We start from the raw sequence: 245,470 nt of genomic DNA, 5'->3' as shown, positions 1-245,470 counted from the left end.
TTTTCTTTTTATGGAACATTCGACTTGGCCGGTTCACCCCCTGTCAGCCCCAGCAAGCCAGTCAGGCGTGTCTAATCAGAGGCTTCTCACACAAACTGAAACAGCCCGGCCGGGCCCGCAGCTGCCGTCTGTACCGCCGCTCCGCCTCAGCTACTCACCGGGGGCCCAGGCTGTTTGAAGTGCGGGCGGCTTCTCTTGTGTAATAGAAGGGAAACAGAGATCGCATGTCACCGCCTCTACACGGGTTCCCCCTTCTCTTTCTCTCTCGGTGACTCTGTGGGCTCAAGAAAAAAAAAGACGTCCGCTTTTCAAGTCTTTAGGTCGCCAAAGAAGGCATTCGCAATTACAACAGAAAATATTTCTAAGATTGAACACAAATGCATATGCTAAACGTTAATAATAACACATCTTAAAACAGAGGGGACTATCTTTATGAGCGTTTTACGTTCATTACGGTTATAATTATTAATTTGGCTTGTGCTTGTATTCAAATCTGATGTATATAGGTAATATACATTGGCGAAGGTATTTAGAAGTAAACATAATTTTTTATGTTAGCTAATTGAAGTAATTGACCAGACCAATTAAAACAACCCCCTGGTCTGAAGCAGGTGAGGACATCAGGAGACGCACAAGCACCAGCACCATCAAGTTCTTGAGTGACAGGCAGCGGCAAAGACAGTAATTTAACCAATTAATAGACCAATTAAGTGATAAAACCGGGATATACGTGAATGTCCTACACTGATGAGCTGAAGCAACTGAATCTTTTTAGTCTTAGACAGAGATCTACCATTTTGACTTCTTTAATAGGATTTGGTCGAGTCCGAGGGTGTCTTCCGGATGAAGAGTGAAACAGGAAGCACGGGGCACAGTGGAAGTGTATTTGAAACCTAGGCGGATGGATGAGGTCTTTCGACAAATCGGCTACGAATGACCAAACGGGCAAGATAGATTACAAATGGAAGGAGCCATGGGGCCCTTCTCACGTTCTGGGTGGCTCAAGGTTCAGCAGTGATGGGGCACTGGATGAGTCCCTGTGGCAGCTCAGTCCGCTGAGCAGGTAGAAGGCTTTAATTGTGGATAATGACTGTAATTAAGGGCAGTACAGTGGCGCAACCTTAAGCATTGATGCGTCACAGCGCTGGGGCCCTGAGCCCAGTTCCCTGAGGGCTGTCTGTGTGGAGTTTACATGTTCTCTCTGTGTTGTGCTATAATAAATACATATTAAACATTAAAATATGAATAAATAACAATGTAATTTTAGCCACAGGGCTATGGGACTCGATGAAAGGAGAGACCACCTCAAGTTCTTTGGAGAACAAGTGTTTTGCAGATTAATAATATGCCTGTAACAGTCCACGAATCCCACGGATTTTCTGTTGTTTCTAGAAGGGACGTTCACTGCAGTTTAACCTCATGGTAGTTAACTCTCTTAACTGGCTTTTTAAAAGTGTAATTGTGTTTATACCACATTTATTTCTCATCGTCTCGCTCTCCTTGTTTTCCCAGGCGATGAGCTCCAGTCAGAAGTTTTCCAGCGTCAGGGTTTCTCAGCTGACAGCTGCGATCATCATCACCGTTTAATTTGAAGTTACAATGGCACCTGCGTTTTCCTTCTCCTGAGAATGTTTAAGAACATTGTTGTGCTCGTTAGTGGAACAGCTCATATGGTCAAACAGTCCCTTCATGAACATTTCCGTGGACAATTGCTTCATGGATGTGATGAATATATTGTTTTTCTGACACCTCGCGCTTGGCGTTTTCCCGTCACACGGCTTTGAAATCACACGTTTCACGCGAGCCAATTCCAAAGTACAGGTAATCTGCACCTATATCCGAACTGGGCATACTCTGGCTCGAATACACACAAACTACGAGCATGTACACGGTATCTGCTGCAACAAGAACCAGCTAGAGAATAAGACGTAAACGAATCGGCGATATAATTTTAGCTTAATTTTAAAGCCGCACACACAATCCAAACAGTTTATTTCTCGCCGGATCCTCTCTACATGTCTGTCATACTATACACGATGCGGTTTGCTTTAACAAGGGACACAGTGTTTTTACGAACTGCGGTTTTACAAAAGTCCGTCTGTCATTCCCAATTGCAGCGCTCGCCGGAGCGCTTGTCGGTTGGCGTTGGTTCGTCATCAGTCACAAACAGATATTGTGCTCAAAACAAAAGCAGGCTGGATTCCCACACGCGCTCCTTCATCCGAGCAGACAGCCCCACAAACAGACTCTCACAGGAACTCTCCCTCGCGCGGGCACGCACGACAGAAATGCCAGACACGCTGAAAGTTAACTTCACGTTATTAGTCACTTTTTTTAAAAAAAGAATGGAGCGAGTTTAACACGGGGCGGCACGGAGGCGCGGTGAAGAGCGTTGTTTCCTCGCAGCGATGGGGCCCCGAGTTCAATTCCTGGGGTGTTATCTGTGTGCAGTCCGCATGTGCTCCGATTCGAGTGTGTTTCCTCTGGGTGCTCCGATTTCCTACTACACTCCAACGACATGCTAATAGGTTTACTGGCTTCGGTGAAAATTAGCCCTGTTGTAAGTGTGTGTCCTGCCACGGACTAATGTCGCGTCCAGAGTGTACCCTGCCTTACGCCCATTGCCTGCCGGGATAGACTCCTGGGCCCCCTGTATTGGATAGAACGCGTAGAAAATGGATGGAGTTTCATCACACAAGGAAATTCCTTTAAAACCATTTACTCTCTCAGATTAAGTAGTACTACATGAGAACATTGCTGTGCTACTATAAATTTGTATTAAACTATAGTTAATTACACCAATTATAATAAACCCAATCATTATTACAAGTAAGGCCTTACCATGGGTCGCCGTTGTAATTAGTATATAACAGCGTATTACAGTAACTTACAATGTCCCGAATTCCCTAGAACTTGTACTTCTCTATTACTTTTCAACACAGATTAGCCGTGATTCAAGTACAGAATTCAACATCCCGAAAGGTACCGACAACCCCACGACACCGGGAATCAGGAAGGGCAGCAGGAATTGAGAAGTGATGGGAAAGACAATTTAGGACAGAAAACAAGAGGCGTGTCTTCACAAATATTGTGGAGGGTGTCGGGAACAAGCTTCACTAAGACCTCCTGGAGGGGAATTTTCTGGAAGTGACTGGAGTAGATCCCGGGTTGGATCCCACAGATGCCCGCAAGGGAGTGAGGCAGGTTTGCGAGAGAAGACCTCTAATTCGCAGGCGTCCGTGCAGCTCAACTCTGAACTTTCATAAGTTCGCTACGGGCTTGATGGGACTAAAAAAGCTGCTTCTATTTCTTCAGGTATGGCTGCGTTGAAGAGATCTAGAAAACCAGCACCCAGGACGGCTCGTCAGGACCAGGACTGACCATTAGCGACTTAATTTCTCACGTGGATTGTTTTTCTCGCGGTTTGTGGGGAAGCCAAAGGTTACTAAGGTGTGGCCAAGACCTCAACAAACATTCGCCTAAACTCGGAAAAAAATCCCTATTCGCTACCCCACCCAAAAAAAAAAAATACGTGGCCCCCACTCAAGAAGTTGCGCAAAGGCAGAGAACTCGAGGCGCTCGCTGGTCACCTGCCAGTAGGCAGACTGTCCTTCACAGGTGATCTGAAAACTGTGTTGCGGCTTATCAATTCAAGAGAAGTGTTCATAATATGGCGGCCCCGTAACTAAACACACCGTAGTAACATCTAGCATCTTAGCCAGCTAGGCTTCCTGTCCAAAGTTGTCATGCATTAAAAAAAATTGGACGGGATCGTCTATCAGTCTGGAATCTATTAAATATAATTCTGCAATTGCACGAAGGGGTTGAATCAGAAAGGTTTAGAACATGATTATTTTAGCGTTTAAGTTCTAGACTTATATATGGGAAAATCTGAACCTCTTTCCCATCACGCCCAGAAGGTCCCCCGACTGTTTAGGTCGATAATCAGGGGTTCACAAGCCCAGAGACATTCCCTTCTTCTGAAGCATCGAATGCGGGTCTGACTGACTTCCAGAAGGCGGACAGCCGGGGGCTCCTGAAGACAAGCCGGCCGCTCCAGTTCTGACGGGGCTCTGCCTGTGAGTAATGGGCGAATCACACAGTCTTGTAAAAACATTGAAAAAAAACAAACAACTAACACCTCGACGAATTGATTCAATAAAAAAATCCAATTTTTCAACAGGATAAAGCAGCAAATTGTTTTTTATTTTATTTTATTTTTTAAAGATAAAAAGAGAAAAAAACTCCATCCGGCTTGACAAGACCACCATCACCCTGCTGCGACCTATATAATCTTGCAACTCACAGCTGGCTGCTCACTGACGCTCAGCAGGTGTGAGCCTGGCCAGTGTCTGGAAGGGAAATGCTGAGGTTGCTGCCGGAAACGGTGTTAGAGGGACCAGTAGAGAGCACTCACCCTGCGGACTGTGTGGGTCCTAATGCCCCAGTATAGTGACGGGGACACTATGCTGTAAACGGGCGCCGTCCTTCAGTTGAAACATAAAACCGAGGTCCTGACTCTCTGTGGTCATTAAAAATCCCAGGGCGTTTTTTAAAAAGAGTAGGGGTGTTACCCCCATGCTCTGGTCAAATTTTACCCCTGGCATTTACCAATCATGGCCTCCCGAACTGGCTTCATTACTCTGTTCTCCTCCCCACTGACAGCTGGTGTGTGGTGAGCATATTGGCGCACTATGGCTGCTGTCGCATCATCCAGGTGGGGCTGCACATTGGTGGTGGTGGAGGGGATCCCCAGTACCTGTAAAGCGCTTTGAGTGGAGTGTCCAGAGCGATATATCAATGTAAGGATTATTATAATAATTATTACCATCTCAGCTTTTTTTTGTCTCTGCCGTATCATTCAGCTGGACGATGAACAATGAAGGCAGACTGACATATACCATAAACGCCAGGTTTACCGGTATAGACTTGAGTGAAACAGTGATTAGACACAGAGCTCTAGCTCTTCTGTCCTAATCATAAACCCCTTCGCCCAGTTAAAAAACACGGGTTTGGCTTCAGCCCTTCACTCCCACACATCTCTAACTGCTACAGGTGTGGATGATGGAGAACTAATGGGTTTTTACTGGCTTTTTATAAGGAACCCACCGCCAGTGTTAGTAAGGGCCAGGAGGCACTTTCCGTTCAAGAGCAAGACTAAGCACAGGGTACGTCATGTACCGAGCCTGTCTAGTGCTCTGGGGCGCTGTTGTATCTGCAGGTTGTCGTGTTAATAAGAAAAGTCTGCTCGTTGTTGTCTTAACTGGACCGATTTAACAGGTGCTGCTCTTTGAAGAGACATACCGCGGAAAGCCTGTGGACAGCGCCAGCTCTTTAGGATCCGAGTTGGGTGACAATGTTACCGACCTCCCGGCACATCAAACACAGGCTGTTCACTTGCTGCGCCAACACGGAAAATCTCAGATCATTCCCTGTCCCGACACGGTCCAGGAGCGCAAAATACGAGCTTCGTCATAATAATACCAATTTAGGAGTTCGGGCACCCTAAAACAATATAATTATTGTTTTAATTATTTTAAATAAAGCATTGGTTATTCAGCGTCCAATCCAGTTTTTGTTTTATTTGACAAGGAGAACTTTTCATTTGACTTTGAACGCTGAGGTAGTGTTTGACCTGGGTGAACTGTTGGTGCTCCTGGACTCCACTCAAACGCTATTATCACCCCTATCGATACAGAGAACCGTGCTGAGCAGGACTAAGAACTTCAGCTTCCTCTGCTACTGTCAGCAGTAAAACTACTGTTGATACAAATAATATAAAATAGGAAAATAACCTTTAAGCGATTAATTAAACCCTTTGATGTGTGAGAGTAATGCTCTTTAAACAAACACCCTGAAGCGAAGAACAGCATTGATGTTTAATAATCAAAGTGTCACACCTAAACACACAATAAATATTTTTGTTTGCATAGTTCGGCTTCACGTCGTCTACAATTAGACGCGGTTTTATTAAATAAATAAATACATTCTTTAAAATCTTTCGATGGTTACCGCTTTCGGAACCGTGGTTAGAGTCTGCTTATGAGCAAAGCCGAACAACCCCCAACAAATTGATAGGAAAATCGTTTTTGTTAAGTGATTCTTAACTGAACATGTTTGTATTTAAATGATAACGTGGCTTTTTTAAAATCAGAAGCATTCATCTGTCAATCTGTAAACCAAAGCCATTATAGGGTTTCAAATCACGGGACTGGTGCACCGACCACATTAACATCTTGGTTCACTCTTCCTCTTCAAGGTCCCGGTGTGGAAACATTGGTCTCTGTGGAATTTTTTTTTCTTTCTTTCACGGCCGGAGCCTCGGAGCTCGAGTCTGAGTGAGGTCAGATCTTCCTTGTGGTTTGGGAAGTCGTTGAGAAACCTGTCGGTTGCAGTGACGTGCGATATGAACCCAGTGACTGACTTTTTTTTAATATACATATATCATTATTAACCCTTAACAGGCGCCGAAGGAAAGGTTCTCGATTTTCGTTTTTTATAGGCCAGGCTTTACTGCGAAATCCTGAAGAGCTGTTTACCGATAAAAATGTAGATAGCTATCTCTCTTAGATTACTAGAAGTATGCTGAACTTGACCTCCTTTTTACATCTGTAGCTGACAGTGGGAAACGATTGATGAAAGACCTTGCAATCGTTGTGTTTCAGTACCGAAGGAGCTGCCAGGTGAAGTCAGGGCAGAGACAGCCGGACGAGTTCAGCAGAGCGCATGAGTTCTTGTCGCGGCAAAACCTGTTAATATTGACTGGATGTCTCGTCGTTTATCAGGCTACTGTGAAAAGAAGGGAGTCAACTTTGTCTACTTTATTAGTCTTCGCGCAGGCTGAAGGAAGTTGCAATACAGAAGCCTCGGACTCACCTCTGTAATTCATTACGGACGCTGATAAAGAAACTGTCTCGGTGTCCGAGACGGTGCTTTAAAGACATTTTACTGGGGTGGACCGTGTGTGCTGTCTGCCTAACACACCTTAGGCTTCCTGCATGCTTAAATATGCTTTTCTGCCTTGAAGCTCTTCTCTGAGTGAGCACCCTGACTAAGTTGATCCTTACTCATTATAAAGCACAAGGGCAGTTCATTATAAATCAAGAGGAAACCTGGATTTTCCAGCTAGGCCAGTCGCAGAGGTTTTCATGGGAAGAATGTGTGTGCCTACACATGTCAGCTGACGTGCTTTCTGTTTTTGGCTTGCGGGGTGATTTAGCAATGGTAATTTTGTTTGTACTATAACAGACCCCCCCACGGTTCCAAAGAAGACACACCCCCAGGTTTTATTGGCGTAATATACCAGAACATGCACATCACAATGGGCTGAAACTGATCAACATCTATGGGCCGGAAGTCTAAGTGATTCTAAGCTTCAAGATTGCTCCACTGAATCTTCTGCTGAAAATGCCTCTGTGACCCCCAACATTGACGACAGGCTGGGTCGAGATGTTATTCCAAGGTGCAATGAATACAAGCCCAGCAGTTTCACTACAGTGGCAGATGACCGTATCTGGAGGGAGATGCAAAGGATCAGATTACAGGAACCTGTGCTGTGCCTGTCCCACGAATCCAACATTCACCTTCTGGGGGTGATAAAGTTCTTGCTGTTTCACTGACACAGAAGCTCTTTGGATATCACTTTCATTTTCTGGGCAGAAGATCAAAAACAGGTGGCGGCCTGACTCAGATGCTCTGAGTGATGGCCTGACTCAGATGCTCTGAGGGCTCCGATTGCCGTCATTGTCTAAGAAGTGGCAAGGGGAGGGGTAGAAAAGAGAAAAAAGCAGACAGCAGTTCCTCACCATGTTTTACAGCTACTTTTGCCATGAATTTGTCACGAATTCACACCTCCGGGACATTTGAAGGACAGCTCGATCCCCCTCACTATTTCGAAATGAAAAAAAAAAAGGTTGGTGTTCAAATCATTCTGGCTTGAGGAAGGAGATATGAGCATGCCAGTAAAGACTGCTGTTTTTTGTTCTAGGAACTGGGCCCTTCTCTCGCCGTTAGATCACTTGCCAGTCTGAAACACAGATTTAAACCAGGATAAAATCAAGGGTGCTGCCCACACACATCACAAAGCAGCTTTCCATTGGTTTCCAGTAAGAGCTCACTCTAGCCAACCAAAAGCCTGTCTTCAGGCTCAGATTTTTTCACGTGCCATTAACAGATGGGTGCTTGGAGTCGGCGCAAATATCGTAATTAAATGGGACAAAAAAAACGACACAGATGTGACACTAATGCTTGATCCAAGGGCTGCAGAAGGAGTTGAGTCAAGCGCTTGTCATGTATCGTATGACTTGAGAGGAAAAGATCCCTAATGAGTTTGGGCCTCTTGAACTGGAATTGGACATCTTCTGCACTATTATGCATCAGAAACGAATAGTTTCAAATCATTCTCTGCCAAAGCGGTTTTGCCATTCTCTCCCACCTCCCCTCTGATACATTAAAAAACTGATATTAGGTCAATTCCAAATCTAAGCCAAATCAGCCAGCTTATCAGGCAGGAGCTTAAGAGGATGAGAAAGCACATGTCTCTCCCCACTCACCCCCAGCCCTTCCCAGCCCCATCACAGGGATGATCCCCAGGAACGCTGAGCCCCACTTATACAGCTGGGTGGACAGGAGCAACTGGGATAAAGTGCCACACTCTAGGTGCCCCAGGGCTGTACTAATGACAATGTCATTTTAAAGGAAAAGACATTCTTGTGCCACAAACCCCCACTTACAGCACTGGTGGGTGAGAAATGAGTACAGAACATTATAATTGTTGACGAACACCTAACCCAGTCATGTCAGAACAGATAGACTAACGTTTCCCCTAAGTGTATTTGCACGCCAGTGCCACTTAGAAGTTTGCTTTTCACATTAAGCCTCAGCTAACATATTGCATAACCATTTTTGTTTTCAGTTCAGTCAATAGTCAAATGCTAATAATAATTAGCACAGCTAGGAACAGGCAGCCATGCACAGTAATACTTTAGGTGTCTGTTTCAACTATGAACAATATTTTACCGTGCTAATGTTGATGCTATGAAAAACAACAAAGCATTATTCAATACCCTTATATAAGCCTTAGGGTTAGGGGTGTGGTTCAGGCTATGGGCAGGATTAAGGTCGGGTTATTAACACCCAATTAAACTACAGTAGTGGCTGGTTAATTATGTCAATATATCAATACTGAGATATGTAATGAGATATTGATTACTATATTGATAGATCGAGATATATTTTAAGGTGATACTGCGACTCCTAATTGCTATCAGGTATCCGGTGCTGTAGGTGATCGACATGCCTCTCCTCCAATTGGCACTGATTCTTCGGTATGAGGCTGTGCTGTGTGTGACATGTTAAAAGACTATTGGTTGAAGGCAGGCAGGCGGGGAAGAGGAGTCTACCTACGCTTCCTCATTCTCCCATGCGCCTGGACGAGCCAAGCTGTGGAAAAACACTGGTGATTCCAATTCGTGAGTGAATGACCAACAACAGTCTCTGAATTGCCTTCATCACTCTGCTCTTCTCCCCACTGATAGCTGATGTGTGGTGAGCATGCTGGCTGCACACTGGTGGCGGTGGTGGAGGGGAGTCCCCATTACCTGCATAGTGTGGAGGGTCCAGAAAAGCACTATATAATTGTAAGCGATTATTATCATTCCAAATTAAACCAGTTTAAAATTAAAAAAATAAAGTTCTTATAAATGGCATTTGCAACGTTTCCATTCCATATCACCAGACAAGGAGAAAAGCTTGATCAGAAACAAGGCCTCTAGCAGAGCTCAGAGTTGGGTCAGAGTCCAAAATAAGATAAGAACAGACAGTGCAAGAGGAAAAGACACATATGGAGAAACAATACAGTGCTGGAAACTGAAAAAAGGGAGAGGGGGCGGTGTGTGGAAGACATGAGTGTGGTATCTTGTGTTTGGAAAAGTACGGGGTTCGCTGTAATTGCTCCTCCGCGGTCGCAGTCAAAAGGGTGGCGATCTCAATCTGTACAGCTGGCCGGCAGTGCGTGCGTCACTCGAGCTATTCCCAGACGCACACTTCTTTTTGCTCTTTTAAGAAATAAAAAAAAATCATTCCCAGAAAAAAAAAATATATTCTGCAGCTGTTTTCTCCTTACCTAATCTCTCCCACACTGCTTTTAATGGCCCTGGTCGGTAACTTCCCTGTTGGCTGCTGCGTTTCCCTGACAACAGCTGTTTCCTGTTTGCTCGTTGAGCTTTTCCAGAAGCTGCGAAGCGCAGCGCTGGTGGGGCGGGTGATGACAAGGCATGCTAGCTGGCAGCCGCACACTGAGGGGGAAAAGGCCGCGAAGCCGAGGTTCCTGGGGAGCAGCGGGGGAGACGATAATTAGATTGCTGTGCAGCAGGTGTCAAAAAAGTTGGCTTGCCAGAGGATGTGATATGTTCACATTTTCAGAAGGCTTTAAATAAAATGCCTAGTAAAATATCAGTTCACATGGGTGTCACTGTGGTCGCAGTGGCTGCCTTACCGTGCTAGGGCCCTGGGTTCGATTCCTATCTGTGTGGGTTTTCTCTAGGTTTTCTCCCACAGGCCAAAGACGTACTTTAAGTTTAACTGGCTTCAGTGAAAACTGACCCAGTTGTGAGTTTGTGTGGTTTTGTGTCTGTGTTATGCTCTGTGATGGAGGGAATTTCCTGCCTCACTCCTGTTGCTGGCCATGTGAGGTTCTGGCTTCCCTGTGACCCTAAATTGGATAAAGCAGTTAGAAAATAGATGTTTGACTACTAACTCTAATATTGCAGGAATGTGTAATAAGGTAATGTGTGTACTTGGATTAGGAACTGGTCAACGAACTGGAAAAATAGGATACTGATTGGGGGTGAACGCTCAAACTGGGGTGAGATAACTAGTGGAGTACCTCAGGGCTCTGTTTTAGGACCTCTTTCCTTTTCTGGTTTATATCCATGATCTACATTCTTTTCCAGTTGTGAACTAGTCAATTTAGCAGATGACCAAACTAGAATCATCAGTAAACACTATAGAAGCTGCAAAAAAAAAAGGTTTAGGCAAAACTGAGGATTAGGGAAACACATGGCAGATGACATGTAATAAGTGTAGGGTGCTGAATAAAGGCAGAAAATAAAACAAATGTAAAATTTAAAATATGAAAGTCCAAGCTTGAAGAGGGTACTTAGAGATCCAGGCATTTATGTTGACACATCATTTTAATCTTCTATACAATGTGGGGAGACAAGAAAATGGCAGCTAAAGTGCTGGAGTATATAATGAAAAACAAAGAAAGTAAATGAAGAGATGTTATGTTAAAATTGTATGATACACTAGTAGATTATTCTGAACAGTTTCAGCACGTTAGAAAAAATATTGCTGTTCTACTAGAGAAGTCCAGAGAAGTACAACCATAATGAAGCAAGCAAGAAACAAACCACCAGTTTGTCAGTCAGTCAGTCATTCAGTCAACCAATCAACCAATCAATATCTCTAATTTGTATCAGTAAGGTTACCAATGTAGCATTTCTGTCCTCAAAGAAATGTCCTTTTCTGACAGACTGAATGAACCAACCCTTTTTAGTTGTTAACAAAGACTACAGGGGGTCCTGATACAGGTATCCAAAATCCTCAGGCATTGACAGTCAGCCCAATGGGCTGCAGCTGAATCAATGCTTAAAACAGCGGTGATGTGTGGAACAAGCTTCCCACTCATATTGTTGAAGCTGGATGAGATCTTTAGACCAATTAGCAGGTGAAAAAAAGATTGTTAAATATGTATTACAGTATGTGTATGTGTTTGTATGTACTGTATCTGTAAATGTCTTCCTGCCATTTGCAAATCATCTTATGTTCTTATGGTAAATAAAACAGTAACAAAATAGGAGTGAGCTCACAGGAGTATGGGGGCTGATTTCTGATAGTACATAGAAAGAACAGTAGCTTAAAAAAAGACGTTACCCTGTACTTCACCCTCTGCAAATATTATTTATGAAACCCAGCCTAGGTCGGTTTAGTTCTAGCCTAGAGCTAAGCAATAACTCCTTAATAATCAATCATTCAATCAAAACGCAAATCAGAAAGGTGTTATACCTGTCTTCATCATCATTCACACGGCATTGAACATTTGCAATTGAAATACAGAAGAAATGCCTCAAAAATATACAAAGTGGATCACAGTTGCAACTCACTTCCACACCCCAATAACAGCAAACAAATGATTTGCAAAACTTTCTGTGCAAAAGACTGATCTAAAATACTGTAATTGCGTCTGCACAAGCATCTTCCACTCTACATCCTGGTATTATGAGAGACTGGGGTGGCAGGGTACCTCCTAAAGAAGAACGTTTGTAAAATACCTCAGGTTGCCAGAAATATTATGCCCAGCATGAGGTGGGACTGGGGCCACATGCTGAGCATGCTTTCCAGTTAGATCTTCGGCAGTTTGTCATACTCCAGTTCATTTGAGAGGAATGCAATGGAGTGTCTGTCACAGCAAGCTGCCACTTTGGTTCTTGATCAATCTTCTCTGATTCTAGTTTTGGGGGGGGGGCATGATTTTGGATTATGTGGGAGCTTCAGGGCACCTTGAACTGTGAAAGCCCAGCCCCAGAGTGAACCAGGTGGTACAGCCATCGCGGGCTGGAGTCTAGGCTGTGTCATTACCGACTGTAACCAGAAGGCATCCAAGTGTCGGCTCCACAGTGGGCCAAGAGTAACTGAAGCTGTGGACAACCAGAGCAGTGCACAACTTCTACTCTAGACCTGCCTGTGATTTTACAGCATTGTCAGCAAGTCTCCTATCCTGTCAAATCACTATGGAAATACTATTGTGTTTCTTAGCACGATAGAAGCGTGTGAGAAGAAAAGACAGAACCAGTCTTGTGTTGGTCCAGGGATGGTACTGGGGACTAATCATTTTCATCAGGTTCAGTAACCTTCAGCAATCCCAAACTGGGGCCACACCAAAGAGGGAAGCAATACCAGGTGATCCCGAGAACGGGTCTGCGAAGACACTTCTTTAAATGAATGTGCTCGAGAAGACTCCATGCCCACGGGCCGTGAGTTCACGTCCCTGCACACTTGGATCAGTGATGAGCGCTTATGCCACAGGAGGATCTTGATCACAACGTCAGGGCAGGTCCAAAGTGATGAATCCAGCCCTTTTTCCAAAGGTCCAATGGAACCTACAGGTCCTTTGGGATTGTGTTCCCCTTAAACAAGTGCGGTTCACACAGATGTGCAGTGAATCCTGTGGGATCATTTCAGAGGACGGGAATTACCCATCATGGCAGAACCGATTGGAAAAGCTGCTGTCATACACCGAGATGAAAAACGATGAAGCGGAAAGTTCACCAATATAGCAGATTTCATATGACATTCTTTCCTTTCAAGATCTATAGTACTTCAACTTCCATTTTGTTCTTATAAGCTGTAAATGTCATGTCATTTGCCAAACTGCTTTATACATTACAGTTTCGCGGGAAGCCGGAGCCTACCTGGGTCGCAGGGTAAGTGCAAGCCAATCATACATGGGGACAATTTGGAGGCCACGGTAAAGGCCAAGGGGGGAAATTTGGCCCGGACACTGGGATAACTCCCTACCCTTATTGAGAAGTGCTCGGGGATCTTTAATGACCACTGAGAGTCAGGACCTCAGCTTAACGTCTCATCTGAAAGATGTCGCCCACTACGGTATAGTGTCCCCACCACTATACTGGGGCATTAGGACCCACACAGACTGCAGGGTGGGCACCCCCGACTGGTTCCACTAACACCACTTCTAGCAGCAACCATAGCTTCCCAGGAGGTCTCCGATCCAGATACCGGCCAGGCTTAAACCTGCTTAGCTTCAGTAGAGAGCCAGTTGAGGCCTGCAGGGTGATATGGCTGCTGGCTTATAAGCCGCAAATGATTCAGGAACATACTGGATATGTACAAGGGTTTGGAGAATTTCAAGATGCTCAATGTGGGGTTACCCCCTGGCTTGCACACGGCAGATGCACTCTTTACACCGTCAATAGAGTTACACTAAACAATGTGAATTTCTGTCGACCTCTATGACTCACAGATCGGCATTTTCAAATCCTTCTGTGAACAAGGCGCGGGGGGAGGGGGCTGACAGTGTGTGGCTAAGAGTTTTTTTTTAAAAAAAATACAAAAACGCCTATTGCTTTTCAGAGGGAAAAAAAAAAACAAGCAGCAAGAATCAACAGAAATTCACTTTCTTTTTTCTACGGAAGGCTAGACCGAGAAACATAGAAAGATAAAAAAGAAAGCAGAAGAAGAGAGAGAGAGAGACTTCAAAGCGAGGGAAGGAATTCTTAAAGAGTTTTTCTCAGAATACCACATCAAATAGGACAGAAGGGGAGGTGGTGTTATGTAACCTCCCTCAGCCACATCTGAGATCTGCGACTTGGCCTAATCTGTGTGAATGAAAGCTTCTGTCGGCTCCAGTAAAACCCGGGGCTTGTTCGTGTGTCTTTGTCTTCGCCAGCAATCGCTCACCTATAGTGATCTTCTTGTCACACAGCCGGTTTGCTTGCCTCCCACACATGCTTTGACACACACGCACACACGCACACACGCCCCCCCAGCCCTTCCCAGCCTCCCCTCGCTCTGTATTTCATTGACAGCAGGAGCGAGGACAGGGAACATGACGAGAAGCCAGCGGGTTTTCAACTTCAGCCTCTGTCGCCGGTGGGTATTTTTGGGGGTCTCTGCTTCCCCTACTTCATTCACAGATAGGAACCCCAAAAAGTCGAGCTGCCTCTCGGTGATTCGCACAAGACCGCGAAAGATCAGGGGGTTATGAAATGCGCGATTAGCCAAAGGCACCTTTGAGAACGAGGCATGCCAATCAGATCAACTGCCCTTTAGAAGATCGCATGGGTCTCCCTTTCTGTGTTTTCTGGTGATTCCAGTGTCTCCTCCTCCTTACTTAATTGAAGCCTTAACTGAAATGGCCATTTGATGAATTGGACTGCCATACTACACACAAAGCTGCAAAGACACAAGTAAAAGTTAATTCCACCCTGTAGGCCTTTCTTTCAAACATCAAAGTCATCTCATTATGATTAATTAGATAATGTTTTTAAGATCCTGCACTGCTCAAGATTAGCTATTAAATCTCACAAAGAAGTCCTGCATCCATTCTGAACCTTAGCTCTGCTGCTGTGTTGTGGGGACTCAAAGCCATATAAGATAAGATCACTTTATTGGCCATATACAGTTTCTTTTGTATTAGGAATTTCTTTTCACATACCCCAGCTTGCTCCCCATGAGACCCACAGACAGGGAGAGAAGCTTGGGGTCAGAGCGCAGGGTCAGCCATTTATACGGCACCCCTGGAGCAGCTGGGGTTAAGGGCCTTGCTCAGGGGAACCAACGGAGTAGGATTTCTCTGCCAGCCATGGGATACGAACCAGCATCCTTCCAGCCACAGGTGCAGATCCTTAGCCACAGAGCCACCACACCGCCTGAAAAAGTGGGGCTCCTGTCCTGCCATGACCCAGATCAAACGCAGACAGCTTCTGTGGGCATTTCAGAGGACACGCGGATGCGGTCCACCTCTGTCCTGGATTGTTTTATGCAGAGGATGTAGAAAGGAAAGGGGCATTCCAAAGCATTTTGTCCCATAACCGCCATTTATGGTGACACATGAACACACACGTTTGCACAACACTACAATGTCCTGCAGCTACAGTCCATTACGACCCCTTTGTTTGACTTTCATCGCTCTGTAAGGCCACAGTGTATTGTTTCTTGGAAGGAGCGAAAGAGAAAACAGATGATGACCCCTGACATTCTCCATCCTTCCTGTCTGTTTGGCTGCCTGTTCCCGGATAGCTGCCTCCTCTGTCTGACAAGGTATCAGTCTCCTGGCCGTCCCGTCTGTCCACTCGACTTCCATCTATTTATTGTTTTCCTGGTGTCTGCTTTCATCCCTTGCTGTAGATATTTGTCTTGCTCCTGGACAGTCTGGGTGATATCTCAGGGCCGCCAGCTCCTAGGGTCACTGACAGCTCTGCTCTTTGTTTTGTTGTCTCTCTGTTTCCTCTTCCTTTCTCTCCTCGGCTGTCTGAATCACCAAAGGGGATCTCCAGTGGGTTCGACAGTAAAGGGACATATTCAGAGTGAGGGGGGGGGCCTGCTCTCTGAGAAGTGCTCACTGCTCTGACAAGGACTTAACAAGTAGGGGTATACACCACAACTGAGCACAATCTGGAAGGGTTGTGTGGGGATGTTAGCTTCAGAACCTGCTGGGCTGTCCTGCACAGACGAGCCTGCAGAGTTACTACAGAGAGACGCATCTGTCCTCCTGCCTGCGCATTAGTTCTGCTGTGGTGCTGAGAGGAGTGGGCAGGAACCAGACAGCCCAAGACCCCAGGTGGGTTTCAGGAGGTATGTCTTTCCCATGGTGGGTGGGATCAGGCAGGCGGAGAGGTGAAAAAATTGGTTGGAACAAATAGCAAAATAGGCAGGGCAAGATAAGAAGAAAACACCACAAAGATTCATAAACATCACATTATCGTCTAAACGAAAACGCTAATGGTGGGGCACGAAGGCATGAAGGGTGCGAAGGGTGATGGTGGGTTTTTGATCCCCCTTTGCTTTTAATGGAGTTAGTAAGGAAAGTTTGGGAGGGATGACAACAGTCCAGCCCCCTCGTCGTCTGGCCAGGAGGTCAGATTTGGACTAAAACACTACATCATCTTTTCAGTTGGCTTAGTTCTTGGGTGGTGTTATTCCTAGTGAAATAACATTAGCGAGCCAATCATCACCTTAAATGGACCAATTGAACCTTTGAACCTTTGAAGTCTTCAGCTGTATAATTTAATTCGATCTAGAAAACAAGTTGGCTGCTGACCCTCAAGAAGTAGAGTTGTAAGCCCACAAAAAAACCTGCATACACTCAGGGAAAACATGCAGACGCCTCACAGACAGACACCAGAGGCCAAGGAGCTAAACCCTGGATCGTGGATCTGTGACGCAGAAGACCTAAAAGTTTAAAGAATGGACCTCTTGTCAAATTGTCCATGTTTTAGAGCACTTTTAACTCCTGCAACACTGCTCTGGGGTGTCTTCAATTCCAGACACAGGCTACTGATCATTTATGAGTTTTTGAAAAGGATGACAAGAGGCCTTTTATACATTTTATCATCTGAACAGGATCATGAGTCAATAACAGAGTCATCCATTGATAACAACACTTGCATCCCTCAGGATTCCTCTTTTCTTTCAATCTGGATTCCAATCAATTCAAACTGGCAGACCTGGAGTCTCACAGTGCTTTTCAATACTGTGGGTCTCTGTCTCCCTCTGACATGCTGTAGGCAAATACAGCACACATTCAGTGGAGGCTGTATCACTCCAGGAATGTGGCACAACCGGGGGCTAGTCAGACAAACCTGCACTCTAAACCTCCACGATCTAAGAAACTATCCATCCATTTTCTGACCTCTTTATCCAAGTCAGGGTCGGGGGGGAGCTGGGGCCTATCCCAGCAAGCAACGGGCGCATAGCAGGTACACCCTGGATGGGATGTCAGCCCATCACAGGACACACACGCACACTCTCTCTCTCAGACCAGGCCAATGAACCTACCAGCATGTCTTTGGAATTGTGTGAGGATACCGGAGTACATCCAGAGTACACACACAAAGAACATAAACTCCACACAGACAGCACCCCGGGGTCTGGAATTCAGCCCAGGGCCCCGGAGCTGCAAAGTAGCAATGTTAACCATGCTGCCTCAAGAGACTTCAGAGAACACGTCAGGGCTGTGAAGATTAAAGATCTCTCCAAGCCCATTGTTTCTCATTTCACCTCTGACGGCCACGACCACACTAATCTCTCCGTCTGTGTTCTCAAAGACGGTTTTCCGAACTCATACATCAGAAAGACCACCGAAACTAAAATTATTCTGCAGTTAGGATCACACATTCTCCCTTCCCTTAACGACAGATTACTGTTCTTTTAAATTTTCTCCATTCATTGGAAGTTTCATTTCACACCTCTCTGCACCCATTCTGACTTCACACCTCTTGATTGGCCTCTCTTTCTGTCCCCTGCTCCCGCCTCTCACTCCTCCTCCCTCCCAACCTTTGTTCTCCCGCTACTTTACCTTTGCCTACTGCCCTGTCTCTCTCACACCTGAAGAAGGCTCCACGGCCGAAACGTCGTGTTCTCTTTCTTCTTCTTTTTTTCAGCATGGAATAAACCTATTACTTGTGCCTCAAGAGACTATCATTATCAGATTTAATTTGATATTTATTGCATCTGATAAGTGATAGATCAGTGAGAGAACTCTATAACCCCTTTGCATGTGCTGTTTTTTATAAGGTCCTGACCACAACAGAAAGTTCAGGACTGTGGCTGTGATACAGTAGGACCTGTAGGTGTGGCACCTTTTATTTCCATTGCAGGCGGAGAGATAAGGCACTGCGTGTATCTGTGTGAGTGACAGGCCAAGGGGTTAAGGGGGTGGGTTTGTATTGCTGTCGATGAAGAGAATTTGACCAACTCCCTACAAACATGTATATACGCATGTGAGAGGTTGCATGTATGAGTGTGTTTGTATCTATGTATGTATGTGTATCTGAGTGTATGCACATCTATATACAGTATGTGTACATGTGTGTGAGTGTGTATGTGTGTGTATCTGAGTGTGTGTGCTTGTGTATTTATGTGTTCGTGTGTGTATCTGAGTGTGTGCATGCACATGTGTACACAGTATGTACAGTACTCAGCATGCGTGTGAGTGTGTATCTGAGTGTGTGTATGTGTTTGTATATTTATGTGTGAATGTGTATCTCAGTGTGTGTATGTGTTTGCGTGTATCTGAGTGTGTATATGTGTTTGTGTGTATCTGAGTGTATATACGTATTTGTGTGTATCTGAGTGTGTGTATGTGTTTGTGCATCGAGTGTGTGTGCCTTTGTATTTATGTATGTGAATGTGTATCTGAGTGTGTGTGTATCTGTATGTGTGTTTATCTGAGTGTGTGTGTATGTGTTTGTGTGTGTATATGAGTGTGTTTGTGTACATCTGAGTGTATGTGTTTGTCTATTTATTTGTGTGTGAATGTACATCTCAGTGTGTGTTTGTGTATGTGTTTGTGTGTGTTGGCGGGGGACAGAGGGCTGAAATGGAGAACAAACCGAATGACCTGCCCATGTGTCATCATCACCAGGGGGGTGTGCTTCGCTGTGGGAGTTCTCTTCTCAAGACTGACCTCAGAACAAAGATATTCACTGAGTTCAGTAAAAAGAAAGTCTATCAGTTCTGTTAAAAAAACCATATAGCATCTCTTACCCTGATCCTGGAGAGCCTGTGTCATCTAGTTTGCATTCCCGCCAAAGGCTGCTCGACTTCAATGGATCAGTCAGTGGCTTAATTAGGAGAAGCAATCTGCTCATTGACTGTTTGAGGCGACTTAGAGAACCTGCAGGACTATGGCTCTTCACAAGCAGACATGGGATCCATAGCATACTTGCCCCATTCCAGTCTGTATGAACGGGCTGTATACACACATCTGAATAATTCCTTACTTAATTGAACTATTTAATGGCATATCTGGAATTGTTTCAAGGTTTTCACGGGTTGCTCTCAACCTTAAGATCAAGATTCAAAGTCATTCAAAACATTTCTGTTAAAAATAAACAATGCCTTAAAAAATAAGAACTGAGCCGAGCTTTGGTTCTTGGAACTTAATTGGAAATTAATGGTTAAATGAATCATAATGTTATTTGAATTAACAGTTCAAGTTCATTTATCTGTCTTTTAACTGCTTAATGATTCAGGGTGGCGGAGGAGATGGAGCCTAACCCAGCAAGCAATGGGTGTGAGGTGTTTAGGGATAGGGTCAGGGCACCAGTCCAACACAGGGCACACTTACACCAGGACCACCTTTCCTAGAAACCAATTAACTTACCCACGTGTATGTGGACTCTGGGAGGAAACTGGAGCACCTGGAGGAAAACCATGCAAGAGAGAACATGCAAACCCCACACAGACAACACCCAGGGTTCTGGAATTGAACCCAGAGCCCCAGTGCTGAGAGGCAGCGAGTGTGCAGCACATTAATTGTCCAATTACACAATCAAATAGTAAGAATTGTCTTCTAAAGGTCTCAAGTCCTTCCTAACATACTTCCAGGGAGAGGCTTTTCGGCAGCTCCAGCCCACACTATTTTTAGAACTCATCTGACAGACGTGGCATTGTAAGACATATAACAATAGAACTAGCCGGTGTGAACGCTGCCGGAGAACTGCCTACAAAGAGCCTCGTCTCAGGGTAGGGTGTCAAGGGTTGTTCGCAGGAGGCACGCCAAAGCTCGGCTCAGCAAACAGAATCTGCATTGTGCTCACCTGACAGACTGTCTCTGCTGCGGTGCGGAACAAAGACGCTCAGAACATACAGGAACAAGACTGGGTGTACGAACAGTGCAGGCAGGCAGGGGAGTTAAATTCCTTAGTGTATAACAAGACATTTTTGACAATTGACTGTAAAGTTAAATCACTCTGCCTGTGGTCCTTTTTTGCTCAGTTAATGATGTCGGGCCTTGGCACCATGACATCTTTTTTTGGGTTCTTTGATCATGGCTGATCTTCTTTTGACAGATCTTCTAAAGACTTGCCATAGGGGCCCATTCTTTGGCTCTTAGCTTCAGCCAGTGTGTGGCATCGGCCATAAGTGGAGGATTTTTTTTTTCCCACGGCTGCACCAGGTTTCCCCAAAACCCTGCGCCCCACTGATGACTTTGCCCTCGGCATTACAGTGTGTTGATTTCATTTTGAAGACCGTGCCGCTGACATCAAATGACTGCCCTGACATGTTGTCTCGCAGGGCTGTGCGCACGTGCGCACACACATTCAGGCACATTTGTGTGTGACAGCCTGTACTCCATGTGACAGGAACATAAACAGAATAAAGAACCCCGTAGCAGACTTATTAAAATAGATGCACATCATTGAAGCATTACTTAATCTCAGGCTTTAAAAAAACAAAACAAATATACTAACAATACATTTAAAATCACTATATGTTCTGATTGGTACTGGCCGTGCATTCAGTTCCGTAAAATTTTACAGAACAGATCTTAGAGGAAGTGATGTGGGGGGGAAGCGAAAGAGTGTTGCACAAGCCTCTGAAGCCCAAGGCCAAAAAAAGATAGATGTCTTTTCGAGTTCATGGTTTCCACCCCAGAGTCTGGCAGCATGGCGCTGTGATGTCACTATCGTTGCACAAGGCCGGTGATATGCTCAGCTTCGTCAAGGTCCCTCGCAGAGAATCTGCAGGAAGTGGGTGAGGGTTCGTGCTCTCAGTTGCTTGCACAGCCATGTGGGTGTGACAGATGAGTACACAGACGCCCACAGGCTCGGAAGAGCACACACACACACACGTGTGCGCGCACACCCGCCCACGCTTTCAGCAAGTGCGAGCAGGATGGAGCCCTGTCCAATTGGCTGGCCACATCCTGTGCAAGAGCTGCACGTTTCCGCCTCACAGGAAGCAAGCTTTCTGGGAGAGAAGCTCAGTGAGGAGGTGTGTGACAAGGAACGCACATATGGCCCTGCAAATGCAAGACTCTAGCTCCAGTCCCGATTCCCAGAGAGCCTGGAAATTGCTTCCTCTAATTCAGTGTTGCTAGCAAAGATGTAAACTGTAAAGCTTTTGCCGTCTGTCTCTTACTCCACGAATTCACAGGACTTCCAATTCCTGATGCTGGTGATCCCATCGTTCGAATGTTCGTGTTCATTACCTAATTGAGCCACTTGAGTGAAAGGACAATCCATTGAGGTTTTGTCTGTCTCCAGATATGAAAAAGGCTTAATTGGACCTACGGTATGTAACCCTCTTGCACAGGCCTGAAGCTGCTTCCAATCTAAGGAGACCTCCAAAACCTTCTGGATGGTCGCCCATAGGGAGTGTATCCAGTGAGCCTTGCTCTCCAAAGTGACCCAACATTTTGCAGCTTTTCCCACGGCAGAGACCTAATTTATGAAAAATAGTGATTTGGTGACTCAACAGTGAAACACGGGCCAACGGAAACTACAGGGAACTACATTTAACACTGAAAACAGAGAACACAGCTTTACACAAAGGGTGGTGGGAGTGTTGATCTAGACCCCAGTGATGTTGTTGAAGTCGATACCTTGGCTTCTCTCAAGAAAAAACTATTTCCATCATTTATCTTCTATCCAAACATTCTCCACGGGCCGGATGACTTCCTTTTGTTTCCTAACACTTTTTTGTCTCTCGTGAATTTGTTCTCTCAGTTCCCTGCAGAAATAAGCCATGTCGCTGCCCTGCATCTCTGTCTCCATACATTTACCCTACACTGATGTTCCTCTGATCTATCAGAGTCTGTAAACCGGAGCCCCAATATAGCCGAGTTTGTTTTTCTTTGCTAGAGTGAGCATTCCATGGTAAAAGTGAGACATTATGCTGATTATAATTGGGAGCCAATTACACAGGTGCTCGTTAAAGCCTTCTTCCTCAGATGTGGCTTTATGGAGACGGATCCTTTTCTCCAGGAATAACATCTGGCAGAGGGAGGTGGGAGGGGAAACCTGGACTATCTAGGTTGTCTGAATTCCATGCTGGGACACAGGTGTTGTTTTGGGGAGAATTTGTTCTTTCTTAATTGGTTTGTTTGTCTTGCTTGCATGCTTTTCTCTTTAACTGCAGCCACACAATCAAGCGCCCTGCTGTGTCAGGTCTGGTGACAGATGTTTTAACATCTGTCCTACCCTTGTTTTTCTGTGGTTGTAGTTCTTTTATCAACACTGTTTTGGCATATATCTATCTTCCCTATAAAAGCACGCAACCCACCTTGTAACCCTTACAATCTACCTCTTTAATGCAACCAGCTCCTTAATTGCTATACTGATCCAGCCAATTGTCAGTTCACTAAAGAATCACTCATACTGGAATCCTAACCAACAGTTTTCCTGATGTTTTGAAATGCCTTACACTTACAGGATTATACAGTAGTTAACAAATTAACAACCATCAGCCTTCTTGTTGCAGAGGAGAGGAAAAGGAAAACTCCCAGGGCTGACGGCTGCAAAGTAAATACTTTTGATGCAAAGTAAATCATGGACAATCTCAATTAACTATGAAACAGAGTGGACTGGGGGAGCCACAGCTTGAGTAGACCTGGTCTAAAGGCTGGGGAACACAGATCCTTTCTTTCCTTGAACCCGTTTTGGGAGATAATGGCTGAGCTGAAGTAGTTCATCTGCCATCCTCAATCCCACTGTTCTGAAACAAGAGGATCCTCAGCTATCTGCTTCTTGGAACAGTCCTCCTAGATGCCAATCCCTGGGACCCTCTTCCACCTGCCAGGTTTTATTTTCAACCACATCTTGAGTTATGTCATCGACCGCATAATGGAACCAGTAAGTTTGTTTACTGGGAAATTTCTCAAAAGTGCCGAAAGAGCGCTTGGAGAGCTCAGTCAGCAACTCAATCATTCAGCAGAGAGCGGGGCTGTTGCGGACGCCAGAGGTGCCACGGCTCTTCCCTGACGGCCCAAATAAACCCCCATCCCTGCAAACTCCCCCTCCCTATCTGCGCTCTCTCTAGCCTGCACCCTCGCACTCTTGCCGATGTCGAGTTTGTAATCGCGCACGGCTGCAAGTGTTCAGGCAAATCCCTTTTATAATACAGGATAGAACAAAAAAAATGCCAAGACGCATCAGCACAGATCATGACCTAGATAAGAGGAAAAGCAACAGTTAGGAAATTAATAATCAGATTAATGATGTTGTGCCTTTAATGTGGCGTTGGAGTTCATCTTCTGCAGGGCTGGCTGAGAGCATGGTGCAATTCATGGTCTCACAGTGGAAGAAGCCCCCGACTACAGAGCCCAGTCTACAACTGCTACATTGAATTATATAAAGAGGCCTAATGACTTGTCCTTTTTTGGATCGCGAGATTAACCCCTTTTAAACGGTCAAAGGAAACCGACATCAAAGTACAGCTGCCGACTCAAAAACACAACAAAACATGAACATCATAACGATGTGATTCTGGCTTTTTAAAAATAAAATAAATCGACGACCCTGAGTCAGGACGCGAACTCTAACCGTTCAGTTGAGCACCGGCACAGAAAGGGTTAAACAGACGACGTGAAGGGGGGGGGGAGGTGTCAGGCATTTTCGTCTCATTATTATTCTGTTGAACCTGCGGTTTCAGAGGTGTGCTTCCTATCTCTTGCGGTTGTTTTCGCACCGAAAGGAGCTGGAGACGTTCGGTCTAACGGAGGCAGGCAAGGCCCAGCCAGTCACAATCGCGCCGGCTGCGAGCTCGGTGGTCCCACTCTGACTAAGAAGGAGCAAAAGCCGATTAGAGTCGCGTTTTCTCTGCACAGCTACAATCTGAGAACCCTCTGGTACCGCTATGATCAAAACCGGAATTTCGGGTGCGACTCATAACAGTTAACCGTTTAAATGCCGGCAAGATCTGATAAACTGTGGTCTCTGGATTGAAACCTTTTTCTTCGTTGTTTCTTGTATTTTTCTACTGTTTTCAGCTGCGCAAGTTTCAGAAGCGCTGTAGAAATTAAAAGCTTTCAAAACGTCTGGCGGCATGCTGTTTGCCGTTGATAAGTTAATGAATTCAATTTAATTACGTAATTGATTTACTCGTAAGGTGCTCAAACTGGCACAACTGTCACTGATTCGTGCCTTCACCGGTGTTTTTGTTTTCATTTAATATGAATCATTTTTAGCGAGCAATCAGTTTGATCAAAAATGCTAAATGAAATGAAAAATCGATCCAAACAGAAGACCTGCAGAACTGGAAAACGGATAACATTCATCCACAGTGCGGGAACAGACAAAATAACGGAAGCTAACATTTGAGTCGGATTCCTGACATCATACAAGCAACAGTGTGTAGGATTTTCTCTATAGGACTTCTGTGTAAGATTTGGCTCTGTGTGCAAGATTTTCTTGTGTAAAGGATATGTTGTACTGAAAAAGGCTGAACAAGCATACTGTTGTCTCATATATACAGACATCTGTAGGAAGAATCAGAGGTGAACTCTAAATATATCCTAAAATGTGCGTCATTAATACCATGTTGGGTACATAGAGGAGATGTTTTAAAGTATAAAAGGTTGCTTGTGAACAATGGTAAGCAGATCAGATTGGGACAAGAACACCGTCAGTTTGAGTCTCTTTGTTAAGAAATAAAACTTATTTCAAATCTTCAGTGAGTCATAGCTTAGTTCAGTGCTTCTCTACAGGGGTTGTGGAACTGAATGGCTATAAAGCACAAGGCTTTTCAGGACACAACCAGCAATCTTTGCTTCCCCCCCACACACTGCTGTTAAAACTATCAGGATTATGGACATCATGCTGCTCTTTACACAAAGAGTTGTGAGGCCTGCAACAACCCACCTGGAAATGTTGCTGAAGCAGAGAGTCTGGACAAGATCTTTGAATCACAAGCTAACAGCATTGTGGGTCCAATGTTCTCCCAACATTAATGAGCTCTTGTGTTCCTAAAATGTTAATCTATAGCCATTTTCTTTTCCTTCTGGCCTGTGTAGAATATCAGCCTACAGCACCTTTGCTCAGTTCTCCTCCCAGGGCTGTGTTGCAGAGTGCAAAACAGCAGAAGGTTGCTTTCCATATCCCCAGTCCAGGTAAATAGGGTGTGGCACCTGACACAAAAAAAAACACTTGCCAAGTTAGTTTGCATATGTTTTTTGTAGATAGTGATCCAATCCCACATATCCTGCCAGTCACCGATAACACTTTTCCCCCTACCCCGTCACAGTACATTTGCGCACCTGAAGGCCTGGTAAACAGACTGGTCTATCCTGTTAATTATCAAGCAAATAATTCAGCTGGTTGACAGAAAAATACTGCAAGGCTGGAGGGGACGCAGGTCTGAAAAGCCCAGCTCTGTCATTGCAAATCTGGACTGATCTGTCATGTGGATTTCTGTGCCCACAAAATCTTTAGGGTCTAAGGTCTAAGGTCTAAGGACTAAGGAGGGAAACTAGCAACCATCAAGAAAAACAAGCTGCAACATGCTTGCAATCGACTCTAGGTAACAGGGAACCGATAGGTAGGGTAGGAGGATCGTTATGCATAACCATGAGCCCTGCAGAATGTGGAGTAGCACTGGGACAACCCAAAACATGTAATCCAGGGGCTTGGTCAATTGGAGAAGCAATGAGTCTGGTAACCAGGGAAATCCAAGAAACATAACCCAAAAAACAAAATCCAAAGAGCATGGTCAAAAAGGCAGGGGCAAAGATTAGGAACCAGGAGATCAGTCAAACAAAAAAAGTTAGAAACCCACACACAAGAATACTTCAGGAGGCTTCTCAATAGTGAGCATGGGTTGGTGTGTGAGGGAACTTGAAATACTGAAGGGAAAGGGACGTGGTTGCATAATTGGTCCAGGAGTGAGAATTTGTGGGATCTGGTGCATTGGGAATGGGATGGGTTCAGTTAGGAATGAGATTGTGAAACAGTGGTTTGGGAATGTAACGGTGTATGCGAGGGAGAGTATGGGGCGTGTCACTAGGTGACTAGCGGCTGTTCTGGAAACTAGAAGTATCGAAGTGATGGTCGCTCCACTCGCTCCAGCAATCACAGGGTTTAGCGTGTGAATAGTTTAAAGTGCATCGTGTCAATCAACGTGATTCATCTGGCGTTTACCCCTCTTTTTGCACATTTCGGAATGAAAGTGCCCAAGGCCATGAACACCAAAATCTGGCTCTTGGCCTTAGCCAACCACAAAACTGAGCCAATGAATATATTCAAACACCACAGGGCTTTCGAGTGGCTCAAAAAGAAAATCGAATTCTAACCTGACTCAGGTCACCGGCCATCTGCGACTTTGATTCCCCAAGTGACAGCACTCAGCTGGAAGAACACCACCTAGTGGCAGGGTTGGGAGTCATTGGCTCGGGACAAAGGAGCAACTTGCCTGTCTCCCACGGGCTTCCTGTGACATCACGAGGGCCTGACCATTGCACCAATCAGGGCTAGCCGTTCTTTCAGTGGGTGGGCGGGTCAGAGGAGCATGTCTGCCCATCCCCAAACTCCCTGTGTAGCCACGACAGTGGTAGCCGCCAGCCAGGACACAAGGGCACAGCCAGTGATTGCGAACTGGGTGGCAACAATAGGAAAAATAAGCAAAGAAACAAGTGATCAGTTTCTCTCCGGGTCTGGGGCAGTTCCACGTCTACTATGGTTGGGTAGCTGGACACAGGAAGTGGCAGTCCAACCAGGACCAGAGGCAGCCCCCTGCGATAGGCGACGAGGATGAGAAGAAAGGCCTAGAAGATGCAGAAGGATGAATCACACACAGAGGGGGAGTTTTACATCAGAAGAGAAGTCGAGGGAAAACTAGCAACCTCCCCTTTAAGACTTCCTGGTGAGACATGAAGGATGACAAATTTCCCCGTCCTCGGGTTAGCATTCAGAGTTAAAGGGGCCTGGGAAATAAAACCTCTCCCCACTGCCAACCCCCAGAGACAGTCTCTGCTGACCACTTCACTGTGGTGCATCTGCACCGTATTGGTGCTGATCTTCCTTAACCTAAACGCACAGTATGGCTTTCTGCAGGGGGAGCAGGGAGCCCGATCACTAGTGGCACAGCTTGTGCAGAGAGAAAGCACCTTGGCTTGCTCGGTGCTGCTGGCTCAGGGGAGCTCGCAGACAGGCCTTAGTGCGCAGAGAGCTGGTCAATTGGAGAAGCAATGAGCGGCTGAGCCGCGATGGCAGGGAGTCGGGAGGTCTTGAAGCAGTGAGTGGAAGACAGAAAGAGAGAGCGCCTCTCATAGATGTGGTTGACATGAAGACTGAGTGGTGGTGGTTTGGGGTGGGGGGGGATGCAGTCTCATGAGACAGGAAACGATATCTGCATCTGCAGCAAAGCACCCGGCATGAGCTGAAAAGGCTTTGTAGATCACCCATTTCTACTTCTCGTGAGAATGGGAACTCTGCTGCAGTCAATACCATTCCGACATCCTGGAGAGCTCATCACCACTCCTAACATTTATTAGAGTTAGATGTATAACTTTATATGTAGATATTTTAACAGAACATTCATTGGCCCAATTTAACAGCTTCTCTGAAGTGCTGCAGCTTTAAAGAGACCCAGAAACTCTGCAGACACACCAACCTTCCAGCACCAGGATGGGAAGCTCTGATTCCCAGCCACGACCTGTCTTGTGAAAGAGTTTTAATAATAATAATAATTGCTGACACTTCTTTAGCGCTTTTCTGTACGCTTTACTGGTAAATGGGGACTCCCCTCCACCACCACCAATGTGCAGCCCCACCTGGATGATGTGACAGCAGCCATAGTGTGCCAGAACACTCACCACACACCAGCTATCAGTGGGGAGGAGAGCAGAGTAATATAGCCAGTTCATAGAGGGGGATTATTAGGAGGCCATGATTGATAAGGGCCAATGGGAAATTTGGCCAGGACGCCGGGGTTGCACCCCTACTCTTTTCAAGAAACGAAACCTGGGATTTTTAATGACCGCAGAGAGCCAGGACCTCGGTTTTATGTCTCATCCGAAGGATAGCACTTGTTTACAGTATAGTGTCCCCATCACTATACTGGGGCATTAGGACCCACATGGACCACAGGGGGAGCACCTCCTGCTGGCCCCACTAACACCTCTTCCAGCAGCAGCCTTAGTTCTTCCCAGGAGGTCTCCCATCCAGGTACTGACCAGGCTCACACCTGCTGAGCTCCAGTGGGCTGCCAGCTGTGAGTTGGCTGTGATATGGCTGCTGGCTTTTAAGCTGCCATTCACCACGAATGTTGAACAATCGATTGAAAGATCGACTTCTCCACCGAGCACACCTGCTTCGTGCAAAAGGCCTTTCTTCTGTAGAAAGGCAGGCCGTCATTTGGACGAACTCTCGTCACTTGGGCGCAGGGAAAGCTTTAGACGAACCTAGATCGTTTAGGGATTTAAAGAATCGTGAACCGCAGGCACTTCAGCACAGCTCTGAGCTGATGCATTGGGGGGGGGAATGGAAAACAAGTCACCAGATTACTACACAAACAAGCCAGAAAGAAAGCAAGAGGCATGACAGGCCGGGCCTGCAGACTCTGGTTGAAACCGGCAGGCCTTCTCTGTGAGAAAATGAGAAAATTCTTTCTTTTTTTGTTTCTCTTGCTTTGGTTCAGAATGAAAAAGCTGGTGTTTGTATGAGTGACACTGTGGTGGGGGCTCTGAGGTTTGACAGAATGAGTGTGCTTTTTCTTGTGTCACAAAACCACAGACCTGCTGCACGGGCAGGAGGTCTAACCTGCTTTGCAGCAAGAGAGCTGCTCTCGAAAGAAGACTAGAAAAGCACTTGGAAAGCAGCCTTGCTCTTAGGGTGGAGGGGAGGAGGGCTGGGAGAGGGGACCCCAGGGGGTTAAGGGCTTCCTGACTGAGGCGCCCCAGAAGCAGGATGGATCCTTACTGTTATCTCCCGTCTTTTATATGACTCCTTTACTCTCACGTCATAAGCAATGTGTATAACACTGGTTTTTATCAGTTTAGTCTCAGGCTCCAGTTCAGTGATTGTGTTTTCCTGTCTGGGGAAGGTTAGTCTTTATTCTAGTGATGCATTAGAACCTTTCAATACACATTTCCTTAATTATACTATCAAGGACTAGCGATGTCAAAACTCTCACTCAAACATCTATTAATAATGCACTGGGAAAATGTGCATCATTTATTATGATTAAGAACATAACAATCATATAGCATAGCAAGGATACTGATAGAGTTTTTATAAGCAGTTACTTCTTACTAAGCTGTAGCACTATCAAGATCTGGTTTGGTAAGAAATCAGTGGCAGTCACTCCCACAAGATCTCCTGGATTTAATTCTAGTCTGATCTCTTAATGGTTTAAGTACAGCAATTAAAGGCTTAATTGGTCAACATTGCAAAAGTGTCTGAATCCTTGCCCAGCGTTGACCTAAACCTTTTACTTTTTTATTTTTCCTGAAAACATCTGTGGAATAATGAAGGGCAGGAAGATTATCTGTGTTACACCCCGTTTCTCTGTGGACAAGAAAGTTTGATGCATCACTCATTTAGTTCCCCTGCCATTATGGATTCAGAAACGTTTAGTTATGTGTACATCGTGACTCTTGAATGGCACACAAAGAACAGAGAAAGACCTGATGCATATTAAAAGGACAGATAACAGGTTGCAATTCTGGAATCCAACAACTGCGGCTGGTGCAATCAGGTCATTTCTGTTTCCCATAAGGCATCTTCTCGCTGCTGCCTCTCGTCATCTTTCCTGGAAGCGCACCGGCTGACTGAAAGGAGAAGAGGGCTCTCAGATTGGAGCTAGCGCCTGGCTTGCATCGCTAGCCTGCGCGTCTAAATATACCCCCGTCCGCCTCTTCACTTTCACACGCTGTGTCACACAACCTGGCCTCGGCTTTCTCTCTTTCTTTAACGCGCGCTCAGAGTCGAAGCGATTCTTTCAAACGGTTTCTTTCAAAGGTGAGGGCAGTGCGGTAAGGAGGCGATAGCCAAGTCTCACGATTTACTGTAAACAGTGTTCTTGTCAGTCCTATAAACCCGGACGGGAAGAGTCGCAGAGGGGCGGGGGCCGACGAGAATGGGGGCACTGCTCCCTTACAGACTAATTTAAGTCGCCTCTGCGCTGGCAGTTCAGTCGGAAAGGGCGTTTCTCGGAAGGCGAGGCGCCACGCCCTCCAGCTCTCCTGGGAAACGAGTCTGTGGGAAGTAACGTCGTTCCAGGTTTAACGTACCCGGCTGGTGCATATTTGTGCAAGACTCTGTAGATTAGTAAAATAAAAGAAATGAGACAAAGAAAACCCGTTTCCGGGGTCTTCAGTTTCCCCCGGTAACTTTGGTCTTGAAGAATAAAAGGATGGTTTTTCCGAATGTTTTTTTTTCCTCGCATGCTCATTTTATTCTGCAGGCTGCAGCAGCAGTCCCATGCGATCGCTAGAGTGCCTATATAAGAGCATAAGCTTGGTTATAAACGAGGGGAGGCCATTTGGCCCATGAGGCGTCCTTGGCACTTAGGATCTCATCCAGCTCTGTCCTCAAAGAAGCCAGGGTATCAGCTTCAACAACATGGCTGGGGAGCTTGTTCCCCACTCCCACCACCCTCTGGGTAAACACGTGCCTCCTGTTCTCGGTTCCAAATGTATTTCCATGGAAATAACGATCATAAAGGAAAAAGGAATCTCTAAAAACCATGATGTCAGAAATTCCAGCTGAGGCGTCTGGAGTGACAGGGTGAAGGCACAATATATTCCACATGGGCTGGTGCATGTGAAGGGCAAAAGACTGCTGGATCCTCTGTGCATATCCTAGCAACAAAAACACACAACTGAGGAAAATTAAAAAAACAATTTCAATGGTTCCGATGTGTTCATATTGGCTGATGTCTTTATCCATACATGCATCTTCTAATTGCTTTTATCCAGGTCTCTTATCCAGCCAGAGCCTATCCCAGCAAGCAATGGGCACAAGGTAGGACACACCCTGGACGGGGTGCCAGGCCACAGCAGTGATATCTTTATCCAAGGTGAAATCATGTAAATCATGTATGCGGGTGTCACGTAATGGGAGGTTCTACCAACTTACAAGCACCTCTTTGTACAATGGGTGGTGGGAGGGGGGAACAAGCTCCAAAGCCATGCTGCCGAAGCCGATACTCTGGGTTCTTTCAGGAGGCGGCTGGACGAGATCATGGGATCAGTTTGCTTCTGCGATGGTGCAACAGTGTTAATGGAACAAGTTACCCCCACTGACGAGGTGGGAGGTAGGGCAGGCTGAAGGAGCAGAGGGCAGAAACAGGAGAGGTCAGATCAGGAAGTGGAAGTCAGGAAGCCCAGTGTCCTATGGAGCGAATTACAGCCATGCAGAATGGCTGTCCAGGGCGAGGCCACTTCTTCAAAGAACACAGCTGACAGCCTGCTGGGGCTCACCACGCCCTGCTTAGGAACGAGATTCGGCGGGTCAAAGGTCAGAAAGGTTATGCTCCGGCTCTTCTAGCTGGTTCCAGTCTGTCAGCTCTTGAAACTTTGGGAGGGGGAAGGGCTCGGCTGCCCCTGGGCCGAGGGAAAGAGGGAAAGCGAGTTTCAGCCGCTGCTGCGCGCATCTGCGCGTCTGCCGGAGGCTGCAGCAGGCCGGAGCCGGCCTCCACCGCCGCCGCGCCGTGTTTCCGCATGCTTCTGCTGCGGACGTGCCTCCCCTGTCATCACCAAGCAAAACAGAAAACCAGAGAGAGCGAGAGAGAGAGGAAGAGACCGCCACGCACGGGAAATGTGGAAATTCATCGAAGGCGTGGTTGACGGTTTTTTCTTTATTTTTTTTTTTACTGTTTACAAACACAAGCGCCACTGCTAGAAGCTGTGCAGAGGCTGTTTTCACAGACAGGACAACGGGACAGACTGCCAGCTGGACGAGCCCTGGGTAAACATTGTGGCTTAAGTAGCTACCATCCTGGATTGGGTTGACTCATTAAGTATTACTTTTAAAAAATGCAAACCGTTATCTCCCTGTATGTGCTTGTATGCTGTTTCTTCATCCTCCAAATTCAAAATCTGACAGGGCACTGAAAAATCCTGATGGATTTCTTCAGAATCAGTAGTGCAACACAAACCTGAGGGCAGCAGTGGAAACTACAGGGAAGTGCATCTTAAACTGAGTGTCAGAGGTACTTCTTTACACAAAGGGTGGTGGGGGTGTGGAACAGCTGACTGAGCTATGTTGTTGAAGCCGATACCCTGGATTCCTTCTAGAAATGGCTGGAATAGATCCCCTGATCCAATTAGCTAATTAACCATCCAATAGGCCTCCTTGATTGTTACTCTACTTGTCACCTACACACAGCCTTCAGAAATCACCCCCAGCAGAAGTGAAAAACTAAAGAGAGGCAGACACATAATACATGAAGCTCAGCTAAGGCCACCGGCACTCAGTAACCTCCATGTCAAATAAAACTTGCTCCCTGATCATTCATAGCTTGATAACTCTTGTTTTTTTTAAGGAGCCAGGAGCCTGCAGAGAAATTTGGCCTGCCTTGTGGCCATCCTGAGTTACCCCCCTAACCCCCCCGAGAGATGGCAGCCATATTCAGCCCTTCTGTAAAACCTCCCACCTCCTTCCACTCCAGGCAGGGTGCTCTGAAGGTCAGAGAGGTCTGGATAGGCAATGAATGCACAAGAACTCTCCCACTACTGCCCCATGACCCCTCCCTCCTGCCCCCCCAGCTGCGAAGCACCCTCCCCAGCACCACACCTCTCCGCCCTCTGGGCGACCTCGCTGCTCCTTCTTGCACAAGATCCACACAGGCTGCAGTCTGTGCTGGCCAGTGACCTGTGCATGACCTACAGTGGCTGGCAAGCTGAAAAAAAATAAAGATCTTTCTCTCTCCTTTGGGGCTTGTGTGCATTCGTGGGGAATGGTGCTTCTGAAAGCCATTTTTAAAAATTCAAACTGCTGGGAGGTGTGATGAAATTTTCTGAGATCAAACTAAACGATTCTTCTTGCTCCTGCACTGGATTCTGTTAGAACCCCTCCCCTGCCTCTGTTTTTCCCATCATGGAGTTGCCTTTTCTGCAGCTTCTAAGCAAGGGGTGTCTGTGCTTTGTCAGCTAGCCCTGGAAAAAAAGAAAGGGTTGCGTTACTTTTTACATAAACAATGAAGACGGCTGAAGCAAACTCGCACTGCTTTATGAAGTGGGCGATCGCACCATCAACTGCGTAACTTAAACAAATATACTCACAAAGCATCGTATGACCAGCCTGTGTAAAAAGAACCCTGTGATCTTCCATTAATGGATTGGATTCTTTCTTTTCTCCAAATTTTGCTTCTACTATTTGGCCAAAGAACCCTGCTCAAAAAGATCTGAGATTGATCACCTTGTTTCGCACAGACCAGTCTCAATCACGTCTGGGCATCGTCTCTACTTGTGTGTGTGTGCGCATTTGCCTTGCAGTTTGGGTTTCCACGTGTGTGTGTGAGTGAATCAGAGGTTGGTTACTCACCAGCCTAAAAATGTGAGTAAATGTGTTTTAGGAAAATGTGTTTCCCTGGAATTGCCAGCCTTTATCCTCTGTGACATCACTTCCTGCCAGGTGACCTGTGACCTTCCATGAGTGCCTCTCTGTCGACCTCATGGCTCCAGCTAGGACATACAGGAGACAGAAGCAGTAACAAGGGTTTAGAGCATAGAGTTACAAATTCCGGCAACTCACTCAGCGACAGGAAAAACGGCTCAGTGAAATTCAGTTTGTCAGGCGTGTAAATTTGTAACCGCTTTTTATTTAACAGTTGCGTATATACCAAGGTCATTTAATTTAAGCAACCTGGGTTACACTGTACTTAAGAAGCATACATAAAAAAGCGATGTTTTAGCTTCTAAAGCTTTAAAGGAGGCAAGGGCACAGCATATACAGTACAGGGAAAAAAAGGCTTTGTATGGTCAGTGAGCTCAATTTGCTTTCCTGTTCTGACCATTTTTGTTAAACCTTTTAAAACAATGTTCTTTAATGCGTGTGCACAAAGGAACAAAACCACACAGAGCATCAGGACATCCACATGCACGAGGAGTCGGAGGTAAGTTTAATTGACACCGCTGGGGCTATTTTCAGTCCAGGGAGAGGCCTGGAACAGAATTCCCAAAGGCTTCCGTTCCAAAAGCATCAAAAAGCACCATGACTCTTTCACAGTTGATGTTTTGCACTAAGGGCACTTAGAGAACAGGAGAAAAGGCTTTACACAAAGAGTTGTGGGAGTCTGACACAAGCTACCAAGCCATGGCTGGATGTCTTTTTTATGTGCTTGTATACATCATATATATAAATAATGTGGTAAAGCATATCAGCATATATGGCACTACATAGTAAGGGACAGAAATGTGGAACGTCTTTCCTTATACACAGATCGACTGCCAACTCAAGAAGTCTTTAACAGAAGAGCTGGCAGACGAGCCGCTGAGGATGAAGAATTACAGCCATCTCGACCGGGACTCTCGTACTTGCCCTGTGGCGGCCCTTAACAAGCCTGCCGGTCGGACCGGCGATCTGGAGAAACGCTCCCCGCGGCCCCGCGATGCTTGTTTCCAGGCTACGTGTGCCTTTCCGGAAAGGTCTCCGTCCGCCACTGGGCTACTGACAATTAACCCCCGGCCACACGGAACCTAATTAGGAACACCTTCATTAAAGCGATTACAGTCGGCGACTCCCGCGGGCCGCGGAATAATGAAGCCAGGACGCACCCGCGGGCGCTCGCTGGGCGACCCGCGGTAACCAGCCTGCGCTTCCTGGTTCGTTAGGGAGAGATCCTCAGGACATGCAGCTCAGCTACCTGACTCACTGCTCCCGCCGGCGGCTGGGGCTGCAGCCGGCTTCCAGACAAGCAGGGCACAGAAAAACATGAATTCCTGGATTCTCCCCCATGAGTCCCGGCCACCGCTGACTGCTTCGCCAAAGAGGACTCGCTGAACCCCACGCCAGAGGCTGCACTGTGTGTGACATACAGTACAGCAATGTAGGGAGACGAAACTGATGTTTCCGGGGAACTTCTCCTGGTTAGGGTTCTTCACTGCAATAATCTAGGTGAGGGACAGAAGAAGCTGCAGAAACACAACATCTGGACAGGCGGAAGACATTATATATCTTTTTGGGTTTTTTTATCGAGCTGTGACAATGCACTGTAACTCGCTATAGCTGCGAGTGCCCCGTATTTCACACTTGCTTTGCTCACTGATTAACATCGAAGGCAGAGCGAGAAGAAATTGAACTGAATGTTTCTTTTCCAACCACCCATTTTCTAACCGCTCCATCGGATTCAAGATAGCAGGGGAGCCAGAGCCTATCCCAGCAGGCAATGCGTGGCTAGGTGGGGTACACACCCTGGACAGGACACCTGCCCATCACAGGGCAGACAGACACAAACATAGATACACACACTCACACCAGGACTGACCCTACCAGTATGTCTCTGGACAGCACTTGGAGGAAACCCATGCAAACAAGGGGAGAACATGCAAACTCCACACAGATAACACCTGGGGAATTGAACCCAGAGCCACAGTGCTGGAAAGCAGCAACGCGGACCACTGCACCTCCATGCCACCCATATCTTTTCACCCCCACGATGCAAATCCGATATTTTTCTCCATTTCCATCCATTAAACACACAATACCTGCACTGTCTTAACCTGTGATCTTGCCCACAGTTCTGCAATCAACTTAAAGCCTTTGTACCACAGTGAGACTTTTCTGTTCTCTTTGTCAGACAACCACAATCTGCCTTTTTAAAAACAAGTCTGGGATCTGCCTGCCCAGGACGGTAACGGCAGTAATACCAGTAACACAGTGCGCAATTTCGGGTAGGAGGGTGGCGAGTTTAAAGTTTAACCCTTTTTTTTATTTCTGGCTGATCTGTTCTTGAAACCAGTCCTGACTCAGACAGGTCCGGTCTGTAAGGTTCTCAGAAAAAGAGACATTGGAACTGGACAGTAAGAACTGGAGCAGGACAGGCCCGGGGCAGGTGGCACGGTGAAACAGACATGACCAGAAAACAGGTCTTGTTTCTTTGCCCTCTACGGTCTTAGTCATAACACACAGCCCTACCAAAATATTAGAGAATGCTGTGTATCATGGAATTGCTCTGTCCACTAAAACACACTGGGGCACTTTACAGGGAAAGACAAGTAGTAGCAAACCTGACCTTCTTCCCGGTGGGCTAGGAGTTTGTGCTTCTGATTGCTGAGGGCGGAAATGGACCTGGCTGTTGTGTTAGATCAGGGAGCCACAATGGTAAGCAGGCATTGGCTGACGGGTTCAGAAAAATTAAAAGTAACAAAAGTCGCCAAGAAGTACCAGGGAATCACTGAAGCACCATTCACATCTACTGCGGAGCTGTGACGACTGGTGTTGATGGCATCCACGCTTTCATTCAACTCTCAAGAAGCGGGCTTCTGGATTAGTTGGATCAAAATGAAAAAGATCCCAGCGTGATGATTCCACAACATTTCCTGTTCATTTCCTGTTCTTAATTTCTCCTTTTCTGATTAGGTCATCTGCATGACTAAGGTGATACAGGCTTGATCATGGGTGTGCGTAGAAACTGCAAGACGGGAAAAAAGAAGATTCTGGCATCTGACTGCAATTCAACATCTGGAGCAGTCATTTCAAGTCTGATCCTGATAGATGTGATCATCTGTTCCCTGCTAATATATTATGACTGTATATGATGTCCTCCTTGTGATATACATATACAAGAATACACCTAATTGACCAGTGTTTCTCGAACACAGGCACAATGTGATTACTGTCAAGCAGAATTAGAAGGTCAAAATACACTCAAAGTCATGTGAGGATGACTCCTACATGCTCTTGTTTCTTTTCTGCCTCAGTCCCGACCACAAAAAAAAGTCCCTGTGTCCTATAAGATCAGACCTTTTGAGACCACGACAAAAACAGGCCCTTAAATAGGCCCCAGTCCCACTGAATGGCTGATGACCTCATCAGAGTAGCCCATGCTGGGATGGGGGGTCTTTGAAGTTTGGTTAACAGGGCTCAGCCCTGACCAGACCGAGTTTGGGGGCCGACTGAAGGTCACCAAATTTGTTTGGAAGGCTGACCTCTAATTAGCATGGAGCCGTGGACTAGGATGAGTCACCAGTGCTGCCCGCTTGTAGCTCTCTGACAGAAGGCCAAGCTGGAGGACAACAAGTGCTGTCGAGCAGCAGGGCTTTCAGAACTGTGGGCTGCCGTGCTGTGGGATAAATGTCAAGCCCCCCTCCCCTATATTGGATCAAAAACAAAGCTATTGTTCTCCTCTTCTTTGTCCTCTTTGCAAAACAAGCATATTCCTTGCCTGTGATGGACTGGCGTCCCATCCAGGGTATATCTTGCCTTGTGCCCAATGCTTGCTGGGATAGACTCCAGCTCACCTGAGACCCTGAATGGATACTCTTTAATCTCCTCCCAGGGATCATGCTAAGTCCTCAAAACTCTGATCTGAGCTCCCCTGCAACAGCAGAAAGGGATCTGATTGGCTTTTCTCACTGCAGCTAAAAAGATGCTGGCATCGTGGTGGGTGCCTGGAGCTTGGGAACTCCCTTCCCTGGCACTGACTTTACATTGTCAATAGGAGCTCGGAGCCATGGTGCTGGTCACTGGGGAGTGAGGTTCCCACTTGGTCAGCTCACGAATGCCCAGCACTTCCTGTCAGAGCCAGCCAAGTTAATTTTAGGGGTCCTAAACCTAAAGTTTATTTTAGGTATTCATCAGCGATGCCCCCCAGGGAAAGATTCTGCACATGCGCGTGTGGGTTTTTTCTGGGGGGGTGTTGTGTGGCCCTAAGCTGATTGTTGTTGTCTTGGTTTTGGAACATTTTACATATCTCGAAACCTGGGCTCACAGAACACAAGCAAAGTGTTTCCATTTGCAGCTTCAAAAACAAAAAAAGAAGAGGATTTGTTTCAAGGAACAGGTTTTCCCACGAGGCTCTACCGACAGGATTCCCTTTTCTTGGGACCCCTTTTCAAGACACCTAGGATCCCCGAATTAAATGTAAAACTGAAGTTTGAGCATAACTAAAAACCTCCCCGTGCTGTCAGGCCAGGTCCACAGGGTGGGCGTGCTGATTTCATGACCCATCAGACACGGGGAGAGGAAGTCATCCATTCCTGGGGACCCCCTGGACAGACGTTTAACCCTAACCCTCTCCTCCCAAGTCAACAAGCACAGCAGGAAATATTTAACACAGAAAGCCTTCTGCGTCTGCTTGGCATCACCGATTTTTAAAAAAGGCTTCCGCCAAGTGGGGCGTATCGCATCTTTTTTTTTAAATCCATGTGCTTCCAGGAAATCACGTATTTGTATCCTTTCTCCGGTTTTCTGAAGCGTGCGACGTTCCCCGGGTTGTCTCAGGCACTTCCCGCACAGATCTGAGCCCGGGCGAGCGCACTGTAGCCCCTTACACAGCGCCAGCCTATTAACAGGGCTTGCAGACACCCGCCGCATAGTTGTTCAAAGCCGCCAACATTTTTACAGAAGCCCTCTTCCCCCCGTTTGGTGTGAGTACGTGAAGGTGCTGTGTGAAATTAATTAGAAAAACAACTAACACAGAAAAAAGGGAGGCGCACAGAGCGATCTATGAAGAAGGCAGGTGTTACAGACGCACTCTCCGAGATGCATAGCTCAGGTCCGGGACCAAAATGCTGCAGCAGAACCAGGCATTTCCTCGGCTTGGATTATGTGTCGTTTTACACCACCCTTTTGATTTCGCTTGGTTCTGTACTTCACGGTCCATCTAGTCTGATTGACCCAAGTGGTCTTCCTCGCCGCTTCTTCACTGACACCCCGAAAAGTGTTTCTGCCTGTGACAGACAAGGCTGCATGAATCCTGGGGCTCAGCAGGGAATTTCTATAGCCTGGAGATACCTCGATCCTAATCCTGTTCCTTGTTTGGAGGGGGGGCATTTGGGACTCCCTGTTTTCATTCCAACCGAGCTCTTAATCACCGGTGCGAACCTGTGCCTTCAATTCAACCTCTTGCTTATTTATGGACTTTTTTTTCCCCCAACCTGTTTCTGTGCTCAGGCCCTCTCCAACTTCCCCCATCGGTGTGCTTATTAAGACCTTGCTTCCTCGTTTCCGCCCGAGGTTATGTCTCAGCTCACCCCTGAACGGGGAGAGTTCTGAAACCCAGAAACTGGTACGGAGTTGAGGCCAATTAGAAACACCGCCACGTTTCTTTTTCAAAACCAAATTTCAAACTTTCCCTCGGATCCAAAATAGAAAAACCAATTCGCCTCTTTAAGGGATTATGAATGAATCAATTCGTTAATTAATCGTTTAATTAATCACCCTGTGACTGGAAGACAAACTAGGAGGGTTTGAGGTTGGGAGACCCGTTCTGTGCAAAATCAGCAAGCGGTGTGGAAACAGCAATAGGTGAGGGACTCGAGTCCTGGCTTAACCTGTGACTTTTGCTTCTCTAAAAGGCGGTTGAACGTGAAGTCCCCTTCGCGTCTTAACATGGAAATCCGTGGCTGCCGAGAACAGGAAAGGCCGTTTGGCTAGAATTTAGGGGCCCGGTGTTCGCCAATGATGCGCGTTAAAAAACGTGTCAGCGATCAAAAAAGCTGGCTGCAGAGGGTGTAGCTGTCGTTAGCACTCCACTGACTAGGCCAAACCGCCAAGAAATTTAAAAAAAATCACCCGAGAAAGAGAGAGAGAGAGGTGGAGAAAGCATATTTTCCTGTCTGTCGTCTTCGATTCTCGGGTGTTCAATGCTCTTACGGCACTTTGTTTTTGAAAGCCGGAAGAACGGTACGTTTTTTTTTCTTTGAAAAAAAAAAGTGCTCTATCATACTTTCGCAATGACTCGGTAACTGTCTTGTGCTGGCAGTCGTAGAAGAACATAAAAAAATGACTAGACACAATAAATTAAAACACAAACGGCAGCTTATTCATATTGGCAACCAGACGTAACTGGATACAACTGTCTTCTTTTAACTGGTCGTGATTAATATCGTTCGAGTTGTGGAATCGGGGAGAGACCCTTTCCGCACGGCTGGGAGAGGGGAATTCAGTCTAGAGCTGTGTGACGAGAGAAAGTTTCGGCCGGGTCTCCTCCGCCGGGCGCGCCCCGCCCTGTGCTTTCGATACTCGGCGCTAATTTGCTTTCTCTTCGCTGCAGGTGAACACCCGTCTGTCACACCAATACGCCCTGCGTTTCAAGTTGGAGTACCATCTTGGATGCTTCTCCAGTAAAAGTCCAGCAACAGCTCTCCAAGCCTCATACCTCCGTCAAGCTAACATTTCGCTATCGATTTTCTAATCGTTTTAGATACTTGAGGGTTGCGAGGGTAGCCGGAGCCTATCTCAGCACGCCACGGGTGCACGGCAGGGCACCCCCTGGACTCCAGTCTATCACAGGACACACCCTCACACCAGGGCCAGTTTTCCCAGTAGCCAATTAACCTACCAGTGTGGCTTTGAACTGTGTGAGGAAAGTGGGGGGATCCATGCCAACACGGAGAGCACATACAAGCTCCACACAGACAGCACCCCAGGAATCGAACCCAGGGCCCCAGTGCTGTGAGTCAGCAATGCTCGCCACTGCTCCACCATGCTGCCTGAAATTTACTATCTCCCTTAGGAGTTTCTGATCTTATTTCACAGACACGCATCGACTGCATTTAGGGGTCAGTATGTGTCACCTTGCACCTCTGTTTTTAATATGGTAAAGATAATAAGATAATATCACAATCTGGAAAAAGCTGTCAAGCAGAGAGGAGCATGCTCAGCAGTGCTGCATGAGTACTTCAGCTGTCCTCCCCAAACAGGATGAAGCACATGGACTCTCAGTGACAAAGAGTGAGTCAGTGGACAAGCTGGGCCCATGACCAGGAAGTCTCTAATATTGACCACAACAGGTCAGCAAAGCTGACAATTTGGGACATGTGCAAGTGCAGCACAGTCATCCACAAGGCAGAAGGGATTTGGAGATCCCCGTTTCCCCTACAACATAGTTTCACACATTATTCTTGCATTCATGCAGTGCGGGAACTCTTATTGTACAGTGGGGCTGTTGATGCAGGACAGCCACTGTGCACTTCACACAGTTGGAAGAAGTGGGTCCCCCCCTTCTCAGTGTTGGAAGAAGGGGGGTGCTATGGGATGAAAAGAGCTACAGAAATGCAATTATTATTACAGTGCTTTATTGAACAGGGCCTTGGCCATACGAGCCACCGCATCATTTCAAAGGACTGTTTGCAATCATGCACTTTGACGAGCCCGAGATCTGTCTACGGTAGTGTACACCACAGTGAAGGTGCTAAAACCACAGCAAACCACACAAAAAGTCAGCTAAAATACAGAGTAACAGTATTTGTGGGAAACAAAATCACAGAAAATGCTAACCCATCCTAAACTTCCATTCAGAAAGGGACAGAAAAAGGCCTTATTTAAAAGATATCTGCTTCCCAATTTGAAAACGGAGACTAAATAAATTATCCTTCCAAGGTAATGCTGGTTTGGTTAAATTGGAACCCTAAATTGTCTCTGCGTGTGTCAACGCGTCCTGCTACGGACTAGGGTGAAGCCCACGTCTGGCCCCGCCTAGTGCCGTGTGTTTCCGGGGTGCTGCGATTCTCTGCAGACGTGGGCGGCTTTCTGTATTACGGATGAGGCAGTGATATCGACAAGGGCATCTTTATTATAGGCCGATTAGTCCGTGTCACTGTGACTGTCCGATGGAAAGGTGTGTGAAAAACCAGCCGCTCTAGTACAAAGTAAAAAAAGAAGGCGGCTGGTAAGGTTTAGATGAAAGCAAAATGACCAACGGTATAAACTGATTTGGGGTCTCAAGATTAAGTTACCCGTCAGACACGTAGCATACCTTCGGTACCTATCGGAGCCTTGTGGATACGGATGATGAAATTACAGGAAAGCTGCTGTTGTCTATGCGTTATCAATTTACCGTACGGGGTTCAAGTTCTCTTTCTTTTTCCCCACAACTGCTGCCACCGCAGGGTTATTTATGACAAAAGCTACACTCTCACAGGGATCATAAGTCAAATTAATATTTCCTCAAGTACAGTCTGGGCGAGCTGAAAAGGGCTGCCCGGAAACGTGTCGCCACGGGACAATCGCCCTGATCCGTGAATGTGAGAGCGCATCCTGTTTTCCACGATCGCCCACACACACGCCGCGCTCGCCCGCTCCCTCCTCTCTCTCCCAGCCCGCCTCTCGCGCTCTGCCTCGACTTCCACCGCCTCTTCCTTTCCTGCAGTCACGTTTTAACTCCCTCCCTGCCTCCCTCCGGTTCTCTCCCTGTTTTTTCGCCCGCCTTGTCGCACGCCCCCCTGCTTCCAAGTCCCCCCTTTTCTCTTACCGTAAATGACAGGGCCCCCCGAGGGCTTCAGCTTCCCAGACAAACTCGAAGCCGGTGCTCTCGGAGGTTAGTTAGAACTGGCGAGACTGCAGATTACCCGCCGCTCCTCGAGCTTCGCCCGTGCCAGAAATTCAAATCTTTTCTGAGAAACAAAAAGAAGCCGTTTGCATGCCAGGACAACGGTAGAGGGCCGCGCGTTTCCCGCAGGCAGAAAAAGAAAAGGTCGCAAATGAGAATGACGACGCCGTTGGACCACTTATTACAGCAGGAGCAAGCGAAGGAATGAGCACGAGTAAATAAAGTCTTCCTGGCGCCCTTCAGGGCCAGAAGTCCCCAAATCCCGTCTTCGAGGGCACGTCCCTCGTCTAGCAGGCTGGTCTAGCAGCTCTCCATAAATCGGGGGTCTCACACAAAGTTCCTCTGGGTGGGTCTGGCACAATTGTTTAAGCCTGAATGGTCAATTAAACAAACTGATTTCATAGTTACACGTCTAAGAACGAGTCCCCTAACCCTCAAGAAGAGGGCTCAATTTAATTTGAGCTAAACCAATGAGTACTTCCGGTGAAATTATTGTACACAACTGTTAGGATAGCATAGTAAGGTTAAAACTGTCCCTTCGCTCATTCAGTGCTAAGTGCGCCGCCATTTATTATCTATGAAAAAAGTGTTTAAGGCGAAAATGATTGTACTCCCAACTGTATAGTTAGTTAACGGTGAAATTAAGTCTATACTTAAAGTTCAATGCAATTCTGGCGAATCGTTTACAAGGCCGCAGTAGTTCATACAAAAAGCAGTCACCCAGGCTATAATAAAGTGCCGGTGACAAGTACAAATTAATGCAAATTTAACACGCACGCCAGGGAAGGTTATCATTACGTAAGTCAATCAATAGATAACAGCGTGACGCCCTGTGCTTGGTACAAAAATGATGCAGGGCTCTGCGCCGTTGTACCTGTTACCTTGTTTCTTCGTGAATCACCATAGCGAAATACAGTAAAAAAAAACAGTGGGGAATGAATGCATAAAACTACATAGGCTGTGCTAAAAAGTAATTTTTCGGCTTCTTCCTCGCTGTGACGGTTCAGACTGTACCCAACAGAGTCGAAAAGGGGGGGGGGGATACGTGTGTCTCACGGGGGCCGTGCGAGTTAAACCGATTCCCGTCGCAGGATGCTTGTCAGCGTGCTCCTGGAAATATCCGGGCTGCGGAGAAAGCACAGCGGCTGTCCTCGCTGAAGAAAAGATGCAAACGTAGCAGACAATCGAAACGGCAGTAGTAGCAGCCGGCATCAGCGCTGGAGGCCTCTGTAGGGTGGCCAGATATTTTACGTGCTTTCCGGTTACAGCTTATTTCGATGCCAAGTGGTCATTTACAGCAATTCCCCTCGTTTACAACCAATGGCGGCTGAACCGTACCAGTAAACCCTTATTTTTACGATTCCGCTTATAACCAACACGTGTGACGTCATCGCAGCACAGCCACACTTTTAAAAGTCCAGATTTAACACCTTCGTTCTCGCACTGCAATTCGTGCGTCCGATCATTTTGCACACGATGTGTCAGGCTGGTCTGCGGGCGTTGTGGGTTCTGATTCGGTTGACCAGCACCAGTACAGTCCTGCTGCGTCCCTCGTCCCTGCTCTGCCAGATCTCCTTTGACCGAAACACGAAATCCGCAATGCGCTGCCCAGGAGAAGATTAACAATGAAAATAATTTTAAAATTAAAAATAATGTTTTTTTTTAAAAGTCTCCTGAGATGCGCATAAGGAATCAGCATAATTTAATTTGGCTTGGCCTATTTGGTTCTCCCCTTGTGAGAATTTAAATTTTGAAATTACATAATTACCTATTTCTAAATTCTGTCAAGGACTGAGTCTCCATTCACCTTAATTCCCCCGGGCTACAGCAGGTGGACAGTCCCGGTTCCTAACTCCTGGACAGGCATCGGGCCCTCCATACAGCTGCAAGTCAGCAGCGGTCTGAATCACCCTCCTCGGATTACGGCACTCCAGGAAACTCGGTGTTATGTCACCATAGGGGCTCAGATTCTGTATTCCATATCCCTTGGCTGGGATCATGTTCCGCATATCTGAATCCCTGAATCCTACCCCTGGCTGCCAACTTACAGTAACAGAGACACTGGCAGAACTAAGAGACACCTGCATGGCTCTGTCAAGCCAGAGGTGAGGCTAAAGAGTATCTGTGCTAGAATGTGGGTGGTCTCCAAATACACATGCTGTTTTATTTAATTGTTTACTGCAGATACCCCCACACTTCTGTACCTACTTGACGGAAGTAGGTCATTATTAGCCAGTTGCAATATCATCTGAAACTTACAACTGGCAACCCACTGAAGCTAAGCAGGTGTGACCTGGTCAGTACCTGGATTGATGCTGGAAGAGGTGTTAGTGGGGCAGCAGGGGATGCTCACCCTGCAGTCTGTGTGGGTCCTAATGCCCCAGTATAGTGATGGGGACACTTTACTGTAGAAATGGCACTGTCCCTTGGATGAGATATAAACCTGAGGTCCTGACTCTCTAATCCCAGGTTGTTTCTTGAAGAGAGTACGTGTGTTACCCCAGCGTCCTGGCCAAATTTCCCTCTGGCCTTTACCAATCATGGCCTCCTAATAATCCCCATCTATGAACTGGCTTCATCACTCCTCCCCACTGATAGCTGGTGTGTGGTGAGCAGACTGGCTGCACCACAGTGGTGTTGGTGGTGGAGGGGAGTTCCCATTACCTGTAAAGCACTTTGAGTGCTATATAAGTGGAAGGAATTAATATGATTAAATTATTATATTATCCGTTTCCTGAATAGAAAAAGCATATTAGGTACAGCAATCGCAGGAAGCACAGCCCAGGGAGGTCTCACCGACTCTAGACTGCTGCCCCACCCTCCTCCTCCACAGCTCGAATCACACGGTGGGGGATTTTCATCTGCACGGCCTTCTGCTTCTGCACGCTCACACGTAAAGCACGGAACGTGCTTTTGTGCACAGACACGCCCTGCAGCCTCACCACTGTCAACCCCCCTTGGACAGAGAGCAGTGCAGCACTCTTCGACCTGCATGGGAAAATGGAAGAAACTGGTGAACATTCACCTCCAGGCACCAGAGCGGTGAAGGAGGGTCTGTTTCCACAAGGGTGAAAAGGCCATACGGGGTTTTGATGACTCTTCTGACGAAAAAGAGGAAGAGTGACAGGGCTTTGAAAAACACCCGCTAGGTTCACCACACTGCTTTATGTTACTTTACAAGCAGCCCTGGCCACAGCGTAGCAGTCACTTCAACTGCCAGGAACACAAAATGTTAGCAGCCCGAATCTTGAGATTCAGCCAGAAGTCCGAATGAGGGACTTCACGAATAAGCAACAGCCTTACAAAAAAAAACCTGGGTATTCCTAATGACTTGGCCAGGGCTAGACCCGGCCTAGGGGTGAATCACAATTCTGATCAGTGCTAAGAAGTGGTGGTGGGAGGTTTGGGTGATTCATAACATCTGTGAGCCACCAATGGCTGCGTTTTCAAAGCAACAAGCTCTGTGTCAAACCAGAACTTCTGACCGTGTCACTTAGTTACCTGTTTGTTTACTGTACAGTATATGGCTAACCCTGTCAGCAGAGGAACTGGAAAAGACGAGATGAGAGAAATGCTTAATATCCCCGAACAGCAGAAGAAGCAGTGTTTATAGGGCAACACGGTGGCACAGTTGTTAGCATTGGGGCTGTGGTCCCGGGTTTAATTCCAGACCTCTGTGTGGAGTTTACATGTTCTCCTCGGGTTCGCGTGGGCTTCCTCTGGGTACTCCGGTTAACTTCCGCAGGCCAAAGACACACTGGTAGGTTAATGGGCTTCTGGGAAACTTGGCCCCGGTGTGAGTGTGTGTGTACGTGTGTGTTTGTGTCTGTCTGCCTTGTGATGGACTGGTATCCTGTCCAAGGTGTATCCCGCCTTGCACCTGTTGCTTGTCAGGATAGACTCAAGCTTCTCTGTAACCCTGCACTGCATAAAGCAGTTAGAAACTGGATGGATGGCATTAATAGTTAACAAGAGAGCAGCTGTTAAAGCTCAGCCTATGGTAGCTTCCATTTTAATTACACTGAGCAATAGCAGCAGTTCAAGAAGGCGTTTCAAGGTAACTGGGCAGTGACCTGCTCTCCAGTCTGACATGTCTATTGCCTAAGTCATCAGGAGGTCATATATTTGATGACAAAGAACTTCGCTAGAAAGTCATGTTTGATTTATGGATATCCTCCGTGACAGTTAAAATTGTTATACCTGTCTTTGCCATTAAAAAAAAAATCCTGCTGCCCCCTTCTTCAGATTTCATTCTGGGTACCAGTACGCAGGTGCAGGTGACTCAGCTCGCATTAGCATGCGAAGGAGACAGTAGCGCCTTTCTTTCGGCGTCAAACAGGTGTCGCGGGGCTCGCCTTGGCCCGCGTTCCAGCTGTTAGCTTCCCTGACTCCTAACACTGCGCCTGGGCGGGCCTGGCCGACACTTGGCCCGGGACCCGAAGATAAGGAGGCGTCACCCAAGAGGAACACAAACACGCAGACAGGCCACACCTCACAACCGAAGGACCGGTAATATTCCTGATCGGATGAAGCGCCTCTCAACAGGGCGCTCGGTTACTTTTTGCGCACTTGTCTAATATTGAAACAAAGTTTCTAAATGTGCAAAATAAGGTTGTAACCTCGCTCAAAGGCGGCTGCAAATGCGCAGCTGGAAAGCTTTAGGCTCCAAAAAAGTATCAGATAGAAACAAGTCGGACTAGAAAAACGCTATTTGTTCCCTATCCAAGAGATTGTGCTGTTCCTCTTTACACTCAGTATAGAGTGTAATAGTTAAAAGTGAACTATATGATCATCACTTTAGGTACGATTTATAATGCATTTACTGTTCATGCTCTTTACTTGAGCTGCCAAGGAATGGGAATTGCTGCAATGTTTGTAGTATTGATTTTGCCCTATCTTCGTCCAGACAAAGTGCAATCTTTTCAGTGCCCTCGACATAAAAACTGCCCATTTGTTACTGGTGTCATAATTTCCAGTTACGATCTGCGACGCACGTCTCTCCTTATCTCTCCCTCGAAGGCTCTTTGCACAACAGTCTGGTAACAAGCGCCTGAGTAGACGGGCGTGGGACTGCAATTCTCGCTGCCAAACAAGGATAAAGAATTCTCTGTGTCAATTTTCCCAACCCCAGGTGACTGCAGAGGGGCGAGTCAGCAGTTTTTTTTTCCCCGAGCGTGCCAGGACACGTTTCGCGTTCAGGTGTACAGGAGACATCTGTTTAGAGCGGCCCAAAACACCCCCCTCTCCTCGGACTACACTTCAAACACGCGCCCCACCCACGTCAGCCGCACCCCCTGTTAGTGCCACAAACACCCCTAACTTAAGGTGTGACGCTGTAACCGGTCCTACCTGGGATAGGCTTCTAGGTCTTTGATGAAGGAAGTGACGCAATGGTCAGCCCTTATAAGGAATGCAGTGTACACAGCGCCCAGTGAGTCAGCTTCCTTCCTTCATAAGAAAAGCTCCGAGGGGTCTTTTTCTATTAAACAGCCTCAGCCGCCGTCGAGGTCAAAGGTGTAGGACTAAACAATGGCCGAATTTGACCCCTGCTGAGCGTCAGGGATTTGTAAAAATCGGACTTCTGCCCCCCCATCTTAACATATTCCTTAATTACAGGAGTTTTCCGAACGAAATGACTGAGCAAAACTGAGCCTGAATATTAGCCTCAGAAAGCACGCGTAGAAGAAGCATTTTTCTGAAGGAGCGACCCTGAACTTGCCCACGCCGTGCGTCTCAGCTCAGGTCCAGCTGAACCACTGTGTCTGCGAGTTTTCATTGCAACTGAGGTCTTAGGCTGGTTGCGGGTTAACCGGGTGAATTAAACTACTTCTTCAGGTACTGTAGGTCTCCAGAGACCATGAAAAGCTACAAACACCCCTGTACTGGACACGTTTTCAACAACAACATTTACAATATTGTGGTTACATTTGTTTGGAAACAGATGAAGAAGGACTTTAGTCCGAGAATATCATTTTCTTATAATTATTTATTCAAACGTTGTGCATAGCATAAAACCGTCATTTTCATTCATTCATTTGTATCCTGTACTATTCAGGTTATGTGTGGGTGTGAGGGGGTTACTTACAATATTTGAGTCCTTCCTCCGGATAACTTTCTAGTTTATTAAAATATTACACCTGCGCTCGACATCTTACCAGTTTTCTTCAATGGGCACATCGGCGTGGAACTGACGGTACTGACGGTGGACACTGGGCCGGCTTTGTGCTGATGATAGTTTAATCAGAATAACGCGGCAGTGTCAAGAAATTAATATGGAAGCGCTCATGATTGTACTCAGCTCCTCTTACAGACGGCAGGCTGGAGTATGGTTACCTTTTCAATCAACATGTGTCCCTCGAAAAGCTAACCATACTGTTTGCTAGTCAAGGGATAAATGACTAGCTAGTTTGTTAGTCTGCTAGTGTCCCAGATCAGAAGGGCAAAGAGAAATTGGAAAAGATCCTCTCCTTAATAAATTCGGGCGTGTTTTACGAGTAGCGCTCTTCTATAGTCGCACACAATGCCAACCAGTCCGCTCTGCTTTCAGATAATATGGCCTCACAGGAGGAAAATATACATACAACGGAAACAAAATCGCTTAAGGAGCACCGCAGCTCAAGCAAAAAAATGTACCCTCTTTTCACATTCAATCATTTATGACTTTTACTTTTTATTACTTCGCCTTGAGTTTTTCCACAGGGTTTATACGAGTGGGTTTCTTCCTGGAAGCAGCGTCAAGACAAGGGGTGTTTTCTGGGCAAAAGGCCCGGCCTCAAGATCTTTGAATTTAAAAATACAGCGCAGAACGTGAACGTGAAACGTTCTTCGAAATTCCATACAACACGACTCGATTGACGGCAGCTTCCAGAAATGGACATGCTGCCCTCTAGGTTTTTTTAAAGACGTTTTGTGCAGGCTTAAGGTGTATATATATACACACAGTGCTACAGTTTGACAGTGGAAGATTTCAGTAGCACGCCCCGTGTTATAGAGCAATCTCCTTTGGTTTTGGGTAGTACTGGGTAATTGGGTAGTTTCGGGTTATTAACCTTAAGACACTCCAAAGCACGAACTGATAATGAGGACTCACCTGTTAAGAGCCTATCTAGAACACATTATAGGCTATCAGATGCAAAAGTAATTCTGTAAATGTAATTAGCTTTTCACCCACATCGGGAATATTAGAGTAGCACGTACATTGCGCGCCTGTATTATTGCCCGGATCCTATTCGATTCGACTCCAATTATAGTTTCTGACGCAGTTCAACAAATCCTGATGCATCTGTTATGTTCCCGGGGTTTTCTCTACATTCAAGAACCCCGGGTTTTATACAACTCGGTGACTCCGACATCGCCTGTATAAACGCGATATGGTTTTTCGATTAAACCTTAAGGCATCACAGGGTTCGCCCCCCCCCCCCAGCCGTTTAATAAGAAACCTTTATCAGCATGTTAACACTGGTTATTATGGTCTTCTTGGAATGATCCTGTCGCCGGTGCCTCAGAGGTTGTAAAACGTCTCTGCCCACTACGGTTTCTCTAGAATGGTCGCTAAACAATGTGCTACACGTCCCCATGTGATTTTCTTCGGTGAAAGTAGTAAAATAATCACTCCCTCAAGGAAGACCGGAGGCGTCAAAACTTATCTAGGCGTCAGGGAAGGCTGTTGTACGTGATAAAGAAACGCACCGGGGCCAGAGCTGTCTGGAACAGGGCACTTCTACCGCCCTCGCAGCAGGAAAAGTGGCACGATTTGGAAGTTGGCGTGTTGGCTCAGTAAATAATGAGGTTGAAGCGCTATCACCGTTGAATTCAAAATTTGAAAATGCCTGTCTACGCGTCCTGCGGGTGTGCCTGGATGTGGTCGTTTCCTTCTGAGCGAAAACACCACCGCACGAGACAGATACCGGCAACGGAAGTGGTCTGAAGGGGGGAGGGGGGCATCGGCCCCAGCACAGACCCCGGTTCCGTCCCCGTTTCCTATATCGGCTGCGGGGACCCGAGAGGAAAGTATAGAGGGGCAATGATCGTCAGTAAAAGATGATTGAGATTTCTTAGAAGGAGGATGGAGATATCCTATGATACTCCCCGCTCTTAAAGGAAACGAGACTGCCAGCGTTTAGCGTACATTCACGCCATAACGCTCAAATGACTAAAAGTGTATTAGTAAATAATACAAATTACAACATTATGCCATACGCATACAATTCCTCATATTGTGTAAAACGCCAGACCCCATACCTATTGCAACTTTTAACATTATCATCACTATCTACGCGCCAGTGGAACTAATAATCCTAATTTCTATTGAACAACACGGGAAGCTTATGTACAGTTATTATATATATATATTCTTATATATGGTAAATGAGATATGTCCCTTTCTATAAAGTGTCAATGCAAACGTATAGCGTTCCTGTGACGTGCTAAAGCTACGTCTTTACAACCTTATTGACCCATTCACCACAAACCATTTCCCTTTAAAGTCGGCTAGAGATCATAAACAACCAACCCAACAAAAAAACAAAAACCGCGTCCGGCACGTGTTTGGAGACAAATTACCTTATTTTTTATTAAATGTAACATTTTTCGAGAATACAGCTAGCAGTTAAGCCGTTTTCCTGCCCGTTTATTCTGTTAAGAAGTTCTATTACACACGGTTAACATTCGTGTTGTCTGCGTAGGCTGAACCGAACGGAGGAGCAGGCAAAATGAGCAGCGACGTTTTCAGGCAACGCGTCTTAAAAAAGGAAAGCAGACGCACACGATAAACCATTACACAAGCAAAACATATTCTAATTAAATGCAGGAGTTTTGGCAGCCGAACGCAGTGTGGATGTTACGGTGCTGTGGATGAAAGCAGATCCATGGTTTAGAATCCCACATAGAAAAGACTACTGCTATGCAGCACTGCTTTTTGCCCGAAGGCTTGTTTACAAACCCAGCGATTCCCGGCAAGCGCGTCATCGCCTTCTGACGTTTCGGGTAGAGGCTGGGGCGTGGCGTACGTCATCACACGGAGCCCCGGCCAATCAGAGGCCGCCTCTGGACTTCCAGGCAGCATGTGAGCGTGCCTGGTGTATATATAAAAAGGCATGTTTGGCTTTCAAGCAGAGAACATGCGCTTCGGGAAAGTTTGGGAAGTACATATCGTGCATCAGGCGAAATAACACAAATAAGCACCAGCGCCGAAGTACAAGGAAAAAGAAGATCGAAACGAGAATTCATCATCGGATTCATCACTTTTCCTGGGCTGTCAAGAAGCTGTTTTCGTTCAATTGGTACAGTAGTGTTCAACTATACTTAGGGACTGCTTTGATAACTATTGTGCTGAGCTGGGGTGAATATTTATTTTTGCCGTCTCGGGACTCAGTGCTGAAAGAGCATAAAGAAGGCTGGTCCTTTTACTCGGCATACAGGCGTCTTAACCAAACAGGCGCCGATAACTGGACTTTTGCATGCTGTTCGCTGCAGGACTTTCCTTGTGCAGCTTCCCAGCAGGTTAAAAGAAAGCATTACTGTAGAGCATAAGTGCGTTACTACCCAGTTTGTCCAGTGCCAATACTGGGCACTTCTCTGCCGCTTGTATTTTTTTTTTCTCCACGTCAATTAAGTGGGCTACTTTCACAGAGGCAAAAAAGACTCCACTACCTCCTGGTAGTAAGTAGCATTTTTTTTTTACAGCTACAACAGCAGCTGCTATTATTTGTGCTCCTAATCATATGTCTACAAAAATGGAACAACCATTTTATCATGACGACTCGTTTCTTTCTGCTTATGGCCACCCAGACGCTGCGCTCCAAGACTACAAACTGCTGAAGCAGACTATGAACTTGAACCTAAGCGAGCCCTACCGGAACCTCAAGTCCCAGCTGCGAGCCGAGAACGACTTCTACCAGGCGGGCGCCGACGTCAGCTCGCTCAAACTCGCCTCCCCCGAGCTGGAGAGACTCATTATCCAGAACAGCAACGGGGTCATCACCACTACACCCACCCCGGGGCAGTATTTTTACAGCAGGGGCATCACAGAGGAGCAGGAAGGGTTCGCGGATGGTTTTGTGAAAGCCCTGGACGAACTCCACAAAATGAACCAAATGCCCCCGCCCAACGTGTCCATTGGAGCCGGCGGGGTTACGACGTGCACGGCGGCACCCAGCATCTACGGCTCCTCCTTGCAGCCGGAGCCGCCCGTGTACACCACGCTGAACACTTACTCTCCCAACACTAACCTCACGTCGGCTCCCAACTTCCCCACCGCCACTATCAGCTATTTGCCGCATCATCACCCTCACCAACCACAAGCGACTGCGCACGCAGCGCACTCCTTCCCGCACGCGCTCTCCGCCAGTGCCCTGCACCCGCAGCGAGTCGTGGCGCTCAAGGAAGAGCCCCAGATCGTGCCGGACCTCCAGAGCAGCGACGGCTCCCCTCCGATGTCCCCCATCGACATGGAGAACCAGGAGAGGATCAAGGCCGAGCGGAAGAGGCTGAGGAACCGGCTGGCGGCCACGAAATGCCGCCGGCGGAAGCTGGAGCGCATCGCCCGCCTGGAGGAGAAGGTCAAAATCCTCAAATCGGACAATGCCGGCCTGTCCAACACGGCGTCTTTGCTGCGGGAGCAGGTGGCGCAGCTCAAGCAGAAAGTTATGACCCACGTTAGCAGCGGCTGTCAGCTCATGCTAACGACCAAGATGGAGTCGTTTTAAAGAGAGAGAGGTGGTGAAGAAGAGCCAAGAGACACTAGGAGATCACAGAAACACTGGATGATAAGACTGCTTCAATCTCTTGTTTTATTTTGTAAAACAAGACGAAACGACGAACGATTACAGCACTGGAATATCCTATTGTATTGTCAATATGAATATTGAGCCATTTTGTATTTCTTTTCATTTTCGAAAATGAGCAAGTTGTTGCGTTTTGTTTGTAGCCGAATGATGGTCATATTTTTAAGTCTGTTTTTTTTTTTTTTAAGAAATGGTTCCATATTTCTATGGATTCGTTTGAATGGTACTTCCGGTATCGCCTGTACTGCTTAAAGGGATCAATTTATCATCCTGTGTGATGCACTTATGTCTGTGTAACACCAAAGACGGTTTAGAAACACTCGGAGTATCGTGATGCCGATATCCGACCTATTTCAATAATTATAGTTTAGGAGGGCGGGTAATGTTTTGTCTCTTATGTTTTTTACGTTGTTTTGATGCTGCATTCCGAGGAAGACTATGGTTTAAATTATTTGTCGGGTTGACCCCGCAGAATCTGTCACGTGTTTACGTTTTTTTTTTTGTACAAGGACTATTTAAGTAAAGTCTTTTAAAATGAAATACCGGGTGTGTGTTTTATTGTCGACGCGCTCAATTAGTGCATAAAGTTTGACTTAACAGGTCAGGTTTACACTGGTATGTATCGTAGCAAGATATCATTCATAATGGTTGGTCAGAATTGTTGTAGTTGATGTGATCACTCTTTTCTGTACTGACACGCTTAATTGTCCTTATTTACGACAGCCTTCAGCAAGGAGGATAGTTTATATATATATAGACCAGTGAACTCAAACTTCTGAAGTGTCACTTTTAAAGTCAATACGTTTCTTGTATTGGGGAAAAACACGGTTCCCCAAAGTTGTTTTTGCCGCGGTAGCCTGCGTCACTGTACCTGTCACCCCCCCTGGAAAGAGTTTTTCCAAAACTCCTCTATCTTTACGGGGTGCTGGTCAGCACAACCTCACGAAGAAAGTTGTAGAAAGGTGAACATGTACACACGCAGAGGCGGCCCTGACGTCGGTGACGTGAGCGCGTTGGGGTCTTTTCCTACTGACGCACAGGAGTATGTCTATATATGGTCATTTTCTTGCTGGTGACGTCACTGCGAGGGAAGCTTTCCGGGAACTCCCGCCCACGTTGCCAGTTAGGAGGGGTGTTTTTTTTCTTGTCAGTAATATTCGAGCCAATGGCACAAAGAAAGAAAGAAATAGCAACGGGGGAGTTTCCCAGACGCTGGAGCACTGCTGTCCGGTCTTCAAAATATTGTTATAAAACCGGAGATAAAAATACAACCGTACAAAGTTTCCGGCAACTCTGCAGAAATCTACAGGGCCTTTGTCACGGGGCACGCATAAAGTAAAAAAAAAATTCCATTTCAAACTGTTTGTTACTTTTTTCAACGGGTTATGAATTGAAAACAAGATTTTATCGACGCGTCGAAAACAACGAATAACGGTCGAGACACGGGAGAGTCCACGAATCTGGACTGACACAGTGTCTTATCACAGCGAGAGGCACATAACTGACAAACGTGGATCACAAATCCTCCGGAGACACCCATAAAACTAGAGACCTGTATCTGAGCGTGTGGTGTCAGACGATTAACTTCTAATTCGAATGGCACAGGTGACTTAAACTACCCGAAAAAAAAAATCAATATCAGAGGAGCATTGTCTCAGAAACTAGACCAAACATGTCATTGGAAAATCACAGGGGCATCTCTGTCAGCTGTAACTTAAGTTTTTTAACTTGACAACATAGTTTTAGAAGTTAAGTTTTTTTATTGCAGTAACGGGATATTCATGGCTGTAGCTGTGTCCGTACTATCAGCGATAAACACGGTGTAGTTACGATAGTAGGAACAGACCATACACAGAGCCATAGTTTATAGTCTGTAATTTCACCTGGACGTGTTGGACTATCGTTACAGATACAGTAGTAGGAACAGGCGAAATACAGTTCTACTGTTTTGACTGTAGTGACAGACGATGTGTGTATACTCAGGTTGATTGATTTAACTAAATGCAATTTCTGACATTTATATACAACACCAGAAAAATATAGTACAGTAGATTGTGATGTTTTACAGGATTAAATTCCAGGATGCACATGAATGCACTGCCTGTGACTCTGCATGGAAATCTATGGAATCTGTAGCTTCAATAGGGTATAGGACTCCCCTATCGGGGACAGCAGGACTACCCCTTAGCCTGTTCCACCCTCGACACTGGTTCAAGTAAGTGGACAGTTGAAGGAGATCAGCACTGACATTTTCATTGCTTTTTTTAATGCACCCAACCCTGTAATGTTTCCAAAACTGCATTACAGCACCATTAAGTGTCACGCCAGTCCGGAGAATAAGCAAATGATCATTCTCTCTCCAAAACAAACAGACAAAAAAATCAGAATTAATAGGCAGAACCATACCCACTTCTGTAACAGTACAGAAGTGGTTTCCACTCCTACCAACAGTTGCTATAGTTCTGCTGCTACTGTGATATTTGCTGCTGCTCTTTCCGTTGGCATTACTGCTGCTGTTACTCCCAATCTTACCAATTGTGTGCTTGAAGTTTAATTCCAAGTTCATTGTGGAGTGTAATTGGCTTCTGGAAAAACTGGCCCAGGTGTGAGCGTGTACGTGTCTGTGTTAGGATCAGTATGCGCCCTGCGGCAGACTGGCGTCCCATCCAAAGTATGCATCTTCTGCCTTGTGCCCATTGCTTGCCAGGATTGGCTTGGGCAAAGCAGTTTGAAAATGGATGGCTGGAAAGTCAGTGGGTAAAAAGGACAGATGGAAGAGATAGTAAAGTATTTTGTCACTCTTTAATGCTTGTAATAATTCCTTATTTTGTGCGACCACATTATAACGACATAACTGCATGTGAGTCTCCTTTAATTCTTGGAAAGAAAAAACGTGACATCTGAAAGTGCACAAATGGGAAGAACCTATTTAACCATCAGTTTCACTTGGTTTTCTCTATAGTGCTGTTGTATTGGGAACACACTGTTCAAGCAATAAAGTCCCCCCTGCAAAGAGCAACTCAAACTGCTCCAAACATAAGGAGAACGTGCAAACTCCACACGGAAGGATGCCTCAATTTGGAACTGACCCCAGGAGCTGAAAGACAAGTAGACCTAACCACCAAGCGTCCCACAGAGCTATATCCTGGGGCGTTGACAGTTTGAGATAAATTCACATTAGTTAAAACCACTGTTTAAATCAGACATTTCCTCCAAATAAAAAAAAACACTGCTGTGTGTGACATCCTAGGCCAAGATACTGTATAAGCCGCTGTTTTTACTTCTGCAGAGGAGCTGGAGTGAGGGAGGCATTTCAGTGGTGCTGTCAAGAATCTGGCAGTTTTTTTGTCCCCCCACAAAGGTACAGAATGCTGAGCTCAGGGCTCTGTGCCTTCAATAATAGCTGGGCACTGGCTGGGGAGGCTGCTGGCTAAGCATTATTCTTCACACACATTCTTCTCTCTCACACACACAATGCTATTAAACAGGGCAGTGTCTGCAAACCACACCCAGCAGGGCTGTGATGTAACCAGCAGGTTTAAAGAAGAGGCTGCCGAGCTGGTTATACACAGGTTTTGACCCTTTCCGTGGTTTTATATTTCAGAAACGTGACAATTACTTTAAAAAAAAAAACTTTGGTATTTCACCTCTCTGGCATGCCAGAAAATGTAGCAATGCATGTTTATTCACACGCAACCTTAAAAAGCAAACAGCACATTCAGAATGGGTAGAGGAAAATGTCAATGTAAAAGCAGCATATAGATAATCCTGCTCAGAAGATTAAGTAAATTCCAAGAGAAATTTGGAAAGGAAGAGAAGTGATTCTTCCTGTCTAGCTCGTTTGAAATACCTAATCGATCCATAGATCTCATCCAACTTTTTCTTGAAACAAGCCAAGGTATCAGTTTTAACAATGCAGCAGCTTAGGTGTTCCACACCCCCACAACCCTTTGTGCAAAGAAATGCCTCCTGTTTTCGGTTTTACTTGTACTTCCATGTTCCTTCCACTTGAGTGTTCACAGCTGATTTGTGTTAGGTTTAATAATCGTCTCCTTTTTGCATTACAATTTGTATACAACTATATCAGTAAACCATTTAATATACAAAAACGTGCTCAGTCTTCCCAAGGAAAACCACTAACAGGTTTCAAGCTAAACTTAGAGGAAATAATTAACTTTAAAGGGTTTGTCATTTGCTGCTGTAGTCTCAGAGTTTTTACATTTAACTTTTATTTCTAATATCAACTCTAGTCCTGAAGGCCTGGATTGTGATATATTTTACAGGTGTTATGCAGTTATGATCTGTTTGACAGCCATAAAGGGGGAGGGGGGAATCATTTGTCTAATTAACTAATGAGATGTAGATTGAAAACTAAGGGACTAGGTAGCTCCTGACCTCCGGGGTTGCAGGTATTCATTGCATTGAGACAGCAAGCAGTCCCACCACCAGACCAAATCAAATCAACATTCACCAGTTGTCTACTCTTTCCCCCCCAGCACCCATGAGACTGAGGGCAAGCAGCAGACAAGAGGCACTATAGCTTCATTTCCGATGGCCTGCGTGTTAATTTACACAAAGAGTTGTAGGTGCCTGGAGATAACTGTGCAGGGCAAACAGCTTCATATGATTCAGTGGCAAGGTTAGCCAATAAGGAACAGTACGCCAGGTATGCGGAAATACAGTACTGTAATATACAGTTCTGGTGCTCATGAGTGTGCAGGATGTTGTAGTACAGGATGAGTCAATTTCACATGATTTAGAAATGTTTTGAAAACATTGTCTATCCAGTACAGGAGGCTGGACCGAGGTGCGCACAAACAAATTTGAAAGAGGCTTTTAAGCTGTGCACAAGTCTTTTTTTTCTTAATTCTTTGTTTCAGGGCGTTTTGGTCCAAAACACTTATCTGATGAATTAGAAATATAATTTATGTGTAAAAAGCTTAAGACAAATACCTGCAATCTATTCATTTGTGTGTATTTCTAGTGACATCTATTGATCCTTAAAATCTGGACGTGAAAGGCTTTCATGCTTATGTTTGTAGGGTTTTATTTTATGGATGCGATGGATGTATATGTTGAATGACATTTATGAAGTGCTTTACATTTTTCTAAAGTTTATACACTTTTCAATCTCCATCAATGAATGAAGTGAGTGTTCTGCATAACGGAATAATTAAGGTTATTTTAAAAGCACAGTTATCCATCTCTTCCATGCTAAATAACCGCCCACACGCACAGAGAGGCGTTGTTTCGTGGTGGAGCGGGGGCAGCAGGATAGATAAACTGAATTTGAATCCCGGCTGGACAAGCAGGGGTATTTATAAGCTCTGGCGCGAGGGAAGTGAGAGCGCTTTGAGGAATGCCGGGATTTTCCGCCCTGGCACGGCGCTGGCCGAAGAGCCGGAGGTGTGGGCGGCTGGGATGGAGGGGGACAGGGGCAGGAGTACTGGCATCTGAGAGGGGAGGAATTGGGGGAGAGTGCAGGTGGAAATGCGTCGCCCTGGAAGAATGCTCAGACTCAGAGGACAGGAAGACAGGAAGCGGTTCCTAACACACTCCAGCATTTATGTTCGTTCAAAAGCGATTTGCTGTTTGCTCTGGAGAGCATGCTCTTGTCAAGTCCAGCACAAGACCAAATAACTAATTCCGGTGAACGAGACACCGGTGAGGCGATAGCTCTTGCACTTCAGCGTGATCAAAGAAACGTGAGTTAGAAAAAAAGGAGAAAAAACGTACTTTTAGTGCGTCAGAAACATCGATGGAGCTCTCCAACGCAGATAAATTGACATTTAAAGAAAGATATTACCGAACTCCAATCAGCACTTTTCTTTCGAAAGTACATGAATCACGTTTCTTCTGAGTGAAATCGTTATTAAGGTCAGAGAGATACGGGGGTTTAAGAAAGCTGCATTGTGTAGAATGTACTCGTTTCTCAAACCCCTGAGTGCCGAAATAAAAATCTCTGATATGGATCCACCCACCCTTTAAAGTAGGTTATAGCATTGTGAATGTACTAAAAAGTTATAAATTGAACTTTTACTTGGCATTTACAAATGTTAACATTTTCTTATAGCAGATAATCTACAATGGCGAAAATATCCATCAGTTTACCTTAAACCTTAAGCTATAACCCTTAACCTTAAAGGGTCCTGATGAGCAAAAGCCTAACTCTCGTGTCAGAACCACAAGCCGGACTGGACTGGACCAGAACGGACACACGTGCGGGGCAATTAAGACTCCAATTAATCCGGACATCACCTCTTTGGTGTGAGAGAAGAAACCAGTGTACACAGAAAACACCAAAGAACATGTTAGCTCCACACCAAAGGAGCCCTAGGTCAGACTTAAAGAGCTTGGCATTGGTGCATAGGATTCACATTGCTTTTGTCCAGGGGGTTACTCAAAAGGAAACGATACTACTGTAAAAAAAAAGACATTGTTTCTCTTGGTTACTGAAACAAAAAAAAAAGACAACGCCAGTGGTCAGCCCATTTAGATCACTAGTAGGAAATGTACTAGGCCGGTGAGATCCACAGTCCAGCAGGCGTCTGTGACGCCTCTATCGTTCAAGGAAGTCCGGAAAGAAAACTAGCACGCAGCCGCTCGGAGTAAGAAACGGATCTTGCACTCGGGAGTTAGTCATCGCAGACGGACAGGGGGGAATCTACATTTCCTAAAGTGGAAGTAGGCCACAAAGATCCAAAACCAAACACGTACACAACTGTCCACGCCAAATAAAACATTCTACTCGTGCATTGTACGCATGAAATTAACAAAGTCAACCCAAACTAATTTGGAAAAGTGCGACGCGAATATACCTAACACATGCACGACTTCAGTCGTGATTTCGCACGTGGGCCCATCAACTTCAAAATACTCATGAAAAATGTTGAAGACCGCACATTTAGCAATGATTAACATACCCTACTTAAGGGCATGACCAAGCGAAAGAGAGATATTTAGAAGCACGTCACGTCATAACTGTTTCTTAAACCGTTATAAAACTCCAGGCTGATTTATGAAACCCTTTAATCCAGCAGATCTTAGTCACTGGATGTAAGCAATCGCCTGCTTGTAACTGATGGATAAGAAATTGTTTGAATTTTGTCTTTACAAATTCACTCATGATGATCTATAAAAGGGGATTTGGCAATCACCACCTTACACAAAACGTTTATGCGTACAGACTATAGGACAAAAAAAAGTTGATAGCCAAGAAAAGCATCCAAGCATTCCCCGAGCAGCTGTGACATACTTTTATGTTCTCCCCAAATGTCAAATTGGCCGTATGAAGTCCATTCCAGCGAGAGAAATACACTCAAGCGCATGAAGAAGACACCACTACAGGTAACGAGCCTGAAACCTTCCGTAGCCCAAAGGAGAGCCCAGACGAGGCACCTCAGTGTGACTAGCGAAACAGAGGAACAACACGAGTCCCCGTCGGCTTCACTGCTGGCGTGTGACTAATATGGATGTCAGCAGAAATGTAAAAAAGGGGTTTTTAAAAGTGCCTCCGTGTGCGACAGTGGAATGGAACAATATGACTAGCTCGGGAAAGGCACTAGACCTGTCGTTCCGCAGGTTACCACTGAGTGAGGCTGCTGTGTGTTAAAGACGGAGATTTTAAAAGGTGTGGAGAAGGGTAATATCCAGGGTAATGAGGACTTGGTGCCCTTTCCCAAAAAACGTTCCGTTTGGGGCAACGGCTTAAATGCATGACACTGCTCCAAGAGACACTTTCCTAATGTTTCTAACGCGCTCTATTCGCTCCTTGTTGGTCTAACATATGTGATAAGTACCGGGGGACAGGATGCCTGCTAGGTCTCAAACAGGGTTGATGGAAGGACTTGCAGCCATCTAAAAGCCCACCCTGACGTGAAGAGCCCGTCTCTCTCCGGCCCCTCCGAGCTCATTCACTCGCGCTCGCCCGCAGGTCGCAGGTGGGAGCCCGCCGGCAGCGTCTGTGACGCGCACAGGTGGGGATGTGGGCTGTTATCTCCGCCTGAGATTCGTTTCCTTTACGATATCATGCTACCCCCTTCCCCTCCGCACTAACGTGGGTTACAAGACAGCTCTCTTATGTCAGAGAAATATGCCGCATTACGGCCCCCCTGGTCGCTAACACAAAACACACCCCTCACCCCGCGTTATGACTGGCTCCGCTTGTCCTGAAGACGAGTAAGGAAAACACAGGGGCATGTTTTATATCAACCTCATTCGGCTTAGTAAGAGGCTCGGTATGTGTTTGAACACAAATCAAAACCGTTAGTCACCCGCTTCTCTTTTTTTCGTATAGATGTGACCAAGGATTCCTCAGACAAGCACGAATTCTTCGCCTCGCCACCTTCTCCACGTTTTTAAAACACTGGCGGTTTCCCTCTGTTTGCCGCCCCTTTTCCAAGACCACCCCCTCATCACCACAATTTCAGACACTGACCCTCTTCGCCCAGCTTGCAAGTGTTGGCGTGACAATTGCATATCGATAAAAACTACTCAAACCTTAAAAACCGATTCCGCACCGTTATACAGCCCCTGCGAAGGCGCTGGTCATGCGTCTAAGTGTAACTAAAACCCATTTGATTTGCCCTCCTGCCAAGCAGATGATCTTTAGAGGCACCACTGCTCTCCAGTTTTAAAAAGCTTTGGGATAATTCCTTATACCGGCAACAGCCAGATCTTGTTGTAGAGCGGCCATAGTTTCAAGTAGCCCTCACTTTCCCCACTATGGCACCCAGTGTATGATGGGATTGTTTGCCGCTCACCTGCGGCAGGAAGGCGGAGGCGACCCGCAGCCCGTTGTGTCTGTAATTAAATGCACTCACCCTGTGGGGGTGGTATTCTTCGGTCTCCCTAGGGACTTATTACAGGCTCAAGAGAAGCGGCGAACAGATCGTCCTGTAATCCCGTGAAAACAGTTGTTAGCCCGCAGACGCAATCCAGTGGATTTCTAAACCCAATAACACAGCGAGATGACTAGCCAACTCTCAAAACCTTGTCTGAGCCACCTTGGCACTTGGAAAATGCTCGCTCATAGTGAATCGGCTGAATTACAATAACGTGCCCCAATATGATACCTTATTAAAGTTACGGATAAAAAAAAGATGATGTTATTGTCCCAAGGCGAGAAGAGAACCCCACACCTCCCTTTGGGTGTTTATCCACATTGAACAGAGTATAACACTAACTTCATCTACAGCAGAACAAACCACCTCTGGTCCTGGCTAAACCCAACTCTCTGAGCCTTACAGGTTCTGAGGCACTGGCAACACTTGTTAAATTTTGATCAGTGAACCAAGTAATGTGAATTTGAAGTGGTGAGAGCTGAAGGGCTTTCAGACCTTTCCTCTTAAATGATATCTAACACTCATTTTGTCATTTTAACACACCAGCTGCTTAAGTGGTGATTTCATAGTTGCCTATCAAACAGGTGTGGGCAGTCCTGGTCCTGGAGGGGCGGTCAGTGTGTCTGCAGGTGCTCTAGCAGCAGCATCTGAAGAGCTGGGAGCAATGGGGTCCCCATTAAACCACTAACGAGATGACTGAGCTCGTTAAGAGCTGAGCTGGAATGTAAGTCTGCAGACACACCAGCCTTCCAGAAACAGGACTGCCCATCCCTGTTTTAAACCCCACTGGCCCTCCCTGATCCCCTGCAGCCACACCTGCTCCAGCCAGACTTGCGTGACTCCCGTTCGCTGCTCAAGACTCCAGCTAATCTGAAGGAGCCTCCACACCCGCTTCCAGCAGAATGGGCTGGGCAGGGTCATAGAGCCGTCGGCAAGAGATGTACAGTGGGACTCTTATATATGCTGTTCTCTCTGGACAGGCACAGTGCAGCAGACAACACCACACAATGTAGTTAGGACATTACAAAAAAGTCCATTATAAATAGTGACAGTACGTACAGACAATTAAACAAACAGAGCAATAAGTACAAACAGAGCAATAAATATGTGGTAGCCAGGTCAAAAGTGCAGAGCGCAGAGGTGTGTTGAATCCTGGGGCACTGCACAGTTAGCTTTTAAGGATGCTCCCTGCCTTGGGGTAGAAGCTGTTCTTAAGCCATTGATGCAGCGTCTTAAATTTGTTAGGAAGATTTTACCTCCTGGGAAAAGCTAAGGTTGCTGCTGGAAGAGGTATTAGGGCCAGTAAGGGGGCGCTCACCCTGCGGTCTGTCTGGACTTGCGCAGTACAATGCCCCAGTATAGTGATGGGGACATTATACTGTAAAATGGCGCCGTCCTTTGGATGAGATGTAAAACTGAGGTCCTGACTCACTGTGGTCATTAAAAATCCCAGGGTTTTTCTCGAAAAGAGTAGGGGTGTTACCCTGGCGTCCTGACCAAATTTCCCCTGGCCTGTACCAATCATGGCCTCTTAATAATCCCCATCTATGAACTGGCTTCATCACTCTGTTCTCCTCCCCACTGAGATCTGGTGTGTGGCGAGTGTACTGGCGCACTATGGCTGCCATCGCATCATCCAGGTGGGGCTACACATTGGTGGTGGTGGAGGGGATCACCATTAACTATAAAGTGCTTGGAGGGCAGTGTCCAGAAAAGCGCTATATAAGCATAAGCAATTATTATTATTATTGTTGTTGGCTGTGGAACCTCACAAGCTTTCATAGTACAGAGCCACCAGAGTCAGTGCTGCGATTCTAATTTCGCTTTTGCCACATCTGCAACAAAGAGGCAGCTTCTTGTTTCTACTGATATGTTCTGAGATGTTTGTGTTTTGCTTTGTAAGCATTCCAGGAAGTTTAAACACAGAGCTTTAAATACTACTCTAACAATAAATAAGAGAACGCGGGTCAGTCCATCTCCAGAGATAATTACAGTTGTAATGTGGCACAGGATCAAATCAGTGGGCTTCTCACATGATGTGAAATCTGCCATCTGTCACTTTTGCTCCAGTCGATTCCTGTGGTCTGAACTGTGCTTCCTCTTGTTTTTTTTATCCACCAGACACTGCCTGCAAACGCTTGGGGCCGTCTTAAGTGATACATTAGCCATGTCTGCTGTTGCCTTCAGCAAGGCACCATAGGCATGTGAATTGATAAGCATGCTTCATTTAAAGTCACTCAACTTTGGCCAACTTTCCTGATAACAACACTGAGGAAAAGGCACGATCGGCTACCTCTCCACCGTCTTCCAGCATCACGAGATACACCGTGAGTGGAGCCTGTCCCAGCAGTGGCCAGATCTGGATCAGGAGAGACCCAATTCATCCTGTCTCACAGGAAAACCTGACACCATCAGTTTGTCCAGACTAGAAACATGATTTCCTGTGGTTGCTGTGAGCTACGGCCTGCTGGTATTCTCACTTCAAATTTCAAAGTAGGAGTCCCATTGCTGGTTTCTGTTCTACCTGAGTACTCAATTAAATATAAAATAATCAGACCCAATCATAGGTTTAATTTGAACCTTCCTCAGTTGTAGGAAGTTGCCTTTTGATTATTGTGTTTGTCTTAGAATCTCCAGCCTTGCAGCAGAAACAAAGCTACAAAGGTTCTACTGGATCAGTGGGGGGTTTCAGTGAAGAGCTTGGCTACAATGCTAAGTAAAAACAATGGGAACAGCTGGTATTGAGGTGCTCAGCCACGAACTACCCCCCAGACTAGATGGGCCAAACAGCCTTCTCTTGTTTAAAACTGTTCCAATGATGAACTGAAGCTAAAGAGGGCAGCACAGTGGCACAGTGGCTAGCATTGCTGTCTCACAGCACTGGGGCCCTGTTTTCAGTCTCTGAGGTGCTGTCTGTGTGGAGTTTGCATGTTCATGTTGATTTCCTCCCACAGTCCAAAGACATTCTGAGAAAACTGTCCTTGTTGCAAGTGTGGGTGCATGTCTGTCCTGCAATGGACTGGCATCCCATTCAGGGTACCCTGCCTCAAGCGTGTAGCTTGCTACTTTAGGCTCCAGCTTCCCCATGACCCTGAACTGGAAGATGTGGATTGAAAACAGAGGACGCTAAAGCTCTGGGACACTGCAAAAAACTTCCTGAAACATATCAAGGTGGCCCAGAAACAAACCTCTGCAGAGCTTTACTTTAGCATTTGGTGCCCCCTAGTGGGAGAAAGGGGATGATAACTGACAAGTCATTCGAGACCACAATCCTTACTCTGCATCCTGAAGAGGATCTTTTCATTCCCACTTGAGCTGCTGATTACTTAATTTAATTAATCAGGGATCTGACTGGCCTTAAAGACCACTGTGTGGGAAGCCAGTGAGGAGCTGGGGTTCCTTATTATAGGCTATAAAACCTACGACGCTCTGGCTCCCCCTGACAAAACAGCAGTGAACTCAAGTTAGCATCACATTCCAAACAGGCCTTGGGAACCAGGCCACATATCACACCAGTAAGAGCAGATACAGATATTTCACATATCTAGAACAGTGGCACATATCTTAATAGGATGGGATGCATACACATTCATGCATTTCAGATTTTTTCCCCAATCTTGTACCTGGAATATCCCTGTGCCTCCTGTTTTACTTACTAGCCCTTGAATAATATTACTATTTGCTTTTGAAATTGAGCTCCAGGTGTTGAATATTAGGGTTAGAGATCACGAATGCAGTGCTAGGAAACAGGGCCCCTTGCAGCACAACGAAGGCCTATGCTGTCAGGTTAACACCATTGGGCCCAGTTCTGTAAATACATCAGCAGAAAGAAATCGGTTTGCTATGCTTCTTGTCAACAATACAATGCATTAAGCAATTTCTGAAACGGGAGACCAAAGTGCAGAAAACTGGTTAACAATCTTGTCATTTCAGTGTTAACTGAATCAAGACCTCAGCTGCGTCAAAATGCAGGAGGCACAAGGGTGGGGGGACACACTGACACACAGATGACCTGTCCACTCCTGGTGTGTCTTCAGGTTTTCTAGCCTTTTAAAAGCAGTTTTACCTGAAGGAGCTAAACGGGTCTTAACAGGCCAGTAATTATCTAATGAGCTCTTAATGAGCTCAGCTGGAACAACAAAACCTTCAGATACACCAGCCTTGTAGTACAACTAAAATTGGACAGCCCTTGACCCTGCAGAATGAGGCACGATGTACAGAGGAATTGGTGCTTTCATGGCGCCCCCTAGTGGTCACGGAATCTCCCTTCAGCCCGTTGGATTGGCTTTTACCTCTCAACCTCTATCCCAGAAGAAAAACACAGAAAACATGCAGATTTATTTGTTTTTACTTGGGCACAAACTACAGCAAACTTTGTTTTTGTTTTGTTTTTTTTTTGGGGGGGGTAACACAGGAAACAGGAACTTCTCCCATTCTTAAGAAACTCTTCAAAAACGTAAAACATGGTTCAAGTCAAAGCTTTTGTGCAAAGCCCTGCTTAGCTTATTAGAACTGGTACAAAACGAGACGCTTGCTGTGGTTGGCCCTGGGAGACAGCATTAGTGCTTCAAAGGGCGAGGGGGTGATGTAGAACAATAAAAAAAAAACATCAGTGCTTGAGATCCCAACCTAAGAAGGGCGCAGGACGGTGCAGATGAGACCCTTTCATTCCTTTTTGGCGAAGTACTCCTTACTCTTCTGAACGTCCGGGACGATGGTGTCGCTGCCCGGCTTCCAGCCTGCAGGGCACACTGCAACACGAGGGAAAACGAGCATTAACCCAGGCTGGGGCATGTGGGACTGCGCCGGTTCTAGAGCTCATGTGGAACCAACCCCCACCCCCTCGTCCTCACCTTCCCCGTGCTTGTCGGTGAACTGGAAGGCCTGCACCAGGCGCAGGGTCTCGTCCACCGAGCGCCCCACCGGCAGGTCGTTGATGGTGATCTGGCGCAGGATGCCCTTGTCATCGATCACGAACAGCCCCCTGTGATGAAAGAGAGAGCGAGCGCAGAGACTGAAGACGAGTCTCGCAAAATTCAAGCCGGGAATTTGTAACCAGACAACAGGCACTGGAAAAGCGAAAGGGGACACGAGCTTCAGGAAAAGGAAACTCAATCACCGATATTCACGCCTGGTGCCGGAGGCTCAGAGCAGCATCGGGTTTTCATTCCATCCTGGACTTGCAAGGGCTATTAGAATCAATTGTTCATGTAGCACAGCTGCCTTACAGTGCTGGAGCCCTGGGTTCGACTCCTGGGGCTGTCTGTTTGGAGTTTGTATGTTCTCCCTGTGTTTACATGGTTTTCCTCCAGGCGCTCCGGTTGCCTCCCACAGTCCAAAGTCTTATTGGAAGATTAATTGGCTCCTGGGAAAAGTGGCCCTGCTGGGAGTTCGTGTGGCATTTGTGTGCCCTGCAATGGACCGGCGTCCTGTCCCATCCCGACTGTATCCTGCCTTGTGCTTAATGCTTGCTGGAATAGGCCCCAGCTCCTCCACAACTCTGAAGCATAGTGTTTACAAAACAGATGGATGTTCGTTTAGATCTTTACTCCCACTGTTTCCAGGTCTTTAGTCACTGAGGATTATAGGTCACCTACAAAAACTACCTACTGTATGAACTGAGGCACTCCAGGCCACAGGCAGAGTGCACTGGGGACGCAAAACCTGTACAGACACTGTGCAGCACACCAACACTTACAAACACACACTCCCCACGTGTGCAGAGGCCAGCAGGTGAACCACTGGGTTTTCTGCCTGCCGAGGGTAGAGTCTGCATATTCTCGGTCAAGATACTGCAATCATGCAAGCCAACTAAAATGCCGTCTTGAATTATAAATCTGACGATAAGGCCCAGCAGATTCCTCGCCCCTTTCATCTGTAAGGGAAGGCATCTTTGCTTGCTTCAGTCCTCGTTATCCAAAAAAGTGTTTCAGCAGCTTTTCAAAAGAGACCCATTCGGGCCAGTTGTGCTCCACAGTGGTGCCTCGTTACCTGCACATCCTGACCTGCGTTTCTCTTTGTCCTGTCTAAACCACCCACTTCAGGCAAAACAAATGACGAACTAACTGTGAGACTTTCATTTCTTGAGAGCTTGAGAATACAAGTAAATGATGCAATGTAAGATCTCTGATGAGCAACTAAATTCAGGGTTAAGACAGGTTAGGCATCAAGCGCTCCAGGCAGGGTCACTCAAACCCTCGTATTGAGGTCCGATGCCGCTCCGAGCCCCAGCGGGGAGACGGACTGACCTGTAAGCGATCCCCTCGTCCTCCTTTAGCACGCCGTAGTCCTGGGAGATGGACTGGGTCAGGTCGGCCACCAGGGGGATCTTCATGGCTCCCAGACCCCCTACCTTCCGGGGAGTGTTGGTCCTGGGAGGAAACAAGGAGGGGGGGAATCAACAACGTCCTGACACACCTGCATTAAGGTACTGAAGGGGCTTTATTGTATCCAGGATCCTGAAGGTTAACACCTGGGCTGAGTGTTCCTTCACTCTGGCACACTAGAGAAGCCAGGATCAGGTGGCCTGATGGAAGCACTTCAGTGGCAGATGAGTCCCGCGATTCTGTAGAGGTTAAACTCGCCCTCATTCGACTCAGTCCCCCCAACAGCCAAAATATACGAGCTCCCAGCTCTGGCACATCAGAAAGGGCAGTTCAGGGCTTGTGGGCAAGCCGAGACCTAGCAATTTCACATGCCACCTGGCTCGTCTGTATGGCGCACTCCTAGCAGAAGCACAGACAAGAGGGTATCTGGGCTGCCAGAGTGTGGTGAGAGGGGTATGTTTGTGCCTGTTCTGTGCCTTATCTAACAGTCTCAAGCCTGCAGTCAATACAATCCGCTTAATTTCTCTCCTGGATATATTTTAAACAGAGGGTTCACTGTGCAGCGCTAAGAATGCAAAAGCATTAAATAAAGATTTACAAAAACAGTCAAGCCTTCATACTTTCAGTGAAGCGTCTGCTCTGTATCGTAACGTGTACAGTCATGGGGGATGTCCGATCTCACTGGTCCTTGTGTCGCCCGAGAGTGAATTTGAGACTTTCAATTTGAGATGTAGAACATGTGTGGTTACAGAGGCAGTGCCTGTTATACGTCTCTCCTCTACTCATCCTCACGCACTTATGATGATCACGATTACAGTAACTGGACGTAAACATTTCCAAGACTTCCATCAATGTTCAGAGCACCAAAAGCCAGCAACATCAGCGGCTCATGGATTATTTTGCTCCAGAAATGAAGAATTGTGCAGAGTAAGACCTAACATGAAAAACTCCTCTTGTACACAGTGCTGTTGCTCAGCCAAATCTCTTGAGCTGCAACATCAACGTTGCGTTCTTACCTCCACGCAGTACGTCACTGATCCAACCAGTGGTCACGAACAGTGCGTGTGTGTGTGGGGGGGGATTTCTACCCTGAAGCGCCGAATTCCTGTAGGTTTTGACGTGACCACAGTTTGAAAGGAGCTGGTGATGCCATTTTGATTTGTTTTTTTACAGGTACTGTACATTAAATGTATATACCCTCGCCTGAACTGTATGTTGGGAACGCATCTCAAGCAAACTATTGTTCCTCATGGATTTTAATTTCTCTATATAAATCTAGAGTACATATAACCTGGACTTACAACAGGACCCTCTGTATTGGATTTGGGCAGCTACAAGTGAAACACTACCTTCTGGTCCCTAATCCATCTTTATTCCATTAATTCCTATGGAAAAAACCTCTAGCGTTACGTTGTACGGGTAAAGTTAACACTCTTACAGTCCAAGAGCCTTAATGTTGACATTGTTCTTATGGGGAAAATTACTCTACGCACGTTGTGTTGCTATATTTGCAACTTCCTGGTCCCTAACCCTGACGTATCGCAGGTTTAACAAGGACATTCACTAGTTAAATAAATGGAAGCCATTAAATAAAATAAAACTGCAAAGTAAGCAAAAGGAAAGGCGTGTTGGACAGTTAAGATGCGTAGTTACCATTTTACTGAGCACTCAGGGGAAATCACCCTGCTCAGAAAGGGGCGTCGTCTGTTCAGTCTCCCTTGAATGCCGACACTCTTGTACAGCTGGGCAGGACAAGGAGCACACATTACAGCACCTTGCTGACGGACACAGCAAGGAGATGCCCTTAACTTGTTAACGGCTCTAACGGTGGGGCAGCACACCCAGGGCACCTATCAGCGACAGGCTCGCCACCAGGCTCTCCTGTTTGGAGCCGATAAGGCCCAGGGCTGGGAGAGACACGCCACAGAGCGCCGAGCCTTTTAGAAAAGGGGACGCGGCCGTCATAACGAGTTCCACCTTAAAGCTGCACTATCTACAGCCATCCGGCGCCAGGATAAGGCAGGATAAGGCAGCGGGCACAGCCGAGGCCTGGGAGGTTTCGACACCCCACCCCACCCATCTCTCCACAGTTATTCTGCTGCATGTCCTGGATCACACAGCGTCCACATCGGTCTATACTGATCCCAACAGTGTGCACAGCACACAACGCATTTGACTTCAGGATCTCTTTGACATGACCCAGCACTGCCTGTGGGATCCTGTGTTCATACTCAGGAGCTCTTTTTCACCTGCACCGACGAAAAGCAAAAGAGCACTTTGTACAAGAGATGGCAGATGAGAGATGTAGCACCTAGAAAACAGATCAGACCCCCAGTCAGAGGGTGGTTTACTGCTGTGCACAAAACGGCCAAGGACAATGCGACTCCCTCACACACACACACACACACGCGCGCGGCTGTTCGGCAGTAGCGTGTGATTTTCTTAAGCATTTTTCAATAATGAAATCACTCTTTGAGTGATACACAAATAAGACCTTTTAAAGAAGAAAAACAAGATTAGGTGAAATACTGTGCAGTACGCGTAACACGAGATAAGACTGGGGGTCTGCGAGTTGACCGAGGGGATTTGGGGAAAGAGCCAAATTGCTCAGTGTCTCCAGCAGAAAAATGTAAATAAAGTCCTGTTTTTTCTACTCATTTCTTTGTCTTGGCTGATGCCTTTTACAATACACCTCAGCTCTGAGCCCAGAGTACTGTACTGAAGCAGGGCTTTGACCGGCTGGCTTGCCGATATCTGCGTTCCAGAGCAAGGAAGGGGGTTAGGGAACGAGCAGAGCTCTGACTCCCCCCCCCGGACCCCCACTCACCAGGCCAGGTGAGAGAACTGCGAGTCCGTGGAGGCAGCGATCACCTCGCAGTTGATCTTGCGGAATTCCTCGGCGCGGTCACTGAAGGCCACGATCTCCGTGGGGCAGACGAAGGTGAAGTCCAGGGGGTAGAAGAAGAAGACCACGTACTTCCCTGGCGGGGTCGAGCCATTCGAGGAGGGGGGGGGAGAGAGAGAGAGAGAGTGTCAGAGGTTGACCCACTGCTCTAACACCATTATACAGGCATTGGAACAGGGAAAACTTCACTGAAAAAACCCTACGCAGCTTGAAGATAAACATCCCTGCTGCATACTGGAAGAGAGAGAGAGAGAGAGCGAAAGAGGGGACAAAAAGCATTAAACCGTGAAACAAGGCCGATTCTTGACGGGACATCACATGACAGTCGAGTGGTGAGAAAAGAGGAAAAAAAAACTCCTTTAGGGGGAAATTCTACAGTAGGACGATTCTGCACCAGACGCTTCGAAAGCTGACAGAACTCATGTGGGTTTGTAGGTGGCCTGCCTTGCATTTTTCGGAGTTAAGAGGTAATTAATCCCAGAGTCCTATCTGGCTTTTTCCTGACGGTCCCCAATGCCGTATCGAGATCTGCTCCGGGCAGAGGGACGCGCTTTCCCCTCCATGAACAAAAACATAAGCTCTTTCGTGGACAGAGAGGTTGCTAATGTGATAAAGCCGACCCCTCTCAGGCCTCACAGAACAGAAGCTTGGTGGTTCAGTATTTTTGGCTGGTTTCACTTCCACCTCTGGTGGAACATGACAGTTAAACGCAAGGCAAAAAAAAAAGGCTCTGAAACTCAAAAGCCCAAGACGCCGTGTGAGAGACGGGGCTGTGCTTGTCGGCGACTTCGTCCCCGGGGGAACGGCGCAGAGATGGCGCCGCCGCCGCGTTACCTCTGTAGTCCGACAGCTTGATCTCCTTGAACTGGCCGTCCACCACCGCCGTGGCCTGGAAGTGGGGGGCGGGCTTCCCGATCTTGGCGTTCCCAGAAGACATTCCAGCTGGCGGCTGCAAGGAAAAAAAAAAAGACGCAGGGTGGTGGTGTCAATCCAGCACTGGATTGCTCGGCAGTACCGAGACAGCGCAAGGCAAGCCTCCACCGAGGAGGATCAGCCAGCACGCGAGAGCTCAGCTAGGACAGGTCTTCGGAGAGATGGGGCACACAGCTCCTGCACCCGTTAGACAAGGGCTGACCGGCCCGATTCCCTTTTCACCACATTTTCATCATTCTAACATGTTTCTGGATGCTCCACTCAAAGGGCTTTACAGGTAATGGGGACTCCCCTCCACCACCAGTGTGTTGCCCCACCTGGATGGTGCGACAGCAGCCATAGCGCGCCAGTACACTCACCACACACCAGCTATCGGGGGGAGGAGAACAGAGTGATGAAGCCAATTCAAGATGGGGATTATTAGGAGGCCATGATCGGTACAGGCCAGGGGGAGATTTGGTTGGGACACTGGCCCATAGAAACCGGTCTCAACTGCTGTCGTAAGAAAAGGCTGTAGCAGTTTCCTGGAAGAGGGCCGTGCAGCTGTACACGTTCCTTTCCCTCGCTCGAGCAAGAGGAACTCGCCGGGGTAATTCAGAGGGGGGGGGGGGGTTCCCCTCTTCTTCTTCTCGAGAATTCCCCACGCTCAGATCTGCGCTCGGTCCCCCTTCCCAGCACTGGCTCTATAAAGTGGGGGAGGGGCAAGAGCACCTCGAGCCTAACGGAGCGCTCAGGAGGGGGAGGTGGGGCGCGGGTGCACACGAGGGGCCCCGAGACGTCTCCGTCCCACCACACGCTCGCACGCGCCCCTCGCAGCCTTCAGGGGTGGCAATAAACACCCGTCACCCCCAAGACCGATTTAAAACAACGGAGCTGTGCAGAACTCCATAGTCACATGCAAGTCACTAATCCTACAGCTCCCCTGTGCCTCCGGCTTTGGAAACAGCCGGATATAAAAAGGAGCAAGTCCTTGGGGGCACCCATGTGCTCTCTGGATTTCATTCCAGCGGAGCTCCTGATGAGTGGTTAATTGATTTCTATTTTTTTTATTTATGGCACGATTAAATAATCTCGGCGGCTGATAACAGACTTCCTCCCTGCCCCAGTGACTGGAGTTCAGACTCCCCCACATTCAGCTATTACCTGATCAAGACACTACGGGGAAAAAACACGCCCAGTGTGGGTGTTTGACACGTGACATGCTGCGAGCACTCGTCAAAAATCACCTATTAGCAGCAGGTCACGCACAAACGGCCCCTACATTTGAGGAGAAACAGTTTGAAGCTGTGAACGCGAACAGCCTTCAAAGTACGAGGATGGAATAGGGAATTTCTCAAACACGTATTGAGCGCAGAAACAAGTTATCCGCTCGCGTGTTTAGATAGTTGGTTAACTAAGAGGCATCAAGCAGCGCTGGTGATTTACAGCTCTGCTGGGGTGTAAACCAACAACAGAGTGGGGAGCCCCAGATTAGTCGGTTTTCTTTTCCGATGAAAGCGCATGAACCCAAACTTGTTTTAATCGCGTAATGAAAAAAACTACGATTATCTTTCAGATGAACTTGAGAAATTAAGAAACTCGATGCGCCTTTCTCATTAAATTACTGCGCCGCATTCACCGGTCAGAACAGAAGTCTTAGAGTAATTGTACAAAAGGCGCTCTTCACGAAGGTTAGAAAAAAAAGTGTATAGAGAGACTTCAAGGCAGGGCGAAATATATCGGATATCAAGGAAGACTTATCATCACAGTGAGCTGCGGCTCGGTCACTGCAAGATAAGTTAGACAATTCCCTTCTAACACGCTGTTTCTAACAGCTCCAGTGACACAGCAAAACGCATCAAAAGAGCTCATTGTCCTCGTTTCGCATTTTCGCCTAATAAATCCGCTTCGGAATTTGGACTGCATATTCTGCTCACAGTATGCACTAAAGGAAAATAAGCCTTTACTCTCAAATAAATGACAAATGCAAGAGACAGCACAGCAAGTGTGTGACTAAACTACGGCATTTGACCCTATGGAACGCATAAAGATAGAAACGTATAAAGATAGAAACGACATATTCAATAATAGTCCGCTCCACAAAGGAATAAAATGAAGCACAGCGGGAGACAGAGCCCGCCTCCATTCATTTCTTGAGCTCTATCCACCCGACACAATCAAGTCTTACTATGCATACGTTCCTCACACACACACACAACTAGTTGCATAAAACTAAAACGCAGAATTGCAATTGCTTAATTTAACCGGGCATGCAAAGTGTAATCTCATGTCAGTCTGCAATGGACACTCACGAGTTGTTATTCTGAGGGCTCGAACAGCTCTGCGCTCTCGCGTCCGCAAGACAGAACTCCGGTCTCGCACTTGACTCCACAGCAGGAGGAGCTCGTGACCAGTGACCTCACGATAAACCCGCCGACTCCACTTCTCGCGAGAGTGACGCCGGGTCGCATTTCAAGACGAATCTAGAATTATAATAATATAATAATAATAATGTTCTGAAATTAGGCCTGGTAGTTTCACCTACAGAAAAGCGAGAGAACATTGATATGGGGAAAAATGTAAACATGTAAAATTACGAAGTACGTTACTAAATACATTATTAATGTACCGGTTAATATACAGAAACACATTTGGAAAACAAACAGATATATAGAGGGATATAGAAAGATCGATACACACATGAAAGAACCATGTTATTGCTATATCAACTCACAGCTGGCAGCCCATTGGAGCTCAGCAGGTACCTGGCCAGTACCTGGATGGGAGACCTCCTGGGTCTGTTTTGAAAAGAGTAGGGGTGTAACCCCTGCATCCTGGCCAAATTTCCCTCTTATCATTGCCCATCTCCGAACTGGCTTCATTGCTCCTCTCCACTGATAACTGATGGGTGGAGAGTGTACTGTGGGGTGTTGGTGGTTACCTGTAAAGTGCCTTATAAGTGTAAGGATATTGTTTCAAGAAAAGATGATGTTTGTTTGAAAAGTTTGTTTTTATTGTATTTTGGTTTCTGACTGTTACTTTGCCTAAAAATGTGTATATAACAAATTACTAACTTCCACATAATAATATTCATATTACTTTGAATGTAATTTTACTGAATCCAATATTTACATATTTTTAAAGAACAGTTCGTGTAGTTTTCTCGCACGCTAGACCACAAAGAACTACAAATCCCATGACGCACCACATAAATACAATAATACTTATTAACATTTTATACTTTTATGAGGAATAATCTAATCTCTTAAGAACAATTACATTAGTCTGAGTAGTTCTTTTTACGTTTCACATTAAAAAAATATTGTTTATTTGTATTTACTATAGCGTCAGGAGTTCAAAAGGTGAAAGGTCGAACGTTAGTTTCTCGCGCGCTAAGCAAAGCTGCAGAACTGCAGGAGTTGTAGGTGTAAATCTGTAAGTAGCACTAGTTTCGCTGTATGCTTGTAATCATTTATGTATTCCTAAAAGAGAGATTAAAAGAGTTTTAGTACTCTCTTGTTTACGATAAGTAGTTTTTGTAAAACCATTTGAGACATTTTAAAGAAACTTAAAATTCCCCCGTCGTGATACATTAAAAACTCCCATCTTTTGAACATGCATTGTAAAAATTTGATCAGCTGTGAAGTACGATAAATACCTAAAACACTTTTGCTTTATAATTGGTAAAACGGATTTTGATAAACCATCGTGGGGGAATTATTCATTTAGTTACTTTCCGTGCCCGAACAAATAAACGCGTATGTTTCAACCGTATTAGGGATTACCCATAGTAAAATTGATACTTTTTAGTGGTCGCGATCATATATTAAAAAAAGCTTTCTCTCCGTTCGCGACTGCCATTTTAAAGCAGACTTCCCGAGAAGAAAAGATTACCCTAAAAGATGAGTTAGCGTTTTTTTTTTGTGCAGCATAAGGTTTAAAACCTTTCCTAGGAGAAGCCAGTCCCTTTAAAAACGCAGTCTGCTTTAACACAAACTGCAGCAGGCTCCGGCTGACACCGCTTCACGAATAGCTTGTTCGAAACACGATCAGTTTTGGAATATGAGCGGGCGTGCAATATTTTCAACTGTCAGTTTGCTTTATATTCAGCATTTTACAGTCTTGCCGAGTGTGGACGCTTGTGACGGCTCTTTATAAAGAGCCCGCAGTTGAAGAAGATGGACCTCGGCAAATTCGAGGAAGATAACTCCCAAAGCTGCCGCCTGTCGTCGGCTGTTCCAGAGGTGTGTAAGACCGAGGACTGCTGTCTGGGGATCGACGAGGCCGGACGGGGCCCCGTGCTCGGTGAGAAATCGCAAACCTGCCACCCCCCTTGGGAAAACTCGCAGGGTCTGTCTTTGCTGTCGCTGAGCTCTGGATAATTTTGTTGATCCTCTGACTTTGTATGAGGAGCCACAGTGACTTTTAATAATAATATTTATATAGCTGTAGAGCTTAGGCTTGTATAGGTCCTTGCTGGACCCTCCACACAAAGGGCTTTACAGGTAAAGGGGACTCCCCTCCACCACCACCAGTGTGGTGAGAATAGAATCCCAGAGAATACAAAGAAATAAACGTGCCTAAAATGAAGTTGAAATGGAAACCAGAAAGCATGGCCACCCAGAAGAAAGAGAGTCTGAAACTCTGACAGTAAAACCTGCAGGACTGTCACGTAGCAGGTCCTGGGCTGCAGATTCTAGTAAGGCAACTTCACGCATGGTGCCGATTCAGAACGTCACCGCACAGATACAGCACGTTCTGTGTTGGCATTCTTCCCTCCTGTCTGCAGGACAGATCAGACCTGTCGCTTTGCTTTGACTCGGACTCTTTTCCTGCTGAGTGGTGTATAATTCCTCTCGGTGGGAATGTGTCCCAGGTGGCCTGTGGTATGTGGGCTCTTGTTCGTGTTCAAGGACAGAGGGGTTTCCTGTGGCTTGTCTTCTGGTGGGTCCCATTGAAGAGATTGGCTCGGTTAGGTTTCTCACTCCCAGAAGGCTTTGATCCTTGCTTAGCCATTGAAGATGGTGAGGTGGACTGCCCACATGAGTGGGCTGTCGTTGTTTTACTTCAGTTCCAGTTGAATTTATTTTGTGCTGTGAGTGAGGCTGTCTGTGTTTTAAAAACACAGCTCTGTTCTGTCTACTAAAGAGTCTTTTTTTATATATATATACTCCTCCTAGGCCCCATGGTTTATGGAATCTGCTATTGCCCCATCTCGAAGAAAACCGACCTTCAGGATTTGAAAGTTGCAGGTAATGATCGGGCCGGACTGCGTTTCCTTCAGGCCTGTTTTTGCTTGTCCGTTCCCGTGACTCCTCCCCCGCTTCGTTTTCAGATTCCAAGACCCTGTCGGAGGTGGAGCGGGAGAATCTGTTCGGCCAGCTGGAGGAGGCCAACAGCTACGTGGGCTGGGCCCTGCACATCCTCTCCCCCAACACCATCTCCACGGGCATGCTGCAGAGGTACGACGCCTCCCTGCTCCCCCTGCCGGCCACCGCTCTGCGCGGGCTGGGCGTGGTCGGGAGCGCGTGGCAGGACCCCGATTTTGGCCTGGGCTGGCGTCGTGCATGGCCTGACGCAGACGCTGCAGAGGGGGGGGGCAGACGTTGAGGCTGCGGGAGGGAGGATTGTGGGAAAGCTGAGGCCAGCGAGTTCAGAGGTGTTTTTTGTTTTAATTATGTCCGGTAATGAACTGGGAACACGAATGGGCACCAAAAGAATATTAGTGTACACATATGGAGATTCTAGTGTCTACCCCGTTTACCTCATTGTTTGTTAAATTGCACTAATCAATTCGCGCACCGCAGTGTGCTGTAGCTCACATTGTGAATTAGATGCTGAAGCAGGTGATGGGTTTGCCGTCTGCTCTCCAACAGGGCGAAATACAATCTGAATGCCCTTTCCCACGACGCAGCGATAGGGCTGGTGCAGTATGCGCTGGACTGTGGCGTGCAGGTCAAAGAGGTATGGTGCATCTTCTGTATTTTCCATGCAGTTCAAAAACTGAGTCTGAGCTCTGCTTCCTAGCCCGTGTTTTCAATAATTAAACAAAAGATCTTTTTCCCCCCCCATTGCCCTCTTTCCTCCTCTGCTCCTGCCTCTCTCTCTCTCCACCCGGCTGTGTGCAGCTGTTCGTTGACACAGTGGGCCCAGCTGAGAAGTACCAGGAGAAGCTGTCCCAGCGCTTCCCAGGCATAGTGGTCACGGTCCGGCCCAAAGCTGATTCCCTCTTCCCCATTGTCAGCGCCGCCAGTATCTGTGCCAAGGTGAGCCTATTTCCTACCCATCGGCCTTGGCTCCGGGCACTGCCCTGGGGGAAGAAATAACTTTCTTCTGCCTTTGGATGCCTTTGCACTGTCTCGGACTCTTTCATTTCAGCCAGCACTTAGGTGGATATGTCTGGTACCTTCCCTGGGTTCCATAACTAAACCCCGGTCTTTAACCTATGTGACCGGCTGCTGAAGTCTAGCTCTAGTATACAGTATCCTGCTCTCTTCTCATTTGATTTAATCTCTGTGAAAAGTGTACACAGCTGTATATGTACAGTATTCATAATCTCACAGTTAATTTTACATTGCAAAAGTATAAGGGACAGTGCTTGCAATTCTCAAGTGTGACCTGCAGGTGGCAGTGTGGTTCTTTTTTTTAACAAGGCAGTGATAGAAATATATCCAGAGCTGAGCTTCTTTTTCCTAGAGATGAGTGTGACCTCAGTGCACTTTGGTTAGGAGGATCACTGTTTTAGATGAGTTACGTGTTGGGCCATTGTTTGGGAACCTTTGTCTTTATAATCACTTAGCTCATATCCGAACTGCTGTCTTATGCTGCTGCAGCTCTTTTGTTTACATGTTGGTCTCCCTTCCAGTGTTTCTATAAATGCCGTCGATGTCTTGTTGTCACACAGGTTTCCAGAGACCGTGTGGTGAAGTCCTGGAAGTTTGTGGAAGATCTTGGAGAAGTGGACACAGACTACGGATCGGGGTACCCCAACGGTGAGTCTGCTGGGACTAGGGTCTCACCTGTTGAGGCTGCACTGCGTAATCCAAATACAGAACCTGGAGATATACGTGATTTTCATGCACATGTGAATTTTTAATGTTGTGATATTGAGTGCGCTGTTCATAAATTATGGAATGTATCCAACTACAGTACTGCAGGATCATATTTCCATGTAATGGAGGGCAGCCTTTAACTGCAACACCTCACACTACATTCATGTATTCAAGTTTTTTTGCATGAGGTTTGAAAATGTCTTGCATGAGTAATATACACAATTTATTTTATTTTGCCAGTATTTTGGGCACGGCAATATATGCTTTCAAGAGCTTGCCTTTGTGTTAGTCTTGATGGCTTTTTTTCCCCACTGGTGTGAGGCAACTTTAGCAACTCTGTCTCTGATGGTCAGCCACATGGTGCCCATTCTCTGTGCTGTAGGCAAAATTCCCTTCTGGTTTTATCTCCGTTGAAGGGGAACTGCAACGCTTTTTGTATTTCGGGGTTAGATAGAATCAGATTTGCCAAGTGCATTTCAGACCGCCATGAAAATAAAATGTATACAGAAAAGTGTAGGTTTTATACGTTACTATATACATCACAAAATGGATAGTTTCCAGGTATGAGCAGTGACATATTGCCGTCACTGTCTGCAATTCAGAACCAGGCAACAAAACGTTTTGGCGATATGAAGCGGCTCTATTACACTGTAATCAAGCAGGCTTGTGAATCCATCTCTTTTAGTCTAATAGAAATATTGCTCTTTCCTTCAAGATGGTTTTGCTGACATACTACTCGTTAACTCAGCATGCAGATCACGTTGTAACATTTTGGCAGTGAAATGTCTGCTGTACAACCTGTACTTATTCGCTTGTATATCACATTAAATTAGTGATTACAGTGACTAGTGAGTCACTCATCCCTTACTCCAGAGCGGGGAGGGTCGCTTCTCTTTCATTCTCGCAGACTCTCGACAACATGCCGTAGAAACTGCGCAATGATCAGGCTCTTGAGGTGAGCAGGAAGGCAGATCTTTATTGTATGCAAACACGAGCACAGTACAGAATACTGTTCTGAATGTACTGTAGCTTAAATTGAATACAGCAGTTTCCCTTTTTGTACAGTGAGAGTAACACTAATTCAGTCATACAAGAGGAAGCCAAAACAATAGCAGACATTCCAGCAGGAAAACATCTACAAGATATTTTCTTAGGCAGTTTTAGTTGTTTGCGTACCAGGAGAACATTTACATTCACAACAGAATGTTTATTACCCTTTTATCTGGTCTGTTACCAGATAAGAATACTGAGCGATTGCGCTGTCGGCCACCTCCTCTCCAAGGCTAAGGACAGTTATGAGAACAGAGCCCTTTCTCAGAGCACACAATTCTTAACCCTTTGGATTCCCTCAGTGCTACCCTGCAGTGCTTTGACAAAGTTCACACCTCTGTGTTTAATTTGTAATTGGTAAAGTTTTGCGAAACTGTCAATTTATTTTGTTACTGAGATTTAAAAACCAGTCAGAAAAAATGGGAAGGCAGTTCCCCTTTAAAAATAACAAGCTGTGATCCGAGAAACACTTTGAGTCTCCTTCTTCTGACAGACCCTAATTAACATTCATCGTTGAGCCTCAGACTGCCTGAGCATGACTGGTGAGCTGCTCAAGCTCTCTGCTTTGCATGGAAAATGCAGCACGTAGCCTCACTACAGTCCCTGGTCACCTTGGCGACTAATGTCTCTCTTTGTGCACAGACCCCAAGACTAAAGCCTGGCTGGCCAAGTACCTGGACCCCGTGTTCGGGTACCCCCAGTTTGTGCGTTTCAGCTGGAGCACCGCGCAGACCATCATGGAGAGCAAGGCTGTGCCTGTGCACTGGTAAGCGGGCCTGCTTGTGCAGAGGGCCAGCTGGCTCAGCTTCTCCCCAGCACGTCCAGTAGAGTGTCAGTGACCAGGGAGAGGAGGCCGTTCACACAAGAAGGGTTTTGCTGGAATCTCCCGAGATTCCGGAGTGTTGGGAAGTGAGCAGCTGTCCTCGGTTATTCCTAAAGTTGGGAATGGCCAATCCCCTCTGTCCCGGTTAAGGGACTTATGCGTCGCCCATAAATCATCACTCTGCAAAGGACGAGGGGTGCGTGTGACGTATCAGTCAATTCCGAAAGTTAAGAGGTTCAGTTAAGTCGGGACTGAGCATCTGTGGTCCTTGTGAAATCCAAGGGTTTGAGAATTCCTTTTGAAATGATCTCGTACGTTACTCAGCTGCTCAGACCAGCTGCTTCAGTGGGCCAAATGAAACGGTTCTAAGTGCTGGGAGTGGAACATTTTAGGGGTGACCCATAACCACCTCCTGGACTGAGGATGGTCTTCACGTATGACAGGGAAGGACAACATGCTCTGTAAATTAGACATAGCAGGGTCACAAGCAGAGCATTGAGAGGAACATGCAGTCGAAAGCCTTTAAGGCTGTGGAAGATGTTTCATCTCTTTTGCGTGCCATCTGTTTCTAACCATTGTCCATTTGCATCTCAGTCTGGCTTGTGCTTGTCTGTTGTGTCTGTTTTTCAAAAGCAGTCTTTCTCCTGAGAGCCAAACGGGCCGTTGAGCACAATTCGTGGTTGACCTTGAATCGTACTGGAGGAGGTAAAGCTAAAGACTGGTCTCAGGTTGGCTTTTTGTGTCCGTATCGGAGAGGAAGGAAAACGGTCTTTCTCAACCAGGGCTTGCCTAAATCTCCGAACGGTTTAGATACAGCTGGATGCCTCCTTCTTACTCCACAAGGGAAGGGAAGACGAGATCAGCAGGTTTTATGCAAATCTGTTTCTCAGTGCACTGATGCAGTTCATAAATCATTTGAAATTAAATTACTAAAACCTGTAGCTCTTGCGGACCACAGTTGCCCATTCCTGGCTTGACCAGACCAGTTAATTTGCTAAATTAATAACGCAAGTGTTCCCAAACTTTGCAAATTGATTTAAGGCCACCAGTTAAGCGTGTTGGATCCCGGCTCTCCAGGATGAGAGCTGTCTGCCATTGCTATACAGCAGTGGTTCTGAAGCCCAGCTCTGGGGGATCACTTCACCTGGTCTTATCGGGTCTCTGATCCAGCCAGGTCCTTTGAGGCTGACTTATTTCAGTTTTTTTCAGATGCGTTTTTAAAATGCTCTTTCAGCTCTTAAAAAGCCGAATGAGATTTGTAATTGGTATAAATCCTATGCTAATGAGAGAGTATTTACAACTGCCCTCAATCAAGCCTGCTATTTAAAATATGACCAACTGGACTCTTTTTGCCTTATGCCTGTTGCTTGCTGGGATAGGCTCTGGCTCTTCCACCACCCTGCACTGGATAAAGTAGTTTGAAAATAAATGTAGGGATTCAAGGTAAATGACAAACACTACCTCACTGTGGGAGTGTCTGATACAGGGTCTTTCCCTCCTGTGGTCTGTTCATCAATTCATCTCCTATTAATCAGAGCCGTTGAGTCAGAAATGTGGAAGCACGTTCTTAATTAATAACGTTCTGTGTGCTGAAGTTGCTGGAAATGAGGGCTAAGTGCAGAAAAAAAAAGTCAGCAGCAGGCCAGCTGGCCAATGAGCGCCCGTGATTGAGCGCCCGGTTGGAACGCAGACGAGTAGAGACAGCAGGTCCTCGAGCACATCCGCTGTGCAGCCTCAGCCCAAGGCGTGCGTGTGCGCTTGGCAGCAAGGGAGCAGCTGCAGGGAGACAGCGGCCCTCTTCAGTTCCCACAGAAGGTCAGTGATTGCGGACAGAGTATGGGCAACAAACAGAAAATAACTAAGGGCCATGTTGCCCCTAGTACTTGCCCACAAATAAAGGAGGCGCCTCGAGCCCTAGGGTCCTGTAGTTACCCTTCCAGCTGAGCTCTCCATAAACTGGCTATACTTTGTTGGCCCAGATCGATCTCCCAGTGTCTTTCTCCCCGAGCTCGGTGATCGTGAGAAATAAATCTCAGAGGTCTGGGGTTTTCCTGGAGCTCCGAGGCTGCTGGGAATGAGGGCAGCCTGAGAGCAGTCAGGGGGAGGGGCAGGCTTGCCAAAAGAAAAGGGGCCGGAAAGTCGCCATTGGGTAAATCCTGGCGCTGGCGGGCGAGATGGAGAACGCGCTACTTTCCCGACCCGCCCGCTCTCATCGCCGTCTCCTCCGAGCAGGGAAGACGACGAGCAGGACGGGGAGAAGGCGGCGGCCAAGCAGAACTGCGCCTCCATGCTGTCTTACTTCAGCCGCAAGAAGCCGGAGAGCGCCGGGAGAGAGCCGCACCGCTACTTCGCCGAGCGGAGACTGGAGACGGTGGAGAACCTGTGAGCGCCCCTCCCCCACTGCACGACGGCCCCACAGACAAGCAGGTCAGGAGGGGGCGTCGACTTGCACCGGGGGTGCAGGGCATCGCTACCGGAACATCCACCTCGGGCTTCCGTTTCCAGAAGGTCTGATGGAAACCTGAAGCCTTCTCTCCGCAGTACTGTCGAGCTGAGCCGACCTCAGGGATGATTTCGTTAGCCGTTTGAGCCAGAGGGGAGAGTTTCTGAGACCATGTTGCCGCTGGAGCACAAAGAGAAAAGGAGAGCGCGTACTAATCTGGTGGACAGCAGAACCCTCAGCCTCCTAGCTGTGCGCAATTTGTTTCAATTACTTTTTCCACTGTGCCAGTGCGTGCCGCCTGGACTAGCAATCGACACCCTTGTGGCGTGATGTTGTCTTGTGACTGTTTCTCATTATGGAAGAAGGGCACATCTGCAACAAACACGGCTCCTTGTGATAGAGAGAGGCCAGCGGTCCATCTGCCCTCAAATAAAATTTGTTCAATTTCCAGGTTAAATTCAACAGCGGTAGCTTTGTGGCGGGATGCGGACTTGGAACTTGTTGATGGAATTCCGTTACCCTGGTAACCTTGTGCTGCAGTAGCTACGTTAGTTACGCTGCCATGGCAACATAGTCATGTTTCCTCATGAAGAATTCCAGGTTAGATTACCAGTCCTGAAATCTGAAAGGACTGCAGGAGCAGCAGCACATAGACAGCAAGAGAAGTGCTTGAGAAAGGTTGTAAGTGTGAGAACAAACCATGCTGTTTCTGGAAAGAACATGGCTGGGTAACTTGTTCCACACTCCCACAACTCTTTGTGTAAAGCAGTATCTGTAGCATCCATGGGTGTCTTTATTAATCTCTTTCAAATTAAACCTTCCAGCCCTGCTCAAGGCTGCATGTTTGTTCTGTTATGTGCTTTCTGGGGCACTGTTTGTAACTGTGTGTCATGTGTTGTTGTTGTTGTTCTTTTAGGAAAATGCCTTAGGTAATAAAGTGCATCTTTTTGTTACACTTTAAAAAAAAAAAAACAATGTTTGCTTTGTCTGTGAAGTTGTGTTCATGATGGGGGAGGCTGGCTTCACCGTGTTTCTTCGACGGTTCTCGGTCGCTTTGCACAGGTTACTCAATTTCAATTTTTAAACTTTCTTTCCTGTTTTAAAATTTTGCAAAGGATTTATAACCGTGTGCTAATGTCTCTGGGGTTGTTGCCTGAAGCTGGAAGTGTAATCGGACCTCTGCCCAGCATGGGAGTGTTTATTAGATCACCACTCTACCCTGGGTCTGCAGCAGGCAGTGATCAGTTCGTAAGCACTCTCAGGAGGAGTATACTGACGTTGCAAAGCTGGGGACTTTGGAAACTTGGGAAAGTGTAAAATGGGGGTAGAAGTCTAAACGCGCAAGCAGATCACTTAAAGGCGTCGGTCAGCCTTGATTAAGATCAGGAGAGAAAGCCCCATCTGCTGAGTTCATTGGGACTATTTAGATCATTAAAAGGGTAAAAAAAACAACCTTGTTGATATTAATATTTTTATTAAAATTTCAGTGGATTATTATGGAATGTTTTTTGAAAGTATGGCAGCCAAGTCAGAAATCCTAAGAATATTCCTAATCCATGATGTAGCACATCCTCCTGAAGAAGGAAGAAGGATGTTATAATAAAGTGGGTCAGACACAGTGAGGAAAAGAAGCTTAAAAGAAATGATTAGAATCCAACCTTTATTCAGCATTTGGGAGAGAAGAGAAACAGCACTAGTACACTTTGAAGTGAAGGTGGAGTGTGCATTCACATCGCAGTCGACCCTTTCTGATCTTGCACACCTGTCCGTGCTCTTCCATAATTTTATAAAAACCCTGTGTCCTGCAAGTTCCTCGTTAATTAGAGGGTTTTTGTGGTAAAGCTTCTGCTTGTCATCTGCAGATCCTCATCTGAACTCGTTAATGTCCTCAAAGGAGGTTTTTCTGCAAAGTCTGCATTTTTAGACGTCACTAACAAAAGTATAATTTTTGTTGAATGCAGAGGTCTGAATATTTTTTGTGTAGTCTTAAAGAAAAACAGCGATACGTGTGCTTTTCAGGGTAAGTTAGCTTTATGGACTAAACAGACTAGGAAGTCAAAGTTAGCTTATTTAACAGAATTCAGTTATGTCCACTGTAATACTTAAATAGCCTCCTACAGAAAATACCAATGCCTAGCAGCTGTCCACAAACAGTGGCAGGATAAACACAAAAAATCATTATGTACATTTTTTGTCAACTACTATGATAAGAGATGCAGTTTTATTAAAGACTTTGCATCAAAGTGTGTATTTTGTGCCATGTTGCAGGAATCATTTCTGATCTCTGTTTTTCCTTAAAGGTAAAGGGATATGTTATTTAACAGGAAAGAACAGATCAGGCCAAAAGCAGGTTTTTTTCTTAGAGTTAGCACTGGCAATGCCATCTCTACAATGTATGATCGATGCCCCTGGAGTGTAAATCTTTGAAACCTATCCTGCAAGATCCAACTAAGAACCTTTGGACTTGGGGTACACTATTTCGTGGGGAACAAATACATTTTCTGGGTTTTCCCAGCTTTGTTTAACTGTAGTAATACAGATCAAACAAATAAGTTTCTGCAAGTCCAGCCTGTGGCTCCTTTCCATTGTGCTGCACAGTTTGGCTGGAAACACCTGATCTATTTCCTGGATTGATTGCAGGATCAGCAACAGTCAATGGCGTGGGTTGGACAAGCCACGTGGGGGCGGAGTAGCTCCACACTGGATGAATTAGGGGCCCCAAAACTAGTCTCGTCGCATTTCTTCTGAAGCCAAGGGATGTGATGGGGAGGCAGAAGACCTGGATCTGTGGGTGCCTCCCTCCCAGGAAGGGGACACCCTAGAAGCCACTGCCGCTACCTTCCACGTCCTCCACAAAGAGAGACCTCTTGCGCAGGGCGTTGCGATGGTTGTTGCTCCTCCGGGCCTGCGGGGGCAGTGTGGGGAGGCGGCGGCAGGGGGCAGGAGGCAGGCCTGTCTTGGTGGTGTCCAGCTCGTCAGGGTTCCCCTCCTGGGCGCGGAGAGCCTCCGTCATCTGGCGGTCGGAGGGGCCGAGACTCAGGCAGGCACAGGAACTCTGGTCCCCCTGCCCAGCATCGTCCACCGCGACAAAGGAGTCCCCCCACAGGCTGTCACAGAGGTCCTTGCTGTCCGTGTACATCTGGGAGAGACAGATCAGAGCCACAGGGAGTGAGCGAGCTCATCCAGCTCTGGTCCTGGCGAGCCAAGAACGTAGTAGAGTTGGCAAACGAGAGGAAGCCATACACCCCATCTACCCCTAATAAGCCTCACTCATTAATAAAATAATCCTTATGTTTGCATAGCACTTTTCTGGACACCCCACTCAAGGTGCTTTACAGGTAATGGGGTCTCCGCCATTACTGCCAATGTGCAGCCCCACCTGGATGATGTGACGGCAGCCACAGGTGAACGGGTCCCCTCAAAGGCTAAAAGCTAAACCTCTCTGTCTCTGAATAGAGAGAACTGTTTGAACGGGACATTCCTCTGTGCCCAAGAATGTACCAACAGTCGTTATCAGTAGTCCTGCAGTTTTTACAGGCAGCCTCATAGTGTCAAAAAGCAGACATCTGGTAAGCATGTTCGCTTTTACTAATTGATCCAATTGCGAAGCTCAGCTGGAACCAAAACTAAAAGAATCTAGGATTCCAGGATCAGGGATGGATGCCCCTTTTCTAGTCAATGGGAGCTTCCCATTTCTATACCAGACCTACTTCATTGCATGGATCCTGCCATTCAGCAGTTAAAGAGGGCCCTTATGTCACATTAAAATGTTGCCCCTCTTTTGTTGGGGCTTTCTTGGGGAGCCCACCCCAGATGGCACTGCCAGATTGGGAGCTGCTGTTTTCTGCGAGTCGTTAACGAGCAGCAGCACTGCGCCAGTCCGCCATAATCTTCTCTTTATCCCCGAGAGGAGCTCAAAGAGAGGATGAGTCGACAGAGACGCTCGGCCCAGACACAGGGGGCACCTGGCTGACGCGATAATCAGGAAGACGCCGTCACTCAGCCAGGGGAGTTAATCATCTGGAAGGTCGACTTAATCATGCCGCTTTAACGAGAGAACAATGGCAAGAGGTTGGATAATTGCCTCTCGCAAGCAGGTGGCATGACAGGTGGAGCATATAAGAGGCAGCGCTGAGGATGACTCGTCAATTGCAGACGAACTCCACCGTCATGAAGCCTGAATTCATTAATATAACAGTGACAAAGACATACACGGCCAAAGTCAGGCCAGTTGGTGTGTTACGGAGTGTGCGCGGCTCCCCTCTCTAGCAGCGCTGATCTGGAGAGCCCGGGGGCAGGCAGGCCGCGCGTGGGACCGGGAGTGATCTGTGTCTGGGGTGTTGGGCCCAGTCCCTAGGCGAGTGTCAGTGCGATTACAGCGCCGGCTCCTGATGAGCTGAGAAGGGCTTGGCGCTTCACAGTTGACAGGCACTCGCTCCTCAGACACAGTCCATCCCCTCTGAGAGGGGGCGCAGAGCTCTTTTTTTGCAGAGGAACTCTTTGACCCTTGGTTTTCCTCTGCAAAGTTCAAACAGGTTATCCCCACCTCCAATCTACAACACAGCGGGGGTGACGGATCCTTGATCAAGGAGGCAACCTCATTGGAGACTCTGACAATGGATAATTATCCCTAGTATTTGCTCCACACTGCTGTACCTCTGTTTACATACCACTTGGGTGTATCAGGGTAATTACTGCACATGATTATTCTTGTGGTTAACTAGCTATTATTATTGACCCAGTATCTTCATGTGGATCTTTGTGTATATGTTATATGTGAATCCATGTATCACATGTGACCAGGAGGACAATTAATTGGTTGATTGGCTTCTGGGAGAATTGGCCCTGGTGTGAGTGTGTGTCTGTGTCAATAAGTGCCCTCTGATGGACTGAACCATCCAGGGAGTACGGTGCCTGGCGCATGCGTGGGCTCCCTCCATGACTCCACTGGATAAGCAGATTAGACAACGGATGGATGAGTTCCCTCTCTCTGTGCTCTCTGGTCAGTGGTGCGGAACAGTTTGTGTGTGAGACTGAGCCTTTCTGCCCACACACACGTACCTGCACTCTGTAGGACGGTGATGCGAGTCGACAGTGGCTGAGAGTGTGAGTTTGAGTGTGATCGCCTCTCCCGGCTGTACTGTGCCCTCTGACTGACTGCTGGCGATGCCGCCACTCCCAAATAACACAGTGCCAGCAGGTTTCCTGATCACTGCTTTTGTGGTCCTCCTGCATACTGTATGTTCCTCCTCCTGCTTCTTCAGCCCTCTGATGGGATGGAGTTTGGGAAGCAGAGGTTTGGAAGATCATGCCTAGCCCAATGGCTCTTTTCATTCCCCAACTTCAAAAGAATAACCTGCTTAAAGAAGTCCTTCTCTGGACTTCAGGGCTGCAGGGCCTGGTTTTGCATTTTCCATTACAGACCACCAGCTCATCTAATTTGTTTCCTGCACAGCAGAGAGTTTACCAATGATGGAATTTAAGACACAATTGAAAGACAAATTGAAAGAAGAGGGCATGTTACCTGCTGGAAGGGAATGCAGTTTCTAGTGCAGTTGTTTCCCTGGGGTCCCCATTCCCAGTCGCTCACCCAGTTGTGCGCGCAGATCAGGTCCTCTTTACATGCTTCAAACCTGCCACAGAGGAAACAGTCCGATCTGATCACTTTGTCTAGGAAGCCTTGCAAATAGTGTGGAAGGCAAAAGTAAGTTGCAGCTGCTTAAAAATAGCATACTTGTGTTATATAACATGTCATAACTATGACTCGATTCAGGCTTGATTTCCTAATATTAAGTTCTGTGCTAATAATAAGTGAAGTACATGGATTTTATTAAGAATGATGCCTTAGGAGTGCTTCAACTCCAGAAGTAAAGCTCTGAGGACACAGCAGCAGAAACTGATCCAACAAGTTCTGACAGCTCAGCGTCTATAGGCCTCACAGCAGTCCCCAGTCCGGGAGCTTTTTCCCTGTCATTTAAACAGTGTTTTTTTAACCCTCTGTATCCTGGAGAACATATAAACATGTTACCGACCCTCCCTCCCTTCTAAGAACAGTCATCATCCGGGACGTCACATGATCCCCATACAGACAGCACTGGGGGATCCAGTCCAGGTCATAAAAAGGTCAGGTTAGTCTCCAGGTTTTCCTACCAGCTCAGCCCATTGTTGGGGCTTAAATGGGTTCACATTAACACCTCAAAAACCTGCAGACACACCAGCACAACAGGAGCAGGAAAGGTTCCCCCATTGTAAATTCTTGACATTTCCACAGATGGCTTTAGCACAGCCAGTTCCTTTGTGATGGAACTAAATCGTTTAACCCATCAATCCACAAACTGGTCCTGCGTCTACATTGGCATTAATGACCGGGATTGGCAGGTTCAGAATGTGAATTGTGGAGTTAAGAACCAAAAACTCACCTTCTGAACATTCTAGTAATTGTTTATTTTTCTGACAGATGGTGGATCTTCCTGTAATGCCAACATTGAAGTTAAATTGAGGCCAATTGCACGGAGCATCTCAGTTAAAGGGTTTTGTGGTATAAAAGAAATTGAGTCTCCTAGTTCATTTACTATTACTATTTAAGGCATTTACTAATCAAAGGGCTCAGCACAGCCAGCCTTTACCCATGACAGAACTGCACTGACTGTGCACACAGGGGTGGTCATGGCCTCACCAGTCCTGGCAGAAGCTGAGGCACAGGGGTACCCCCTGGATCGCAGAGGGCCGGTGTGGGTGAGCCCAGCGGGCCGCGTCCGGAGAGCAGCGGTAAAAACAGGCCAAGCGCTTCAGAAAGCCCTCGCACCTGGGGGAAGAGAGGGACAGCAGGCTGAATCTGTGGTATGTCATCAAAATGTTTCCTTCGCAAGTCTTCATTCCCACTGGTCTGCAGCAAGTTATGCAATCTTCCAAAGCAGTGTCAATTAAGTAATTAAGGAATCAATTAAGCAATTGAAGTCCCAGCTGGATCCCTGTCTTTCTTTGACATAGATTGGAAGGGCTTGCATTGCCTTACCCTGGCCTAATAAAATCCCTGGACTTTAAAAACAGAGTAAGTGTAGGGAAGAAGACCTGAGTTTTGGACAATACAGCAATTTTTCCAGAGGCCGTGACAAGCAGTGCACGACACTTTGTTTAATCTGAATCATGGGGATCGCTAAACTCATAGCGGACAAACGCAGGAGTGGTAAAGGAGCTCTTAAAACCACAAGGATCATGGGCTCCAAAAACATTGATCTTGATATGACCAGACTTTTTCGGAGTCTGAGGTGAGAGGCGCCGTTCTTTCATGTAAAATACAGTGAGAATTAAAAATAAGAAAAGTGGGAATAGAAAATCAGACAACTGGAAAAGGTACGCGCCCACACATACATCCCATTGCGCCAGAGATACTTTGGAAACATCTGTAGACTCAAAAACTGAACTGGGATCTGTCTGGTGTGGAAATACCAGGAAATGATGGTGTTTCTATATTGTAGGCAATCTGAAGCTACTTGCAAATGCATGCTGTGATGCCTGATGTCTATAATGGTTGGAAAAAAAAAGTGTTGTAAGGCATATTTACGTCATGGTAAAATCCTGGCAATCTAAAGGCTGTTAACAAAGGCTCTTGGCTCCCATTTCTGTGCAGTGGGAAGCAAAATGCTTCTTACTAATTGGAAATGTAGTGCCGTCCTCTGTATCCCATCATGCACCCTGTGCATGTGTTTTTTTTTGTAACACAGAGCAAATTGGTCTCCAAGTCCTGCTTAACTGCAGCAAAACTTCAGAAAAGAAACACAACCAGTTAATCAGTGGTTGTGATGTCGGCATGCACAGTGTCCAACAGCCCGGCTGTTGAAACAGCATGCTTCCTTAATTATGGATGTGTCTGGCGTGCATCAAGGACATCATGGAATGTTGCTCGGAGACTGTTTGCCAGCTCTCCGGGGGATGCCAAGGGGAAACAAAATATTCAAGCTCTTTCACAAGGGGCAGGGGGAACGGTACTGAGCGAAGCAGAAATAATGAAACCTGCAGCAGTCATAGACAATTAATTCATGCAACGGAGAAGAAGAGAGCTCTGCAAGGGTGGGGGGTGGAGAATTATACAGCAGTCCTGGTCCTCAGTCTAGAGTCACAATCTAGCAGCTCCTCTTTATATGCCCTTTAGTCATCAGTTTGCAAAGTCTTGGAGCACATGGGGTTTGATCAGTGAAGCAAATTCTAGGTTCAATTCAATCAGAAATAGCCAGCTGTGGTCTTTGCCAGATACTTGGAGTTAGTGCTCTCATTTCAGACAACCTCTAAGCCATTTCATTACCTGGTGGTCTGCAAGTCTAAGCTAATACATGACCCGCTGAGGTGGTAAAAATGAATTTGGTTTCAAGGTTTAGAGGTTGATTTTTTTAAGGGTGACTGTGGCTCTCCAGCACCAGGGATGCTTTCTGTGTACTCCTAACAATCTGTTTTGACCCTGGGACACAATGACTGGGCTACAATGTGAATATTTTTCATTCCAGTAGCCTGATCCAATAAGTAATCCTCAGTCATCACTTCTTTTTATACCTAGGAGCGAAACAAAGAATGACAAATCTTAGAAGCTGCCTACACGCTCCTAACTAGAAGTAGTTCTCGTGCGCTGTGTGCCAGTCAACTCAGATGCGTATATAAGGGAAACTGGCCCAGGCACTGGCGTGCTATGCGGACTGCAGACAGAAGGCTGTGCTTACACGGGGCTGAGGGGTCCACACCTATCCCAGGACACGCCGTCCACCTGGGAGATGGGCGAGCCAGCCAGCTCCTGGGTGTCCTGCTCTGAGCAGCAGGCATCTGGCGAAAAGACAGAGAGAGAGAGACAGGAGCAGTGAAGAAAACATGCACAGTCTGGCCTCCAGCCTTGAGATGCAGCCCTCTCCAGGCGTTCTGCTGAGATGGATGGTGTCACCACAGGCCAAGAGGGCTCCTCCTCTGGCTGATGAGGAAAGTGAAGAGCAATGCAGCACGCAGGGAGAAAGTCGCCGGACAGGGGCTAGACGATCTGGTTGCAGGGCAGCGCTACTCAAGCTGTATGGCCCTCCCAGTCTGCTCCATTACAGACTTTTGCAACTGAACCTTTTAATGATTCAGACAGGAATTTGCAGGATCAATATAGCAATTAAGGAACAGGCTGCATCAAAGCCCTGCAGTGGAGTGGACTTGAGATACAGGAGGCAAGAACCCCTTGTAGACAGGCTTGGGTATGAGGTATAGGGATTTAGGGAGATGGTGTAAGAGAGAAACTGTGGGGAGATACAGTACTGGGTTTGGAGTGGTCAGGGTTTAGACTATGGAAGTAAAGGTGTACCGGATGGGGTCTAGGAACCAAGGTGACACGTGCCTTTAGGATGTATTTAAGTTGTGAATGTCAAGACTGGAGGATTTTAACAGTATGGGAGTGAGATTATCAGAGCACTGGGGACTGTGGTCTTAACTAGAGTGAATCAGTGTGCTGGACACTCTTTTAGGACAGCGGTAGTCGACTCACTGTCTGAGTAGAGGGTGCACTCTCGGAGAAACGGCTCTGGGCTCGGCTCGGCTCTGTGTTTCCCTCCTTGGAGACACGCCCCGTCGTGGCACCACGCCCAACCAATCAGCGCCGCCGACAGCCACGCAGCGACCAATGGCTGCCACGCGTTGGCACGCATCTTTCAGTGTGCGTCAACCTGCGAGACAGAAAGAGTACCTTGGACAGCGACCGGGTTACACTCGAAGCAACCGATTCCCGGCTCTCTCTTCCGTCCCCTTTACTTACTGCTTCGAATCGCAGTCTCACGCTACCAAAGGGTTACGCAAGCTTGCGTTCGTACACATCCTTAGTCTGATTTCAAAGTTCTTATTTCGCTGTTTGCACCCATTCTAACCCTCTATACAGTTTCTTGAAGAGGACTGAATCTAGAATTTGTCGTTGTTCTCGGTGTTTAACATGTCAGTCGACGAACGACGAAGTTAGCAGTGAAGGTACATTTGCAAATTCCAGTTTGGTAACCAACTGATCGCCCTAGCTTGATGTAAACCTGCCCCTCTGACTAGAGAGATGAATTTGCGATTGGACAGGTCAGTTGAGAGAGCATTTTAGTCATACCACTTTCGTTCTCGCGATATTTATTTATTTATTTTGTATTTGTTGTTAATTGCACATGTGTAGTTTCGTGATATTCCGTTCGACGTGATTCGTAGTCGCTGAGCTTCAAATAGTTAAACATACAGACGCCCTTCCGATTATCCAGCGTTACTCTCCTCCGCAATACCTTGTACTACCCTAGGAAAGTACAAGACTGAGTCCCAGGTTCATTATCGTTTTGCGTTTACAGTGGAGTATCGGAGCCTCAAATCTTCAGTGGACTTGATATGCGCCGTATGCTGAACATATAAAGACGCTTAATGACTGTCGTGTGATGGAAATGTATTGAGAAAGGGGATTACAAATATTCAGGCAGCGATTAAGCGATTGTTTGTAAGTGCGCATTACAGAAAAGCGGTCAGCGGTCAGCGACCTTAAAAATACTTACCAGCTTGACTTATCAACTTCCCTAGAAATTGCATTTTGCATTTATCCCTGGAGAAGTAATGGTCTCGTAATGCATTGAACTGTTCAACCGATAGGCGCTTTAAAATAGTACTAAGTGACCTATTGTCCTTACAATTCAGTCATTGCTTGAATATTGGATCGGATATCCTAACCATTCGACAAATAATCGCTTGCTCATCTTAAGAAGGAGTTTAATACACGTCGCGTATTTCCTTCTGAAACATCATCTCATCTGCTCTTGAGACCAGCAGAAGCAGGTTAATCACCGTTTCATGACATTTTTAAATACATTCTTACCCAACAATATTACTCGATTAGCTTAAGACGCACCATCCGGTGGTTTCTTAAATTCCGCGAAACAGGAAATGAGCTCCCGCTTATCAAATGATAAAATGATACATAAAATACCCGTCCTTAGGTCCTTAGGGGGGCGGGTGAATGATGTTTACAATAGAAGCAGTTTCACAAGAACAGACACAGCTGGTCCCTGAGCGGTCAGACTGTGCTGTACAGCGCGAAAATTAAAGAGCCAACTCAGGCAGGAATGTGTCCTTGGGCAACCGGGCTGCCCCAGTGTGCCGGAGGTGTCCCCTCGCCCCCCGTCTTACCTGGTGCGAGACAGGCGCGGAACTGCTTCCTTTCCTGCGCTGTGGCGTTGGTGAGCGAGGAGCAGGGCTAACTGATGGGTCTGTCTGCGTTTCCAGCTCTTCTCCGCGCTCCAGCTCTGCAGGATGATCTCTCCTCCCCCGAGGCGGGTTGTTAATTTATGTCTGATTTACGGAAGGGCGTCTCGACCCCCCCCCCCCCGCTCCTCAGCAACCTCCCCCAATCACCACCATCTCCGTCTCTCTCACGGCACACATTGGCTGTACACGCTGTACTGATCATCACAAACTCTCACTTCCTCCTCTGTTGTTTGTTCTCTTCTCCAGATGGATCATTTAAACGATTGGCTCGCAGCTAAAGCACATGTAATGATGAACCACATCGGCCAGAGCCGGAGAGAGCGTGCACTGGGGGCTCTGACCGCCTTTGTTTTCCTGCACTTAATACCGTCCGAACTCGAAACGAGACCGTCCTGAAACCGCGCGGTTACTTCCCTGTCGTGGCTAAACTCGATACTTGAGTCAATCGTCAGTCGGGTTACAGTAACATACCTTATTCCGCCAAAGTCGTTCAGTCCCCAGTCAGTAGGGTGACTACTCCTAGAGAGTAACATGTCGTGTAACTGAAGGCGAGCCGTTACTTAATTGGTTCGGTTCGGCTCCTGCTGCATTCAGTTTCCCCATCTACTGTCTCCTCTCATTGTGTATTCTCATCGTGCATATTTTGTGTATTTCTTTCATTTGCATTTTAAATGTAGTTATCGTTCTGTAAAGCGCTTTGAGAAGCCACCTTTAAAGGTTTTATATAAAATAAAGTTGTTATAATTATTATTATTATTATTATTATTATTATTATTATTATTATTATTATTATTATTACATAATCGTCTGACAGCACTATTAAAGGCAGGTACGGTATGCTTTCCTAACGGTAGTGGACGCCATCGTGGTGATCAGTTCGTGACGAGGGGAAGAAGTCAGTTCTTTCGTTTAGAAGAACGTATCCGCGTAACAACTACCAGATGCGCTGGTTAAATCGTGTCTGAAGGATGTCAGGCTTTGCCCGATGAGAAAATAATATCCAAGAGGAGACTTCTGTTACACACTGCAAACCGAGGCAAGATTATGTGCTACTCCGTACAGTATAAATCAATGTTTTTCTATTTTTCACTACAAGTAAACACTTTACGCATGCAATTTACTTTGTGGGGGCGGTTTGGTTGCAGGTTTTTTTATAATCGATGGAAAATTAGGGCAGAGGCGTCGCCCCCTGCCTGCCCTCGCCCCCGCGGCATTACCCGCTCGAGCCGAGGAAAACAACAAGCTCGTCTGGGCGCTGAGTCACGGCTCGCTCCGGCACGGGCGCAGTCTTGCGCCCCCCGCGTCATTGAGACCTGGGGGGTCAGGACGGTTCAGGGCGAGGAGATGAGCGGCAGTATTAATGACATCCCAGCAGCCACCGTCTGCGGCTGCTCTCCGCGCCCTTGCTGAGAATACTGAATCCGAGCCCCTTCCTCCTCAGGTTACATTCAGTGTAACCCTTCGGCCACACAAACAGGGACAGACACAGAATATCCCATCCCCTCGGTCTGGACCCAGAACGTGTTGTCAAACGTGCTCCCGCGTGTTAAATGTTTCTTTTAGTTCTGGAAGAACGTATTATTTTTACTTCAGCACACAGAAGGCAAAAGTGGCCTCGTTTTTATCATAACCGAGCTCTGTTTGTGTACCGGTGTCGTATCCACTACAGTATCCCCTGGAAATGTCCCCCTCCCGAAATGCGCATGTGCCGTTATCTCAGAGACGCCTGATTTTTCTCATCCTGCACATGTAAAAACACTTGATATATATAACGTACAAGGACAAAGATACACGGAGCCTTTGCTTGCTTTATTTCGGGCTTCCCTGTCTTGTACAAAAAGATTTTCAGCTTTCATGGCGGTTTTTTTTTTTACTTTAATCCCTAGCAAACGCTTGAAACCGATATAAACGCACACAGGCAACGGGCTCCTTTTCACCCAGATCGCAATTAGCAGAAGGCACAATATGATATTAAGCATCCTGGGACGTTTTGTGGAGCAGGTGGGGCATTTCGTTGGGGATACAGATTTCCAGGGGATACCGAACTAGTTACGACCCTGGAAGTGCGGAGTGCAACAGTAGTGTCCCACGCGCGATTGGAACCCACAGACATTGATTGACAAGCCCTTAGGCCTAACCGGCCCTCTCGGAAGAGCTTTCGCGAATGTCTCAGGGTGAAGACGAAGAGATAAAACACCTCCACGACGCTACCTCTGCTGCAGACAGGGTGAGATACTGTAACAGCGAGAACCTGGTTTCCCTGCTCTTTCTATTGAACTGCATTTTCTGTGCCCGTGTCTGTTCTTCATTACAAAAAAGGGAAAGAGTGGGATTTATTATTTTAATTCTGGGTACGCAGCCCGTCCCTGGTGTGCCTCTTTGCTCTGACACGGCTGTAACACTTACGGAGTTAAGTCCCGGGATCAGCACACACGGAAATGGTCCTAAAAAGTAGTTGAACGGTAATCCCAAACCAGCCGTCTCCGCGCTAATCCCGGCAGGGCGGGTATTAGCGCTCCGTGAGGCAGATGGGAGTGTACAGCACACGGCCCTGGCCGGGATCACAGGTAGAAACCGAGGAACCGGCGCGCCCCCCCTCCAGCACTGCTGTTAATTCGTTGACACGGAAGTACCCATCCAATGACAACACTGAAGTGTACGCGGACCGTTATTTCAGATTCAGGGTAGAAAAGTCAGACACAGGATTGAACTACTTTCTTATTTTAGAGTGAGAGGGAGGAAAGGTACAATGGAATAAGTCAATAAAAACGTACAAAGTATCTCGGATTTCGGGATTTCTCATGAGTACGGGGTATCCGGGCAAACAAAACTACGCTGCGCGTGGATTTAGGGGCTTGGAGAGAGAGAGGGGGCACAGACAACAGAAACTTCATCAGACTCCGTATTGCGCGCTCGACAGAGGTGTTGTTCAAGGAGGACTTGACCAGTCCTCATATTTCAGATAAATATTTCGAAGTCCATACTTCACTCTCACTATAATGCAGTTTTGCCTGTACTGAGCGATTTACCCGCGTATGGGCCAGCCAAATAGCCATAACTCAAAAATACAATAGGTTTATTCCATGCTGAAAAAAAGAAGAAAGAAAACACAACGTTTCGGCCGTGGAGCCTTCTTCGTGGAGGCTCCACGGGCGAAACGTTGTGTTTTCTTTCTTCTTTTTTTCAGCATGGAATAAACCTATTACTTGTTCCTTTGCAGCCTACGCATGCTGACGCAACTACCCACCTGAACTACTATAACTCAAAAATGACGTGTCTTATGTAATTGCCATTTATAGAGCAGTCTGAAGGCTAACATATGTGTCTCACCTGGAATGTGAAGGTCTTTCAGAGTTAAACTTCTGTTTTATTATATTGAGGTCACCTTGTTTCTCTTTATTATTATCCTAAGTAATTACTATTTATTTCATCAGCTTTAAAACGCAGAGCTGGAGTGGCTCTTTCAGGCGAGGGAAAAAAAGGCAAACGGTTTATCCATCAAAGAAAGTGGCTAAAATGTTCAAATCGCCGCATCACCTTCCCATCTCCTTCAAAATCAGCTCGCGCAGTGAGTCTGCAGGCAAGTCACGAGCGGGTTCCGGTTTCGGGCCCTGCTCCTTGTTTTCGAGATCAATAACTGTGTTTTTCCATTATGCGATACATTTCGCGCGAGTCACTTCTGTAATCCAACCTCTCTCGATCTCATTCTGTTTAATACAGGCCTTGTCTTCCGCCCCGCGGGGGAAACGCGTGCCCCCCTGAGGGCTCGCTCTTGTAGAGGTCACCTGATGTTTGCGCGAGCAGCTGTATTTTAAAGGGGCCGAACTGTGCCTCGATTGTTGGTGTCTGCAGATGTAAAATATTATCGACATTTCCACAAAGGGACAAACATCCCGGAACATTCCAAAGACATACAGTGCGGTGGCTCTGTGGCTAAGGATCTACACCTGGGATTGGAAGATTACCGGTTCGTATTACGCGGCCGGCAGAAGAATCCTCCTCCATTGGGCCCCTGAGCAAGGCCCTTAACCCAAACTGCTCCAGGGGTGCTGTATAAATGGCTGACCCTGCGCTCTGTGTGTGTCTCACGGAGAGCAAGCTGGGGTATGCGAAAACACAAATTCCCAATACAAGAAATTGTATATGGCTGATGAAGTTTATCTTAATACGTCCTGTTTATAGTACAAACAAAAGACAGGACTGAAATCTTCTGTCCTTCGTATATTATATTGACGTATTTCATTGTGTGGTTCTTCACTCTAACTTAGATAAGAACACAGACGTGGTCCCGTTTTCAAAAGCTATCCGTAAAATCAGCACGAAAGACTTAGCATAGACTTTTTCAGCGTGTTAATTGGTAGGTTAGTGATTCTGTCAGCCGTGGCTAACAAATAACAAGAAGAACCGTAATAACAGAATTAGTTAAACATAGACTAGGACTCCACGTTATCCCGGCCTGAAGTGTTATTTTTGTATGTTAATGTATTACAGCTCACTGGTCACATCACGGCCCTTCTACCCAGTGTCCATCTCGACCCGCAGTCTCATCTCACTCGCCACAGAAAACCTCCCCATTCTCCTTTCTGGAGGAGGGAAAACACCCAGATGTAGAGTTAAAAAAAAGTGCAAAAGTTTATCGAGTATGGGAGTTCTGAGAATACGGAGATACCGGACCATATATATATATATTACTGATCTGAGCTAATCCGCACACCCATCCGGGCTATTACAGGCGGCTGGAGAATATAATTGTCTTGGTCGTGCAAACTCGACGGCTGGCTGTTCATTTATTAATAGGTTAGAAGAACAGGACGTTCCGCCTTTGGTCACCAGCTGCTGTGGGTTCTGTAGAAACAGACAAAAGCCGCTCTCGGTTTCCTGACAGCGACTCCCGCCATCGCCGCTCACCGTAAATAAGGTGCTCATCGTCTTCAATTAGAGGAGCCGCCAGCGCTCTGACATTTTCCGTGTTGGTAGCCAAGCTATAACTATTCTGAAGTTGTCTGTACAAAGATCCTGCACTTTAATGTTTCAGGACTGAATTATGATATGATCTTATCATATACCGAAATAATACAACGAACGCATTTTGGTGTAAAATGTTTAAACGCTCCCTTGCTTGCGTCCGTGTTTCGTTTCGTACACGTCCAGTACACGAGACGGGATAGACACGTGAGCCATAAAACCAACACTTGTAATTAATCAGCGAAAAATTGACCCAATTTAGCAGTGAATTGGCAATTAATACGAAAAGGAAAGATACGTTACAGTAACAAATATCGGTGATTTCTTTTTCGCACTTTTTCGTGGGAGTCGCACTGAGGCCACAGCGTGGATTGGCAGACTGCAGACAGGCAGACTCCGGTAAATTAATCGCTAATATCCGCCATACCGCTCAGGTCGCATTAGTAACATTGACACGCACCTGCTGCTGTTGGTGACAGGCCCGAATGCACTTAATTGCTTTCCGGCATTAATCCAGACAGGCCTACTAAGAATTGAACCGAGAAACGTGACCTTGTACAGCTCTTCCGGGACACGACCTGAGCCCGTTTCGACGGTGAACTTTAATTCAATTCAATTTATTTTTATATAGCGCCTTTCACAACAAGGTTGCCCAAAGGCGCTTAACAATACAATTGACGATACATTTTTTTTTTCAATACAGAACAGAAGACCAGAAGACAACAGAGGAGAGGAACCAAAAACTCCTTAGTAAGGAGAGAAAAAACCTCTAGGGATAAAGGTCAACTGGGTGCCCAACCCCTTTGGGCATGCTAACATTATGTAATTTAAGAAAGGAAACGATGAGGGAATTTATCCATCCAGCCATCATGTCTTCCGTGTGCAGATCTCTGTAGACAGGAGATTCCTCCTAAATGATAGATATATCCACAATGTGGTGGGCCTCTTGCAGCAGCCTGTAATGTAAGGTGTGAGTAGGCTAGGCTGAAGTAATAGGTCTTCAGTCTGGATTTGAATACTGAGATTGACTCGGCATCCCGAATATGGGGTGGGAGGTGTTCCATAAACTGGGGGCCCTGTAACTAAAGGCTTTACCGCCAACTGTTATTTTATGAATTCGTGGAATATGAAGAAGACCTGCATTCTGCAATCTAAGCAGGCGACTTGGGTGGTAAACATTAATAAGTTTAATAAGCTAATGATTTAATGTGGTCCCAGCATGTAACTGGAGCTACAAAGAAGGCACAACAGCGCCTTTACTTTCTCAGACAACTGTTTACAAGACAGTTGTAAACATTAACAACTCCCCTCCGTGATCTCCGTTTGATACAAACTGCCCATAAACCCGCTGCAAACGAAATTCGCTGAATCCAGTTCTGTATTCCACCCCCGTCTGTTTGGAGTTGAAGGGAGCGAACGGACACCAAACCCGGTTAAGTAGAGCTGGGCTAGCTGACAGCAAAATCTGAAGTAAGAAACAAAGTCTGCGCTGCGTTTAAAAACAACCAAAAAAAGCAGGGTCAAAAACTACATATATGAGACGATAATTTGAGGTGAGCTGTAAGACGCTTTTTTTCCCACTTTCTTTTTTTTTTTGCTATAGCAACCACACTTCACGGATACCCGCCCTATTCGAGACAGTGTGGCTGCGAGTCAGGGCAGCGCCTTTATGAAAAGCGACAAGTGAGAAACTAGACGCGCCGTCGTTACAAAAATATTACATATTCATGTTAGTTTACCTGACGGACTTGTTTTCTCGCGGTGACATTGTGTCAAAAGACATCCTTGAATGTGTGACATTAAAGAATTAAGAATTTTATTTCGGGTTATTTCCAGCCTCCGAAATACTTTGGTGGGTGGTTAGATGCCCTCTAAATTCCCCGTTCCTCCGTTAGGGATTAACGAGACGCACCAAAATGTTTTTTTTTTTTCTTGAACAAATTAGGACGGCCCTGGGTTCAAATCCGGACCCGGTAAGCAGTCTATGTGGAATTTGTAAGCTTGTTTCTTGTTTGCGTGGGTATCCTCCCACAGTAGGTTAAGTAGGTTAGTTAGCATCTGGGCAAATTGCACCTGGTGTGAGTATGTGTGTGTCTGCCCTGCGATTGATTGGCGTCCCCTACTGGGTGTGTCTCGCCTTGCGCTCTTTGCTTGCTGGAATAGGCGCCGGCTCCCACGCTGCGAGTTAGGAAATGGTGGGTGGGGTTAGAACGTGTTGGTGACACTGTCTGGAAATGAGACACGCGGGAAAAACGCTGCAGTTCCCCACCGACGAAATTCAACCACTGTGACGCAGAGCTAACAAATATGCGACACAACACCGAACCTTTAAAGGGAACAGACACGAACACAAACGCGTCGAACATTGGTTTATTGACCGGGGGTATTGATGTGTTGAAATATGAAAAGAGCTGAATGTGCTTGGGAATGATAGTGTAAAAAAAAAGTTAAGGTCGCTCCCTTCATTGCTAGTCACTTTTCACGAAAACACAGATAAAGGCAGTGGTATTATAAATTTAAGCACAATCTTACAAAGCGAAGTCTTAGTGAAAGCTTATTCAATTGATCCGTCCGTGTAATTCAACCAATTCAAATATTTTATCAAACTGAATGTATATTTTTTGTAATATATCACAAAAATATACCTATTTACTTCAGAATGTATCACCTGAGCGCAGGTAAAATAATACAGAAGAAGAAGAACACATTTTTTGTTGCGTTCCGGGATTTCACGACAGACTCTGTCCTTGGTACTGAAATTAAGACCTGCAGCAGCTGAAATCTGCCGAAATCTGCTCTCTCCCTACCGAACCCTCCGCGGGAATGCAAGTCTTGCAGATTTCAATCCGATTCGCTGACCAGTGAGTAAGAGAGTCAAATCCGACGCACGAGAGAGCCTCTCTCTTCAGAGGGACGTCAGGCCGGTAGTTCTTTCTGACGTCTAATTGAAAACATCTGAAGAGCTCTGTTTGGGTTACTTTCAGGAAACTGCAAGCGCCGTATGTTTTACCTCAGAAACACGCAGAGCCTAATTCCACGCTGAAAAGTCGAAAGAAAGACAACAGCATTTCGCCAGCTCAGCCTCTTAAGGTGTGTCGGCTGTATTTACCTGCTACCAGGTGTCAGGTACGTGTGCTTTAAGCGACCGGCATCACACCTGAGCCCCAGCTGTGCGCTGTAGGGCACAGGGACAAACGGAAAGTGTTGGTGTCCGAGTAATCGTTAGTTTCTCGGCATTTATTCCGGGTGCTCAAGCCTGCTTTCTACATTTAAGAAACACGAGGGCTTTTTTGGCAATGGACAGTACATCAGTCCATCACGGGCCACAGACACAAACCAGGACCAATTGTCCTACTAGTATGTCTTGCCGGAACACACAGAGGAATCCCATGTCAAACATTCCTTGTCTGAAAACGCGTACCTTTTGTAAATGAATAAAATCTGATCTCCAAGTGGGGGAAAACAGTGGAATAATATCTGACCTTTATGACGTTATACTGTCGTTTTTCAAGGTGTTTCTTAACGTTACTTGACTTGGGATTGTTCGTGCATAATAAGGTCACAGACAGATCGATATACTGTATGTACTTTATTCTGTATAGAAAGAAAAAAAGGCAGTCAAGCAGTTAATGACCCAATAAACACAGAGAGCCAGTTCTGGGGGGGGAGCGCTATCTGTAGACGGATGACTTAAAATGATTTATTGTAGTATAGAAAACAATCATATTATGTTGAGGATAATTCTATTTGCGATGTGCAATATCTCTTAGCAACCGGCTATCTTTTTATAACAGACATCAGCTAATGAAATACATGAAATCAAAACATCACTTCGATGCTCTTTGAGCCTCAAAGCAGCGCACGGGGTCTGAGATATAAAACACGGACCACAAGAACGTTTCTTTTTAACTTTCTCATTAATGTCATGTCCTGTTGAAAAATAATGGTGTTCCCCCAGGTGGTCTGAAGGTGGGGCAGCCGCTTCAAACCCGCTTCTCACGGGGTTGCTCGTTTCCGAGGGTTGTTCTCCGCCTGTTCCGCATGTGACCCGGACTGCGAGGTCTTGTCGTCCAGATTCCGGCTACTTGAGTGACGCCCCCTTGTGGCAACGTCCAGCATTGCAGCTCCGCAGAACGTCTTTTACTCGCAAATTGTTTTGCACTTTCCGAACTTTGCACAGCCGCCTCCTGGGATTGTAGGGCGGCCTCTGACGGGTACACAAAGGCATCTGGGCATCGGTTGACGGCGATCTTCGCTGTCTGAACACGGAAGGGTTGACGTTATGAATCTTGAAATCATTGTGCAAGCATGGCACAGAGCCACTTGAATTTTGGACCACAGCGGCGTTGAGTCAGTCATACGACCGGTTTGCATGAGGTCGACGCGTTAGACGTAGTCTGTCCTGTTGTGATGGATCAGTTTCATTCTGTCCTTGTTGGGCCGCGTCGCAGAGACTGTAGCAGGTTTGATCAAAACATGCTCAGTCCTCTGGCCCCACAGGCTATAAGTGTGACTGGGGGGCTTAAATAATTAAAAATAAAATAACTTCTAAAAAGCAGACTGGAGTGAGGCATCCGGTGCCTCAAACGTGTTTTTTCCCCCCATGTTCTAAAAATGTACACGTCGTGTAAAGACTGTCAAACAGTTTAAACCGTAATTAAGAAACAAACAAATCTAGGCTGACTGGAAAATTAATACCCTTCTGCGTTGAGTTGTTTGCACATTTGGCTTTTTAACGCTCAGTTAAAGCACATTCACGTCTGATTCACGGCTCCCCGTACTGTAGAGTTGCCAAGGATTGCCGTTGGTATAGCAACTGTGTCCATTGCAGATGGTGACATTTCCTCTCCTCCTTTCAGATAATACCTTGCTAAATAAAACCCCGCGATTTCCCCTCCCTCTGAATCCAGGCCCAGAGCTTGGGATTGCTCCTGCTCGCCCTCGGGCTATGGCGAATAATTTGAAATAATACTGACAAATAAAAACCTCCAAAAGGCTACAACTTCTTTCAGAGCGGCGGTCCCGGAAGGCGCTAGTCCGAGCTCGGCCTGTGCTTCTTCTCGCTGATCTGCTTGGCGCAGTTCATGGCCAGCGTGGTTACGGCGTACGACGACAGGATCACGATCGTGCTGCCTACAAAATGCGAGGACGCCCCCCGGGTCGCCATTTTGACGGCCCGCTTAGGGAAATGGACCCCTGTTGCTGCGGTGGTCGGGGCGCCGGGCTCCATTTGTATTCCGGGGCTTTTGCGAGCGGCCGGCTATGAATGTGGGTGCAGTCCACAGCCTTGCGGGCTCAGTCTGGCGCTGGCGAGCCGTTCAGGGTGCGCGTTAGCGGCAGGTCCTCCCGCGAAGCGTGCGAGCTGTTTCCCTCGGGACGTTGAGCCTGATTTCCTTTCGTGTTCCTAAACCTCACCCCCCTCAACCTTCCCTGCCGCATTTTTATACCCACGCGGAGTTTCAACTCTACACGTCAAATCCCCAAATGGGTTTTCAAGCTTTTTTTCCCCTCCTGCGTCACTGCGATTGTAAATAGTTTGAGCCGCACACCCCAGCACTAAGCCGCGTGGCCTGCGGCGGCGCCGAGTTAATTCTCTCACTAGGCCAGCCGGGGCATCTCTGTGAAGACGGTACAGCGTCCGTCAGACACGGCCCCGGGGAGCGTGAAAACCAGATCGCCACACGGACACTGCGGGCTGGCGTCCAAGAGGCACAGCAGAGACTGGATCTCGGGCCACCGAAAACTAAAGAGCGTAACATGAGCGTGTGTTTATCATACGTATGACAAAAACTGAACTGTAACAAAGTTCTCTTCCCGAACAACTATTTTAATAATCATAAGAATAACATCACTTTATCAACCCTTTACAGTTTCCTGCATTAGGAATTTGTCTTTTCGCATACGCCAGTTTGCTCTCCATGAGACACACAGACAGGGAGAGAGCCTGGGGTCAGAGCGCAGGGTCTGCCATTGTACAGCGCCCCTGGAGCAGTTGGGGTTAAGGGCCTTGCTCGGGAGCCCAAGGGAGTAGGATTCCAGCACCCTTCCAGCCACAGGCGCAGATCCTCAGCCACAGAGCCACCGCTCTTTAACTACCCCTATAGATAATCTACAGGCCCTATCCGGAGTAGCACTTATTGTGGCCTAACAAGCTCTGACAAGCATAGTTTCAGTTCGGCTTATCTCATGTGTTTATGGATCTACACGGCGGGGAACAAATCGTTACATTTTAATTAACCCCAAATTATTAAATAACTTCAAGCTATGAGAAATATGACCGTCATGTTATGAAGGACTGGGAATGTCAAACATCAGAATGCGAGTTCCGCCTGATGCCAGTTAGGAGCGGATGAGCTCGTGGGTTTCCCAGCCTTCTCTCTCTTGGAGCCCGTGAACTGCGCGCCGCGAGCTCCCCGGCGGAAGAGCAGCGGCGAGTCGCGCGAGGCGGGCGGCCGATGTCAGCACCAGGGACAGCAGCCGGCCGGGCGCGTGTCATACAGACACGTCCGCCTGCAGCTCCTCCATTAACGGCTTGAGTGGCCCTAATGCGATTTCGCCTCTAAACCCCGGCGAACACGTCTGATGTGTATTTGACAACGAAAAAAAAAATGTGATCGACACGAACGCGTCGAAGACATTGATCTCCCGATTCCTCGAAAAACTGCTCGATTTCAAATGTCTAAATAATTGACCTTCGCAGTTTGACGATTTTTGAAATTCTGTATATTATTTTGGAGGCATGGTGACACAGTGGCGAGCATTGCATACTGCCTCACAGTGCTGGGGGCTTGGTTTCCGCTCCTGGGGTGCTGTCTGTGTGGAGTTTGTATGTTCTTCCCATGTTTGCATGGGATTCCTCTGGGTGCTGCAGTTTCCTCCCACAGGTCCAAAAACACTGGCAGATTAATTGGCTTCTGGGAAAATTGGCCCAGGTGTGAGTGTGTTTGTGTCCCTGTGTGCCCTGTGATGGACTGGCGTCCAGTCCAGTGTCTATCCCGCCTCGCACCCGTTGCTTGCTGGGATAGGCACTAGCTCCCCCTGTGACCCTGTGGATAAAGTGGTTTATCCTTAAATTACTTACCTATTTAAAGTGATGTTGTATAATTACCTAGGCCCATTGATTTAAATAAATGAGGTCAGAGATCTTTGCACAGAAGTGAATTACTTTATTATCTACTTCAGTCACCTGGCCTGTTTTCCATTGTAATAGTTGTCAAACCCAGATACAGCCTTGTGTCAGAGTGGGTGAAATGTTCTTGGAGGACACTGAAAAGATGTAGTGCAGTGACTGGGAATTTCTCCGCTTGAGACACCCACTGTACTGTATACTAAACACGCCCCCTGCAGGTGCCGTGTTTCACTAGCGCAAGTTGTTAAAGGGGAACTACATCGCTATTCTCATATTCCGGGGTTAGCAAGAGTGCATTTTAAACCACAGTAAAGGTAAAATGTACCCAGTAACTTGTAAAATCTCCAATTTCCATCACAAAATAGACTAAATTTCCATTCATGCACAACGCCATATTCTGCGATTCAGATGAGGCGACAAAAGACAATTGCGAAAAGACAATTCCTAACGCAAGACATTGTAAAGGGTTTATAAACTGATAATGTTAATGTTAATGTTAAAACTTCTGGTGGGGTGAAACGGCCCTATGATATTGCAAACAAGCAGGCTTGTGAATCCATCTCTTTTAATCCAATAGAAATATTGCACTCAATTTCAAGATGGTTTTGCCAACCAATTGTACTTGTTAACTCCACAGATCATTTTGCAAGATTTCTGCAGTGAAACGTCCGCTGCAGAACCTGTATTTATTTGCTTGTGAATCAGATTACATTAGTCATTATGGAAACTAGTGAGCAGGAAGGGCCGCATCTCTTCCCAATTTGTGCAAACTCTTGCTCTTATCCTTGGCAAGAACACGGGTTTGCTACAACATGGTGCCTTACAGTACTTTCACCAAGTTCACTATTTTGAGCTTAAGTAGAAATGTTTCTATAACGGCAATTGTGTTTATGTTGTTGCCAAGATTTAATAACCAGTCTGAGAAATTGGGACTGCAGTTCCCCTTTAATAAGGGCCGAGAGCGATATTGCCAGTACTGCAGTTACACTGGGTGGCTTATGAATGAACGGGCTCGGCTGGGTTCTGTGAATGGAACAGGCTGGCAGGTGTCACTCCGAGGGTTATGGGAGAGGAGGCTAAGGCACGTTGACGTCCCGATGCTCTCTGGCACGTCTCTGGGGATTTACCTGGGTGGAGACACGCGCACTCACACGCACACACTCAAAGACTCTCCGCTGGTGCTGGTGCTAATGCGATGAGCAAAGCAGGGTCACAAGGACCAGCCGGTGTCTAATCCTGCTTTAAAAAGATCCCTCTTCCCTTCCTCACAACCAAGAGCTCAGGGGTGGGGGCCAAAGGTCACTGTCTGGGTCTGGGCTCACTGTCCAGCTGTCTCTGTAGGTGCAGCAGAGGGCTCACAGCTCAAAAATTTAAATAACTTAATCATTCTAGGAATGAATCCTTTGAAGCAGCTGGAGCGTGGAGCTACAGTGTGTCATTTGGAACGGAGACGTGTGCAAAAGCAGGAGTGTTATTATTTTGGTCAGGTCTCATGCAATTCATTGAGTTCTTGTACTGATTAACAGCTCACTAGGTCCCACTCATTGCTGTTTCAAGACGCAGGGCTGCTGTTTGTCTTGGGGGACAGACGGTGGTTTCAGTGGCTTCTCTGAACTGTGATGTGACAGGTGAGGCTGTTCACTTGCAGTTTACACCTTCAACCCCAGAGGAAACCAGCTGCTGACCCTGCTGGGCTGATTTGTCCCCCCTGCTCTCCCAATCCCTCGACTGGCCCAGAGCTGCTCCCGGGGGACTGGGGCTGGAACGGGCTGCTAACAGTGACGTCAACTTGCAGATGGAAATAGCTGCGCTCCTGACAGGCCTGAACATATCCGTCTGCAAAACCTCTTCGAAAAAATAGAAATAATAAATAATCCTAACATTTATATATGTATTTAGCTCTTTTCTGGACCCTCCACTCAAAGTGCTTTACAGGTAATGGGGATTCCCTCCACCACCACCAGTGTGCAGCCAGTACACACACCAGCTCTTAGTGGGGAGGAGAACAGAGTGATGAAGCCAGTTCATAGATGGGGTTAATAGAAGGCTATTATTGGTAATAGCCGATGGGAAATTTGGCCAGGACACTGGGGTGACATCCCTACAGTCTTTGAGAAGCACCCTGGGATTTTTAATAACCACAGAGAGTCAGGACCTCAGTTTTATGTCTCATCCGAAGGATGGTACCTTTTTTACAGTATAGTGTCTCAATACCATACTGGGGCATTTGGACCACATATACAAAATGGTGAGCTCCCCCTGCTGGCCCCACTAACATCTCTTATAGCAGCAACCTTAGCTTTCCCTGGAGGTCTCTCATCCAGGTACTGACCAGGCTCACACCTGCTTCAGTGGGCTGCCAGTTGTGAGCTGCAGGGTGATATAAATACAGATTTCATGAGTTCAGTCACGATCATGAATGATCATCACCTGGCAACGGGCTTAGTTTCCTACCTGATACAAAAGCAGTTCATCCACAGTGGGCTGTAAACGCAGCGCACGTCAGTTACAGCCCCATAGGAAAATGCTCAGGACCACCTTTCATGTTATGAGGCTTTCTCACCACAAGAGGGCACTTTCGTGCCTCACTACGAGTAGCGCAACTGTGCGTCGACCTTTCAGGTCCTGAACTGTTTTCAGTTTAAAAAAATAAAACACACAGCTAACGTTTGCAGGACTTGAATCACCATTAATCAAGACACGAAGCTCATTTTCCAATCTGTGGTAGCTCGGACTGATCCTTGCACAAGGACATAAAAAAGATCACAAACGAGAGCAGGCTAATAGCACCCTCCAGCCTGCTGGGTCACTAGGAGATCATTAATCCAAGGATCTCTTTCAAAACCCTTGGATACTTGAAGTTCATCACTAGTTCCTCTTTCACCCAGAGCTTTATGGAATCCGTTCAATTTTTAATTGTTTCAAACCCAGTACAGATTCCAGGCTGCATAGAGCATAGAAGCCAGGCTGCAGGAATAAAACACACACATGCTGAAGACTCACCTGTTCTTGCACTGTTGGCGACTAGCGTAACACAAAACACTGTAAGTTTGCCAGTTGTGTGTTGTGCATTACAGCCCAAAGTAAACAGCATACTGTTTTGTCTGATTGCTGGGCAGCTACATCCAGCTGTCCGTGCTGGACTGCTCACGATAAAGGAAATAAAGGAAACTAAAGGAAATGGTTCAATCTCAGCAGGATCTCCAATGGCCTCCCTAGGAAGCAGGTGCCCAGGACACAGCACTCCTCCGATCACTCACCAAACACAGCCTGGCTCCTTCCTGGACAGGCAAGACACCCGCAGGGGACGACCAGTGTTGGGCAGAGAAGATAGACATCGATCTCATCGGCGATCCAGCTAAGGCTTGGATCTGGTCTGGGTTGTTCCATTTTCCCCCCACTCCCTGCGCTTTGCCTGGGAAAATAAAGACTCCTCTGCGGAGCCTGGAGTTCTCTTGTTAATAAGGGCTCCAGGGAGCTGCTGGTGAGGAATATGGAAGCTCGTCTGCCTGACCCAAATTTTTCACTGACCCAGTTATCCAGAGAGTGGCGAGTTATGCTGGTTGACAATCCACAGAAATAAAGCACACTGGGATTGCAGGGCAGTTGAGTATGGCAGGAGGGGGGTAAGGGGGTAGAGGCAGGGAGGGGTGAGTGTGGCAGGAGGGGGGGTAAGGGAGTAGGCAGGGATGCCACCCCCATGCAGAAGCACCGAGGGGATGAGCTGCAGAGCTGGAGGGACCATCTTGCTGTCAGCCCTGGCAAGAGTCCTGGGGCAGACATCCACCAGCCTGGGCCTGCGGCAGATTTCTCCAGCAAGGCCACACAAGGTGAAGCTTCACAGTGTGACCTGAACCATGCCAGGCCATCGCTTAAAAACCAATCCATTGTTTAAAAAAATACTTGGACAGAATCAGGATGGAATCGACAGCTCCTTGACTTTTCCACCTTGTGCAATCCGATTTACAATATTCTGGCTACCATACTGAATCTGGTCTTCAATCTGATGTCACATCAAAGCTAACTAGTGTCATCACCAGAGCATCATGGGAATGGAGCAGCATGAGGGATTCTGGGAATCCTTTGAGCCTTGCAGTGTTACACCATATGACTGACTGCTCTTCACTTTGTGCATTTGAATTGAAGCAGTCAGAGGGCAGACACCAGACACCAGGCACTGACTCTCCTCTGTCCTGCTGTCTGCTCAGCCTTCCTCATGTCATGGACCAACACCTGGCCGATATTGGCCATGGCCATTTCTCCACAAAACAGGTGGCAAGTATCACAAGCTGCATGGCCTCTCAGGACTCATCCTCCATTCCATACACATGCTTTCAACTGAACAGCAACACGGGAATCTGTTTTCTAAGATGGAGTGGAAAATGTTAGTTTTCGCTTTGCATGTCCAGTCCAGCCTGGCCAGGACTCCGGTAGATCCTGACTAGGTCAGAGTGTTTGGCACACCTGGTAGATCAAGTCTGGAAGAAGACAAACCTCTCACTCCACCACTGCCAAGGAGCAATTCTGCATACTGTTGCGGCGTTTTGACGTATGGGGGGTTGCTGACATCAGAGGATTCTCTGTTTTTTCGGTGGGTTAAGAAACGTCAACTAGTTGAGTTTGACTCCTCCTGCAGACATCATACTGAGCAAGGAGCCCGGGCCACAACCCAGCTGACATCACCTAGGTTGAGCCCTGTCTGTGGTGCACAAAGGCAAAGCAGCAGGGTTGGATTCAGGTGAGATGAGGGTTTGCGTGACTCGATACTGCCCAAATTGGCCCCTCGGCAGACATCGGCGTGAGGTGAAAAGTGCAGCCTGCTCTGACTGACAAAGGCACCAGAATAACCAGCGACAGCGAAACTGAAAGCGCGAATGCTGCGGGCGCTGTCACAAGCAATAACACCTCCACAAATAATGAGGTGATAAATGACAGCAATCTGCAGACACCCGAGAAAATGAATTGGCCCTGGGACTGCAGAGGAAAAGACACATCACCCATTTCAAGGCATACCTAAAAACTGAGAGGGGCTTTTAGTTTTGCTGTGAGGTAACCTTTTTAAAGATATTAAGAAACATCAGTAGGGTTTGTGCCAATTCTCAATCACATTGTCCGTCACGTATAGTAATCTTCCCCCTCAAACATCCAAGTCCAGTCTTGACACCCCTCCTCCCAGTTGTCTGCACCCATGTGCACTCTGCTCTGATTTTGCCCGAGCATTGCTAAGGGGGGTGCTATCCCAGACTGGGTCTGAGTGTCACAAAGGCAAAATGCGAAATTCACGCAGGCTTCTTTATTATTCAGGGAGTACAGTGTCAGCTACATCTGCAGGAGGAATTGCACGAGCTGATCCCTGGGCCTCTTGCCAGCATTGCAGTTGAGTCTTTATCCTCCTTCCAGTGGTGTCTGTCTGCGGTCCATGGACGGGGCTGCGGGGACTGTCCAGTACTGTCCTCTCCACACGCTCTTCTTCCTGGGCTCTGATGGGTCAAACAATGCGCTGCAGTTTCGGCATGTTGACATCAGGCCCGAGTGGTTCAGCAGATAAAGGTGATGAGTTTGAACCAGGGTTTGAGTGGTGGAATTGGGAGGTGGAGGTGACCTGAGTGTTGAATTCCGGCACGGAACTGGGACTGGGAGTTGAGCCTGGGCCCTGTCTTCTTGCCATATGGACAAACTGTAAGAAGGGTATCCAGGGAGACAAGGACTTTAGTCCCTTTTGGCAGCTAATATAGCAGCTCATTGATCCGAGGACCTCATCCGGCTGTTTTTGGAAAGAATTCCAGGAGTATCGCTGGAGTATCCATGAAGAATCCTGGGAGCATCCCAAGAGAGCCCATGGAGGGCAGCCAGATGCCTCAATCTCCCAAATGCTGTGTCTTCCAACATCCCATCATGCTGATTCAGAATGGAAGGATGTAGAAAACAGCAGCATTTTCTTTTCTCCTGGCTTCGCTTTGCAGAAAGTCGGGGACATGATCTCTTCTGGTTCCATGTCAATTAAACAATTAATGTACTGATTTTCTTTGTTAGACACATATAGGATTCCTAGCTCTATTACTCAGATAGAGCCCACTTCATTAATAACAAAGCTGCCTACGTACATGTTCACCCCAAGTATTAAAATCCCGGAATGAATTAATAGAATTTGACCAAATATGTAACAGAGAACTCAGATGGAACCAAAACCAGAGAACACCAGACCTTTCAGGACTTGAGTGGCTGAGACCCCTGCTGTAAACTATACACTCAAAATAAATTCCCCTTCTGTGGAAAGTCCCCATCATCCCTTTCTTTGTTTTTACACTGTTCTGATCCATTAAGCCCAGTGATTAACTCCACGTTTTCTAGCAGCTTTTTAACTGAACCTGAAGTCATCTACTATACCAGCATAGGGAATGGCTGAGGCTTGAACAAACTAATGGTGGGACAGCTGAGACAAATTCAGGTAAATCAGGGATGTTCAATTAAAAACGCAGAAGTGTTTCTTCCCAGACATCACTATTAGGACATATAGTTTGTATTAAATATTGCTTTTCTTTCAAAAAAACATCTAAGATCCAATAACAAATATGCAGGTCAAGAGCTCCAGGACCCCCATGCAACATTCACGAGGAGGAGGAGGAGGATCTGCCTGGAGGTTATGATTTATATCTCATGCTTGGAAATATAAAAATATCCCTGGAACAATTTTTGCTATCAACATTTTAAAGATTGTTTGTTTCTGCCTGATTTTGTGTTTCTGCTAGGGCCGTCTGCTGGTTCAACATCTTCAATCGATGAGCAAAGGCTATTAAAACGAATCAGGCTGATGTGCGCTGAGTAAATCCCTGGCTGAAGAAAAGCCCTAAGCCAGCCTTTTACCAGTGCAGCTGCCCATTAGTCAATAAAGCGCTAAAACAAAAATCAATACTGCGTCTGCATCGTTTCCAGCACACCGGCCTGGACCCTGGCCTTGTTATGGATTCAGGTCAATAGAGCCAGTCTTCTGTCTGTGATTCGAGGGGAACGCAGCCAGAGGGCTCCCTTACTCCCTCGGGCCTCCTACTGTAGGTGGGATAAGCTCTGTGCAGACCCTGTTGGGTTAATTCGCAAGGACTCTATCAGCATCAAATCGGGGTTGGGAACGCCGGGAGGAAGGAAGGGTCTTGAGCGTCTATGTCGTCTCTTGATCACGAGCATGGTTACGACCGAGAGGAGGCCGTTCGGCTTCAACTGCACGGCCTGGCAGCTTGTTCCACACTCCCGCCACCCTTTGTGTAAAGAGGTTTTAAGGGCGCATCCACCAAGCTTGCACTCGCCTGCCCTGCTGCGTGTGCCACTGTTCCCTCTGCGGACGCCACTGGGCTGGCTTTCTCTGCGCCTTTGAGGACCGTGAGTCCTGGGACCTATCGGGTTCATGGTGTCCCATATTCTCTCTGGATGGTGTATTAGTTATGAAAGCGTGTATGATATATATTTGTCACGGTGTCTGGGGAGAGTCAGTCCACGGAGCAACGTGCTCACGGTGCAAAAGGGCCGTTTTGTTAAACTCTTTTCTGTCCATCCTGTAAGAGTATCAGGGTGCAGCTGAAATGGATGTTATTTACTGACGTTCTGGGGGGATAACAGTGATAAGTCAGTCTCACTCAGCTGTACCTAAGCACTGTTCTTATGAAATGAGCCACATAAACTGATCTCAAACTCCTCCCTTCGCATTTGTCTCCTCCAGCCCCTCTCCACCTTGTAGCTGCGCCTTGGTCCACTCTGTCTGAACGGAGGTCGAGCCTCCTCGTCCTGGGGCCAGGAGGTCACCCAGTAACCAAGCGGGAGAGGCCAAACTAATCTCACCAAGCCCTCCGAACACTCACAAAGCAGTCCATCCTTGGATGTTGCTGTTCCCGGTGCAATACAGTAAGTGTTGGGAAATTGTGGCTCGTGTGAGAGGGGCCATCAGACAGTGAGAACAGTGATGAAATGAGAAATTAAAAGTGTATAACCAGCCTGGTGGCCTGTGAAAGCGGACAGCACTCGGACACGTAGCACCTTACCTCCATGGTGTCCCTGCGGTGCACAGAACCTGTTAGACATGTACTGAACATGTATTTTCGATAAGTGAAGAGGACAGCGCAGTCATGCATGCCTTCTAGTGATGTGCACTTTGCAATTACAGTCCCTCAATAATTCAGTGATCCTGTGTCAGGGTGCTATGAGGACACAGCAGGCTTAAGTACTCAAATCCCAGCTTCTCGCGCCGACTCCATGTTCGCACCCTGAGGCACAAGACAACAGCCTTCCCAGATGCAGCTCAATAATTCAGGATTTCGGCAGGCAAAAGCCAGAGACAGGAGAAAAGCTTGGACCGAAAAGAATTGCATTTAAGTTACAACAGCGTCCCACTTGATAAAAGCCCTGTGTCAAATTATAAGGCTATTCCAGGCCTGCATTACTTACACTCTTTGGGGAAATTTCGGATGAACACTACAGCTTAGTAATAATTCACAATCTTAAGACATCATTTAAGAAACGAATGGGACTGACGCTGTGCAATTATTAAAATCTAGTACAGCGCCTTGAGATGATGGACCTCAAGAACTGATAGAACTGCTGTGATTATTGAAAAGATTTTCTAGAAGAAACACAGGTAAATATTACCCCAAAAAATGTGTATCGGCTCCTAAGGGTTGTTGGGTGATGAGACGAGGTGCCGTGAAACGATTGGCTCTTGGAATTCCCCTCTGTTCTCGAGAGCCCGCCCCGATACACTCTGCTCGCTTCCCATTGGCTCCACCCGCCGGGGAGTTCTTCTCTGATTGGACAAAGCGCTAACTCTTGTTAGTCTAAAAGCAAGTCTATGCGCGGATGCAAAAGGAACCCTGCCTGGTTACAGCGATGGTGAAAAAACCGAGGATAATCGTGTCAGGACTGTTTGCATTCAGCACGTAGAAGTGGCAGCGGCGAAAGGGTTAACTTCCTTTCGCAGACTGTAGTGTTGACATGAAACAGAATCGCATTTAATACCGAAAGGAGGCAAATGCAGCGGTCGGTTTTATCACCGATGCAAGATTGCAAAGTAAACGGCATAGCAAGCAGTGTTGGAAACAGCATCCTATGTAATTACAAGGGAAACCGATTTAGAATGAGCTAAATCGGTCACAGTTCTTAACCGCAAAGTTCCGTGATGTTTTATTTGTGACTGCAGACGCCGAAAATAATCCAGTTTCAAGAATTAAAGGGGCTGTACTGAGCAATTAAAAGATTTTACCCTTGACAGAAGCGTTTTTCTACCGGAAAAAAAAAGATTCTCGCCCCCTTTTTCTCTAGCTGTAACTCCCGATTTCATTGCAGAAAGGGTGTACGTTAAGACGTTTTTTATTGCCTTTGTAACCTTGGTACTGTTGCATAAAAAGAGACACCTCGCCTTTAAAGGCTCTGCCCGAGGTGTAAGAGAAGCTTACGGCAGTTCTAGGGGAGAAATCAAAGATTCGCCTACCGGGTAGACGAACCCTTTATTTTTTAAAGAAAATACTTTCACCGGTTCATTAATGTTGACACCGGGGCCCTACAACTACAAGCGAGCTTCTACGTCAGCGTCCAGCGTTTCCGTCGCGTTCGGGTGGGGGTCTTCTTCAAAGGCAGCGGGAACATGTAGTCCTTCAAACCCTGAATTGTATTTAACCAAACTTGTTTTAAAAAAGGTAACCGTAATCAATATGCCATTTGCCGAAAGAGAGAGACGGTGGGGAGTAAAAAGTAAAAGCGGGAGCTCACGAGCACACGTTGCCCCAGATCTGTTTCTGATCTGTTGAAACTACAGAACGAAGATATTTAAATTTGTCACTGTACAGAGGGCTGATGAAGCCAAGCCACAGAACCCGTGGGGACAGAAACCTTATACCGTTCCTAGACTTGTCTTAGCGATTTGTCCAGCCATTTCCTGCACAGGCCTGACAGCCTGCCAGTGGAGACGCTCGCTGTATCACGTTATGCGAAGAATATATCTGGCACGTCTTTTTTTTCCAAGACGCATAGTATAAAGCTTTAACCGATTCTTATGATATAGCAATCTAAATGTGAAATTTAGAACGGATCGTTTTCCGTAGCGTGTTTTTGGCGATGTAGAACCCCCCACCTAAATAGTACTATTTCTGTCATTAGGTGAAAGAATTCAAAGGGAATATCCGGAAATATATCTTGTAAGCAATAGAATCGATTTGATCACTATGGATTTGAATTAGAATCTATTAGATCCTATTCAATATTAACAAGTAATACGAATTTTCTTGAATGATTCTGCATCTGTGCAGAATATTGCGCATATCTACCTGGCTGCTTGGCGAGCCGGTGGCACAGATGAGAGCACCGCTGGGCCCCGTCATTTAAAAGGAAGCCGTATAGAGGTTACTCGCTGCTACCCGGTGCGGTTATGGAATACAGCTCGGTGGAGTCCGGGCTCTAGGGGGTTAAAATATTATTGCCATTGTCTTGCCTGGGAGGAAGGGGGAGGAAAGGGGATAGGAACGGCAGAAAGACGAGGGGAGGTGGCGATCATCCGCTGAGGAAAAGGATAGTGAGGACGTGAGCCGGGTGAGCTCCAGTGCCTTACAGCTTTCTAGCGGGCAGGATGGACCGACGCGGGCGCGCTGTCGCTCTGGGATACCCGTAGGGCAGACCCACCAATAACACCTCCATATTGCAGATGCAGTTCGTGTCTAAGAAGAGGACAGAAACCATGCACGTGTTTCCAGTTTCACAGAGACGGTTCAGTTTGCCGGCGTCCGGGCCAGCTGTGTGACGGGCACGATGCATATGCTGAAGCAGGCGTTCATTTAACAATACGCGTCTACTGATGTCACCACACTTTCTCCTACGGCTTTCTGTTACTCCATGTGCTAGTATTACTGCGATCACGGTGCGTGGCAGGCGTGCATCTAGCTGCAGAGTGCCTCACTAGCGCGAGCGCACTCCCCGGGATGGTGGAGGACGGCGCGGGACCGAGTGGGTCGAGCTCTGTGGGTTAGAGCGCGCGAGATCTCGGCCGGTCGACTGAACGTCGCCGCTCGCTCGGCCCGGGAGCATTCAGCGCGTCAGAGCATGAGGCGTCGGGGCAGGCCGGGAGCGGAGAGATAGCCCAGTCTTGTCTTGACGTTTCAGTTCTTCCTTTCGGTATTCGTCTTTTATCCGCCGCCGGAGACAGGCGACGGCATAGCCTAAACCCGGTCAAAAGGTAAAAGCGATCCGAGCGCACGTACAAGGGAGAGTTCATTGGAGTTTAAAAGCAGACGACAAGCAGCAAATGAACAAAAATCGTCATCTGTCACTTTTACTTTTTCGCGGGGCACCGAACTCAAAATCTTTAATTTAAAAAAAAATATTTAAGCTCTCGTAAGAATGAGCCGAACTGAGAGACTTTAAGAAAACCAGGAAGTGTCTTTTTTCAGCCCCAGTAGATTTTTGTTTTCCAGACCCCTTTTTGGTCTTTATTCCTTTCCTGTTGTTGTGTATGAGGTCACATATACCGAAGTCCCGATTTATTTCCAGTCCCCTGCGACCGATTGGGAGCTGCTTGACAGCCTTGCTTCCTCAGCAGTAATGCCCGTTCACGGTGCGGCGTGGTTTTTGGCCGTGAAGTGAAAGCCGGGGGCGGCCGGCGAGAGCCTGGGGGGTGTCGGACAGGAGCCAGGCCGGAGGAGGGGGAGAGGGGCGCGCGAGCGGCGGAGGACCCGGCGGCTCGCGCCATGGATGACTCGGGGATCATACGGCGCCGCAGACTGCAGGTGAGACGCGGCGCTCGCGCACTGCCAGCTCAGCACACGAGAGCGCTTAGCGCTGTTTCCCGACCGCTAGAGAGGAGAGCGTCGCCCCTTTAGTCGAAGGTGATGTGTATTATGTTCACAAATATTATTTTGTTGTCCATGCAGGACTTTGTACGATGCGTGGAACATGTAATGAATGCGAGCTATTAGAAAATAGTTTTCGGTCAAAGGATGGCAATAGTGTACGTAGTTTTCTGGAAGAGGTCTTTATCGTTTAAAAACGATGCACTACAAAGCAAGAAATATTAAACCTATTAATATTTGGTTGATACGAAAGAAATATATTTCGACTTTTCAAGGTACAGTAAACCTATTTGCTTAAAAGGCATGCAGTCAATAGCATGGTCTATGTGATTGTTAGTCTGTGAAGCGTAAATGTGAAACTGTATTCACTTGATAGTGTTAGTAAGCTTGCTCAATATTCATTAACTTAGCGAAAAATGAATTTACGAGGATGAGAACTGCCGCTTCTGCTTGCGCCTGTGGGATTTGAAACACGTTCTTTTGTCAGAGAAGTCAGAGTTGAAGCAGCACGCGAAACGCACATTCTTGGTGATTGCTCAGTGCTGAGTGGCGTGGATTGCGATTTCGGAAAGTTGTTAGTCATCCTTTCTCTTTTTCATTTGGCTGCAATACGAGCTGTGCTTCGCGCTGTTCCCGAAAGTCACTGGGTGGTTGGGCTGCGAGGAGAGGGGAGGATTGTGTTCGTGGCCGTTCGAGTTGGCCTTTGTATCGTTACCCGAGGTGAAAACTCTTTTTTTTTTTGCTCCAGAAGATCCTTCTTTTTAAACTGAGCGGGGGGATGTGTCCCCACTCCTGCACAAACTGGTAGATGAGTAGCTCGGGTATTGAGCACACTTGCTTGTTTAGGCCTGGGGGAACGCGGACTGCAGCTGAGCTGGCCAGACAGCGGCGCGGAGCTCTGACTCAGAGGCGCCAGGGAAGGGGCAGAGTTCGGCTGACCAGTCCATATCCCCAGGGCGCACTGGAGGAGTGCGCCCTGTCCTCCTTTCTGTGCCCACCCTGCTGCGGGCACTGCTGGGCTCCCAGCACAGCAAGAGGCAGGCGGCCGGACTTTGCCCACTGTGGAGAACACTGGAAAATGACAAGGGTCATTCGGTCCATCTTTGACATGTGGTGGCCTGGGCGGTCTCATCCGGCCCTGTCCGGAGTTTCCCCCAGGGAAGCCCGCTTTGAGAGCTCGGGCGGGCGATGTGTTAAAGACACCCCCGGCCCTTCGGGTAAACTCGCGGTCCACCTGCCCGTGCGTTTCCTCTCGGTGATCAGCCCTGGGCTGAAGTCCATACTGGTCAGAGTCTCACTGGGGGCAGTGCTGGATTTCCCATTAGGCACTGGAGGCACGGTGCCGAGGGCCTACAGAGGAGGGAAACACGAGCGACTAACGAAAAACGAGCTGAAACAACATGCTTGCGATCGACTCTAGGTGCTCCAAATCAATAATCACACGCTACCTAGCGGCTGTTCTAGACACTAGAAGTATCGAAGTGATGGTCGCTCGACTCACTCCATCAGTCGTGCGGTTTAGCGTTGGAATAGTTTAAAGTGCATCGTGTCAATCGATGTGATGGGGTGGGACCAACGGCTGTTCTGCACGCGACTGGCAGGAATGGGGAACGAGCTGGCTGCTTCCCCAGTGCTGACGATCCACAAGCAGGACAGAGGTGACTGAGAGCTGGATGCAGACCGGGATGTCACGGAGCGTTCTTTCAGGACCCTATGCAGACAACACAATCCGGGGAACCGTGAGGAAGACACGGGGAAAAAGGCATGCAAGGGGCTGGAAGGAAAACAGGGGGCGTGTCCACGGAGCGCTGCTGTTCAGGGGAGGTGTGGCCGAGGCAGACAGTCCAAGGGAGTCCGAGGCAAATCCATGAATGATGCTGTGTCCAGAACCGGGAGATCCATCCAGACGCAGACAAACAGAGTTAAAAGCCGGAGCGGGATCCGGCGGAGGGTCGGGGGAATAAAACTGGGGGTCACGGGACCAGACGCTCCAGTCCCGGACCCAGAAGGTCAGGACGCCATTGAAGCCGATGTCGTCGAGGCGCTCCTGGACTCGCGGGTAGGCGGGCTTCCGGGCGTCCATCTTCCAAAGCTGAGGCCCGATAGGCAGGAACGCCTGGCCTTTACAGCACGGGGGGCTGGAACCGGAGGCAGGTGCGGGAGATGAGTGTAAAACAAGGAAGGGCTGGAGCGTCCTTAAGAGGAGGGGTTTACGAGCGTAACATGGGGGAGAGCGCGGGGCGCCGCTCTGGGTGGGCTCTGGTGTCGATGTGATAGAGGAGGGGAGGAGCCAGTGGTGCACGTCCCACCTTCACTCAAAGCCCCTGATGCCTGGACCCTTGTCTCTTCTTCCCGAACGTGTCTAAAAATGGGAAGGGAGGCAGTCAACTGGAGAGTCGCCCAAATCCCCACACAGCCTCTCACTTGTCCCAGGCGCTAATCGCCTAACCCTTCCAGGGTTAATCGACCGCAAGAGTAACTAAGAGGAGCTCATATCCGGTGCTGAAGGAGAACAGGCTCTTTGGCTCATAGCTTGACTGAAAGAAGCCCTGCATCTGAATGCCCCAGAGAGCGCTGTCAGTCTGCAGACACCAGGACGTGTCCATTAAACCCACGCTGGCTTCCATTTCAGTGCCAGATGGCTAGACACGCGGCACCCTGGGAATACAGGTCAGGGGGCACTTTTGTGTAACTCTGAGCAGCATGAGCTCAGCCTTTAGTGTGGCGTTGATCTGTTCCAGGGGCGCCGTGATGGCAGCTGACTGTGGTGTGTTTACATGGTGACTTTGCACATGCACTGCGGCTTTCCCTCACGTTTAGCTGCTGTGATAGTGCCCTGATTGATTGTGGTAGGTAGGTGTTTGCAAAGCCTTTGCAGCTTCTCTGTAGAAGGTTGCTATGGTAAATTGTTGTTTTTGTTTCCTGACTGGTGCTCTGAAGCAGGGCTGGCCAGCCCTGGTCTTAAAGCAGCCCTATCCGGTTAGCTCTGTAGATCACCCCTTAAATCGGGGGGGACCCCAACTCAAGGGCTGCCACCCGGCGGGTTTTGTAGGATCTCGGAAATATCCTGCTTCTCAGCAACAAGGAGAGGCTCCCACTTCTCCTGCTACGCAAATAAGGAGTTTAATTAGTTCATTAGGAGCTCGGGTGGAAAGAAGCCTTGCACCCCAGAAGACGTGTCCTGGCACCCCAGGGCTGGAGTTGTGCTCCCTTGAGCTGAATCATCAGTTTCTGCAACAGTTGTGTTCTGATCACTGAAGCAGGTTTTTATGGAGGCAATGAAATGAAAACACTAACACCCTGTTGCCCCAAAAACCATGGATGATCATGCCTGAATGAATCGAGCCTTTTCACTGGCTGAACTGATCAAAACTCACATGCTCCAGGTCCTCTGGAAGCGTGAGCCGTAAGGCTTGCTGGATTCTGACTTTCCCGGAGCCGGGATGTGCGCGTGCTCTGTGTTTGACCTGGCCCGTGTTTCGCTCTTCTTTCGGAAGGAGTCCTCTGCTTAAATGAAGAATACAGCAGAGGATATCTTTAAAATGCGTCCGAGATCTGTTAAGCAGGCAGAGCGAGGCAGAGTGTAGCAGGGGCAGAGGATTGGCGAAGCCCAGCAAGTGTCTCCTTAGATCATCAAAGAAGAGTTTCAGCCGTTCTGAGCTCTAAATAAATTGCGTGGGGGTGCAGGTGCAGTGGTGTGTAGGTGAGTTGTACAGCCTGCAGGCTTAAACAAAGCAGGAGAGGAACATGAGTAAATCTTCTGCCCAGGGAGCTAGGATCGTACAGGACATTGATCGCGCTTCCCTGTAGCTCATTGACATTGAAGTCTTAAGAACATCAGAAAGGTCTATTTTGGGGATCTTTAAATTGTCTTCTAACAATTATTTTAACGAAAATCTTTGGATGACTGAACTGCACTGGTGGCAAATTCATGCTGTTAACTGAGAGTGCAGGTGTCGAGATTTGTCTTCTGCTCAGCTAAAGACTTTTTCACATGATGTGGAAAAAAATGATTCCAAGTGACCCATCTGGAAAGAGCTGGAGGAAATGCAGGAGGAAGCCAGGAGGTATCAGATTCAACAACATGGCTGGGTAGCTTGCTCCACAACCCCACCACTCTTTGGGTAAAGAAGTGTCTCCCGTTCTTGGTTTTAAATGCATGTCTCTCTTGTTTCCACATGCATCCTTGGGTCCATGTTTCACTGGTCCGTGAGATTGTTGAATAGATGGATCAGCTCCTCTGCTTGAGATGAACAAATGTCAGTTCCTTCAGCCTGTCAGTGCAGGACAGTCCTTTAATCCCTGGAATCTATCTTGGCTGCTCTTCTCAGTACTGATTCTAGAACAGCTATATCTTAGTTAATGTGGAGACTACAATTGTACTCAATAATGCTAAATAAGGCCCTGCTAGTGCATAATATTGAGGAACATGGGACAGAGAGAAGAGAAAGGAAGTATGGAAATGATATGTGTAGTGGAAAGAATGTGATGCCGGATGTTGTCAGTCCTAGAACGAAAGAAATCTAAGAATGTGTTGCAAAGTTCCGATGAGGCAGGTAATTTGGTGGGGCAGTTTGGCTGGAGCAGTCTGTTGATGGTGGAGAAAAGATGTCTGGGGTTGTTTTGGTGACTTTCAATGATGTGAGAGAAGTAGATGGATCTAGCAGACTCTATAGTAACCTTATATTCAGATAAGTAATCTCTCCAAGCCTGATAATGAACATTTAGGCCAGAAAGACGCCACCTACGCTCAAGTTTGCGAGAGGCTGCCTTCATGGATCACAGATGGTCATTGTACCAGGGGGCAGGGCGAGAGAAGGAGATGGTTCAAGTTTTTAAAGGAGCAAAGGTGTCAATAAAAGGTAGATTAAAGAGCACTGTCAAGTAACTGTATTTTGTCCTGTAGGGTCAGAGGAAGAGAAACAAGATAAGGAGGACAGAGCAGAATTTGCAAACCTTGGGTGATCAATTGATCACCAATTGCAGAAATTTACAGAGCGTGAGGGGGAGGTGTTAGAAACAGGTAATTCCAGATTGAAGAGAATGGCTAAGTGGTCAGAGAGGCCTAGATCAAGGGGAGAGCAGTGGGAGACAAAAGAGTCATTTGCAATAATTAAATCTAAGGTGTGTCCTTTGTTGTGTGTAGAGATACAAACGAACTGAGTAAGATCAAAGCATCCCAATAGAGAAAGGAAGTCTTTAGCCAGACTGGAAGACTGTTAGGGCAGGGGTTTCCAGTCCTGGTCCTGCAGGATCAGTGTGTCTGCAGCTGGGGTCCCCAGTGCCAGTCCTGGAGGGTCAGGCAGTGTGTCTGCAGCAGGGCTGTCCAGTGCCAGTCCTGGAGGGACAGTGTGTCTGCACCATGGCTGTCCGGTGCCGGTCCTGGAGGGTCAGTGTGTCTGCAGCAGGGCTGTCCAGTGCCAGTCCTGGAGGGTCAGTGTGTCTGCAGCAGGGCTGTCCAGTGCCAGTCCTGGAGGGACAGTGTGTCTGCAGCAAGGCTGTCCAGTGCCGGTCCTGGAGGGTCAGTGTGTCTGCAGCAGGGCTGTCCAGTGCCAGTCCTGGAGGGACAGTGTGTCTGCATCAGGGCTGTCCAGTGCCAGTCCTGGAGGGACAGTGTGTCTGCAGCAAGGCTGTCCAGTGCCGGTCCTGGAGGGTCAGTGTGTCTGCAGCATGGCTGTCCAGTGCCAGTCCTGGAGGGACAGTGTGTCTGCATCAGGGCTGTCCAGTGCCAGTCCTGGAGGGACAGTGTGTCTGCAGCAAGGCTGTCCAGTGCCGGTCCTGGAGGGTCAGTGTGTCTGCAGCATGGCTGTCCAGTGCCGGTCCTGAGGGTCAGTGTGTCTGCAGCTGGAGTCCCCAGTCCTGGACTGTAGGTCCAGATTGTCCACAGGTTTCTGAGTCTCTTTAAATCAGCAGCACCAGGAGAGCTGGGGGAGCTGTCTGATTAGTTCATTTACGCCAGTAGTGAGTTGATTGAGGTCCCTACAAATCCAGATGGACTGAAAAACCTGTGCAGAACAAGGTTTGGGGGTCCTGTCTGTGGACATGCTGGCCCTGCAGAGCCAGGACTGGGGGATCCTTGTGTTAGAGCCTTAAAGCTCTTGTGGTATCGAAATCGAACCCGACATCTCTGCAGCTGGCAATGACTGGGCTTGTGCGTCTCTCTGAAGAAACCCTGGGCTCCACCTGCCGTTCACCTCCCAGCAGAAGAAGACAGAAGCTGAGATGCGTGCACTCTCTCTGAGACCAGCATTAGGAGAAGTGGCAGTCTGGCTGCTGCAGTGTTCTGGGGGGGAGACCAGCTCACTGTGGGGATACAAATATTGGTCTGTCTCCTGGAGAGGCGGCCTGGTGGCACCCGTTCCACAAGGGCGATTCAGGGACTGGCCCTACTGGTGCCCCATCCAGAGTGTACCCCACCTTGCCCCCATTGCTTGCTGGGATAGGCTCCAGATCCCCTGAACCATGAACTGAAGAAGTAATTAACCCCTTAGACTTTTGGTTGTTTCACAAAACCTCAAAAACTTTAATAGAGGCTTATGGTGGTAGCTTGGATAACCACTGGGTTTTAAAGGAAACTGGACACAGAAGCTGAACACCCAATACTGTCATGTGAGAAGTCACAGAATTGTCTGATAATCTAAGGCAAAAGATGATCAACTTCACTTATTCTAGTGGCAGTTTTAAAAACATCCTAAAGGCATCCCAGTGTTGACTATGTTGTCCATTATCTAGACTTTAAAGGTTAAAGGGATGGTTCTCGTCTCACAAAGAAGAACACATAAAAACATTTCATGCAAATGTTCTCTCAGGAAAGCGGTTTGGGAAACTAACTCACACTTAAGGACATTGACTGGGAGCCTTCAAATAGTAACCAGGATACAATTCTCTAAGGCTCCTATTTCAGGCTGACGCCATAAATCTGCTGTCTGCTGCAGAGTTCCTTTGCAACATACATAGAACACCGCGAATTTGCCAAACAGCAACTAGTTTACTCCACCAGCAATGTAGTGTGATCGAGTGAAACACAAATCGGAGGTATACAGTGTGTGATTAACCCAGAAAGAGGAAGCTCGCGTTGAAAAGCAATGTACTGGATCAACAAAATGGATGTGTTCTGCTTTCTGGACGGTTTGTATCCTCTGAGTCTGGTGTCCTAGTTTGAATTCAAGGAGCAAATAAATTACAAACTTTACCAGGATAAACCTGTGCCTTTTGTCAAGAATACAGTGACCACAAAGGATAAGTGATCATTAGTGTACACATTTGTCACTAGTCATTTTGGGCTCTAGTAAAGCATTTATGGTACAGGAAGTGTCTCGAGGTTATAAAATGCAACGATCATGAAATAACGATTGCAAAGGTATATATCAATTTTGAAGATCATGCTTTCAATTTGCAAAACATTTTGTTTTCAGCACATTTACACCGTAGGAATAAATGTGACTATTGTGTATTTCTAAATATAATGTAATAGAATAGGTGCCACAGTGGCACAGTGGCTAGCATTGCTGCCTCACAGTGCTGGGGCCCTGGGTTCAATTCCAGACCCAGATCGCTCTCTGTGTGGAGTTTGTATGTTCTCCCAGTGATTGTGGGGGTTTTCTCTGGGTCCTCTGGTTTCCTCCCACAGTTCACAAGACATGCTGGTGGATCAGCTGGTATCTGGGAAGCCAGGCTCTGGCGTGTGTGTGTTTGTGTCTGTATGTGCAAGGGATGGACTGGCATCCCCTACAGGGTGTACCCTTGTGCCTGTTGCTGGGATAGGCTCTGGCTCCCCTGTGACCCTAAATTGGATGAGGCAATTAGAAAATGGATGTAATCAAATATAAATATTTTTTAGAGTCTTGCTATTGATGTATATTGTTACAGCTTTAGGTGACTGAGAAGTGTCTCTTGGATATTAGATAAAGTTTTTGACACTTGGAAGACTTAACGCTTCTAACCTCAAAGCAGAGAGGATATTTGCTGAGGTCTGAGGGGACCCTTGAGCAGAAACAATTGTAAGGTTTATCTTAGTATACCTAGGTAAGTTGTGGGTTGGTGATTGCAATGGAGCAGGACAGAAACAGAGAATATAGGATCCCATTAAGAAATGTTTTGTGGCATCCCAGGTGCAGAGAGAGAGATTTAACTGCAGGTTGTATTGTCTTTAGTTAGAAGGCAGCTCATCTCTTGTGTGACCGCTGTAGGCATATTAAGAGTTTAATAGCAGTTTGGGGTTTTTGGGTGACCAGAATGTCAGGTCTCTGAAACATCTGGTTTGTAAATACTGTACATAGAGTAACTTGTGTGTTGTACAGTATGTTTTGTGGTGTGTAGTGTAGTTTGTGTCTTGTGTCACTAATAAATATTTGTTTATTCAAGTGAACCTGGATTATTGCTCCTCTCAACACAGCTGTACCAGAGAACAGAGAATTCACGTGCCTCTAATTATACCAGCTGCTGAGGTGTAGTGCTAGAAATCACTTACAAGTCAGGGGTTGTGAATAATTATTTTACTGATTGACTAAACTGCTCGGTCAAATCCTGATTTTCACCAGTTCCATAGCCCCCCCCCATTTATATCTTTATCAAAATTTTAAATGCAAGATGAGCAAGCGAGTCTGCATTTACATGTAGTTCATCGAAGGAAGATCACATTTGCATTTGTATATTTAAAGAATGCTTCTGTCTCTTGCAGGAGGTCTAGCAGCACAGTGCTTACATAGAAATTTCCTGAATTTGGAAGGCGTGGCGATCCCATTGGGAATATCTGTCAGGCTTAAGTGTTTTTGTAGATCAATTTAACTAAATGTTTAAAAAAATTCACAATGTTTAGCACCACCTTTTGGGAAACGTTGTGCTTTCTGATTTTAAACAGAATAAAAACAGCCGAGTGATTCTGCATTCACTAATTTTAGCGAAAAAAACCTTTGTTTGGTAAAACCAGTAAGGTGTGATGCAAAACAAAGCAAAAAAACACAAGAGGTCACGCTGGGATGTAAATAAGGGAGTGTCATGTTACAAGTGAATGTGGAAATCTGCATCAGTTAGTTATTGTACTTTGCTAGAAAACAAATTGCTTTAAGTCATGAGAAGAGTTTTTCAGGAGCTGCCATTGCTCGTGAACTTAGGCAGCATGTCCAAAAGCCTACACCAAAACCGCATCAGTTCCACAATCATCTAAACTTAACAAATTCCATAGCAATTAACGAAGTCCACATGCTATGATATAACGCGGTGTTGTACTGGAGTTTCTGATCCCACTGTGGCTGGAGAAACTATTCTCCGCGTTCGGCCGTGGACATGCTAAAACATAGGAACAAGGAAATAACAGCAAGATCGGTCATCCGCTGAAGGTTAATGTGATCATCCAGTTTTGTTCAGGATCCACAAGAATCAGTGGTAATCCGATATCCACTGGTGGAGAGGAACCGCGTCTGGCCTGCTCCGAGCATCAACAGAGAGCCCATCTCCCTCGGAGCGTAATCAGATTTATTCATACAGTACTTACCTTTACAGTGGCAGACGCCAGACCAAAAGACCCCTTTCAGCGTATTAGCCTGTATAGAGTGTCACTGATGGGGCAGCTGGCAGCACTTCTGTCTGATGCTGGGGGGCAGACACAGATGAGCACAGTTTCGTTGTGTTCGAGGGGGGAGGGGGGAGGCTGGGTCGGTGTAGCTGCGGAGGAGAGCGCCGCTCTGGGTGGGCGAGGAGAAGAAGAGGCTGCTGGGCCGCCAGGCCGGTCCGAACGGACAGGAGCTGGAGATCGGTCTGGACTGGCCGACCTGGCTGCGGACTGGCGATGGTTTATAAGTCTGGCATTTGAGAAAAGGGCACAACTTGACCTCTGGTGAGACCTTTATCAGAACAAATTTGGACGGGATTTGGTTGCTTTTCCGCCAGAGATTTCCTGCTTGTGTCATGCATTGATTTATTTTTGCCGTTTCATGCAGTGCCTTAATCTGGATGAGCCATGATTTTACTGCACTGCACTCTAGTCCTTTGCTCTGAAAATGGGATGGCACGGTGAGCTTTTAAACACCAACCATTCGTTAAGGATCCTTAAGACAGGAACTCCCCGGCGCAACATCACAGCCTGCATCAGCAGGGGAGGAGTGTTAATCTTCTGCTGCAGGACACTGGAGGACAGGAGGTGGTGTTTGTAGAGGAGCACCACCCTTTGGTGGGGTAGTTAAGGTCTTGTTTCTTTGGAATGATTTATCCACATTGTATATGTTGCCAAATTTCAGTCCTGTGTCTGGAATTGCAGTGTGTGTGTGTATATAACAGATTGACTGGGTGCGTGCACAGTCTGGGAGTGAAATTCATTATTTGTTTCTTTTTGTTTCTGTTTCAGAAGGATCTTCCTTTGCCCAGGAAGAGCAGTGGGTGAGTACTGCTTTAAGATCAGATGTTCAGATTCACATCCTGTGTGCAATGTTAGGGCTGCTTTTTTAAAGCACTTTTTTCATCTTGTGGGGTGGGGGATGAAATTCTCTCCAAAGGTCTTTTGTGACATCTTGCTTTGGAACTTCCACCTGTGATAGTGCTGGTGTGCTGCAGGCTGGCTGCTGTCCTTGGTGCTGAAATGGTGTCCTTTCGCTTTAAGAGTTAAGTATAGAATATAGTGTAATACTGTATAGTGTGGTGTATGTAATAGTAGTTCAGGTGGGTAGCTGCATCACCATGCGTAGTGTGCAAAGGAACAAATAATAGGTTTATTCCATGCTGAAAAGAGAAGAGAGAAAACACAACGTTTCGGCTGTGCCTTCTTCAGGTGTGAGAAAGACAGGGCTGACAGCAAAGATTAAATAGCACTGAAGTACATAACTGAGAGAGGGGAGAGGGGAGGAGGCAGGAGGGGCAGAGGGGCCACTCAGGAAGTACAAAATGGAGAGGGGTGAAGAAAGGTGTGAAGTCAAAACCTGCTTGAGAATAGAGAAGATTACACGAAAATGAGTCTGTCGTTGAGAGAAGGGGGAAGGTGTGAGCCTAGTTTCAGGATGAGTTTCGTTTCTGTTGTCTTTTTTGCTATGGGTGTTGAGAAACCCTTCTTTGAGAACAGAGACAGAGATCAGTGTGATCATGGCCGTCTGAAGTGAAATGAGAAATATATAATAGTGTACAGTTTAACATTCTGTATATACTGTATATATACAGTATAGTAAATTATATCTACTATATACAGTATACATATATACTATATATAGTATACAGTATAGCATACTGCTGTATATATATACTGTATATACTGTGCAGTATGATATATATATATAGTGTTATACAGTATATTGAAGTATATATTGTAGCATACAATATACATCTTGCTTTGGAAACTTCCCCTTTGTGCTGGTGTGCTGCTGGATGGTTGCTGTTCTTGGTGCTGAAATGGTGTCCTTTTGCTTTAAGAATAAGTAGTGTAGAATATAGTGTAATATAATGTAAACATACTGTATAGTATATAAAATAGTATACCATGTAGCATTCTGTATATATGTACAGCAAAGTAAAATATATCTGGTAGTATATAGTATAGCATACTGCTGTATATGTACTGTATATACTGTAGTTCAGGTGGGTAGCTGCGTCACCATGCATAGTCTGCAAAGGAACAAGTAATTGGTTTATTTCATGCTGAAAAGAGAAGAGAGAAAACACAACGTTTCGGCTTGAAGCCTTCTTCGGGTGTGAGGGCTTCAAAGCCAAAACATTGTGTTTTCTCTCTTCTGTTTTCAGCATGGAATAAACCTTTTACTTGTTCCTTTGCTGTATATTCTGTGCAGTATAATATAGATATAGTATTAAACAGTATACTGAAGCATATATTGTAGTATACAATAAAGCATACTACATATAATGTGCAGTACAATAGTACTGTACAAAGTATATACAGTAGCATATCGTATTTGCTTATTGTATATATAGTGTAGCTTATTGTATATAGTAGAGTAGTATATAGTAGTAGCATTCTGTATATACTGTGCAGTATAGTAAAGTATATAGAGTAGTATACAGTATAGCATACTCAATATATATATACTGTGCGGTATAGTATAATGAATACTGTGTAATGTACTCATATTAGTACTAAATACACAGTATAGTATAAATTGTGGTCCACATGTTCTGTCAAAGAAACTTCAATGAGCTGGAGCAGATCTGTCTTGAGGAATGGGTGAACATCACTCTTATCCCCTATGTTTTCTAAGGAGGTACTCACGTACCCTGAAGAACAAAGGGTGGTGCTTCCAAATATTAATGTACGAGATCTGAATACTTATGCATTTTAAAGCAAATTTCAGTTTTCCACTTTTTTTCTTTGTCTCTTTAAGCTATCTGCTGACAAATACCTGCTTAAACATTTTCTGTGTGAGTGTGCGAGTCTGCAATCTAAATACTGATTGGAAAAAGATGTTTAAGTATTATTTGTAACTCAGCAACATTAGAAATCCTTTAAATGATTTGAATACTTTTGCAGGCACTGTAGATAAACTGAGCTGTATGGAATATATAATAGTATACAGCATATTTGTATTATATATATATACTGAGCAGTAGTATTCTATATATACAGTATATATACTGAGTGATATAGTATACAGTATAGCATATTGTATATATGCAGTATTTACTGAGTGGTACAGTATACTGTATAAAGTGGTATACAGTGTAACATATTAAATAGAGTATAGAGGTTTATTCAATGCTGAAATGGAAAGAAAAGAGATACAAAGTTTAGGGTGTGAAGCCTTCTTCAGGTATGTGTCTTCAGCCTCACATATACTACTATACAGTATAGTACAGTACTGTATGTACTGTATGTATTGGGCAGAATTGTATTCAGTACATAGTAGTATACAGTATAGCATACTGTGTAGAGTATATATACACTGGGCAGTATAGTATACACTGTGCAGTAGTAAACAGTACAACATACTGTATATATAAAAGGAGGAAAGGGAGAGAGAGATGGGGAATGGCTGGGGAATACAGGAGTGAGAAAGAGATCGTCTCCCTCTTGTTCTGCGTTTATCGAGGGGCACCTGCAAGGCCAGGAGAGCTGGAACAGTCCGACTCTCTCAATATCCGCACTCTCTCTGTTTTATTTGTGTTGCTGAACAGGGTCACGAAATCGAAGTGAAAATTGTGTTTCCTAATATAAGCACATAGAAGTCATTAAAGTCATACGATATGTCGTTTGTCTGAATCTTTCATGGCACTGTATCTGCTTTTTTAAGTTGACGGTTATTTTTGCTCTTTTATGCTCCCTTGTTCCACATTTTCCAAATCTCAGCACCACAACCCTTTGTCGACCCGAGAAAGATAAAGACAACCAGTGTCTGACCTTTTTAATTCTGAGTATTCTGTAAATAATCTACTGTAATAGTTCATTTTCTGCATATGCAGCTAGTAATCGACTGATATTTTTAATATCCATGAGCAAGTCTGAGTAGGCACTTAATAATGAACGCTCTAGTTTCTCTATGGGTCTCACAGCTGCAATCGTATTAACAGTCTGCTAACAGACGCTGACTGGTGTTTGTAGTGAGATTTTGAATGAAGTCCAGTCATTTCTGTGCTTTGCCCTGTGACAGATACCGCATGTGATGCTGTACGTGAGATCATGAGTGTTAGCTTAGAGAGGAGTGCCCATTCTGTGCTTCTGATGACGGTGTAGAATATCCTGTATTATGGCTTGTCCCTTCACACACAGCTTTCACATTTGTTCCTGTGCTTCCCAAATGAAATGCGTCCCTCTGACAAAACAAGCCTTTTAAAATTAGCGTGGCAATTATTCATTTTCTTCTTAGTCTTATTATTGATGGAAATGAACAAGGGGAAATTAAAGGCTACAAGATGAATGCTTCAGTCCTGGAAAAAAAAAATAATTTCCAAACAAGCCAAACCCAATGCAACAGCTTGGTTTCCTGAAGCTTGTTTTCCCCCAACACATGATTAACACCTGCAAACTGCATCTTTCCTGTTGGTACAGCCAGATTAAGTCTTGGGTCTCCAGTCACAACCCCCCACCATGATCTCTCTCTCTCTCTCTGCTTGGGTCACACCTCTCTCCTCCCCTTCCCATTCACTTTTCCATTAGCGAGCGCTCGGGATCTCCGGAGTCCGACTGCGCCTCTGATTTGCTCTTAACGGCAGCAGCCACACGCGCATGCAGGCACACACACACACACATTCCCTTCCTCTCCACTTCCTAGCTGTGCACGTTACCCTTGAGAGCGCCGTGCTGCATCCCTCTCGCTGCGATCGCCGGCTCTGGTGTGGCATCAGCCCTCTCCTCTCCTCTCTCTCTCTCCCTCCCTGCCTCCTCTCCTGCTGCCGCCCCTCCCTGGCTCACACAGGCAGAGCCCGAGCTGCCACAATCACAATGTCGTTTCCGAAGGAGCATGTCTGATTCTCTCTGGGCTGCCTTGTCCAATTCCTCTATGCTGCGCTTCTTCGACAGCAACATGTTTCGACGCACAAAAAGGTAACGGCGCCCTGTGCCCAGTGCGTTTTTGTCGGTCGTTTTCGTGATCTCTAGGTGTCGGGTCGGGCAGTCCTTGTGCTCCTGTCCTCCCCTCGCTGCCCATGTCTGTGTTCTCCTGCGCCCGCTGGGCCCTGTGCTGATGTGTGTGTGTGTAGTGCGTGTGCACGCATCTGTTTACAAGACGCAGCAATCCATTTGCAATGCTGGCCTCTCCGGCTCTGTATAACGCGAGACATTCTGACTGGGGCGGTGAGGGCTCTGCCTGCGCTGGATTTCGACAGCGTTCTGCTGCATAATGATGTCCTATTTAACAGTTTCCTCCAAATTATGGCTGTTTTAGGGCAGAACCGTCTTCATGCAATGTGCACTATTCTCTGGCATGTTTATTGCATGTAAAAATAAATGTATTTGCTTTGTGCTTATGTGCTGATATATACATGGTGATATCAACAGAGCTGTCGGGTGTCTTTCCATGTGTATTATGTTATTTCATCCTGGTTTTCGGAGTGACACTGTTCCTTTACAGAATATAGAGTTCTAAAGGCTTGTCTGTAATAAAATGTGACCTATTGTGCAGAAAAGCATGGAAAGAGACGCTGGAATGGTCATAAGAGGGCAGACGGATTTCTAGTCTTGCGCTGTGTCAGATCAATACGGTGTCCCGGAGGGCTGTGGAGCGGAGCTGTTGTTGTCGGTCTGCCTCGGGGGCTGCGTGCGCCGAGTGGGGGCTCTGCTGAGAGTGAGGGGTCTCTCCGCGATGGAGAGGCGCTCTCGAGCTCATCAGACAGGATGAGGGGCTGCCCCAGGAGGTGTAGCATCTTATATCTGGGCGCAGGGCTTGGCTGCCCTTTTTGTTAACGAGCAGTCCGTTAGAGGCGAAGTCGCCAGGGCTCCCCAGGGGACAGCAGCCCGAAGAGCAAAAGGACAAGGGTTCTGAGGTGGCTTCTGGAGGGTTTGCGTGAGCAGTGGCCGTGTGTGTGTGTGTGTGTGTGTGTGTGTGTGTGTGTGTGTGTGTGTTCATGTGCGCAGAGGGAGGGATGCTCAGTCAGGCGTGTGTCCCCTGGCTGTCGGCTCAGGTGTGTTTTCGTTGCAGCTTCAGTAGCTCGAGGCCAGGAAGCAGGCCAGGCGAGCCCCTCGTTACGCCTATATTTTTTAAGCACAGCGGTTTTGAAAGCTGAGCGGCCGGTCAGGGGCGCAGGGAGCGCGCTGTGGTCAGGTCAGCTGAGATCAAGGCCCGTCGGGCCGATTTGACACAGGACCGTACCGAGCAGGACAGTACACGCCCACTGCCTCGCGAGGAAAAAGCACTCCCCCTCTCTCCCCGGCTCAGTCCGACCCCCGCGGGGGTGTCAGGAGATCGCGCGCAGAGGCGAGCGTAGATCCGAGCCGGACCGATGGAGTTTCCTGGGAAGGGATGGGGTAGTTCCCCCGCAGATGACCGCCCAGCGGAAGGACAGCCGGTGCTGCAGCAGGCCTGCGCAGTGCGGGGGGGGAAGGGAGAGAGCGAGACTGTTGTAGCCTGCAGGGGTTGATGGGAACAGCAGCGGGTGCTCTGGGAGCGAGGCACTGGTGGCAGGAGAGTCTGTGGCTTCAGATGGCCACTCAGGTGCGGAGGTGTCATGCTGAATAAAGAGTGGGGGTCCGGGGACCAGGAGCGTCAGGCGAGGTGTGAGGACTCAGGGGTGACAGGCCTGGAATCTGGGTGTGATGTGAGGAGCCAGGTTTATGGGGTGAAGGGAGAGGGGCAAGGGGTGAGAGGTGAGAGGTGAGGGAAGAGGAATGAGGGTCAAGGGGTGAGGGGCGAGGGCAGAGGAGTGAGGGGCGAGGGTAGAGGAGTGAGGGATGAGGAGTGAGGGGCGAGGGGAGAGGAGTGAGGGATGAGGAGTGAGGGGCGAGGGGAGAGGAGTGAGGGATGAGGAGTGAGGGGCGAGGGCAGAGGAGTGAGGGGCGAGGGTAGAGGAGTGAGGGATGAGGAGTGAGGGGCGAGGGGAGAGGAGTGAGGGATGAGGGCAGAGGAGTGAGGGGCGAGGGTAGAGGAGTGAGGGATGAGGAGTGAGGGGCGAGGGGAGAGGAGTGAGGGATGAGGAGTGAGGGGCGAGGGCAGAGGAGTGAGGGGCGAGGGTAGAGGAGTGAGGAGTGAAGTGTGAGGGGCGAGGGGAGAGGGGTGAAAGGTGATGAGTGAAGCGTGAGGGGTGAGGTGCCAGGAATCTGGGGTGCGGTGCGTGATGGGCCAGGGTCATGGAGAGAGAGGAGAGGGGCCAGCTGTGAGGGGCAAGGGATGAGGGGTGTGGGCCGTGGAGCTGACACTGGTGGCTTCACATACCTCAGCCAGGACTGCACAGACTGCGCGTGGCTCTGATTGGTGAGGGCCCTGAGAAAGAGCACAGATATTTCAGCACGGGCTTCCCGGCTTCTCAGAGATTAAAAACAAATTGCCCTGCTGTCACAGAAATAAATAAAACAGAGCAAATCGCAAAAGGCTATAGGGGAGAAAGATGGGGGATTGATATCTCCTTTTAATTACTCCAGGCCTATTTAGGAAGACAAGATTTGTTTTTATAAAGTGATTCAGCATTTTGAAATCCGGCTTGTGTCAGAGCAGGGAGAGGACAGCAGGTGTGTATCTCTGCCTGTCTCTCCCTCCCTCAGGCCTGTGAGCCCCTCTGTTTGTCATCAACACTCCCCCCCCCCAGCTGTGTTGCCGTGTCATGCTGAGCTCCATAGCAACAAGCAGCAGGCGAACATGTGACCACAGCGCTTGTACCAGCAGCCCCACCCTTCCCCATGTCAGGTACCCATCATGCCCAGCCTCAATGCGGCGTCCCCCCCCCCCGGTTTCCGGTCAGGGTGGATCAGTTCCTCGCTCTCCGCGTGCACCTCAGACGTTCTTAATAAGGTGAATCCTTGGAGCTCCGTCCCCAGAGTTAATGCTCTGTGGCTGGAGAAGCCAAGGCTGGGCCTACCGCAGGCTCAGTGCGAGACAGAAACACAGCCAGACACACGTATTGGAAAGAGCACCAGAGGCGAGTGAAAACTCACCAGCCCAGCTTGTTCGCCTGTGTTAGAGAGTGGATCAGGGCAGCCAGGCTGTTCTTGAGCGACCCTGTGACCCCTCATGAGTGCACTGTGAGTCAGCGCCCACACACAGCATGACTGGGCGCTGTGTTCCACACAGCACTGCACGTGCCTTCCTGGGGAATACTAAGACAGGCAGCCGACCCGTTCAGGTTGACACATCAAAAAAAAAGAAAAGAAAGAAAAGAGATGTAAAGGCTTAATGCCTTTGTTGAGCTCCCTCATGAAAGCGCCGCTATAATTGAGTCAGATGGAAGCAACCAGCCAGGCAAATCAAATTTAATTTACAATCAAACACAGAACAGCCACTGCCTGAGCATTGATCGAGCAATATCTTATTCAAATAACGCCTTCAGCGCGAGGCACAACAGCACAAGCACCCGACCCTCTTCCCGAAGTTCATAGCTAAAACCATGTTGTAAGAGAAAATCTCACCTGCACCCGTGTACAAGCAAAGCAGTGAACAGGCTTTCTGGCTGCACGCTGTTTACTGTATGGTATTCGTAGGAGGCACGGGTGCTGTTTTGTTGTCGTTGCAACACAATTGGACAGATGGATGTAGGGGATCGGAGATGCCAGTTTCACCAGAGCTTGTGAAAAAATCCAGCTTGTTTTGCAGAGTCTTCTTGCACCTGCTCATGTAGAGAAACATGCATTTTCCTTATTCGTTAGACTTCGTTAGAAATAGTACCAGAGAACAGCTTGGGTGCTGACCATGCCAGTTAGACTGACCGGCTGAAGGGACCGAACCTTTCAAGTCCCGAACAGTGGAAGCAGAGGAAACTAAGACAGGACTCCATGCAAGTATTCAAACTCCTCCAAGGCATCAACAGGTTCCACCCAGTTTTGAAGCGGATTTTTTCAAAGAAGTGAAACATGAATCGTAGGTGATTCCACTATGTGGAAGTGTTTTTAAAAACGAGAGTAAGGAGCACTTCTTTACCCAAAGGGTGGTGGGAGTGTGGACCATGCTACCCAGCCATGTGGTTGAAACTGACTTTGAGGTTCCTTCAAGAATGTCCTTCAATGAGGGACATCGGATCAATGACATCAGATCATGCCAGCAGCCATATCAATCTGCAACTCACAACTAGCAGCCCACTGAAGCTAAACGGGTTTGAGCCTGGTCAGTACCTGGATGGGAGACCTCCTGGGAAAAACTAAGGTTGCTGCTGGAAGAGGTGTTAGTGGTCCATGCGGCCCATGTGGGTCCTAATGCCCCAATATAGTGACGGGGACACTATACTGTAAACAGGCGCCGTCCTTTGGATGAGACGTAAAACCGAGGTCCTGACTCTCTGTGGTCATTAAAAATCCCAGGGCCTTTCTCTAAAAGAGTAGGGGTGTAACCTGGCCAAATTTCCCATAGGCCCTTACCAATCATGGCCTCCTAATAATCCCCCTCTATGAACTGGCTTCATTATTCTGTTCTCCTCCCCACTGATAGCTGGTGTGTGGTGAGAGGACTGGGGCACTATGCCTGCCGTCGCATCATCCAGGTGGGGCTGCACACTGGTGGTGATGGAGGGGAGTCCCCATTACCTGGAAAGCGCTTTGAGTGGAGGGTCCAGAAAAGCGCTATATAAGTGTAAGCAATTATTATTATTATTATCAATAAACTACTAACGACCAAATAGGCCCAGATGAGCCAGATGTGCCAAATGGATTCTTTCTGTACTTAGTTCAGGCATTTAAAGTCTCTTGGAAGTGCGGTAGCTTTAAAAGCCAAGCAGGGCTGATATGAGAGCAACCAGCCCACATGTTTTGCGCATAGTACCTGCATCTGTTAACGCTGGTTTGGGGGGGGGGGGGGGGCATGGGGGGAGGGGTAGTGCTAATTGGACTAGTTCAATACCTGCAGAGCCTCAGGCTTGAGAGTAACAGATGTGCTCACTCACTGGGATGGAGATGTAGGTCTATAAAATTCCAGGAAGCTGAGACCATTAATCCCGCCCTGGGCATTTTCGTTCTTCTTTTCCGAACTGTGTGCCGCTGATAATGGAGAGGAAGGCAAAAAGAATTGGAGCAGCGGCTCTTGGAGGGATTATTTCCTATCTCTTGGCACCTTTCCGTTTTTGTGATTAGCCATCTACTCCTCTAGCGTTTGATCTCTGTGCTGTTCCCATTATTTTTAAGGCTGCTATTTCCGGGAAAGGGTGGGGGTGGGGGGACTGCAAGGAAGGGGGTACTTGCAGCCAGACTTCTAAAATGGGATTGCCTGAGCCCTCAGAACAACCTGAAAGAGAGCGATCGCTGAAGAGCACAAATTTGTGTTTGTGCATGAAAGCATTCGTTGCAGTACCAAAATTACCGATCCAGTACACAAACCAGCAGATGTGACATATTACATCTCTATATGCAGTATATACAGTAGTGATAGATTGTGGCTAGAACACCATGTCACAGTGAAATGTCCAGTCCATCAGAGATCCTGGTGTCCGACCTTCAGATTTGGAAATAAACATCTGTTACGTTCATTTGCTTGATAACATAATGCAGCTGCAGTAGTGATCAACATTCGTCAGCTCAAGATCTAACCACGCCCTCGACGCGTGCCAATAAAACTGTGTGAAAAGACCAGAGATCTCCCAAGAACTCGTGCACACTTGGCTGAGTGCTGCAATGCCAAGACAGGATGGGATGGATCAACTGGCGTCATCTCAGCTTTCTTGCTAGCAGGGAATCCAAAGTGGAGGGTCACCAACAAGCACGTTCTCCAGCAAGCAGAGACTGCAGCAAGCAGAGATGCCAACAAGCAGAGACTCCAGCAAGCATGTTCTCCAGCAAGCAGAGACTGCAGCAAGCAGAGACTCCAGCAAACAGGACTCCAGCAAACAGGTTCTCCAGCAAGCAGGTTCTCCAACAAGCAGAGACTCCAGCAAGCAGAGACTCCAGCAAGCAGGTTCTCCAGAAAGCAGGTTCTCCAGCAAGCAGAGACTGCAGCAAGCAGGACTCCAGCAAGCAGGACTCCAGCAAGCAGAAACTCCAGCAAGCGGAGACTCCAGCGAGCAGGTTCTCCAGCAAACAGAGACTCCAGCAAGCAGGTTCTCCAGCAAGCAGAGATGCCAGCAAGCAGGGCACCCATTAACTCAACAAAACAACATCTCCACTGCTGCAGTCAGTGCCTCAGCGCTAACCGTCCTGTCAGGCACTGTGGAACTCGCAGGTCAAGAAACGGTGAATGGCTTCTGTCTCTGCAGGGGGGCGTGTCAAGACCTGCAGGTCCCATTGTCCTCGGTGCGCATATGGGCTGCTGGGGGGCCCAGCCTGAAGCCAACAGGAGAAAGGGTGTAGGGTGCACGCTGAAAAAGAAATGGCTGGTTCCTAATTGAGAAACAAAAAAGGTTTGTCAAATGTTTGATTAAAAATCAGATCATTCTGAGATGATATCCTCTAAGAGAAAGGTTCAATTTGCGCGGAAAGGAGTAAGTTCTCTGCAGACCCGGGGGATCACCGAAAGCAGAGGAGAAGAAAAGAGGTGTCTGAGAGGTGCCAGGCTGGCGTCTATTGTTTATCATTTTCATTAGGGGGCCCCAACTAGTAGCCTCCCTCTCGCTGTGCCAGACAAGAGTCTCTCCCCAGGACGGCTGTGTAATCCTGCATCTCTGTCTCTCTCTCTTTCACTCATTAAAAGAAGCGAATGGCCCTGCTGAGCTGGAAGCACAGCATCTGCTCTCTCATCCAGACAGGGAGCAGGAAAGACAGGGACAGTTCACAAACTGGCCACCCCCGGCTCCTGGAGAGCCGTGATCCGGAAGGGTCTTGTTTCTCAGGTTGTTAGCAATCCTGTGCCAGGTTAAGTGGCTGACCATCCCTTTTTTATACTTAGGTCCTAATACTGGGGGTTTACAGCTCCAGTCCTGATGCATTGAACAGAAGTTGAAAAGCTGATGCACTGTGATCCTGCAGGGCTACGATTGGTCAATTGCTCCTATTATATATGCATAGAAATACACCTGGTATCCTTGTTTGCTCCCCCAGTTATTTCTAAGATGTTTTACCAACATGATAACTTGTTTTCAGATTGTTTCACTGCACTTTAGTCTATTTCATACCATGATGTACTGCATATTCCTTCAGTAGAGACTGGTACCGTCAAAAGAGATACAATTTTCAACTGAATGCTCAACAGCACTAAAGCACTTTGCATTTAAGGTGTGCGCAGATGTTTGTCTTACTCAGGGGGGAGAGAAAAGACAGGAGTTATTGAGTCCTTAGACCATAATGAAGGTTACAAACGAGAGGCCATTAAGCCCATGTAATTAGTTAATTAATTTAGTTATTGATCTAGTTAGCAGGATATCGATCCGAGGAACTAATCCAGCTGTTTCTTGAAGGAAGCCAAAGTATAAGCTTCATCCACTGTTGTGGGGCAGCTTGTTCCACACTCCCACAGGCTGGATTTTGGGAGGGGTTTTCTGTTTTTATCAAGTGCTGTGACCCGTTCACTCTTTAGAATTTTGACATCTGTCAAACCTTTTACCGGATTAAAACAAGCTGGAGAGCTTGGTCTAGTGGCGCTCAGCTCTGATGCTGAGGGTCTTCGGGTTTTCATTCCTTTTGAACTGTTAACCTCTAATTATTGGCTTAAATGGACCAGTTGAACACTTCTGAAGGGTCTGCTGCTGTTGGTGTTTTAAAGAGACTCATAAAGCCTGCTGGACCGTGGGCAGCAGTCAATCTTGCTGTGTCTGAGGGCTGTGTCTGCCTCACGCCCTGGGATTACTGACATGACTCCTACCGGTTTCAAGAAAAAGTAACCGAACCAGTCTGGTCTGGGGGTCTGAGCGTGGGGATGGTGAGAGAGAGGGTGAGAGGGGAATAGGGCAGGAAGGCCTCTGCCCCCGTGATGCCTGCAGTACCCGAATATCTGAGCATTTTCACTTTCACATCTCATTGCCCACTTTAATTGTTTGTTAGACTCATAAGAGGAGCCATTACCAGTGGTCCATTAATTCACCTGGCGATAGCAAGCCAGATTCTTGGGCTCTATGAGATGAACAGTTTAAACATAGAAGATAGCTGATGTCTTATCTAAAGTAGCAGCTCCTAGGTAAGAGATCTGGAAAGCATGCTCTAGGTAATAGATCTGGAAAGGTTACTCTGGGTAAGAGATCTGGAAAGCTTATTCTAGGTAAGGGATCTTGTAAGCCTGTTCTAGATAAGAGATCTGGAAAGTATGCTCTAGGTAAAGGATCTGGAAAGAGGCCTTAGGTAACATCTGAAATGCTTGCTCTAGATTAGAGATGTGAAAAGTGTTATGGAGCCTCTTTCAGGACCCTATCCAGACGACACAATCCGGAAGGGAGTGAACACACACAGGGAAGAAACGAGGAATAGGGCTGGTACGAACCGGGGGGGGGGGCCTGGTCCAGGGCGAACAGTCCAAAAGGGAGTCCAAAGGGAAATCCGTGGTGAGGCAAATGTTCAGTGCCGGGGGATCTATCCTAGACGAACAAGACAAAGTTAAAAACTGGAGTGGGATCCGGCGGAGGTTCGGGGGAGAAAAGGGGAACAAGACCAGGCGCTCCAGGTCCCGGACTCGGCTGGTACAGGAAACCAATTCAGAGCCCGGAACAGAGTGAGCGTCTGGCTTTTGTAGGGAGGCTGGAACAGGGATCAGGTGCACAAAATCAACTAAAAAAGGAACAAGCCGGAGCACCCATAAGGGGGGGGACTACAGTCGTGACAGAAAGACCCTGTGCAGGAGATCTGTACAGGAATGTTCTCTCAATGTTTTGTTAATTTTACACTTTTATGTGCAGCTATAGCTAGGTCTCAGTGGTTTGTCAGCCATTTTTTTACAGCAAAGATTCCAGGTCCCCTGTATGTGAATTTTATTTGCGGTATGCTAAAGTCAGCCTTCTTAATCCAGAAAAACAGAACAGGACCAGACAATGTCTAAGTACAGGGGAGGCATGATGTGAAAGGTAATCTTTGACAGATGGATTTCTTAAATTTGTTTTTTTTTTTAAGAAATAGGTTGAGATTTCCCATTTATTCAGCAAAGCGTAGCTGATTTGCTTCAATGTAGGTGAAACAATGCTGTTGATATTATGATCGTTCTTCTGATGGTAAACAGAGGATCACATGACGGTGATTAGTAAGCTTTTTGTAAATGGCTATATATAATCCGACTATTGCATAGCATTTTGAAATGAATTGAAGACACCTACTTGCTTTGCTTTCTTTAGCACATAATCTTGTCCCTTCCTGCTGGATGTGTATGCGTCTCTTCTTCATTTCCGGGCTTTTCATTTTCCAGTCTGCACAGTGTATAATTTATTGGATCATCAGTGCATTAAGCCTGAGAGATTAAGGCAGAGGGATAGGCAGTGTCAGATGCATTACATCCCTGCCAGTCTTATTACAGTCCTCTCTCCAGCAGCTCTCTGAAGCAAGGAGCATTACTGAGTGCAGTCATTAGGCAAGTTCATTCCCTTGCCAGTCTGGCTGCAGATTATGTACTTTAACCTAATGCATTTGTCTTAAATATTTAAATATGGTCTGCCCACACTCCTCCCTTTCTTCAAATGTGTTGCAGTTAACTGTTTCTTCCATAGGCTGGAGCACTGACTCGCTCACAGGCTTCAAAGACATTTCCCATTTCTCAGAAGTCATTATAAGTCTTCATTATTTACCAAAATCAGAAAGACAGGCTGATTCTTGCATTCGGTATTGGCATTAGGTGATCTTCGTCTCCCTAGAAAAACTGAAAGGTTGTGGATTCAAATCTAAAGTGAAGCACTACTGTTGTCATAAGGTGTATCACCCAAACTGTTCTGTTAAATGCTTGGCTGTTTAAGTGGGTGGAATCGCAATTCACTAATAGTGCAATCACTAAGTCTCGGCTTAGTGCTGATGGGTTCATTACAGTTCCATTGTTTTCTCTTTTTCTTAAACAATTGGAATCTCCGATCATTTGGATTATATACCACCCCCACACCGTTTTGTGGTTATGGCTTCTGTACCCAAAAACATGCTACTCGGACAAGCCCCGCCAGTCAAACCATCCCTCCTGTGTCATGGATAGAGCTCCACAGCGCCTCCCACTGGACAGTTAGTGTCAGCTGGGGGAGAGGCTGCAAGCTGAGGCGGCTATTTCAACAAAAAAAACAGGCGATCTAGGCTGAGGAATGCAGTCCAGGGCTTGGCCGCTTGGGACGTCCTTCTGACAGCCAGCGGAGGGTGAAGAGACAATGTCTGATTCCTGGAGCTCGATCCTCCCTCAGGGCAGGCATCTCTAGTCCCTGTACTCCCTAAGGAACCTTTCTGAACTTGAAAAAGAAGCCTGTCTGCAGGCTTTCTTGTGTGGCATTAAGGCTGGATCACTGTGTGTGCACACAATTATCAATAACTGCCGGGTTTAAAACCTACATCAGATGCCACCTACTCAGCAAGAAGAAAAGCTTGAGAGAAGGATCTTTGGAAAAGAGCACGAGGCACAGCCCCTGTCCCTCCAGAAGTCATTCTTTCCTCTCCTTGGTGTGGCAACAGCATCAGAGCCTTGGAGACCATGCACACGAAAAAGAAGAGCACTGCAGGTTTGCTGCCTTCCTCTTGATTTCCAGCGCTATACAGTAGAGCAATCCATGTTAGTTTCTATTTTCTCCAAAGGACTGCTTGCCCCTTGACAGTGTGTTGCACAGCCACACGCTAGCTGACCGCCGCGGCACGCGAGAGCCTTCCGCCTGCTTCCCTACGCCGTCCCAAACCCAGAAAGATCCTTCTCGCGTCTGGGATGGGCAGTACTGCACGCCGAGAGCCGCAGGCGCGCTAAACGCTCTTCGAGAAGACTTGAGAAAGGTGAAGTAAGCTCGGCCTGCTGTGGACAGATGGGCAGAGAGAGAGAGAGGCGCGCCGCTGGAGGCCCTGGGCCAGGGCTGGCTGCCAGTCTGAAATCCCACACCCCGGGAGACAGAGACGGAGTCGGCCCTCAGAGTTTCTGCTCCCTTTGATGATTCGGGGTCGTTTCTCTGCGGCAGGAGCCGGAGGGCAGGGATCTGAAACGGAGATCAGCTGCTGCGCTTCGCGCGGGTCCGCGGAGCTGTCCCGTCTGTGTCCGAGCTCTGCTTCAATACCGCCGTTGCTTGCCTCGCTGGCTGGCGGCACGTCAAAGGCTGCCGGGTTGATAGCTGGGGAAATTGAAGGTCTTTATCTCCGCGCTGAAGCCATCACAGGCCCGCCAGGCAGGAATTGCACCTGTACTTCTAATTACTCCGTCTGCCATCAATATCAATCAATCAATCGAGCAATCAAAGTGTATTTATCAAAGCACAACAATACAGCGTGCAGCAGTAGTTGCTGGCAATGAAAAGTCTTTTCTGCGAGCTCACAAGAATCACAGAAATCACAGAAATCAAAGAAATCACAAAACTGAGGTAATAGATGTAATAGAAACGGAATAAAACCCAATATGAGTAGAGCTGTTATGTGTCCATGGTGTATGCAATATATACAAGTAGTGTGGTTATGCTGAATACAGTGAAAACTGTGTGTCCATGTAGCCATTACAGGTGATTTGCTGAAGGAGCTGCTGGTTGGCTGTTTAGCAGTCTTATTGCCTGGAGGTAGAAGCTGTTCCGCAGTCTGTTGGACTTGGACTGAATGCTTCCATACCGTTTACCGGACGGTAGGAGAGAAAGCAGTTTGTGACTGGGGTCCTTGAGAATGGACCTGGACTTCTTAAGGCTTCTAGCTGAGTAGATATCCTGGATGTTTGGTAGCTCACAGCCGCTAGGGTTTCAACCTCCTCCCTGTACGCAGACTCTTCACCATCTGTGATCAGGCCGATGACTGTTGTATCGTCCGCAAACCTAATGATGGAGTTTGAGTTATGCCTGGCGACACAATCATGAGTAAATAAGGAGTAGAGGACAGGGCTAAGCACACAGCCTTGGGGGGCTCCAGTGCTTGGAGTCAGAGTAGAGGATATGTTGGTGCCCACCCTCACCACCTGCGGACGTTCCATCAGGAAGTCCAGGATCCAGTTACAGAGGGAGGTGTAAAGTCCCAGGTCCTGGAGCTTGATGACAAGCTTTGAGGGCGCTATGGTACTGACTTCTGAGCTGTAATCAACAAACAGCATTCTCACATATAGTATGTTCCTTTCTTATCCAGGTGTGAGAGGGCAGTATGGAGGGCAGTGGCAATAGCCTCTTCTGTTGACCTGTTCTGGCATTTTGCAAATTGCAGTGGGTCTAGGGTGTCGGGCAGTGGGGAGGTGATGTATGCTTTGACCAGCCGCTCGAAGCACTTCATGATAACTGATGTGAGTCCAACGGGGCGGTAGTCATTCAGGCAACTGACTCTGGGCTTCTTATGGTTACATACTGTATGGGACAATGGTGGTTTTCCTAAAGCAGGAAGGAACTATAGACTGAGCTAGAGAGAGATTGAATATGTCCGAGAAGACATCTGCCAGCTGGTCTGCACATGCCTTCAGAACACGGCCAGGGATGGCATCAGGGCCAGGAGCCTTGTGTGGATCGGTCTTTTTAAAGACTTTACACACATCCGCTCTGGATATGATCATTGGCTTTCCGTCTGGGATTTCTGGAATCCTCCGGACTGGATCTGCCTTACTGACCTCAAACCGAGCATAGAATGAATTTAGCATAGAATTCAGGAAGAGAGGCAGACTGTTGTGTGATATAGCTGGGTTGCGTTTTGTAGTCTGTAATGGTGCGTATACCACTCCACATGTTCCGTGTGTTGCAGCCATGATAATATGACTCTAATTTAACTCAATCCCCAGGGTTCACATACCCCCCAGCTCTCCAAACTCCTGTCCTCAAAGACCCCCGTGGATAAGTGTCAACGGGGCTCCTGTGTGCAGTCCTGCAGGATATTAGGGTCAGGATAAGAGCTGTTTCTTCTCCCTCTGTACAACGTCTCACCCTGTTAGAAGACCTAGACCTGGTACTGAACACCTCCCTGTATCCTCTGTTTCATTCTGGCTGAGTCCTCCACTGCCCAGTCTAATCACATCACATCACACCACTTTCAACAAGTGCTTATCCTTTACAGGGTCAGGGTAGCCCAGATCCGGTCCCAGCACGGCAGAATACACCCATTGCAGGGCACACACAGACAGAGGCGCACACACTCACACCAGGGCCGATTTTCCCAGAAGTCGTTTATTCTACAAGCATGTCTTTGGACTGTGGGGGGAAACCCCAGTGCACTCCTTGGATATGAACACAGCGGTGGTCACCAACTGTGACCAGCTGTGGTCTTTGAGAGTTACAGTGGTTTTTCAATTGGTATTGAAATGGTGTGGGTACTGTTTTTTTCAATTTGAAATTATCTGTAGACTACTCAAGTGAACGGATCAGCTGCTTAAGTGGTAAAAGTACAGATTTTCCAAGTATTTAGAAATTGACAGACTGAAGGTGGCCTACAAGACCTGCTGGACTGTCGCTCTGTCAGACCACGGTTGGCCACCCCTGATTTAAACCTATTGGACTATTTGGGTATGTTGGTGCGCTCTTCTGAGTAGTAGCTGAGACCTGTGGAGCCTTTTCTTCATGTGCCCTCCCTACCCCCTCCATTCAACACCCAATTTCAATTCTTGAGAGCAGTAATGCTACAGGCATGCTAGAACCCTTTACATACACTATCACTATACACTAAACCTGGTTATCCACATCCTGGCATCCTCCACAGGTCTGATGCTGTTTTGTTGGGTTGAAGGGTGGAGGGGAGTACCCATTACCTGTAAAGAGTCCAGAAGAGCACTATATAAGTGTAAGGAATTATCAGTAATAAAGACATCAGTGTTCCTCAGTGATGAATGTATTTATAGTAATACTGGGATGGCAACCATGCATGCTCAGTAGTGCTACTGCTTCACTGCTCAAGGGCCTTTGGTTGAAGTCGGGGATGAACACTGTTGGTGGAGTCTGCATGTTCTCATTTGTTCTGGGGTGTAGATCTTAGACAGCAAAGTCATGCAGATCTATGGCTGATCTCTGTAAATTATTGGGGTTTGGGGGTTTACGTGGGTCAATGGCTGGTGAGTGAACTGTCTCACGAAATGGGCAAAGACAAGCCACAGGGAGCCTGGTCACACACTGACGCTCCATTCTGGAAGTCATGCCAAAGCCTTGGACTGAGCCCAGAAGAAAGCATTGTTTCTGTGATCTTCCTTTTCAATATGTGTCCTCTTCATGTGTCTAAATTTACTCTCTGACTGAAGTCATCAAAATACATTTTGGAAAGACTCCCTAAGCCTGGAGAAAGGATGTGGGATGCATTTTTGTGGCATCTTATTTTCTTTTTCTGCATCACAAATAGGAATATTCCACTGACATGCCATCTATTTTGGTTGTCCACTTAAATAGTATTCTGTCAATTCTATTGAAACAATAACCCAAAGCATCATTGATCCTATTTGCCTACAATTTGAACAGCTTCAGTAAAGCTCATTAGAAGGCAAATCACTTCTTCTGTAGTAATGTGTCAAGACTGGAGCATGCCTCCTAGCTACACGAGGAAATGTGACTCCATAATGAATGGGGTAATCTTTACTCAGAGAGCTCTCACTTTCCTGTCTCCGCTTGCTAGCACTATTAAAAAAGCATGTCTTTTTTGTGTTGTGTGTTCGCAGTTGCCGCACCAGTAACAGGAAGAGCCTCATTCTGACAAGCACCTCCCCCACGTTGCCCCGCCCACATTCACCATTGCCTGGACACATTGGTAAGTACCAAGTAATGAGAGACTGCAGGGGGGGTGCAACAAGTGCAAGCTTCCAGTTTTTCTAAAAAAACAAGTTTCTGTTTTTGTTGTTTGGCTAGCGTGAAGCACCTGACTTCTTATGCCAGGTTTAGCATCTAGGCCCAGCTCCCTGTAGAATTTAGTCACAATTAAAATTACACTGTGTTCCAAGCTTTATGTTACCCCCTACCTCATGGGCTGTGCTCTTGGGACTCTGGCAGTCCTCCTACTTCCACCAGGAAGTGTGATTCCATATGATAAACCTCGTGCCTAAAAACCAAACTTTATTCATTTAAATACCGTTTCCCATTTTATTTTTTTAAGAACAAGAACAATTCCAAGTGAGAAGAGGCCACTCGGCCCATTCATTGACAATTAATTGATCCCAGGATCTCATCCAGCCACCTCTTGAAAGGCACCAGGGTGTCGGCTTCAACAGCAGCTGGGCAGCTTGTTTCAGACTACCACAACCCTTTCTCTTTTGTGTTGTTTTATTTCCATTTTCTGTGTTATTTTTCTTAGCACGATATTTGTAGATGTGCTGTACAGGACCTTGAGATGTGTTTACATCTAAGGCACCTCATTAAATAAAGGAGTAATATTCTAGATGTGCTTTAATCAAGGCCTGCTCCGAAGGCTGAAATACTGTGCAGCACTTACAGTTAAGTCCATCTGCAATATTTTAATCAATATCTGTCACGCTGCTCCAGCTGGTCATCCATGAAAAGGTTAAGGCGCTGTTTGTACAAAACTCTGGAGGAGGACTGAACTGAACCACAGCCTGTAGCTCTAGTCCAGGCTCCATCTGAGCATAAAAAGTCTGTTTCACAGCCCTGTTATGTAATAACAATACAACATGGCCATGTCTTAAAGAGAAGCGGATATTCAGACATTCTGCAGGTTTTTAAAGGAAGCTGTTTCGGCATTCGGTCTCACAGTTAAATGGAGGATGGTGCTGGGGCCCTGCCTCAGTGATGACATAAAACCTCCGGGCAGCATCACACGTCGCACAGAGGGGGTCTGTCCAGGGCTGCCTACCCTGGGTCTCTCCCTGTTTTCAGGCGTATTACCTGTCTGTTCAGCAGGAAATAGCACCTACTATGATGATGAGCGAGAGGGAGTTTAATAACAGTAGAATGGAAATGTAGCACCAAGCCAAGATAATACGTGGGAGAACGGAAGGCTTCATTTTTAAAACACCCCCTGAAAATGTTTATTTGAAATGAAATCCTACCTCGGTCATGAATGCGCAATGCTTGTAGAGCTGCGCTCATCGCCACTGTCTAGGGAGTGGTGTTGTGGATCTCCGGGCTCATTCGTGACCATGACTGAATCCTGGCAGAGTAGAGCTGTGCTCATCGCCACTGTCTAAGGAGTGGTGTTGTGGATCTCTGGGCTCGTTAATGACCATGACTGAATCCTGGCAGAGCAGAGCTGTGCTCATCGCCACTGTCTAGGGAGTGGTATTGCAAGTCTCTGGGCCCGGTAGCCACAGTGACTGAAGCCTGGCAAGGGAGTGCAGAGCTGCACTCATCACTGCCATGTGGCAAATGGCACTGTGAGTCTCTGGGTCCTGTAAAGGCTGTGACTGAATCTGAACTCGGGCAGAGCAGAGCTGCTCTCGGGAGTGCCGTCTTGGGAGTGGCAGAGGACATGCATGGAGCTCGCGAGTGGCCGGGATGTCCATCTGTCAATGCCTTCTGCTGTGTTCTATACCGGTCGGTTCACGGCGAATAGCAGGAGAATAAGCACCGAGAGGATGTTAACAGGGCTCCGTGCACTGAGCCAGTTACAGGAGTGAAATCTGAGCAGTGTAGAGCTCGGCTGCAGTGGGAGACCCAGTCATGTGGTCCAGCAGAATCCCCTGCTGTCTACGGAGTGTCGGTGTGAGTCTCTGGGCCCACTAGTGACCGTGATCGAATCCTGGTGCGGGCAAAGCAGTGCTCTGCTTGTCACTGGTGTTGTGTAGAATTCTCCGGCGGTAGAGGACCCAGTCTTTTGGCATCACAGAGCGGTGCTGTGTAGGCTCTGATCCCACCAGTGACTGGGGTCGAATCCCGACAGGGGCAGGAGAGCTGCGCTCATCACACGGAGGAGCAGCAGAAGCTCATAGGCTCAAGGATGGACCGTGCGGATGTTCGGTCGCTCACATGGGATGGCAGCAAATCTGTAGCAGAGCCTGGTATCCAACTGGCAACCCCCATTAATCAAAAAACACTTTTCCCTAAGCTCTCAGCCATCTTTTCCACGACACCTGATGCCTGGGGCTTGATAACAACCTGTTCACTGCATGTTTCCCTACAGGAAGCAGCCCCCTGGACAGTCCCAGAAACTTCTCCCCCAGCACCCCAGCACACTTCTCCTTCGCCTCGTCCAGAAGGTAAGACCCACAATGCATTGCAAAGACCAGTCAGCAGCCAGCGTCTGAGCCGGTGCCTGATCAAAAAACCATTGACGTACACCTCGGAAATAGAAGATTTTTTCGTTCTCAAATCATTGTAACAGTCCAGACCAGGGACGACCAGCCCTCTGCTCCTGGAGAGCCACAGCCCCTCAGATTTCTCTAAGTTCAATTAGGTCAGTAGAGGATTCAATGGAGTCATTAAAAGCTGAAGAGGAAGGCAAATTAAACGATCCCGTGGCTCAGTTGGGCCAGGAGTGAGGATCATTGCTGTAGAGCTGGAAATCCCAACTCCAACCCTCAATATCCTGAATCCCAACGGTGTTCTACTGTACACCTCTTTAAAACTTTAACAGCTTTGGACATTGGGGTAGTCAAACGTAAAACTGCTGTTTACACATTCAAAATAAAAAAAAACATGGTGGAATCCAGGACAGAGACCTAAAACCAAAAGTTGGGATGCCCTGTTCTAGTTGAGTAAGAGCACCAGACAACGTCACACGCTTTCCCATTTCAGAAAATAGTGCCCAAGGTTTTTCACACTTTGAAGCCTGAGCAAAAGAACTGGATGTGTAAGGTGCCTAAGATGTGGCATAGTGGTTAAGGCTTTGGATTTATAAATGGGTGGTTATGGGCTCAAATGGTTGTACCGTTGAGCAAGAACTTACTTAACCTGTATTACCTGGCTGTAAAAAATAGTGCGAATGTCGTTTGCTTTGAATAAGCCAGCTGAATAAGTAAAAAGAGGCAGAATCTGACGTGTTACTCTTACACGTACGGGCTGGTTTGGTACTTACGTGCCATTACTGTAAGTACTGCTGGGCGCACTTTCATAAGAGCTCTGTCACAGCTGTTTTAGTTGCCCATTTGTTCCAATTGCTGGAGTCATTGCGTGAGGCAATAGCCCAATCTGTCAGCCTTTCCAAACCTTCTGAGGGCACTTTCCCTCGGAGTTACGACTCTAGACTCTGAAGGATCCTATTCAAATAAAATTGCATCGAATTGTAACTCTGGCTTGTGTGCCCACACGTTACTAGGGTATGCCAAGCTGACATTTGTAGTGTGAAATGTCATAGATAAAAAATGCAAAATCCACACAGAAATCCTTATAAGGCTTGAGTTTAACATTTAAGTGAAAGCTTCTCCCCTCCCTCCCAAGCACGCAAATTCTATAGCAAATTGCTGTTTCCAGTGCTCCATGTTTCTCAGAGCTGCCCTCCAAGTCCATGTCCAATTTCCACACTGCGACAGGCAACTAGGACTAGAAATAGGTTTGCTCGACTTTCTGACTTGGTTTTCACAAAACATTTGTGTGCGATCTCACAGACTTTTTGCAAAAAAAACAGGGACACAAAATGCAGCCTGACGGCCTGGTTTTTACTCCTCTTCTAGTAAGGCGCCTCATTCTCTTGAACTGCAAGCAAGCTGCCACCCACACTCGTTCAATGGATCAGATGCATGATGCAGCCTCTTAAGTTGGTGAAAATTAGATACACACTCAGCGGCTCGACTATTACGTTTTTAAAGCTTTTTAAACAATTTCTGCACTCTTTTGAGACTCAGAGCCTCCCTTCTACACCCAAGACCTTAATCTGGCGCTAACTGGCTACAGGTGATACCTGTTAAGACTGGCCTTCCCCGTTTTCTTGCTTCCTACAGGCTGTTAGTGTAATGAGTTTTTATTGTGCTCTTTTTTGTGTCTTCTGTCTCTTTCTCTTTTAGTTTTACTCCATTTAGCGAGTGCAGAGATGGGGGATTGGAAGTCTGTGTTTTTCTTTATTAATTCTTAATTATTCCTGGATAATACACCGTACCAACAATCTACCTGTCCTGTAACATTACTTTAACGTTAAACTGATGTGGTGGGTATTTGTGCTGGATTAAAAAACAATCAGATACTTGTTAAAAAAACAGAGAGCCCTTCAGCCCAGGATCAGTCATGCCTGGGTCCCATCTACAGTGAAAGTACCAGCAGCCCAGGATCAGTCATGCCTGGGTCCCATCTACAGTGAAAGTACCAGCAAACTATCAGCCCAGATATTCTGGGACTCTGAGCCAGGACTGTGAACGATAGAGTGTCCCCAAACAAATGTTTTATCGTTCAGATTTGGTTTAGTTGGAAGAAGGTGAATATTCCTGCGTGGGGGAGAGCAATTTCTCTTCTGCACATAGTTCCTCAGGTTACTCCAGATCATGCACTTTTAGTAAAATGGCCATTTAACTTAAAATGTACGTTTACTTATTTTGTAGGATCTAAAGAAATTCATCCCAAGGAGTCTTATTTTCTTTCTCGCCAGGTGAATTACGTTTCTTTCATTTCAACACTCAGAGTGCTGACTGAGTGCTACTGATGTTTAACTTTGGGGGTTCAGCACCCCACAGTCCTTCCAGCTCCTTCCAGGGATACCCCCGTTCATGTGATCTAAAAATCATTTTATGGATCTCTAGCGAACAAAACCCTCCTTATCACAGTTCTGTGTTTACCAGCCTGTAGACTTTCATTCTTTTTCTGTCCCCTGATCCCGGCCTCTGTGCGTGTGCGCTGTGGCATTTCTGTGGTATTAATCTAATTCATCTCTCCCCTGTGCAGCCACGGGCACAGAACTGACAGGTAACCCTGGTGTTTCTTGCTGTTGAAGTAGTCAGTTGATTTGTAACAGAGTAGGAAAGGAAAAGAAAGAAAAAAAAAGAAAATGACTTGTGGCTGTGTTGCTCCTCATATGATTTCTGGTCATTGTGGTATCGTGTGAATCCAGGTACTGGCGTTTCTGTGATTTCTTGTGCATCTTTTAACTTTGAAGGAGTAGATTCTGTTGCTGGCTTTTTCCTGTCATATGGTTTTGTTTTGTTTTTTTCTTTTTTGTGAGTATCTTCTGGTGATTGATTCTAGGACAATCATATGTCTCCTTGTATCCGCCTTGCTGATCATCTGCCCTCCTAATTTATCTGAAAGGGCAAAAAAAATAGTTGCTTCCAACCAGTCTGAGTGACTCAGAGCCCTGTGCGACCTTCCCCCTCTCGCTTCCTTGTGGTGAAATAGGAAGTCTAGTCTGCAGGACAATTGGCAAACGACAACGGAGCATTAGTAAGCAGATCCAAGGTGTAAGGAGTAAAAACGAAATAATTGTGACAAAAAAAACACATGTATATATATGAAGCAGAAGAGAGTGCTGGGTCAGCCATGACGGAGGGAGGTAGATTAGTCCTAAGCGTTTGTTGCTGTCTGGATAAGCGTTTGTTGCTGTCTGGATGTGCAGACCTAGTGGTATTTTCTGCTGATAGATGTCTGTATGCACTCACCCCCCAGGCAGAAGGGTATAAGCTGCCACCTTTTTTCATTTGCAGAGCGGACGGGCGACGCTGGTCTCTGGCCTCCCTGCCTTCATCAGGATATGGGACCAACACACCTAGTTCAACGGTATCTGTGAGTTTGTCCAGCACCTTCACACACTGGCCCCCCTCTCAGCCCCCTGTAACTTTGCAGGCACTCCACTTACACTTTACCTCTCCAGGCAGCATCCACACTTGTCCTACCTGGCCAGCACTCTCCATTTCTGGTGTGACACATTAGCCAATCCCAGTGAATCGGACTCTGCAAAAACTAAAGCTGCCCATGGCTGAGTAACGTACCATATCTTGCACTGAATCACGTATCCCTGAACATAATCTCTGCTGAACAACTGCCAGTGTACTTGGCACTGTTTGCAGGCATATTGTTTGGTACAATTTAACTCATCATATAAGATTGTGGTGTGATTGGTTTTCAGATTTCTGGGAGGATTCAAAGCAGAAACCTTGAATTTAAGGCTAAGCGATGTCTGCCTTTTGCACTAGCTACGCACAATGTGTCAGCAGATGCTTTGTGTGATATGGGCAGGGCTCAGGCATTGTGCCGTTTAAAACTAAAACATGAAATGCTTTCCGTGCTCATGAAGCAGTGGGTGGCATGCAGAGCACAGGGCTCCCTTCTTGCCGCAGCTCTGGAAGACTAAAGGCTGGACCGGAGCCTGCAGAGGTCACTCAGCACAGGTGCGGCGACTCTTTCAGCACCGCGAACAGCTCCCGTCGGCTCTTCCCCTCCCCTGCCCCCAGGCACCCTGATCAGGAAGGGCAGAGAGAGTGGAGGAATAATCGCCAGAGAGCAGAGATCAGAGCCATTAGCGGCCATCAGCAACGCTTTTTGTCTGGCTCCTTCCAGAATCCCATCCGTGCTCGCTGGCTTGTGACCTCTAGTGCATGCTGTTATATACTGCATCTGGCTCATGTACTGATATAGGTAGTTGCTAAGCAACAGTAGGAAGACTGTGGACCCCAATCCAAGATGTATCCTATGAGCAGGCAGGGAGATGCCACCTTTGCCGTAGTGCTGCAAAGTAATCCCTGCAGTACTGTGATCCTGTGTCGGCTGCATCAGCGAGGACAGGACGTGAATCCTGTTTCTTTTACCCACCTTGGCCTTCTGTCCCCACCCTTCCAGTGTGTAAAAGGAAATGGTGAACTATGGGGTTTCCATGCAATTCAAGTTGACACATTTCAGTATTAGAAGCAGGGTTTCTGCTTCACATTGCTGTTGTCAGCCATTTCTCTTATTAGACCTCATCGTTGTGGAGGAGCTGTGGCTTGACTGCTGAAACGGGCTTCAGGCCATGATGAGAAACTCTACTGAGAAACACCCGTCAGGGAAGAAATGGGTCATAGCAATTTAATTTGCATAGATCACATAATTCCGAGCACTGTTTAATCTCGATTACAGGGGCTCTCCCAAGGCAGAGCAAAAAACAGAGCAATGAATGATCAAAAGTAGCAAACAGTTTAAACTTTAAACAACGTCATAGGTTATGGTAGTATTAACAAGTGATCAAGGAGTTATTTAACCTCACAACAATGCACAGGTGAAGAGTTTCAGGTTACTCTGCACATGTGTCTGAAAAATATAGCTCCTCTTGGAAGGTTTTGGTCTTGATAAGTGTGATATCTGATGTCATAAAATAGCGTAACAGGGCTCAGCAGTGGTGGGTCTGATACAGTTGGTGATGTCACCCGTTTGGAGGTTTGGTGGTGCTGGGATACAGAAGGTGACGTCACCTCACTGAAACTTCGGTGGTGCTGGGAAATGTGATGTCACCCCTTTGGAATCTTGATAGCCCAGAATTCTCTCATGGTGGGAGACCTAGTGTCTTCTGGTGTGCAGCTGTGTGGCTCCTGAAATGCCCATGAGAGGTCATGATCAATTCTCTGTGGGGACAGAGCAGAAATGCAATAGATTATACAAACATAAAGGCATTTTCCCAATTAAAGTCTTAGAAATGAACTTAACCCACTGAAGCATTCACTGATACACAGAGAAAGTTATTCAATCAAAGAGCGATAAATCCTGGGGTTTTGCATTGCCAAAGGCTGCCCTGCCGTGAAGAGCAACAGGTTCTGTACACACATGATACCGGCCCTTAATAGAGATGGAGATAACACAAATAAGTGAAAAAGATTGAATCCAAAAAAATATATTTTTTGTCTTGTCATCGCTCACAGTGTATCACGAAATTGCCTGTACATTCCAATAAGCAAGGCTGTTAAAAAGACCTTTATTGATCATATGAAAGATGAGGAGGGTGTCCCCAAGGAAGCATGTATGTAAGCTGGCACAGCCCATGTGAGAGCTGTGCCATCAGGCCCCGACTGGTGTCCCTGTGTAGCTGTTCAGAGCACTTTGGGCAGAGTTTGCGTGTCGTTGGACTGATGTCAGTGATCCCGGATCATGCAGTCCCACTGGGCCAGCGCCATGAACAGAATCTAAAGTGTGCAGTGTCTACCCCTCACCGGACTGTGCTGAGAGAAGAGGGGGAACAGGCAACAGAGCTACTTGCGCTCTGCTCTGCTCCTGGCAGGCAATGTTTTTCCACCCTTTCATTGTTTAATTGTTTGTAGATAACGATCAATGGAGAGCTTAGCGGTTGTGGGAATCAAGGGCTACCCTCTTAACGGCTGGCGCTTGTGCGAGCTATGGAGAGTTCCCACCCCCAAAGCCGGATCATTAAAATCTTGACTCCCATTAGTAGTTGTGGCAACGAAACAAAGCTTTCAGGCTCCTTCCTGTGAGCCTTGTGCTTTTCGGTTTTCAGAAACCCTCAAAAGACTGCGCAAAGCTGAGCTGTTTAGGGAGAGAGTTAAGCATGTGTTTAGAGATCAGCTCAAAGATCACAATGAGCCCTTAGTCCCAGTGGGCTCTCTATTTTTATGATGAACAGCAGTTCAGGAAAGACACCTTCAACCTTGTCCATGGAAATGAAATATAAGTCTCGAACGCTCACCACACACCAGCTATCAGTGGGGAGGAGAGCAGAGTAATGTAGCCAATTCACAGAGGGGGATTATTAGGAGGCCATGATTGGTAAGGGCCAATGGGAAATTTGGCCAGGTTACACCCCTACTCTTTTAGAGAAACGCCCTGGGATTTTTAATGACCACAGAGAGTCAGGACCTCGGTTTTATGTCTCATGAGAAGGACGGCGCCTGTTTACAGTATACTGTCCCCGTCGCTATACTGGGGCATTAGGACCCACATGGACCGCAGGGTGAGCGTCCCCTGCTGGCCCCACTAACACCTCTTCACAATGTGAATACACGATGGTCTGTAGTAATGCATACCTGTGTATGTAGGAATACACTGTGGTGATTGTAGTAGCACTGTGGCACAGTGGTGAGCATTGCTGCCTCACAGTGCTGGAGCCCCGGGTTCAGTGTTTGCTCTGTGGCTGCCCTGTGATGGACTAGTGTCCCATCCTGGGTTTACTCCACCTTGTGCCTGTTGCTTGCTGGGATAGGCTCCGGCTCCCCTGTAACCCTGCATTGGAAGAAGGGGTTAGAAAATGGATGGGTGAAAGGAAGCTGGTGAGCGTCAGGTAATTGTACAGTGAGCAGACTTTAGGTTGCATCTTCACATCCGGCCAAATCTGTAGAGAGACGGAGGGGGTTGGGGGCGGGGACGGGGGGCGACAGGGGCAGTGCGTTGTCTCACTCCGCGTCTCTGTGCATCTCCAGTCCTCCAGTTCCTCGCAAGAGCGGCTCCACCAGCTGCCCTTCCAGCCCACAATGGACGAGCTCCACTTCCTGTCCAAGCACTTCGGCAGCACCGAGAGCATCACTGATGACGACGGGGGTCGGAGGTCGCCAGCCGTGCGGCCCCGCTCTCGGAGCCTCAGGTACCTCCCACTCTGGGACCCCCTGTTTTCTGAAGTTGGTCCAGGTGGACATCAGGGCTCTGTAATTCTTCTCATGCCTGTGTTGGGGCTCTACCCTGACCCATGTGTCCTGTGTTCTAGCCCGGGGCGCTCCCCATCCTGCTACGACAATGAGATTGTCATGATGAACCATGTGTACAAGGAGCGCTTTCCCAAGGTGAGACAGTCAGACACTTGCATAGTGCCATTAAGAGGACAGTAGTGGTTCAGACAAGATGGAGTCTCTTGTTTGAACTACATTCCCCAGAATGCTTATACTAACTGGTCAGGTGACTGTGGAAGGAACATCGATCCCCATGGCTTTCTGGGGAATGTAGTTCAGAAATGAGTCTTCATCTTGTCTCAACCTAACTCCCTCACAGCCATTTTTTTAATTAAGCATGCCATTTCATTTCTTTCAGGTATATTTCCTCATCCTTTTTATCAATAACTTTTGAACCACCTGCATATTGTATTCCATATCCTTCCTATTGAGAATTTCAGAGCCAAACAAGGGGTCATTAGGCAACGATATTACAACTACAAAAACAATAATCATCAGAAAATTTAATGGGATGCATTTCTTGATTGTGATTTTTGATACCCCCAGATTTTTCATGCCATCTTCTTGGCTCTGCCCTTATGGGAATGTGGTACACCTTGATGAAAGGACTGTAAAGTACAGTCAAATTATTTTAATGAAAGAGAGGATGGTGCAATGGCGGTGGGTGGTAAAAGTATGGTCATAACATGGGACATCTATCTGTTTCTGTTTCTCAGGCCACGGCCCAGATGGAAGAGCGCCTCTCGGAGTTCATCACCGCTTTCTCCCCTGAGAATGTGCTGCCCCTGGCTGACGGGGTCCTCAGCTTCATCCACCACCAGATCGTGGAGCTGTCCCGGGACTGCCTGACCAAATCTCAGGAAGGCGTCATCACCACCGTCTACTTCCTCGAGCTGCAGGAAAACCTGGATAAACTCCTGCAAGATGTGAGTGAAGAACCCACATCCCCACCCCTTCCAAGAAAGCCACGGACAGAGCGCAAGTCAGTGCGTCAGTCAGATTGAACGCTCTCCGCTTAAGACTGAAACCCTCAGAAGCTGACCTTAGCAATTTGCAAGGCTCTCCTACGCTGTCCCCCAGATACCCCTGAATTGTCCCATATCTTTTCTGTGGGCTAAGCCTTTTCAAGCAGGGGTGCCCCATCCTGGTCCTGGGGACCCCACATCTGCTGGATTTTGATCCATTTCTGATATGCCTAATGATATATCTAAATACCTAATGATAGACACAATTCCAATTTCTTCTGTTTTAGTATCTAATCCTGTTGGAGGCTGCCTTTTAACTGGTGCATTTCTCAAGTAACCTAGCACCTGAGTAGAAAAATAAATTGCAAAGATTCCAACTAACCGACTTGTTAGGTTCAATGAAGGATTCATTTCAGTAAACAGCTCAGCTGCAGTGAGAGTAGCAGGGGAGGGGGTCCCCAGCACCAGTACTGGGGACCCCTGTTTTAAAGGCCCTTGTGAAGTTTGTAAGCTCTGCCTGGCCATGGTTTGGCTATAATCCTGTGCTCTGTGTATTTTATCTCTCAGATGTAATATTATCCTCTTCACAGACCTCATGTTTAATCCAATCCATCTCTGTGTCAGAATGCAAAACTCCAGGGACTGTCTCCTCTTCCACTTTACAGCACGTTGTTTACAGCATGCTGTACCTGAATGAGGCTGCAAAATGCAGTGATAATTCCTTTATTATTATTTGTGCAAAGGACAAACCGGACTTGTAAAAACACACACCCCTGAGGCATCAGAGGTCCACTCCCGCCGTCACTTCCTTCGTTTTCTCATCCTCGGCAGGCCTTCGAGCGGTCGGAGAGTTCCGAGGTGGCCTTCGTCACACAGCTGGTGAAGAAACTCCTCATCATCATCTCCCGGCCAGCCAGGTTGCTGGAGTGCCTGGTGAGTGGGAATGGCACCGGCCAATCACAAGCGCTTGAAGCGACATCACTGTATGATCGCTGGATGTTGGAACTTCCTGTTCCCATGAGGCCAGCTTGATTCGCCCTGCTGAGGTTGTGCTGTTGCCGTGGTGATCCTGCGCAGTACGACAGGAACCACAGGCTCAGACAATGGGCGTCTGTGCTTGGTGGTCACAAGCTGCCGTCTGTGGGATCATGACTGAACCCCTCAAAATGCAGTCATAATCTTTTGGACATAATTCTGACAACTAGGAGTTGCCCCTCTTGAAGTTTACCATAAATCTAATCTTATTCATAGAATTTTACCACCTCTAAGCTGTCTAAAAACTGTATTCTTATTCTGTTAATGAAATTCTTGTATATCAAAATAGATGGTGATAATTTAGTGATTGTGGTATTAAATTGAAGTTATATTTATGGAGGTGTTACATTTCATATTATCAGAAGAAGTTTTGTTGACGACAGTGCAGGGTTTTAATTAAGGCCTAATTTAATCAAAGCAAGTGGGAATCAATGGCGGTGTTGGGCAATTTATCGACTGGCCTTCACACGCTGAAGAATATGTGCAGGACAAGATAACAGCATTAGGAGTGAGGAAGACGTGCTGTTATTGAACTGCTGTGGATGTTCTCTACAGATTGACAGGTGATCAGAGGTCTCACTGGTGCATTCTGGTTCCATTGTGAGTGAGAGCATCCCTTGCAACTGAATTTTAGTCAAGGGTCTCTCTCAAGTTGACCCTGGACAGCCTGACAAGACTTGAATTTCCCAGCAGAGGAATTTATCTGGGAGCTCTGATTCTGGGCATCTGGCCTGGTGGGACTGCAGAGTCATATCTAAAGACATGACACTGCAGAATTGAGGTGGACACCAGCCAGAACTCATCTCTCATAAAGCCAGAGGTGAAGTGCATGCTGCTTAAAAGATGGGCTGTCATTAAAGTTGCAAACTCTGCAAAGTTCTCCTCTGCTTTTATTTATGTGTGGTGAAACAGCTATTCTGAGTTTCACCACACAAAAATAAGAAGTTTATTTGTAATTGAAATATTGAGTCACTGGAGCTGAATCATTATTTTGTAAATGTGTCTCACTCAGCCTTGCGAGATAATAAAAAAACTGCTAATTTCATGTAAAACAATGTATGCACATAATGTATAAAACAATCATCTGACAAAATAATAACCTCAGCATCTTCAACATAAGTGTATTCATATATGCAGAAGACCTGCCAAGATTACCAAGCCCCACTGTGTGTAAATATTGTTATACAACTGTTTTGAGATATTTTGCTATCAAAGGAAGCTTTCCTACAGTACTGTACAAGAGCACTTCTCACCACTTTGAACACCAAAACTTCAGGCCATAAAGGCCTGAAATTATTAGATGTGTTCAGTGTGGTATACAAAGTGCCTGGGAGCTACACAAAAACTGTTAACATTTTTGAATACTGTGTACATTTGCTCAAATAGGTATTTTGGTGCGATTGTACCTTTGCCTGTTTCTTGTTGTGAGGAAAGCGTTCATTCAGATAAATTGTTCCACGAAGGAGTGGTGTAATCTTTATTCAGAATCTCTATAGTATGGGCAGGCAAACTAGGACGCTCATTCAAACCGTGGTGACAGGAGTTTATCTTGTGTTAGACCCCTAGTGATCCAAGATAAGATGCCAGCTAGCGTTCCCTTATCTCCTCGTCACTCCCCACATCCCCCACACACTTCCATGGTCACCATGGTGACAGGCTGGTGCTGATGCAACGAGGGCGCAGAGGTCAGGAAATTCTAGATAAAGGTGCCACCTTTCATGAGGGATGGCTGGGTGGCTGTGTGCCAGACCTGGCCGACGTTGTTACGAGCTTGCCACCTGACTCACAGGGGCTGATGGGGCAGGCTTGGGGCTAGAGGAGAATGTTGATCAGGCTGCCTACACAAACTCAGGACTCAGAAGCAAGCAGTCCACAGGGACAGTGTGTCTGCACCCTTGACACAGTCCCTACTAGGAGGGGTCCGACTTTGTGTTGGGAGATTGCTCCTGCCTGTTTCCTCCAGTCTTGCCAGTAGAAGCACATGCGCTGTACTGCTGTAGTCAGACCTGTGTTCTGCTCTTAATTTAAGATTCAAGGCATTGTGATGTCATAATGTGTCTAATTCTCATGAATTGCTCATTTCTTTGTGTGTTGCACCAATTGTTGTCCTCTGTTTCAGATCATGTATGACTTTCTGCGTCACACGGTGACTGGTCCTCCAGAAGGATTTTGTTTTGCTCAGCATGTCAACTGTAATTAGTGTGTAATTAGTCCCCCTTAGGGGATCGTGGTGTGTTTTGTTGGCCACACATTATCTTATCATCCCCTGCTGGTCCCCCAACAGGATTGCTTGTCACACTGTAATCCGTCCCCCTTTCTGTGATCGTGGCCACTCTGCGGGTCTGTGTCACGCTGTATGTCGTCCCCACAAGTCGCCCATGTGTCACTTTTGTTGTGTCGTGCTGTTTCTGAGCAGGAGTTCAACCCGGAGGAGTTCTACCACCTGCTGGAGGCGGCAGAGGACCACGCCAAGGAGGGGCACCTGGTGAAGACGGACATCCCGCGCTACATCATCAGCCAGCTGGGCCTGACCAGGGACCCACTGGAGGGTGAGGGAGGGAGAGGCCGCAGACACATTCACATGGGCAAATTACTGTCCTGCTGCTCCTGTCCCTTTGAATGCCTTATCTCTATGCTATTTAGCTCTATTGAATGTTAACTGGTATGTCATAGTTAACATGCAGTAACACCTGGAGCAATCATGACAAAGGATAAGGATGACATAAAGCATGACAGATGATGAGAAACCCATAAAGACAGTAAAATCATGGTAACACCTATCAGAAATACCATGCACATTTACCCTGGAATGGAATTTACATGAAGGTTTACATGCAATTATATGAAGTGAGTCTGCATGTTCTCCTTGTGGCTGCATGCATTTTCTACAAATGATCCAGTTTCCTCCCACTGTCCAAAGACACAGTTAATTGGCATTTCAAATTTGCCCCTTCCTACATGCCTGTGAATAGATGGGGTGGGCATGTGTTCTACCCATAGGTGTTTTGAACTTAGAGGTTATTGAAAAAGCCAGATTCCTGTTCCTGCCTCCTTTCTTTGCCTCAGTGCAGTGGTGACATGGACATGTTTACTCTGACGGTCTCTCTCTCTCTCCCTTACAGAGATGGTCAATCTGGACAGTTACGACAGTGAGGGGCCTCACACACCAGAGACAGATGACTCTGTGGAGGTAAAGGAGAGCTGGCATATTAAAATAAGCAGCTAGGCACAACACCTAGTAGAAAACACCAATGCTGCCAGATCTTGTAGTCCTGCCTCATACATCAGTGTAGGGCCTGATGCAGATGCTCCTCCAGAAAGCTGACATTTATATTCCTAGGAGGGGCAGGTGAAGCTGTTTGATTTACACCAGTACAGTTCTGAGTAAGAGCAGCTAGAAACTCGTTAGTGCTGGCCAGTAACATACACCTGTACTAAAAGCAGTCTGCTTCTGAATCTGAACAAGTGATAGGTTTATTCCATGCTGAAACGAGAAGAAAGAAAACACAACGTTTCGGCCGTGGAGCCTTCTTCAGGTGTGAGAAAGACAGGGCAATAAGCAAAGGTAATGTAGTGGGAGAACAAAGGCTGTGAGAGAGGAGGAGTGAGAGGCGGGAGCAGGGGACAGAAAGAGAGGCCAATCAGGAGGTGTGAAGTCAGGATAGCTGAAGAGAAGTGTGAAATGAAACCTACAATGAATAGAGAGAATTTAGAAGAAAAGTAGTCTGTCATTAAGAGAAGGGGGAAGGTGTGATCCTAGCTGCAGGATAATTTTGGTTTCTGTAGTCTTTCTGATGTATGAGTTCGGAAAACCGTCTTTGAGAACACAGACGGAGAGATTACAGTGGTCGTGGCCGTCAGAGGTGAAATGAGAAACAATGGGCTTGGAGAGACCTTAAATCTTCACAGCCCTGACGTGTTCTCTGAAGCGGTCTCAGAGTCTCCTTCCTGTTTCCCCAATGTAGATGGCTGGGCATTTCCTGCAAGAGATACAGTAAATAAGGTTGCTGGAGGTGCAAGATGCTGTCTGGGTGATCCGGAATTGTCCTGAGGGGCCTTGAATGAGTGTGGTGTTAGATGTGTACATGTAGGTGATACAGCGAGCTCTGTTGCAAGCGAAAGTGCATGGTGGGCATGGTTGCTTAGGGTGGTCAAGGGACCTGTGAACAAGAAGGTTACGCAGATTAGGTGGTCGGCGATATGAGATGATGGGGCGGTCAGAACAGAGGGCCCCAATGGAGGGATCATCCTGTAGGATGGAAACGTTGTGGTTAATAGTCCTGGGGATAGGAAGTGTGTTGGGGTGGTAGGGAAGCACCAAAGGAATGCGGTTGTTACGGCGGGAGTTCCTGATTGAGTTGATGTCCGAGGGGTGTTTTTGGCTCAGGCAAAGGCCTTGTCAATAACACTGCTAGGGTATCCTCTGTTGATGAAAAAGGAGTACATTTTGAGGGCTTGGTTCTGGATCTTGCTTCTGAATCTGTCATGTTCCTCCGATGATCTCAAAGATACAATGTGCGTGCCACAAGCCTTTCAACGCCTGGTGACTCACATTGTTAGGGCTGCAAAGGAGGTGGCGTGAGAGCGGGCAGTGATTTCTCAGCTTTGCACGAGGCGACACAAACTGATGCGCTACCTCACTCGTGAGGTTATGGCAAATCTCTTCTGCGAACGGGCTGAGAACATTCACACGCTGACAGAGCACGCTGCTCCCCAGTACAATTCAGAAAAAATGATTCATGCATGTGAAAATCATCTAGTCCAACAGGATATATCCCTTTGTCAGGTTCTGTTTTTGATATATTTGCAAGTTGATCATGATATGAGATGCTGAAAATGTGGCACTTGACTGCCTAATATTGTTTTAGGCATAAACCTTTAAGGAATTATAATTCCTGAAAAGTTCTTCTCGGGGATTTTGCAGTGTCGGTTATCAGACTGAAACACACTATAGCTGCCTAGTCTGCTAGCCATCTGTCTGTTTGCATAGGTTTCCTCCTCGGTCACGCAGTTTGTAAACCCCTCTGTCATGTTTCTGTTCCAAAGGGGAAAGTGAAAGCCAAGAAGCCGCCCAATGAGACAGACTTTCAGACCATCAAGCTCATCAGCAATGGGGCGTACGGGTGAGTCGACAGCTCCTCTATCAAGCCTCCTCTCACAGGTGACTCAGCACACAGAGCATGACTGGGCAGTTTAGTCCATATGCCACCTTCCCCTGCAGTTTCGGCCAAGAGCCACCTCCGGTTGGTAGATAAAAATCCTCTACATCTATCTGCTAGATAATTACTGCATCCTCTTAAATTAACTTTCAGAAGTGGATGCAGAAAAACAATAGCAAACATTTACGTTTAGTTGACATGGAGACTTTTATTTGATAAAAAAGAAGGTCGGGAGGGTGGGCTACATGGTTGAGCAGTGGTGAGCATTGCTGCCTTGCCGCCCCTGTGCCCTGGGTTCAATTGCAGACCCTGGGGTGCTGTCTGTGTGGAGTTTGCATGTTCTCCCTGTGTTCGCATGGGTTTCCTCCAGGTGCTACAGTTTCCTCCCACAGTCATACTGGTAGGTTAATTGACTGCTGTGATAGGCTGGCCTCCCATCCTGGGGGTGCCCTGCCTTGCACTCATTGCATGCTGGGATAGACTCCAGCTTCCCCTGCTACCCTGAACTGGAAGAAGAGCTTAGAAAATGGATAGATAGCTGGAAGGAAGGAAGTCCGAGAGGACTCCAGTTTTTATGCATTGTGTAAAATGCTGTCTATTCCAGATATAGGGCTGCAGAAAAAGGGTGGAGGGGGGAACCAAGTTTTAGATTTTAGAAAGATGCATTTGTTTTCTTTGAGCATCCTCCATCAAGGGTTCAGGAAAGCCCTGACTCATCTGAATGCTAGTGAAATCTGAGAGAGTGGCATCGCACTGTCTCGAGTCCCACAGGGCCTGCAGCTCTGCGCTGCTCACTGCTTGCACAGACAGTTCGCCTGCTAGGAGCAGAGTGCTTGACACAGACTGCAGCACCGAGCACCCTCTCTACCCGTGTGACTGTCTGCCCGCTGGGCTCATCTGCTCTCTGCCCGCCCCCCCAGCGCGGTGTACCTCGTGCGCCACAGGGAGACCCGGCAGCGCTTCGCCATGAAGAAGATCAACAAGCAGAACCTGATCCTGCGCAACCAGATCCAGCAGGCCTTCGTGGAGCGGGACATCCTGACCTTCGCCGAGAACCCCTTCGTGGTCAGCATGTTCTGCTCCTTCGAGACGCGCCGCCACCTGTGCATGGTCATGGAGTACGTGGAGGGTAAGAGGAGCAGAATCCGGGGCACTCTGGACTGGGGGGAGGGGTCTGTGTGTAGAGAACGTGAGGAGTCACAGCGCAGTTCAGCAAAGTTGAAATGAGTTTTAATTTGCAAGGAAAAAGGCCATTTTCATGAGAACACACAATGGTGCTCTGAATCCAAGCTTTCAGGATGTTTAATAGTCTGTGTACAGCTCCAGTCGCCCTCTGTTATAACCACAAATGGGTGTTTAGACATACAGACAAGATAAGATCACTTTATTAGACATATACAATACAATTTCTTGCATTAGGATTTTTTCTTGCATTGTCTTTTCACATACCCCAGCTTGCTCTCCATGAGACACATAGACAGGGAGAGAAGCTTGGGGTCAGAGCACAGGGTCAGCCATTTATACGGCGCCCTTAGAGGAACTGGGGTTAAGGGCCTTGCTCAGGGGCCCAACGGAGTAGGATTCCTCTACCAGCCACAGGATACGAACCAGCAACCTTCCAGCCACAGGTGCAGATCCTTAGCCACAGTGCCACCACTCTACCCAATGCATTAGAGATATTTCCACACAGGGTACAATGGCTGTGTCTTATAAGGTTATCATCGCATATCGGTTATTCCTAAAATGTCACACAGTCAGGCCAGGTCAGAAACGAAGCCAGGTCGGGTCAAGTCCTGCAGATGTGGTCTGCTTTATGATCTAGAAAGAAAAAGTAGGGGAAAAGAAGTTATGTTGCAAATGACGAGCAAGAATTATTTCAAATTCTAGAGCAGTGATCCTGGCTCTTGTTTTGGTAGCAAAGGATCAAGTAGGGGTTAATTCCATGCTGAAAAGTAGAAAGGAGAAACACAGCGTCTCAGCCTGAAGGTTCAACAGCCTGAACAGATGAGATGTTGTTTTCTCTATCTACTTTTCAGGTTGGAATTAACCTCTACTTGATCCTAATTGAATCAATTATTTGTCTAATTGGCCTTAAATTGTCAAAGTTCCCAAGTCTTTAGCCTCTAGAAACCCCAAAGGCCCTCTGTCACTTCACAGGATCAAGAGTGTCAGTGGAACCAAGGTTGCAGCATTGCAGTTTCCACAGGGGAACATTTCTTTGTTGCAGTCATTACAATTTGATTTCCACAACATCGCAGGAGTCAATATATGTTTCTGTAAACCATTAGAAAACCAGTTTCTATAAACCGACAGAAGACAGTAGTGATATTTGAAGTGCTTTGGACACGTCGCTGGGGCCTGTAAGTCCAATGTGTTTGTGACCCCAACCCATTGTGGTGCGACGTCCCTCTGAACCCCCCTTTGCATTTCTGTGGGTCCCACAGGTGGAGACTGTGCCACCCTGCTAAAGAACATCGGTGCCCTGCCTGTGGAGATGGCACGCATGTACTTTGCAGAGACGGTGCTGGCACTGGAGTACCTGCACAACTACGGCATCGTTCACCGGGACCTCAAACCTGACAAGTAAGAACAGCAGACATGAGGCCATTAGGATCCTCTAGCTCCCCTTTGGTAGTTAATAGCTAATTGATCCAATTCATCCTGCCATTTCTTGAAGCAAGCCAGGGAACCAGCTTCAACAAAGTGTGCTTGTTCCACACTCCCACCACCATTTGTGTAATGATGCGCTTCCTGTTCTTGGTTTTAAATGCACTCCTAGTCAAGACAAACCTCTTAAATTCAGGGACAAAGGCACAGAGACAGAGAGCATGGTGCTTCATCCTTGTAGGCTGTTGTTTAAAGGGGAGTGAAATAGCAGAATGGTGCTGGGTGGCGATTTTTTTAGAAGGGCTGGGCTGCCACAATCAGTCTGTCATCTTCTACGTCACGGGAGACCGGCCCTGATCCTGGAAAGCTGCGATCAATCAAGGTGAAGCAAGTGCAGATGTTCAAGGTGATCCTTCAAGAGTGCTAGAGCATCGTTCACTAGGACTGTTGTTCATCCTTAGTTTAAAGACTCATCCCTTCTTCCCCCAAAACACCAGACGACGGGAAGGATCATGAAGGCTTCATTACTGAGCGTGATCATGTTCACTGTTCACAGAATGTGACATACTGCAAAACAGATGGCTTCTCTTTTGACTTAGACAAGTTCTTCCTGGCTTGCCTAAAGAAATCCGCTCATCTCCGGACATTCCTGGGATTCCCCACGGATCTCCCTCACTTTGTGCTGCTCTCCCTCAGCCTGCTCATCACCTCCATGGGGCACATCAAGCTGACCGACTTCGGGCTGTCCAAGATGGGCCTGATGAGCATGACCACCAACCTGTACGAGGGCCACATCGAGAAGGACGCCCGCGAGTTCCTGGACAAGCAGGTAGGAGTATCCCGCAGGAATGCTGCCAGGTCTTTCCAGCGTCCCAATCTTTCCATCACCAGTGCGGTTTATTCGTGCTCCTTTCATGTGAACATTCCTACCGTTGCCTTCCGTCCGAGATGTAGAACAATAATCAGAACTGAAAGAACTGAATGCAGAAGTTGCTTCTTATTTCCATATGGATTTGCAGCACCAGTCCCAAAGCAGTGTCTGATTAACGCACTCTTTCATCCCATCTCCTTCATCTGGAGCACTGAATCACTTAATTGTGTTCCACATAAATTATTTCGAATGTTTCAGCTCTTGAAGTGAATGATTTTCCCCTGGTTATAGCTAGTAATCTGGTTCAACAGTAGAACCCAGTTTGGAAAAATCGGCATTTGTTTTACCCTGTGTGAGGGGAGAATGTGTACGACATGAAAATTCAGCATTGCAGGAGTTAACGTCTCAAATTTGTTAACATAGTTAAGTATTTGCTCTCATCTCTTTTTTTTCTATTTATTATCTAGCCCATTGCCCCCCCCCCCCATCCTGGATGAGGAATTAATTTGCATGTTATGAATAAAAAAGACCCTTTTGCATCTATCAGATCATAATTAAGAGAGATGGGTTTTGGTTTTTTCACAAGCTTTGACATCGTCTCCAGAGGTCTTCCAGCCTACATTCGAAATGAGTTGCTCAGATAACAAGAATCTAACTGAAACCTTTTTGCTGTTGCCTGTATTAGGTTTGAGAGTGATGTATCCCTGTGCTGTGTTGCACTACGACCTGCTTATTCCATCCTGAAGGGCTCATTGCTGTCACAGTGGAGCTCCTCTAGTCTTTACTGGAATGCTTCAACATACCCTTGCTGACCTGTAGTCCAACTGAATATAGATTATTTTATATTTATAAGTGCACTTTGTGTCTGTTGATGATATGCAGTACACTGTATTTTAACTGATAAACTAGCCAAGAACACTGGGTGTTCGGTAGGTATGCATAGACTCTTGAATATTGTTCAGTACACTGTGTTTATTTTAATGGTTTAGAAACTCTCCTGCATAGCTAATGATGACATATAGACAGCCCTGTATCATCATAATAATGGTATACAGACTCTCCTTTGTCAGAAAAATATCACATGGTCATATGCTGTTTTGATAGGGATAACAGACAAACTTATATTGATAGTGATGAACTATAAAGACATCTAATATTAATAATGATGGAATGCTAACCTGTATTACTAATAATGGCATATAGACTCCCTTAAAACCCTAAAAGCACCATATTCCATCCTGTGACAACTGATCCTTGAAACAAAGGTTCCCCCGCATTTCTAATGATGCTGTACAAAACTCACATATACTGTATTCCCATTATAAAGTCCTCTATATTCCTCATGATGCTATATAAACTCCTCTATATTCTCAATGTTGCTGCATAAACTCCTCTATATCCCCAGTGATGCTGTATAAACTCCTCTATATTCCCAGCGATGTCCTCTATATTCCCAGTGTTGCCGTATGAACTCCTCTATATTCCCAGCGATGTCTTCTATATTTCCAGCGATTCAATATAAACTCCAATGTATTCCCAGAGATGCTGTATGAACTCCTCTATATTCCCAGCGATGCCGTATGAACTCCTCTATATTCCCAGCGATGCCGTATGAACTCCTCTATATTCCCAGCGATGCCGTGTGAACTCCTCTATATTCCCAGCGATGCCGTGTGAACTCCTCTATATTCCCAGCGATGCCGTATGAACTCCTCTATATTCCCAGCGATGCCGTGTGAACTCCTCTATATTCCCAGCGATGTCCTCTATATTCCCAGCGATGTCCTCTATATTCCCAGCGATGCCGTGTGAACTCCTCTATATTCCCAGCGATGCCGTGTGAACTCCTCTATATTCCCAGCGATGCCGTATGAACTCCTCTATATTCCCAGCGATGCCGTATGAACTCCCGCTCTCTCAGACTCGCTCTCCCTGGCGCCTGTGCCCTCAGGTGTGCGGGACCCCCGAGTACATTGCCCCGGAAGTGATCCTGCGGCAGGGCTACGGCAAGCCGGTGGACTGGTGGGCCATGGGGATCATCCTGTACGAGTTCCTGGTGGGCTGCGTGCCCTTCTTCGGAGACACCCCCGAGGAGCTCTTCGGCCAGGTCATCAGTGGTGAGCCCCCCGGGCGGGCGGCGGGCAGTGGGCAGAGGGCAGCGGGCAGCGACAAGCGAGAGGGCACAGGAGGAGGATTTTAGCATCCTCAGAGGCAGGGGTTGCAAGCATCGTAGTGGTACATGTTAAACAGGACCTGTGGGCATGTCTGCACACAGGCTCCTCCTCGGCTGTTACTTGTCGTGTGTAAGTAAGCTTTGTCTCCATGTCAGCGTACATCAGGCTCTGGTAAGAGGCTTTCGTTATTTCTTCAAAACGCCCTGTAGGAAAGAAGAAATGTTCTCCTGTCTTGAGGAAAGGGACAGAGGGATTGCGTGGGCCTGATATGTCTCATGAAGGTTTACCGTGCTGCACTGTGATAAAGCAGAAAAACTTTGTGAGGGCAAGTTGGATGCATGAAGAGGAAAAGAAGCTGCAGGGAGCGATGATAAGGGATAAATAACCTAGTGGAGGTGTGAAACTGAAATTGCAAGAGCTGCATACATTTGTGATGGTAAACTTTTCGAGCCATAATAGCTCACATTTGTAAGGTGCTATTCATCTCAAAGGATCCCAGAGTGATTCACATATAGGAGAGCATACACTTTACAGTGTGTACCTCTTAAGTGCAGCCTCACCTGGGCAACACAGGGCCATTCTGCACCATCTGCCCCACCTGGGTGACACACAGCGGCCACTCTGCACCAGCAGCCCCACCTGAGAGACACACAGCAGTTATTATTCAACCAGCAGTCCCACTGCACAGCAGGTCAGGCAGAGGAGTGAGAAACTGCAACACATGTTGAATGAAGTGGGAAGTTAAGGGAGGCCAGATTTTACTTGTGGCATTTAACCAAGAAAGGGGAATTTAACCAAGACACAGCTACTCTTACGAACACCAGCCAGGACCTCAGCTTAAAATCAAAATTTTGCTCCTACAGCAAAATGTTCCTGGTCATTATTTGGGACTACTGGTATGGAAATTGTGGTCCAGGGAGAAGAGCACCACCTTCCCTCTGGATCAGAACTAGCAACACCATTCAGAGCAGAACCTGGCTTTCATTAGAGGCCTGTCTGAGTACTAACCGGCCCTAACTCTGCTTAACTTCCGAGATCAGATAGATCAGATCAGGCTAAGGGGTGGAGGAATGATACCTGATTCTCTAGTGTAACCCACGATTCCCACTGGCTCTGAGAAGAAGCTCAACTGTGCCCTGTGTCTCTCTGCCTGGTCGCGTGTGTGTGTGCCCGTGGCTGTGCCTCCCAGATGAGATCGTGTGGCCAGAGGGTGATGAGGCCTTGCCAGGTGACGCCCAGAGTCTGATCTCTGCCCTCCTCCAGACCAACCCCCTGATGCGACTGGGCACAGGTATGGCAGCCTGCCAGGACACATGCAGCAGGACACCCATCTCAGGACAGTTGCAGCCACATGCCCAGGGACAGTAGGAGGCACTGTATGTGTTGACTTGATGCCAAAATTTATGTAACTTTATGTAAAGTCCATCTAAAGTTTAGATGTATTGATGGATTTATGATGATTGATTGATCATCAATCAATAACTCATGGATTAGATAAACAGATCCGATTTATTAAAGTGCATTAATTTAATTTAATCAGATAAGGTTTTGTTAATAATTGATGAAAAAGTTCACTCAGTTTAGTGAAATGCATTTGAATATATTGATGATTAAATAATTAAATATATTTCATTATTTGGAATGCATTAAAAATTAATCATGGCTTTCTTGACCATTGATGATTGAGGGATTTGTTCTCATCATGCTGATGCAGTCCAGTTCTCCCAGTACAGTGTTTAGCTCATTTCCGGCAGTATGTTAAGAGAAGGCACGCGTTTTGCACCTGACCATTATAGGAACAATTTAAAAATTGTAGCTCCATGGTGTTTTGCAAAAATACATAACCCCACCCCCCGTTTAAATATTGTGGTTTCTCTGCATATAGAGAAGGACTCTATAATGACAGAGTCCTTCTTGATCAAGCACGGTGGTTAGTTAAGGATTCTGCAGGTGGCAAGGCTATGTTAGTCCTTGATCTTTTAGCAAAGCACATTCAGATCCCCGCGGTTCCAGAAAAGGTTCTTTCACAACCAATTCGCTCTCTTCCACTCCCCTGCCAGGCGCAGCTTTCGAGGTGAAGCAGCACTCGTTCTTCAAGGACCTGGACTGGAACAGCCTGCTTCGACAGAAGGCCGAGTTCATCCCACACCTGGAGTCAGAGGAGGACACCAGCTACTTTGACAGTGAGTCTCCAGCGCTCAGCGCCCACTGGTGACAAGGAGGAGGTACTGCTGTTACGTAATGCCCGATGGGGCACCGCAGTCCTTTTCTGCAATGCTGGAACCCGTGGAACTGGGTTGGCTAATGCAATCAAAGCGCCTTGCTCAGGGATACAGCTGTGGCACACACGGTGCAGATTTGAACCCGCAACCCTCTAGTTATGCAGTAGTGCCTCTTCTGGTGCATGTACGTGATTTTAAAATAATGATTCTAATCAGACAGCACCACTGTCTATTCTTTTAAATCGGTCTGAATGGACAATGAACAGTAAAGCATCTTCCTACATCATTCATATTAGTACAAACTTGAAGAGGCACAAGCCAAAAATGGCTTAAAGATTAGGCCCCATCTGGACAAGACTGGAACAATAAAAAATCTGAGAAATGAGAGGAGGCCATACATCCCATTTAGCCCTTTTCACAGTTGGTAGGTATTTTATCCGCGGATCTCATCCAACTGCTTACTGAAAGAATCCAGAGTATCAGATTCCTATCAGACCCTGGATATAACAACATGGCCAGGTAGCTTGTTCCAGACTCCTACAACCCTTTGGGTAAAGATGTGTCTCTTGTTCTTAGTTTTAAATGCACTTTTTTTGTTCTGTAAGCTTGGTAAAACCTCTCCCTGACTATCTCCAGCTCGCTCGGAACGCTACCACCACATCAACTCGTACGAGGAGGACGATACCAACGACGACGAGCCCGTGGAGATCCGGCAGTTCTCCTCCTGCTCGCCGCGCTTCAGCAAGGTGGGTACAGCAGGGGGAGACCCCACCCTCAGGGCCTCTAGCTGTCCGGTGGGTCACTCCAGCTTATTGCTTATGAGCAGAATTCCCCGATCCTGGTCCTTATGTCAGTGGAAAAAGGTTCAGTGGGTTCACGCAATAGACCCTCTGCCCCCGGCTGCCCCCGACACAAGACAGCAAGTGCTTGGGAAGCAGCATCGGGAGCTGGGAGTGTGTATGTGTGTGTGGGGTGGGCTAACGAGGTTAACGAGGGGTCTACGGCATTGGCGCTGGTCCCTGACGAGGACACACTGGGCCTGCAGCACTGGGCCTGTTGATTTCAATATCAAAGGCCCTGGAGCCTCTGTAACATCCGAGAAGCAATTGTCTCTATTATTCCCTCTTTATCTTTCCCTCCTCTTTCAGCTCTTTTGTTCTGCTCCTTAATCGGCTTCTAGCACCCATTAATTAATTCGTTAGGGTCCTGTTAATTTACTGTCTGATCATCACAGTCCCTCTCTCCTTTTCTGGACTCCCTGGAGAGAGAGCAAAGGCTAACACAATGCAAAATAGTCACCCTGCATGGTCTTGAAGTGCATTTTAATACCGAAGAAGGAAATATAGGAAACCACAGCAAAGCAAAAGCCTGGCATAGCCATCTTTCAACGTACGGCAAAAAATAACTGAAATAATCCCATGCAAGTTTAACATGAGGGGTGTCTAAAGATAGATTTGTTAATTTGTTCTGTGTGTGTGTTGGTTTCTGGGTGTCTGTTTTTTGCTGGGGTGTGTCTCAGGTGTATAGCAGCATGGAGCACCTCTCCCAGCTGGAGCAGAAGCCCCCTGCCGTCACCAAAAGGGACCCCAAAACCCAGAAGGAGGACAAAGTGACCAAGAGAGAGAGCCTGGGCAGTTTTGGGATGCGGGACAAGAGCTGGAGGACAAGTTCTCCAGACATGTGAGTGAGCCTGAGCGGTAATATCTACAGACACACCTTGATCTTTAAAGTAATTGTCAGAGTCAAGAGTTACCTCTCCTGTTTGGAGTTGAGGTTGAGTTCTGTGACCCAGACATCTCTGATCTGAACCTGGGTCATGTCATTAGTTGACTGTGACCAGGATTCCCTAAAGAGTTAAAAAACAAATGGTGAGAGCCGCCAGAGTGGGGTGTCATGCAACTCCCATGCTGGGCAATTTCAGGCTTGCTGTGATGTCACAGAGAGACGTGCTGCTCTTCCAATCAGTGCGCACAGGGGAACTTGAAGTGGAATTTGCAGTGATGTCACAGAGAGACACGTTACTTCCCCAATACACATAAAGGGGCACTGCTCAGCAACTGTGTTGAGCACGCAAGCAGCAATGTACTGTAGCCAGCTAGGGACTCTGAGAAACGCACCTGTCCATCCAGACAGACAGCACGGGCCATGGTAGACTAGGAAACCAGGAAGAAAACAGTCCAAGTTCATGGTCAGTCTGACACAGAGGAGATATTCTCTCCTTTGAGAGAGTGGTCGGGGTCAGTGATGTGAGGCTCAGATCTGGGGAGAGCAAAGACCAATATCCTTGCCTGTCAAAGCAAGCCAGGGTACAGGTCAAGATATACACCATTGAGATGAAAAACCAAGAGGTAATCCGGCAATGAAGTAGTAACGAAGCAGAGGTCAGGATTCCTACAAAGAAATGCAGAGAAACAAAGCTAGGGAATCAAGTGAATATAATGCTCTAGAGGCTCAGACGATACTCCCCATAACTCCCTATCTCTGTCAGACCCAAGGTTTTATGTTCTGAACCTCCTGAAGCAGGCATCTTCAGGTGGTCCAGGTCTCTTGTCAATTGGTATCCACGGTAACTGGTCCTAAGTGATAGGCTGGAAGGTAATGTAATTGGCTGCTACTTCAATGCCAGCTTGCCCCTTCAATCATCAGCAAGGGTGAGCGTGACATCCTTTTTCTGCCCATGCAGATACAAGTGTCCTTTTTGGCAAAGCTTTTTTGTATACTGAGGGTTGACTTAAAAAGAGCCTGGCTGTGAGAGATCAGTTCGTATCTAATGGGAATTTTGATTAATCGCCAGTGGGAAGAGAAATAAGATAACCAGAATCTCCATGGATTTAAAGCGGGATAGCATTTTAAAGTTATGTAAAATAAGTGGTGCATATCACAAAACTTAAAGTCAACACTAAAATAATGCTCCACTTTTTTCTAGAAGTAAACAATTACGAGGTAAAGTTCTATCAACAGACAGTCTAGGTGTGGTATAATGAAAGATTATAGTTTTAAATCGAACACTGTTGTAGTAAATTAACAGCTCAACTGGAGCGCAAAACATTTTTGGAACATTTTTTGTTCCACTGGAGTGAACAAAAAAACAGTTGCCTCGTTTGCGTGCAGCTAGAAATTTTGAATTCGGATGAGCTTTTCAGAGATGTGAAAGTGATATAGTTGTGTTTTTGTTTATCTGAAATGAAAAATTCACCAGCTGTTTTTAAACTGTGTTGCTGCTGTCAGGAAGCGCTTCTCCTGCTCTGAATCCTCCTACACTGAGAGTGACTCCAGCCCCCCACTGGGGGCAAGACGCCGTTTCTCAGCCTTGATGGACACCCAACGCTTCGCCTCACCGCAAGAGGGGGACAGTGAGACACAGCAGCTCAAACAGGCCCAGAGCAGGCCTGCCCAGGAGGGAGGGGCTTCTACACCTACCAGCCAATCAGAGCCCAAACTGCTCAGAGAAGGCAATGGAGTGTCAGCTGCTGCCACCAATGGTAACAGAGAAAGAGAAAGAGTGATTTACTTTCATTACAAAAGAGAATACAGACAGTAATAATGATTATTTTGCTGTTTAGATGCGATATTTCCAACTTCCAATCGATAGCCATACTTTTCTTTTAGTTAGGCTCTTAATTGATTAATTGATGTAATTATTGGGTTAAATTAGTTATAATAATAATTGCTTTCACTTATATAGCGCTTTTCTGGACACTCCACTCAAAGCGCTTTACAGGTAATGGGGACTCCCCTCCACCAATGTGCAGCATCCACCTGGATGATGCGACGGCAGCCATAGTGCGCCAGAATGCTCACCACACATCAGCTATCAGTGGGGAGGAGAGCAGAGTAATGTAACCAATTCATAGAGGGGGATTATTGGGAGGCCATGATTGCTAAGAGCCAATGGGAAATTTGGCCAGGACGCCGGGGTTATACCCCTACTCTTTTCAAGAAACGCCCTGGGATTTTTAATGACCACAGAGAGTCAGGACCTCGGTTTTACATCTCATCCGAAGGACGGCGCCTGTTTACAGTATAGTGTCCCTGTCACTATACTGGGGCATTAGGACCCACATGGACTGCAGGGTGAGCACCCCCTGCTGGCCCCACTACCACCTCTTCCAGCAGCAACCTTAGTTTTTCCCAGGAGGTCTCCCATCCAGGTACTGACTAGGCTCAGACCACCTTAGCTTCAGTGGGCTGCCAGTTGTGAGCTGCAGGGTGATATGGCTGCTGGTTATAGTTACTATTTCATTGCCAATTTAAAGACTGATGAGTAAGAAATCCCTATGCAACCAGTGGACCTGTTGCAGAGGTAGAACAGCGTTAATCAAATGAATAAAGCCAATTAGGAATGAAGAGTTTGGGTGGAACGCCAGCCAAAAATCAGACCAGCACTCCTTCAGAAAGTGAAAGTGATACCTTTGATACCAGATTGACCTACAATAATTGCCCTCTCCGATTCCACAGATAAAGCCCCGAAGGCAGGTGACATGGCCACAGCCGGGAAGGACACTACAGATCCCTCGTCCCCCCGTGCCACCAGCGACCTGGTCCTCCGGCGGGCACGGCACCAGCAGCTCTCGGGTGATGCAGCTGAGAAGCGCAGCTCACGCCCAGGAAACAAAGTCATCAAGTCAGCCTCCGCCACCGCCCTGTCTGTCATCATCCCTGCAGGTACACCCCCAAACCACTAGGGGGAGCTAAAGAAATGGCTGTCCCTCCTTTAGACATGTGACTCACATGATTTGGGCTGCTTTAGAATGAAGCTTTCTGGGGAATGCGGTCCAGACAAGGCTGCCATCTTGTCTGAACCTGCTATGCGCTTATAGTAGATACACAATATATCCTGAAACAGAGCAGCTTAAATACATCGGCTAATGTTAGTAAGGATCAAACCCAAAAGAATCGACATCTACAAAATATCTACAGCAAAACAATTTCTACATATTTAGGGCAAAGTCATGGCCTCTTAATAATCCCCATCTATGAATTGGCTTCATTACTCTGCTCTCCTCCCCACTGACAGCTAGTGTGTGGGGAGCGTTCTGGGGCACTGTGGCTGCTTTCACATCATCCAGGTGGGGCTGCATTAGTTATCAAAGTCACAGAATGTAATATAATTGATTCCTGGCCAATTCCCAGCCCACCTGTCATCTCAACCCCAGGCCCTGGCAGGTGTTTCATGGGTTGATCCACAGTTTCCGAAGAGATTTTGGAGAGCAGTGAATGTTGGTTGGGTTGTCATGTCCGCTCCTGTTTTAAGCTGGCGAGGGCGTTGTTTTTTCGTGTGTCGACAGTGGAGCAGCACGCGGGATCCCCTCTGGCCAGCCCCATGTCCCCTCGCTCGCTCTCCTCCAACCCCTCGTCCCGGGACTCCTCCCCCAGCCGCGACTACTGCCCGGCCGTCACCAGCCTGCGCTCGCCCATCACCATCCACCGCTCCGGCAAGAAGTACGGCTTCACGCTGCGCGCCATCCGCGTCTACATGGGCGACAGCGACGTCTACAGCGTGCACCACATCGTCTGGGTGAGGGGGCGGGGCCGGGCGCCGCGGAAACGGGAGGCGTGTGTGACGCATGTGACTCGCGTCCCTGCTTGCAGCTGGCTAGCACAGGGAGAACCGGAGCAACATTGGAAGACAAAATAAGAACGACCGAGTGATGTGAATTTGCGAGCCCCAGGAAGAGCTACTGTATCGGCATGTTTTCTGTGGTGCTGTCACAGCCACCGTGTGATGTTAACACAACACCGCTGCACTGGTCCAGGGCGGTTTTGGTCTAACGTGCTGGCAATGTGTCTGAGTTCTCCTAAGGGATGGCTTCCGCAAACAGATCCACAATATGACTCCCTCAAAACCAAATCCAGTATTTTGTACATCACGAGCTTTCACATCCACACCCGGAAAAGTTTTGTAAGTTAATCTTGAGCTAGCCACATCACCGCCTCCAGTTTTGAAGAGCTGATTGCATCATCAACAAATGTGCAAATTGGGTCTGCAGGGCAACCAGCGCTATTCAAATTCAAGCTGGGCAAACAGTTAAAATTCATTGCTAAGCTCATATGCTTATGCGATTGTGTTGTTGTGTTAAAGACAAAAAACATTGTTCTCTTTGAAGACTCCTCAAATCCTCAGCTCGTAAGATCTCAGGGGCTAAAGAAAGTCTGGGTCTCTTTGCTGCTTGAGTGGGATGCATATAAGGAACATCTGGTTAAAATTAAAGATGGTAGATGAGTGAGTTCCTTTGTCCTTCTATTATTCTATTATTCCACTCACAGCAGATCCAAAATAATATAATAGATATTTTTGAGAGTAAGAAAATCAAGTAAAGCAACCCCAAATGTTCTAGCTCAAGATATTTGCAGGATATTCCCCAAACCTGGCCTGCCAGGACAGCTACACTGGGAAGCTTGTTCTATCACAAGGAGACTGTGCACCAATTAGCCAGTAGCAACCAAGCAAGCTGGATACAGCAAATGATCTTACCTCACTTCTTTTTTACATTCTTACGCTCCTGAAATTTGCCAGTGGCCCACAATTTGCACGCCGATACTCCAGACCATGTTCAAAGCCAAGAACCCACTATGCTGCTTGCAAACTTGTACTAGTTCTCTGTCCCTGACACTTGTCTCCTCTCGACCAATCACAGCACGTGGAGGAAGGAGGTCCCGCCCAGGAGGCAGGGCTCTGTGCCGGTGACCTCATTACTCACGTCAATGGGGAGTCTGTCCACGGATTGGTCCATACAGAAGTGGTGGAGCTCATTCTGAAGGTCAGTCTCAGGGATGGGAGCAGGTAGCAGAGAAGGTGCCTAGAGACCATTTCAAAATAACATCTCCTTTCTGTTGCTCTTAGGCAGTGTACTTTGCTTTGGGCTAAGAGCTAATTTAGACACAGCTATTGGGACATGCGCACAGATCAGGTACCTAGAAAGCTGTAGTCTTGAGAGGGCTCCATTTCTTTATTGTGACCTGCCTTGAGATGCTGTGTCACGAAAGGCAATGTATACAAATGATCATTTGTTTTGTCATCTCTGGTAAACAATCTGAAAAAGGTGTGAGTGTTTGAGCAGTTAATTAGGTAATTAGCCCCCTTCAGTGAGTAAAATTAAAGCTCTTAAAACATTGGCCTGGATCTGCTGTGGATCTTATGTTCCCTGCCCCTGTTGTAAGCCCTGCTGTGCTGTGCCCCCCCTCAGAGTGGTAACAAGGTGATCGTCACCACCACGCCCTTCGAGAACACCTCCATCAAGATTGGGCCGGCCCGCAAGTCCAGCTACAAGTCCAAGATGGCTCGCCGCAACAAGAAGACAGTGCCCAAAGAGGGCCAGGAGAGGTAAAGTTTGCCATTCCCCAATCTTAATCAATTTTAGCAATGTTATTATAGCTGAAGCACCCTGGCTAGCCTTGTTGGTAGAGCTCGAGACTCATAATCTCAGGGTAGTGGGTTCGTGTCCCATGTTGGGCGCCAGGTCCTCCATGTTGGGCACACGGCTAAAAACCCTGTCCTGTACAAACCCCTCGCAGTGTGGGGGTCTTCGGTTCAATTACGGACTTGGCGTGAGTTTGTCTGTTCTCCTCATGTTCACGTGAGTTTCTGCTGGGTGATCCACTTTCTTCCCATAGTCCAAAGGCATGCTGGTAGGTTAATTGGCTTCTGGAAAAACTGGCCCTGGTGTGAGTGTGTGTGTGCGTGCTCTGGGATGAACTAGAGTCCAGGATGTACCCTGCTTTGCGCCTGTTACTTGCTGGGATAGTCTCCAGCTTCCCTGTGACCCTGAATTGGATAAAGCAGTTAGAAAATGGATGGATGACAGCATAAACCAACATCTGGTATCACCAACAGGTTTTGCATGATCAATTTGGTCTACTAATCAAAGCACATGGATTTAGTTAAACCTGTTTCCTGTTATTGTACCTTATTTCTGCGGTTGCTTTGACTGCACACTTCAATCTCTGCTTCTGGCTTTCTTCCTGGGCAGCACCAAGAAGCGCAGCTCCCTGTTCCGGAAGATCACTAAGCAGTCCAACTTGCTGCACACCAGCCGCAGCCTGTCCTCGCTCAACCGCTCCCTGTCGTCCAGCGACAGCCTCCCCGGCTCCCCCACGCACAGCCTATCTGCTCGCTCACCAACCCAGAGCTACCGGTCCACCCCGGACTCCTCATACCTCGGTAAGCCCCTCCTATTGACACACCCTATAACCCCTCTGCCCAATGAGGAGCTCCCATCTAACTTGAGACCACACCCATGTCTAATGACCCCCTCCCACAGCCACGCCCACTGGGGATACTGTAAGTCAGCCTGTACAGTGGCATCACTGACCAAAGTAAGCACTCCACCCAGAGTAGCTCTGTAAACCAGAGCAGAGCAGAGAAAACACTTTGCCATCAGATGTTACACTCCTTAAATTTTTATTTTATTTGACAAGGGATACAGCTGGAGGAAAATACATGTATTTAATGGTGTTCCTCAGGACCTGAAACCTTGGACCCCAGCAACAGGACAGGATCTTTGCTGTCAGCTTGTTAGAAGGATGGGAACTGTCTTGACCCCAACTTCAGTTTTGGGGTTGTAGTATCTCCCTGCCTCTGCTAATAGCAATTCCTGGAACTCGTTATTCTGGCTGAAATGTTGTCAGCCAGATCATGGACAGTATTACAGCATGATAAAGATGCATTGGTCTGAGTCATACTGTGCTAAAGTAAAAAGGTAATTAAAGTACCGTAGTGTTACAGCATACTGTGTATTATATCCATCAGCTGTAATCCACCGATTCAGTAGGTTCGAATTTGCCAGATCTGCCTGGGCTTCCTGCCCTGCAGTCATCTGCCCTGGGTTTTTTCTCCTTTGCCCCTCCGCAGGCGCCTCCTCCCAGAGCAGCTCCCCGGCGTCCAGCACCCCGAACTCCCCTGCCGCCTCCCACCACATGCGCCCCAGCAGCCTGCACGGCCTGTCCCCGAAGCTGCACCGCCAGTACCGCTCCGCCCGCTGCAAGTCCGCCGGCAACATCCCCCTGTCTCCGCTGGCCCACACGCCCTCGCCCACCCAGTCCTCGCCGCCGCCCCTGCCGGGGCACACAGTGGGCAGCTCCAACACCACCCAGACCTTCCCGGCCAAGCTGCACTCCTCCCCCCCCGTGGTGCGGCCCCGCCCCAAGAGCGCCGAGCCGCCCCGCTCCCCTCTCCTGAAGCGGGTGCAGTCGGCGGAAAAGCTGGGCTCCCCGCTCTCCTCGGACAAGAAGGCGGCGCTGCGCAAGCACAGCCTGGAGGTCTCGCACGCCGATTACCGCAAAGAGTCCTTCCACAGCGAGCTGGGCCTGCAGAGCCTGCTGGAGACCGAGGGCGAGAACGCGGCCCCCGCCCCCACCCCCGCCTGCGAAACGGGCTCTCTCAAGCCCGTCAGGAAGCTGGGCCGCCAGGAGTCTCCGCTCAGCAGGGACGCTCTGCTGGCCGGGAGAGACAAGGGCGGGACGTCCCCAGAAGGGAGGAAAGAAGGGCCGGGAACGTCGCCCACCCTGGAGGTGACCTCTGAACCTCCGGAGATTCCGAAAACCCCTGGCCGGAGCGAGCCCTCACAGGGCAGTGTGGGAAAGCAGGGAGATGCAATCAGCAGTACGGCCCCTGGCGCCCAAACGCCAGGGCAGAAACCCTCTTCGTTTGCTGGCGTGTCTAGCAATTTAGGGGTACCCACGATAGAGACAGCAAGCGTAGGCTGTGGCCCCAAAACCCCAGAGAAGATCAAGTCCCAGGAGAATGCCACGAGCCTTGCTGACAGGAAGCATCGAGGGGTGCAGACAGAGGTGACGTTTGTAGGCAAAAAAAGCCTGGATAAGGAGATCCAGAAGGAACAGGAAGTCAAGGCATCGTCCCCTAAGGGCAACCTGCAGGTTGACGCAGCAGGGAAAGTCAGCCCAGGACATGAGAAAGCCCCTGTTACTGCGGTAGTAGAGATGGCTAAAGCTGACAGAATCCAGGACAAAGACAAGGGGTCACAGAAAGGTTCTGCCCCCAATGGGAGAACTCCAGAATCTAGTGCAACAACATCAAATGGAAGCAGCAGTCAGGCCCCAGCTCAAACCAAACAACAAGAGGCCCGAGACAAGAGCATGGCGTCGGTGAACTGTTACAGAGGAGCTCAGGACAAAGAGGAGAAGTGGTTTTTGGAAGTGGTGGAGGAGCACACTACAACTGTCTCCTCTCCTAGCAAATCCAGACCTGTTTCCCCCAGTGAAAGATCCAGTTTTGTCACTCAGCTGACCAGCGTGGCAAAAACTGTACTGGGCCCCATTAAAATGGGTTCCTCCAGTGGGGCAGAGGGAGTCAAGGGCAAAGATAGTCCCAAACCACCTGGAGAGGAGAGAAGAGGAAGCTCTGCAGGAAAGCCTGAGGCTCCAACTGGGAGTAGGCCGGTTACCCTAGCAACGCAGCAGGGCCTAGTCAGCACCAGTCAGCCTGATAAAACAGAAAGTTCCCCCAAATATCATTAGTGTTATAAGGCTGTTTGGAGGAGGAACCTGAAAATTCAAATGCCTTTCAAAGTGTGAGAATGGTGCCAACTTCCACACACACAAGAAACATGTGGATATGTGAAAAGAAATAAAGGGATTTATAAAAGTTAAAGCAAAAGACTATGATTGTAAAGGTGCTTCAGCGGCTGTTTTGAATCATGTACATACAAGCCAGTGCTCTATCATATACATATAAAGGAAAATATCTCTGTGTGAATGCATGATCCATACAGTCTCGGCATAAAAATATTTAGGAGTATAAAGATAAGTGCTTTACCTACTAACAGTGCTGAATACTGTGAACACCAAATTTGGAGCGGCACTGGTTTCAAATGGGCAGGCAATGTGAATAGGTTTGGGACAACCTAGGTTGTGTTACTCCTTAAGACACAGCAAGAAGCAGAGAAATGGCAGTACATTAAGTAAGACTTGACTTACAATGATAGACAGTGGTATTTAAAAACCGAGGAAATACTGCTGTGATTATTTCTTGTGGGAAAAAATAGGTAGATTTTTCATCCTGCAGGGATCACTGCATGCACCGTTTCTGAAACTCTTTGCAGGATGTCTTGGTAGCTACAGTGCACGGAAGTATAAAAAATGTATTCTTCTGTTTGCACCTAATACAGTAGGGTTTCCTTCACACTGCACTGGACCTGGTGAGGTTTGAGATGCGATATTTTGGGGTGGTAATGGGGGCATGTAGCAAATTATATTTACAATCCTTTCTTGTAACTAGGAAGGCATCACAGAAACCTAGTGGTGTAGCTGTGTGCTGGCACCTTTCAGTTCTGTTTTTTTTTTCTCCACTTATTGCTGTTAGGAATAGCAGAGTTCTTTTTTTTTACTGGGAGAAAGACAGAGCCGTTTCTCTGCTCCTTGTTCCAAAGCTTGTAAAAAAAAACTCATGCCAAGGATCCTGTCATTTCTGTAAAAAAAAAAACAAAACAAAACAATGCACGTTACAGTGTGTACTGTACAGAAACGCAAATGCCCAGAAGCTTTAGGTGGAAAGATCTTAAGGGGTTTCAAAGCTGAACAAGTCAGGGTGTGGGGCAGTTCCTTTCAACTTTATATTGTCATGAAAAACCTGAGCGAGCGGCAGCCAAGAAGCTAAGAACTGCTGTTGTTTGGACTGAAGATACTATTTGTTTATCCCGATTTGTGCAAGGTCTTATCGTGCCCCAACTCCGCCCTTAAAAAAAAAAAAACATTGCCTTATTTAAGATCTTACCATCAGATGCAGAGTCCCAGCGTCCTTTATCGCGCCGGCGCGTCAGGTACAGACGTTCTCAGTCCTACACCTTGTTGAGACCCTGTTATTAAAATACGGAAGCGCATTGCTGCCATCTTGGGGGGGAATCCGAGCTATCTCGTAACTGAGACAGCAAGGATCATTTGAGTGTATGACCAACCTGTTATATTTGCAGGAGCTGTGGTTTTAGTGCTTCAACGAACTTACTTACTCTGACTAACGAAGCCATCGTTAGTCAGAACGAAATGTTACGGTTTGTACCTCAAAGCGCGCACGTATCCTTAAAACAAGAACACGTGTGCCGTGGAATCGATTACTTGATGCCCTTGATGGCAGCCATGCGCTTCCTTATGAGACACCCCAGATATGTGTTCATCTCTGGCGTACCCCAGCAAAATGGCATCGGACTCCAGACAGCTACTGGCTATGTTATTCTAACACAAGACAGTATAGCCTGTCGTTGTGTCCTGTATACGAATGTTTCTCATTTTCCTCTGCACCAAATTCTTCTTTGCGTCAGTGCAGCCGGGCTCTTCCGACACTATACTATACAGTATATCCAGATGTGACAAGCGAAAACTTGCGCTTGCCTGCTGTACCTACCCGCTGGACCCTGCTCTTCTGTTTGTCACGGGATGTGCGTGTTTTTAATCACGCTCTCGAACTGGCCTCCACTAGCCTGACCATAAAACGACCCGCTGAGCGGTCCGGCACACTTGAAAAACTGCCCTTACCGAAGGACATTCATTCGTAAATTCTGCGTTACCCCCATGTTGTGGTGAAAAATAAAATGGTTAATTCCAGAAGGAACGCGGTAAACGCGTTATTTCAGATAATGAATCACCAGTTTTCATTCCCACATAACGCTGTGTAAACATAAGGCTGTTTTAAAAATCTTAGTGTCCCGTTTGAACTCGGAGCCTTAGGGTCTCGATGGTTTAGACACATTGTCCAGGAACGCTTCCCTTACACTTCCAAATTGTTTAAATCCGTGATGACGACGTGTCTTACAAGTAAGCGTTTTCGCCACATCCTACAGATATTAAATTTTGAGCCGTGCTGGGTGTGTGCCGAGGAGATCTCAGTAGAAAGCCTAGAAATATATACAGTATATACAGTAGATCGTGTCAGAATTCCAGTAGCAGATTGTTAAAGAGCAGCCGTGTATCCGCAAGAAAAAAAGCAGCTAGGTTTTCAAAATAAAAAAAAGATCTGCTTTAATTTCAGGAATATTTCCAAAAGTCTTGCTAACTTTCAGATCCATGCCAACGTCGCTGGCTGTTGGACCGAACTGTTAATTTTTATGCAAAAACTATGTAAAATGAAATCGTGTGGGTGTTAAAAAAGTGTTCATATACAAATTTCTAAAAATAAAATGTGTTATTTGTGATGTATGGGGCATTAAGGAGAGATATATGCAAGTAATTTTGCGAGGCTGTGGTCAACTGAACATCAGAACCGACTCGCACAGTCGTATGTGTCCTCATCTTTTTTCTTTTGGCTTTTTAAACGCTGCCCTCTAGTGGTGAGTTCTAGTGGCTGTCCCAGGTAAGGAGGGGGTACTGCGAGGACACACACACCCAAACCGTGAGTCCCAAGAATTCGTGACAGTTTTTGACTGTCTTAAAAGTGCAAACCCGAAGCAGCTAGGGGCACACCTGATCAATCGCTGACGGGCGCACGATCAGTCACTGCGAGGCAGTTTCTGGTGCCAAGCAACCACCAGTTTCTGGTGCCATAGCGTGATCCTTCCCGCTTCACCTGCCGGTCGTTAAAAACCGTTTTAGTTCCTCTGTCCCGCTTCTACGTGTCGGCAGCTTCTCTGTTCGACGCGCACCGTATCTACAGATTAGATAACACCGCCAATCAGCTCTTTGTGTGGGGAACGGGAAGTAATTGCTGAAAAGATCATGTGGTGTACCAGTGAACAGGTGTCTGTAAAATGTATCGAGCGTTGCGATAGGAAATACCGCACCTGCTCGGAAACCGCTTGGCGCAAATAGAGTAGTTGTTCAGCTGGAGACAAAATCATTTCTATAGTCGCAGCTTAAATCGACCGGATGACCAGCGGTTTACAAACTTTCTTATGTGTGTCTAAACCGCAGGTAACAAGCTTTTTAGTCGCGCAACAGATTTATTTAGGTGTGAGTTATGATTATACACTAACTGATACCAAATTGGGCTGCCAATTGAGTCTTTATTTTGTACGTATCCTTACCTTAGAGAAGCTAGCGACACCCCTAAAGAGACAGCAGCGCCTCCCTACTCTACGGAGGTCAAAGCCATCGCCCTCAAGTCGTCTTCGGTTTCTTTCGACGTGAAAAATCAGCCCTTTTATTTCCTCGTTTTATTAACACGTAAAAATGAGATATTATGACAAAAATATGGTTGTTGCAGAATTAGTACAGTAGTACACGATGTCCTGTGGAAAAGAAAGTGCTCACTTCTGTTTAACAATATTGTGTTCGCTCAGTTCATGTTTATACGATGTCCCTCTCTGAATAAAGTAACGTGGTAGCGTCAGTTTAATATAATGTGATGGCAAATCTTTTTTTTAATTGTTTTAATTTTCCAAATGCACTTTATTTTTTTGCCATATATATTTACTGTATTTAAATTTATTGATCGGTTATGTTTACATGCGTGCCGCTTTCAAAAGCGCAGGCCTTGGAGTGAGACTGTTTCGTTTCTCCACGTGTTTCTGTATATTTTGTTCGTTATTCTTATTTCAGTAACTGCACAGTGGGGTTACGGTTCATTGAACTTAATTGATCAATTGATTCAATCGTTGTGTGGGTGTTTTTTTGTCGTTGGTTTGTTCTGGGGTTTTTTTCTAGAGCACTTTTTCGTTGTGACTGGGTATGAATCCAACGCAGAAGACAACTGAAGTTCAGTAAATGTAATAAAAACTCAGAGAAATGACAGAAAAGATCGTTTTGTGTCCTGTGGTGTGTGTTTGTCTTTTCTCTTCGGTTAATGAATAGAAGAGCTCTATTGTTTGTCTCAGCTGACTGATCAGGAAGGCAGAAATGACCAGCCGTGATCATGGGAAATAATCCTATCAGTTCATATGAGATAAGATCACTTTATTAGCCATATACAGTTTCTTACATTAGGAATTTGTATTTTCATATTCCCCAGCTTGCTCTCCATGAGACAGACAAAGAAGCTTGGGGTCAGAGTGCAGGGTCAGCCATTTTTACAGCATCCCTGGAGCAGTGGGGTCAATGGCCCTGCTCAGGGGCCCAGCAGAGTAGGATTCCTCTGCCAGCCATGGGATTTCAGCTGGCAACCTTCTAACCACAGGTGCAGATCCTTAGCCACAGAGCCACTGCTCCACCCTTATAGGTCTCCCTAAGTCATCGATGATTAAACACCACGCAAGCAATTATATAGCAATTAAAACTTTTGGCCATTCTTGACTCCACTGAATCGATTAATTCATTTATTATGTTAAACAAAACGTATTCCAGGTCTTTACAAATTATTGATCCGTCTGACCTTCTTGGCTGAGATCTCTCTTCGCCAGACCACGCCTTTTCACTAAAATCCCTAATTAAACACCCCCAGTCATTATTCCTGGTACAAGAAGATCAGTACAAGGCACGTGGCTCCTGTGACACCTGTATCTTAAGAGACTTGGAGGAGCCCGGGGGGCTGTACGGTTCGGAGAGTTCTTCAATTTATCGCTCTTGCATTTCTGATGGGTCCCAGTGAATTCAAACGTAGGATCGCCCTAACTGTTAAGAATTTTAAGAGGAGACGGTTAGTTTTAGTGCTTTCATTATCTTCGTTTCATTAAACGTAGAGTGACTTACTATAACAGACAAAATTAAATAACGTCTTCTAATACCACATCTTATTTGCAACTGAAACAAAGTTTACACACGTAACAGAGAATTAACATTACCAGTTGGGCTGCGCAGCAAAATTGCACATTTTGCTGGATAATATTAAGACACTCCAACATCACATATAATGAACATTATAGTGTAATAAAGAATTTACCATTATTCAGAGCAAATAACCCTGTAAATAAAGAATATAGAAGAAGAAGAAGAAATATAAAGCATAAAGAGGAAACTGTTAGTCTTAGTCCTTTCAATATCTTCGTTTTTTTAAACTGACCTGACCAGCCGCTCCTCCATTCACTCCTTCCAGTCTTCCACATGGCGAACTGGACATTTGGCATCACTGTACCATGAATCAAACCTTATCTATCTACCCCTTACACATTCCAAACCTTTTGTTGCCCAGGAATCGAACCCGAGACAACGGCTAGAAAAGCTGCCGGGGTCAGCACTTTACTATATCTAGAAGCCATATGTGACCCCTACTCTAGATGCAGGAATATTTTTTCCTTTGTGCGTGACTGCACCACCTGGCACTTATAAAAGGGTGCTAGGGCCCTTTCCCTGGCCTCACGTTCTCTTTATCTCCCAGAACAGAACCACCAGCGGGTCTACAGACTACCAAGCGTCACTACTATTGATAAGTGTCATCTTTATTGTCTTGTAATCGCAAAATTCATTCCCTACCCAAAAAAAACACAGAATCCAGGACACAGTAAGTACTCCCCAGGGACACAGCTCCATACCTGCATTAGTACACCATGGACACCAGTAATAATAATTAACTTTATTTTATATAGAAAGGTGGCCTCTCAAAGCACTTTACAGAATGACAACTACAATAAATAAAAAGAATACACAAGATAAAACACTATTACAATATACAGAGGAGACCGTGGATGGTGGTACTAAGTATAGTAGGAGCAGAGGGGTAAAGAATGGAACCAGTAAAGTAAAGGCTCTTCCAAAGAAGAAAGTTTTGAGTCTGGATTTGAAGGGGTTTAGAGAAACTAACTCTCTGATATCCTTGGAGAGAGAGTTCCAGGAGCTTGGGGCCATAACAGGAGAAGGCCCTGTCACCCATAGAGTGTAGATGGGCTTGGGGGACAGTTAGGAGACCAGAATTAGAAGAGCGAGGGGTTGCGAGGTGGGGAGTAGGGCGATAATAGTTCAGACAGGTACTGAGCTGCCAAGCCATGCAGAGCCTTATAGGTGAGCATGAGGATTTTAAAGTCTACACGGAATTTGACAGGAAGCCAGTGCAAGGACCCCAGGATAGAAGTGATGTGAACACTTGCACTAGACCTGGTCAGGATTCTGGCTGCAAAATTTGGACTTTCTACAGTTTGTTCAGAGTAGATTTAGATAAAAAACCTTAGAGAAACAAGATAAGGAGGATAAAACAGACTTTGTAAACCTTGGCTGATCAATTGATCACCAGTTGTGGACAATTACAGAGCATGATGGGGAGGTGTTAGAAACAGGTCATTCCAGATTGGAGAGAATAGCTAAGTGGTCAGAGAGGTCTAGATCAAGTGGGAGCAGACAAAATGGTCATTTGCAATGATTAAATCTAGGGTGTGTCCTTTGTTATGTGTAGGGTTACAACCAATCAATCAATCAATCAGTCAATCAATCAATCAATCAATCAATCAAAGTTTATTTATCAAATGCAGAACATTAAAGAGTGCAGCAGTAGTTGCTGGCAATGAAATGTCTTAAGCAAAAACAAACAAACTGAGTAAGATCAAAACATCCCAGTAGAGAAAGGAAGTCTATAGCCAGACTGGATGACCTTAAATCAATCAATGTATATAATAAAGTCCCCTAGAATAAGGATCCTTTTAAACTTAAGGCATAAAAATGATAGTAAATTAGCTGCATCAGCATAGGAGCAGTGGTCCAAGGTCCCAAAAGAACAGTCCGGCCTCTTTGTCCTCTGAAAACAGCACCTGGCTGGTGAGTTGGTGCTCCAAAGTAAAGAAGCTATGTAAGGCTTGGAGGGACTCTTTTCCTGGGTGAGCCCAGTGCCAGCCACGCCTTGCTCAGCTCAAGAAAGGACATTCACCCTTTTAAGAACGTTTACAATAAAGTAGAGATGCAAAGGAAGAAGTACAGGTTTACTCCGTGCTGAAAAGAGAAAAGAAACGCAACATTTCAGCTATGGAGCCTTCTTTGGGTGTCAGAAGAAGAAGAGTGTGGAAACGTTGTGTTTCTTTCTTCTCCTTTCGGCATGGAGTAAGCCTTCACTTGTTCCTTTGCAGCCTCCGCATGCTGACGCAGCTCCCAACTTGAGCTGTATAGTAGGACTTGTATAGTTTTGCTGGCATGCACACTCATCGTAAGATGTCTATTGTGGAATAACATTTATTTTGTTAGAAAAGAAATGTAGTTTCGGTCATCCGCCTCAATCCCAAGTGTGTCCTGAACAGCCCCCCCCCCCTTGATTTTTTCGAGTCTGACGTCAGGTGGGGGGAGATGGTGCCAGAGCCTTCCTCAGCTGCTCTGTAGACTCCCTGCTGTCCGAGTCCTCTCCTGGGTCCAAGCCTGGAATTGCTCTCACAATCCTTCCATCTCCAGTTCTCTGAATTCTCCTGACCAGGGCGTTTTGAATTCAGGGCCTCGGGACTTGTTCTCAAGGGTGCGCTCTTAGCAACTGGCTGCATACAGACAGTCAGGTGTAGCAATGCATGGTGTATTCGCACCCTGGTCTGGAGGCCACACCCCACCCCACCCCCGGTCACAGGGAAAGCAGTTAAACCTGTCTTGCATCCCCACATGGCCACACATTCTGAACTGTGTGGCAATTAACAAATGTCTGTGCCTGGAGCCTTGATCAGTGGGAAGCTTAAGAATAAGGAAGGACAAACCCCCCCCTTACTGAGACCCTGGCCATCGAGATCCACACTTTCATCCCACACCTTTTTTTTCAGTCTCTGACAATAAGACAGACATCAGCAGCCTGTCTAAAGACCTTACAGAGGATTGTGGTTATTGCTGTCTCTTCTGAAGGCCGGAGCTCACTCAGGTGGAAAAGGGAGAGACTGGACTTGAGACAGGAATATGACTCTGTCCTTCTCCTCCAGACCACACGGCTTCCTCAGCAAAGTTCTTGGATATTTCCCAGTGCCCTTGGGTATAATGCAGACCCTTTACCCCTGAACCTGATGTCTCACAATGCTGTTCACCTGCCAGCCCATGTTTGCATGTTTTATCTCTTTTTCAGCTGACTTAATTTTTTATGCCAATATTTTCTATATTATAATTAAAAAACACTTTTGATACCCTCAATATTTTTTATTGTAAGTGACCAACTGTGTCCAATCTACCCATTTTAACATATTACATTTCTGTGATGATTTTTGTTGTAAAAATGAGGACCAGTCATTTGGGTCACTCACGAGGAATACTTTCTTATGTACTGTATATATATATAGATATATACATAAACACTTCAGGAGGGCCTAATTTCGTTGCCTTCTACGTTTTTTGCGACATGTAGCTACACATTAAACTACACTTCCCAGAAGGCAACAGATAAAACGTCGTGATCTTTTGTAGGTGAACTCAAAAACGGTGATGATGGGGGATCATGGGTAGTGTTTATGGTCACATGAGCCAAGGACCAATGTGAGACAGAATTTGGGCGTTCCGTCGTGATTGACGTATCTTAACCCAATCAATAAAAGGTATGATTGTGCATTAGCCAATCCGAAAAAGCCATGGGCTGGCCCTTCGGTTTTCGTCAGAGCGGGGGCTTGTTATAATTTCCGGAACAGTGAACATCTATTTTCTTCGCCACAGCGTTTACAAGGAAATTTTGAGTTCTGATGTTTTCGTGACTTAAATATCTGGACTCAGATAGGAAGCGCCAGTTATTAAGGATGCTAGTGTTGCACAGAAATAGGCTAAAATTATATTTTTTCTGCTTAGCTGTATTTTAAAAGAGTGATGATACTGACCAGCACTAAGATAAACAAAACAGTGTTTCGATCTTCCTGTCTTCAGCTGTTTTAAGTGAAAAGTTAACTTGTAAATGCTGTTTGCGACGATGGAGATCTGCAAATTTAGGTGAGAACTGTTTTATTTACGAATCTTTTGGATATCGGGGTACTTTTCTGTTAGACACTCTGCGGTTGTTGCATTGTGTTTTGTCCCCTCATCGAGCCGAGATAAAACTAGATTTGAAATGTGTGATGGATTATACTGTGGTAATACATGCGTGCCTTTTAGCGAATTTGGACATTTGCAGTTAATACAATTCACGCACACGCTATGTGCTGCAGAACGAGTATTATTATGTATCGATCCTTAAGTGCATTTACATTGTCAACTAAATTCCGACCTACAGCCTTCTGCTTGCATTAATGAAGAAGGATGAACACATTCTCATATACATGTGTTTTTTTTTTCTTCAAGGGCTTGGAAAATCTTTAAATCTAGAGCTAGGGATGCGAACAAGCCTCTTAAGATCAGCAGCTTTGCTAAAACAATTTCAGTTCATCCCACGATCGTTGCTCCACTCCGGTTTCTATTAACGTGCATTCTGGGGGGAAATGTCGGAATTCTCATTCGAATCACAGGTGACACCGTGCGCCCTACTTGTCGTGCCCATAAATGGCTTCAGCCTAATAATAAAACTGGAACTGGAATTCTATGCTGCTGGTCGTGTTGTGTACACATCTCCTCAAGATGGTCAGTGGTGCGCCCGGAGTTGGTTAATCTTTGCACGGTGGGAGAGGAATTTTAGTTCTATGTTAAAAAATAAGCCGGCGATTTCTTCAGAGGGTTGGCATCTCTTTCTCCGGGGTCAGTCCAGTGATACCGATAAACCACGTTGTCTAACCCGGGGTTGGTCTCTGGTAAAAGCTTTGTAGCCTGGAAGGATTTGGGAGAAGAGAAACGTGGTGCTCTTTCAATCTCCCCTCCCCCTCCTTCTTCCGTGCCGAGAGCCTATATGCAGTGAATGAAAAGCTTAGCCTGTTCTTTTCCTTCTGAATCCAGAATGTAAATCAGGAGCTCTCGAACCCGTTATGTTAATGGGCTTACCTATTGTCTTCCTTACCCCTTGTCAGTGTTGGCTTCAATGCCCCCAACCGATTGAATCAGTAGGTGATAAGGGAACAATGCCTCCTGTGACTTAATCAGGAAGGGCTGTGTTGTCTTGTTCTTGGTCAGGGGTTGGATAATTTAATATAATTCTTTAAAATCGACAACACTATAGATGTCCAAACCTGATACACTGATCAACTGAATATACACCTATGACAAGACGGCTCAAGCACAAATAGAGCAAATAGATTGCTTTTGTTTGCATGCCACCGTGGTCCACAGCACTGGCACCCTGGGGTGAGTTCCTGGGGTACAGTCTGTGTGGAGTTTGCATGTTCCCTCCAGGTTTGTGTGGGTTTCTGTCGGGTGCTCCGCTTTCCACCTTCCACCCACAGTCCCAATCATAATGGTAGTCTAGCTGGCTTCTGGGAAAATCGATATTGGTGTGTGTGTTTGTCTGCGTCTGCCATGCGAGGGACTGGTGTCCTGTCCAGGGTGGACCCCGCCTTGCGTCTGATTGCCAGGTTCGGCTCCATTTCACTTCTGACCCTGAATTGGAAAAAGGGTTTTAGCGAATGGATGGGTGGATTCCTTTTTTTCCGCATGAAATGCACTAGAATATGTGGGCGGAAAGTGAAATTGCTAAAGAATTGTATGAGCTGCTGTGTTGCCCTGCAACTCACAATTGGTGGCCCACTGAATCTCTACAGGTGTGCTCCTGGTCAGTTCCTGGATGGGAGACCTCCTGGGAAAGCTAAGGTTGCTGCCTGACGAGGTATTAGTCAGACCAGTAGGGGGTGCTCACCCTGCAGTCTGTGGGTCCTAATGCCCCAGTATAGTGACAGGTACACTATACTGTAAAAAAAGCACTGCCCTTCAGATGAGATGTAAAATCAAATTCCTGATTCTTCATCGTCGGGGAAAATTCCAGGGTGTTTCTCAAATAGAGTAGTGGTGTCCTGGCCGAACTTCCCCCTGTCCTTTACCAATCATGGCCTCCTAGTAAATCCCCATCTCTGAATTAGCTTCATTATTCTCCACTGATAGCTGATGTGTGATGAGTGTACTGGTGCACTTTGCTGCCATCACATCATCCATATGGGGGCTTCACACTGGTAGTGGTGGAGGGGAGTCCCCATTACCTATATAGCTTTTGAGTAGAATGACCAGAACAGTGCTATCTGAGTGTAAGGAATTATGTAGTATTATTGAAGAGCTTTTCTGCTTATGTAGTGAAATAGCCCCCATTGATTGAGCGTTCCACTTCTATGTGCCCTAGATTTCTGTAGCAGGAAAGCATGTGCTTGGAGTTGAAAAGCCCTACTGTAATATACTATGTAACAGTAGGTTTATAGTCTACAAAATGTCACATGATGGCCTTTAGCAGAGCACAGGGACAGCTGAGGAGCTACACAGAGCACGCATCAGAGGAGAATGGTAGCTGCCCTGATTGATTAGACAATATCCTAAAACTCCAGACACTGTCAAGTACAGAACCTGGGAAATTATACTTCCCAAACAGGGTGTGGGGTGTTTCTGGGAAGGGAAACGAAAAAGCAGACTCCCAGTTGCATAGCAGTGAGATCCATTTCGGGACTCTACGCAGTCCTTTGCAAGATGCAGTTTCTGGTGAAGCAGAATTTGAACAGCTGTGGATCTTATCTGTTAAAGTGATTGACGTTTTTCAGCAAACCTTATCTAGTGCCTTTCAGGGAAAGTGTCTTTCACAAAGTGCTGAATGCCAAAGAGTTCGCACACCTAGGTATTAGCTGTTAAATGCCTTTTTTCACTTGTCAGAATCCCCAATTGATTTACTGTTGTGACTGTTTGCTAAAGGTAAACTGCAGAGAGTATATTTAGACTGGATGGCCATCCAACCAAAAGTGAAACACTTGGTGTTTCTGAAAGATCAAACCCCATTGTGGTCGAGATCTTGTTCGCAGGAGGTGTGGGTTCCACAGTTTTACAAGGTGGGGGGGGGTTGAATTTTTGCTTTTTTTTTCCCCAGTCTCGTGCAAGTCCCATGCCCTTTTTTTTTTGTTCAGTGTTCCTCTTGGCCTCCAGCCTTTGTGAAGTCCTCTTCTGTGGTTAAAAGGGCTACGTTTTAGTTTCTGTTGTGCACGTCGGTGAATGGCTGACGCCTGTCAGGGCCTGTTGTGCAATAGGCAGCCTCAATAGGACTCACTGTCTGTGTGCAAGTGTGTCGTGTTCTTTCTCCCGGAGCTACGTCTCGTGTCTCTTCAGTCTGAGAGCGGATTCCTTCAAACCACGTCACGCGGTGCTTTCCTCGACTGTTTCCTGGTATTGTTTTTCATCTACATCGTGGCCTGTTCCACAAGTAATACAAGAACTGATACCAGGGTGTTTTTTGGGTTAGGTGTGACTTTTTTTTATTAGTTGACCTGATCGCTCTCAACCTCCCCGCCAGGGTGCCGAGGCTATGAGAGTCCCCGAGACGGAAGGCAGCTGCGGACCCCCCACGAGCCACATCCCCGAGGCCATGAATTCGGTCTCTCCCAGCGCAGCGCAGTACAGGGCCGGGGCCCAGCAGGAGGATCTGCTGCCCCCTGCTGGCAGGAGGCCGCCCCGTGACCCCAGGAACTACTTTGGGAACGACGAGCCGGATGAGGTGGACCGCCTCAAAGCCAAGCTGATGTCCGCCTGGAACAACGTCAAGTACGGTCAGTACAGCACATGATCTGTGACCCTGGCTCTCAATCAGAACAGAAGACAGGTTACACTTTGGTCCAGCCTGTCAGTAGCTAGTTAATTCAATGACCTCTTGCAGCCTTTTCTTGAAGGAATCCAACGAATCTGCTTCAACAACATAGCTAGGTAGCTAGTTCCACACCCCCCCCACTCTTTGTGTAAAACAAAAAAAAAAGAGGTCTCCAGCTCTTGGTTTTAAGCACACTTCCGCGCAGCTTCCACGTATCAGTATGTCAAGCTCAGTGTCTTCACTGGACCTGGTATTTGCTCTGCTTGGGGAAGCTGGTCTGTTTTTTCTGATTGCTGTAATATTCTGTATTGGGAAGTTGGGAACAAAACCTGCTTTTCCTGTTACTGGAAGACTGTTCCTTCTCCAGAACCAGAGCTGCCAATGTCTGGTTTAGAAAATAGTTTTTCTTTTCTTGAATTTTAGTTGCCCCGTACGAGCAAAAAATTATCGTCACAGAGCACTGACCTAACAGAAGCAAGTGTTAAAATGAAATGTTGCATTAAACTCTGTAGTGAAACAATAGCTGGCAGCTGAACGTCTTAATTACAGGGTGATGGATTTGTGCGGTCAGGCACAGACAACGGAGAATCATATAGGCTGTAGGGTGATGGACCACAGCTGTAGGGTGATGGAGCAGCTGGGGAAAATGTGTGTTCCTAGCACCAGAGCTTCCTTGTGGCTTTCGTTGTGCTAAATCTCTCGTTTCTCTTCTCCTCCCCCCTTCAACAGGGTGGTCAGTCAAAATGAAGACCAGCTTCAACAAGACCTCCCCCCTGATCCTGCTGGGCCGGATCTACGTGCTCAACGATGAAGGTATGTTCACGCCTGTCAGTGGAGAACACCACTTTGGATTGGCACCGTTCTCCTGTGTGTTGGACAACCGATATTGTGTTTCATTTATTTCAACAGCACATTGATCATATTAACTGTCCGAGGTCTTGCATAGTATCTGAAAACACAGAAAGAAAGCGATATTGATGTGGGGAAGATTTAGATTAGCGGGGCGTGCTGTTCTGAGGACTTCTGGTTTCGTCCTATATAGTACCTATGTGTGCTGCCTGGTTTGATATATGTTGATGTGTAAATGACTGTGATGCAGCAATATGGGTAGAGCCCTCCATTGGGCTGTGCCTTTTTAGGAATATTCTGTAGGAAACAGCTTTTGAATATATTTGAACCCAGCCCTGAGTAACCGTAGTTTCCTTTTAACTTTTTTAAACTTCTTATTAGCTGTAGCACAGCACGCTGAGTTTTTTGTGTGCGGAAATGGCCCAGGGTTTTTAAAGGGGACCCCCCCACGGTTTTGTAGAACCCCCCGAGCCGCTAGGCCCGGTAGAGGTGTCCGATGGTAACCGTGGTAGCGGTGGTCCAGGTTGAGCGGCTGTACCGCGGGCGCCCCGTGACCCAGCTGTCCCTCCCCCTTGCAGACGAGGTGGAGCGCTTCCAGCGGGACTTCGTGTCGCGGGTGTGGCTGACCTACCGGCGGGAGTTCCCGCAGCTGGAGGGCTCGGTGTGGACCACGGACTGCGGCTGGGGCTGCATGCTGCGCAGCGGGCAGATGCTGCTGGCCCAGGGCCTGCTGGCACACCTGCTGCCCTCAGGTCAGTGAGCCTGCCCGGGCCAGCTCTTTCAGCAGAGAGTGATCAGGCAGTGTGAGCAGATTCCAGCTGGTGCTTGTACTCCTGCGATGGGCTGTGAAGTACAAGTGCATGGCTGATTTTTATTCAAGTTGTTTTATTCCTGTGCACCGGGTCATGTCAGGAGGAATATGAAAGGATGCATGTAGATTCACAGTTTCCACATTCTAGCACAAAGGGGTAGAGAGAGGCAAATGCATGGATGCATTGGTTTAACTATTTGGCATTTGTGTTAAAATCTGTAAATGCCAACATGCTAAACAAGTTGGAAGTCTGGGATTTCTCCAGGTTTACCTTGGAGCAAACTTTGCAGGGCGAGGCTCTGATCATCTGCAGAATCTAAGACTTTCTTCCCCTGGAAGAGCTCAGGATTCTCTCCTGTTGAGGTTCGGGCTGAGCCGAGTTACTGCAGGGGTGTTGGTCGCTGTAGCGGTTAATAATGGGGTGTCGTTGCAGAGTGGACGTGGCCGGGTGCCCATCAGCTGGCGGACGTTGACATGGAGGTGCTGAAGCCCCGCTCCCCCTCCCGCGGGGGGCTGTTTCCTGGCCCACCCCTCTCCCGGGCTCCCTGCCAGACTCCCCGGGGGCACGGCAGCGGCGTCGAGGGGTCAGGGAGGAGGGCCCCCCCGGGGCACAGTCAGGACCCGCATTCTGAGGCTGTGCACCGCCGAGTGGTGTCCTGGTTCGGGGATCACCCTCACGCCCCTTTCGGGGTGCACCAGCTGGTGGAGCTGGGCAAGAGCTCAGGGAAGAAGGCGGGGGACTGGTATGGGCCCTCCATTGTGGCACACATCATCTGGTAAGAGCCTAGCTTTCACCCAGCTCTGCACGGGACGAGAGATCTGTGTGTGCTTCTATCAGCTAACATCGGTTTGTGGGGAAATGTTGCACTTGCTCACTTGTGCTGAGTGAACTTGCATGGACTTGACTCCAGGAGCAAGATCTTACGTTATTAATATTTCATCAGGACCTTGACACTGAATTTACAGATGGTTATACTTGTGACATCTGCTCATCTTCAAATGCCAGTACCTGAATCCTAATAAAACACAACACAACACAACCTTTATTGTTATTGTGATGTCAGACTAAGCTCTTTAATGGGATTGTTGGTTATCCCAGATGGCTGTATACATGTCTTATTCTGGCTAATTAATAGTTCTGCTTTGCTTTGAATAGTGGTTTCTATGTACAGTCAGCTGATCGTGGGAGGGGGTGGGGGGTTGATATCAAAACAGGTGCAGGTCTTTGTGCTGGTGCTCCCTGATACTTTCTTCTTTCGGTATGCAAAGGAGAGCCTCCTGCGGCACTTTAGTCGAAGGTCTGGGCTCGTTGCATGTTCCAGATAACTGTTTTAAACTACAGTGATGTCCCGACCTCTCCTGAAAGATTCATGCAGATTTTAACCTTGTATCTGTTTTCCCAAAAACTTCCATGACCATTTAAACCATTGCTGCTAGGAGACTGTGTATAATCTAGAAGGAAGCTCATCTCTGAAGGGATTCCTCTTCTGTCTTTCCAGCAAAGCTGTTGCAAACGCCACAGATATCCGAAATCTGGCGGTGTATGTATCTCAGGACTGTACTGGTGAGTGCCCTGCGTTTTACCTTAACTTTCACAACCTCAAAACCCTGTACCTTATGTCTAGTTTGCTTAAGACTGGCCTGACTCCTGGTCACTGTGGAGTGATTAACAGTTTTGCAGCTGCAAGGCGATTGCCACAGGCCAGGGTTTGAGCTGTGCTGGTGTCTTTCTGCTCAGTGTACAAGGGCGATGTGGCGAGGCTGTGTGAGCAGGGCGTGACGGAGGGCTTGTCTGCACCCAGCCCCAGCTGGAAGTCGGTCATCATCCTGGTTCCTGTCCGCCTGGGGGGTGAGACTCTCAACCCAGTCTACACGGAGTGCGTCAAGGTACTGCTATTCCTGAACAGAGGCTCTGCGCCTGTCGCAGGGGGAGTTTCAAGTTCTTTATGGTCTTCAGTGCCTTACAGTATTGAATACCCTGAGTGCAAGACTCCCGCCCCATGAATAGTGTGCTCATCTGTGGCAGGCGAACATGTGTTGACTTGAACCTTCAGGCCTGTTTGCTCTTCCTGGGCAGCAGTGTGGATGGTGGTCAAGGCTCCAGGCTCTGGACCAGAGGGTCATGGATTCAAACTCCAGGTGGTGGATGTTGCTGCTGTACCCAGATTTTTTCCAGCACTTGTAGCTCTTTAAAGGTCTAAAATTCCAGACCAATCTCTTGTTTACATACAAATTATGCAGCTTTAAACTATAGATCAATTTGGATGAAGTATCAACCAGAAGACTTTGATATTCAGTGACTATTACGCAGCCAACACCTAAAATATGAGTGATTCCTGCCAGTGGGGGAATTCTGTATAGTGCACTACATCTCTGTGTGAGTGGTTTCCTAGCCTATCTAAAGTGTTTTGCCATGTCTTGCAGTGAGCGATGTAATTTGGAAATGTGAGCCCTGCTCATGACACCAGGAATGTCTCCCTTTCTCTCTCCTTGTAGAGCATTCTCAGTTTAGACTGCTGTATTGGAATCATTGGGGGGAAGCCCAAACACTCCCTCTACTTCATTGGGTTCCAAGGTAAGATGTGGAAAGAATATGGCACAGTCTGAATTTTTGGCATCGCTGCATCTGTTTCTGACCATTCCTCCTGACCTTTTTCTGCTGGACAGATGAGCAGTTGCTGTATTTGGACCCACACTACTGTCAAGCTGTGGTGGACGTCACTAGAGACCACTTCCCACTGGAGGTTAGAACTTTCCTAGTTCTTTTTTAGGAACACTGTGCAGCCACAGAGCACTGTCGTTCTGCAGGGGGAAATCACTCATGCCCTCCTTCCCACCGCCTGCATTGTGTAAGAGTCTGCGTCCTTGTGCTTATTAAAAGGACTTGCTGTGTGAGGAAGAGATGATTCCAAAAATGGGGAGCATTTTTAGCTAGTCCTCTTGCAATGCTTATTTCTATGGGCAGAACCAACATCAATCCATTTCATCCAGTTCAGGGTCGTGGTGAGCTGGAGCCTATCCTGGCAAATAACGGGCACAAGGCAGGGGACACTCTGGACGGAATGGACGGAAGGGCCAGTTTGCTCATTAGCGTATTAACCTACCAGTAGGCCTTGAACTGTGGAAGGAAACCCATGCAAACCAAGGGAGAACATGCAGACTCCACACAGATAGCACCCTAGATCCAGAATTGAACCCAGGGCACCAGTGCTGCTCTTTTTGTGAGCCACTGTGCCACCATGCTGCCCCTGTTATTCATCTAACCATATTCCTGTAAGGCCTGACCTTAGAAATAAGCATTTAACTGATTTGACAGAGTTGCTGGTGAACGGGATGAGTCTTGAGACAAGCGGAGGATTAGGATGTTCATCCTGTTCAGCAACAGTGTGTGTGTTAAAAGCCATGCTTCCCTGCTGTCGCTCAGCTGTTAACCCGACTGCTGTGGCGCTGAGGAGTATCAGTTAAGTTTCTGTTGAGAGGGCAAGACAGAGCTGTTGTACACTTGAATAAGGTACCTCACTCGCATTCCTCCAGGTTGGCTTTAGAAAAAAAAAGATTAAGAAAATGTACTGACCCTATTTTCTCTCGCTCTCTTTGCCCCTCCCCCAGTCGTTTCACTGTAACTCCCCGCGGAAGATGAGCTTCAGCCGAATGGACCCCAGCTGTACCATAGGCTTCTACGCCAGGAGCAGGAAGGACTTCGAGTCTCTGTGTTCGGCTGTCACGGCTGTGAGTTTCCTGTTTGCTCCTTCCCAGCTGTTTTTCCTTTTTAACTCTGCTCCCGGACTGAGAGAGAAGAATAGGGTGCCCCAATTTAGGACCTAATACAGCAACCCCCCCAGCTAATGAAGAGCAGATGTGCCAGGCTGAGACACAACACTCTTCTAACCTCTAATTGTGGGGCACCAGCGCCTGATAGGCCGGTATCAAATAATGAAACCACTCCGACAGGTCGCACTGATGAGGGGGTGCGTCTTCTTGTCCCCCGATTCCTGTGTGGATACGGGGATTGTTGCTTCCGAGTCATCTTCAGGTGTGAAGGGGGAGAGACAGGAGAAGCACGAAGCACAAGGGAGAGGAAGTGTCTCCAAATGAAGGGAGTAACTCCAAAAAGATGAAGGCCCAGGACATGCATGATGTAAATTATGCAGGAAAAGTAGTGGAAATGTAATTTTGTTGGTAAAAAAATGAGTGGGAACCCTGCCTATGGAGAGCAGACATTTCACACGGGTTGTGAGACTTAAGAATTCCTTGCCAAAGTCTTTGAAGGCCACCTTCAATTTTTTTAACTAGATCACACTTAAAACGTTTGCTTGCTAGAACCGATGCATCGTGCTGAGCTCCTTTCGACTCTTGGTTTTAATTCTGCACCATGTAGTCTGGCGTGTTGCTGTGGCCCGAACGTCCGCTCAGGATCCCCGTTTTTTCCCTGCAGGCGCTGGCTTCCTCCCCCATGGAGAAGTACCCCATCTTCACCTTTGCGGAGGGGCAGAGCCAGGACTACGTGCTGGGAGAGCACGCTGGAATGCCCTCTGCGCACCGGGGCTGCATCCTGCCCGCGGGACACCTGTCCAGGACGCATGGGGGCAGCATGGATGACTTTGTCTTGTTGTGACCTCGCGGGGCGACCGCCAAGGAGCCGCCCTCACCCCCTGCTCTTCAGATAATGTGGCCCACGGGGGCCGGCAGTCTCCTTCGGCCTCCTGTCCGTCTGCAAGCCAGTGGACTGGACAAGGAGACCTTTCCTGGGTCTTAATCGGCGGCTCATTGAGACGCACATGTGCGATTCTTCCAGATGTTACAGCTCGCGAGGACTGGAGTCGCTAATCCTGGTTTTAGGGTCTTTTGTTTTTTTTGTTTTTAATCGGCAACTTGAAAGGGTTGTACCCCTTTAAGTAGCCCAGCGTCCTACTTATCCATGCCATTGCAAGACTTTGATCCCTCCCTTGTTAATTGAAGCGGTCCTGAATGAACTGACCCCTTTGCTGACTACTCTTAAGTTAAGGATCGTGTGGAATAAGTACTTGTAACTGCATGGAGTGGAAGAACTGCTGGCTGTCTACATTTGTCCACTCTGCTGTTGATTTCTCATGTGATCGTGTGCTCTGTACCACACGGCTGGTACCCAAATAGTTCCGGTGCTCTCAATTGCTGCATTGTTCTGTGGCCTACAGTGCCAGTTTGCAGTCACAAACTCTAGTTAGCTCACGTTAACACTAGCAGGAAATGTTAAATGACTTCCTCAGTTGTACAGTCTAGAAGATGGGAGTCTAGATTTTGTTTTGCATCTTTTGGTGGTGTTTTTTTATTTATTTTATTTCTTCAAAACAAATTGTTCCGGGGATATGCTGGACAGGTGCAGACGGCTGAGTTGGAAATGGGAACAACCTGTTCTGAAAGAAGGGCAGTTGTTCCCGAGTTGGGTTAGCGCTGAGCCCTGGGTATGCAAATCTAGCCGGCTTTCTTTTTTTAAAGACGTTTTTACAATCGGACAAAGTTCTTTCGTTTAGTATGTGATTATATTTATAAAACGGCAAAGGAGTTTTTAGTGATTGAAGATTGTCTTCTCGAAGTGCTCCCCCTCTTGGAAGATGAATTCTGCATTGCACAGCTCTGTTTAACACTGATGCTTGAAAAGGTTCTGCACACGCCCTTTGTGAGTAAAACCGAGTAACTCGTAGGCTCACGTTAGCAAAGTGACCTTTAGGCTTATAGTAATAGGGCAAAAGATCTCAACAGTCACTGCTCCTCTCTGTGTGCTGTGAACAGAGGCCTTACCTGAAATTCATCTGCAAGCCAAAGTATCGAAGTGTGTTATCTAAGCAGAGAGTGGAGGATGCTGTTAAACTTGTCATCTTTTCAGGAAGTCGGTTCTTTCCTGCATGGTAAGCGCAGATAATGGGGCAAATTAGCCATGGGGTTAAGCATTCCTCTCTTGAGGTAGAAAACAGGCCCACCTGTGTCGGCAAGGCCCCAGTCCAGAAGACTCTCTAATCTTTCCCAAATCCTCAGAGCCACTAAAGCCTGTTGCTGTGGGTCTTCAGCTGGTCCTGTCCTGGAGGACAGGCACATTTTAGATCTTATATCCTTCTTTAGAGAGCTGGCTCTTTAAGGGCTGCTGAAAGGTACTGCACTGCTGTAATTCAGTTGGCTCAAGAACTGAGTGGGAAAACATTCAGACCTATCGAATTGGAATGGGGGACCCCAAACTGAATGGTGTGGCAGATTGTGGCCTTTTAAGGATCCTAGTGCTGACTCCTGGCTCGTACAGCTGTAACACATGTTCCTCTGGCTTCTGCATTGTGGGATTATGCCCTGATCGGATACCCATGTTGAATATGTCGAGTCTAGGAAGAACATCCTACCTCTCGGGCCAAACGAAACTGCCATCGCAAATACAGCCTGATGTTTATATTTGCAGGTCGTGTTCGGACTTCTGTCCAGTCAAGCACCTTCCATGTGAATCTGGCCACACAGATCTTCCCCACTGGGTTTTCATCACAAATTGCACTCGGGTAATTTTGTTTCTGTGCTGGATAGTGGCCTGATTCACCACGTTGAAGTGCTGAATTACACTTCAGTCAACAGAGCAGTACAGCAGTAGTCCCTCCTCTCTGCAGGCACTGTCCCCCTCTGGGTCAGTTTCGCCCGCCGCCGCCCACGTCTGGATTTCAGCGGTCGTCTTTGTCTAGTAGCCTGCGCTTTCAGGTTTACACCAGCAAGTTGAGCAGCATGTTCAGATCCGTCCCTCTCCCAGTCAGTGTTTGTACTGTTTCCATCATGGCCGGAAGTGCTGCGTGTTCTGCTTTGATGGGTGCCAACGGAGAGCTTTGTGATTTCTTTCTACATCCCTAGCTCTTTGACACCTTCTCCTTGATCCCCCGCCCTTCTGGTTTTAAGAGTTAAATCAGTTTTTATCGGCATCTTTCTGACTGGTCTTGGCACACAAACTTGAGGGGGTGGGTGGTTAAGTCGCCCCGTCTTCATAGCTACACAGTCTGGGCTGGCTCTGTCAGGCATTGTCTGTGTAGTGTGGAGTTGAGGCCTTTCTAATATACAGCCCTGAACCTTATGTGCGAAGTCAGCATTAGCCTTCCTATGAAAGGTTATTCATCTGACGCGGCCCATCTTTCGGTGGACAGGACGGCTCTGCTCATGCCACTGACTTGAAAGTGACAGTGGATCCAGGCCTAGGTGGTCGTATGCATCAGTGCTTTGCTAGCATGCGCTCTCCTGCCAGGAAAAACCAAAAATCACTACTGCAGGGTTGAAGTACAGGTGCTGAGCTCCCATAGCTTTGCCTTTTCCCGGTCATAGAAAAGCTCTGGTTCGAGTACCATGATGCCTGCAGTTACTATGCACCATTAATTTATTGGGCCTAAAATATTTGGGACAAAGGAGCAACCGAAGGACCATAGCAAATCGGTGCTAATGTAACGCTTGGCCACATCTGTTTGCTTTCTTTTCCTAGCACCCATGTTTCTGGAGTCTATTGATTCTTCCCTCTGCATAGTGGAGAAAGATCTAAGATGTCATTCCAGCCACAAACCCACACAGCAGGCCATGCACAACCCGATCGTCACGCCCGACTTTGTATCGGGAGTATAGTTCTTGATGCGTATCTACTGTGTAAATTATCTGACTCCAGTGTTGGACCCCTGCTGTGTGATGCAGTTTTCTACCTGGGGATTGTACATTTAAAAAAAAAAAAACTTTATATGTACTGTGTATATTTAAACACTTCCGTTTAATTCAATGTTTAAAGTTAGGAACATTTTTTTTTTTCCAAACAAAATCATCAGGTCTAGTTCTCCTTGCATTCAGATTTATTGTACTTAAAAAGATTCTGAAAGCAAACTAATCCTCTTCCTGTGTCTTTCCACGGAAGAGTTTGCACAAAACATGCTGAAAAACAATAAATTGTTTTTTAAAAGAAGAAAGAAATTTACAACGATGTCTGCTTGTTTTAATTGCTTTTTCTTGATTTACCTTTATATTAATGGAAAAAATGAACAACTGTAGGGTGGGTTTCTGTGAATTTTATTGAAAATCTCTCCCCAGTGAGATGTTCATAGGGTGGCTTCAATTAACAGTACAGTATGGAGTGTGATAATAAATTAAAGGTTTAATGATAGAAGCCAATGCAAATACAAGAGCAGTGAGTGTTGCCCATTTCTACTGGTTTGAGATTTCTAGTGTTCAAGCTGGTTCGAGTTACCTGCAGCAAAATGACCTAATTCTGTTCTGGGGGGGATTTATCGGCTGCTTTCTTTCCAAATTGGCGCTGTACAACCTGAATTGTCTTATTTTCTTAATCAGAACAGTTCACCTGCTTCCAGCTCTCTAGAGCTAGGCTCGATGTACTTGGTGGACCCAGTTATTTGAACTGGAGGGGAAAAAGTATGCTGTATATGGGATATGATTTTTCAAATGTATTTTATAAACTATGTGGGATTTGCTGGACTCTGGAGCAAGAGGTGTTCCAGTGTTGTACTGCCTCTCCTCGACTGCTTCTAACGGGCTGGGTAGGGAGAATGGGGGTGAGGGTCAGTAATTGGGCAGCACTGGTCTCCTGGCAGAGGTGCAGTGCCGGAGGAAGACACGCAAGTGGCACTGTGGCACCAGCCTCTGAGAGAGTCCATGGTCCTTGCTAGAATTCCCATAAGGCTTGTCCAGGATGGTGGTCGAGACGTGCTGCCAGGGCCAGAAGACACCTGCTGCTCTGCCCGTCCTCCCTCCCCCAATCAGCGCCGGCGTGCTGAGTGCGTCCAGGCCGTCCCGGAAACGGCTTCACGGGTTCGGGCCTGCGCGCCGTCGCGGAGACAGGCAGCGTCGGCCGCGGGCCGGGTGTCGGGCTCCGCGGTTCCGCCGGGATAAACGTGCCGCCGGTCCCTGAGGAGGGCGAGGTCTTCGACTCCACTCCTGGGCTTCCTGGAGTCTGAGCGCTGGGGCTCCATCCCGCGACCCAGCGGCAGTCTCATCCTCCTTTTCTCGAGAACCTGGTGTCTTCTGGGTTTTTTTCCCAAACTGATTAGTCATTTAAAAAAAAAGATATCTTCTGACCTAAGCGGGATTTTGCTTGACCCTTCATTCTCACTTTTTAACAGATGATAAAACTTAGGGAGAGGAAAAAATAGTTTCCAGGGACCACTTTAAACATGTTGCCAAGGTACCTTTCGGAACATACGAATATAGGAGACCCTGGGGAAATGCACGATTACTGCGTAAAAACGCTTAGCGACCAAACTATTTACGCTCTCTGTGCGATTTCTGAATCTACTCTGGTGCTAGAGTACGGGTGAAAGGAGGTTATTTGGTAAACGACAGTGTACTGCTCTTCAGGTGCAAGACGTGAGCGAGCCGCGTACGCGCACTCGGCGCTGTTTGAGAGTAACCCCATCCCCCACCTCGTCCAACACGTCCGGCTGAGCCGCACCGGCCGGCCTCTTTGCCGCGGCGCATTCCGCCTGCAGTGGTGCCGGCACTGCGCCTGCGCTCGGACAAGCCGGCCGGGTTTTAGAAAAAACAAAACAGAGAGAGAGAGAGTGGAGGAGGGGGGGCGCTAACGCTCAGACTCTATGGTTGGTGTGGCTGGAGAAATACAGTCAGGCGACAGAGAGAGGGAGGGGGGTGCAGCCAGCAGGGAGCTCTTTGTTTCCGCAGAAAGCGAGGGGGAAGACGCGCCGGTGAGACCTGCATTTGCCCTGAGCTGGTAAGCGCCCCTCGATTATTGCTCCGTTGAGTCTCTACGTGGCCTTTTCACGAAAACGGGTCCTATTTTTTGCCTTTTTTCCCCTTCGTTCATTTGTTTGCCGGTCTGGAGCTTTTCCTTCTTTCCTTTTCCTCCTCCTCCTTCCCCTGCGCTCGGCTCGTCAGCTGAAAGATGTTTCTCCTTGGTCCGTGTGCTTGTGAGCCACCGCTCAGCTCGAATGAATGAAATTATTTTATGGGGGAAATACAGACCGGGAAGGGTACGGGAGGCCGGGCGGATCAATACACTTAAAAAATAACGTTTTGCCTTTTTTCGCTGCTGGGATTTCTGAAAACATCAACTTAAAATATATATCCAGCGTAGGCTAAGCGAGAGAAACCAGCATGGCCGGCTGGTAGCTCTTTGTCTCCCGATTTTCACCCTTTGTATCCAGCTGAACGAAATTCCAGTTTTTATTCGAAAAATGAAGAATTTAAATACCCCCTTCTCACACGGCCAAGTTCAGAGAGACATTTTTTTCCTCCATAATAAAAGCGTCTGATAATGATGTATAGGCGTTACTGTGTTTCTTTTTACAATGAGAACAAGCTTTTGTGAGGTAGGTTAATATTGACTTTTTCCGATGCTGAAATAATTTAAATGTATTTATTCTATTACTGTACTCATCGCACCTAAACACGAATAAACGCCTTTTCAAAGCCGCCAGACTCTACTATGGCTGTTTAGACGTTTTTTTTTCCTTTCCTTGTTGATGTTGGTAATGTTGAGACTGCCTGTTTTGTTATTGGACAGACATTTTGTGTTTATTCCAAATTATCATAACGTGTTTAGGATAGAAGATACAGAAGAAATATTTAAATGTATATCTCCCCAATCGGTTATAAGTATCAGGTACGTTTTATCTTTAGGAAATGTCATTTTTATACTTTGAAAATGACTGTATCTGTCCCACCAGTTCAACTCGAGTTTTCAAATTGAAGGATTCTTTAGGATTTGAAGCCTGTGCATCTGAGGGGTTAAAGGCCTCAAAATTAACATTTTACTTAACAAATCAACAACACAGACGTTATTTAAAAGTTGTAATAGCCCCGTCGCACTCTACCTTTCTTGTAAAAGGTTGTAGTCCGGGATGGTGTTTTAATTTTTCCCCATTTTAGCTCTCGGTAAACTTCCCTGTCGCCAATTCTGTCCTGTCTGCAGTCGGTGTATGAACCATTCTTAAAGGTTTACAGCTACCAGGGTGTGTAAAAGTCAAGTGTTTAATTGAGAATTTTCTATCATTTGGAGAGCTTTTGTAAGCTTTTGAGTCCACATAAAACTCTCTAGCAGCGTTAGGTTGTGTAGGTAAATTTGGGATGCTTTTATCAATGAATATTTGGGGGGTCCATTAGAGTTGCAGCCTCCAGCTACACAAAAAAGTGCTTTTGTAGGGGGGGCTGTAGCCATGGGTTCAGGGAACTCTAATCTGGGTTGTCAAAGGAAAATACGTATGTTCTGTTTTCCTTACTTACGCCACAACAGTGGTTTTAAACCAAACTCTTCTTTTCTCGGAGAAAGTGTGCCGGCCCGTTGCGCAAGGTCTTGGGTTCCCTTCTGCTTTTCTGTATTATGCACAACCCCAGTCCTCTCCGTGCCCACCCCTTGTGTTGTTGTGACCTCCATGTGTAAGTGTTTTATTTGCAGAAAATGGAGTTTTCTCCAAGGGCTTGTTGTAAGTGTGTGATGGACTGGTGTCCCACCCAGGGTGAATCGTTCCTTGCGACTGTTGCTTGCAAGGATAGTCTCTGGGTCTCGCTGCAACCTTGGGCTGGATGGATAGTTTTCCCGCTGCCAATCTGAAGAGGACTCAACAGGAAAATGGCAGTGAGACCACCTCATCAGGATGCGTTTGTGCTAAAATGCTGGATCGTCACAGTGTCTTTCACTTTCAAATGATCGTGCCCGTCAAGATCAACAAGATGCGCTGATTTACTGAGTCAAGAGTTGCTCGAGTTGGGTCATTCACATTCTATATCTTTTTGTGAATCGGATTAAGATATCCAGTTCTGTCTCGTAAACAGAAGGGAACTCTGAACGTGTAGCGCTGCTCTCTGCACAAAAGGTGCAGCATATTCACATCTTCACCAGTTTGCAGTTTGACCTGTCGGTCTGATGGAGAGCCCAGACATCTGTTTGTGACTGATGAGTCTGTATCAAAGTTCTAGTATTCAATGCAAGAGTTCTTCTGGAAAAAGGGACCCGACCGTGTCGAGAGGCAGTGACACCCACATATGGAAAACTTTCTGAAAGCTTGTTGTTTGATATTTACTTACAACCACTAAGTCCATATGTGGATATATAGGGGCAGTACTTTGTATCGACGCAGAGCAATATGTGGATTCACAGTGGTAGGGCTTTATCTGCAAGCCCTTCTGGAGTGGGTAGATGATAGCACAGTCTAGACAGACAGCTGTGGCAGGTCCTGTACCTGTTGATGAAGTTGCAGATGTAGTATATAGGCTCTCCTGCGAAAAGCTTTTTCAGTGTTGATTGTTTATGAGAAGGGGTCGGGCAGTATATTAGCTATGTGGATCATGCCAATTCTCTGGAGCCCTGTTCTGTAGTGGAGCACCTTGCACTGACGAGCTTGCTAGGTGTCGGTGTCTGTTTTTCTCGATGAACCAAAATCTAAAGAGCGACAGGCCATGATCGTTCGGGGCCGCTGAGTCTTCTGTGCTTGCTTGGCTCCTCTTGATTCATTTAACAGCAGGGGGAAATTCGTTTCGGTTTTGTGTTGGAGTGCTATTGTTACTTATGCTTTTATCTCTTAAAACGCTGAGTGGGAAATGTAATGGTCCAGTTTCAGCACTGCCCTGATCCAGCTGGGGTTGTAACCATGTAAATGTGAGCAGCTGCTCACATTGGGAATGTGTGTGGGAATGTCTGTTCTTCCTGCCCTGATCACTTCGGCGCTGTTTAGACGGGGCCAAGAGAGAGCAGGCAGAGGAGCTGCTTCTTAAAAGCGCTGGATGCTGAAGTTGTTCTGGAACCGTATGCTTGAAGGCGGGCATTTTGAGCAGACTCGAGCAAACGAAGAGTCTAGACAAGCAGATCAGTGAATGCGCTGCAGTCCGTGTGGAAGCAGATCAGATCACTTTATTAGCCCTATACAATTTCTTGCATTAGGAATTTCTTTTCGCATACCTAGCTTTCTCTCCGTGAGACACACAGACAGGGAGAGAAGCTGGGGTCAGAGCGCAGGGTCAGCCATTTATATGGCGCCCCTGGAGCAGCTGGGGTTAAGGGCCTTGCTCTGCCGGCTGCGGGATTTGAACCGGCAACCTTCCAGCCACAGGCGCAGATCCTTAGCCACAGAGCCACCGCTCCGCAGTGAATGCGCCACTCTGCGTGAGACAGGACTTGCACACGGAGCTGGTTACAGATATGACGTCTCCTCCCTCTGCAATCTAGACATCGCAAGACAGCAGACCGCTCTTCCATTGTGGTGGCGTTGGCCCTCACCTAGAGAGGGGCGCTGTGTGTGCTCGGAGCCCGCGAGGTGACCAGGATCGAATCCCAGCAGGGGCAAGAAAGCTGTACTCATCTTACTCCCAGCCATGTCGCAAAACCTGCTGGAGGGGTTCCTGACACCAGCCTGATCTCCAGCTCCTCAATGAGAAAGACTGGCCTCCTTTCATTTGAGACCTTTCTTATTGTGTGTTTTTGCATTGGTCCTGCCTGCTTGGGGCTGGGCACTGACTATCTCTCTCATGCATGCTCTTTTTTCTTGCAGGACGGTGCTCACTGGTTTCCCCACTAGCTGCATCAGGCGAAGATGTCGACCCCGGACCCCCCTATGGGTGGGACCCCCAGGCCAGGACCCTCCCCTGGCCCGGGACCCTCCCCTGGCGCCATGCTGGGCCCCAGTCCCGGGCCATCTCCGGGCTCTGCTCACAGCATGATGGGACCCAGCCCAGGACCCCCGTCTTCTGGGCACCCCTTGCCCCCACAGGGACCTTCGGGGTACCCTCAGGATAACATGCACCAAATGCACAAGGTAAGGGGAGCACTGAGGGTCAGGCATTGTGTCTGCAGCAGGGCTGTCCAGTGCCAGTCCTGGAGGGTCAGTGTGTCTGCAGCAGGGCTGTCCAGTGCCGGTCCTGGAGGGTCAGTGTGTCTGCAGCAGGGCTGTCCAGTGCCGGTCCTGGAGGGTCAGTGTGTCTGCAGCAGGGCTGTCCAGTGCTGGTCCTGGAGGGTCAGGCAGTGTGTCTGCAGCAGGGCTGTCCAGTGCTGGTCCTGGAGGGTCAGGCAGTGTGTCTGCAGCTGGGCTGTCCAGTGCCGGTCCTGGAGGGTCAGGCAGTGTATCTGCAGCAGGGCTATCTTGTCCTTAACTGTTAAAATCATCACATCTGTGGCTCAGTGAGATTGATTTCTTAGTTCCTCCCAGTTCTACAGTAGTGGTATTTTAAAGAGATGTCGAAAATCTGCTGGATAAGAGTTGGAACATCCTGATTCAGAGAAATCACTATGTCAGAGCTCTAAAATTCCAAAGAGGCAAATGCTTAAACCTGTTTGCTTTACAAAGTCTGATGAGCAGCACAATATGTTAAATAGCTTAAAAGCATGGTCTATCCTTAGACAGCATTATGTTTTTTTTGGTTATATTCCTGTTTTTTTCATGCCAATGATGTGAAAAGGGCATTGAACTAGAAGGGGATTGTTGATCGCCATGTACGTTATGACAGAAATGATTAAACCCCTTAGACAATAGTAAACCTTTCTCCGTGAATCAGGAGAGTTTTTTTTAGAGGTATTCGATTTTATAGAGGAGCGTCTCACAGCATGTCTGCTTTTTTTGCCCTGTTATTTCAGACTTGGCCTTTACTGTGCCTGTGATTGTACAGCGATCCGTTGTCTGTGCTTTTGGTCGAGGTTTGTCAGCTTCCAGCAGAGGAGGCCTATTTAATGGCCTCTTGGGCATTTCGATTAACTTCTGGACAGGTTGTCCTGGAAATCAGCTTTGAAATAATTCCTGGTGCTGAATTTCAGGTTGGACTCAAGAGAGACCCATGACCTTAAACAGCAGGCCTATGGGAAGGAGATTCAGAGACTTGCATTTTGCATAAATTTTCTGACTGTTTGCCTGTCCGGGTATTTAACTGGAGTAATTCTGATGTAGTATCTTGCTCAATGGCACGGCAGCACCGTCTCACCTGGGATTTGAACCCACAACCTCCCAATTACATGAGTGGTGGGAAAAATGAAGGCGTGATGTGGTGTTATTACCATGCATTTCTGCACTGTTTTTGCAACATCCCCCAGCTGGAAGAACCTGGAATAAAGGGGAAGTGTCTGCCCTGGGAAACCACCTTGTTTTCCATCCAGTGGAAGAGTGTTAGCTGTTCGGGAGGGAGCGACAGATAGGAAAGGAATCAAACAAGGAAAGGAGTGCTGTTCTAGGCTGGGTTTGGTTTGCTGTTCCTTGATTCTTGAAGCTGCCCCTTCATTCTTGGCCCTGCCATTAGCCGGGGAAGTTTAGACGTCATGTGCTCTCAGTGCTGCAGCCCTGACCAAGAATAAGCACCTTTCTGATTATCGGGACATGGCCACACTGGAACTCCTTTAAGTGAGATCTCTCCCTCATCTATGCCCTTGGTATCCTGCAGCCCATGGACCCCATGCATGAGAAAGGCATGCCCGACGACCCCCGTTACGGGCAGATGAAGGGGATGGGCATGAGACCGGGGGGGCACAGCGGCATGGGCCCGCCCCCGAGCCCCATGGACCAGCATTCACAAGGTAGGTCCTTCATTATCGTTTTCTGAGCGGGGGTTCCCAGTGCACACCTGCAAACGTGCCTCTTAGCAAAGACAAGCCCCCTTCTCCCTATCCTATCCCGGTCTGGGCCAGGGCGATGGGCTTTCTCCTAGCGGCGCCAACAGAACCAGCTCCTCCCATCAGCGCCAGCGCTGCTGCCGAGCTCACATGCCCCATGGGAAGCTGGCCGTGCCACAGCGGGCAGGTCATTCATGCAGCCGAGAAGCTGTCGTACAGCTGTAAGGAGCTAAAAGCCATTTCTAAAGTGGGGAAACTGCAAGCCACAGAATAGTGATGTGCACATTAGTATTCTCAAGTAAGAAGCGTCTCTGGGTTCAGCTCCAGACCTGGGTTGTTACCTGCATTTATATGCTCTCCCCAGGTTCGTGTGGGTCTCCACCCACTGTCCAAAGCCATGTTGCTGGCTTAATAATCTCCAGGTAAATCTGGCCCTGGTGTGAGTGAGCGCGTGTGCCCCGTGATGGACTGGCGTCCCATCCAGGGTGTAGCCTGCCTTGTGCCTGTTGTGCTCTGAGGTAGCCCCCAGCTCCCCTGTGACCCTGAATTGGAACAAGCGGTTAAAAAGGATGAATGAGAAGTGTCCCTGTTAGACAGCAAATTTTACTATTGGAAAGGCCTTGGCATTCTGCTGATGTATGTAAAGATGTTCACTTGGATAGTAAAAACCTGTTACAGGGGCTTTTAATTTAATCTACAGCTCGTGGCTTCTTGTCCTCTGCTGTGTTTGCTGGAAACAGCAGGCTGGCTGTGCTTCCTGTTTTGAGAAACACAAGGCCGAGCAGGTGCACGACGAACACCAGCCCCGGGGGCAAGGAGGGAGGAGGAAAGGGGCTGTTCCTCGGCGAGCTCTGCATGTCTGTCGCGCCGTGCAGAGCTGTTTCAGCAGAGCGCGTCTCTCATCGTGCCGTCTGTGGGCAGACCATACCCCTGCTCGCGTGCAGCCTAGATCTCTTCCATATCGGCCCCGTGTAGCCCCTCCCCACCTCCGCGTGTGCCCTAAGGAAAGGGTAAAAAATAGCATCCTAGCATCACCTACAGAATTCTTTAAAATGGGTGCTGTTTTCGCTAGCTGTGGGATTGTTTTCATACATTACCTGATCTGGATGTGGTATTATAGTCTGTAGGGGCCAAGGTCCAGTGCAAGTCTATTGCTGAGAAATTTGGGAGTGTGGAATTGCGGGGGGGGGGGCGATTGGAGAATTTTTTATTTCCATCAGTGCCTAATGAATTTACTACTTCAAAGCAAAAATCCCCTTTTTTTTTCCTTGCCAATGGTGGCAAAACAAGCTTTTTATTATTTCCACTTGGGAGCATTATTATAGAAGGCTGTGTCCTGCTTGGGTATATCTGGGTGGATCGTGACTTTTTTTTGTATGGTTTAATTAATCGGGGCGCATGTCCTGCAGCTCTAGCAGCAGCTGCTCACTTCTGTCGCCCCTGCTCTTAGTGGTCCGCTCGCTGTGGAGACTGGGTTTATCTGCACTGTGGGCCCTCAGGAGCGAATAACAAAGATGTGATTTTACAGAAATGCAGGGCTCCCCTCTCTGAATGCCACGCCGTCGCAGTGACCCAGCTGGGGATTTCCTAGTGTTTTCGGTGCTGAGTTCATATTTTTTCTTCGCAATCTCATCCTATCTTGTTCTCTGACCCCTGGTGCCTGAGGGGTGTCTTGCTGATCTGGTGTAGACCTGCTATTGGCTCTTATTCCATTTCTGTTTCCTGTCCTGTACTCTGCTGGCGTGAAACTCAAGAAGGACTGAGGAAAGAACCAAAAATGTTTCGGTGCTTTTAAACTTAGACAACTAAATACTGTCATCATCATCATAATCATCACCATAGGCCCGCTGTTGAGCCAGAAAACGCTGAACATATGATTACTTTGCCCATCTGCTTTAACTCAAAGTCTTCTGTCGTTTTGTCCGTTCTCTGTCTGATGTCTCCTGACCCAAAGTCCTATTGTCCCTGTGAGGACCTGCCCGCCGATCTCTCGAGATTTACTGCCTCGTTCAGGACGGCTTCTCAGATGTGCTCGGCCAATCTGGGGCGCCGCTCTTACCCTCGATGATGCCCTCTTCACAGGTTACCCCTCCCCGCTGGGTGGATCGGAGCATGCGCCCAGCCCCGTCCCCGCCAACGGCCCTCCCTCGGGGCCCCTCATGCCCCAAGGCCCTGGTGGGGTGCCCATAGACGGAGGGGATCCCCAGGTGCTGGGCCAGCAGAACCGGGGCGGGCCGACGCCCTTTAACCAGAACCAGCTGCACCAGCTGCGCGCTCAGATCATGGCCTATAAGATGCTGGCGCGCGGGCAGCCCCTCCCGGACCACCTGCAGATGGCCGTGCAAGGGAAGAGGCCCATGCCAGGGATGCAGCAGCAGATGCCAAGCCTACCTCCGCCTTCCGGACCGGGGGCAGGACCCAGCTCAGGACCCGGCCCGGCTCCCTCCAACTACAACAGACCTCACGGTAAAAAAGAAGAGCTCTGCCAGTTCACCTTCCCCCACAATGCATGTGCAGCAAGCCGTCGTAATTGCTTTCAGCAGGATGCTTGACTTGAAAATTAGTGTGTGCGTGCATTCGATCAGCTGAAAAGCCTTGATTACAGTGCTTCTGGAGGGGCGGGTCATACATATTTCATTTACTGTGCTTTCTGTATTTTATGCGGTATTTGCATGGCGGTCTCTGGGAGGCCTGCTGGGTGAATACTGCATGTTGACATCTGCAGTCTCTCAGCCCAGCACGGCCCTGGCTTTATACATTGTAGTGAAGCAAGCCTGCAGTGCCGCGTGGCCCGCTTCACTGTGGCGCTGATGAACACCCTCGTCTGCAGGAGTCTGGCACTGAGGCTCGGGGGGGGGGACTGTGTCAGTGTGCATTAGCTGCATGGGCAGAATTGAATTCCACGCCGAACAGGAGAAAGTAGAAGCAGTGTTTCGCCTGTTAAGCTTTTTTATTCTTGAGGATCTGGGGAAGAGGTTTGATATCTTTTTTTCTTTTTTTGCCCCACTGACCACTCTGTCGGTGTCCTTTTAATGGGATTTCAGGACTCCTTCTCCTGAAAAACACCCAAAGCCAAGATTATCTTTAAATCTGGATCACGCCCTCCCTGCCTTCTCCCAATGATAGACTCTTTAGATCCTCTCCATTCACTTACAGATTTCAGATCTCCTTTTATTTGGACACTCTTTCTCTCCTGCTCTGTCCTCTGTTCCCCTGTACTTTATATCCCTGCTCCCTTCCTCTCCTCTCTAGCTCCCTCCTACCTGAAATAGGCTGAATGTTTTTCTTGTACTGTGCAGCGTGGAATTAACCTCTGCTGGGTCCTGACTCTTAACTGGCTGTTTTGTGGGCTCGGGTTATTGAATCAGTGAGAAGGTACGACACAGAGCAGTCTTTGAACACAAATCCACTCGTGTGCTTCCAGCAGGTATGGGGGGTCCGAACATGCTTCCTCCAGGGCCCACGGGTGTCCCTCCAGGTATGCAGGGACAGCCCCCCAACGGACCCCCAAAAACCTGGCCTGAAGGTGAGGAGGCGCAGATCTTCCAGTTTGTGCTGCTGGTGGGGGGAGGGTTAAAAGTGTAAACGTGTTACGTTTCTGACGGGAGTTACATGTCCTTGTGGGGGGGAGTTTTACAATTTAACTTCGAATAAACTATAATAGATCTCGAATGCCTGAGAGAATGAGCAGTGAAAACAGACTGCAAAGAAAACTAGTAGAGGTTAAAATCCTTGGTTTTTTTTCTCATTTTCTAGTAGAGGAATTAACATCTATTTCCTAATTGATCTGGAGTCTTATGCAGAAGCAGTCTGGACTGTTTTTAGATAATCCTCTGTTGGAAGCGTAGAATTTTTTGATGTAACTGATGATTTCTAAGGTTTCTGTAGTAATTTGCCAATATTTGCGTTCAGGGTTTCAGATTTTTTTTAAAGCCTTAATTGCCTTTGAGTGTCTTGATAAAGAAGCTGGGGGCCGGGTTCGAGCACAGAGCTGTCCCCCAGTTCCCCTGTCCTTCCTGCCGCCGCAGGGCCCATGGTGAACGCGGCCGCCCCCTCCAGCGCGCCCCAGAAGCTCATCCCCCCGCAGCCCACGGGACGCCCCTCGCCCGCGCCCCCGTCCGTGCCCCCCGCGGCCTCGCCCGTCATGCCCCCCCAGACCCAGTCCCCGGGCCAGCCCGCCCAGCCCGCGCCCATGGTGCAGCTGCACCAGAAGCAGAACCGCATCACGCCCATCCAGAAGCCGCGCGGCCTGGACCCGGTGGAGATCCTGCAGGAGCGAGAGTACAGGTGTGTCTCCGTACTGCCGGCCCGGTATCGCAGAGCAGCTGCACGGAGGTCCCCTAAAGGCAATGCTATGTTCTCATTTCAAGGTTAAAAAGAATCGGCATTGATGAGTGCTTTTCCAACTGCAATAAAAGTCAGATGTACACAATAAGTTGTAAAACCTCCAGTTTACATCACAAAATAGATGAACTTTCCAGGTACGTGTAGCACCATAATGCCATCATTGTCAGAACGAGGCAAGAAGACTTCCGGTGACGTGCTGCAGTCCTATTGCAATGTAAACAAGCAGGCTTGTGACTGCGTCTCTTTTAATCCCATGGAAATATTGCTTTCGATTTCAAGATAGTTTTGCTGACACTTATTTGTCCAAGTAGGATAGGGTGCAAAGGAACAAGTAAAGATTTATTCCGTGCTGAAAAGAAAAGAGATGCATTGTGCTCGGTTCACATTGGTACATGTCTGCAGTGAAATGGCTGCTGCACAACCCCTACTTATTCGCTCGTATGTCTCATTACATCAGTCATTCCGGAGACTAGTGAGCAGGAAGGGCCGCGTCACATGGCAACTCGTCGGAACTCGGGTGCGAGTTTGTGACAACCTGGTGACTTGCAGTGCTTACTCAAAAGTTCACGATTTTGTGCTTAATTCGAAAGTACATGTACATTTTTTCTATAACGTCGATGAATTTATATTGTTACTTTAATACAAGTCTGAGAACTGCAGTTCCCCTTTAAATCAGAGGGGTTAGAGTTGTTCAATTAAACCTTAACTGAACCAATATAACTGGTCTGAATCTCCACTGGATATAAGGAGTCCTGCAAACCTGTCTGAACCTGAGAATGGAACTCGTGTGCTGCCGTTTTGTAGTTTAATTAGTTTTTGCTTTTAGTTGCCTGGTATAAGGAGGAGCCACCTGGCTGTCACTGATCCTCTTTCCTCCTTTCAGATTGCAGGCTCGCATCGCCCATCGCATACAGGAGCTTGAGAACCTCCCAGGCTCACTAGCTGGGGACCTCCGGACCAAAGCCAATATTGAGCTCAAAGCACTGAGACTGCTGAACTTCCAGAGACAGGTGCGATAGAGACTGGGCAGTGCCCACAGATTCTGACAGGCTAGCGGCAGACCCTGGTTGTGATCTGCAGCATCAGAAGGAAACGGGTATTAGTGGATCTGAAAAATAAGAATGAATTAAAAGTCCCCCTAGAGTTTTAAGGCTGAGTATAAGATATATATATATAGTTACGGGGACTTGGAAGCTTAATCCTATTTATTTTACATACTTCCTTTAACCTTTGCAAGACCCAGTAACCCCTCTTGTCTGGTGCCTAGAAGCAGCAGAGAATGAGACATTTTATTAACACACAAGAGGTTTTTCCAACAAGTCATTCCCCCTCCACCGCCCTCGTTTTGCTCACGCATCAGACATTGAAGCTTTTGAAAAGCGGAGAGCAAAGACCACGGCCTTGACATGACCTTTCTCCCCCTGCCCTTCCCATGGTCCTCTAGTTACGCCAAGAGGTGGTGGTGTGCATGCGCCGGGACACGGCCCTGGAGACGGCGCTCAATGCCAAGGCCTACAAGAGGAGCAAGCGGCAGTCCCTGCGCGAGGCCCGCATCACCGAGAAGCTGGAGAAGCAGCAGAAGATCGAGCAGGAGCGCAAGCGCAGGCAGAAGCACCAGGTAACTGCCGCCACTGGGCCCCGCGGAGGCCTTGCCCAGTCCTGCTGCTTCCACCGCCCATCTGTTTTCTAACCTCTTGGTCCAGTTCAGGGTCACGGGGGAGCAACATGCAAACTCCACACAGACAGCACCTCAGGAGTTGAGCCCAGGGCCCCTACACTGCTGTGAGGCAGAAACTCCAGGCAGCCCTACCTGGAAACCACAAATAGGCAAACAATTGGTCCATCCAGTGTCTTGGATTGGCTTTACAGCAACGACAGCAGCTCAGTCTGGGTGTTGCAGCTCCTTGAGATCCTGGGATTTGGTTAATTGCTAGGGAGCCTCTTTAACAGTTCATGCCACACTGTTTTAGCCCAGCTAACGCCACATCACCTATGCAGTCCTTTTGTGTTGGGGAAATAACAGTAGGGTCTGGACATCTGCACGTTTGACATTTTGCAAATTCGCTTGTTCGCGATTCGAGCTGGCCGACGGGGTCTCGTATGGAAGAAGAGCAGAGCGGGGTGACACTGAGCTGCAGGTTGCTCTCCGCAGCTTTCAAGGTAGTGGAGCAAAAGATCAGGATCGGGAGGCAAATCGAGCTTGTGGGTGAGCCTCTCCCCGCCTCCTGCCCAAGGACCCAGCATCCACATCTCGGCGTGGTCTTGTTTCTGCGTTGGAGCAAACCCCCCAGGTTCTGTGTCAGCAGGGTGGGGGGTGACGGGCTGGAGACGGGCGTGTTAATCACAGAGGCAGAGAGAGGAGAGAGAGAGGACACAGAGGAGTGCTTATTCCACTTGATTGCTCAAATTTAAATTCTTTAAATGCATTAGTATTTTAATCACCATATAAGGGAAGGCCTTTTAACTGTACATACCCTTTGCTGTAGTACATTATGAGATGCTATAGGAGTGGGCTTGGTTATGGGAGTCTTTGCCTATTTGTGACTGTTCCCTCGTGAAGGTCGAGGCCCTACAGGACTCCGAATGTCCCGATACCTCGATCACCCCTTGTTTCCTCCTCCCCCCTCCCTCTGTTTGAAAGGTTCTGTAATATTAAACGTGTGTTCTCTGTCCCCCCCCCCCCCCCACCCCACCCCGTTTACAGGAATACCTCAACAGCATCCTCCAGCACGCCAAGGACTTCAAGGAGTACCACCGCTCCGTCACCGCCAAGATCCAGAAGCTCACCAAGGCCGTGGCCACGTACCACGCCAACACGGAGCGCGAGCAGAAGAAGGAGAACGAGCGCATCGAGAAGGAGCGCATGCGCCGGCTGATGGTGAGCGGGGGGTGGGCGGGATGATTGCTCGGGCACAGATTGTAGAGCACGTCCAGAGTGAGCTGCTGAAAAGATAAGATCACTTCATCGGCCGTATACAATTTCTTGCATTGGGAATTTGTCTTCTCGCATACCCCAGCTTGCTCTCCATGAGACACACAGACAGGGAGAGAAGCTTGGGGTCAGAGCACAGGGTCAGCCACTGTACGGCGCCCCTGGAGTAGTTAGGGTTAAGAGCCTTGCTCGGGGGCCCAATAGAGTAGGATTCCTCTGCCGGCTGCGGGATTTGAACCGGCAACCTTCCAGCCACAGGCGGAGATCCTTAGCCACAGAGCCACTGCTCCGCCAGTGGAACACTGCCAAAAGTAGTGTTGGTTCATTGCTGTCAGCTGTTTCTAATTACCAGCAATTAGTCCGTGGGGTGGAATTGACTGCTGGAGTTGTATTGTGCGCTGGCATGTGGTGTTAGAAAGGGGAATCCGATCCGTCCTAGGATACGGAGAGATGCAGTGTATGTCGGGAGGACTTCCAGTTCAGGCTAGGGGGCAGGTGACTCAAGTCCTGAAATACAAGCTATTGTCTTTCCCTTCATGCAAGACCTCAAGAAATGCAGACCTGATTAGGCAATACTAATGCCAAGGCCGTAATCTGATGAGTTAATTACAGTTGTCAGAATAAGTGAACTTTGACCTTTGCCTGTTCATGGGATCTTCAGTGGGGAATAAGGGTTTTAGATTGAAAGATTATTTTAGCTCTGGGGTCTGCAGGGGGGGGGGGTGGAGGGTCGCTGCTGATGTCTGTACCCACCATCATGAAATTGGTTGGCGCACAGTGGTTCCAGGTGCAGTTTAGTCTTTTATCCAATAGGAAGCAGCTCTTCAGATAGGTTCCCTAAATGGCGGCGGTTGTATCACGCATCGAAGTGCTGTCCCAGTGCTGTCCGCTGTATAAATCCAGACCTTGTCCCCCTCCAGGCTGAGGATGAGGAGGGCTACAGGAAGCTGATCGACCAGAAGAAGGACAAGCGCCTGGCCTACCTGCTGCAGCAGACGGACGAGTACGTGGCCAACCTGACGGAGCTGGTGCGCGCGCACAAGGCCGCCCAGGCCCTCAAGGAGAAGAAGAAGAAGAAAAAGAAGAAGGTGCGTGGTCTCCCCGGGGCCAGCCAGTGTGCCCGCTGGCAACACCATTTCTGTTTCGGCCTGTCCCACTGTGGATCCCCTGTCATGTCAGCTGTGTGTGGGTCTGGCAGGGGGGACAGTAGCGTCAAATATTATTTTCCGACTCTTGCACTTCTCTGGCTATTTGTGAAATCTTTTTTCCTTTTGTATATCGAGGTTAGAGGCTATCACAGGGGGAAAAAAATGTAATTTCTTCAACATGTCAGCGATACGAATGCACTTCTGCGTTTTTCGGCATCTTTTTGCTCGGGAATGGAACCACTGGCTGACGGGCCGAAGGTCTGAAGGTTTTCCCCTTTTTCCTCCCGTCCAGAAGCTGGAGAATCCTGAAGGTCAAACCCCGGCTCTCGGTCCTGACGGGGAGGTGAGTGTGTGGGGTGCAGGTGGAGCTCGTGTCGGTGGGGGGGGGCAATGTTCACCTTTGAGCTCGGCCAACGCCAAGCTTCCATTCCTCCATCGCTGGAAAGCCGTTTTCTTCCCAGAGAGGGTCACGGCAAACCCGGAGACTATCCTGGGAGCACAGCAGGACTACAGCCCCGGACAGCCCGGCATTCCAGTGCTGCATTCCTCGGCTGTTCGGTCCTGGGTTCGATTCTGACCTGGGCTGCTCCCGCTGTCCGAAGCCCGGCTGGTTAGGTTAATTGGCATTTCTAAGCCGTGCCTCGGTGGGCTGCAGTATCAAGGCAGAAGTTCCCACCCTGTGCCCTGTGCTTCCAGAAAAGGCTCGAGATGGCCATGACCTTCACCGGGAATAACTGGCTTTTGGAGAACAGATGGATGCACAGGCCATATGTGTAGATGAGGAGTCCTGGGTTCTTTTACAATTCCGAATTGCCTGCTGGTGGCTGACCGCTCCGGCCCCTTGTCCCCCTTCCCCAGCCCCTGGACGAGACCAGCCAGATGAGTGACCTGCCCGTGAAGGTGATCCACGTGGACAGCGGCAAGATTCTGACTGGGGTGGACGCCCCCAAGGCAGGCCAGCTGGAGGCCTGGCTGGAGATGAACCCGGGGTGAGTCGCCCCCTTCCTTCGTTTTGGTTCCTTCTCCGTCTCCCAGCAGGCGGGTTCGATGGCCAGAATATTGGGAACCCCAGCCCTTGACCAGTGGCAGGGGCAGTTACTCCACAAGGTTCTGGAGTCTTCCTCCTTCTCGCCCTGTTTCCAGCGGGCCTTGAGAAGGTTCAGTGGTGTGTGGGATTGCAACAGTGGTTTCAGAGCTCAGGAGGGTGATGGGGAGATCCAGCTTGTGCTCCTCAGCTGGGCTGTGCCTGCGATCACACAGATCAGTTCGTATTTCGTACTTCAGCACCTCATGACAGCAGACTGGTTGCTTTATCAGTACAGAGGTTCATGACAAGCTGAAGGGACTGAAGCTTTTTAATCGTGAACAGAGGACCACTGGGGGACTCGGTGCATGTATTCAGAATCCTCCAAGGCCTTGACACTGTCACCCCAGCAGACTTTTTCAGAATCAACAGTGAATCACAACCTGTAGGACACATGGAAGGGCATTTAAAGTCAAGGACAGGAGGCACCTCCTTTCAAAAAGGTGGTGGGTGCCTGGAACAAGCTATTCAGCCTTGTGGTTGAAACCAATACTTTGGTTTCCTTCAAGAAACAGCAGGATGAGATATTTGGTTTAACTAGGCTACATGGACCAGAAGGCCTCCTCTCGTTTGCCTCCTTTTTATGTTCTTATTTTGTAGGGGATTGCTTTAGTAATAAGGATTTGTAACCAGCAGAACTTCAGACTCGCAGCTAAATTGGCATAATGCAGTCAAAACAGAGCTGGCTGTTACAGGACCCAGGTGATTAAAGAACATGATGCTTGTTCCAAAGTATCGGCATTGCTCTCCTTCTGTAAATTTACAGGCCATAAAACATAGTGTGGAGATTGCGAAGGGATTCTAAGGCAGGAGGTAGAAAGTAAACAGTCCCAGGTAAACAAGCACCAACACCTGAGATCGAGGTCTGGACCTAGCCCGGGGCAAAACACGAGTCAAAAATCCAGAGCAGGCGAGGGTCAAAGCCAGAGTTAGCAACACGAGCAGAGCAACCTCTGAGACCAAAGCGAACTCCAAGACTGAGCGGTGAGTGACAAGGGGAACCGGTTTAAATGGCAGCCTTAACGATCAGCGGTTGCAGACGTGGGTGATAATTACTGAAGCGGCACAGTGGGGAAGAGTCACAGGAAACCGTCTGATTTCGGAGCGCAGAGCTTTAGTGCCAAGAAATGATCAGGGTTCGACAGCCACTGCCACACCGCGAGCAGAAAATCGTCATTTTAAACTGCTCAATATTATTGCACCTCACAAACAGCACGAGTGTGAACACTGTCAGTGTGTGCGATGGGGCATTCGTTTCCTGTAGGGAAGCGAGAGGAGAGCAGATTCAGTCCCTCCCTCCTGCCTGGGGGAGGAATGCAGCGTTTGGGATGAAGAGGTTTTCTGCTGACCTGGGAGGACCTCCGGTTTGAAGGTGTGATTGCTTGACCGCTGACGGGCTGTTTCTCTGGCGCTTGTTCACAGCTATGAAGTGGCTCCCAGGTCGGACAGCGAAGACAGTGACTCGGAGGAGGAGGAGGTATGCGAGTCATTCATCAGGAACTCAGTAAGACGCCAGATCGCCACTCATCTTCTTTTTCTGTTCACCTCCTTCCTGGTAGATGCTGCTTTAGAGGGCAGCTTCTGAAGGCCCATTGAAAGGTTCCAGTGGGCACCCCGAGAATGCACGAGCTGAAAAGCTTGGTCGGTTTGCAGATTTCAACAAAGCTGTTTGTGTGTGGGGGGGGGAGGGTATCTGTTACTGTGAGAGACGCGTCCTTCTGGGTCTCACAAAGTGTGTAATTAGTTTAATTGGACATTTTAATGTGATTGGAAATGGTCTGTCAGCTAGCTGTACTTGCAGTCCAAATCCCGATGCGAAATAAATTGCACTTTGCTGCTGTCGCTTGTAGGTGTTGGTTTTAAAATGACGAATGGAGAAATGGACCAAAAATTCAGCTCTAGACGTGGGGTGGGAATGAGGAAAATGGGAGCTAATTAAAAGGACAGTAATGAAAGGTAGCTGTCAGCACACTAGAGAGATGAAGCCTGGCTACACCGTTTTCCATAAGGGCCTTTCTGCCAGCAAAATTATTGGTGGACAACCGCTACAGCTGTCAGTCAGAAATCGAATGTACACCAAACAGTACAGAAGACCAATATAATCACTGACTGTCATGACTGCCCCTTGAACACTGAATCTGAGCTCCTTCCATCTGGGCATCGATTTAGACTCCCCAGATTCAACTGCAATAGAACTAAATTATCTTTTATTCCCACAACTGTTCACCAGTTTAACTAGGACAGTTGCTTGTATATTTTACTTCATAATTTTTTTTTCCCATTTTCATCATGCATGTTTGTTTTTTGTTAATGAGTTCATGTTGTGTTACATGTGTTGTCTTGTACCTGCCTGCAAAGCTAATTTCCCATCTGGGACAAAGTAAGTAAGAGCTGATGGCTCATCACCATGCTCTTGTCATAATGGATTAACCCTTCAGTGCCAGGTCTTGATCTGGAAGGTTCGAGTTGTGCAGGTATATAGGAGAACAGAAGGTTTTCGGCCGTGTGATTAAAGCTCTGGATTTCTGAATGCAAGCTCTGGGGCTGAGATTGTAATTGCACATGAAAGGTGTTTCTCAAGCAAGCTCTCCATGGTTTGGCTCACGTGTGCTGTCGCCCCCTACAGGAGGATGAGGAGGAGCAGCAGCAGCAGCAGCAGCCGCAGCCCACACAGGCCCCGGTGGAGGAGAAGAAGAAGATCCCAGACCCAGACAGCGAGGATGTTTCTGAAGTGGACGCCAGGCACATCATCGAGTACGGACCTCAGTGGCTTTCTGATAGGGGAGCGATGAGCCAACAGCATGGGGCAGTGGGGGGAGCTCTGGACTCCAGACCAGAGGGTTTGGGTTCAGTTTCTTGGGTTCAGTTTCTGGAAAAAACACTACTAAAAGTGACTTCATGTTTCGGAATGTCAGGCTGTCCCCTGAGCACAGGAGGGTGTCCAAGTCTGCTCCTAGGAGTTTAAATGTAAACATACTTTGTTGGTAACAAGCTTACTAATTAGGCTTTTTCCAGTAATTAAGGAACCAAGACGGTGCTGGTCAGTGATCCTGGTTTTCATTCACAATGAGCTCTTGTGGTGGTTGAATTGGTCTTAATTACAACAGTTTTCAAGTATTCAGCCACTGTGGCTCTGGAGGTGCACAGAGTTGGTCTTAAACCATTTTAACATCTCGCTCGGCCGTGCTGCTGGCGTCCAGTAGCACCAGAGGTTGGGGGGGACAGGTACAAGCCTGGAAATGGGGCAGGCCAACAACGGTGACCGGCTCCCACCCGGTTTTCGGGGCAGCGGGTAAAAATAATCCTGTTACACCTGGCTCTTTTCAGGCACGCCAAGCAGGACGTGGACGACGAGTACGGCGGCCAGAACTTCGCCAGAGGGCTGCAGTCGTATTACTCGGTGGCCCACGCCGTCACCGAGAAGGTGGAGAAGCAGTCCTCGCTGCTGGTCAACGGCCAGCTCAAGCAGTACCAGGTGAACGAGACTGCCGTGCCAGTCAGCTTGGTGCTCTTTTCCTCCGGGTCCTCTTCTGCTGCGTGATTGGATTCTTAGCGACGCGGACCAGCAGCTCCTTACACACATGGCTGTCTACACAACCTCCGGGCCTTTCGTCTCTCCTTATCTCCCGGCCTCCTCGACCTCTCAGGCATCCGGGGCTGCCGGTGTTCTGAGGGCACAGCTGCGTGTGTGCAGCTGTGTGTGCAGCCATTGACAAAGCAGTTTGTCGATGGCTGTTAGGCAAGTAGTATTTCTGCTCTTCAGCGTGCCCTCTGAGTAAGGCGTACATCTGCTGGACAGCTGCCCTTGTGGACCAGAGTTGCGCTCATCTGCTGTGCAGACCAACCACAATAAGTGGGAGGAAAGCTGTATAAAACCACGAGGTAGCACAGCAGAAATTTTATGACTTCCAGATTTGTCGTCCGGACACATCCTCCTAGTTGATGACGAACAGGTTGTTTAGAGGTCGCTGGATTGAGCACAGTGTCTGCAAGAGCTGTGCGGGGAGGTGGGTGGGGTGTCTTGGGGTCCCTGTTCCGAAAGAGTCTTGACTGAATTTTCCTGCAGCAGAGCGGCATTCTTCTGTCACCATCTGTCCCGTCAGCTTTCAAGAGCAGCTGCTCTGACAGCAGGAGCCCAGTGGGTTTGGCAGGATCTTAAACACGGTTGGCAGCTTTCAATTAACGGCAGCTGTGAAAAACCCGAGTGGGGCAAAACAGGTTTGAGGGTAAGGTTTGAAAATTTCACAGTGCGCACAGCATGAAGGGAGCCTGGCTTGGCCGCAAGAAACGGTTGCAATAAACATTCATGAAACTTAAGTTAAATGGAGGACCTAAACGATCAAATGAGCTGAAGGATTTAAGGCAGGCATGCCCAGCTCCTGTCCTGGAGGACTGCCTGTCTCGGTATCATTTTGTTCCAGCCAGTTGATCTAATTGCTGGCCTAATTGGAGCAGCTTAACAGCTCTTGAGGTGCTGCTGGTTTTAAAAGACCTGCTCGACTGTGGACCCCTCAGGACTAAAACCCCCACCCTCGGCTTCTCACACAAGTGCCAGAATCTCTTGGGCGACTTTCACATCTTCCCCAGGCTTGCCAGTTTCCGAAGGGGAGTAATCACGACTTGTCACTTGGCCTTTTAAGTGAAGAGGCGCGGGCCTCTTGATAGTGGTAGTTGTCCGGCGATGGAAGTGTGGGATTGGAGCAGCCACGTCTTGGTGGTCTTTTGGCCTAAACTGGTACCTCTTGTTTTCAGATCAAGGGGCTGGAGTGGCTGGTGTCTCTGTACAACAATAACCTGAATGGCATCCTAGCCGATGAGATGGGCCTGGGGAAGACCATCCAGACCATCGCTTTAATCACATACCTCATGGAGTACAAGCGCATCAACGGGCCCTTCCTCATCATAGTACCTCTCTCGTGAGTACAGCACCCAACACCCAAGGGCCCGAGTGCGACCTGACTTGTCGTCGGTTCAGTCTTGTTCAGTGCAGAAATTCAGCATAAAAAAGCCCCTGGGAATTTTGAGGTAGTGTGTTTGACACTTTGTCTTGAAAATGCACGTATGTATCGGTGCTGCATCTTTTGGTCCAGTGAAAATGTCTTGTAAGGTTTTGATTCCCGGTTGCTGGTGACTGGATGCCAGCACGTGGTCAGTGACTTCCAAGCCCTGCCTGTGCTTATTGATAACCAGCTCTGAGTCGCTTGCTTGCCTTGCAGGACTCTCTCCAATTGGGTGTACGAGTTTGACAAGTGGGCTCCCTCGGTCGTGAAAGTCTCGTACAAGGTGAGGAGCTCTTCTCTCGAGAGACGAGTTTGTTTTCTGAGGTCCGGCTGCAGTGAACCGGGTGCAAACAGTGTTTTTTTTTTCTTCATCTCAGGGTTCCCCAGCAGCAAGACGTGCTTTCGTCCCTCAGCTCCGCAGCGGCAAATTCAACGTCCTGCTGACCACTTACGAGTACATCATCAAAGACAAGCAGGTTCTCGCCAAGGTTGGTCGTCCAGTTGGCTTTTCCCTATTCTTACTGCACGCCAAGAGGATTTGTGTGCGATTCTGGCTCTTTACGTAGCGTTTCATTATGTAAGCGACCTCTAGGAATATTTTCCAAGGGTGTTGCAATTGTACAAAATGGACAAAAACTCTGCACGTTTGCAATAAATGCTGAAAAAGTGAATAATATTAATTTAAAAATTAATAACCAAAATGGATGTTTTTCTGATGGGAGCATGATTTTGACTTCTCCCGAATGATTTAGAATAAAGTAGATCCGGTCTGGTCAGTTGACAAGTGGGTTTTAGCTGTTTAAAGCTGTTTGCCTCAGGCGTTCCTTAGCTTGTTGCTGCCACTGCCCAACCCACAGATCCGCTGGAAGTACATGATCGTGGATGAGGGTCACCGCATGAAGAACCACCACTGCAAGCTGACCCAGGTCCTCAACACTCACTACCTGGCCCCCCGACGCCTCCTGCTGACCGGCACCCCCCTGCAGAACAAGCTGCCCGAGCTCTGGGCACTGCTCAACTTCCTGCTGCCCACCATCTTCAAGAGCTGCAGCACCTTCGAGCAGTGGTTCAACGCCCCCTTCGCCATGACCGGAGAGAAGGTAGTGCCCCTGCCCACCTCGCTGCTCCCTTCCCTTTCCCAGAGCTAAGGGATGTATCCCAGGAGTCTGTGCTAGTGAGACCTGTGATTGTGCGAGCATGATCTTGTGCCGTGATCCCACCCCATTGATTACATGCTTTCACCATGTGCCGAGGGCACGCTTGCGGAATGCGAGGCCTTCCCTGCGCTAGGCTGAGGAATGTATTGGAAGCCCTGATTGGAAGTCGGAATTAATTGGGTTGGGGTGGGGGGGATTCTTGAAAGATCTTTCCCCCACGGTGTCCGGCTCCCGTCTCTCCCAGGTCGACCTCAACGAAGAGGAGACCATCCTGATCATCCGACGTCTTCACAAGGTTCTCCGGCCCTTCCTGCTCCGCCGGCTCAAGAAAGAGGTGGAAGCTCAGCTGCCGGAGAAGGTGAATTATTTGCCAGTGTCAGTTCTGTGTCACCTGTTGCATGAACTGTTAGGAAAGGGCTCGGACTGGGAGTGTTTTTTCCGTCGGTTTCTCCTTTTCGCAACATCCCTGTGGCAAGAGCCGGAGCCTGCACTGTGGCCACCTGCTTCCACTCCTATCAGCTCAGCATTGAACAGGCTCTGATTTTTTCCAGGATTTTTACAACCTAAAGCTTGCAGATAGACGGGATCCTTTCTGAGGCTTCTATTTTTAAACCGTACCAGCTTGTCTGATCTCGCCTGCTCTCGTGCCTTTTTGATTTGTTTTCTTCCCTTGCAGGTCGAATACGTGATCAAGTGCGACATGTCGGCCTTGCAGCGGGTGCTGTACAGACACATGCAGGCGAAGGGGGTGCTGCTCACAGACGGCTCGGAGAAGGATAAGAAGGTAGGAGGGGCAGCACTTGGTGCCCAATATAACTGGTGACAGAGGAGAGACCGTAAGAGACTCGCACGGTCAGAGCTACACCTGACAGAGCTTCTGTAGGATTAGACTGCGTCACGCTGAAAGTGTCGCTTCCTGCTGAGTCCTTTGGTAAATTCTGGTGTTTCTGGTGAGTAACTTAATGTCTCCAGGTTCTGGGCCAGTGAGAAGCTGGGGGAGGTTTCTCCTTAGTCGAGTGGGCCTGCCCTCGGCGGGGCATGGCTCCGGTTCGGCAAGTGCTGCCGCCCCCCTGCCACCGACGTGGTGGCGGCCCCTGCGCCTCCCGCTCTGATACCCCTGCTGGCGGCCCCTGCGTCTCCTGCTCTGGCGCGCCCACCGGCGCAGCCCCTGCACCTCCACGCTCGAACGCTGACGGCCTCTCTCGCTCTCTTGCGCAGGGCAAAGGCGGCACGAAGACACTGATGAACACCATCATGCAGCTGCGGAAGATCTGTAACCACCCCTACATGTTCCAGCACATCGAGGTAACGGGCTGCATGGCCCGGGTCTGCCGGGGCTGGGTTCTGGTTTGGCCCGAGAGGTAAAGAGGTCGGGACGAGGGAGAGGGGGTTGGAGTCGGCAATGGGGGTTAGTGAGTACATCCGTGCCTTGAAACTTTTACTCTCCCTCCACCCCACCCCACATCGCAGCCTCTTGTCAAAATTGTAGCTTTTAATTGTGACAACACTCCCCAGGAAGAAACGCATTCCACAGATGTTCCTTACCCTGATGGGATTAATCTGGGATGTTACCTCACCCAGTTTTGCTTTGTTATGTGGCCGACAGTTGAATCATGTTAAATCACAGGATTTCTGATTCAGGCTTCCGGGCGGAACAGCGATAGGAGGACAAGCTGAGCAGGGAATTGCTGTTAGGATTCGGTTGTGGTTTTACTTTTTTCATCTGTTCAAAAAGTTGTTTTGATGTTTACCGAACATGGGTAAGGTTCAGAAGAATAGTATTTCCTGTTGAATCCAATGGCTCCAAGCCCATAACTAGAGCCTGGTGTGAATGTGACGTTCCCAATGGCCTCTCGGAGAGAGCGGACGTGCGCCCCAGGGTGCTTTCCAGATGGCAGCTAATGGAACCGGCGAGGCCCGTTGGGCTCAGCTCTGGGTCCCACACGCTCGCAGGTTCACCCTTTTTTTTTTGTTGTTGTTGCGAGATGTTTTAAGGTCTGAAATTCTGTTTTGCAGGAATCCTTTTCAGAGCACTTGGGCTTTACGGGAGGCATCGTACAGGGGTGAGTGTCGTCCTGTTCAGTCGGCTGTGGGCTGAGGGACCACCCACGCGATCTCTCGCCCCTTCCCGAATCCTGCTCTTAAATTCCCGGGATTCAGCAGACGGCCCCCACCGGCCTTCTTGCTGTGGAAATGCCTTTTTTTTTTTAAAGTTTCTCCTTGCCTGTGCTCCTGTCCTGAAAAGTTTTTCATATTGTTTCACAGTTTCCAACAAACTGTGACGGAGCACCCCCATGCGCTAGGTGCTCTCTTGGGGCTCTCGAACTGCAGCCTTCCTGAGGCTCGGGGAAGTTTGGCATTTGATGGTCTGCTTTAAGATGGATTTAGGGGCCTGAACAGAAGTACAGTAAACCCTCGGTGTAATGGACTAATGCAGTAGAACGGTGTGTTCATTAATGCCAGATGGACAGATAAAGGTTTATTTCATGCTGAAAAGAAAAGAGACGCAATGTTTCGGCTGTGGAGCCTTCTTCAGGTGTGGAGACAACTGACTTTTCTTTCTTTTCAGTATGCAATCAGTCCTTTGCAGCCTACGCATGCTGACACAGCTCCATACTTGATTATTGCCAGATAGCTATTAAATCACAAGCCCAAACATTATTATATAAGAAAAAAAATTCTACCCATTTATGGTTTCTGCATCTTTTGACTTGAACTGTTGCAGTCAATGAAAATGATTCCTGTGTCTTTTATATCATAAATATACTCTATAACTTTTGCTAAAGCATACCAAAAACAAATGCCCATTGTCAGCACCTGGCCTACCCCTATAGGGCACCATTGATATTCCTGAGTTCTTAACCTACATCGTATTTAATTTTACCTTGTTTTATTATTATTTGTGCATTGCCCTGATATTGCGAGAAAAGTCCGGTATTGGTGATTTTCTGATTTTACGGGCAAAGTTCTCCTCTAGCAGATTTTGTCCGCTCCATCCGAAACCCGTTGAACAGAGGGTTTGCTGTGTCATCCTTGTCCACGTATTGAAATGACTGGACTTGCTAGTAATCAAGGGCTTTGACCTGGGCTAATCCTCACTGCAGTCTCCACCCCGTCCTCCCCCGCGGTCAGTAAAAACCCCTCCCGTCTCTGTGGCGCAGGCCTGACCTGTACCGTGCCTCGGGTAAGTTTGAGCTGTTGGACCGCATCCTCCCGAAGCTGAGGGCAACCAATCACAAGGTGCTGCTGTTCTGTCAGATGACCTCACTCATGACCATCATGGAAGACTACTTTGCTTACCGCAACTTCAAATACCTCAGGCTGGACGGTGAGTAAGGAAGCATGGCTTTTTTTGGCAACCGTATCCCTGTTTTTGCACGTTGACACTCACGTGCTAGCCTCCCTTACCCGTTTCAAAATGGAAACGGCATCTTAGTTTTTGACCGTTTCTCCGCTCTCCTTTCGTCCCGCCCTGTCCAGGGACCACCAAAGCTGAAGATCGCGGGATGCTGCTCAAGGCGTTCAATGACCCCAACTCCTCCTACTTCGTGTTTCTGCTGAGCACCCGCGCTGGGGGGCTGGGGCTGAATCTGCAGTCCGCAGACACCGTGATCATTTTCGACAGCGACTGGAACCCCCACCAGGTGAGAGGGAGCACCCCTCTTTCCCAAGACGCGGGGGCTTAGCGGCGGGATTCCTGGGCACGGTTTGAGACTGATTCAGTCAGCGATGAGGGCTGCACTCCGCAGAGCTCAGATTCACACAGATACCGTGCGCTTCTGTATTCACCCTGCTCGATGGCGAGAGAAAACGCCCCCAGTTTTTCGGCCTGATGTGTGAAACTGTAAGCAAGCTTCATTATTGCAGCAGGCATTGCGATGGGCTCTTGGGTGGATGATGGGTCAGAGGTTTCCCAGGCGTGGCCTAGATCAAGGCCTGAGGTTGCAGGTCTGGGTCTGGGTGGTGGAACTCGCAAACCATGATCCAGGTTCTCCTGCGCACCCCGATCTTTGCCTTCCTGAGCCAGTGCAGGGTTATAATAATAATAATTGCTTACACTTATATAGCGCTTTTCTGGACACTCCACTCAAAGCGCTTTACAGGTAATGGGGTCTCCCCTCCACCACCACCAATGTGCAGCATCCACCTGGATGATGCGACGGCAGCCATAGTGCGCCAGAACGCTCACCACACATCAGCTATTAGTGGGGAGGAGAGCAGAGAGTAATGAAGCCAATTCATAGATGGGGATTATTAGGAGGCCATGATTGGTTAAGGCCAATGGGAAATTTGGCCAGGACGCCGGGGTTACACCCCTACTCTTTTCGAGAAACGCCCTGGGATTTTTAACGACCACAGAGAGTCAGGACCTCGGTTTTACGTCTCATCCGAAGGACGGCACCTTTTTACAGTATAGTGTCCCCATCACTATACTGGGGCATTAGGACCCACATGGACCACAGGGTGAGCGCCCCCTGCTGGCCCCACTAACACCTCTTCCAGCAGCAACCTTAGTTTTTCCCAGGAGGTCTCCCATCCAGGTACTGACCAGGCTCACACCTGCTTAGCTTCAGTGGGTTGCCAGTTGTGAGTTGCAGGGTGATATGGCTGCTGATGTGGCTTGAGTTGATAGCTGGGGTGCGGCCAGCTCTAGGCTTTTAAAGGAGGGGGGTTGGCGGGGTAGAAGCCTGCAGCCGGCCTGCTCAACTACCCCCCACCCCCCATGCCCTCCCCCGTCTCGTTCCCATTCCAGGACCTGCAGGCGCAGGACCGCGCGCACCGCATCGGCCAGCAGAACGAGGTGCGCGTCCTGCGACTGTGCACGGTCAACAGCGTGGAGGAGAAGATCCTGGCCGCCGCTAAGTACAAACTGAATGTGGACCAGAAGGTGATCCAGGCGGGCATGTTCGATCAGAAATCCAGCAGCCATGAGCGGCGGGCCTTCCTGCAGGCCATCCTGGAGCATGAGGAGCAGGACGAGGTCGGGGCTCAAGGGGTGTGGCGCAGTGGGGGGGTGTGGGTGGGTGTGACCTCACTACGACATCCATACCCACGCCCCCCCCCACTCCTTATCTCTCAATTCAGTTCAATTCGAGGTGCTTTATTAGCATCTCTCTTTCTCTCTCTCTCTCTCTCTCTCTCTCTCTCTGCGCTCTACGCTTCTGACTGGTGCTGACAAGCTCCTCTCTTTAAACTGAAAGCGGAACAATTGCAGATCTCATTTTCCTTTTGTTTCTTGTGCCTTTAAAAATTGCAATTGTTTCAGACACTTTCTACCCTTTAACACCTTACTGATTATTGCTCCTTAATGTTTTTAATACTCGTGTGCTCTCTTTTCCATTTCCCTACTAACCTTTTCCCCTTCTTTAAAGGCGGGTTTTCAGAAATGTCTCTATTTAAATGTGACTTTTAATAATTTAGATTGGCCTCTTTTTTAAAAAGGGGGGGGACAGCACCTTTTCTGTAAAACCAGTTGTCCTCAAAGAAAACGTGCAGAACGTTTTTGTATGTTTGCAGCACCAGCACAAATTATAGTTCTGCTCATTGAGTATAGTTTAGATTTTTATAAATCATGGATCCCTTACCCCCTGGTGTGGTCCAGTACCCCTAAAATTGCCACTCGACTAAGATGCCCTCTCACCCTAGGAGGAGGACGAGGTGCCGGACGACGAAACGGTGAACCAGATGATCGCCAGGAGCGAAGAGGAGTTTGACCACTTCATGGTGAGTCTGTCCATTAGAACCCGGGACATGCCGTTTCCCCCCCTCCCACTGCCCATGGGATGAACTCACGGATGGGCATGAAAACCACCCCTTGCTCTCGTGCTCTCGCTCCTACCCGGCAGTAAAACTGCACACAGTTACATCTGCTTGTGTATCGTTTCTGTAAATGGCCGTGCTCTCCATGAGACAGGCAATGAGAGGCAATTGCAACTCTGGTACTACTCTTGCTGTAATGATTTTGGGAGAGGCACAAGCGTCTTTGTCATAGACTGCTGCACCAGGCAAATTAAGTCGCACCTGTTATTTAACTTGCTTATGTTAGCTGCTTATTGCCTTATCGTAGCTGCATTTCCCTTTCGATTCGTCGGGACGTTGCAGCCTGTAACTGGTGGTGGGTTCACGTGCGTTTGTGTGCCCGTCTCGTAGCGGATGGACCTGGACCGGCGCCGCGAGGAGGCCCGGAACCCGAAGCGCAAGCCGCGGCTGATGGAGGAGGACGAGCTGCCCACCTGGATCATGAAGGACGACGCCGAGGTGGAGCGGCTGACCTGCGAGGAGGAGGAGGAGAAGATGTTCGGGCGCGGCTCCCGCCAGCGCAAGGAGGTCGACTACAGCGACTCGCTGACTGAGAAGCAGTGGCTCAAGGTGACCCTTCTGTTTTGGAGTTGCCAGTTAAGGTGTTGCTTAATGTGGCCTACACAGTGGGGAATGAGCAAATACTCCCCCTAGACACGCCTGGCTGCCCCGGGTTGCTCTTCCCCCTAGACACGCCTGTCCATCCCCTAGACACACCTGCCTGCTGGCCTCAAGCCACTCCCCCCCCTAGACACACCTGCCTGCTGGCCTCAAGCCACTCTCCCCCCCCAGACACACCTGCCTGCTGGCCTCAAGCAACTCTCCCCCCCCAGACACACCTGCCTGCTGGCCTCAAGCCACTCTCCCCCCCCAGACACACCTGCCTGCTGGCCTCAAGCCACTCTCCCTGCCTAGACAGACCTGCCTGCTGGCCTCAAGCCACTCCCCCCCCTAGACACACCTGCCTGCTGGCCTCAAGCAACTCTCCCCCCCCAGACAGACCTGCCTGCTGGCCTCAAGCAACTCTCCCCCCCCAGACAGACCTGCCTGCTGGCCTCAAGCAACTCTCCCCCCCTAGACAGACCTGCCTGCTGGCCTCAAGCAACTCTCCCCCCCCCAGACAGACCTGCCTGCTGGCCTCAAGCCACTCTCCCTGCCTAGACAGACCTGCCTGCTGGCCTCAAGCCACTCTCCCCCCCCAGACACACCTGCCTGCTGGCCTCAAGCCACTCTCCCCCCCCAGACACACCTGCCTGCTGGCCTCAAGCCACTCTCCCCCCCCAGACACACCTGCCTGCTGGCCTCAAGCCACTCTCCCCCCCTAGACACACCTGCCTGCTGGCCTCAAGCCACTCTCCCCCCCTAGACACACCTGCCTGCTGGCCTCAAGCCACTCTCCCTGCCTAGACAGACCTGCCTGCTGGCCTCAACCCACTCCTGCCTAGACACACCTGCCTGCTGGCCTCAAGCCACTCCCTCCCTAGACACACCTGCCTGCCTGTCCGGAGCCACTGAGCCACTCCACTCTTTTGCCCTCTTAAAAGGGATGACCTGCAGGTGGGCGGTTCAGAGGAGTCTACATACACTTCCCCGAACAAAAGCCAAAGGGCAGGGCAAAATGAGCTCAGCGTAAGAGGCTGATGGTTAAAGTCTGGTCTAATAAAAACGTAGGACCGTGAACAGACAAATGTTACATGTTCCAGACAAAGCAGGTCCAAGTTCATTCAGTCTTGCAGCTGACAAAGCCCAGACATAAAACCACTCGGCCAGCATGCGTAGGCCCCGTCTGAGCGAGCCGTCCGCCGCCCGTGTCAAGAAGATGACCAGGGCGCTGCCTGTCCTTCCTCCTGCAGGCGATTGAAGAAGGCACCCTGGAGGAGATCGAGGAGGAGGTGCGGCAGAAGAAGACGACCCGCAAGAGGAAGCGCGACCGTGACCTGGACCTGGGGGCACCCTCCACGCCCACCACCAGCACGCGCAGCCGCGAGAAGGACGAGGACATCAAGAAGCAGAAGAAGCGCGGCCGGCCGCCCGCCGAGAAGCTCTCCCCCAACCCCCCCAACCTCACCAAGAAGATGAAGAAGATCGTCGACGCCGTCATCAAGTACAAGGACAGGTGAGGGGCGGGCTGCTCCCCAGGGAGGGGTGCCCGCAGTGAGAGGCCGAGGCCTGGCAGCTGTGCCACCTGCTCCTGGGTTTATCCGTGCACTGTGGGCACTCTACCTGCCTCTCTGCTGAGGAGAGGTGCTGCGATCTGTTTTTTTACACACAAAGAACTTCAATTCTCTTTCTGGGTTTCAGTCCCTGGTGCCCGTTGTCCTGCAGTCCAGCCGGGAGAATTCGTTCTAGATATTTTCTTGACCATTGCTCCACAGCCTTCCCCCTCGCTTGCTCTCCTGACCCATTGTAGCTCGCAACAGCTGCTTGTTACAGGATTCGCTTAGATGCAATAAGATATTTTTACTCTCTTCTTTAGGACTTGAGAGCAGTGTGTTAAAGCTGGGTGGGTTCAAGTCCTAGGTGTGGGCGCCGCACTTTTATCCCTAAACAGGATACTACCCAGAAAGCTCCAGGGCACCAGGAATGCTGGGATAATACCTGCACTGGGCTTATGACCTGCACAGAGGGGTCCTTTACTTCGTTCTGTTTACAGCACAGATACCCAGAACTGCTTTGGCCACAATCTTTTATTATTTTTTACCTTGATTTAGACTCGCAAGCAAACCATGTGAGGGGGAAGGTTAAAGATGCAGAAAGATAAGCGTTAAGCAGCAGGCTGTGTTAACAGTCTGTCCCCGGGTGGCGAGCGGTCTGAGGCCCGTGGTGGTCAGTTTTGACGGCCAGTTTCTCACCTGGCCCCCACCCCCTACTTTTTCACAGCAGTAATGGCCGGCAGCTGAGTGAAGTGTTTATCCAGCTCCCGTCCCGCAAGGAGCTGCCCGAGTACTACGAGCTGATTCGCAAGCCTGTGGACTTCAAGAAGATCAAGGTAGGGCAGCAGCCCCTCACTTCTGTTTCACTTCTTTACACAATGGGTGGCGGGAGTCTGGGACAAGCTACCCAGCCATGTTGTTGAGATCCATACCATGGCTTCTTTCGAGAAACAGCTGGAAGAGTTCCTTCAGTGAGGACAGGGGGCAGTTCTTTGCACAACGGGTGGTGGGAGTCTGGAACAAGCTCCCGAGTCATGTTGTTGAGGCCGATACCCTTATTCTTTTAATAAATGTCTGAATGAGATCCTGGGATCCGTTGGCTAATAACTACTAACAGGATCCGATGGATTCAGATTGGGCTAAGTGGCCTCCATTTTTTAACCCTTTTTTACGGAACATAATGATCCCCCTGGGTCAAGAAACAAAGCTTCTTTCAGTCGGGCATTTTAGACTTTTGTGGATCCCAGTGAAAGCCAACTTGAAAATCTGCTGATTGCTTTCTTGCTCTGTCCAGAGTTTGATCATGTGAAATCAGAACAGTGGTTGATTAGTTGTTTATTTTGCATGTGTGTATTAATTGTCCAGTTAAAACAGTTTTAATCGCTTAGTTAAGTTATTTATATTAGGTTGCTTAGGGAGGTTATATAAAATATTTGCAAGTCTCACTGCTTGCACTTATTGGCTTTTAAAGGCGAAAAACATCAATTACATGTCCACCTGTTTTGGATAAACTAAGCAGATGAAAATGAATGAATTAACACTGTTCCTTTAGATTTAAAGGATCAGTGTTCTATTGTGGTGTTTTGGAACAAGCCTATGTGTAATTATTAACCCTTCTTGAAACATTCAATAGTGCTTTCCTGGAAAAGCTTTGAGACAAGTTGCTTATCAGATCAGCTGTCTACCAAGTAAGGAAAATGCATTTTTCACTAAAGATTTTATGTGGTAATACAAAAGCTGTAGAAAAGAGATTTTAAGTATTTACCAGTGAGCTGGTGATACATACCCCTTAGGAATACAGGGTGTACAAATGTAAAGCACTGTGTTAAAATACTGTGGATTTTTCTATAGGAAGCAATTGACCCTAAGATGAAGGCTTCTTGGAAAGGTAGACTGTTGTCTTTCTTTTGAAAGTGTTAAATTGCAGAAGACGAGTGCTTCTGCATCAGAGAGTTTGGCACAGGGGACAAGGCATTGTCTAGCAGCACGTAGTGGGCTGTCTTTCCTCTGCAGCACCTTAAAGAACTGTAAGCAATGGTCGTGGGGATCAGTATCCTCAAAGCTAAGTGCTAAATCAGCAGCAGTCTGGGACTATCTGTCACGTACTGTACGTCAGTGCCTGGTGTTCTAGAGCATGAGCACTTTGATCTCATTGTCGTATTCTGTTAAGAGCCAGTCATGCTTTCACTGCAGAGTTTCAGCTTTGTTAACTATTAAAATGTTGCGAGTAGCTCAGTGGTCCGGGGATCTGTGTTTCTTGAAGGATCCAAGAGATTTTATTTCCATACCATGTCGGGGAGCAAATTGTTCCAAATCTTCTTACAAATCTTCATTTCAATCATAAACTTTCTTAGTTTCTATTTGTGAGAAGGGCTTTTAATTTTAGTCCTGAAATCCGGTTATCCAGGTTGACTTTGTCCATAGTCTTTGAGGACAAAGGCTCCTCTGTTCAAGACTAACAAGGTTCAGTTCCTTGAACCGGTACAGGATGTTCCCCTAGGGCCAGGATCAGTTAACCTTTTGTCCTCTTTTTGGACTGATTCCAGAGTGGTATAGTCTTTCCTACGTGGTGACGCATAATATTTTTCCCAGCCCTCTGTGAATCCCTTCATTTCTGTCTTTGATGATGGAACTGTCAGGTAGGCCATCTTTTGACAAAACTGCTCCCGTCTTTTGCCGCAGGAGAGAATCCGGAACCACAAGTACCGCAGCCTCAACGACCTGGAGAAGGACGTCATGCTCCTGTGCCAGAACGCACAGACCTTCAACCTGGAGGGCTCGCTGGTGAGAGACGCCGTGCCCGCGCTCGCGCTTTCACTGAAACAGACACACCAGCTCCCCGACCGCTCAGCAGATGTGGAGGACAGAGGAAGTCTCCCACCCTCCTTCCCCAAAAAAAGTAACTTAAAATGCACACCCTAGTTTTCAACGGCTAGTGATTGGGTGTTTTATTTTAACTTCTTCGACTTTCAAGGAGCTTTCACAACCAGTAATCCATCCATCCGGTTTCTAACTAAACTTGGAACCTTAGATCCTAGAACATGAGTACTTGGAACATTACAGGGTTGTGGGGGAGCAGAGCAGGGTAGGCTAGCTAGTTCATCACAGGGCACACGCAGACACAAACACAAGCGCACTGGCACCAGGGGCAATTTTCCAAATAACCAGTGGACCTACCAGTGTGTCTTTGGACACAAACACCTGGAGAACATACAAACTCCACACAGTCACCAGTTATATAAATGATTTTTTCATATCCATATAGCAGGGTTTTGCCACATTTAGATAAGACTAGTGTTGTTTCTTTGAAGTGGTTGCTGTCGGGAAGGACTGCAAATTAACTCCTTTCTTTCTGAAAGACATATCTGCTGCCTCCTGCAAACATGGCTGATAGCTGTGGATAGTGAGGTGCCGTGTTTCATCGTACAGCCGCCTGTCTCCAGCTGTGCGGGAATCCGTTCAGTGTTCAGGAGTCGCGAACGCTTCCCCTCCCTGTCCCTGCAGATCTACGAGGACTCCATCGTGCTGCAGTCCGTGTTCACCAGCGTGCGGCAGAAGATCGAGAAGGAGGAGGACAGCGAGGGCGACGAGAGCGAGGAGGAGGAGGAAGAGGTGGACGAAGGCTCCGAGTCTGAGTGTAAGGAATCGGTCCTGTGTCCTGAACTGCTTTAAGACTGGATGCATTTAACATCATGGCATGTAGAGAAACTATCATTAAACGTGGAGGAGTCCCTTTTAAGATCCAGTTGGCAATTATGCAATTCCACCACCTGCCCCAAGAGGGAATCAGTCCATCTTTGGTTTCAATCGACCCTGCTGCTAATAAAAATAATCCTTGCACTTATATGGCGCTTTTCTGGACCCTCCACTCAAAGCGCTTTACAGGTAATGGGGATCCCCTCCACCACCACCAATGTGCAGCCCCACCTGGATGATGCTACTGCAGCCATAGTGCGCCAGTAAGCTCACCACACACCAGCTGTCAGTGGGGAGGAGAACAGAGTGATGAAGCCAATTCATAGAGGGGGATTATTAGGAGGCCATGATTGGTAAAGGCCAGGGGAAAATTTGGCCAGGATACCGAGGTAATACCCCTGCTGTTTTTGAAAACTGCCCTTGGATTCTTAATGACCATGGAGAGTCAGGCCCTCGGTTTTATGTCTAGTTCAGATAGTGATGCGAAAGCTGCAGAAATTGTAAATACCCTCTGTACTGCAGCCAGAATAGCCTTTTGCTGTTCTTTTTAAGCTTGAATCACAGCACCTTAATGCCTGAGACCGAGAAACTAAAGAGCCCTGCATCACCTACAGTTGCGTGAAAAAGATGTAATTGGAGATACTATCTCCCACAAGATTAATCCACTGTCCCAGACTCCCAGACATGTAAATACTCCCAATGTAGAATACTTACCATGCAGAAACATGTCCTGGAAAATGTGGATATTTGCAAACTGACTTTTCAACAACATGGCTGCGTAGCTAGAAAACTTTAGAGAGAGTGCCAGTCCTGCTGGAGGGCTTGGGGATCATGATAGTGCTTTTGTTGTACAGCGTGGCAGAGGAATACACAGGGCTGCTTTGCACCAGCAGTGTCACTCTGGGCTTCTTCGCATGCTGAACTGCAATGATTAACATTTGCACAAAACAACCCGAGAATGTATGGAAATCGGTTGTGTGATGCAAATATGAGACTCTGGCATCACTAGTTAAGCTGCCTGGGGTCATTCCTGAGGGATTGGCAGCCTCCGATGTTACTGGCTTTGCAATGCTCTGCTTGGCTGTGCAGGAAGCACCCTCACGCCCCTGTTGTGTGTCCCGCTGTCCCGCGCAGCTCGCTCCGTGAAGGTGAAGATCAAGCTGGGGCGCAAGGAGAAGAGCCAGGAGCGCGGGAAGGGCCGGCGCCGGCCCGGCCGGGGTTCGAGGGCCAAGCCCGTTGTCAGTGACGACGACAGCGAGGAGGAGCAAGAGGAGGTGAGGGCCACCAGGGGGCGCCAGATCCCACCCATTTAATTACCAACACGATCGCTGACGAGTATCAGTTTGCTGGTGTCGGGTAATTGCAGAAGCTGTTTTTAGCATCTTTTGCAAGAACAGGTAAAGCATTATTGCAGTGTTTCCCTTGCTCAACCAGAAAAGGAAGGGTGTATTCTCAGTAGAAGATCTGATTATTTTATCCAAATGTAAAATCTTCAAAGCAGGTTACAGTTGACTTATTGTGATTTTTGCCATTTTTTAGCTTGGTAGGTCAGTGATTTATCACATTCTGTAAGCAAATCCACTATTGAGTTCTCTTGAACAAGAGAATCCAGTTTATCCCTCTCCTGGAATCAACTTTGTCCGGCAAGAACCTTATATGTAGGGGTGTTGGCAGGAAGTAATGCCCTTAACTCTCGTAAGAACATAATTTTTAAAGAGGAGCCAGTCAGCCCATCCAGCCTGTTTGGTAGTTTGTAGTTAATTGGTACCAGGATCTCATGCAGCAGAAACCAGGGTATTGGCTTCATCAACATGGCAGGGCAGTTTGTTTCAGGCTGCTCAACCCTTCGCCTCCTGTTCCCCGTTTTGAAAACTTGCTTCCACCTGTGCTCTCCGGTTCTCATTGGGCTGCTGGTTCTGGAGAAGTCCACCGGCTTTGAGGATCGGGAACACGGGTGTCAGATCCTGTCGGAGACGCTTGCAGAACTCCTGGCTCGCCCATCTCGCAGTGACCCCTCCTTTAACGCGCTCCGGTTACTGTGCGAGTCTTTGTGAATGTCCCAGCTGCAGGCTGCCACAGGCACTCTTGGGAGTTGACATTCCAATGATCGCACCAGGACAAGCAAGACAAGCCAAACGGCCCCCTCTTGTTTGCATCCGTTTGGCCGTTTGGGTTGCCTGATCATGGCGAATAAGAGATCGCTTTATTGGCCATATACAATTTCTTGCATTAGGAATTAGTCTTGGATTCGGAGCACAGGGTTAGCCATTTATACAGCACCCCTGGAGCAGCTGGGGTTAAGGGCCTTGCTTAGGAACCCAACGGAGTAGAATTCCTCTCCCGGCAACGGGATTTGAACCGGCAACCTTCCAGCCACAAGCACAGATCCTTAGCCACAGAGCCACCACTCCGCCCTCATCAATCCAAGGTTGTGTCCCGGCCGATTGGGATGGCTTGTTTCAGGTCCCCGGTATCTTATCTTTATATAACAGCCTTCCGGTCTTCAGGCGGGTTCCGAGGCAGTTGAACCAGGGCGTGTGGCGGGATCAGAAGGGCTGCAGTGCGGAACTGACGTGCCGCTGTCTCCCTCCCTCTCTCTCTGCAGGAACGCTCTGCTAGTGGCAGCGAAGAGGACTGAGCTACATGAAGGACCAATCCCACAGCTCCCGTCACCCCTGAGCCCCCGCAGTTTTATGTAGAGCAAGCAACGGGTTAAGGGGTTAGTTGTCATAGATGAGCAGATTTTTTTTTAGTGAAAACCAACTATCTTAAAAAATCATGGATGAAACAAAACCGAAGACAAAAGCAAATAGAAGAGAAACCTACTTCCATATTTATACAGCAGCTGGTATGAACGTGGGACTGTTCTGCCGTCTTGCCATTTTCTGGCAAGCTCGTGAAGCTGCAGCGCAATCGTGACAGTGGGAAGTTCTGGTTTTTAATTTTTTTTTATTTCCATGGCAGTACTGTATGTACAGATACAGTAATAGGAGCCTGTGTTTTCCAAACTGTGAATGCATGTGTGTTGTCAGTTGAAATGCACTCCAATGTGCTGTTCTGTATTTTAAACCTAAGCAGGTCATGATGACGGCCCTCCCCCAGGGCTTTTATTTAAAGGGTTTAAGGTGGGGGGGGTGTCTTTCTGTTTGTGTCAATGTCACTGGATCTCGAACTACAATAAAGAAATCTTACCGATCTTGTGCTTTTTGTCTTGTTTCTTCCCTTTTTTGGGGGGGAGAAAGTTGGAACCTGCAGTTATTTTTGTTTTCTTCCCCCATCACCTCCCGTTTGAGAATAGCTAATTAACTGCACTGCCCAAGCTGTTTGCTATTCGAACCCGGGCTCCACAGCTGCCTTACAGGATACTAAGCAGCAGCTGGATTGACCCGTCTCCTATAAAGATTGCAAGTTTCTGGGTATGTGGCAAATCTGGGATGGGGGTTGCTGGCTGTATGTAGGGCCAAGACTCTTGCCCATTGAACCCTGGCAGCATATTCCTTAGGAATTGTGCTGCTTTCCTGCAAGCATCTGCTAGGCCACAGGGGGCGCTGTGGTGTGAGACTGCTCTGGCTGACTGATCTCGCACTGCCCGTGGTGTAGCTCAGCCCTCTGTGCTTTGCCACTATCGGCTCATGGCATGACCCTGGACTCGAACCCGCAACACCGAAAGAGATCAGCCTGAGCACGGTGCCCTCGGGAAGAAGTGTGGGCCTCCAGGTAGGACAGGCACCCCCTCATGGTGCAAGGCGCACCTCTTTGACCACACGTCTCCAGTCGGGGCCAGTCGAGACCCTGCTGGGACAGGGAGTTCCTCTAGCAGGCCGCTAGTAAAGCTGGTGATTTGTGGAAACCTACAGGGGTTATGGCTCCTCCATGGTATTAAACCATTACTTGTTCCTTTGCACTGTGCCGCTAGATCAGTACGCTGCCTCAGCCTTGCGCACGTCTGGCCTTCTGCACCAATCAAGCAGGCACAGCAAGGCTATATCCCCATCCTGGGGAGCACGCTGCAATTTTAATATGGCTGGTTGATTTGGACCAGTGTTTCTGGCGTTTAGTCCTTTCCAAGCTACTGGGCAGCAGACGGAAGCTAATAACGCAGCCGACTCACAGCGGTCAAGTCCCCGTTCAGGCAGATATCGCTCGCTGGCCCCTGCTTGCATGCCCAGAGCTCTGGACTGCACTCTCAGAATTCCCAGCGCAAGCGACAGACGTGGGTGAAATTCTGCTTGCCCCTGTGAACTGCCTAGGGCCTCTGTTCTCTCATTCGCTCTGCTCGCCTCCGCCTGAAGCCAGCTGCTCCTCTCCGTGCATGCTGTGTCTGTTATCATTCCTGTGCTCGGGGAAATCAAAGTTAACTCTGTGTC

At 47.6% G+C, this 245,470-nt stretch overlaps 7 protein-coding genes and 2 long non-coding RNA genes across 37 annotated transcripts; 5 read left to right on the top strand and 4 right to left on the bottom strand.

The window, feature by feature from the left end:
• Positions 1-32,307: 32,307 nt before the first annotated feature.
• LOC107077611 (uncharacterized) lies at positions 32,308-48,356 on the bottom strand. 8 transcript variants are annotated; one of them, XR_011191123.1, is made up of 7 exons: positions 48,310-48,356; positions 45,757-45,948; positions 42,883-43,024; positions 36,700-37,098; positions 35,332-35,578; positions 34,011-34,150; positions 32,308-33,622 (listed from the first exon to the last, which is right to left on the bottom strand). It is a non-coding gene; the product is annotated as an uncharacterized lncRNA (long non-coding RNA). The 8 variants fall into 8 exon arrangements; XR_001478610.2 differs by lacking the exons at positions 45,757-45,948; positions 48,310-48,356 and adding an exon at positions 43,842-44,542; XR_001478609.2 differs by lacking the exons at positions 45,757-45,948; positions 48,310-48,356 and having other exon boundaries at positions 42,883-44,536.
• A 3,791-nt stretch (positions 48,357-52,147) lies between these two features.
• junba (JunB proto-oncogene, AP-1 transcription factor subunit a) lies at positions 52,148-54,284 on the top strand. The gene has a single exon (XM_006631491.3). The coding sequence runs from the start codon at positions 52,683-52,685 to the stop codon at positions 53,664-53,666; it is 984 nt and encodes a 327-aa protein (XP_006631554.1). The 5' UTR covers positions 52,148-52,682; the 3' UTR covers positions 53,667-54,284.
• Positions 54,285-66,919: 12,635 nt separating this feature from the next.
• On the bottom strand, positions 66,920-75,153 carry prdx2 (peroxiredoxin 2). Its single transcript, XM_006631490.3, has 6 exons — positions 75,043-75,153; positions 72,653-72,767; positions 71,741-71,894; positions 68,836-68,958; positions 67,441-67,571; positions 66,920-67,338 (listed from the first exon to the last, which is right to left on the bottom strand). The coding sequence occupies exons 2-6, from the start codon at positions 72,753-72,755 to the stop codon at positions 67,253-67,255; spliced, it is 597 nt and encodes a 198-aa protein (XP_006631553.1). The 5' UTR covers positions 72,756-72,767; positions 75,043-75,153; the 3' UTR covers positions 66,920-67,252.
• A 947-nt stretch (positions 75,154-76,100) lies between these two features.
• Positions 76,101-85,550, top strand: rnaseh2a (ribonuclease H2, subunit A). Of its 2 annotated transcripts, XM_006631489.3 has the most exons (10): positions 76,101-76,165; positions 76,841-77,035; positions 77,911-77,982; positions 78,066-78,192; positions 78,607-78,694; positions 78,859-78,996; positions 79,635-79,722; positions 81,475-81,598; positions 83,888-84,082; positions 84,197-85,550. In XM_006631489.3, exons 2-9 carry the CDS (start codon positions 76,909-76,911, stop codon positions 84,039-84,041), a joined length of 918 nt encoding a protein of 305 aa, XP_006631552.2. In that variant the 5' UTR covers positions 76,101-76,165; positions 76,841-76,908; the 3' UTR covers positions 84,042-84,082; positions 84,197-85,550. The 2 variants fall into 2 exon arrangements, with proteins under 2 accessions (XP_006631552.2, XP_015204660.2); XM_015349174.2 differs by having other exon boundaries at positions 83,888-85,550.
• Positions 85,551-85,741: 191 nt separating this feature from the next.
• Positions 85,742-95,402, bottom strand: rtbdn (retbindin). Its single transcript, XM_006631610.3, has 6 exons — positions 95,256-95,402; positions 93,604-93,781; positions 92,810-92,909; positions 90,775-90,903; positions 89,623-89,731; positions 85,742-87,237 (listed from the first exon to the last, which is right to left on the bottom strand). Exons 2-6 carry the CDS (start codon positions 93,761-93,763, stop codon positions 86,917-86,919), a joined length of 819 nt encoding a protein of 272 aa, XP_006631673.2. The 5' UTR covers positions 93,764-93,781; positions 95,256-95,402; the 3' UTR covers positions 85,742-86,916.
• A 22,511-nt stretch (positions 95,403-117,913) lies between these two features.
• Positions 117,914-187,910, top strand: LOC102689596 (microtubule-associated serine/threonine-protein kinase 1). Of its 5 annotated transcripts, XM_069195830.1 has the most exons (28): positions 117,914-119,183; positions 129,589-129,620; positions 148,406-148,494; positions 150,817-150,892; positions 153,504-153,524; positions 154,259-154,337; positions 157,952-158,112; positions 158,233-158,308; positions 158,911-159,120; positions 159,991-160,092; positions 162,611-162,743; positions 163,317-163,384; positions 165,241-165,317; positions 166,274-166,482; positions 167,798-167,936; positions 168,657-168,789; positions 170,783-170,948; positions 172,195-172,296; positions 173,066-173,188; positions 173,864-173,973; positions 174,747-174,907; positions 176,456-176,709; positions 177,686-177,892; positions 178,516-178,745; positions 179,866-179,988; positions 180,415-180,551; positions 181,198-181,388; positions 182,079-187,910. In XM_069195830.1, the coding sequence occupies exons 1-28, from the start codon at positions 119,145-119,147 to the stop codon at positions 183,701-183,703; spliced, it is 5,073 nt and encodes a 1,690-aa protein (XP_069051931.1). In that variant the 5' UTR covers positions 117,914-119,144; the 3' UTR covers positions 183,704-187,910. The 5 variants fall into 5 exon arrangements, with proteins under 5 accessions (XP_069051931.1, XP_069051930.1, XP_069051929.1 ...); XM_069195829.1 differs by lacking the exons at positions 117,914-119,183; positions 129,589-129,620 and adding an exon at positions 133,346-133,719 and having other exon boundaries at positions 154,259-154,331; XM_069195828.1 differs by lacking the exons at positions 117,914-119,183; positions 129,589-129,620 and adding an exon at positions 133,346-133,719.
• LOC107077605 (uncharacterized) lies at positions 166,754-179,848 on the bottom strand. Its single transcript, XR_011191122.1, has 3 exons — positions 179,703-179,848; positions 171,566-171,644; positions 166,754-167,171 (listed from the first exon to the last, which is right to left on the bottom strand). It is a non-coding gene; the product is annotated as an uncharacterized lncRNA (long non-coding RNA).
• Positions 187,911-192,592: 4,682 nt separating the features above from the next.
• atg4da (autophagy related 4D, cysteine peptidase a) lies at positions 192,593-206,212 on the top strand. The gene is made up of 11 exons (XM_006631608.3): positions 192,593-192,901; positions 196,311-196,563; positions 197,331-197,414; positions 198,029-198,202; positions 198,695-199,037; positions 199,761-199,825; positions 200,000-200,148; positions 200,758-200,836; positions 200,929-201,005; positions 201,871-201,990; positions 202,697-206,212. Exons 2-11 carry the CDS (start codon positions 196,323-196,325, stop codon positions 202,874-202,876), a joined length of 1,512 nt encoding a protein of 503 aa, XP_006631671.3. The 5' UTR covers positions 192,593-192,901; positions 196,311-196,322; the 3' UTR covers positions 202,877-206,212.
• A 1,524-nt stretch (positions 206,213-207,736) lies between these two features.
• On the top strand, positions 207,737-244,299 carry smarca4a (SWI/SNF related BAF chromatin remodeling complex subunit ATPase 4a). Of its 17 annotated transcripts, none has more exons than XM_069195826.1 (34): positions 207,737-207,973; positions 211,746-212,009; positions 213,619-213,751; positions 215,870-216,253; positions 217,215-217,313; positions 217,816-218,074; positions 219,018-219,144; positions 219,579-219,752; positions 220,839-221,012; positions 221,987-222,154; positions 222,507-222,557; positions 223,073-223,203; positions 224,721-224,775; positions 225,928-226,052; positions 226,626-226,773; positions 228,051-228,214; positions 228,515-228,581; positions 228,676-228,786; positions 229,156-229,398; positions 229,700-229,813; positions 230,132-230,239; positions 230,674-230,760; positions 231,472-231,518; positions 232,617-232,783; positions 232,936-233,099; positions 234,209-234,436; positions 235,102-235,179; positions 235,606-235,824; positions 237,108-237,370; positions 238,138-238,243; positions 240,090-240,191; positions 240,912-241,044; positions 242,238-242,377; positions 243,709-244,299. In XM_069195826.1, exons 2-34 carry the CDS (start codon positions 211,788-211,790, stop codon positions 243,739-243,741), a joined length of 4,824 nt encoding a protein of 1,607 aa, XP_069051927.1. In that variant the 5' UTR covers positions 207,737-207,973; positions 211,746-211,787; the 3' UTR covers positions 243,742-244,299. The 17 variants fall into 17 exon arrangements, with proteins under 17 accessions (XP_069051927.1, XP_069051926.1, XP_069051928.1 ...); XM_069195825.1 differs by having other exon boundaries at positions 225,925-226,052; XM_069195827.1 differs by having other exon boundaries at positions 224,721-224,802; positions 225,925-226,052; positions 234,209-234,475.
• The last annotated feature ends 1,171 nt before the right edge of the window (positions 244,300-245,470 follow it).

The sequence above is a fragment of the Lepisosteus oculatus genome, chromosome 11, assembly GCF_040954835.1.
Source record: "Lepisosteus oculatus isolate fLepOcu1 chromosome 11, fLepOcu1.hap2, whole genome shotgun sequence".
Taxonomy (NCBI): Eukaryota; Metazoa; Chordata; class Actinopteri; order Semionotiformes; family Lepisosteidae; genus Lepisosteus; species Lepisosteus oculatus.
This window is presented reverse-complemented; position numbering and strand designations above follow the sequence as displayed.

Coding starts and splice junctions, on each gene's coding strand:
- rnaseh2a (XM_006631489.3), top strand. CDS start 76,909: ATGGACCTCGGCAAATTCGAGGAAGATAACTCCCAAAGCTGCCGCCTG. Junction 77,036..77,910: donor CGGACGGGGCCCCGTGCTCG/GTGAGAAATCGC, acceptor TACTCCTCCTAG/GCCCCATGGTTTATGGAATC. Junction 79,723..81,474: donor CGGATCGGGGTACCCCAACG/GTGAGTCTGCTG, acceptor CTTTGTGCACAG/ACCCCAAGACTAAAGCCTGG.
- LOC102689596 (XM_069195828.1), top strand. CDS start 133,637: ATGTCTGATTCTCTCTGGGCTGCCTTGTCCAATTCCTCTATGCTGCGC. Junction 160,093..162,610: donor CCAGGTTGCTGGAGTGCCTG/GTGAGTGGGAAT, acceptor GTTTCTGAGCAG/GAGTTCAACCCGGAGGAGTT. Junction 180,552..181,197: donor CCCAAAGAGGGCCAGGAGAG/GTAAAGTTTGCC, acceptor CTTCCTGGGCAG/CACCAAGAAGCGCAGCTCCC.
- atg4da (XM_006631608.3), top strand. CDS start 196,323: ATGAGAGTCCCCGAGACGGAAGGCAGCTGCGGACCCCCCACGAGCCAC. Junction 198,203..198,694: donor GGCACACCTGCTGCCCTCAG/GTCAGTGAGCCT, acceptor GTGTCGTTGCAG/AGTGGACGTGGCCGGGTGCC. Junction 199,826..199,999: donor TGTATCTCAGGACTGTACTG/GTGAGTGCCCTG, acceptor CTTTCTGCTCAG/TGTACAAGGGCGATGTGGCG.
- rtbdn (XM_006631610.3), bottom strand. CDS start 93,763: ATGCGTGCCAACGCGTGGCAGCCATTGGTCGCTGCGTGGCTGTCGGCG. Junction 92,910..93,603: donor GTGCACCCTCTACTCAGACA/GTGAGTCGACTA, acceptor TCTTTTCGCCAG/ATGCCTGCTGCTCAGAGCAG. Junction 87,238..89,622: donor ACTGCATTCCCTTCCAGCAG/GTAACATGCCCT, acceptor TGTCTCTCCCAG/ATGTACACGGACAGCAAGGA.
- smarca4a (XM_069195811.1), top strand. CDS start 211,788: ATGTCGACCCCGGACCCCCCTATGGGTGGGACCCCCAGGCCAGGACCC. Junction 223,204..224,720: donor TGGCTGGAGATGAACCCGGG/GTGAGTCGCCCC, acceptor GCTTGTTCACAG/CTATGAAGTGGCTCCCAGGT. Junction 241,045..242,237: donor CGAAGGCTCCGAGTCTGAGT/GTAAGGAATCGG, acceptor TGTCCCGCGCAG/CTCGCTCCGTGAAGGTGAAG.
- prdx2 (XM_006631490.3), bottom strand. CDS start 72,755: ATGTCTTCTGGGAACGCCAAGATCGGGAAGCCCGCCCCCCACTTCCAG. Junction 68,959..71,740: donor CAGTTCTCTCACCTGGCCTG/GTGAGTGGGGGT, acceptor GTTTCCTCCCAG/GACCAACACTCCCCGGAAGG. Junction 67,339..67,440: donor CACCGACAAGCACGGGGAAG/GTGAGGACGAGG, acceptor CTCGTGTTGCAG/TGTGCCCTGCAGGCTGGAAG.
- junba (XM_006631491.3), top strand. CDS start 52,683: ATGTCTACAAAAATGGAACAACCATTTTATCATGACGACTCGTTTCTT.